At 46.3% G+C, this 288,358-nt stretch overlaps 1 protein-coding gene and 2 long non-coding RNA genes across 5 annotated transcripts; 1 reads left to right on the top strand and 2 right to left on the bottom strand.

Annotated features, from left to right (window-relative positions):
- Positions 1 to 48,234: 48,234 nt before the first annotated feature.
- Positions 48,235 to 217,478, bottom strand: LOC132347237 (uncharacterized). Of its 2 annotated transcripts, none has more exons than XR_009497146.1 (4): positions 217,268 to 217,478; positions 163,018 to 163,299; positions 129,169 to 129,243; positions 48,235 to 48,334 (listed from the first exon to the last, which is right to left on the bottom strand). It is a non-coding gene; the product is annotated as an uncharacterized LOC132347237 (long non-coding RNA). The 2 variants fall into 2 exon arrangements; XR_009497145.1 differs by lacking the exon at positions 217,268 to 217,478 and adding an exon at positions 216,442 to 216,605.
- LOC132347239 (uncharacterized) lies at positions 203,227 to 211,427 on the bottom strand. Its single transcript, XR_009497147.1, has 3 exons — positions 211,240 to 211,427; positions 210,224 to 210,401; positions 203,227 to 203,401 (listed from the first exon to the last, which is right to left on the bottom strand). It is a non-coding gene; the product is annotated as an uncharacterized LOC132347239 (long non-coding RNA).
- On the top strand, positions 207,915 to 229,259 carry TBX3 (T-box transcription factor 3). Of its 2 annotated transcripts, XM_059893599.1 has the most exons (9): positions 207,915 to 207,929; positions 216,078 to 217,592; positions 219,268 to 219,535; positions 220,446 to 220,505; positions 220,768 to 220,914; positions 222,869 to 222,945; positions 224,278 to 224,435; positions 225,858 to 226,534; positions 228,373 to 229,259. In XM_059893599.1, exons 2-9 carry the CDS (start codon positions 217,204 to 217,206, stop codon positions 228,832 to 228,834), a joined length of 2,238 nt encoding a protein of 745 aa, XP_059749582.1. In that variant the 5' UTR covers positions 207,915 to 207,929; positions 216,078 to 217,203; the 3' UTR covers positions 228,835 to 229,259. The 2 variants fall into 2 exon arrangements, with proteins under 2 accessions (XP_059749582.1, XP_059749583.1); XM_059893600.1 differs by lacking the exons at positions 207,915 to 207,929; positions 220,446 to 220,505 and having other exon boundaries at positions 215,906 to 217,592.
- The last annotated feature ends 59,099 nt before the right edge of the window (positions 229,260 to 288,358 follow it).

Consider the following 288,358-nt stretch of genomic DNA (forward strand, 5'->3'; position numbering starts at 1 on the left):
ATTCTGTTTAGTGACTGGGTATATCTGTGCTGAGGGCAGTGTGGATGGATTTAACATTGATAACGGGCAGTTCAGAGGAAAGAAATTCCTGTGAAGCTCTCAAATGTATTTTGTCCCTTCTGAATACTCAAGTGAGTCCTCATGGTTGAATTTATTCTTTACTGCTGCCTAGAATTGCCCATTATGAATGCAGGTGTGTATGTGTATGCACCCGTATGTGCATCTGTGAATATGTGTCTGTGAATAGGTGTGACTTTCTTAATTGTATTAGAAACTGACACCGAATGCTGTGATGTGCCTCCCAGATCCCCCTTCATAAATGTCGCCATTGCTTGGGAGTGCTGCTGAAAGATGGTCCTCAGGAGTCAGCCCTTTTTGGGAATTTCCAAGATGGAAGAGGGTCAAGATGGATGGAGTCCACACTCAGTAACTGATCAACATCAGGGTGTAAGAGACCAGACTCCTCACCCCAACTTGGAACATCTATGAAGGACCATCAGGCTCCAAATGCCCCATGAGGCTGGCTGAGGCCCTCCCTGGGATCGCATTGAAGCTCAGTTTCTTCCTCCACCTAATCCTGGTTTCGTTCTCTCCCTTCTACAGTTAACCGGCCCCAAGAGGTCTCCCTAATAAACTTCCTGTGTGCTAATCTCCATCTCAGAGTCAGCTTCTGAAAATGCTAACCCGCCATGACATGGCAGGAATCAAAGTCTGGAATCACTCACTGAGTCCCAGTGTGGAATAGATGTGAGGGGTCATCCATTCTAACCTCCCTCCCCCTCATTCACACTGGTTCATCATCGTGGTTCTAAGCTCAGATTCCAAAGTCACACACTGGCTTTCAAATCTGAACTCTCAACAGCCATGTGACAGTGGACAAGCTCCAACTTTTCTGAATCTCATTTTCTATAAACTAAGGTAATAATAGTGCCTACAGTCTGGGGTTATTATGAGAATTAAATGAGATAAGGCAGGCAAAGCCTTCAATCAAGGGTCCAGCACCCACTAAACACCCAATAAATAGTAGCATCTTTCACTACCTTGTTCTGGGCTTATATACGATTGCTGGTGGGAAAATGTGTAAGCTAGAGTTTCTCGGGAGGTTTAACTATATCTGATAAATTAATCACACAATGAATGCCATACTGATGCTCCTCTTTGTCAGACTTGAAATTCCCCAAAAAGAGGATTTGGGCACCAAAATCCTGGAAGCTGAACAGCAAAGGATGTCTGTGCTTGCCAACACTGTCTATTCCTGCTACTTCTCCAGCTACAAGTTTTAAAAGCTCCTGGCTAACCAGACTCCTGTTTAGTATAGTAGAGGCAGGGAGAGAGTGGACAAAGAGATTCAGCCTTCAAATAACATCAAGATGCATCAGGAAGTGTGGAGAGGAAACAGCCAGGGGAGCAGTAAATCATTATATTGCAGAAGAAGGTAGGAAACAAGGTCCCTCTGTGGTAGCCAGCCTCTGAGATGGGCCCCCAAGACCCTTGGCTTTTGGTATTCACATACTTGTGTGCTCCCTGCCTATGTTGAATAGGGCTGAACTTTCATAACCAACAGGATACTGTGGAAACATCAGAGTGTGACTTCCAAGACTAGAAAAGGCAATGCAACTTCCTCCTCTCTCTCTCTCTCTCTCTCAGATCATTCATTTGGAGGGAAACCAGCTGCCATGTTATGAAGACACTCAAGCAGCCCGTGGAGAGGTCCTCTTGGCAAGAACTGAGACCTCCAGCCAACAGCCATGTGAGTGCACCATCTTGGAAATGGATCCCCTGACCCCAGTCAAGCCTTCAGATGAAACCGTAGCCCCAGCCACCATCTTGACAACACCCTCAAGAGAGATCTTGAGCCAGACCCACCCAGCTAAGCAGCCCAAAGTCCTGACTGACAGAAACTGTCAGATGATAAATGTTTGCCCTTTTAAGCCTCTAAGTTTGGGGGTAATAGACAACTGCTATACCATCACTTCTTTTTAGAGAAGATACAATTTATCCAAATTCCCTTATTAGCTTAAACTATATGAAATTGCCAATGTTCGACCATTTTAACCCACAAAAAATGGCAGGTACGTGTGGTACAACCTCTACAATGACCTAGGGAAGGACTCAAGGGTCTGGATAAATGCAGGCCTGTTTCTGGAGCTATGGACACTTTGTTCCCATAAAGGCCCCAGAGAGGCTGTGTTTCTGGAAGCCAGCGCCCTGGGAGAGTAAAATCCTTCCAGCTCACCTGCCTGCACACACTCCCGTCTTTCCAGCTAGGCCTGTGGGCAAGCGGGGGGACTTCAGAGCTCCTCCCAATAAATCTCTGTCTCTTTCTTGGTCTCAAAATGCTGCTTTTTACAAGCCCCCAAGTTCAACAAAGCTCCAAGTCCTAGAAAGAAGTGGAAAGGCATCTTGCAACACAATTAGAGAGATTGGTTCATGGGCCCTGGACACAGCACTCCATCCAGCAAAGCCTCAAAGAGTCCCCGGTGAACCATTTGCTGGCTTTAATTTCTCAGGGGCTGCTTCAGCAGGTGGCCACTAGCAGGTAGTCAATAGGGCCCTTCTGGCCGAGGACTGGCGGCTCTTTGGAAAGGTCAAATCCAGAGGCCGGAGGGCATGGCTCAAGAGGTCATGGGGTCAGGACCCGTCACTGTGACAGATGAATCTAAGCATGTCTCTCTCGCTCTCTCTCTGGAAGCAGGGCCAAGCCTCTTGAGACAGGGGAGGTGGGGGTGGTGTTGGAGCCTCACAAAGAAAGCCGAGTCTGGTGTCTGGCCGGCACCTCTCAACTGGTCTTCATTAGGCGGCCCGACAACCCTCTCTTCTGCCGCCCTCTGTCCCTCACTGATGGGGCGCTGTCACCAGACCTCTCAACTGTTCCTCATTAGGTGAAACAGTGCGCTTTTGTCCTGCATGAAGCCTTCTTTGTTCCGCCAGCCCAGCCAAGCTAGAAAGCCAGAAACTGATACAAAACAATGCCACTCTATCCTGAGGGGACCCCCTCCCTCCTCCCTCTTCCTCCCCCTGGCCGGACAAGGAAGGGCGACTTTCCACACACACACACCCACACACCCACACCCACCCCCCCGCTGCCGGTCACATCTCTGGATGTCTAGCTGAGAACGTGTTTGCTGGAGCAGAAGAAACATGTCGAGAATAGACCAGTGGTTCCCAAACGTGGCAGCACATTGGAATCATCTAGAGATCTTCCAAAAACAACTGGTCCCCATCCCCGACATTCTGATTTGACCGGTCTGAGCAGCGACATCACGATTTGTAAAACCTCTGCACGTAACTCAAATGTGCAGAAAAGTCTGGGAACTACTGGCGAGGTGGAGAACTTGTTCTCAACTATCCATGCCCACCTGCCACCTTTTGCACACTTTAAAATCAGCAGTGGTACATAACATATGTCACATCTTGCAGGGCGTGGCGACATCCATCAACACGTCTGCCTGCTGGAAACAAGCAGGAAGGCCATACCTGTATATGCCTGGTGAAGGAAGACCAGCTCTATTGGAGAAAGTGACATAGACACAGCCAATTCAACTGCGGTGGAGTGTTTTAATCCTGGCTTTCAGCGTCTTAAATCGTGCACAGAGATCAGAGCCCTTAAGGCTCTACCTCTCGTTCTCCTCCCTGATCCTTCCCACTGTGCCCTCAAGCAAAAACTCCACATCCTCAAAGATAAACTGGTGCCAAGGAGACTTGATTGGCTAGATTCAGGTTGTCTTGCCAGCTCACACCCCCAAAGCAATGCTGAAGGGTCTATTTATCCAAAAGTGGTTTTGTAAGCCTGATGTGTCTCAGTACCCACTACTTGTCTTATAGGCTGAGTAGGAAGACGGAGTATAATTTCAAGACAAAAAGAAAGGCTCTCATTTCCCACCACAGCTGATGGCAAATTATCAATATTTTCCCGCCCAAGATCTACTAAAGTCTCACCTCTTCTCGGTTCAGCCCTGAAATGACAACCTTATGGATTTATACAGGTTAGAGCTTCCCAACTCCGCTTCTAAAAGTGGATGTTAGGTAGTGGAGCCAGATTTCACAAATAAAAATACAGGATTCCCAGTAAAATTTGAATTTCAGATGCACAACGAGTAATTTTTTTTTAGTGTAAGGATGTCCCATGCAATACTTGGGGGTACACTTATACTAAAAATTCTTATTTATCTGAAATTCCAATTTCACTGAGTGTCCTGTATTTTATCTGGCAACTCTAAAGAAAGGAAAAGGTTAAGAGCTGTTGGCACGTTAGTGTGAATTAATTCAGCTGGTTTGCTGCCTGCTTAGCTGACAATAGTTTCTGAAGGAATGGGATCCCCCAGGAGGGATAAGAAGGTAACATTTTTGACTTTGGAATGCTGCTCTGAGAAGGATCCTAAAGCCACAGCAACAAATGGGAGAAAGAATGTCATGATTGATTAGCAATGTCTGCCATGGGTCTGGGATGGAGAATAAAAGCATGCAAGCCACATATTTATAGCCATAGGTCAGATTCGTAATGATGTGTAATTAATGGGATCATTGGGGTGTTGAACTCGGGGTCATTTTTTTTTTAATGAGGCAGGAGAAGCAGGGATTATCAATGAACGTGTAAAAGAAATGGAAGTTTGGCTGATTATTTTTTTTAAAAAAGGAACTGGTGACTACATAGAGAATATGCTTTCTCCTTCTTGATCTTCTGTTTCTTGCTCTTCCTTTAAATCAGCTCTCCCGAGGCCAGGCACCCAGTAGGTGCTTGACACATGAGGAAAAACCCAACACCTCACAATTTCTCCCACCAGGCAGATCGTGAGTAACTTAAGTTCATGTGATGGCAAAACCGATGAGCCTATAGGAGAACTTTTCTGAGGCCTTCACGTCACTGAGTTTTCCTGCTCGCCCCGATATCTGAAGTCAACGTCCTCACCCATGCACTGCCATTCTCTGAGAACCATGGCTCCTTCCGGGCTGCAGATATTGACCAGGGAGGAAGCCAAGAGCCAACCTTGAATGGGAATGCCCACCTTTGTGCACATTCCAGATGGCAGAAGGAACCCATTCGTCAAACTTTGAAAACTGCCCCCGCTCCCCAGGAAGAAGGACCATGAAGTGCTTGTAAATAGATGTCTTTAGGTTTAAACAAATTGCATCATTATTTTTATTTTTTGAGGGGTGTCCATGTGAAGGGAACTAGAGGCGGGCTTTGGTATTTGTCCTGCACACAATACATGCCTGGGTCTCCTGCTGTTTCCGTATCTTCTGCCCAAGCCAACTGGCCAGCCCCATTGCCTCCCAACAGGAGAGGGGTGCCAATTCCTAGCATTCTATTTTCATATTGTTTGATGATAAAAATCGCTCCAGCAGGACTAATGGCAGTGAACAAAAACAGGAAGCAGCCCCCTGATTAGATAGGGACAGGGTAGCCTGTGGAGTAAAAAACAAAATGACTAAAATGATAAATGAGTGTAGACCATGGACACTGCCATCTCCTTCCTGAACAGGCCAAGAAAAAGTAGGAAGAAGAAATCAGGGAAGAAGTCATGACCTGGGCTGTAAGTGGGGGCGAAGGAGCCTTTGCAGCATCACTCAGTGGGTACCTTCTCTGAGTTGCCTCTCGGGTTAAGGCCACCGGGACAATCATCTGGTTTTTAGGTACTTCCTTTGAAAATCTCGCTTAGGTGATTTAGCATTTTGCTTTGAAGTGTGGAGGTCCTTTGAAATCTATGGTCTTGGGCCTTAGCCGAAACCGAGTCAGCACCGATTTTGTCACATTATTACTCTAGGACAAGGGTGCTCAACTGGGGGAGACAATTTTGCTCTCCAGGGGATATTTGACAATGTCTAGAGACATTTTTGGTTGTCACAACCTCTTTATTTTATTAAAAATGTGGGTCACACTAACCCCGTGTCTTACTCTAATTGTCTGGAGTAAGAAAGAGGTTGTAGACGAATCCCTGCCCACGGCCCCAAGTAAGCAAGCTGCAAGTCCTGTGCTCCCAGCCCCAGGCTGGTCCAGGGGAGGAAACCTGACCCACAGGAGACCATCCATACGCTGGCCAGTCACCCGTGTGTCATATAAGGCTCTGTCCACCAAGGCACGATTCAGCCATAAATCCTTCTCTAAGAATTTAGAATCAGTAAACTAACCTGCCAGTTGACGGGGGTCACCGGGAGTAGAGAGGTCATGATGGGGAGGGATGAGGCCACAGGCCCAGCCACCCAGAGTGGCAGATCAGGTTCAAGAAGGAGAATGGGTTATCTATTTTAAATATAGCAGTGTGTATTTAAAATAGATAACCAACAAGGGCCTACTGTATAGGGAGGGAACTCTGCTCAGTATTCTGTAATAACCTAAATGGGAAAAGAATTTGAAAAAGAATAGAAAATTTTAATTAATTTTAATTTAATTTTTAATTAATTAATTACTTATTTAAAAGGAGAATGGGGAAGATTCCAGAAGGGAGCAAAGATGAGAGAGGCCACAGTCCTCCCCGCCCCTGGAGGGAGAAACGGTGGCTTTTGCTTCCCAGTTCTCTCAAAGTACCCTTCTCCTTCTTGTGTTGGGGGCCTGAAAATATTTATCCTATTATTAATAATAATAGTAATAATAATAATATTCCCTATTATTGAGAATAATCTTACAATAAAAATCCTTTTAACTTGAACTTGTTTGAGTGAGCATATATTCCTCAAACCCTAAAGAGCCCTGATTAAAGTAGCTGCCCATGTAAGCACCACCCCAAAAGAAAATCATTCACTCTTCAGAGAAGGGGATTGTGGGAATAAGTAGCTGAGAGATCCGTATTTGGCATCCTCAAGGCTGTAAACTATTGAACTAACCTGAAGAGCATTTCCATAAAGGAAAAAAAAAAAAGATCTACCCCATTTGATAGGCTCTGAGAGGCCTGGTAGAATGAGTTCCCATGTTATGATGATGTCTTTAGGCTGTGACACATTTATGTTCTCCCTTCTCCAAATGGGGCTCAATTCTATGAGATGGCTAAGCTTTGGATGCGAGGAATATTGATTCATTTCATGCCCCAAAAGAAATGCTATGGGACTCACTAACTTAGCATGGCCCAGCTAGGGACCAAGTGATTATTTTGGCCATCTGTAAATGGCATAATGTAAATTCCTGAATAGCTGCTACACAAAAGTCAAAAGTTACACGATGGTAGTAGAAGAAGGTATAATGGAATCTTATCTGCCTACCATTCCATGCCTAGCTGTCTTCTAGAAACATTCCCTCTTTCCTTGAGAAACCCATTCTACTATGAGGTTTTGATGGGCTGAAAATCACAAATTATCCCAGCCTCCTGTCCACTGATGTAGGTATGCCACCCAAACAGGGTATTAGAGAGTCTCATCCCAATGGCCCGAATGAGTGGCATAAAAAGGAAGAGGGGTTAACACAAACGAACCAATCATGTTCCTTGCCTGGAATTTTTACAAAGACACTAGAGAAAAAGCCACTTTTTTACTCTGGAGTGACTAAGTTGGGATAATATCAGCTTGAAATTGCCTCTGACCATACCTCTCCTTCCCCACTCCCTCACCAAAGAAGGAAACTCATTTGCTGTAGAAGAAAATGATACCAATATAGAAAGAGAAATAGAGCTAAAAAGGGAAAGAAAGAAAAAGAGAAAGCAACTCTTAGAGAGTTTATAGTCCTAAAACCAGGTCCATCTCTGAACTTCACGGTTAGATGAGCCAACAAATTAATTTTGGTTCTTTTTTTGCTTCTTTAATTGGGTTTCTGCCACTTGCTACCCAAAACAGTCATGTATAATAGAGAATGAGTCTAAGAAGACTTGAATGAAAGAATCTAGGGATGAATTGTCAACTACATTCTTACAATATTGTACTATTGTAAGATAATATTACAATGAAGGTCTCCAAAAGAGACCAATCCCCCCTCATCAGCCCTGCTACACCCCTCCACCATCAAACAGGAAGGAGTGTGAGATAAGACTTCTAATGGGACTTGTTAAAGGGGGAAGGGAGGTCATGAAAATAAATGGACCCTGGGTCAAAATAATTAGTAAAATATTGAGTTGAAGAAAATGATTCTAGTTTCTTTATTATGATAGGACTTCTCAGAGGACTTCTCAGAGCCTTCTGTGTGTTAATTATACAATTGGGCCCTTCAAAAGAAAAATATAATAAAATATAATATTCAGGGTCCTAGAGAAAGGAAGGAAGGGAGGGAGGGAGGGAGGAAGGAAGGAAGGAGGGAGGGAGGGAGGGGGGAACAAAGAAGGAAGGAAGGGAGGGAGGGAAAGAGGAAGGAAGGAAGGAAGGAAGGAGGAAGGGAGGGAAGGGGGAACAAAGAAGGAAGGAAGGAAGGAAGGAAAGGAGGGGGGAAAAAAAGGCTTTGGACACTGATCAAGAGTTTGTGGGGGGGAAGGGATAAATTAGGAGTTTGCGATGAACAGATACACACTACTATATATAAAATAGGTAATCAACAAGGACCTACTGTACATCACAGGGAACTATATTCAATACCTTGTAATAACCTATAATGGAAAAGAATCTGAAAAAGAATAGATATATATGTATGTATAACTGAACCACTCTGCTGTACACCTTAAACTAACACAATATTGTATATTAACTATACTTCAATTTTAAAAAAGAGTTTATTTCTAGGCCATTTCCGGTTACCTTTCACATCCCGTCTCAATTCCAGAACGCCAAATGCATAATTTACAACAAACTATGTTGCACCCTCCACTGACATTAGTGAGAAGGAAGAGACAGGCTAAAGGGGAGGGAGCCCATGAACTATTAGGGTGGAAGGAGATATTCTTCTCCTTTTTTTTCCCGTTACTTCCAGCTCAACGATTTAGCAATCCCTCTGTGTCTGCCATGTGCCAAGCACTGAATGACATGCCAGTGATACAGAAATAAACAAGACATGATCCTGATGTCCAGGAAACTCTAGGCAGAGAGATGGACAAAGAGAGATATCTCAATACAGGATGGATACTGTTAGGAGGGGAAGGGAAAGCTTCCTGGAGAAGAAGATGCCCAGGATACCAGGAAAAGGGAAGAGGGCATTTAGAGTTTATGGGAAAAATAGCCAAGCCCACCCCAAAGCCACTCGCATTTTAGAACTGACGAGTCATGCCATCCTGAGGACCCTCTTCTGAATGTATCTGCTGCTGCCCCTTCTGTTGGCCTTCCAAAAGCCACATGGTTCAATTTTGCTACAGAACAGCGATCGGTGGAAATAATTGACATAGATTAAGCTATGGGCAGGCTGTATAGATCATGGGCCCAGATCTAATTCCTGCCTGGTACACTCAATTACGCAGGAGCTCCTTACTGGGGAAGCAGGTGTAGTTACTGTAAATAAGTTCAACTTTGGGCATGGAAGTCATTGGGTAACTGCATTTGCCATGCTTGGGTGATACATAAGGAAACCATCAACAGTATGACTGTTGAGTTAGCAGAGACATGGCGGGCCTTTCCTGACAGCCTGGTGTCTAAGTGAAGTAAGAGTGTACTTACTGAGAAAACCAACTGAGCGGTCACTTTATTCACATTGCTAGCTTTTAAACTGATAGGGAAATATGCATGAATAAATAAGTAATTGTCTCTATCAACAAGACTATAAGACAGGCATCGGCAGGCTTACAATGACTGTGGGAGGCTGAGACCAGGCTAGGTAGGTAGAAGTCTGGGGTCAGGAGTAATATTAGTGCTGTGAGGAAGAAGGTTTACTAGCTGTGTGACCTTAAGCCAGTCACTCAACCTCTCTGAGCTTCACGTTCTATATCTGAGAATGGGGGTTAATCATTCATTTCTATATCACAGAGCCACCATGGGTCTGACATAAGAGAATAAAGGTGAAATAGTTTCTAGTTTGCAAAGTGCAGTACATATCTGAGTTATTGTGGGCAAAACTTGGGAAAGGTGGTGAAGATGGGGAGATTTGGATAGATTTGGTTATAAGACTGTAAGAAGAAAAACATCAAAATTATTCTGGCCAATAGTACAACCTTCTAGTTATAATATGAGTAAGTTCTAGGGATCTAATGTACAGCATGGTGACTACAGTTAATAATACTGTACTATATACTTGAAAGTTGCTAAGAGTGTAGATCTTAAATGTTCTCAACACAAAACAGTAATGGTAATTATATGACGTAGGTTAAGTCACTTTCCCAAGGTTAGTAGCAAGCTATGATGTGAATCCTGCTTGAGCTGGATCTCAAATTCATACCACCATGTCTCCCAATTACTTCTGATCAATTTGCAGGAATCAAAATGGAATTTAGCGTAAAGAAAATGTGGTATATACGTACAATGGAGTATTATTCAGCCTTAAAAAAGAAAAAAGAAGATCCTGCCAAAAGTGACAACATAGATGAACCTGAAGGACATTATGCTAAGTGAAATAAACTAGTCACGGAAGGATGAATACTGTATGATTCCACTTATATGAGGTATCTAACACAGCCACTCAGAAGTAGAGAGTAAGGGCTTCCCTAGTGGCGCAGTGGTTGAGAATCTGCCTGCCAATGCAAGGGACACGGGTTCGAGCCCTGGTCTGGGAAGATCCCACATGCCACGGAGCAGCTGGGCCCGTGAGTCACAGCTACTGAGCCTGCACGTCTGGAGCCTGTGCTCCGCAACGAGAGGCCGCGATAGCGAGAGGCCCGCACGCCGTGATTAAGAGTGGCCCCCGCTCGCCGCAGCTAGAGAAAGCCCTCGCACAGAAACGAAGACCCAACACAGCCAAAAATAAAATAAATAAATAAATAAATTTATTAAAGAAGTAGAGAGTAGAATGGTGGGTGCCATGGGCTATAGGGAAGGAGAAATGGGGAGATGTTTAATGGGTATAAATGTTCAGTTGGGACTTCCCTGGTGGTCCAGCGGTTAACACTCCACGCTACCAATGCAGAGGGCCGGGGTTGGATCCCTGGTCAGGGAACTAGATCCTGCATGCCACAACTGAAAGATCCCACATGCTGCAACGAAGATCCTGTGTGCTGCAACTAAGACCCAGCACAGCCAAATAAATAAATAAATAAATAAATGTTTTGAAAAATTAAAAAATAAATGTTCAGTTATCCAAGATGAGTAAGTTACAGGGACCTGCTGTACACCATTCTGCTTTCAGTTAACAATACTATATTGTACATGTAAACGTTCGTTCAATGTCATGTTCAATGTTCTTACTACAATTTAAAAAGGAGAGAACTTAGTCTCCCAAAGGACTAAATGTTGAACTTCAGTGGCAAAACATTGAACTTTGCGAAACCCTTATCACTTCAACTGTTAAATGGGGACAAAACAGTAGTTACCTTACAGGGTTATCTGAGGATGGAATTACATAACCCACGCAAAGTATTTGGCATCGTGCCTAGAACATAATAAAGGCCCAATTAATGTTTGTTATTATTGTTTTTGTGATCATCGTCAGAAATATCCTTATTACTCCAGTGCCCAGACAGGCTGCTGAGAACTGGCGTTCCCCCATCACATACTCTCTTGCATCCCTTACAGCCATCTAAAGCTATATGACAGACAGGCAAGTCAAGATCTCCATCCCCACCTTGGAAGGAGGAATAGTCAATAACGCCACAATCTAATAAAACGTGCAAGGGACCCTAGGGGGTTGAAAACCCTTCAAACTGAAAATCATCAAAACAAGTTATTTTATCATCTCTAACAACAGTCCAGCTATAATGTCAACTGTGTTCTGATGCTTAGAATGAACAAAGCTTGAATCAAGTTTTGGAAAGTTTTCTGAGACTATCTGTATGCATATATAGGTAGATAGATAATATGACACTTTCCCGTCACATATGACTTTTTGCAGCAGGAGCCTAAAGAGGGCAATTTTTCAGAAATACTGGAGGGCTCCATCAATTTTCCGAAGGGCCTCTCTTAATCCTCTGATACACAAATCACTCTCATTTGAAGCACCTGTCATGTCAGCTGGACTGATGCTACCACATTCTCATCCACCAAATGCTTTGCTTGTAATTACAGCTTCTCTCCAGCAAAATTTTCATCCACATTATGAAACCCTGCATCTTTTCCAAGATTTGCTATTCCGCTTTGCAAGCGTTTGCATCATATTTGCATCATGCTGTCGGCTATCTATAGCGTCTGGCAACTTTGAGGGGTGCCCAATAACAATGTTGGTGCACTGGGGGACAATTAGGCTTGTGTAAAGTGGGGGGGGGGGCGGTTGGGGAATACATGTGTAAGTGATGAGCTTATTGGTTATTTTTCATATCATAATTTTTCTTCCCTACACAACTCTGTACAACATGAGCTCAGACAATGAATTCCCAGTTAATGGGATCTTCTAAACTTTGTTTCAAACTCTTGAGTACACAGGATATCATCTGGTGTGTGCTACACTTAATCCTCTTGGCTTGAGCTAGACTAAGTTTCTGTCCACAAAAACAAATATTCTTAACTAAATCCTCCAGACGCTTGAGCTCTGACACTTAATTTTTTTATTGTTTCATATGAATTATTTAGTTCAGACTTGCTGGAATTGTGTAAATGTCCAAAAATTGAGTTTGGTAATATTCTCAGTAATAATTCCTAATGGTTGAATAGCACTGAGCACAAAACAAAAGGGTGTTTAATAAGCATAGGGTCTTCATTACATAAGAATTTATTATCCAACTCTAACACAGTAATGAGGTTATATCTGGAAGCAAAAAGCCATTTATGATATAAAGAAGAATTCATAAGTGGATGGCCACTTATAAAATTAATTCCCATTAAAACCTGATTCCCCACATAATTGACACAGTTGGTGACCTGGAGCAAATCATTTCACCTCTCTTGTCCTCAGCTGCCCCACATGTAAATTGCAGACAAAATTAGCCCAAATTGAAGACTTGTACGTTAGCTGAGATGAAACATCATCAAGCTTTTCAATCAGGAAATTAAAGTAAAAAGAAAGGTATCTGAAAGCAAAACCACAGTTGTCTTTCGATATCATTTTTTCTTTTTTACTGTATTGATAGAACAATCGGATTTTAGGTGGGTTGCCCATTTCCAGGCTCCCTTGCAGCTGGGTGGGAATACGTAACAGTGGTGAAATGGTGAAAAATGTGTGCAATTTCCCAGCCATGCCCTTAGAGGGAAGGGGCATTTCTTTCCCACCTTCATTATCCTCTTTCCACAGGCTGGACTACATACTTGGTGCTGAAATACCTAGAAGGGTGTTGACAATGAAAACACCTTGAAGATGATAAAGAAAAACGATAGAAGAAAACTGAGGCCATGAAAACTCCAAGGTTCAGAGCTACCATACCAGCCATCACAGTTTCTTACGTGCAAGATGAGTATGTACCTCATTTAAGCTACAGGTATTTGGAATTGCTCCTCAAGCAGCTGAACTATATCCTACCTAAGATAGTGTCATTTTCCTTTCATCTGCCACACAGTTAAGTACACTTTCATTATGCATCTCCCATGTACAAGACCTTGGAGGCAGTGTTGAGACGCGGCTCAGAATATGGGTTCTGAAGTCAGGTTAACTTTCTCCAAATCCAGCTCTACCACTTCCTGACAATGTGATAAGTGAAAGTGATTGAACCTATCTAAGCTGTGGATTGCTAATCTATAGGTTGGATATAGTAAGTGTAGCTACCTCATAGGATTGATGTAAGGTTTAATAATATAAGATATAATGAGATAATGCGTGGAAAACATTTAACACCATGACACACTGAGCATTCAAAACACGTTAGTTCTTATTATTACAGGGAAAGGGTGTTTTCAGGGCTGGAAGAAGCCCTGATGCTAAGTTCAGTTTGAGGATCTAAAGCTAAGGTGATGTCATCATGGTGGACTCGTTCTCTCATGTTTCTGCTCATCTGCTAAGTGGACTTCCTTCTGAAATGTAAACTTGCTTTCTCCTTGGCAAATTCCCAAATTTTCAGATGAAAAAAAAAAAATCTCTTACCCTTTAGATTCAGTTTGATTTGGGAGATGGGTGTTGAGGGTATGGGTAGGGCCAGGCAATAGTCAGCACCCACATCCTTCCAAGAGAGCAAGGACTATGCAGGTCCCATTTACCACCTGTGCCAGCCATGCATCGGCTCCAAATCACAGGAAACTACATTTCCCAAGCTGCTTTGCCTTCTGGTTTCCTGGTAGGCTCAGCCAATGGGAGGCACTGGTGGAAGACTGGAGGGAGGGAGGAAGAAGAAGCCAGGGTATTTCTCATTCCACCCACCCATCCTGTTTGGCAGTAGCTAAATGACCTTGGCTCCACATGTAGGTCCTGGCACCTGGGCTCTGGTAACACAAGCTTCTCTTTTTGTCCCTTTTCCCTAGGGATAGTAGTGACTTCCTGCTATTGGTAATCTCTGAGTTGCCTCATTTTTCCCTGTTTGCCTCTTCGGCTCTTCCATCACCTAGGGATTCAATTCCCTGCATTAAATTCTCTCTGCTTGAAGGACCTTTAATGATGTCTGCTTTCAGTCCAGACCCTGACAAATACAACACAGTAAATCCAGTGCTGAACACGCTGCCTTGTATGTGCAGGGGATTCAATGCACATTTGTTGAATGAATTAATACTTGGAGCAGGAAGATGCTAATATCATCACTGAATTCAGTCCTCTGACCACTCTAAGGAGTTGTTTGGCTGAAAACACCTCTTATGGGGTACTCACCTCTATTCACAAATGCTCTCAGCTGGCTAAATCATCGAATTTACCAAAACATTCATCTTTCAAAACCCCATTGATAGGGCTTCCCTGGTGGCGCAGTGGTTAAGAATCCGCCTGCCAGCGCAGGGGACACGGATTCAAGCTCTAGTCCAGGAAGATCCCACATGCTGCGGAGCAGCTAAGCCTGTGCGCCACAACTACTGAGCCTGTGCTCTAGAGCCCGCGTGCCACAACTACTGAAGCCCTCACGCCTAGAGCCTGTGCTCCGCAACAAGAGAAGCCACCACAACGAGAAGCCCACGCACCGCAACGAAGAGTAGGCCCTGCTCACCACAACTAGAGAGAAAGCCCATGCGCAGCAACAAAGACCCAACTCAGCCAACAATAAATAAATAAATAAATTTATTAAAAACAAAACAAAACAAAAACCCCATTGATAGTCTCATCTCCAAAGTAGTAAATTCCACACCCTCAGGTCCTGAATTTCCAAAGGCAGTGAAGAATTTCTCCTGGAGACCTTCTCATTATAGGATGATCCAGCTGAGAGCAGAATAGATGAGGGGGATGGAGGAGAAGAGCGTGTGGAAAGAAAGCACAACTTCTCTGAGAAGCTATTTATCTCCAGACAACCGTGACACTACTGGGGATCAGCACAATATTTCAATATTTGTAAATATCTATTTGGCCCCAAGAGTTCTCTCCCATGGTAACAGCTAATAAACCAAGCTGCCTGAGTTTATTCCTTCTGCCAAGGCACATTCCAGAGTCTGATTACACTGCTGTTTTATTCTAGTAAAGAGAGAGGGAGAAAGAGAGAGAGAGAGCAAGGGATCACAGAGGTGACGGGAAACCCAGGTTGATGAGGGTTTTTCATAGAGAGCCAGAACTACAGATGTACATTAGAATCAGTACCAGCCCTCTCCCTAAAACAGGAACTGGCCTCTTGACCTGGAGTTCCAAATTCTTTCGACACATCTGGCCAAGCAAGTGGCCACTTTACCTAGTCTCCAAACAAAGCCTGTAAGTGGTAAGTAGGTGGAACTCTCTCCAAGAAGGAGAAGAACTCCCAGGCAATGTCAGTGCTGCTGGTCTCTGTGGACCACACTACAAGTGGCAAGGTGATATTTTCATCTCTTGTTTATGTTTGACAGTTAGGAAGCCCAGGACCCAAGCAGTGAAGTGGTTTCCATATGGTCATTGCTAATGCAGGTCCAAGTAGGACATGGGTCCAACACATGTTCCACCAAAGTATGCCATCTTTCCGAGACAATGCCTTTACTCCAAATGCTGAAATGGGTACCCTGGAGTTTTCCTTGGGGGTTATTTGACTTGCCTTATTAATTATTATTTCTTTTATTTTTTTTTCATTTCTCCCAAGCCAACAAGCCCACATCACTTTTTTGTGATAACACTATAACTAGAATCATGGATTTTAGACTTGGAGGTGACTTTGAAGTTCAACCCCCTCTATAATAATAATAACAATATTTGCTATTTACCAAGCATACTATGTGCTGTATGCATTTTTCTAAGTCTTTTGCCTATTTTATTTCACGTGGTAGCCTTGACCAAAGTGCTCCCCCAGAATGCTGGTCTCACAATATACTCCATAAATTGAAGATTCTGTGGTCCAAAAGAGTTCGCAGAAATGTAACCTACTGGATCCTTCTCAGGGGGAAAAGCTATCACAAGATGCACATGAGCATCTGATAGACTCTGGGAAGTTCTGCAGTTAAGAAAACCATTGCATTTTTTTTTTTAACAATTTGTTTTCCAAACATCTCTGTCCACGGACTCCTTATTTCCTGAAATCCAATTACCAGCCTGCTCCCATTCTAAATCAGCGGGAAAGCTCCATCTTGTATTGTATGTTCCCTGGCAAATTTAATTAAGATGGAGAAGGCCTCCAGCATCTTAGAATTTTCAGCAATCAGTTCTTAACGAGGAGCTGCTTAACCCTTTCTTAACCCGAAAAACGACGGCTGAGAATCCCTCGCTTGGTTAAGAGATCTAAGATTCTCTAAATGAAGTTTCCAAGTGGATATACGGAAGATCTGCAGACACATCTCTTAATCCTCACCCTTGTCCAAATCAGCCTCAGATGCATTATAATCGATATTTAAACAACTACAAAAGTGAAGGTCGACCCCGAGTGTCCTTCCCATCCTTCCCCGCAGCTCATTCGAGATATTATCTGTGAGGAGTAAACAGGTCCGTCCTGAAGTCTTGGCCACCCCGGTGTGATATCAAACAGCTGCTCACAGGCCGTGGCAGCAGTGCCCATATTTCTCCTGCTGTACTTACTTATAACAAGTTGAGCTTCCTGGGGGGGGAGGGGGGGGCCAGGGGGTGCTCTCTTTGAAGTTCAAGGGAGCGCTCTGTATGGTGTGCGTGGGAAGGAAAATACATTCATCTCTCATGGAGAGCATCTTTTCCACGAGAACCGAATCTTTCAGAAAGAAGAGGTACCACCTAGCACTTCGAATAATAAAAACAGTAACAATAGTAACCCACATGATATTTATAAAGTGTTTACTGGTGTCAAGCCTGGTGCCAGATACTGTCTGGTTTAAGTGCTTACTAGAAGGTAAGAACTGCAATGGTTCCCTTTTTACAAATGGGAAAACTGAGGCCCGGGGAGGCTAAGTGACATGTCCGAGGTCCCAAGGCAGGTGAATGGTGGACTTGGGTTTTACTTTGGCCCAGGACTGATTTCTTAGTTCCAAAACTGGGGCGAGAGCAGATTTCTTCGCCGAGTGAGGGGCGAAAAATGGGTTCTCCAAAAGTTCTCGTTACCCTGGAGAACACAGACTTGGTAGTTATGAGTGGAAGGAACATGAGCTCCAATGCTGCTCTCACCTTTCCAAGGGGGGGCATGTGCCAATGGTGGGGAGGAAGATTCAGTGTCCTGGCAGCTGCGCATCCCCATGGAGCTCAAGTTCACTTCACCTGCTCAGGAGAAGGAAAGCTGGGGATTGCAGGTGTGGCAGTGAAGACACACAACACAAGGACAAGACCTGCCAAATAGGATGGAACCTCCAAAAGTAGTGCAGAGAGAGCCAGACACTTTTGCTAGGCATTGTCTATGAAACGACACATCTTTGTTGAGTGCTGTGTGCTACCTGAAGGGACCCAAGAGAGAAGAAGTTGGAAGTTGCAACGTCGCTTACCTTGCAAACCCTAGTTATTTTCACAATACCCTATTGGATACACAGGTCAGCCCTGTTCAGCAAGGGAGGGACTTACCCAAGCGCATGAACGCCAGAAGGAAAGGATCATGGGAGTCATCTTGGAAGATTCCAACAGCTCACATCTACTCTGTGCCACCAACAGTTGTAGGAGTCTGAACAATACAGAGTTCCCAGTCTAGTGGAGGTGACAGGCATTACCTATACAATCACACAAAGAAATATGCGATTATGCATGGGACTTGGAGCTTGAACAAATTACATGATTTTCTTAGAGTGTGGACTAGAAGAAAGGCCCAGCCCTGCTGGGCAGGTGTGACCAGGGTTTTAGTTTCTATCACTAATTTTCTATGTGCCTTTGAGCAAGAATTCAACCTCTTTTAGTGCCACTAGCCTCAGTTGGAAAATGGAGACAATGCCAGTGGCTGCAAGGATGTAAAAGTACCCCCAAGTTACAAGATGGCTATTTCTGGAATGCATGGATACAAAATTAAGAAGCTCTGAACATTTCAAGAGAGGATTTGGGGGCAGGCAGATTCTTTCTTAAGGCTTCCTTTGCTAATATTTGTCATCAGCTTTGTCAAAGGTTTTGTGTATTCATTCAACAAACATTTATTGAGCATCTATTATGTGCTCTGGCCCCTAATGCCCTGAGCCAGGCACTGGTAATACATCAGTGAATAAGACAAACAGACATCCCTGCCCTCGTGGAGTTTACGATCTATGGTATGGCCAGCATATGGGGGGAAGGGGAGACTCAGCCAACCTGGCCTAAGTTTTCACTGAGGGTGTCCTGACATCACAGTGGATCCCCTGTATTGCTCAGCATAGTAGCCAAAACCAATCAGACACTCCAGAAACGGAAAAACTCTGAATAAATCACCTTGCCACCATGGCAGCCAGAGGACAGGGGAGTGCATGGGCAGGGGCATCTCAGGGCAGTGGGTTGCTCCCCTGATATTTTAACAACCTGTAAGGCGGCATCACTGCATCCCAACTTAATGTCAGCCCTGGCTGCAGTTAATCCTGGTCCCTGCTCTTGTTTCTTCAATTTCTCCCCCACTAAGGCCAAGCTATGAACATCTCTTAGCTCAAAATTCAAAAATGAACCTCCCTGGGGACTTCCCTGGTGGTCCAGTGGTTAAGACTCTCTGCTTCCGCTAAAGGGGGCACGGGTTCGATCCCTGGTTGGGGAACTAAGATCCCACAGGCCGTGTAGCGCAGAAAAAAAAAAAAAAAGAACCTCCCTAAATCTATTCACTAAGAAAGCACTCAGTGATACCTGTTATGAGTTGAATTGTGTCCTCCTAAAAATACATGTTGAAGTCCTAACCCCTGGTACCTGTAAAATAGGGTCTTGGCAGGTGTAATCAGGTTAAGATGAGGTCATACTCAAGTGGGATGGGCTCTAATGCAATACGACAGGTGTCCTTGTAAGAAGAGGGAAATCTGAACACAGAGATGCCCAGGGAAGAAGGCCACACGAAGATGGAAGCAGAGATTGAGAGATGCAGCTGCAAACCAAGGAGTGACAACGAGTGCCAGCCAACACCAGAAGCTGGAAGAGGGAAGGAAGGATCGTCCCCCTGGAGCCTTGGGAGGGAGCACGGCCCTGCCAATACCTCCATTCCAGACTGCAGCCTCCAATCTGGGACAGAATACATTTCAGCTGTTTTCAGCTACCCAGTAGGTGGTTCTTTGTCATGGCAGCCCCAGGAAATGAATACAACACCCAAATTTTGGAAAAGACCTTCCGACTGATTTCTCACCCAATATTTCCATTTTACTGATGAAAAAACAGAGGAGACCCAGAGAGAGGAGGTCACATACCCAAGGTCACGAAGGAAATGTGTGCCCAAGCCAGGCCTAATCTCCCAGTCCAGAGTTTGGAAGATACTGGGTTTGTTTGGTTTTATTTTTTTCCTTCCTTGTCATCACCTGGCCCCAGTTGGTCTCAATGCTGTTATCATTTATTATTTCTGCAAGAAAGAAGGGGCTTGGGAGGCTGAGTGTTTTCTAACCCCACCAGGCGGTCTGTTTTTCCTGGCTTTGCATGAAAACAGCCAGGCCGTTGGCTCTGCAGGGTAACGGGCTGACTCGGGATGTGATGTGTGTTGTAAGTACGATGACAGACTACTCCGGGAAGGGCACTGGGCACCATCTAGCGAAGTGGACCAGAAAACCACAGTGCATCGAGAACATCTACAAGTGCCATGCTGGGCACCGTCTAGCGAAATGCACCAGAAAACCACAGCATATCGAGAATGTCTACAAGCGCCACGCAGTTTCCTAGTGCAGCTTGCTGCCAGGGTGCTTGTGAGCCCAGTGGGACTTTCAAAGCCTCTGTATCATTCCTCCAAGGGGGAGGGGGAGGAGGTAGAGTTTCTGCTAAAAGGCCTCAAAGATTCCATTTTAGGACACATAATTACAGACTTTCATGCCAGCTCTGATTCAAAGGTGCAAAATTTTCGACATGCCCCAAAAGCATGAAGGAGGATGACCTGGGTGACATAGGGAGATGGAATGAAGACAGAGCTGAGTCCGGCAGGATCTAGGGATTGGAACCAGACTCGATGGGCCTAGAGCTCTGAGTCAGCCCCTTGGAGAGAGCCTGCGTGTGGACACGTGGGACTCCCCTCCCCTCCAGCCATGATGCGGACCTTAAGGAAATGAGACAGCGTGAGCCTTCTGCCCATCCTTGTAGCCTGAGCACTGCTCTGACTCAGGACAACTCAGGGGTCCCCTTGGCAGGCAAAAGGAATGCAGCGTGTGCGGAGGGTGCCCCTGACTTTGAAGTCAATGGGGGCCAAGTTGCAATCCTAGAACAATTGCTAATTTGTTGTGGGACAAAGTCAATTCACCCCTTTCAACTTCAGATGCTGCATTTGTAAATGGGATAGTGATACCTTCCCAGAAGGGTTATGGCACGTAGCCCAGAAACAGTCATTGTGGACCCTGAAATCAGACCACCAGGGGAGGGACTTCCCTGGCGGTCCAGTGGTTAGGCCTCTGTGCTTCCACTGCCGAGGGCACAGGTTCAATCCCTGGTCGGGGAACTAAGATCCCACATGCCGCGTGGTACGGCCAAAAAAATAAAAAATTAAATTAAATTAAAAAAAAAAAAAAAAAAAAAAGACCACCAAGGGATACAGATGGAGGCTCTCCCTCCTGCCGGCTGGGGAAGCTTTGGGAAGACCCCCAACTCTCTGTGGCTCAGTCTTCTCACCCCTGGCTCAGACCTGCGGTGGATACACCCACACTCTCTCCACACCATTCCCACACAGGCCAACCCAATGGCTTCCAACTGCAAGCACCTGTAATTCTTTGCCTGAGGGATTTCCTTGGCCCCTGGGACCCACTTGGCCTGCACATGGGGTGGGCGAGGAGTGCCAGGAGTTAAGACTCCAAGAGGACCCCTCCATCCACCAGGATGGGCTGGAGTTGACACCTAACTACCCCAACTTCCTCCCTCTCGAGTGAGACAACTCTGGGTGCATCTGATGCAATCTTCCTAAAGATCCCCATGGAAACTTCACCCCGGTTGCCCATTGTAAGGATGTTGGTGTTATCCAGCAAGGGCAGTGGCTTGACCAGCTTCTTCCCTTTCCAGGCTTTCTTACTTCCTTAGGAAGCATCCTGAGATCTCCCAAATTAGCCACTTACAGTCAAATACTGTCTCAAGGTCTTCTGTAGGATCCTGATCTTAGCACTACGTCATAGACTTGCTGTGAGGATGAAATACATGAATACGTTGCAGAGTTCTTAGAACAGCATCTGCCACGTGGCCAAGTCATGATAAAGTTAGTCTGATCATTAGGAGGATTGGAATAAGCTGGCTCATGGCACGTGTAAAGCATCTAAGCATAGTAAGGAAGCACTTAAACCATGGCTGTGTCATTGTACAGATGTGGAAACTGAGGCTCAGAGGCCCTAAGGAAATTTCCCAAGCTTGCATTCAGTAATGGGTAGAGTTCAGATGGAACCCCTCATTGGTCCTGCTCCTCAGAACATCTCTCTAGGGGGTACAAAGAGGCAAGACTGTGGCCATTAGGACAAAGGGTTATGCCCACTTCAAGCCTCCCTTTCCTTGGTCCATGGAGAATCCGGGAGCTTGAACAAAGATGGCTTTGGAGCCGCAAGCCCTGCAGATAAGGGACATGTAGAAACAAAGCCGTGACTCTAAGTCCTGGCCATTGACCCTTCCCCCAGCTATCCATCATCGTGAACGGGAATTTTATGCACCCTCTACGCCAATCACCTCTTCAATTACCTCTCAGGAGGAGGGAGAGGCCCAGTGGCATCTGATGTCACATGTGATTTAGGGTAAGTCACACTTAAGAGGGCATCTGAGGTTAAAGAACAAGGGATTCTGGGCCTGTTTATAAATCAACAGGCTTGAGGTTTTCATTATTCACCTTCTAGAGCATGAAGCAATATGACTCATTGGATCATAAAAAAGATCAAATAGCTTTGTTGCTAATAATTCTTTCCCTGACCCATTCTCTGGCACATTTGGTTTGTAAACAGAGTTTTAATGGCATCCCTTGGACATAATAACATCATTTCTTTATAGCACCTTGGCCGCCTCGCCACTCTTGGCTGTAATCGGGTTTAGGTTTAAACGTCCCTCATTTGTGGGAGCTAATGTTGTCTGGTGTTTTAAGAACTACTTAAGGCCAGGGAGATTGCCCTTTGAAAGGCTTGAAGCAGCCCCTTTCAGAACACAGCACTCTGGTGAGTCCGGCCTGGAAGCCACGGCCTTTATCCCAAGACCAGCCTCAGGACCCCGAACTCTGAGATTCATGATTCCTCCCCTGACGCCACATTTCCAGGGAAATGCCTTCCTGTGAGGGTCCTCGGCGACCTCGAAGTTGGTCTCTAGAAGTGCTGGGAATGTCAAATGAGCTCCTGGTGCCCCAGATTGTTTTATGGGTAAGACAGGATTGTTCATTAACTCACCATCACGCTGAGATGGTCTGAGTTTGGAGGCAATAAGGGGGCGGCTTGGTGATCATGGAGTGGAACAAGGAGAGAATGGGAGAAAAGAGTTGACGGGTCATTAAAGGGATGGAAAATCCCCCTTAGGACAGCTTTTCCTAAACTTTCGTCATTTCTGTACCACTCTACAATTTAAGCCAGATCTGAGCACTCCTCTTATTATTATTTACTTGGTGTTTTTTGTTTGTTTAAATTAACTCACTTTATACACTTTTAAATGCTTGCCAGAAATAAGAGGTAACCATAAAAAGAAATACGGGTCCACAATCCCTAATCCCGAACCCCAGCACCAGATGTGCTTCAGAATTCAGAAATTTCCAGGGAGGTTACACAGCTTGTCCAAGGGCACACAGTTGTGGACCTAAACCATCTTCCCAACCCCAAAGCCTGGGACCTTTGTCCTCTATCAGAAAAGCATAGACTGAAAGATATATACATCCCATGCCTTCAACCTGGGATGCCACCTATGGAAAGGACGGAGGCTGCAAAAGACATGGATGTAAAGGAATTCCAGGTCTTTTGGGACACCAGATGCTACACACCTGGTCTCTAGTCCTAAGCCCAAGTCTTGCCAACAGGTGGGACACTCAAAACTAGGATCTGGAGGGATTCCCCTCTTTTATCATTCCAGGAAGAGGAAAAAGAGAGTTTGGTTTCAGGCTGCTGTGTACTGCAGGGCCTGGCTGGCATCTGGGAAAATCAATCCTTCCGGAAGGAAATGAGGCAGGGCAGCCAAGTTCCTAGGATTACATCCCTCTCACCTGGGAGTCTTCTGCCAAATGACCCCAGGGAAGAGTCAGTCCCATGAGAGGCAAGCTCCCTCTCCAAGAAAAACTCACTTCTGGGGTACCCTGAGAGAAGCCATTCTCGAGGGAGGCAGAAGCAGGGAGAGGAAACCCAGGGGAACGTGGATAATAACAACCCACCTCTGAGGCACTTTTCATCTGGAGATCTCGAAGCCGTTTACCGCCACCCAATTAATTTTCTCAACACCCACTACAGCACCAGCCCCCAAAGAAGGTGTCATTATTGTTCTTTTATGAGCAAGGCAACTAGGAGGTTAGTTGGCTGGCTCAAAGCCACAAAACAGTTGCAAGGCAGAAGCCAAATTTGGGATGATTGCCTTCCTCTGATCACAAGGAACTGGAAAGAAAAGATTCATTCGTTGGAGGGGCCCTGATTACCGCTTTGAGTCATTCATTTATTCATCATTCTTTCATCTATCCATCCATCCATTCATTCATCCATCTGTCCATCATTCCTTCCTTTCATCCATTTATTTGTTCATCCAGCCATCCTCCCATTTATTCATCCATTCATCCATCCATCTCCGTTCATCCATTCATTTAGCAAGCATTGATTGACATCCTGCCATGTGCCAGGCACTGTGCAAAGTGCTGAGGACTAAAAATAAAACCAGGACCAAGGCAAAGTCCCTGCTACCATCTAGTGATTCTCCAAATAATATTTTTTCCATTACTATAAAATTTTGCAGCTTACAAATATATTCTCTTTTACAGATTCTGTGAAATAGGATCTGTAAAAGTGTTATTTCACTTGGTGGTGTTTATTTCAATTTCCCACATGAAGAAACTAAGGCTTAGGCAGGCCAGGTCACTTCGCAGAGTCTGGACCCACTGTTCCTGGAGCCCTTGTACCGATACATTCTGCAGCACCCTTGTTGAGCTGGTCTTCCTAGTTCCTGGGAAAATCCCCATGGGGCCTTGATGAGGTGAAGGGCTTTGCTTATCCAGAAGAAGGGCGTCTTACCAATAACCTCTGAGTTGGTTAATGAAACAGCTAGATTGATGAAGATACTGGAGTGGGCTTCATGGGAGCATAAAAATAGAACTTTAGTTATACCAGAAAAACTGCAAGTCTGATGAAAATGACCAGGGCATCCAGATGTATGAGTTAAACCATCAAAGTAAGGCTGGAGGACAGCCTTACTGTCATCAGCTGATTTGGCAATTAGTTTTGTTTCTAGTTTTGTTTCTGCTCTGATATGGGTCAGTGATGATGGTCCCTTCTTCCACAGGTGCCGACCACCTTTCATAGGTGGACCTATTTTCCTCTGTTGCAGCTTGAGAACACCAAGATGGCAAATGAGACAAGAGCTTCCTGGTCACTCCAGCCTCGTGTGTCACTTAAAAGCAGGGAGAGCATCCCTTGGTGATATAACCGTCCAGCAAACCATGCATCCAAAGATGGTCATGTCAAATTTCTCTGCTAGATTGTGAGCTCCTTGGAGATGGAGCCATGTGTGTCTAGTTTAGCAAACTTAGGATCTAATACAGTGCCTTTCACATAAGAGGCGCTCCACCGATATTTGTTGAATGAATTAATCAATGGAAGTAGAGTCATGCAGACAAAGTTCAAATTCTCTGGCTACAGAGGAATGTATCTATATGTCAATGTCTTCATTGATTTAAGAAGTAGAGTATCTAAGAGAATTAGTATGCTTATGCTAAACAATCAACCCATTCCCTTCCCTTAAAAGATATTAACCAGGAATGGACTTGGTGCATAAAAGCGAGGGCATGCAGCCTGGGTAATCTTCAGTGACTCTTGTCAACTCCCTCCACTATGGGGAGAAATATTCTACAGGGACCAGAATGCCCCAGCCAGTCGGTTTGTCCTTCTTCTGGACATTCTGGAAGACACCATTCATTCATTCATTCACTTATCCATCCAACACTGACACATTCTTGTTCTGATACCACTTTTTCTAAGTTCAGTGTAGACAATCTATCTTCTTTCAAGTATTTTTTTAAACCAGGGCTCATTTCCTGCTTTCATTTAGGTATTTAGTGAACACAGAGCTATGGGCTAGAGAGAATCATCCTGAATAATCCTAGGGAAGCTTAAAACATATATCGAAGGAGTCATTAAATTATATTATTTTCTATAGATTTGAAATGTTTCATGACATAAAAATAAATTTTAAAAATCATCAGCTCCTGGGCTTCCCTGGTGGCGCAGTGGTTAAGAATCTGCCTGCCAATGCAGGGGAGACAGGTTCGAGCCCTGGCCAGGGAAGATCCCACATGCCGCAGAGCAACTAAGCCCACGTGCCACAGCTACTGAAGCCCGGGTGCCTAGAGCCCGTGCTCCGCAACGAGAAGCCACGACGGTGGGAGGCCTGCGCACTGCAGCGAAGAGTAACCCCCACTCACTGCAACTAGAGAAAGCCCGCGCACAGCAACGAGACCCAACACAGCCAAAAATAAATAAATAAATTTATTTTTTTAAATTTTTTTTTTTTTTGGCTGCATTGGGCCTTCGCTGTTGCACGCGGGCTTTCTCTAGTTGCGGCGAGCGGGGGCTACTCTTTGTTGGGGTGCGTGGGCTTCTCATTGTGGTGGCTTCTCTTGTTGTGGAGCATGGGCTCTAAGTGCATGGGCTTCAGTAGTTGTGGCACGTGGACTCAGTAGTTGTGGCTCGCGGACTCTAAAGCGCAGGCTCAGTAGTTGTGGCGCACAGGTTTAGTTGCTCCGCGGCATGTGGGATCTCCCCAGATCAGGGCTCGAACCCGTGTCCCCTGCATTGGCAGGTGGATTCTTAACCACTGTGCCACCAGGGAAGCCCAATAAATAAATTTATTTAAAAAAAATAAAATGATCAGCTCCTTACAAACACTACCTAAGTCACATACATGATAAAAGTTCACATCAACAGTGATAAACATGCAGCCTTGATAGGTTGTGATGAGAATGGCAATTCATGTCTTGTGTGGCCTTCATCCCCAAAACCCATAACCCTAGTCCAATCATAAGAAAAACATCAAAGAGACCCATGTTGAAGGACATCCTACAAAATGCCAAGCAGTACTCCTCAGAACTGTCAAGAACATCAAAAACAAGGAAAGTCTGGAAAACTGTCAAAGCCAAGAAGAGTCCAAGGAAAGTCTGGAAAACCATCAAAGCCAAGAAGAGTCCAAGGACATGTGATAACTAAATGTTATCACCACTAATGTGGTGTCCTGGATGGGACACCTGGGACAGAAAGTGAACATTAGGGGAAAACTTAGTGAATCTGAATAAAGTATGGACCTTAGTAATAATAATATACCAATACTAGTTCATTAATTGCAACAAAGGTATCATATTCACATAAGATGTTAATTATGGGGGAAACTGGGTGTGGGGTCTATGGAAACCCTCTGTACTATCTGCACAATTTTTCTGCTATTAATCTGAAACGATTCTAAAATTAAATGTTGATTTAAAAAACAATCATCTGCATGTATACACTACCTTATATAAAATGGATAACTAATGAGAACCTACTGTATAGCACAGGGAACTCTACTCAGTGCTCTGTAATGACCTAAATGGGAAGGGAATCTAAAAAAGAGTGGGTATATGTATACGTATAACTGATTCACTTTGCTGTACAGCAGAAACTAACACGACATTGTAAAGCAACTATACTCCAATAAAAATTAATAAAAAATAAAAGTAAAAAACAATCATCTGTATCGTTGAACAGTGTAATGGAAAGAGAGGCAGAACCACAAGGGGGAATTGCTTTTTGGCTCTTTTAGTTACAATCCCATACAGATTGTGTCTTTCTGAGATTGGGTGGGCATGCTTGTGCAAAATCTATCCATCACCCATCCATTCCATTTATAGGTAGCTACTGAATTTTTCCTATTTCACACTTGCTTACTTTCCAGGATCTTGGGATACCTAAGCTGTTGACTGTCATCATCTTTCGAACAGAGGCAAGAGTTTTATTGGGACGAAGCCATTCTGGGGACCCTCAGCCCATGCTGTTAGGGGCTCCTCCTCTTACATCCTTAAGCCCCAGCCAAGGGCTGTGCATCAGTGGAATCCTAGCTCTCAACATGGAAGGACAGACCAGCAACAAGGAATGAGGCCACATGCCCCACATGGGAATCATGACCCATTCCCTCTGCAGTCACTAGTCATACATGATATTGGGGTATCGCCTGCCCTGGTAAATATTTCCTGAGTCAGCGATCACCATGGAGCCTGCCAAGTGAGAAATATGAGGAATCCTAAATTAGGCACGGCATATGCCTCTGCGTTAATAGCCCTTGGCACTTCCCTCGCACCTTTCATCCAGGGAATCTCAAAGAACATGTCCAAACGTTAATTAATCTGGCCCGCAACACCCCTGCTATTATTAAGCCCATTTTACAGATGAAGAAAAAAAACACCAAGCCAAGTCAGTTGAGCAATGAGTTGGTGGCTCCATCCCCAACAGAATGGCAGGCTCTGGGAGGAAGGAACCGAAGTCCATGAAGGGGACAGCTGGGCGCTCTGTTACCAATAGTCCTGCTTCTAGTTTCCAGGCAATCTGGAGAGCCTTGTAGAAGACACAAGGGAACAAAGAGGTTTTGGATTCAGATGGATTTGGGTTTGGGGACCGTGACTTGGCCGGTCACATGTTGTGTGACTATGGGGAAGATGCATAACCTCCGGGTGCCCCGGTTTCCCTAAATGTGAAATGGAGAGTAGAAATTACCTTGCAGAGGATTGGGGGAGGATTCAGAGGATAGCATAGGTACAGCCAACTGGGGACAATCGGGAAATGAGATTCCTGCTGGAATCTGATGCCTGGGAGCCTCGCCTGAGCCTCAAGGGTGCAGTGGAGGGGCAGGGAAACCCGGTGCTCCTGGCACAGGGTCTGTAGTGTGGGGCGCAAGTGGTAACTCTGAGGAACAAAGTTTTGGGAATAGTTCCAGGAGATCAGTTAAGGTTTGATCAAGCCTTCAGCCATCAGCAAAGAGGCGGACTCTGGGAATGATGGTGCCATGAGATTTTAAAGGGCAGCTGTTGGGAAGAGACAGCTCCTGGGGAAGAGGGGCTTTTCATTTTGTACCAGTTCACACACACACACACACACACACACACACACACTCCTAATGCAAGGACCCATGTGTGCTCCAGTTAGTTCTAAGCAGTCAAAAATAGGAGCAAGAAAAAAAAAAAAAATGGGAGCAAGTTGGAAGCTTTTCTTCAGAATGGACAAATGCTCATGCCCTGGGGCTGGTTCCAGATATTTTTCATCCAACGGTTCAGTGAGGTGCATGGGGGGCTGGGGCAACCTCCTCTTGACCACTTTACAGAGCGAACTTTCCACTCAGGCACACACCCTGAAAAACAGGCTCCTGTTCTCTCCCATCTCGCTGTGCAGTGAGCGGCCTTCCTCTGGGTGGTCACAAGAGCCGCCTCCCTTACCCCTGTTTCTGGAGAACCGTGTGCGTCATCGGTTCCCGGACTCTGCAGAGCATGGAGGGAGGGCGGGCGGGGAGAAAGAAAATGCTGTACAAGCTTCAGAAGAGACCAGGATCACCGGCACCTTCACAGAGTAGACTTCAATAAATGATCATTGAACTATATTGAATTTCTAAAAAGATCCCTCATTCCTATACCTTCAAGAAATGGTCCAGGAAATCCCTCCAGCCAGATCTGCAGAGCCAGCCAAGTCCTGAAGGAACTGAAAGCAGAAAAGCTAAGTCAAAGCCGAAGGGAGCAGCTAAGGGGGAGAAGGCAAACGGTAGGGCCAGCTGGGACCGTGAATGCGGGAGCAGGTGCATGAGAAACAGGAAAGTACAAAGAGGGGAAAGTTTCCTGATCCATAATACAGGGTTGTTGTGAGAATGAAACAAGACAGTGCCTGCAATGTCTTTAGCACAAGGCCCACTCGCTACTAGTTGGTGCTACGTAAATGCTAATAACTGTTCATATCAGAGTGGCAGCTTCGTGTCCTGTTGCCACCCCAGCCCAAGTAAATGCTTAAGGTGCATTAAAAGGGGGTTGAGGATGAACAGGCAGAGCACACAGGACTTTTAGGGCAGTGAAATGATACTACAATGATAGATACATGTCATGATGCATTAGTCAAAACCCATAGAATGTACAACACAAGAGTGAGCCCGAATGGAAACTCTGGACTCGGGGTGATAGTGATGTGTCGATGTAGGGTCACTGATTATAACATATGTCCCACTCTGGTGGGGATGTGGATGGTAGGGAGGCTGTGCATGTGTGTGTGTGTGTGTGTGTGTGTGTGTGTGTGTGTGTGTGTGATGGGGAAGGCAGGGGAGCAAGGGATCTAGGGGAACTCTTTGTACTTTCCACTTTTTTGCTGTAAACCTAAAACTGCTCTAAAAAAATAAAGCTTATTATTTTTTTTTTAAAAGGAGGGAGGTTAGAATGGAACAGACAGGATCTGAGTAAGTGAGCTACACTCTCATTCATTCATGGAGCATTCATTAACTGAAAGCCTACCTGAGCCAGGTATGGTGTCAGGTGTAGATGTACAGAAGGAAACAAATGTGGGGGCAGGGGGCAGACAGACACTCACACGTGCACAAATAAGTAAGCTGAGTAATTTCAGAGAGTGGCAAGTGCTTTGGAGAAAATAATAGGGCAACGGGGGCAGAGAATGGTGACCAGGTGGCATGTCAGGGTGGCTGGGAAGGGCCTCTGAAGAGGTGGTATTGGAGCAGGAACCTAAGTGATGAGAAAGAGTTGGCTGTGCAAGATCTAGGAAGACGGCTGGATGCAGTGGGAATAGCAGACGCAAAAGTCCTAAGACCAGGGCTTCCTTGGTGGCGCAGTGGTTAAGAATCCGCCTGCCAACGCAGGGGACACGGGTTCAAGCCCTGGTCCGGGAAGATCCCACATGCCGCCGAGCAACTAAGCCCGTGAGGCACAACTACTGAGCCTGCGCTCTAGAGCCCGCGAGCCACAACTACTGAGCCTGCGAGCCACAACTACTGAAGCCCATGCACTTAGAGCCCGTGCTCCACAACAAGAGAAGCCACTGCAATGAGAAGCCCACGCACCCCAACCAAGAGTAGCCCCCGCTCGCCACAACTAGAGAAAGCCTGCGCACAGCAACAAAGACACAATGCAGCCAAAAATAAAAATAAATAAAATAAATAAATCTATTAAAAAAAAAAAAAAAAAGTCCTGAGACCAGAACAAGCTTGACATGTCCAAGGGACATGTAGGATGAGGGGAAGGGAACCCCGAGTAACTCCTGAATCAGATGCCGATAGCAGAGACCTTGTTCCCATGGCAACCTCCGGGCAGGCTGGTTACCCTACTGGGTCTGAGGTGTGAGAGCCAGGTCTGGGAGGGTGGATGATGCATCGCTGTAAGACCTGAAGGCCAGTGAATAACTCCGTTTCCAATCTTGGGCACAATGGCTTCCCACACGGGCAAAGGATCTGAATTAGCAGTGTCTGTCGCAGAGGCACAACATGACTCTCGCTCTGTTTGAAAACCTTGGATGACAAAAACGTAAAGCCATATCCCATGAGCTGGGTACCATTTGAGACAGAACACTGTCACAAAGAGGATGCAGCAACTCTCACGTTCCAAGCAAGATCACGATGCTGGCATTTTACATTTGTCTGTTTTTTCACTTGGGGAAGTGAGGAGGAAAGGATGATAAGATGTCTAATTAAGGATGAAAAAAAAATCATTTAAAAGTAAATTCCACAATCAACGCTGCAATCCTAAGTCTGCCTACAGACCAAGACTAACGAGTAACGTGTAGAAATGAAAACATTTTTGTCTTTGGGTGTAAGGATTAGGAGTGACTATTTTTTGTGTGTGTGTAAAATATTTTTTTTAATATTGTCACACCGTCATTCTAATTTAAAGGAAAAAAAAAAGTTTAAACACACTCTGGCAGATCCAAATCTCTCCCAGAGATGAAGTTGCAGCCATGAGGCCATTTCACAGCTTGCCTTAATTTTGTTTCATTCTTCTATACCCGAAGGAGGTTGTTCATCACTACCTGGATACAGAATTGAATAGGTGTGAAATCCAAGCTGATACCAATTCATCACTCCCTACTGAACTTCAAAGCTCAGGCGAAACTGCCTATAAAAATAGTTTTCATACCGGGCCTTAATCTCTTTCATACATTTTCCTCTTTTTCTTTTTTTTTAAAGCTTTACCATCCCTGGGGTGAGGTTAAACATAGTGATAGTTAAGCATTGCATGGCCCCCAAAAGCCAGAGTTCTCAACGTGTTAGCTTGGGTTCATCATGAGTCCAAGCCTGAACCTGATCAGAAAATTTTATCAGAGCTATTGCTAACAAGCTTCTAATGAATAAAAATACACGCTCGGAAAAACCACAAAAGGGGCTCACCATAAATGTGTGAACAGAATCTATCAACTACCTACTAAGAGCGCATAATTGCACTGTATTAGAATGCATTGCTTCAATTTCCACTGTCTTCAGTCCTTAAAGACGTGCAAGAAAGAATCTAGAAAGAGCCTGGTGTGACAGGGCCTGGATTGCAAAACTCCCTTTTTGTAAATAACAGTCTTTACTGAGGATAGAAGGGTCCATTCATTACTGAGTTCTTGATATTATTCGTTTTTATTATGAATGAGAATAAATTACAGAATATGAGCTTCTGAAACTGGCGAGACATTTTTATTAAAAGAGGAAGTCAAGGGACTTCCCTGGTGGCACAGTGGTTAAGACTCCGTGCTCCCAATGCAGGGGACCCAGGTTCGATCCCTGGCCAGGGAACTAGATCCCACATGCATGCTGCAACTGACAGTTCACATGCCACAACTAAGGAGCCGACAACTAAGACCCGACACAACCAAATAAATAAATTAAATTAATAAATATTTTTTAAAATAATAAAAAATAAAAATAAATAAAAAAGGAAGTCAAGATTTCCACATACAAATGTAGAAGCAAGTTGTAAAGAATAATAATAACAATAATAATAATAACAACAACACACAATTATACCCTGCTTATGATGTGCCAGGAGCTACCCTAAGTACTTCTGTATTAATTTCTTCTTATGACAACATTTTGAGGAAGTTACGATCATCTTTTTTCAGTTGAGGAAACGGAAGCGCAGAGAGGCTAAACAACTTGCCCAAGGCCACACAGCTACCAAATAGAGAAGATGCAATTTCAAACCCATGCAATCTCATCGAGCGATTCTTAGAGAGAATCATTATCCAACTACCTTCATGATCACTGATTTTGCTTCTGCTGATATCACGACTCTTGATACTTTCTATTTGTAGCTTGCCTTACGGTGTGTGAGATGTCTTTGCATATCTGTCCGATCTACCTCACTGAATATGACAGAAATAAACTGAGCGGAAATCATGTCTTCATTTCACCAAGGAGAAGAATAAAACCCAAAGAAGTTAAATGAAGTTGTAGTCATACTTAGAAGCTTATATTCAGCACCCCTCATCCATCTCAACATCACAAGACTTGGGCATGAGATCAATGTTATAATTAAGTTATACGGAAATAAATCTCCATTTTCCTGCTTGGATGTGTAGAAAAGAAGTAGGGAGGCCCAAAATAAATTACACTGACTTCAAGCTAAGAAAAGGAAGAAGCAGAAAAGGACCCTTTCCCCCAGGGTCATCCATTTCCAGATTGGATCCAAAATGGTGGCCGTTGTGAACACGTAGAGAGATAGCGTGCTCAGCCTTTAACTGGTCAGTTGCAAAGGGTCAGGTGAAAAGGGCTGAGAAGTGGGGTTTGGAGACAGCCTTTATGGAGTGAGTAATGACCGTGTGGAGTGGGCAACTCCCCCAGGAAGCAGAGAAAGTTGTAACCCTGAGCATATTTGAGGAAGAGGAGACAGGCACTTATAGGAAATAAATGATGTGTTCTCGGGGCGTGAGACAGACTCATATGAATTGCAGACATTTCTGCTTTCTGCAGATGCTGCTTTTAAACAGTGGGTAGGGGCTAGAACTAAAATGCCTGGAAAAGAGACAGGCTCGGGTTGATGTCCCCTTATTTTTGAGTCAGGGCCCACCCCCTTGAAAGCATCGTCATTGGCAGAGATGAGCCCAAAACACTTGGAATAAAACTCCCTTCTCGGGACTTCCCTGGTGGTCCAGTGGCTGAGACTCTGGCTCCCAAAGCAGGGGACCCAAGTTCGATCCCTGGTCAGGGAACTAGATCCCACATGCTGCAACTAAGAGTTCACATGCTGCAACTAAAGATCCCGCATGCCGCAACTAAGATCCGGCGCAGCCAAATAGATAGATAGATAAATAATAAATATTAAAACAAAGCCAAAAAGCTCCCTTCTCTGTCGGCCCTGCCTTTTTCTCCAGCATCTTTGCCCAGTGATTTCCACAGTAATGCAAATCTGCTGCTATTTTCCCTTATGTATCATTTCTTTCTCGTTTCTTCACCTTTTTACTTGCTGTACCCTCTCCCCACCTCACCTCCACCTCCACCTGGAATGATGTCTTTTTCTCTGTCTCATTACTCAAGGAATCTCTGAGTTGTCACCACCTCTAAAAACAAATCCTTCCCCTGTTTCCCTAGGCAAATTAGAATGCTTTCTCCTCCATCCCCTCCCAGCCCGCACATTATAACATCCCTAATTTAGAGTATTTGTGTCATCATTTTGCATTCATTCATTAGTCTGCCTCCCCCACTAGACTGAAAAATCAGAGGGTAACACCCCAGCACAATGCAGTTAAGAGCACAGACTCTGTGGTCAGACCACCCATGTGATTGAATTGGGCCTCAAGCAAGTTCCTCAATTTCTCTAAGCCTTGATTTCCTCATCTATAAAATGGGGAGAATAATAGTGCTTACTTTACATAATCGCTGTGAAAATCAAATGAGATCATGTATTTTAACAAAGCATTTAGCACAATGCCTAGCTGTAATTATTATCAATTTATCTTCAAGTCCCATGTCTAGTGCTGCAAAAGCCGTAGAAAATACTTAATACTTAATAAATATCAGAACTTAAATAAATAAATAATAATACTTAATCAATATTAAATACATTTTAATACTTAAACATGCTAAGTGCAATTATCAGCGGCATTTATTTTAGCAGAAAATCTTTTGATTCCAATTAAAACTTATGGAAAAACAGTATGGAGAATGGTTTTAAGAGTATCCATTCTCTTGACAAAGCCAGAGACCCCGTGAGCCCTTGTAGCCCGTGAACAGCTTTCATCCCAGCTCTGCTAATACTAGAAAATATCTATTTTTGAGGTTAATCCCTCTGGGAAGTTCTACAACAGCTCCTTCAGAATCACCTCGTCCAGTTTTGTGCAAACAGTCACTAGAGTATCCAAAGAAATGTACTAGAGCAGCAGAAATGGTCAATGAGGTGATAGTCCTGAGACGAATTGAAAGGGAGCATGAAATCTGAGGAAGAGAAAAGCTTGGTACACACAGTTTAAGACTGTATCGCCCACAATAGTTGGAATTGTAATAAACAAAAATAGGGGAGAGTTTATAATTGGACTTAAGGAAGTATTAAGTATCCCCAGTGATAGCACCGAGCCATCCATATAGTAAATTATACATCTATTGTTGAGGATGTTGATTACAAAGAAGTTAAAGAATATATTCCTTGGCTTTGGGGGATTTGTAATCCCACACAAAAGACAGTACACAGACTAAAAGGGCTATGAAAGGTAGGGTATTGCTGGGGAAGAGTAATGGACCTTGGAGAACTGACTTAGCCTCTCTGAGCTGCAGTTTCTCCATTAAAGTCTTCAGTGAAAATCAAATCAAATCATGTAAGGCAACATGCCTACTGAGCACAATACCTTATTTAAAGGAGACATCAAGCACTGGAGGCTACAGGTTCTTTGGGGGGCTATGGCGGACTCCAGGAGGGTTCATGCCAAGGAGTACTTCCCAGAACTTCTGCTGCCAGTGTCCTCGTCCCTGCAGTGAGCCACAGCCGCCCCCCACCTCTGCAGGAGACCCTCCAACACTAACAGATAAATTTTCCAAATGTCCACTTCCTATTTCCTCGATCAATGCCAGAGTTGAAGGAAGCTGGCCTTCAATCTCCAACCAGGCTGAGAGCACCATTTGGGCTCAAGAGCAAATTGTATTGGAAAAGCAGCAGAGGCACTGAAATGAATTGTCATGAAATGAGGCTTCAAATGAAGGCACAAGGCCAAGTCTGGTCCTAATTGGCAGTGGAGTTACTCAGCCGTGTGGCTGACAGGGTCTTGGTGCTCCAGCCGGGTGTCAGGCCTAAGCCTCTGAGGTGGGAGAGCTGAGTTAAGGACACTGGTCCACCAGAGACCTCCCTGTCCCATGTAATATCAAATGGCGAAAGCTCTCCCAGAGATCTCCATCTCAATGCTAAGACCCAGCTCCACTCAATGACCAGCAAGCTCCAGTGCTGGACGCCCCATGCCAAACAACTAGCAAGACAGGAACACAACCCCACCCATTAGCAGAGAGGTTGCCTAAAATCATAATAAGGTCACAGACACCCCAAAACACACCACCAGACGTGGTCCTGCCCACCAGAAAGACAAGATCCAGCCTCATCCACCAAAACACAGGCACCAGTCCCCTCCACCAGGAAGCCTACACAACCCACTGAACCAACCTTACCCACTGGGGGCAGACCAAAAACAACAGAAGCTACGAACTTGCAGCCTGCAAAAAGAAGACCCCAAACACAGTAAGTTAACCAAAAAGAGAAGACAGAGAAACACACAGCAGATGAAGGAGCAAGGCAAAAACCCACCAGATCAAACAAATGAAGAGAAAACAGGCAGTCTACCTGAAAAAGAATTCCGAATAATGATAGTAAAGATGATCCAAAATCTTGGAAATAGAATGGAGAAAATACAAGAAGCATTTAACAAGGACCTATAAGAACTAAAGAGCAAACAAACTATGACGAACAACACAATAAATGAAATTAAAACTTCTCTAGAAGGAATCAATAGCAGAATATCTGAGGCAGAAGAACGGATAAGTGACCTGGAAGATAAAATAGTGGAAGCAACTACTGCAGAGCAGAGTAAAGAAAAAAGCATGAAAAGACTTGAGGACAATCTCAGAGACCTCTGGGAGAACATTAAACGTACCAACATTTGAATTATAGGGGTCTCAGAAGAAGAAGAGAAAAAAAAGGGACTGAGAAAATATTTGAAGAGATTGTAGTTGAAAATTTCCCTAATATGGGTAAGGAAATAGTCAATCAAGTCCAGGAAGCACAGAGAGTCCCATATAGGATAAATCCGAGGAGAAACACGCCAAGATGCATATTAATCAAACTATCAAAAATTAAATACAGGTCTTCCCTGGTGGTGCAGTGGTTAAAAATCCACTTGCCAATGCAGGGGACATGGGTTCGATCCCTGGTCCGGGAAGATCCCACATGCCGCAGAGCAACTAAGCCCGTGAGCCACAACTACTGAGCCTGCTCTCTAGAGCCCTCTAGCCACAACTACTGAGCCCATGAGCTACAATCACTAAGCCTGTGTGCCACAACTACTGCAGCTCACGCGCCTAGACCCTGTGCTCTGCAACAAGAAAAGCCACCGCAATGAGAAGCCCGCGCACCACAACCAAGAGTAACCCCCACTCGCCGCAACTAGAGAAAGCCCACGCGCAGCAACGAAGACCCAACACAGCCAAAAATAAATAAATAAAATTTTTTAAAAAATTAAATACAAAGAAAAAATATTAAACGCAGCAAGGGAAAAGCAACAATTAACATACAAGGGAATCCCCATAAGGTAAACAGCTGATCTTTCAGCAGAAATTCTGCAAGCCAGAAGGGAGTGGCAGGACATATTTAAAGTGATGAAATGGAAAAACCTACAACCAAGATTACTCTACCCAACAAGGATCTCATTCAGATTCGACAGAGAAATTAAAATCTTTACAGACAAGCGAAAGCTAAGAGAATTCAGCCTCACAAAACCAGCTCTACAACAAACGCTAAAGGAACTTCTCTAGGCAGGAAACACAAGGGAAGGAAAAGACTTACAATAACAAACCCAAAACAATTAAGAAAATGGTAATAGGAACATACATATCGATAACTACCTTAAATGTAAATGGATTAAACGGTCCAACCAAAAGACATAGACTGGCTGAATGGATACAAAAACAAGACCCGTAGATATGCTGTCTACAAGAGACCCACTTCAGACCTAGGGACACATACAGACTGAAAGTAAGGGGATGGAATAAAATATTCCATAAAAATGGAAATCAAAAGAAAGCTGGAGTAGCAATTCTCATATCAGACAAAACAGACTTTAACATAGACTATTACAAGAGACAGAGAAGGACACTACATAATGGTCAAGGGATCAATCCAAGAAGAAGATATAACAATTATAAATATATATGCACCCAACATAGGAGCACCTCAATACATAAGGCAAATGCTAACAGCCATAAAAGGGGAAATCGATAGTAACACAATAATAGTAGGAGACTTTAACACCTCACTTTCACCAATGGATAGATCATCCAAAATGAAAATAAATAAGGAAACACAAGCTTTAAATGATACATTAAACAAGATGGACTTAATTGATATTTATAGGACATTCCATCCAAAAACAGCAGATTACACTTTCTTCTCAAGTGGTCATGGAACATTCTCCAGGATAGATCATATCTTGGGTCACAAATCAAGCCTTGGTAAATTTAAGAAAATTGAAATCGTATCAAGTATCTTTTCTGACCACAACACTATGAGACTAGATATCAATTACAGGGGAAAAAATCTGTAAAAAATGCAAACACATGGAGGCTAAACAATACACTACTAAATAACCACGAGATCACTGAAGAAATCAAAGAGGAAACCAAAAATACCTAGAAACAAATGACAATGAAAACAGGATGACCCAAAACCTATGGGATGCAGCAAAAGCAGTTCTAAGAGGGAAGTTTATAGCAATACACTCCTACCTCAAGAAACAAGAAACATCTAAAATAAACAACCTAACCTTACACCTAAAGCAGTTAGAGAAAGAAGAACAAGAAAACCCCAAAGTTAGCAGAAGGAAAGAAATCATAAAGATCAGATCAGAAATAAATGAAAAAGAAATGAAGGAAACAATAGCAAAGATCAATAAAACTAAAAGCTGGTTCTTTGAGAAGATAAACAAAATTGATAAACCATTATCCAGACTCATCAAGAAAAAAAGGAAGAAGACTCAAATCAACAGAATTAGAAACAAAAAAGGAGAAGTAACAACTGACACTGCAGAAATACAAAGGATCATGAGAGAGAGATTACTACAAGCAACTGTGCCAATAAAATGGACAACCTGGAAGAAATGGACAAATGCTTAGAAAAGCACAACCTTCTGAGACTGAAACAGGAAAAAATAGAAAATATAAACAGACCAATCACAAGCACTGAAATTGAAACTGTGATTAAAAATCTTCCAACAAACAAAAGCCCAGGACCAGATGGCTTCACAAGCAAATTCTATCAAACATTTAGAGAAGAGCTAACACCTATCCTTCTCAAACTCTTCCAAAATATAGCAGAGGGAGGAACACTCCCAAACTCATTCTACAGGGCTACCATCACCCTGATACCAAAACCAGACAAAGATGCCAGAAAAAAAGAAAACTACAAGTCAACATCATTGATGAACATGGATGCAAAAATCCTCAACAAAATACTAGCAAACATAATCCAACAGCACATTAAAAGGATCATACACCATGATCAAGTGGGGTTTATCCCACTTGATAATGCAAGGATTATCATCCTTGCATCCTAGGAATGCAAGGATTCTTCAATATACACAAATCAATCAATGTGATAAACCATATTAACAAATTGAAGGAGAAAAACCATATGATCATGTCAATAGATGCAGCAAAAGCTTTTGACAAAATTCAACACCTATTTATGATAAAAAACCTCCAGAAAGTAGGCACAGAGGGAACTTACCTCAACATAAAAAAGGCCATATATGACAAACTCACAGCCAACATCATTCTCAATGGTGAAAAACTGAAACCATTTCCTCTAAGATCAGGAACAAGACAAGGTTGCCCACTCTCACCACTATTATTCAACATAGTTTTGGAAGTTTTAGCCACAGCAGTCAGAGTAGAAAAAGAAATAAAAGGAATCCAAATCAGAAAAGAAGAAGTTAAGCTGTCGCTGTTTGCAGATGACATGATACTATACATAGAGAATCCTAAAGATGCCACCAGAAAACTACTAGAGCTAATCAATGAATTTGGTAAAGTAGCAGGATACAAGATTAATGCACAGAAACCTCTTGCATTCCTATACACTAATGATGAAAAATCTGAAAGAGAAATTAAGGAAACACTCCCATTTACCATTGCAACAAAAAGAATAAAATACCTAGGAATAAACCTACCTAAGGAGACAAAGAGACCTGTATGCAGAAAACTATAAGACACTCATGAAAGAAATTAAAGATGATACAAACAGATGGAAAGATATACCATGTTCTTGGATTGGAAGAATCAACCTTGTGAAAATGACTATACTACCCAAAGCAATCTACAGATTCAGTGCAATCCCTATCAAACTACCGATGGCATTTTTCACAGAACTAGAACAAAAAATTTCACAGTTTGTATGGAAACACAAAAGACCCCGAATAGCCAAAGCAATCTTGAGAAAGAAAAACGGAGCTGGAGGAATCAGGCTCCCTGACTTCAGATTATACTACAAAGCTACAGTCATCAAGAGAATATGGTACTGGCACAAAAACAGAAATATAGATCAATGGAACAGGATAGAAAGCCCAGAGATAAACCCACACACATATGATCACCTTATCTTTGATAAAGGAGGCAACAATATACAATGGAGAAAAGACAGCCTCTTCAATAAGTGGTGCTGGGAAAACTGGACAGCTACATATAAAAGAATGAAATTAGAACACTCCCTAACACCATACACAAAAATAAACTCAAAATGGATTAAGGACCTAAATGTAAGGCCAGACACTATCAAACTCTTAGAGGAAAACACAGGCAGAACACTCCATGACATAAATCACAGCAAGATCTTTTTTGATCCACCTCCTAGAGAAAGGGAAATAAAAACAAAAATAAACAAATGGGACCTAATGAAACTTAAAAGCTTTTGCACAGCAAAGGAAACCATAAACAAGACGAAATGACAACCCTCAGAATGGGAGAAAATATTTGCAAATGAAGCAACTGACAAAGGATTAATCTCCAAAATGTACAAGCAGCTCATGCAGCTCAATATCAATAAAACAAACGACCCAATCCAAAAATGGGCAGAAGACCTAAACAGACATTTCTCCAAAGAAAATATACAGATTGACAACAAACACATGAAAGGATGCTCAACATCACTAATCATTAGAGAAATGCAAATCAAAACTACAATGAGGTATCACCTCATACCAGTCAGAATGGCCATCATCAAAAAAAATCTATAAACAATAAATGCTGGAGAGGGTGTGGAGAAAAGGGGACTTTCTTGCACTATTGGTGGGAATGTAAATTGATATAGCCACTATGGAGAACAGTATGGAGGTTCCTCAAAAAATTAAAAATAAAACTACCATATGACCCAGCAATCCCACTACTGGGCATATACCCTGAGAAAACCATAATTCAACAGGAGTCATGTACCACAATGTGCACTGCAGCTCTATTTACAATAGCCAGGACATGGAAGCAACCTAAATGCCCATCAACAGATGAATGGATAAAGAAGATGTGGCATATATATACAATGGAATATTACTCAGCCATAAAAAGAAACAAAAATTGAGTTATTTGTAGTGAGGTGGATGGACCTAGAGACTGTCATACAGAGTGAAGTAAGTCAGAAAGAGAAAAACAAATACCGTATGCTAACACATATATATGGAATCCAAAAAAAAAAAAATGGTTCTGAAAACCTAGGGGCAGGACAGGAATAAAGATGCAGGCATAGAGAAAGGACTTGAAGACACAGGGAGGGGGAAGGGTAAGCTGGGCCGAAGTGAGAGAGTGGCATGGACATACATACACTACCAAACGTAAAATAGATAGCTAGTGGGAAGCAGCCGCATAGCACAGGGAGATCAGCTCGTTGCTCTGTGTCCACCTAGACGGGTGGGATAGGGAGTGTCGGAGGGAGACACAAGAGGGAGGAGATATGGGGATATATGTATATGTATAGCTGATTCACTTTGTTATAAAGCAGAAACTAACACAAAAACAAAAAAACAAAACAAAAAAAAACGATGTAAAAAAAAAAAAGAAGCTAGATGCAAAAGACAGTCCATTTATATCAAGTTCATATGCAGGCAAAATTAATCAATGATGATAGAAATCAGAATAATGGTAGGCCAGGAGGGACGTTAGAGAGATGTTTGGGATGCTGATTAATGTTCTAAGTCTTGATCTAGGCGGTGGTAACATGTGTGCTCACTTTATAAAAATTAATCAATCTGTACAATTAAGATTTACCTTTATTGTGTGTGTTATACTTTAATTAAAAGTTTATTTGGGGGTGGTGGTGCTGTGATGAATTGGGAGATTGACATATATTGACATATATATTATCATATATATTGACATATATACACTAATATGTATAAAATGGATAACTAATAAGAACCTGCTGTATAAAAATAAAATAAAATAAAATTCCAAAAAAACAAAAAAATAAAATAAATAAAAGTTTATATAAATAAAATAAGAATGAACATATTAGAGAGAGAGGGTTACACTGCATGATTTTTAATGTTCCGTACAGTTCTAACATGCTATGATTTTGTGTGAAAATGCTTTGAAAATAATAAAATCCTCTACAAGTAAAAAAATAAAAATAAATAAAGTAGACACCAAGGGACTTCTCTGGTGGTGCAGTGGTTAAGACTCTGCGCTCCCAATGCAGGGGACCCAGGTTCAATCCCTGGTCAGGGAACTAGATCCTACATGCCGCAACTAAGGAGCCTGCGAGCCACAACTGAAAATAAAAGGAGCCCGCCTGCGGCAACTAAGACCAGGCACAACCAAATAAATAAATATGTTTTTAAAATAAATAAAAAAAATAAAGTAGACATCAAATAAATGTTTCCACTATTGTGAATTGTGGGTATAATTAATAAAGCACCAAAATGATGCTTGCCACCTAGCCAGGAGGGTTAATAATACACCAAAATGGGCTTTGGTAAAATGGTGTGCTCTTTCCATGCTCGGCAAATTCCAGGAAAAGATGGGAAACAACTATTCTGGATAGCTTAGAGAATGGTAGATGCATTGGAATTCATGGAACTCCTGAAAACTAAACGTCCTTAGACCCCAGGTTACAAATCCCATCCCATGGAAGATAAAGAATGGACCACTGAACCTACCCCGTGCCCCAGACTAGATTAGGCACCCCATTTTATACCCTATGGCTTCCTCTTTCCTCGTAGCTCCTACCATTCGTGAAATTTTTTATCTCACGTATCACACACTAGACTCCAGCTCCCCGTGAAGGCAAAGGCCACGCTGGTCTCATTCCCCATCGCATCCCCAACATTTAGCCCGAACTGCCACATAGCACGCTCCCCGTAACGTACTCGCTGAATTAATTAAGTGGTCACTGGATGGAGCTTCCAGCTGTGGGTTTCTAGGCTCCCACTCCAACCATCTGACCAGAATTAAGAACATGAGCTTGATCCCAAGCAGAGGTTTCCAGACAGCAAAGCACGTAGGCCTAAAACCCACCAAGCCGGTGCTTTTGCTCCCTGGTGCAGCTCCCCGATCCCACGGATCACACGTGTTGTGCACATGGAACCCCACTGACGTAACTGGGAATTTCACGGATGGAACAAATGAAGGGGCAAGGCAGCAGTAGATGTCTGCAGCACGAAGCTGTCAAGAAGAGATGTTTTGCGACCGGGGAGGGGGCCAGAGAGTGTGCCCCAACCGCAAAGGGCAGACCACATGCTGCCGGGTGGTGGTCACTGACCGGCCTTCTAGAACGCACGGAGGGGTGACAGCTTGCTCTGCCTGCTTGGCCCCAGAGCATCGGAAGCTTGGGTGGGTTCCATAACAGCAGCCTGGCCTCCCTTTCCATCCCACAGCTCCCTCCTAAGCCCTGGCCCCTCCACTTCCGTCCCACCGGTCCCCAGACAAAAACAAAAGACCCATTACTGAGTTATTAGCTTCGTCTCGCATATCCCGTGGAGGGAGACAACTGCCAAGCCCACTTCGACTTAAAATGTTTAACAGATTTGCCCACATCTAATTTCTGTCACTGTGTTTACAGTACAAGGAACCCAGAGCAGAAAGCCGTGGAGAAAAGTCCTGGGGTTAGGACGGCGGGGGCGATAGAGGAGGGGGCAAAAAATAAATGCCAAACGCCTTCAAAGGCGACATTCCTCCCTGTGGTTTGCAAACACTTCCTCTCTCCCCAGTCATCCTGTAATCATGCTCCAGCGTTCACCAGAGGAGTGTTTACATCCAACACCATTACCGGCAGGGGAGACGGGCGAAATTAAGGCCTCTGGTCTCTGTTCTCTGAGGCCCCATTATCTCTTTCCTCCCTTTACGTCCTTTCATCAGACGCCTCCAATATATGAAGGGGTAAAAGCCTTTAATGGGATTTTGAAGATCTTAAAAGCCAGGCGGTTTGTTTAAAAAGGAAAAAGACCAAGAGGGGAACATAGCCTGGGATCCCTGGGTCCACTTCTTGAAAAAGGGAGCGAACTTTGTTCTCTTTTTTTTCCCCCCGTCTGCCAAATCAAGTGTTGGGTTTGAGGTTTGTCTTGGATGGGCAAGCAGACCACACAGAGCTGCCCGTGGACAGCTGCCTTTCCAGCGAGGCTGAGAATTGCCATCCACAGCACTTCCCGGGCCTGGCACGTCCTCTCCACTTCTCTCTCTCTCTCTCTTTCTCTCTCTCGGAGCTGTGTCAAGGCCCAAATTGGCACCAACATCCCGATCGTGGTTAGCCAAGCCTAATGGTGGCCGAGGGAACAAGATAAAGGGGAGACGACGGTCAAAGTCAGAGGAAATATCGCACGTTGGCAAATTCGAAAGAGTGGATTGGGGTTTCTTCACTTCCCCAAGGCTGGGAAAACCCCTGTCATACATGGCCGCAAACTTTGGTTAGGAGAGAGACTGGGTTTTCCAAAGAAATAGCTCTACTTGGTGTTCTCTTTCCATTTCGCTGGGCCAATTATGCTTCGCTGAATCAGCACTGGACTGCTCGGGGTTTGTTGAGCCATAGTTGTCTTGGGGAGCCATGATGGCGTGAAGAGTGATTTATGAGTTACACTGCATTTGAATGAGACTCTGTGTTGGGCTGGGCTGGGTTGAAGACATTGTTGGTTCGTGTTGTAATATCAGAGCGGAATATCGGCGTGGAATCTTGTGATGCCGTATATTGCTTTGATCCCTGGCGCCACGTTGGCTGTGGTACGGTTTCAGAAGACACACTGGTAGACAACGCTGTGTTTGTTTTTCGGGGGGGTTGTTGAGTTGGACTCTGACACAGCCGTGGACTGGGGTGTCGTGTTGGGAAGGCCGTGTAGTGAGACCGTCCAGCCCTGGTTTTGTTCACCAACGCAACTAACCGGTCCAGTAATAAAATCCAACCTCTCCTCCCAAGGTTGCCACGTGGCCCCTCTGCACAGAAGCTGAGGGCTTTCAGGAGACACGAGACAGAACTATGTCTCCTGAAATCCCGATGAAGACCTCAAGGTCATCACAGCCCTATCACCCAAACTGACCATTGGCTGAACAGCACGTCCAAATCCCCAGGACTCTTCTGCAAAGTGCAATAGGGTCTTTCATTACCACACTCCCCGGTTTCCCTCGCTGCAATAGTCTCCCCTCAAACCACATGGAGCTTCCAGCCAAATCTCAAGTCCTGCCTCTTCCCTCGCGCACTTCAAAATATTTCTTAAACTCACTAGAACCTTCGTCGGAGGTCGTCCAGCCACAAGAGCTGGAGGCAAAAGGACGTGACGTCTCCCTTGTTTCACGGAACACTGCTCTCTGCACATCAGCCGACGCAGTTTCCTCCCTTGTCCCAAGCGAAGCCTCCTGTTCGGGGGAAATGGACATTTCCTCCCTGGGTTTTATAATGGAACCAAGTTGTTCCACCTCCAAAGACGACAGCAACCATCACAGCAATCGCAGCTCCCATGAATGGCAGCTCACCGTGGGCCACGTGCTGAGCTAAGCACTGCACATGCCTCTTCTCATTACATCCTAACAACATCTCTGGGAGGGAAGTATTATTAGCTTTGTTTGACACATTCATTCAACAAATATTTTCAGAACAACTACTACGTTGCAGGCACTGTTCTCGGACCTGGGGATGCAGCAGTGAACAAAACAGTTGAAAATCTCTGCTAGCCTGTAGATTCTGATCTAGTGGATGGGGAAACTGAGTCTCAGAGACGTTAAGACGGTTGCACAAAGCCACACAGCTGTGAATAGCAAAGCTCAGACTCGGCCCCAGAACCGCCTGACTCCAAAGCCACGATTCAAAAGACAAACCAACCAAAAAAACAAAAACAAACAAAACACACACATACACACAAAGCCATGATTGTACCAACTACATATCCTTCCTTTATAAAAGCCACTAATGTGTCCTGTCAGGATGCACTGGCTTACTTTGGTTTTCTGTTTTTTTGTTTTTATTTTCAGTATCAGCTACTCTGTCATGGCTGCCTGCTGCTTGGTCATCACCCATCAGATGTAAACACAAATAGCACTGCAGGCTCAAGTACCTTTATGGAGGGATGGAAGTTCTGAGGCCAGAAAGAAAGGGCTGATGGAGAGGAAGAGATAGAGGCTCAATCCCTCTAGGTTAGAGCTGGCATGTCTACGATCCAAGGGTCATTGACAGCATGGGAAAAGGAACAAGGGTGAAATCTTGGCTGGTACAGTCCATTCCCAAGCCAGAGAGAACCGTCATAATGGAAAATATAGTATTCCACTTTTTAAACTGGGAAGAGTTTGCCTAGGGCTTCCCTTCCTCCTAGGACTGAAGAAGAGAAGGATGGATTGTCTAGACAGCAAGCCAAGCTTAAGAGACCAAGCTCTAAGTCCCCGTTGCACATTTTCTGGAGCCTAGGCTGGTCATTTTGCCTCTCTGAGACTCAGTTTCTTCACCAGTTAAATGTGAATGTTCTTAACACCTAAGTGACAGAGCTACGATAAAGAGCGTTAAATAAGAATATATAGAGAAAGTGCTTTGCCCATTATAAAGAGCTACGTGAGTATTAGATAATCCACCAGGCTGGCAGGAGCCAACTCTCATATTACGAACTACGAAATTACAAGGCCAGGAACACTGAGAGGAGAGACAAGGTCTTCATAGGGGAGAAGAAGATCAAGTCAAGATTGTAGGAGAAAGAAAATGGGGTTCATGTTGCTATACCTGCTATATTGTAAGCCCTCTGGTTGGCATATATATATATATATATACGATTTTGTTTGGGGTGACTATATTATCCTCATTTTATGAATAAATAATGTTCAAGGAGGCAAACCAGCATTCCCATTGTCACCAGACCAAAAAAATGGAAACACTGGCATTTAAATTTAGAATGGCCACTCGCCAAAACCCAGATTTTTTTCCCCCACTTTGTCACCTCATTTGCCCGAAGTACTCCCTAAAAGAAAACCTACTCAACTGGATTTACATTTAAAGGCCTAACCTGTCTTTAGTATCCATGTCCTCAAAATAAACAGACCCCCAAGCCTCAGTCACACCATTTACAGAAGCCCCTACATGGAGTGGGTTGCCTCTGTCTGAGTGGCTTCCCAGAGTCGGGCAATGAATGAAGTGACCCCCCCCCGCCCCGACCCTCCATCTCCTCCAGTCTCCTGGTCCTTCCTCACACAAAGAGGGTCTCCAGGCGTTCTGCAGGGGATTGTGAATACGAGGTGCCTCTTGCTGTATCCAGGTTCTAGAGTCCAGTCTCTCTAGATAAGGAATGGCGTACTTGACATGACAGAGCTCCCGTGTGTGTTGTTTGAACTCCATCCTCAAATTCTAGTTCTGTTTTCCTCTCCTCCATTGATTGAAAGGGCTCTCATTCAGCACAGCTTGCTTCTCGCAGACTGTCTCCAGATCCACAGATTCCTGGCTTCGGTCTCAAAATCCTACTTCTTCCACTTAGTAGCTGGGTAACCCTGGGCAGGTCATCTGGCTGCCCCCTCCATCTCAACACACGGCCCCACCTGCCACCCAGCTGCCCAAATCTGCAAAGCAATCTCGAAGCACCTGTCCCTCTATCTTCAGATCTAAGTCCTATCAACCCAACCTCCCAAACATTCCTCAAATCCATTCACTTCCCTCCATTCTCACTGCACTAGCTTCCACCGTCTCCATCCCTCTCCTGGATTTGGTCTGACTGCTTCCACTCTTGCCTCCTCCATTCTTTCTCCTCACTGCCACCGAGCAAACCTTTTAAATATGCAAATGCATTCATCATGCCTCCACCTCCCTTCCAAAATCCTTCAGTGGCTCCCTATTGCTATAAAGTAATGGGCCAAAGCGGGGAACCATGTCAGCTCTACCGTCTGGGTTCCTACCAGCCTCGTGGCCTTGGTCAGATGGCTTACCTTCTCTGTGCTTTGGTTTTGCAATCTGCACCTATAGCTCAGGGCTGTTGGCAAGATTAAATGAGTTAATGGGAGCTCCCTGGCGGTCCAGTGGTTAGGTCTCAGCGTCTGCACTGCCGTGACCCAGGTTCAATCTCTGGTCGGAGGATTAAGATCCTGCAAGCCGCATGGTGTGGCAAAAAAAAAAAAAAAAAAAAAAAGATTAAATGAGTTAATAAATAAAAGTTACTTGGAAACGTGTCTAGTGAATAGTAAAGACTCAACAAATCCTACCTATTTTATCATCTTCACCGTCATTATTACTATGCTTATTATTTGAATAATAAAGCCCTTAGCATAGGATACAGAGGTTGGCAAGATCTATTTCTTGCCTACCTATCCAACTTTACCTCTGGTCTCACCCCTGACATTCTACACACCAGCCATTCTTAACTTCTTTGTTTTTTTAATTCAATATAGGGGCAACGATTTATGTATAAAGATGGTCACCGTAGTGATGTTTATAATAAAAAAAATTTTAAGGTAAATATCCATCAATTTAAAATGCTTAAGTAAAATCGTAGTATAATCAAGTATTTCAAAAACATTTTAAGTTATGACTCTAATGAATATTTAATGACAGGAGAAAATGCTTATGATATGACAGCACGTGAAAAATGACTTAAAATTGTATCTACAGCATTATTGCAACCTGAAGGAAATAAATCAAAATGTTTACCAGTGGTGATTTCTGTACTGTTATACAGTGATTATAGGTGATATTTTTTTTCTTCAGACTTTGCCTATTTTCCAAACTTTATAGAGTCAGCATGTATGCCTTTCATATTAGGGAGAGGGAGGGAGAGAGAGAGAGAAACTTGCCTCCTTTCTTTTTTTGTTTCAAATGTAAATGTTCTGTTATTAAAAACTCACTCCCCAGCCCACACACGTACAATTGCCACCGTTTCCCACCCTCCCTCCCTGTCCATGAAAACAATATTTCAATTCTGGTCTTAAACGATTGTACTGAAAACTTAAAGAAAACCCAGTTCCCCTCCACAGGCTAATGTACTTTGCTAGGCTCCTGTCTTGGGATAAAAGAAATCTTGAAATTAAAAAAAAACAAACAACAACAACAAAAAACTACAGTCGGCTCCATTTTAGAATGAAATCCAAAACAGATTCAGTCGCAGAGGACAAATACATAATACATTTTTTAAATGGAGGCAAACAAATCACTTAAATCCCAAGATTTTGGACTGCTGTCCCTATTCGTAGAAATTATCACCTGGTCAACACACTGCATCTCTCAGGAACCCAGATATCCTTAATGTGTTTTTTGGCAATAGTGGGGGGATGTGGTGTATGTGTGTATATCTTTTTCTCCCGGGTCCACCAGATGTTCTGAGAAGCTTAGTCTGTGTCCCTGAGATGCAGAGTTGACCAGATGTCTGACATCGTGTTTTTTTTTGGTGTTTTGGGTGTGTGTGTGTGTGTAACAGGCAGAGAAAGAGAGAAAAATAAAAGGGCAAAGTTCACTAACAATTTTTTTTCCTTTTCAAAGCAACTTTGATAACTCTCCGTTCCAATAAGTTATGGCTTCCTCCCAACCTGCTTCCTTGGTGGGAACAGTAGGTTCCCATGCCAACTGGAATGGGGAGAGGGGGAGGCCGTGAGAGCCATTTGATGGTTTGTCAAGATATGCACTCCAGCACCTCATTCTTCTAAGAATGTTTTTAAATGAAAAAGCTTTGCTGCTTAGACAAAAAGAGGAACAAATATTCTTGCAGAGAAGCAAAGAACCTCATTCTAAAGGATGCAGGATAACATTACTAATATATCATTATGAACCCTTAATGAATGAAAATATTATTCACATTTTCCTTTGATTTTATGCTTGGTTATGAAGCATTTCAAGAGGAGGGAATGAAAGAGACAAACGCTGTGGCTGGCATTGTTACTTTGACGTTACAAATAACTGTATTTATGACGGTATTATACAGTTCATATATTTCCCTCTAATAGTGCCAATAAAAAGATGGTATTTTCCCAGCGTCTGCTCTCTGCTCATGTTTTATGTCTTACTTCCCTCAAGGGTCTGTGTGCTCTTAAGCAAAAGAGCTAATTTTTCACAGTGTTAGAGGGGAAGGGAAGTTGGCTTTCTGTCTTTCTACCACTCAACTGTTGTTTTCCTAGTAGCCCTCACAGGGCAAAGTGTTCTTCTTTTCCTTTAAAAAGAAATGCTACACACATGTACATATTATAATAGCGCACATATTTTCAGAGTTCTTCCTACCTACCCAGGACCTGGGTTTTACACATTTCACTTCAACTGACCTTCAGGACAAGCTTCTGACCCAGGTACTCTGATTGTGCCCATTTTAGGGATGAAGAGACTGCAATTCTTGGCAAGTTCCCCGTAGACACTCAGTATGATCCAGGACTCAGATCCCTCAAAGTCAATGCTCCAGAGAACACTCTTGTGCTTTTCTGTCCTTTTGTTTTTTTCTCACTGTTGAGGTGTTCATTGCTTATGATGGATAAATATTCTTTTTTAAAAAATAAATTTATTTATTATTATTATTATTTTTTTGGCTGCATTGGGTCTTCGTTGCTGCACACGGGCTTTCTCTAGTTGCGGCGACTGGGGGCTACTCTTCATTGAGATGTGCAGGCTTCCCACTGCAGTGGCTTCTCTTATCGTGGAGCACGGGCTCTAGGCATAAAGGCTTCAGTTGTTGTGGCTCGCGGGCTCTAGAGCGCAAGCTCAGTAGTTGGTGGCGCACAGGCTTAGTGGCTCCTCGGCATGTGGGATCTTCCTGGACCAGGGCTCGAACCTGTGTCCCCTGCATTGGCAGGCAGATTTGTAACCACTGCGCCACCAGGGAAGTCCCATGATGGATAAATATTCTAACTGATAGCAGAGAACTCAGTCTCACAGAGCACATATTCTTTTTAGATGGGATGAAAAGGCCAGCTAACTTTCATCAATAATACTTCTTGGTGTCTTCTCCCACAGGTCTAGCTGTGTGAGCTTGAATAAATAATTGAACCCACCTGAACATCAGTTTTCTTATAAGAGAGAAATATCATAGCTTAGAATCAACACAGAATATGAGCTTAAGAACTATGATACATTCACTTACATAATATTCACTAAGCCCTTCTTAGATGGCTGACAAGATATTAGATGCTGAGGGAACAGCAATGAAAAGAATATAGCCCCTGCTCTCTGGATGCATACAGTCTAGTGCGAGAGATAACTATGCAAACAGACCAATACCATTGCTTGTGATTAGTTAGTTCTTTGATGTAGTTACCGAATTGTTGTCTTTAAGTTTCTGACCAGCATCTGAAGCACTAACAAGCAAAATAATTTCAGAGTTATCCAGAAATATTTCATCACAAATACTCCCTTCTAAAACAAACAAAACAAAACAAACACTTGTAGAAATCCATAGGGCTTCTACCAGGCAATTTAACATATAAACTGTGGATATGTGAGTCAAACATAGTTTTAAACTATCATGGCAATGAACAAAGATTATCATGTCGACAAATGACTACCCCTGGCGATTAATATCTTTTTTTAATAAATACATACCTGCACCAATCAGCAAAACTGAAATGTGAGAGAGCTCACTACACCACGCCAGCCAGTAAGAAAAAAAAAAAAAGTATTTCTAAGTACTCAGCAAGACTGTACTCTTCAAGATATCCTCAGACCCTCTCTATCTTCAAGTCTCCATGATTCTATCAGGTACTTAAAACAGTTTCTCAGCCTGGGCACTATTAACATTCTGGCTAGATAATTCTTTATTCTGGGAGATTCCCTGTGCACTGTAGAATATTTAGAAGCATCCATGACCTATATCCACCAGATCCCAGCAGTAGAGACGATCACCTCCCCCCCGCCACACCACATGATGACAACTAATAACGTCTCCAGACATTGCCAAATGTCCCCAGGGGAGAGGGTGCCCCAAATCACCCCCCAGTTGACAACCATTGGTCTAAGACTGAAAGCACCTCTATATTTTGGAGGAGTTAAGATCAACTTAGGATCTAGCCTTGTCTGGCCCGGTCCCTTCTAAGATACCTTTTCTTTCTTCAAGTCAGGGGTTAGGAAGGAAGCCATCAAATGTTTCATTCATTCATTCATTCACTTGCCTACTCACTCCCTCGTTCAGCATACATTGGCGGAGTGTAATGGCAATTTGCAGGCATGGCCCGGTACAAAACCACTAAGCACATTAAAGATGTCCAAACAAATACCATCCAGGACATGATCTGAACTATCAAAGCTCACCAGAACACTTGAGGTCTTACCTTGACCCTGGCACTATCTCTTGAGCCAGTGGTTTCCCTCTAGGACTCAATTTCATCACCTGTAAAATGGACTTGATGTGTGTGTCCCAAATATCAATCCTTTGGATGCTACCTTCAAAAGTTCTGCCATCCTCACCATCTGTATAATCATTTGTTTACTATATTTTTTCTTAAATCAATTCTTTTTATTTATTTACTCTCCCAAGGAAATTGCATATCACTATTACGTACATAAATCCAGTATCACATCCATAAATAAAAGGTAACCTTAAAAAAGAAATACAGGGAAAGTAAAACAAAGCTATTATATTCCAGCTACACACTGCTGTCAATGGGAGGTTCTCAGCATGATGCCTATTCTCTCCATATTACAAAGCGGAGGACAGGAGAATGGTGAGGAGATGTTAAAGGCACACCAGGACCAAACTGGAAATTTCTCTGTGCCAATGAGAATCAAAGGAGGCTTGCAAAGGGGGAAAGCTCTCACTATGTGATTCAGAATCACTTATTTTCATGTTCTTGGACCATCTTGAATCATTCATATCTGTCGGTGGCATGCATGCCACCTTTTGGGAAACACAAGATCAGCTGTGCCAGTCTAGTTCTTAATACCTTGTTTCACTGGCTTTACTGTGTGGCCTCATGTAAATGACGTAACTACTCTGAAGCTCAGTTTTCTCATCTGTAGAATGGAAACACCATCGCTGCCCCTCAAAGCTGTTGTGAGCAGTTAATAACATATTTAACCTCGCTTTGATTTCCAAGGTTCTTCTTTAGATCTAACATCCTAGAAAAAAGCAATTCCCCCAATAATCTTTGTAGATGGCCTTTTGAGTCATGTTTAGGAGCTGCCATAGCAAAACAAAACAAAATAAAAAGTCTTTAGAGTTGTTCCCCCCCCCCATTCATGTTGAAACTTAACCCCCAATGTGATGGTATTAGGAGGTGGGGCTTTGGGGAGGTGATTAGGTCATGAGGGTGGAGCCCTCATGAATGGGATTAGTGCCCTTATAAAAGAAACCCCACAGAGCCGCCTGACCCTCCCACTACTTGATGACTCAGCGAGAAGATGGCCATCTATGAACTAGGAAGCAGGCCCTCACCAGACACCAAATCTGCCAGCACCTTGATCTCGGAATTCCCAGCCTCCAGAACTATGAGAAACAAATTTCTGTTGTTTAAGCGTCACCTAGTCTATGGTATTCTGTGATAGCAACCTGAATGAACTAAGACAAAAATTCACCACCTTTGGGCTAGATGTTCTTAGCCAATCCCTTAGGTTCTCTGAGCCTCAGTTTCCTTGACTATAAAATGGAAATCAGAAAGGCTTTCCTGCCTGCCTGCCCCTTGATAAAAATCACATGGAATAATGACAGCTCTTTGTAAATGGCCAGGTGAGTGATACACATATCGGTATTGATTTCCGAGCTCCTGGAGTTAAGTGCATCTTTTCATGTGTTCTTAGTTGCACCCAGGCAGGTAGGGAAGAAACGCCTCAGGGCTGCCCCTGCTAAGGTGAGCAGCTACAAAAGAAGTATGTTGCAAGGAGGTGCAAATGTTTGGGGTAAAAAGTTCTGCAAGTAAACCAGAGGGGCCAAGATTAGTGCGGGGTTAGGGGGTGGAGAGGAGGGAAGAAATGGAAGAAAGTGTCAGGAGTGAGAAAGGGGTGACTTCGCAAATTTGCCCTCTGGCATCAGGATCCTTGGCGAGCTCAGCACTTTTGAGGTTCAAGTTTGTTTATTCTTGGCAAAACGCAACCGCCTGTTTCTAAGAGAAAAGTCTTTAAAAGGTTTATAAAATCTACTCAAAAGGCTTTCTGGACATCAAATAGCTCATAAAAAGGAACATTTTGATGAGTTAAGTGTAAATGAATCAGAAACATACGGATTCCATTTTGCCTAATCTGCCCGTGGATTTAGGAATGAAGGGGAAAACTGCTCCAAGCCAAATTCTTCAGGGGCTTTTAGACCCCTGAAACCTTTGAAAGCCATTGGCAACGTTAAGCACATCCCATACAGAACTCTGCTTTGTCCTCCTGAATTTTGGTCTCCAAGAAAGGCCCCCGCGGGAAGATTAATTCTGAGGGAGAAGGGGAAGGAAAGGAGTAAACACAGCCCATTTACTAAGTGCTCGGAACTCTGCACTTCACAGCTACCATGTGCTGATCCCCTCCAGGAAGGGAACATACTTTATGTCACCGGAGAGACAGGAGAGCACAGAGGATGGTGACACCAAGGAGACAGGGTGCTCATCCCAGCTCCACCAAGGGCCAGCTTTGTCTATCTGGCCAAGTTAAAGTAATGTGCCTAGGCCTCAGTTTCCCCATCTGTAAAATGGAGCTAAAAGGGGCATCTAGGTAGAATTGTGGCAAGGGTTAAATTTTTACTTTTTTTTTTTGGCCGCATTGCGCGGCTTGTGGGATCTTAGTTCCCTGACCAGGAATTGAACCCGGGCCATGGCAGTGAAAGCACAATGCCCTAACCACTGGACCACCAGGGAATTCCTAAATTTTTAAATTATAAAACATCTCATCCAGTGCTTAGCACATAAATATTCGGTCAAGACTGGCCATCATTATGATACACAAACCTTGTAGAGTGGGCACTAATGTTATCCCCATTTTAAAGTCCAAGAAACTGAGTCCAAGAATGATTCACTCACCCCAGGCCCCAAATCCATTACAGTAGTAGACTCACGATTTAAACTTAGAGCCTTATGATTCCCAAACCAGAGGTCTTGTCACTCCACTCCACAACTTTCCCAAAAGAATCAAAAGTCTAGCAGAACCGGGATTTCCCTGTTGGCCCAGTGGTTAAGACTCCGCGCTTCCACTGCAGGGAGTGCGGGTTCGATCCTTGGTCGGGGAGCTAAGATCCTGCATGCCGCTGGTGCGGCCAAAAAAAAAAAAACACAAAACAAAACAAAACAAAACAAAGAGTCTAGTAGAACCAATCAAACTCCAGAGACCTGGAATTAATTTTCCAATAAGGTCTGTGCTGGGACCCTCACTCCAGCCTCATGCCGGTATCTAGAGGTGAGCTAAGATGGGCCTTCCTCCCAGACTTCTAAGGACTTTCCGGTGCCAAGACACTAGCCCTACACCCTCCATCAGAGGTGTTGAGAGATATCCCTGGCTCCAAAGTTTTGTTTTCTTGGTGTGACGGGTTAATGGAATTACAGGGAGGAAGCGGAAGATGAAAGGAGAGAGAGAAATTTGGAATCACGCTACATTTTCCATTCACTGTCTCTCAGACTGATGCTGTGTAATACGGCTGTAAAAATACATGAAGCAAAATCTAAAGTAGAAAAAAAAAAGTCTATGTAAATGGGCCAGGTGGATAATACTCGGCGTGTTGTACATGTTTCTGCACATGGTTTTATCAAAGGGGATAATTACAGCACACCGAAAATAGGATATATTGTTTCCATATGAGAGATAAAGAGGGAGTGTTATAAGTGATTAAAGGGACTTAAGGGTATAGAATGTTCTTGTAATGAGAAGAACTGCTCACGTCCTAGAATTAGAGTGTTTCTTAGCACGAATTGCAGAAGTCTTTCTAGTATTCTATAAAGGAAAGGCTTCTAAATTCTTTGTAAGTTTGGCCAAACTCAAAAAGTTTTGTCCAGGGATTATCTAGGCAGATCTTTGCATCTGGCTGCTTCACCAATGGGCCCCACAGCAAAACAGCTGATGAGGTCAAGAAAGCCCAGAGCCTGATGACAAAAAGACGAACAACACAAAAATTGGGCAAGGACTTGAATAGACATTTTTCCAGAGAAGATATACAAATGGCCAATAAGCACATGAAAAGATGCTCAACATTATTAGCCATTAGGGAAATGCAAACCAAAACCATAATAAGATACCACTTCACACCCACTAGGATGGTTGTAATTAAGAAAACAAAAAATAACAAGAGTTGGCGAAGATGTGGAGAAATTGGAATACTTGCACATTCCTGGTGGGAATGTAAAGTGGAGCGGTTACTCTGGAAAGCAGTGTGGCAGTTCCTCAAAAAGAGTCACCATATGACCCAACAATTCCACTCCTGGGTATATACCCAAAGGAACTGAAAACAGGTATTCAAACAAATACTTGCACACCAGTGTTCATCAAAGCAAAATTCACAGTAGCCAAAAGGTGGAAATAACCCAAGGGTCCCTCAACAGATAAGTGGGTAAACAGAAAGCAGTCTATCCATACACTGGACTCTTACCCAGCTATAAAAAGGAATGAAGTACTGACACATGCTACAACATGGGAGAACCTCAAAAACATTATACTAAGTGAAAGAAGACGGACACAAAAGGTTACATATTGTACGACTCCATTTATATGAAATGTCCACAATAGGCAAATCCATAGAGACAACAAACAAATTAGTTTTGTTTTTTAATTACCAAGGTAACACCTCTGATGGGGGGTGTAGGGCTAGTGTCTTGGCACCAGAAAGTCCTTAGAAGTCTGGGAGGAAGGCCTATCTTAGCTCACCTCCGGACACCGGCATGAGGTAAATTAATTACCAAGGGCTGGAAGTGGGAGGAAGGGAGGGGGTCAGGGAGGAAAAACTGCTTAATGGGAATGGGATTTCTCTTTGGGGTGACAAAAATGTTTTGGAACTAGATAGGGGTGGTATCTGCACAACATTGTGAATATGTACACTTTAAAATGGTTAACTTTAGGGGACTTCCTTGGCGGTCCAGTGGTTAAGACTCGGGCTTCCACGGCAGGGCGCGTGGGTTCCATCCCTGGTAGGGGAACTAAGATCCCACATGCCACGTGGCGCAGCCAAAAAATTAAAAAATAAGATAAAATGGTTAAGTCAAATCAATATGCTCTACACCTTAAACTTATATAGTGCTGTATGTCAATTATATCTCAATTAAACTAGGAAAAAATTTTAATGGTTAATTTTTTTATAGTAAACAATTTTTATTACTGTTTAATTTCTTTATACATGTAGCTCTATATGTATCATGTTTGAAGTGTGATATCAAGGGGTTTTTTTTGGTTTTTTTTTTTTGGCTGCGTGGGGTCTTCGTTGCTGCACACGGGCTTTCTCTAGTTGCGGCGAGCGGGGGCTACTCTTCGTTGCTGCGAGTGCTTCTTATTGTGGGGGCTTCTCTTGTTGCAGAGCACCGGCTCTAGGTGCGCGGGCTTCAGTAGTTGTGGCACACGGGCTTAGTTGCTCCGTGGCATGTGGGATCTTCCCGGACCGGGGCTCCAACCCATGTCCCCTGCACTGACAAGCGTATTCTTAACCACTGCACCACCACGGAAGTCCCTTAATGGTTAATTTTATGTTATGTGAATTTCACCCCAATATAAATGAATAAACAAATAAAAATAAAGGCTGGAGCCCAAGTTCCTTCCCTCCACCTGCCAAGACCTTGCATTAAAAGATCTTGGCCTCCAGCTCAATGCCAGTAACTCTAGTCTCCCTAGAGTTGGCCTCCCTCGAACTATAATTCCTCTCTTGGAACTAAGCTGGATGGGCCCCGATGGTAAGTAACCAAACTGGCTTGCTTCTCAGAAGGGTTTTAATATGATACGGCTGGCCAAGACATGGATTTTTGCAAACTTTTTTCCTTAAATCTTTTCCTTTGTTATCCTCTAGAAAAATAATTCTAGCAGATATAGAGGGAGCTGGCCATTCAGAGCTTTGTCAGTCTCTGTTGCTGAGCAGCCTGTCTTGATTGACAAGGAAATTAGCATCCGTAAGAATCGTGTGTCCTTATAACTTAGAGGTGACCTGCCTCGATGTTATTATAGTAATAGATATAGATTCAAATCTTTCTTTGCCCCTTACTCACTCTGAGCATCTGGGCAAGACATTACCTCAGTTTCCTCATCTGTAAAATGGGCATAACTATACCTCAGGATGTTGTCACGCAGTTAACATAGCATTCATATTGGAGTTGCTCAAATAATAATATTCCTTTCCCTTTCCACTATCCTAGCCTGGTCTGAGAGGTTTAAAATGGAGATAATGAAGGAATTTCCTGGAGGTCTAGTGGTTAGGATTCCACACTTTCACTGCTGAGGGCCTGGGTTCGACCCCTGGTCAGGGAACCGAGATCCCAAAAGCCACACAGCGTGGCCAAAAAAATTAATTAATTAAACAAAATAAAATAAAATGGGGATAATGATGCCCAAAAGGGAATAAAACAGATGTGAAAGGGCACTGAAGGTGTGGCATTAGCTTACTGATGGTGTACCATCCCAGTAGATCTGGAAATGGATAGGGTCTCCCCGTCACTACACACATGAGAAAACTGCAGCACAGAGAGGTTGAGAAACTTGACAGATATCACACAGCAAATCACCCACAGAGCAAGAATTACAACTCGGGTGTCTGAAGCTCCTAAGCTGCTCACTAGGCAGTGGTGTATGATCCATGGATGAGGATTCAGGTGCCTCCCTCCAACTGGGTATCTACCAACTCCTGCATGACCTTGGGCACTGCATGCTCAGTGGTATAGGCCCACACTGGGTCACTTGCAAGGTCAGAAAGACTATGCTGGCAGAATAGAGAAAATCTTGCAGCTGAAAGTCACCAGTTTCCTACATGTCTCTGGTAAGCAAGAAAAGGAGAATTCTTTAAAAATAATTCTTTCTTGAATATATATTTCCCAGAATTTGTTCATTCAACAAATATTTATTGATTTCTTATTATGGGCCAAGTTCTGTTCCAGAAGCCAAGAACACAAGGTCCCTGTGCACAGAAAGCTTACATTCAAGTGGAAAAGACAGAAACTAACAAGTTAGAGAAAAACCAAGAGAATTTCAGATTTATAAGCACTATGAAGTCACTAACATGGAGAAATGCAATAAAATGTGCAGGGCATGCTAATTTTAATTAAGTGAGCAGGGATGTTCTCTCTGAGGAAGGGATATTTGAGTTGAGACTGGAATAAATTGAAGGAGCTGGCAATGATCTGAGGAAAGAGTATTCCAGAGTGAACAGCACGTGCAAAGAGCCTGAGAGGTAGGAACAAATCTGACATGTTTAAGAAACGGAGATGCTCTGTGGCGAGGGTGAGGCAGGCTGGGGGTGAGGGCGACAAAGACGGGAGATGAAAGCAGCGAGGGGGAGGTCTGACGCCAAACCATGCAGAGCCTCGCTGAACTTGAATTACATAAGAAACAATCTCACCATAAGCAACTTAACAATGCCGATAACATAAAAGATTTAAAGAGATCATGGTCACCCGTTATCGCAACGTCTAGAGAAAATTGACCAGTGATATTCTGGTGCATGTCTTTTCAAACATTTTATTTCATATCCTATCATATAAATATATAAATATATAGGGGACTTCCCTGGAGGTCCAGTGGTTAAGACTCTGAGCTTCCACTGCAGGGGGCAAGGGTTCGATCCCTGGTTGGGGAACTAAGATCCCACACGCCACTCGGCACGGCCAAAAAAAAATTTTTATTTTTATATATATATATATTTACAAGAGTAGGATCATATAATACATCCATGAAACTAGCTTTCCAATTTATTTTTATTGTGTGTTTATTACTTAATACATCATAAACATCTTTCCATGCCAGTTCACTTAGATATCACACCGAGTTCACTTGGACGCAGTGTCTGGGACATAGTAGGCACTCAACAAATATTTGTAGAAGGAAAGAATGAAAGAAAGAAGGAAGGAAAGAAGGAGGAAGGGAACGAGAGAAAGGGGAGGAAATAATTTTTAACAGCTGCTTCCTCTTCCAGCGCATGATTATAGGTTAATTTCATAACCCATCTCCTACTGTTGACATTTCGGATGTTTCCACGTTTTCACTGCCATCGACAATGCTGCTGTGACATCGTCACCTCTGTCCTCACACCTCAGGATAATCTCCCAGAAGTGGAATTTCTGGGACAAACGGTGTATGTGTTTTTAAAGAATGTGCCCTCCAGAAAGATTTGTCTGTGTGCCCTTCCATTGGCAGTGTCTGAGGATGTGGGGTTTCCCTCACTGTATAAAATGTCGCTTACGGAAGAAAAAAACAAAGCAGAGGCATCCAGGATGAGTTTACTGAGTGCCGCTGGATCTCTGAAAGGTCATCTTGTTTCACTCCGCCATGTAGGCATCTTTTCCCACCTAGAAGATGGGGAATTTGCTCTTCTGATTCCCCCTCCTCCTTGGGACATTTCCAACGTGAACCATCTCAGACTTTGAGAAATGAGGCCAGTTGACTGGGGAAACTCTTCCATTTCTGGGTTTGGTGTTACTAAAAGACCTGCCCCAGATCAGATGCTTCCTTCCCTCTGCAAAATTAAGAGGTGCAAAAAGATTCCCAGTGCTGACTGCCAGGCCCTTTCATAAGTCACTGGTTTTAATATTGGCTTGGCAGCTTCAATAATGATTTCTTCTTTTAAAGCATGGGACTTGGAGGCAAACTGAAGAATGTGGCCATGAACTTAGCCATGAACCTCATGAACTTAGCTTGGCTATGAACCCATCTATGAACCTGGCCATGAACCTAGCCATGAACCCAGCTATGAACCTGGCCATGAACCTCGTCTGAGCTATGATTGTTCACAACACTTCACACATCCCTACCATCTTTTAACCAAGACCTCTTTCCATGGCCATTACTTTGGTCTCTCCATCCTCCTGCAAGGAAAACTTCAAAGTTCCCAAATTGTAGAGGAAAGAAAACTGAAGGCGAGGCTTGCCCCATCTACAAATACTCTGGGGTTTGATATGACTAATCAAGATGGAGTCTTGATTATCTTTCCAAGAAAGATTTCCTTTAAAATCTTTCCATATAGGAGAAATACTATCTTTTCCAGTTTAGAGACGAGGAAACGGAGGCCCAGAATGGAATGATGTCTTTGACCCTGGTCACACCACGGTCAGCGGCAGACTCTGAACCGGAGTCCGTACCTCTGGTTGTCTGGTCCGTGTCCTATGAAAGCATCTGCTCTTCTGTGTGCTTCAAATGCTCTCTTCAACACGACCCTTCCTCTTTATTCCTTTTTTTCTTTTTTTTTTTTTTTTTCAGTCGCGCTGTACAGCTTGTGGGATCTTAGCTCCCCGACACCAGGGATCAAACCCAGGCCCCCGGCAGTGAAAGTGCGGAGTCCTAACCACTGGACCACCAGGGAAGTCCCGACCCTTCCTCTTTAGCATCAAGGAGCTGGGAAAGCAGAGAGCCAACACAGGAATTTGCTGTGGACGAGCTGGAAAAGCTAGACCTAGACGGAGAAAATGGAAGCAAAACTATATTCTGCCATTTCACCAACCCAAGAACTGTCTAGAAGTAGCACTAGTCTAGACGTAGCACTCTTCCTTTGCTTTTTGAATTTTTTTTCAAGGTCGCTTCCCCACATCTGCCACAGACCCAGCAGGAAGGTGTGATGGGTGGGGTGTGGTCCATCCCAGCTCAGGGAGGCTTCTCCACGCTCCCCATCCCCTGCCCTGCTCTGAGATGCCAGCTGCATCGTGAGTCTAGCGGACCTGGGAGATCTGGCATGGGAAGGAAGCAAAGCGCTGTTTGGGGAAAGAAAACCCAGTTTTCTCTGGGGAAAGGATGGGCACTTCTAAATCGTAAGCCTTATCTACAGGCTGGAGGGATGTGGGGTTGGAAGGGACACAGTGCCATGGCGAAATGCTTCCAACGAGGACCCGTAGACATGCCTAAACACTCAGAATAAATAAATAAGAGCAAACTTCTCCCTCCTGCATTAGGGGGAAAAAAAGGAAAGAAAAGTAAGGGAGGGTTTATAAAGGCAGCCCTTCAGACCCTACAGCCCACTAGTCTCAGCTATTTTCCTGCCGTGGGTTGGCCTTGTTCCCCATTCACTGGCTCCCTTGCCCTTGTATTTACCTGCTGTTTATTATCTATACCTGAAAGGCCAGGAGCGGACCGGAACTTGGCCTTTGTTATCCGATGCACGTGAAACAGACTGTTAGAGCTGGAGAGGCTGGGCTGCCTTTTCCCACAGCTCTTCCTTCCCAGCCCCCATTCCTTGCCTCACCCTCTGTGCAACCAGCCGGCCAACAGGAAGCTGCACACTCCAAGAATCAAGCAAAACCCACTTGTGGTCCACATAACAGAGAACCAACCTCATCCGGCTGAGCCCCTCTTTACCTCGACCCAAGGAAGGGGTGAGTGTTCAGTGAAATTGTCAGAAAATGCCTGAGGAGTCTTTGGAAGTATTCACTATCTTCCTTAAGAGATCTGTTGTATCCTGTGTCTCCAGATTCAGGGACCTTGATGTCTACAGGAAGTATGATCTGGACAGGTGCCGTGACTTCGATGTTAGTCTCGCTTTGCAGATGAAGAAACTGAGGTTTAGGGAAATGAAGTAACTTACCCAAATTTCACAGCAAACAAGTAGCAGAGCCAGAATTGCAAACCAGGTACTTCTGGGCTAGAGGCTGTGTTCTAGAGCCACGTGACCCAGTATGGTAGCCATCAGCCATGTGTGGTTACTGAACTTGCCCAGGCACACGGTTCCTAAGTGGTGAGAGCAGGATTGGAACCCAGAAAGTCTAGCTCCTGGCCACCCCCTCTTAACCTTTGTGCTACCTGCCTCCAGTGAGCCCTACCAGAGTTACTGCTGAAGCTCTTATAAACTCTCGTGCTCTTAGACAAGATGCAGTGGAAAGAGTTGGGTTCTAGCCCCAGCCCCACCTCTTCCCAGCCAGACAAGGCACTGCCCCTCCTGGACCACAGACTCTCCACCCATTAAATGAGAATATCGATAACATCAGGGTTTTACAACCAGCTCTGCAACATCCTAGAATCCAGAGAGGGAGAGGGAGGCTTCCGACCCCTACTTCATCCAGGGCCTCTCCTGGTGGGTCTGTTTTAGAAACTGTGCTACTGATCTTGTTTGCCGGGGAAAAAACGATGTTTGAAAACCACTAAGTCTTCGAGTTTCTAGTGCCTGCACAGTGAGTGGAGAAGAGAGGGAGAAGGTGGGTGTTTGGAGATGGAGCCAAAAGAGAGGAGGCTCCAATCTGTTTCTGGGTCATCCATCCAAGTGAAACACCAAGTGAGGCCATGGGAAGATGGGAGCCTGGCTCAACTGGGGTAGCGGCGGGGAAGATGATGGCATCAGGACAGAGGGGCCAGAAGGTCCTGCGGGCAGAGCCAACAGAGCAGAAACCAGAACTGTGTAGTGTGCTGTGAGTCAACTCACTGCATCCTCAGCCCTCAACTAGCCAGCCCTTCTTCTGTGCCTGCCATCCCATTTTACAGATGATAAAACTGAGCCCCAGAGAAGACACATGACCTCCCAAGGTCACTCCTTCTTCCACAGATGCACTCAACATATATTCACAGGGCACCATCCAGGTTCTCAGTGGTCACAGCAGACCTGGGTCCCTTCTGTACTTAGAAGCTCTAGGGAACATTCACAGATGAAGGAAAGTCAGAACAGGATCGCACACAAACCAGGGTGTGATTTAATGTTTACATGTAACAAATTAACATATTGAACACCATCCCAGGAGCAACAAAGCAATGTCATTGTGCTATTTACGAAGTAATTAAAAGATTTATAAAAAATAAAAGGATGTTGGGAATTCCCCGGCGGTCCATTGGTTGGGACTCCGCGCTTTCACTGCCGAGAGCCCGTGTTCGATCCCTAGTTGGGGAACTAAAATTCCACTAGCCGTGCAGCGTGGCCAAAAAATAAAAATAAAAATAAAAATAAAAGGATGTCCGTGTATCGACAAGTTTACAGTCGTGTGACAAATGTCACCTCCTTTCAATGCTGTTGGGACATTTCTGTGTGCGAATATACAGCCATTTGGGGATAAACTCAAACATCTAAATTCACAACCTTTTATGAACGTGAGGCTGAGATGAAATCACCCCTCGGGCATCTACTTTAAACCAAGCCTCACTGGACAAAGAGGAAGCGGGGAACAGGATGGGCTTCTGGGCTCCCTGAGCACCCAGTCTACTGGGGAGACTCATGGGTACCACGAGGCAGGGACAATCCAGGATGCTGTGATGGGGGAACTCTATGCTGGACAAGCAACAGCAAACCAGAGGAAGAGACAACTCCCAGCCCAGAAAGCCATCCCCCAAAAGCGCAGCGGATTTGGGGAAGCTGATTCCGCACCCCTGATGGGCTGCAGGCTCCCAGACCCTGTGACCTCATGCTCCCACCATCCAAAGCCACGGCAAGTTGCAGGACACGGGGGACAGATGTTTGGGGCGGCCAACCCGGACAGTTTTGCAGCCCCATGACTCAGCGACCATCTTGCCAAGACACAGGCTTCCTCCCTAAGAGACCCCCGTGTACCCCCGACACACCCCACGTCCACAGAGTCAGAACATATTAGAGCAAAGTTTTGCTCCCCGGAGCCTCTCGTCTCGGCAAAGCCAACTAATTCAGATTTAACCTCCCTCTTAATAGGCCGAGTTGCTGAGCCTTCTAATTAATGCCACATGTTTCCCTCAGCTGTCATCCTGAATAAATGTTTACAAAGCTATTAACGTACTGTATTTGTAAACCGGGACGGCTCGGCTTTGGGGAGTCATGTGGTATGCATTTTCTCCTCAAAGATGGAAAAGGCTTAGCAATAATAAATACATTGTTTTGCAGGGATGGGAGCAAGGCGTTGCCTGAAAAAAAAAAATTTATTGCGAGCTTCCTGAGACAGCGTGGCTGTGTGTACGTGAGGAATCGAAGCTTTGGCCGAGTTCAGAAGAGCTACAAGGGGCCGGATTTGGCCCAGGTGGGGGCCTGGAGGGGAAGAACTCCAGGGGCAGAAAAAAAAACACTGGTTTGAGATCTGGAGACCTGGACTCTGGTTCCAGCCGCTTTGCTCACCAGCTTTGTGACATCAGGCCAGTCACCCTTCCTCTCGGTAACTCAGTTTGTCCATCTGGAAAATGGGAGGTTGGGCTCTCCAAGAATTTTGCATCTTGGATCCAGGATTCTAGTCTTGATTTCTCCTCTGCTCTGACCTCCAGAGGACACCTGGAAGGGTCTTGTGGAAGCTCTTCAAAGGGACACCATGGCCCTAAAGTCCTAATAGCTTCACATAAGACCCTAGACTCGGCATCATCTTCCCCACTTACTTCTCCAGCCCCGTTTCCCATCCCACCTGCTTCATACTCTAGCAGCCACGCTAAACGCACTGTCACTCTCCTGAAAGGATCCCGCTGAGTCTCACTTGTAAGCCTTTGCCTGTGCTGGGTTCTCCACCAGGAGCTCCCTCTTCACCTCAATTCCCTTTTGACTTGGGCTATTTCTACACATTGTCCACATCTCCACTTACCTCCCACTTTCCCTTGGCAGCCTTTCTGGAACTCTCAGGTCCCTCACAAATGTACCAACAGGACCCAGAAGGTCTCCTGCCTCAGGGGAGTGTTATCTATGGGTCCACCCATAAAGCATAAGAGTAAGCTCCAAAAGAGCAGGGATGTTGCCCATTTTATTTGACGCTGTGTCCCCAGTGCCTTACAAACAAAGAGGACATTTTTTTTTTCCTTTGGCCAAGCCATGAGCCTTGCAGAATCTTTGTTCCCTGATCAGGGATCAAACCTGTGCCCCCTGCAGTGGAAGCATGGAGTCCTAACCACTGGACCACCAGGGAAGTCCCACGGAGAGGACTTTCAGTGTTGCTGATGAATATGAAGTGAAAGGTGATGGGGGCAAGTTTCCAGCACAAAGGATAATGGAGGGATCTTTTAGCCACTTTCCAGCTCCAGGAATTTTGGCCCAGATACATACCATCTTGCAGTACTCTTTCCATTTCTCACCGGATTCATAGTAATGGGCTCAGAGAGGTTAAGTAACTTGCCCAATGTTATACAGCTAGTCTGGGACAGAAGCTGGGATTTGAACCCAAGACCTTCAGTCTCTAAAAGCCCAGACTTTTACCTACTGTGATATTCAATCCCCCTAGCAGTGCCACCACCCCTGCCCACTCCTGGCACCCATACAAATCCACCCACCCACCCACCTGAGTCTGGCCTGACATCCCACACCTGCTGATATAAATGGCTTTAGCACTGTATTCCAGTTCTTTTCCATATATTTGTCATGCCGGTTACTTAGGATGTGCTCATCGGGACTCTGGGTGTAAGTGACAGAAAGTCAACTCCAACTGACATTAATCAAAGCGGAGAAGTGGAAGGATAGTAATTCTCCTATTGAACCACAGAAAGGACAGGCAGGAAACTGGCTTTAGGCACGCCCAGAATCAAGGACTCAGACCTGGCAATCCTCTGTCTCCACTTTCTTTCAAAGCCAGCTCCCACCAGAAAGCTGGAATTGTAGCTGCACTTGAATAAACAACAACAAATTCTTCCCTATCAGGTCCACTGTAAAAATCCTAGGGAAGCAATTTGATTGGCCGAGCCTGAGTCACATGCTCCTGCTTGGACCAATCACTGTGGCCAAGGTAGAATACAATGATGCTCAGTCCAGAGCCCCATGCTTGTTTGGAGTTGGGGAGAAGCCATTTCCAAAAGGCTGGGGTACAGCCCTTCATTCTCTTGGGATTCTTCATTTGATGAAAAGAGGCAACTAAATCAACACACAACTAAAGCTCCGTGCACAACAGCTACCCCAGAGCAAAGCAAAAAGAGGCTTTGTTTCCAAGTGAACTTTGTAGAGCACTGTCCATGGGAAGGGTAGGAAGAAAAGTGAGGGGGTCTACAGAGAAATGAAAGACCCAACTGCATTTGGGTTTGCTCACCTTTGCATCTAGGACGCCTAAGATAGTGCCTGGCACATAGTAGGTGCTCAATAAATAAAAGTTGTAGGGGGCTTCCCTGGTGGCGCAGTGGTTGAGAATCTGCCTGCCAATGCAGGGGACACGGGTTCAAGCCCTGGTCTCGGAAGATCCCACATTCCACGGAGCAGCTGGGCCCGTGAGCCACAATTACTGAGCTTGCGCATCTGGAGCCTGTGCTCCGCAACAAAAGAGGCCGCGATAGTGAGAGGCCTGCGCACCGCGATGAAGAGTGGTCCCGCTTGCCACAACTAGAGAAAGCCCTCGCACAGAAACAAAGATCCAATACAGCTATAAATAAATAAATAAATAAATAAATAAATAAATAAATAAATAATTTTTAAAAAAAAACTTTAAAAAAAAAAATATAAGTTGTAGGAATAAGTTCGTGAATTAGAGCAATATGTGTTGGCTGAGAATATGAAAATGTCCCTGCTTCATCACAGGGTTCAAGAGTCGGACCGGCACAGATTCAAATCTCATTTCCAGCACCTCCAAGTTGTTCAACTGGGGGACGTCACGTCATCCATCAGAACCTCAGTTTCAGCCTCCGTAAATGGGAAACAACATGCCTACCTCCCACTGCTGAGAATGGAATTAAATAACCTCTCCAAAACACCTGGGATGGTGTTGGGACACCATAACTGTCCCATCTGTGGCAGTTATAAAAATTATAAAAATGTCCCACTTATAATTATAATTATATAAATGTCCCATTTATAAAAATGTCCCACTCCCTCCCCATTGGGCAGTATAGCTTGACTCTTCGTTCAACAGCAGTTTTACATATTTACTTGTTTCAGTTCAACACTTGGAGCACAAGAAAAAAAAAAATGAAGACAAAGGTTTTTCTAAGAGCTAGTGTCCGTTACAACAAAACGTGATTTTCCTACAGGCTCTCCATGGTGAATTGAAAACGGCTTGAACTGGTTTCATTCCAAGCAGCAGACACAATTGCTGCCGACCTCAAGGCTTTTCGGAGGGAGAGCTGGCCCTGCAAGGGGTAGTCTGGTGCTCTGGGCTCGGCTGACTCTATTTTAAAAGGAGTGTGAAATACCAACCCGATTGAAATAGCAACACTTCTGAAATTGTTGCTGAGGTCCTATAACACAAAACCCAAAGAACGTATGGGGTCCCCCGACATTTGCTCTCTGCACTACATACGCCCAGTATTTTGATCCCTGAAGCCAAGAGCACGAGTTTTTCACAGATATTGGCAACCACCTGAAGGTAACACAGCAGGAGCCAAGCCAGAAAGGATGCTGAAAATATTTTGAGGGTTCTATAAGTCCACGTTACAATTTTTTGCTTTTTCTTTATTTTTTTGGATCCATCCTGTCTCCCCTGCCTCCCCTACCCCCTTCTGTTCCTCTAGTTCTCTGTATCCCTCCCTCTTCCATGACGATGGAAGGAAAATATTTATCCCCACACGTGAGTATTAACCACACAGAACTCATCACCAAACAAACAGAGAAACGATTACTCTCGATCCCACTTTAGAGAACATTCCTCTCTTATATTCCTCCTGGTCCCTCTTAGAAAACCGTCTCTGGAACATGTCTTCTGGCTCGCCTGGGTTCAGGATTCCTGGGCTACAGGCTCAGCAAGGCCCCGTGTTCTCTTGGCTCCATGAAGACCCCAGACTTCACATCCAGCCTTTTGAGTCCTGGACGCCCCTTGAATGTTGGTGGGGAGAAGATCACCAATGTCCTTTGCTCCAGGAACCTGAGCTGAGCTGGCTGATTGGTCCCACTTAAAACAGTGTATCCCAAAGCCTGGACAGAGGCCAGCTTCATGGGCAGGTGACTACCCCGCACTCAGAAGGGCCCTGAGCTTGGTTTAATGCTCTGCTGTCACTGTCTTGAATAATAATTAATAATTATTAATAATAAATAATGATTAATAATTAATTAATTATTAACAATAATATTATTAATAATAATAATTTTGGAAGGAGAGATCCCGCGTTTTCCTTTTGCGCCGAGACCACAAATTATGTAGCCAGTCCTACCTGAGACACATACCACTCGCTGTACAAGAGACGATTTTAGGTGCTACACAGTCAAACCTTTTCTTAATTTAAGTAGTTATGTACACAATTCTATATGTGTTAGAACAAACGTGTAACTAGGTCAACACACCCCGACTTTTGTGGCTATTATTACTTACGAGGGGGTTAAATTTATCTATGGAAAAAAAGTGAGTCTATTTAAAGAAAAATAGGAGGTGAGTTAACCACACTTGCTACTCAATTGTGGCGAAAGAATCAAAGGGAGGGAAGCAAGTGAATAAATCAAATTTTAAAACTGCCAACTTAAAGAACCCCCAAAGCTTTCTCCCCAGTACCACCAAAGCTCTGATCCAAAAATATTACTTTTACCAACTAGCCACAGTGCCCGGAGTTCTTGCACTGCTGCTTTTCAGAAGGTAGTCTAATTCACTGTGTGCCTTTGCTCAAGTCCCTTCATCGCCTGAGCCTCAGTTTGTCCATCCATAAAATGGGCCTGCTCTTTCCTACTAGGAATATTGGATTCTCCTGAGTTACACCAATGGCTTGAAAATGCTAGTTAGTTCTCGCACTGGCCACATCTGAACCACCAGAAGAGGTCATTAAAAAACGCTTGTCCCCAAACTACAGTCCTGGAGATTCTGATTAAGTAGGTCAAGTGTAGAGTTGGGGGACAATTTTAACCAACCTCCTCAGTGATTTTGATCAGCGGCCAGTTTTGAGAAACACTAAGTTGAACTATTGAAAATCGTGCATTAATCATTCAACAAACACTTGCCAAATATCCCCTCCGGGTCTTGCACAGTTCAGGATAACAGAGAACTATAAGATCTCAGCCCTCCGGGATCCAATTTCAGATTGCAGAAAGAGTTTGAACTTGAGATAACATCAACTTCCTGTGTGCCAGTTCCTATTAAAGAGTTGTATGTATATTAACTGTGGCACATGGGATTTCCCGAAAAATACCGCAGCGTATTGCCAGTCCCATACGCCTTTCCAGAACTTTGCCACTCCCCCATCAACCAGTTGGAGTTTTTCTGCTCCCCTTGACACTGGGCAGAATATCTTTACTTCCCTGATGAGCAGAAAACAGCAGCAGTGACCCTCTGTGGCAGCCAAGTAAGGTCATAAAAGGCGATAAGTATTTCTTCCACATGGCCTTCTCTCTCTTGTGATGTTCATCCTTGGAACCTAGCCACCATCTTGCAAGGAAGCCAAGTAGCTACACAGAGATGCCATGTGTAGGTGTTCTGGCTGTCTGGCCCAAGAGAGGCCTCACCAATCACCAGACACAAGAAGAGGCTACCATCCAGATGATTAGAGCGCCCAGCCTTCCAGCTGGGCGACTGTCCAGATGTGACCAAGTGGAACACAGAGGTTGTCCCCATTGAGCCCTACCCAAGTTGCAGATTTATGAGAAAATGGATATAACTCCCTCTTTTAACCCATTAAGATTCAGGGTGGTTTGTTACGCAGCAGTAGATAACCATAACATGAGCCCATGGAGGCTCCACAACCCTACAAGAAATGTATAAAGGGAAGCCCCTTTTGACAGATGAGAAAACTCAGGCTTAACGAGGCAAAGCCACTTGTCCCACTACATACAGACAACAAGCAACACAGCCAGAATTTGAACCAAAGCCTATCCATCCTCACAATCCACATTCTTTGTTGATGTGACCATCAGCAGATCAATCTAGAGGGTGTAAAGTGTTCTGAGTTTGGAAAAAATGGGGTAGGGGGGTGGATGGTGGAAGAGACAGGCCAAGAAATAAGCTTAGAGAAAGAGCAGGGCAAGCCAGAAAAAAAATAAGCAGACTTGCCATTGGAATTAAAATCACTCAAGTTCAACCCCTACCTGGGTCAGCTAGCGATGCTCCCTGCTGTGCAAATGCCAGAGGGGAATCCATTGCTCGGCACTCGACACCCAGGTCAGAAGCCTGGGAGGGCTCTTGTCATCTTCCCATCTCTTCCTTCAACAGGGATGGGGGTCTTGTCTTTGAAATCCTGCTTCCTCCTGCCTTCACCACTCCCAGGCTTTCTCCCTCAAACACACAGCGCCTGATTCACAAGGATGAGATGCTGAGAAAGCAGATACTAGAGCAAAACATCTTTCTTCTGGTTACACTTCATTTCTCTCTCCCTCTTGCTTGAAAGATGGGGCCCTTCAACAGGTTAGGGACAGGAAAATGAGAGTCTTTCATATTCTGGGCAATACTTCTTTCTGGTTTTCACCTTTCCTAGTGTCCCCTGCATCACTAGGGAGATGTTTTGTGAAGATACTCATGATTTATTAAATGCCAGGCACTGAGTTAAGTGCTTGACATCTATGATTATATCTGCTCCACTTCCAAATGAGCCATGGTAGAGATTAAATGACCGATGACACGTAAAATAGTCCCATGCCAGACACTGAGAAGCTAACTTCATTGACCACCTGCGGCTCTGCCAATAATAATAATAATTCATTATGATGATTACTTATTACAACCACCCTATAAGATAATGCCTCCTCCTTTTAGGTCCTATGACTTCCCTACTTCGTGATGACAAAACTGAGGCAGGGACAGCATTGGTCCAAGGTCACACAACTTACAAACGGGAGAGCCCGGACTCACACCCAGGACTCTACAACTCTGAAATCCATCCTTGTAAGCAAGATGGCTCCTTGCCCATTCATCCCCAGGTGCCCCTCGGTGCCCCCACCCCTATCTTGCCATCCCTCTCATCTCCTCGCTTCCACGCCGACATTCTTTGCCCTGCAACATGCAAGAGCCCGAGCACGGTTCCTAGCCCTTTGCACTTCTTCATCCAACAGCCTCGTAATACTATTACTGCTGATGGCTTTTCATTCCCAATGCCAAACCTGATTTGGAGTTCACAAGGCTGAGGGTTTCAATCCAGGCCCTGTGGACAGGCTCTGGGAGCCCTAAGTGACTGGAGCTTACAGACAATCTAATTGTTATTGACATTTGTGTCTGATTATTCATCAAGGAAGAGCCGTCTTATAGGCCGAGTCATTCTATTCCCCAGCCCCCTTTCAGCCTCCCCACTCACGACCAAACACGGATGCACCATCAGGGGCGGGCCAATCAATCGTAATATCACTCTACATCTATCAGAGCCACTTTTGTGGGCTTGGGTGCAGGGGCAGATGCGAAAGAAGGAAATGGGAAGATGAAGAAGTGGATGAAAATTATTGTGCACTGAATCTGAAATGGAAGCATTTACGCAAACAGAAAAGAGTAGACTGCATTACCAAAGATATCCATCTATCTATCTATTTATAGATAAATATATCTACTTTTATCTACCTACTTACAGAGAGATGATGATAGATAGATAGATAGATAGATAGATAGATAGATAGATAGATAGGAAGAATTGTATCTATATCCGTACTTATAAACCCCACCGCTTGGGAGGGTAATTATTAAGAAGCATGTCACTTGTCAATTCATTCTGCTTGGTTGAAGCCCAGTGTCCCAGGAAAATGTCCAATTTTATCTTGAATGACATTTGTGTCAGGTTAATCAACCTGGATCATAATCAATCCAATAGGTTGATGAGTTCCCTTGCCCTGTCCCCCCAAAAAGCAGCTCATTCACATCATAAATCTTTCCCTCATTTTATTTAATTCTATTTTTCTAGAATGTCCCATTGGCCACATCTCCCTTTGTAGGGTTATCTTGAGAAAGTTGAAACCATCAGCACTTGCCAAGTGCTGGCTGCATCTGACCTCAAGTGTTTTCACAATTCCTCTTGACTTCCAAAATGTGTGAAGACCTCACGATGTCCGTCAAAGGTCATTTTGCAAGGAGCAGTCAGAGTTTTGCACGGAGCTATCCATACTTTCTTGGACTCTAAACAATGACACAGTCCTTTGGAAGGGCTGGCACATTGGTTGGTCACCACGATGACCCTGACCTACTCAGCAACAGGACTGGGTTAACTCACAGAGACCAGGGCTCTTCTTTGCTCAAAAAGAAAAGAAAATTGGCACATGGAAACAACAATGCATTCTACAGACTACCAGAATGACAAAAATTTAAAAGACTGATGATCCCAAGTGTTGGTGAGGCTGTGTGATGACTGAAGCCCTCATACCTTCTTTTTTTCTTTTTTCTAAATGTATTTATTTATTATTTATTTATTTTTGGCTGCTTTGGGTCTTCGTTGCCATCCGTGGGCTTCTCATTGCAGCCGCTTCTCTTGTTGCAGAGCACAGGCTCTACGCGCACAGGCTTCAGTAGTTGTGGCACGCGGGCTCAGTAGTTGTGGCTCGCGGGCTCTAGAGCGCAGGCTCAGTAGTTGTGGTGCACGGGCTTAGTTGTTCCACGGCGTGTGGGATCTTCCCGGACCAGGGCTCAAACCCGTGTCCCCTGCACTAGCAGGTGGATTCTCAACCACTGCGCCACCAGGGAAGTCCCCCTCATACCTTCTTGATGGGTGTTATGGGCTGAGTTGTGTCCCCTCAAATTCATATATTCAAGTTCTAACTTTCAGCAACTCAGAATGTGAGAGTATTTGGAGATAGGTTCTTTAAAAAGGTGACTGAGTTGAAATGCGGTCATTAGGATGGGTGCTCATCCAATATGACTGGTGTCCTTATAAGAAGAGATTAGGACACCAACATGCACGGAGGGAAGATCATGTAAAGTCACAGGGAGAAAACAGCCACCTACAAGCCTTGGAGAAAGGAGGCCTCAGCAGAAACCAACGCTGCCAACACCTTGATCTTGGACCTCTAGCCTCCAGAATTGTAAAACAATAAATTTCTGTTGTTTAAGCCACCCAGTCTGTGGTACTTTATTATGGCAGCCCTAACGAACTAATACAATGAGGATGCAAAATGGTATAGCCACTTTAAAAAACAGTTTGCCTCTTATTATAAATTTAACCACATACTAATAACATAACCCAGAAATTCCATTCCTATGTATTTACCCAAGAGAAATTAAAACATGTTTACACCTAAAAATATGACCTAAAAATGAATATTTATAACATGATTATTTACAATAGCCCAAACTATTGAAACAACCCAAATGCCCATCAACTGATGAATGACTAAACAAATTGTGGTATATCCATACAATGGAATACTACATAGCAATAAAAAGGAACAAATCACTGACACATCCCAAAACGTGGATGAATCTCAAAAGCATTCATTCTGTTAAGTACAAGAAGCCAGACACCAAAAATTATGTAAATAATTGCCATTTATATGACTTGCTGGAAAAATCAAATCTAAACAGACAGAAAACAGATCAGTGGTTACCAGGGGCTGGAGGTGGGAGAAGGGAATTGATTACAAAAGGAAACAGGGGAACATTTTGGGGCAATGGAAATGTTCTATTTCTTGATTCCAGTGATGGATTCATGTCAAATTCATCAAAATGTATTCAAAAGGGTACATTTTATTGCACATTAATTATATTTCAATAAACTGAACTTTAAAAAAAATAATGAGCTATCCCTCTTTGCCTAAGGGGTAAAATTTTTTTTAATTAATAACATCCATTATTGGTGAAGATACAGGAAAGCAATTACTTCCATGCACTCCTGTTGGGTGTTTAAATTAGGAATATCTTGCTGGAAAGCAAACTGGCAGTTCTCTATCAAAATGTGAAATATACATTTCTTTGACCCAGCATTTGCACCCTTAGGAATCTATCCTGCAAAACTACTTGTATATTTACAGATACGTCCATAGCGGTGTTGTTTATCATGGCCCCAAATAAGAAGCAACCCACAGAGAAAAAATCCATCAGAGAAACAGGAGCTTAAAGATATACACCCACCTGGTTGACGTTGTTATCTTAAGGGAGGTATAGGGGTGGGGTTAAAGAAGTGGCGTATTTTACTCAATATTTTTCTGTTCATTTTCATTTTTATACAAAGAATGAATTCATATATTGTGTAATTTTTTTTAACCCTGGGATCAGAACTCCCATTTTAATAAATAATACAATGAAAATGCATCTCACTCAATCATCCTCTTAAAGTTTCCCCTTCCCTGCTCTCTCCCTTCTTTGACATACACACTGATTGTTCCAAGAAAATTAATTAGTTGAGATGGGTACCGACCATTCCTTTATCTAGCAGATTTGAGGCAACAAAATTCTTCAAAGAAAAAAAAATGCTAGGGGCTAGATGCTACTAGTGTACATGCTACCAAAATAATGACAACAATTAAAAGTGAAAGAAATTGGCTGATTTCACTTAGGTGCAGATCCGATGATCAAGAGTTTCATATGCTTAGTGAAGGTTTTCTCTGAGTTAGCCCAATGACAGGAACAAAATTGGGAAGAGAAAAGGACGAAGAAATCGTGAACCATTTACACCGTGGAGGAGGGATTAGAAATGTTTAGGGGAAGAGCAGATGGGTTGATGTTGGATCCAGGTTTCTCTGACCTTAGAGGGTAAATATAAAACGAATCAACTTCAGTTACAGTGAAAAAACACCGAGTTCCTTTGGAACAAGGCTCTGATCGGGGACTTTGACTTTGCAAATAGCCGGTGTGCTTGCAACACTTAGCCTCCGAGGCCGCCCTAGGTGCGTGTGCACTTGGGCTGACTAAGGGCTGGCTTTCCTCTGTGTCCCACTCCTAGAATCGAGCAATTAGATATTCCCTTTGTTGTTCAACTCATCAACCTTGGTGAAACCAAAGATTTGCTTGAGCTACCGGAGTAATCGGAAAGGAGGATGGAAAGCAGGTATGTCCTTGAGTTACAAGCTTTCCCTGTGGCCATTTCTCCTCCCCAAAGGAGAGAATTACATCTCAACTTAAGGGTCCCTTGAATTTTTCCAGGTGAAGGTTCTAGGAATGATGGTCTCATTGAATTGCTTCTTAGGAAGTTTTAAGCTGGAAGTGGAAAAATCAAAGGATGAGGGAAAAACTTAGTAACTATGGAAGTCCCAACAATGGACCATAAGGCATCTTAGTATCTTGGCCAAACCCTATGATTATTTTCTCACTTAATTTGGCAGAAAGAGATTCCATTAAATTAGAGGCCAGCAAAATTTTCCTGTAAAGGCTCAGAGAGTAAATATTTTAGGCTTTGTGGCCCCTGTGGTCTCTGTCACAACTACTCAACTCTGCCCTTGCAGTGCAAAAGCAGCCGTGGACAATACATAAATGAATGGGTGTGACTGTATTCCAATAAAACTTTATTAATGACACTGAAATTTGAATTTCATATAAATTTCATGTGTCGCAAAATATTAATCTCCTTTTGCTTTTTTAAAAAACTTTCAACCGTTGAAAAAGGTAAAAAGCATTCTTAGTTCTCGAGCCTTACAAAACCGGGTGGTGGGGGACTTCCCTGGTGGCGCAGTGGTTAAGAATCTGCCTGCCAGTGCAGAGGCCATGGGTTCGATCCCTGGTGCGGGAAGATCCCACGTGCCACTGAGCAACTAAGTCCGTGCGCCACAACTACTAAGCCCACGCACTGCAACTACTGAGCCCGAGTGCTGCAACTACAGAAGCCCGCACGCCTAGAGCCCATGCTCCGCAACAAGAGAAGCCACTGATGAGAAGCCCGCGCACCGCAACGAAGAGCAGCCCCCGCTCACCGCAACTAGAGAAAGCCCGCGCGCAGCAACGAAGACCCAACGCAGCCAAAAAAAAAAAAAAACAGGTGGTGGGTTGAAGTTGCCTCATGCGACCTGGTTTGCCAACCTCTGCCTAAATTACCATGTCATTTATGGTTTTTGGTTACAAATATATTTCTATTTTGAAACCTCCCTTTTACTACATACAGTGTCTTAGCAGACAGATGGATAGATAGGTAGAAAACTGATAACCGCTAGATGATATGTCAACAATTAGAATTTTTTTAAGCAAAAGAAATGGTTGTTGCCCATTTAGGATATTAGAATATAAGCCCCTTGAGGGCCGTGCTTGGCACGAGGCCTGGCATGTAGTAGAAGCTAATCATTTCTCTCAGATAAATGAACAAATAACGGTCAAAGGAAAGGGAAATTTCGTTCCCATCCTAGAAACATCATCGACACTCATTTGTCTGAACTCTAAGCGTTCCAGAAGAACGGTAGAGGGCAGGTGTCAAAACTGAAGACTTAAATTAGATTAAGGAAATGAAAATAAATCACCGGCAGTTTCTTGGACAGAGGTGCATTGCAGCATCAGAGCTCAGACGCAGCGTCAGATCAAGATGAAAGTCTGGAAAAATTATCACAAAAGGAAGGATATGTTTAGATTGGTCTTACCAAAAGGAGAGGTCCAATTTGGGGGAGACAAAGAGAGAGAAATCAAGGGCAATAAGATGTCAAATTATATTAGCTAGGTGTTTATGCCCGACTATGGCAGCTTAAACATTTAAGATATCACTTTTTCTCTCATCAAATAATCCCTGAAGTGGGCAATCAGGGAAATATGGCAATTCCATCAAATTTTCAGAGAGGCAGAGGCAGGTTTCTTCTATCTTCGTCCTCCATCTCCAAGTTACCTCATAGTTTTAAGGAGCTGCTGGAACTCTAGCCATTACATAAACATTCCAGATTGCAGGTGCAGAAATGAAGAGGAGAGGACAAAAGGGTACACTTATCAGCTGAGTTAACTTTCTTAGTCTTCCCGAGCCATCACAAACATTTCCACTTGCCTATCAAGGGTCCAAAGTTAGGCATATGAACATATTTAGCTGCAAGGGAAGCACTGAAACACAGCTTTTGATTGGTGCATTGCTATTTACATAAAATCGGTGGTCTATTTCTAAGCAAATAGAAGAGAAAGGATATTGTAAAAGCAACCAGGCATGGGAGTTCCCTGGTGGTCCAGTGGATAAGACTCGGTGCTTTCACTGCTGTGGCCCGTTCAATCCCTGGTCAGGGAACTAAGATCCAGCAAGCTGCAGAGCATGGCCAAGAAAAAAAAAAAAGCAACTAGCCATATCTTCCTTAGCAATTACAATAGTTTATGAATTCATTGATCCATAAACATTACAATTACCAGGCTTGGCTTGCCAGACAAGGTTATAGCAGAGAACAATGGAAGCCTCTGTTCTTGTGGAGCTTAAAGAGAGAAGAGAGACATTAAACAGAATCATGGATAATGAAGGTTTCTAAAATACAGGTTGCTATTGGAGCATATGAACTGGGTCATCTAATCCAGGGGTTGACAAACTTTGTCTTCAAAGGCTCAGAGTGGGACTTCCCTGGCGGTCCAGTGGTTAGGACTCCCTGCTTCCACTGCAGGGGGCCCGGGTTTGATCCCTGGGTGGGAGCTAAGATCCTGCCTGCCACACAGCATGGGCAAAAAAGAAAAAAGAAAAAAAGAAAATTCAAAGCATCAGAGAGTAAATTTTTTCAGCTTTGAGTGCCCTATGGTCTCTGTCTCAACTACTGAACTCTGCCGTTATAGCATGAAAACAGCCATAGGAAACATGTAAATGGATGGACATAGTTGTGTTCCAATAAAACTTTATTTACAAAAGCAAATAGGGGGCCGAAATTGCCCCACGGGTCATAGTTTGGTGACCCCTGATCTAAGTTAATGTGAGCTGTCAGTTAAGATCCTGCTGAAGGGATGCTTTATTAAGAGGAGACATAAAAGATGATCAGAAGTTCATGATGAAGAAGGGAACAGGGTTGACATAGAGTGTTCCAGGTGAAGAGTCCATCATTTCAAAGATGGAGCTACAGGAGAGAGCAAAGCATAGTCATGGTATTTAAAGGAATCCAAATAGGATGGAGGAAAACAAGCAAGAAGGAGCGTTATAAAAGATGAGTTGGTAGGAGGCTGAAATCAGGGATTCCACAGGGGGTCTGTACTTTATTACAAGGGCAATATAGAGTGACTAGGGGCTTTCAGTAAGAAGTGACAGGATTAGACCTGCATATTTTAAGTCAATTCTGGCTGTTGGACAGAGTGACGAGATCAGAGGGGCCAAGGATAGAGGTGAGACATCCACCAGAGTAGATAAAACGAGAAATAAAATCCAAGAACATCAAGGGTTGGTGAACTGTTTTTACTCACAACACTTCTGGCACCAAATGTGTGCGTTTTTTCCACACACCAACCAATTCTCCAAATCTCCAGACACCAGCCTGGTGTCCTACAGTTCATTTCAATTCTGACACTAACTACCCAGAGTTAGTGTCATATTCCACAGGTTTAAGAGCTCAGTCCCCAAGACGGCCTTCACTTCAGTCACGAGTATTGGGGTCCCCAAGGTACCCACACACGTCTGTCCGACTTGGCTGGAAATCAGGAGCTCCTACAACCTCCCTCCCCCAGGTTTAACAGTTTGTTAGCATGGCTCAGAGAACTCAGGGAAACAGTTTACTTATGTTTACTGGTTTGTTATAAAGACACAACTCAGGAGCAGCCAAATGGCAGCGTTGCATGGACAGGGTTTGGGGTGGCGGTGGGGGTTCAAGAAGCTTCCATGCCCTCTCTGGGGGCGCCACCCTCCCAGCACTCCACGTGCTCACCAACCCAGAAGTTCTCCAAACCCTGTTCACTGGGGACTTGACGGAGATGTGCTACAAAAGCATGCGATCATTGGCCGCTGGTGACTAGCTCAACCTCCAGCCCCTCTTCCCTCCCCAGAGGTTGAGGGGGTGGAAAGCTGAAAGTTCCAGTCCTCTTATTATGCCTTGGTCTTTCTGTTGACCAGCCCCCATTCTGAAGCTTCCTAGTTATCTCATTGGATACAAGCTAGACCATCACCACTCCAGGGATTCCAAGGGTTTTAGGAGTTGCGTGCTAGGAATCGGGGACAAAGACCAAATATTTATTTATTATATCACAGTTAGCAAATAAATGGACAACCTATGATAGCTCTTAAACTTATGGTGGGAGGAAAAATTGGTACAACCATTTTGGGAAATTGTTTGGGAGTTTCTATTAAAGCTGATACCCTTCTACCTTGAGAGCCTAACATTTCTACTCCTAAGTAGATGCCCAACAGAAATGCTAAAATACATATACGGGAACATCCACAGTCACCCTTTGAAATAGCCAAAAATTGGAAATAATCCAAATGCCCCGCCATAGTAGGATGGGTAAATTGTGTTATCCTTATACAATGTTGTAAAATGCAACGTTAAGAATGACCAGCCCACAACTACGTGCATTAACATAGATGGTGTCCACAAACACAAGACGTACTGAAAGAAAGAAAACAGACACAAAAGGGTATAGTCAGTTCTGCCCTGATGTGACATTTGTGTACCTAAAAATCACTACCCTATGCAAAGTCGCTCAATAGAAACCACAGGGCTTATGGGGAAATGGGGTTAGGGGGACAACACGAAAAACTTAACTGGTGACACATGAATAATAATAGGAAACTAACAAAAATGGTAGCCCAGTTTTACAAACTTTAAGTGTGTTTTTTTTAATGCATAAATACGACGATTAATATGGCACTTTGGAAAAGTCCTGAACTTTGCTTGCTTGCGGAAGCGGCATCAGAGGATTTGTAGCTCGTGGCTTCTTGTGGAGTGACGGAAAGGGGGTGTCTGAAACAGGAAAGTCCTAACACCAGAAGTGGATGAGTGTGACTCATGACAGACGCAGTGAAACGGGGAAGGAGCAATGCTTGGGGTGTGTGCATTTTGTGTATTCCTCCGCCAGGGGCGGTTTTCCACATTTATTTAGAGTTTTTCAAAACAAAATCACAACAGTCAGTCCAAAATTTGCCTTATGCATACGCTGCTCTCTAATATGGTCAACATGCTGGAACGAAGGTGCGCGTCCAGAGCAAGCGTTACAGCAGAACTGACTCTACCTACTGAATGATTCCACTTTGTATAAACTTCAAAACCAGGTAAAGCCCTATCTATGTGTAAGTCAGGAGAGTGGTTACCCTTGGATGGAGTAAGGTGATGACCCCGAGAAGGGCAATGACGGGGTTCCTGGGGAGCTGCGAATGATCTGTTTCCAGGTGCTGGTTTCATTTTATGAAAACATTATGGGCTCTGATCTTTACCATACTTGTCTTTGCTATGTATATACCAAACTACAATAAGACACAATGAATGAATGAATGAATGAATGAATGAATAAAAAAAGAGAATCTAAACAAAGCAACAAGAAAAGAAGACTAGTTAGGAAATTGTCCTTGTCTTCTGGATAAGAGACAATGGTGCAGACATAGAAAACAAACTTATGGTTACCAAAAGGGAAAGGGGCGGGAGGATAAACTGGGAATTTGGGTTTAACAGATACAAACTACTATGTATAAAATAGATAAACAGGGACCTACTTATAGCACAGGGAACTATATTCAGTATCTTGTAATAATCTATAATGGAAGAGAATCTGAAAAGGGATATATATACATATAAATGTGTGTGTGTATAACTGAATCACTTTGCTGTACACCTAAAACATTGTAAATCAACTACACTTCAATAAAAATAAAATAAAAGCCCTTTAACAGCCCCTACCACCACCACCAAGAAAAGACCATGGTGGCCTGGACCAGGGTGTAAGCAGAGTAGATCAGAGAGCTGCCTGGGATGCAGAGTGCCATGATGTGACTGACGGAGGAAAACCGAGAGATCAAGAGTCCAGGGTAACGCACAAGTTTCTCTCTGGGATAAGGGATCAGACCAATGTCAAAATGGGAAGTTCCCATTTCAGACAAACCTCTTCGTGCTTCATACCCGTCCAATTTCCCTGCAACTTTGGACAGAACTGACCAACGTGAGAACAAGTTCACTACATCGTTACCAAACACCCAGATACTTCTTTCATTAGGTCCATGGGAATCTGCCTCCTTTTCTGAAACAGAATAGTGATGAACTCATGTTATTTTATGGACGTAACTTCATGATTTCACTGAGCAAGGACCACAGTGAGAGAACCAGGGTTTAATGGGATCTTGGCATATTTTGCTAGAACAGAGAGAATGTTCATAAATGTGCCAAACTTCCAGGCAAAATGGCATCCGTTTGTATTTCTTTCTACACCTTTAAAAAGCCATCGTCCTTCCTTACCCACCCCCATATGGTAAATAGTCTAGATGGTAAAGTTTTAAAGTTGGAGACTTATAAAGGCGGACAGGAAATCAAAACCACCTCTGTTTCATGGTTTGTGATGACTTACTCTTCCACGGTTTTGAGTTTAGAAAGAGTTGGGTTTTTTTAAATTAATTTTTAATAGCATCTGCTGTTATTGTTTTTTCTATATAGAAAAACTCTGCAAAGATCCAAGCTCACCCTCTCACTTAATCATCTTCTTTATGGGAGGAATAAATGACTTTAGAGTTGAGGTGCCGAGGGCATCCAAACTCTTTCTCAGCTGGTGCACTTTGAGTGTAACTTAAATTGCAAACCCCCTCGGGGCCCAGGACTTATCTTCTTTATCTCTTGTAAAGGGCTGAACAGACTGTGAGTATTCAACAAGTAATAAATAACGCTATATTCTACATCAATAGTGAGTGCAGTCTAGTTGGAAAAAGCCGATTCTGATAAAAATCAAGGCCCAAGATATACGTATGCGTATGGCTGATTCACTTTGTTGTACAGCAGAAACACAGCATTGTAAAGCAATTATACTCCAATAAAGATGTTTAAAAAAAAAAATCAAGGCCCAAGCATCACCCAAGCCTTGGATTTCATCCAAATGTGACCTCGTGGAAAGACTTTTTTTTTTTTTTTTATACATGTATCCACTTATTTATTTATTTATTTATTTAATTTTTTTTTTTTTTGGCTGTGTTGGGTCTTCGTTTCTATGCGAGGGCTTTCTCCAGTTGCGGCGAGCGGGGGCCACTCTTCATCGCGGTGCGCGGGCCTCTCACTATCGCGGCCTCTCTTGTTGTGGAGCACAGGCTCCAGATGCGCAGGCTCAGTAATTGTGGCTCACGGGCCTAGTTGCTCCGCGGCATGTGGGGTCTTCCCAGACCAGGGCTCGAACCCGTGTCCCCTGCATTGGCAGGCAGATTCTCAACCACTGTGCCACCAGGGAAGCCCAGACTTTTTGAAAATTAAGAGGAGGGATGTGTGTGCTGCCTTGAAGTTCCTGTCCATATTGATGCCCCTTAGAGTAGGAAGATAAGGGTTTTCAGAAGAATCTTTCTTCTTTCTACATATTGCTGATGATTCCCTAGGTTTGACAGCTAACTGTTCTTCAATTAATATCTATTGAATAAATAATAATAATAGCTAATATGTATGAAGTGCTTACCCTGTATCAAGCACTATGATAAGGCTTTACAGGGAGTAAGTATCTCATTCAACCATCATGTCAACACTATGGGGTAGGTTCTATTACTGGCCCCATTTTACAGATGGGAAAACAGAGATTCAGAGAGGTTTAGTCACTTGCTCAAGGTCACTTAGCTAGTGAATGGTACAGCAGGATTTTAACTCCAGCTCAGAACCACTCCATTTTACTGTCTCTGCAAATCAAATGCCTCATCGATTGAATATGCTGACTTTTGTGCCTGAGTTAAGACCAAAAATAGGATTACTGAAATTCAAGGGTTAAAAAAAAATCTTGCCAAATGATTCTTGAGCGGTTAAGCCTCAGAAGAAGTGGTAGATACTCATATCTCAGTTGCTTTGCCTTGAATATAACCAACTCCTTAATGTCCCAGAAACTTGGAATTTGGCATTAAAAAGAACTTCAAAGATTATTTAGTTCAACGTCTTACCCAACAGAAGACACCCTTCCATGGAACAGTGTGGCCTCTGCTTGCCTGCCTCCAGGGACGGGAGGCTCACTCCTTCAAGTACCTTCAAGCACTGCCTAAGGGGCAGGTTGCCCTTTCCTCACCTTTCAGACCTAAGCAAGAAATTGGTGCCTAATTCCTGGTGCTTCACAAGAAATACAGATCTGTCTGCCTAAGTGAACACTCTGGTTTGTTCCCTGGAGAGACAGACAAAATGATATCAGAGTTTATTGAGGCTTCCTGCCAGCCCAAGTCTCCACATGCTACTCCCAGCTCCATAATCCTCAAATCTACAAAAATACAACAGGATGGCATGTGCCAAGACTTCCCTGGTGGTCCAGTGGTTAAGACTCCATGCTTCCACTGCAGGGGGCATGGGTCTGATCCCTGGTCGGGGCCAAGTGGCACAGCCAAAAGAAAAAAAAAAAAAGATGGTGTGTGCTATGATGTATTCTGGGAGGCAAAGAGAAAAATCTCCAATGCTCTAAGGAAATACCCAGGCAGCCTCTATACCCCTTCCTCTTGGTCTTCTTTCACTGGCACTTGAGTATCTTTCTGTCACTCTGAACACTCAGGAGTTCTAATAGGACCTCTCCCAAGGACAGAGTCCTTATTTTCAGCCAACCCTACCTCACCTACCTACCTCTCCTACTCATAGCCAGCCCCCTCCACATCTCCTTAGTATCCGTGTGCCTACCACAGAGAAACTGTAGTGGTGACAAGCACTGTCCTTGAAGCCAGAGGGATCTGTGTTTGCATCCCATGTTTATGGCTTACTAGCTGTGTGACCTTGGACAAACATCTTAGCCATTCGGGGCCTCCATTTCTTCATTCACAAAATGACCTTATTCCTCAGAGGGACACAGCTCATGTAAAGCAATGAGTGGATCTATCCTGAGGATCTAACGTACAGCATGGTGACTACGGTTAACAATACTGTATTATATACTTGAAAGTTGTTTAAGAAAGTAGATCTTAAGTGTTATCACCATACACTGAAAAAAAAGGTAATTATGTGAGGGGATGGAGGTGCTAACTAACCTTAGTGTGGTAATCATTTCACAATATAGCCGTGCATCAAATCATCACATCATACACCTTAAACTAACATGGGTTACATGTCAATAATATCTCAGTAAAGCTGGAAAACAATAATAAAATTAAAATTAAATAAAATAATAAAATATAATAAATTGACACACAACACATAAATTGACACAAATAATCAGACAGACATAAAAAGACAGACATCCAGACAGTCACACAGACATTTGTACGCACACACACACACACACACACACTCACAAAGACACACACGAAGTAATAGCAATCCATCACAACTACGGCTCTGTTCCCTCGCCCGCAGCCAACCTCCGTCCCCGCACCTCCCACCTCCTGCACCCCTGCGCCTTCCCCTTACCCGCCACCCCCCAGCCCCTAAATTCAGAAAGCTGGGCCAGCAAGGACGTTTGATTGGCCAAGCCCCCTTCAGTGGTTTTATTTTTCCGAGTGCGGTTTTGAAGCAACATGGGAAGTAATGAGAGGAAATAATTTTGTTCATTGTTGAACAAGCAGAGGACACTGTGGCAATGTGTATAACAGATGTGTGTGCAGGGAGAGGGTTTCTATACACGATTGTGTGCTCCCAACTCTCTCCAAAGATGGGGAATTCAAATCGGCATTTTTTATTTTTATTTTTTTAAGGGACGGAAGCGGGAGGAGAGCTTGAACCCGCTCCAGAGGTGTATTACGTTGGACAGCCCTGAAGCATGGGGTAGCCTGGCCTGCAGCCTGGTTTCTCCTAAGAAGAATCACGGGATGCCTGCTAATGTTAATTCCTCGATTTATATAATGTCAGGGAGTCAGGTTTTATCTCTCCTTGCCCCCAAAAATAACATTAAACAAAAAAAAAAAACCAAACAGAATGAAAATCACTTCATGGAGTCATCCAGATGAAACCAGGAGTCTGGCTACCTCGGGCTCATGAATGTGGTATCAGAACTGTACAGGCTTCCGGTAAAATCCAGCCCATGTGTTCCTTTAATGAGAAAGCCCACCCTGCCCTCACTGCCCGATAAATGTCGTCCCCTTCCTATGCATCCTTCCAGTTCTTATGTTTTAGGTCAAGCATGCTTTAATCTTATCTCTGGTCTTTCAGCTCAGACCTCGCTAAAGAGGCTTCTGCCAGGAGCCAAGGTCATGCTCTTTCTCCCTGGAAAAGCCAACGGCCTCCTCTGGTCCACAGGCATAAGCTTAACCAAAGATCACAACTGGCTACATGTGAGCTGGATCCAGACCCCAGACCTGTTTTATTTGGCTCACAGAGTGTTGGCTCAGACGATATATTTTCAAAATTTTGAATCATCTGCCAACATTGAAAAATCAGAAGCTTTCACATAAAAATTGCAGTTTTTCAGCTTTTCTTGAAAACTTGAAAGTTCTGGCAACACTCAGCCTATATTCCTACAAGGTTATCTTGGCTAGAGCTGAGTGGCGGGTGGTCCCTTGAGACAGGACGTTGCATTTTGCCACAGTCCACACCACTCCCTAGTGTCTCCTCACATTGTGTCTCAAAGTCTGTTGCTCTTTACCACTGACCTCTCAGTGTTGTTTTACTTACAGAAGAATTAACGGGACAGGAAGATAGGTCTTACACCCACTTCTCTTTCAAAAGTAGAGAAACAAAGGATCATGATGGTGTAATAACAAAACAAAAACTTAACACTTACTTGGAAGATTCTAAGCTCATTATATGAATTAATTCATTTAATCCTCACAGCAACTCTCTAAGGGTTGGTCCGTGGATGTTATCTTGTTATTGTTTTTTGGGTTTTGGTTTGGTTTTTTTTTTGGCTGCACCACATGACTTCTGGGATCTTAGTTCCCCCAGCAGGGATCAAACCCAGGCCATCGGACTGCCAGGGAATTCCCTGTTATCTTGTTATTGTTGACATTGTTGTTGTTATTAACATTTTAAGGAATGGGAGAAATTACGGTAAACAAAGAAGGCCATGTTTTACAGGGAACGAGGTATCTATTTCTTTGTGGAAATGAAACTATCCTATATACCATCCTATGTACCATCTTAAAGATCTTCCATTTGTCCCTCTAGAGCCACTCACCACCCTTCCCCACCCTACTCTCTCTGCCCCTGGAGATGTATCCTTACGGATCTGTATGGGTCCCTTCTTTGGCTTTGGACTTGGCCAACAAGCGAAATGGAGAGGAAATATGAGTGTGAGTGAACCTGGGGTATATATTCCCCAGCTCCCTCCCTGTGGGGTCAAAGAGTCATAGCAGCTGGGCTGAGTCCCTCAACCCAAGGTCAGGGCCTCGCCACAGAATCGCCCTCCTCAGTAACTTCTCTTTCAACCTAGGGGAGGTAAGTGCTCCCACGTGTTACTAGTCTCAGGGTACTTCACTATTCCTCTTGGTTTTCTTCTACCTCCTTAGTTCCCTTCATCCCTCACAAACATCTGTAAACAGTCCCTTGAGGAACCTTCCATCACATGGCCCGGTGGGAGGGTATCATCTGTTTCCTGCCAGGATCCCATCTAATGCATCTTTTTTTTTTGCCCAGCCCTAGAAGATATTTGAGTTTGCTACCCCTGCACTAGACTTACATTTTATACAGCACACAAGAGGAGTGCAGTAAGCTTATCTGTGGCTCTCAGAAAACTAATGATTTTTTTCCACCACCATCTTTGATGCAAAAAAAGAGAAATATCTTTTTTGCTCTTGGGCTGAGAGCATGCCCTTGGGTTTTTGCTCATGCCCTTGGGTTGACAGACCATATGGGGTAAAGAAAAGAGCACTGAAATAGGGTTTAGGAGGCCTGGATTCTAGGCAGAATGCCCCCTTTCAGAAACATAGTCGCTCTGCAGAAGAGCCAGCTGGGACCTCACCAGATGCAATCGTGCAAAATAGCGTGGCCACAGACAGGATCTTTCCAAGCCCTGCCCAGGGAGGAAGGCAGCCTGCCCAGATTTTTCTCTTTCTATTCTGTTTCCCTGTTCGATACCCATCCCCACCTCCCCTTAAGCCTTGGATCAATCCCCCTTACCGCCCCCCACCCTAAAATTTCCAGTTGTGCATCTATGGCATAAATGTTTGTTTTTCGACAAAACTTCATTTAAACTTCAACTCTCTATGTGGGAAAGGAATGCCTCTTTTAACAGAAAATCAATGTTGTTAATAAACAAAGTACATGTTATTTAGCATCGTTGGACCCTGCAAGTCCCACCAGGTCACTTGGCACTTCTATAGAAATATGTTTCTGGATAATCCCAGAGCCCCTGGCCAGGCCTCACCCAGCAGTCTCTGAAAGTTAAAATAATCACATCGTCAAGCAGTGGATGAGATCAGAATTGTGCAAAAGGGCCCTTGGAAACAAAATCCTTCCTCGGCCAGAAGCAGAGAGAGTGAGAACATGATTTCTCTTTCTTTAGCGTATGTTTGCTAAAGACCTTCTCAAGGCCAAGCGGGGACCTGGGTCCTGGAGGTGCAGAGGGCAAGTGAGAGACAGTCCCCTGGTTCCCTGGGGGCCCACGTTCCAGATGGTGCCCACACACCCAAGGCCCTGTTTTGATGGAATTTTCAAAGTTCAAGGGGATCACAGACACAGGGACCTACCACAGTGATTTACACCCCAGCCTTGGTGTCGGGGTTAAGTAGACACGGGAGAATGGGTGCTAGAAGCCATGGGAACAGCACGTACAGATGCACAGAGATGCGAACACCAGGTGTGCCTGGGCCACAACAAGAAGTTCCATGCTGCTGATGGGCAGGTGTTCTAGAGACCATTCATCCCCCCGCATTAGAACATAAGCTCTCCATGAACCTATGTTTACCAGGGGGGAAGCGTTGTGGGGAGGGATAGATTGGGAGTTTGGAATTGACATGTACACACTGCTGTATTTAAAATAGATAACCAACAAGGACCTACTGTAAAAAATAAATAGATAAATAAAGGGATAATTTTTTAAAAGAAAGGAAAAAAAAGAACATAAGCTCTCTGAGGGTAAGGATTCTTGTTTTGTTCATGACTATAATGCCTGACACATAGTAGCTGCTCAAAAAATATGTGTTATGTGAATGTATCCACATATCTACTGAGAACCTTCTAGATAATATACTCTACTGGGGAATTAACACTGGACAGAACACAGGTCCAGCTCTCCAGGTGCTCACAGGCTGAGGGAGGGGAATAAAGGTAAGGAAATGGACAATTGCGATACAATGTGATAAATACTAAGATACGCGAGCTGCTAGGGTGGACTTTTTGGTGAAGTAAGAACCCTGGAGAAAGTAACATCTCAGCAGAGTTAACCAGGGATGAGGGGACAGGACTGGACACTCAAGGCAGTGGGAACAACACATGCAAAGGCTTGGGGGTGAGAAAAAGCAGGAAAGGATGGGATCAGTGGAGACAGACAGCCGTTGGGGTGCATGTGTCACAGAGAAAGGTCATCCAGCCAGAACACAGAAGGTAGATTGATAGATCACTAGATAGATAGATACATACATACATAGATAGGTAGATACATAGATACATAGATAGATACATAGATACATAGATAAAGACTGACAATAAAATTCAATCACTACTGAGAGGTCAACTCCGATAACCAAATCTCCAATAACCAAGTCAACCAGGTCCCTAGGTGTCTTGCTTAATAAGGACACGTTGCCTTTATTAATCACTTACTATGTGCCAGCCACTGGGCTTTGAAGCTATTTACTTTTCAGGTCTAAGAAGTGGGTCCCACTTTTATCCCCGTTGTACAGGTGAGCCAACTGAGGTTCTACGGTGCAAAGTGACTCCCATGCAGGGTTCACAGGACCCACTCACAAAGATAACAGAGATGTGAACCCAGGCCCATGAGAGCAATGGAGGCATCTTGTAGCCCGAGAGGGCAGGCAAAAAAAGGAATGGAGAACAGCGAGGAGGAAAGTGAGTCACTTTATCCACACGCATGTCTTCCTGGCTCATCAAATGCAAATGAAGCCTGGGATGGAACAAGCACCGGTAATTAAAGTGGAATGAAGGTGGGGATGGTGGAACAATGGGGCACATTCTCCACCACCAGAGGCAGGGTGGTTGCCATGGAGACAGACCAAGTTGATGGGACCAGAGATCAAAGGCCTCCCCACGATCTTCTCCTCTGTTGGACTTGAAGGATCAACTGTTGAAGCTCCTGGAGGGCCAGAGAACACAGCTAGCTGTCCCAGCTAGAGGACAGTTTCTTAGCATCTGCTTCTGAAGCTGGGACATAGCATATGGTTGAAAGGGGAGTATTTGTGTCCTTCAATGATTATGTTTGTTTGTTTGGGTTTTTTCTTTTCTTTTTTTTTTTTTTGGCTGCGCAACATGTCTTGGGCTTGCGGGATCTTAGTTCACCGACCATGGATTGAACCAGTCCCCTCGGCAGGATGATTATTATTTTATTAACTTTAATTTTCTTTATACCAAGCTTGTTGTCAAAAACTCCAACAATGGATACAAAACAGATATGCATTAAAAGGAAAATTCTCTTCCTCTTATTTGAAGCCTCTGATAATTAACTCTTTCTAAAAAGACACACAAAAGACACACAAGAAATTGAGAGCTTTTCTTGCTCCTTGGGTGACCTGGGTATCTCTGGACAAAGAGAAGGAAGCTGTCTTCACTGTATATCCTTTTATACGTTCTGATATATTTTTTAATTTAAAACTATAAATTAAATTTTAAAAATAAGTATAATTTTTAAGCTAAAATTATACACATAAAATTTAACCATCTCTTAAATAGGCGGTTATGTCTCTTACAGAATTTTTTTCTCTTTGCATATAGAAACTTAGATACGTAACGTATACAACTGTTCAACAATGAAAATCTGTCTCATCCTTTTTAAAGGTTTTGTGGAATTCCTTAAGACCATGATCTATGTAATCTATTCCCTTTCTATAAAAGAGAGGGGATTGAAACATTGCTGTTCCCCTTTCATGCTTCCACCTGGATCACTCCAGACTGAAAGGGAGCAGAGTAGCTACCTGGGGACTTCAACATGAGGCCAAGTCAAAGCTCTAATGTTTGGACGGCTGAGTCAGGTGACCTATGACCTGGCACACAGATGCAAGAGGTTTTTTTTTTGGCCACGCTGCGCAGCATGTAGAATCTTAATTCCCTGACCAGGGATCGAACCGACGCCCTCTGCACTGGAAGCTCGGAATCTTAACCACTGGACCACCAGGGAAGTCCCCAAGAGCTCTTTAATCAGATCCCCTGGGCTCAAATCCAGGCTCAGTCCTTTAACAGGATCTCAGGCTAAATCTCAATGTTCTTATCTCTTAAGAGGGCATCATAGTATCTCCCTCATAGAATATTCCTGAGGAGTAAATGAAAAATCCGTGCACGGCACCCAGGCTGTGGCCTGGCAGAGAACACCTAAGCGCCCCGAAAATGACCCTATTAGTGTCCTTAGTCTTATCATACTATTACATCCTCTAGGATGACTATTGGCTAAGCCCCCTCTCCTCCAGCCACTCACTCAACACGTGTTAATTGAGTGCCTAGTACGTGTCCAGCTGGGGTCCACCCAGCTCAAGGAGAAAGGCACACATCAAAGGGAAAACTTCAGCCAGCTCTGGCTCCACAGCCCAGAATTTCAGTTTACACCTCTGATCTGGAGATGCCCTAAATCAGCAGGGCCCTTCCAAAGAGACAAGAAGAAAAATAAATAAACTTACCTAGAGTTCAAAGTCACTAATGTGGCTCCAGAATATTAGGACACGGTATTTGTTTCCAGGGCTCTGAACAGGGACGTTTCAAGAGAAATTTTCAGGGAGCACTTCCAGAATGCGTTTGGTTCACACTCACTTCTAAACCAATGAACCCCCATAGGGAAATCAGTGTGGGTCCAGGTTTAAGTTAAATTATAATAATAGTAGTAGTAATAATATTAGCTCTTATTTATTAGGGGTTTGCTATGTACCAGACTCTGTGCTAAGAGCTTTCCATGCATCATCTCATTTCACCTTCAAAATAAGCCAAGAGGCAATTCCCTGGTGGTCCAGTGGTTAGGACTCAGCGGTCTCACTGCTGGCGCCCAGGTTCAATCCCTGGTCGGGGAACTAAGATCCCACAAGCTCCACGGCGTGGCCAAATAAAAAAAAAAAAAAATTAAGCCAAGAGATATGAAGTGTTAAGATCTACATGATACAGATGGACCATTGGAGGCTCAGAGAGGTCAAGGGGCTTGCCCGAGGTCACACAGCTAGTAAATGGCCAGGCCAGGATTCTGACTCTAAAGAGCATGCTCCAGAGCTCTCTGCCACCTGCAAGTCAAAGAGCAAAGACTCCTCAAACTTGGGGAGGATTTGGACTTTTCTCTTCTCTTCTCTAAACCCCTGCAAAGGCCACCACAAAGAGCATTTGCAGCCATGGTAGAAAACCAGAAAGCTAACCGAAAGCTCAGTGGTTAACTCCCCTTTGGGTGTGCTCTGGAGCTGTGCGCACAGGCTACGGAAGAGGGGCTACAGAAACCTGAATCATTTAGCACAAGGCCTGGAAGACAATGCATGACATTGTAGGCTGAGGCAGCTGAACCTGAGAACCCTGGGGACCTGGCCGCATCTCTCTAATCGGATCTGAAAACCACATTCCTATGGTTCCCCCAGGTTGCAGCGAATTCCTCTGGCCTATTAAGCAGGTACAACCTGTCTTTTCGATATAAAAACAATAGGCTGTGTGCTGGGCTGGGCTGAGACCTAACAGAAAATAAAAAGTCAGCAGCACAAAGCCTATCACCTCAAACACACATCTGGAAAGCATTTTCTATTGATATAAAAATGGATGTGTGGATAATGCATATGTGTATTTATGAATCTGGTGTATTAATCACAAAGGTCACAGTGAGAAAGGGCCATTCTGACTCCAAAGCCAGCCCCCATGCTGAGCTTTCGGATGACTTTGGGGTTGACTTATCCCAACCGAGGCCAAAGCTTCATATACACACCTTCTTCTCTACTAATCAGGTCTCCAAAACCCAACCAGGCTAAACACGGACGCTTTTTCTCTGGTGTCTTGGAGTGGATACATTCGAAAATGGAACATGCTTATGAGGTCTGCTGATTCTGGCCCCTTCTAATGAGAGCTCTTACTTGACTGAAAGCCAGGTTTCTTAGAAAACTGCATTTTGCAAGAAAGCTGGTTGATTTTATGTGTATATGTGTGTGTGTGTGTGTGTGTGTGTGTGTATTTATATATATATATATATATGTTTCATTTATTCATTCAAGAAATATATTTCGAGCACCTACTATGTGCCAGTAATGGTTCCAGGTGCTGGGGATACAGTCACAAACAAGACACATTAAGTCCTGTAGTCTTGGAGGTTCCAATCTAGTGAAGGAGACATAAAATGAACCAGTAAATGAATAAATATAGAATATAATTTTGATGGACAGACTCTAAGTTACCCCTTCCATGATTCCTGCCTCCCAGTATTCACAGTTTTGTGTAATTCCCTCCCCTTTAGTATGAATGGGACTTGTGACTTGTTTCCAACCAATAAAATATGGCAGTAGTGGTGGAATGTTATTTCTATGGTCTTACGGTCTTGCTAGCTGACTCGCTCTGAAGACCCTCTTGGCTGGCGTGATGAAGTAAGCAGCTGTGTCAGTCAACTGCAGGCAGCCCCTAGGAGCTGAGTGGCCTCCAGCTGACACTGACCAAGAAGCCAGGGCTCTCATTCCTATGACTACAAGGAAATTAATGATTCCAATAACCTTAGTGAGCTTGGAAGTGGATCCTTACCCAGTCAAGCCCCCAGATGAGAAAGCAGCCCAACTAACACTTTGATAGCAGCCCTTTGAGACCCTAAGCAGAAGACTCAGACTCCTGACTTAAAGAAACTGTGAAATAATAAATGTGTGCTGCTTTAAGCCACTGTTAGTGGTGATTTGTTTTACACAACCATAAAAAATTAATGGAATAATTATAGATAGGAATAAGTGCTATGAAAAAAATAATAAAGGTAAAGGAATAGAGTGAGGGTGGAGGGTTCTTTTGTGGAATTGTCCAGAGGTGGCCTCTCTGATTAGGTGACATTTGAGCACAGACCATCAAGAAGCTGTGTGGAAAATCTGAGGGAACAGTGTTAGGAGGAAAAAGAAGGGCAAACACATGGTTTCATGTATATTTGAGAAACAGCAAGGAGGCAAAAGTGGCTGCAGCCAGTGGTCAAGGAAAGGGTGATGGGAGCCAATGAGTCAGTGGTCAGATTATCCAGTGCTTTGTGGTTCACGCAGTAAGGACTCTGGATTTTATGCTAAGAATACTGGGAGGCGATTAGAAGGATATAATAAGATTCATGTTTTTAAAGAGACTTCTCTGGCCGCTATGCTGAGAAAAACTGAAAAGGAGGAAAGATGGAATCGTGAAGACCAGATAGGAGGCTGTGGTCATTGTCTTTGTAAAACGCTGGTGGCTTGGACTAGAGTAGGAGTGAAACGAAGAGAAGCCGTCAGATTTGGGTTCACGTCTCTGAAGTTCCCTCCTTTCTACAATATGCCTCTTAACTTCTAACCACTTTGGAAGCCCCAAAGTCCAACCTCTGAATCCTCAGCCCAGTAAGACGGCGAGTTTCTGCTCACCTTCTATTCCTCTGCACCATGAATTAACCAAAGTCTTTAGAGAAAAGGCTGGGATCAATTTAAAGATCTCCTTCCCCTCTCCCTAGCATCGTATTCCCACAAGGTCTATATGTGCTGGTGCATTCCGATTCTTATAAACAGTTGTTGCACGTATTTATGTCCAGCTTTTCTCAATGTTTTTGGAGGAGGGTTATTTTCATACAAGCTCCACTGGAACTGACTTTTTCACTGAAGTCTTCTCCCATGCCTGGTTCAAATCAATCCTTTTACTGTAGTGGTTATGAACCCAGACTCTGGAGCCTGGCCGCCTGGATTCAAATCCCACTTCCGATACCTTCCAGCTCTGAGCCTGAGATTTATCACTTAACCTCTCTCTGCCTCAGTTTCTTCATCTTCAAAATTGGAAGAGGACCTCCCTGGTGGCGCAGTGGTTAAGAATCTGTCTGCCAGTGCAGGGGACATGGGTTCGAGCCCTGGTCCGGGAAGATCCCACATGCCTCAGAGCAACTAAGCCTGTGGGCCACAACTACTGAGCCTGCGCTCTAGAGCCCGCGAGTCACAACTACTGAGCCCGAGTGTCACAACTACTGAAGCCCACGCACCTAGAGCCCGTGCTCCGCAACAAGAGAAGCCACCGCAATGGGAAGCCTGCGCACCGCAACGAAGAGTAGCCCCCGCTCGCCACAACTAGAGAAAGCCCACGCGCAGCAGTGAAGACCCAACGCAGCCATAAATAAATAAATAAATAAATTTTTAAAAAATAAAATAAAATTGGAAGAAAAATAGTTCCTATCTCATGGAATTGTGAGGGGTAAATAGAACAATACACTTACAGCATGTAGAGCATTGTCTAATACATAGTAAGTATTTATATAGGTCTTTATTATTATTTATACAATAGATGGGAAAGAAAGACCCACCTTGATATATGGCAAGTTAATGGCAGAACCTAAAACCCAGGTCTCCCAACTTTCAGCCCAAACATATAGAAAAATATTGGCATGGAGATAATACCTGTAAGAATGTGAATTCCCTGGAACACCCATCAATATTATTACTATAGAGTAGTTAACCGTTTTTTTGTTTGTTTTTTGGCCATGCCACATGGCATGTGAGATCTTAGTTCCCCGACCAGGGATCAAACCTGCGCCCCCTGAAGTGGAACTGCGGAGTTTTAACCACCAGACCGCCAGGGAAGTCCCCTAGAGTAAGTAGTTCACCTCTTTGATAACCTTTCTCCCAGAGGGTAGAGTGTTGATGGTATGGAAAATCAGATGGGTAAATTTTGCTGGAGAAGAGAGAAGGGAAAAGTCTGGAGCATAGGAGTTACGACTACGGAGGGACTGTAATTAACCAGGCACAGCAAAAGCCAGTTCTTCATCTATTTCCCATTTTGTCATGCTCTGCATTGGGAGAGTTCATGTCCCCTGGCTTTGTCAAGTTTACACTTAAGCCTCGACTTAGACCTGGAACACTGGAAGAAAAATGGGTGCAGGTGGGTTCCCATTTCTGTGCAACCTCCCAAGCACCCAGCTCCCAAAGTCCCCTGAAAATGGGAGAGAGCCATCCTCTAAGACTCTCTGTACTACTTCCCATCGATTCCACTCCTCTGCCCACCAACAGGGAAACAGGAGGCCTCCCGGCCAGAAACTCAGAGGATGCCAACGCCATTCTGGCACCACTCCCGGCTTGCTCCGTGGTCCTGGGAAAATGACGGAACCCCCCAGCACACTCATTTCCCTATTGCCAGAAGAGAGACAATAAAATCCGCTTCCCAGAGAGCCACGGGAATTAATTACTTGAGCATTTATTAAGTGCTTTGAAGATGCAATGTGTGAAGTGTTCACTTTTTCCCTTCCTTGCCCTCAGGTTTTCCTAAGCAGAACAAGAAGTCACTAAGAGGCAAGTCCACAGCTTCCATGGAAAGTTCAGGACACTTCCTAAGGGCACAAGTAGCGTATTAACTCTCACTTGAGCTTCAGCCTGTGCAGCACGAGGGATGAAATAAGTTTGCAGAGACTCTCGCAGCTTGGCTGAATTCCCCTCCAGTAGCACGTTGGAAACTTTCACAGAGCTGCTTCCATATCTTCATCATTTATTCAACAATTTTTGTAATTTTGTATTTTATATTGGAGTAGAGTTGCTTTAAAATGTTGTGTTAGTTTCAGGTGTACAGCAAAGTGATTTAGTTATACATATTCATATATCTATTTTTTTTCAGATTCTTTTCCCACATAGGTTATTACAGAGTATTGGGTAGAGTTCCCTGTGCTATACAGTAGGTCCTTGTTGATTATCTATTATATATACATATTCAACAAATATTTATCAAACACCTTCTGTGTGGTAGGGATTCTTTGGGGCACAGGGAATAGAGCAATAAACAAAACATCAAAAATCCTTTCATTTTAGAATTTATATTCCACTGGGAGATTGTGGGGTGGGAGTGGGGGCCACACAATAAATAAGAAGAACAAGTAATATATAGTCTGTGAGATGGTGAAAAGTGTTAAAAGGGAAAGTAAGGGACAGTAGTAGTTGCCATTTGATGAACGGTAGACAGGGAAGATGACATTTGAGTAAAAACCTGGAATGAGGGGGGATGAAGGGGGGCTATGTAAGGGTAGTGTGCTTCAGGAAGAGGGAACATCATGCATAAAGGTGCTGAGGCGGGAGCTTATCTAGAGTGGAGCGTGGACAGCAGTGTGGCTAGAGTAGAGGAAACTAGGAGAAGAGCAGGGGGAGACAGACAGATGGGCAATGGGGGAGGGGAGTTGTGCCAGTCATGGGAAGCCTGATAGGTCATTAATACTTTGGCTTTTATCTGAGTGTAGTATAAACCTACTGGTGGTAGATGGATGGATGGATGGGTGTTTGGATGGATGGATGGATGGATGGATGGATGGATGGGTGTTTGGATGGATGGATGGATGGATGGATGGATGGATGGATGGATGGATGGGTGTTTGGATGGATGGATGGATGGATGGATGGATGGATGGATGGATGGATGGGTGTTTGGATGGATGGATGGATGGATGGATGGATGGATGGATGGATGGGTGTTTGGATGGATGGATGGATGGATGGATGGATGCATGCATGTTTAGATGGATGGATAGATGTTAGATATATTGGATGGATTGGATGGATTGGATGGATTGGATGGATGGATGGGTGTTTGGATGGATGGATGGATGGATGGATGGATGGATGGATGTTTGGATGGATGGATGGATGGATGGATGGATGGATGGATGTTTGGATGGATGGATGGATGGATGGATGGATGGATGGATGGATGGATGGATGTTTGGATGGATGGATGGATGGATGGATGGATGGATGGATGGATGGGTGTATGGATGGATGGATGGATGGATGGATGTTTGGATGGATGTTTGGATGGATGGATGGATGGATGGATGGATGGATGGATGGATGGGTGTTTGGATGGATGGATGGATGGATGGATGGATGGATGGATGGATGGATGTTTGGATGGATGGATGGATGGATGGATGGATGGATGGATGGATGGATGGATGGGTGTTTGGATGGATGGATGGATGGATGGATGGATGGATGGATGGATGGATGGGTGTTTGGATAGATGGATGGATGGGTGTTTGGATGGATGGCTGGCTGGCTGGCTGGATGGATGGATGGATGGGTGTTTGGATGGATGTTTGGATGGATGCATGCATACATGCATGTTTAGATGGATGGATGGATGTTAGATATATTGGATGGATCGGATGGATTGGATGGATGGATGGGTGTTTGGATGGATGGATGGTTGGATGGATATGCTTGCCAGTTTCTTGACTGCAAACAACTGACCCTAATTGAGGCAGAAAATAAATGTTTGGGATACTGGGCAGCTAAGAATCTACAAGAAAAATTTGAGAGGAAAAGTGACATCGTTGTGCTCAGTGTCTTCTGTTCGGCCTTCCAGATCCACTCTCTACCTTTCTCCATTCTGCTCTATGCCCAGGAGGCTGACCTGTATGGGCCAACTCAATGTTTTCTCTGGCTCTGGCATGAGATCAGAGGGAGGGAGGAGTGTGTGGACAAGGTATTTATCCTCTGGTCCCTTCCCTGCCAGGTCATCACAGGTTGACTGTGTCCCTCACCCAAGGCCACAGCTGCTGCCAGGAGGCCTCTCCCCACACTGTCTCTGGATTCTGAAAACTGCTTCCCTCCCCTCACCCCTTCATGCCTGGGGGTAGTAGTATGTCCAGAACCACTCCTTTTCCTAAACACAGCCTATGCTTTTGTTCATTGTTCCTTTGTGACACTCTCTCCAAGTTCCATCATTTGAATAGGACATCTGTTTGTTGCTATTTCCTGCTCCCGTTGATTTATTCACCTTTGCATATGCCTAGTGCCTAGCTCAGTGTCTGTTATGTTAGAGGAATGGATGGGTAACTGATGGATGGATGGGTGGATGGATGGATGGATGGATGGAGAGATGGATGCAAGGATGCATGAATACATGGGTCTGACGAGGGGTCAGGATTTTTGGTTCCACACAAGTAATTCCAATTGAGGCAGAAAATAAATATCCAGGATAGTGGATCACCCATAGAATCTGCAAGAATAGTGGGCAAGAAACCAGGGAGGCTAGGAGGCTGAAATTCCAATGCTTTAGCACAGCGAGAACCCCACTCTCATCATCTCACCACCACCGCCCACTGGCCCTGGGATAAATGCTAAATACTTTCAATGTCACTCCAAGATTTCTGTCCTGGGCAGAATATCTAACTGGCCCAGCACTAATCTCTTGACACATCCTAGTTTCTAGGGAATGGGGGAAAGGAAATCTGCTCCCCTTGGCTTGTGTAATGGGAAGCAGTCCCTGCTCCCACCTATTTCGGAATTTCTCCCAAAAAATAAAGATATTTAGATATTAAGTAGCAAAAAAAACAATATACAACGTAGTGAATAACTAGTCCTGAACTTGGCTCACCAAAGATACACTTAGTAAGTGCTTTTGTGAACAAATAGCCCTACAAAGAAGACACAACAGGATTATAAGGCTCTCTGACCCTCAGCAAGCTTTCGTACTGGTGGAGAAGAAAGAGTAAAGACAGAAGAAAGAGGCGTTAGAGATTTAAAGAAACTTGGGAAGGCAGAATTTCCAAAAATGGACATCTTTGAACCTAGCGCCTTGTGATACTCTATGAGGGGGAAAAATGCTCCATGATCAATACTGCATTCTTGACACCCCCTTAGAGATTCATATTAGGCATCAGCACATGAAAGGCTCCAAAAAGTCTTGTAGAATTTTAAAAATCTGTTGGATTTTCTTTCATTCCAAACTGATTCACCATGGAATCATTTTTCATATAACAGCCTGGGGGCCTTAGGGGTTTGTGAAAGGAAAGCTCTTATCAGATGTTGGGAGAGTACGGGAATAATATGGATGGGGTGCCAGGGTGGAGCTCTATTGGAGAAAACTTCATTTTGGAACATGATCTGTCACTGTCACAGAGGGACGGGGGAGGCAGAACCATATCCTGAGAAGATGTGGGTTGATAAGGACATTCATATTCGAGATGTGAAGAGGGAGACCAGGAGATTCTGGAATAGGGCTATGCAAGGTAACCTCCCCTTCCTTCTTAGATGATCATTGCAGTTGGTGGTGAGTTTGGGGGGCTTGGGAAAAGACTGAGATCCCCAAGGCCAGTCCATTCCCTATGGAAAAAGCAGGCAAGACTCAACCAACAGGAGTTCAGTGCAACTGCTCCTGGAATCTCAGCTTGTTCAAACTGAAAGAACATTCTAGGCAAATCCAGAGCATCTCGAAACCAGAGTCCTGTAGAATTTCAGGATTCTGTCATCACTGATTCTATCTATCCCATCACTGGAGAAAGTGACTTAAAATTAAACATGGTTCCTTGACTATAGCATCTCTCAGAGCGTCTAATACACAAACGATCTTCGTCAATCTCCAGCAAGGGAACAGAGGATGCACTATTTCCCCCAATATATGAGACCAACAACCTCCGCCCTTTTTTAATGAAGTCTCTACCAGAATAAGCATTCCACAGAATATACTTTAGAAAACCAGTGATGACTAAATTCCCTCATTTTACAGATGGAGAAACTGAGACCCACGGAGGAAACATGAACCTGCCTAAAGTCAAACATCAAGCAGGGATAAGGCCAGAATTCAGGAATCCCATATCTTTCCACCATGCTGCATGGTAAAGAGGCCTTTGTTCAATGGCCTCGGAGCTCGGCTCCAAGAAATGAAAGGTAAAGAAAGTATTTTTATTTTTCATTAAATGCTTACAGATTAAGTGCCTAAAAAGTGCACAAAAACATATATTTTTGAAAGACAATGGAATTTGGAAAAGTTGCCAACCACTGTTTAAAATCCAGCACAGAAGGGAGAGAAGAAATGGTGTGAGCAAGTGTGGGTCTCCATTTGGGTAGAATGATGAAAGTTTTATGAAGGTTGGAGACAACCAGCTAGTTGGTTTTTTTGTTTAATTAATTTGATTGTTTATTTATTTTAATTTTTTTTGGCTGTGTTGGGTCTTCATTGCTGTGCTCAGGCTTTCTCTAGTTGCGGCGAGCGGGGGACAGTCTTCATTGCGGTGCATGGGCTTCTCATTGTGGTGGCTTCTCTTGTTGCAGAGCACGGGCTCTAGGCACGGAGGCTTCAGTAGTTGTGGCTCGCGGGCTCTAGAGCGCAGGCTCAGTAGCTGTGGCGCACGGGCTCAGCTGCTCTGCGGCATGTGGGATCTTCCCGGACGAGGGCTCGAACCCGTGTCCCCGGCATTGGCAGGCGGATTCTTAACCACTGCACCACCAGGGAAGTCCCAACCAGCTAGTTTTTTTAACAGGTCCATCTCTACCCCCTGCCCACCAACTCCATTCCCAAGGCCACTGCCTTTAGCACAGAGCCTCAGCATCTTTCCCCTGGGCCACTGCCATGGGCCCCAAGCCATCAACACCATCCCCGACCAAGGGGTCTCGCTAAAGGTCAAATCTGATGTTGTCATTCCACGTGACCTCCAAAACAAATGCCAAGTTCCTCACTGAAGAACACGAGCCTCACAGAGATTTCAAGCCACATCTTCCATCACTCATCCCTTCCTGCCCGAAGCTAGGACCTTCTCACCATCTCCTAAATTCCACCCACTTTCAGAGCTCCTTCCACACCTTTAGATCTGCTTTATGATCTGCCCAGAAGGCGTGCCTCTGTCTTCAACTGGAGAACTCCTCATCCTTCACAGCCCATCTCCAATGCTTTCTCCTCCTTGAAGCCTCTCCACTGTCAGTGGGTTGGCCCAGACCAAGGTCTATATTACATTTATTTGTTCATGAATCCGGGGACTCATTAAAGACCTGTTGTGTGCTGGTCACTGTTCCAGGTGTGGAGGCTACTGAGGTGAACAAGAGAAATGAGGTCCCTGATCTCAGGGGATTTTAAATCTACTGGAGGGACAAAGATCAATCAACAGGTAAGCAATTAAATAAACTATTGCAATCTTTAAAAAACAAAAAACAAAAACCCTCAGCACTCATGTCATATGTAGCTGATATATGTACCAAAAAAAGCACAACTGGCTGCCTGTCTAGGCCACTCCTCCCAGGAAGGCACCTACGAGACAGACTAGCTGGCTGGGCATCAGAAGGAGCTGATTTGGGGGCTAGACTCTGTGGCAGAGCCTGGGGAAAAGTCCCTTGCCCCTCTGGTGCCACAGTTCCTTCCCTGGGGCAGAAAATATCAAGGTTAACAACGTGGTCCCTAAAGCACAGGCTGGGGCAGAGTTGGGAGCAGAGATCATGATTATTAAGCTCTGCCTGATGCTGGGATGAAAGGTAGTCTATAAAAAATTGGTACTATTAGGGCAGAGGTGGGTCAGCTCCTGGCTTTCGCCAGTGGCTGGAGAAGGCCTGGGGATTCTTCTACATGAAGTGTCGCTGCAGAAGCAAGCTGTGATTAATCAGTACTGTCATTAGTCCTCCGATTACCAGCTTGCTGGGCCTTCACCAGGAGGATGGCTCTTAAAAGCACCCTCCACTGCACCCTGAAGAAAATCTCATGGTCATAACCCCAAACGGCCCCAACTCCTGCCCACCATCCCGATTCCTCTGGACTAGCAAGAGTTGTATACCTACTATGTGTCAAGAACTTCTCCCATTTGGTATGTAATATACGGGGGTATTTTTCCTTCCAGTTTTCTTGAGATATAATTGACATAGCACTGTATAAGTTTAAGGGGTACAGCACAATGTTTTGACTTACATACACCATGAAATGATGATCACAATGTTTGGTGAAGATCCATCACCTCATATGGATACAAAATTAAAGAAACAGAAAAACATTTTTTCCTTGTGATGAGAACTCTTAGGATTTTCTCTCTTAACAATGTTCATATGTCATACACAGTAGTGTTAATTATATTTATCATGTTGTACATGTAATATACTGTTATAGTAACCACCCTGAAGGTTCAGTGCTATTGCCCCATTCTTGACCTGTATGTCAAGAAACTGAAGCCCAGGGGCTTCCCTGGTGGCGCAGTGGTTACGAATCCGCTTGCCAGTGCAGGGGACACGGGTTCGAGCCCTGGTCTGGGAAGGTCCCACATGCCGCGGAGCAACTAAGCCCATACGCCACAACTACTGAGCCTGCGCTCTAGAGCCCGCGAGGCACAACTACCGAGCCCGCACGCCACAACTACCGAAGCCCACGTGCCTAGAGCCCGTGCTCCACAACACGAGAAGCCACCGCAATGAGAAGCCCACGCACGGCAACGAAGACCCAACACAGCCAAAAATAAATTAATTAATTAAATTAAAAAAAAGAAAAGAAAAAGAAACTGAAGCCCAGCTGGCGGGTGACTAAGCCAGAATTCCGATGTCAAGTCTGAAGTTCCTACTACCATGTTCCACACCTTCTGGGCCTTTCCTCACACACCATCCCGACCAGTGAAGATTCCTGAGCGGCAGCTGAGGTCAAGAAAGACCAGAAAACCCACCACTCAGGAATCTTGTCCTCCTATGCCCTTCCCTCTTGCTCTCTCTAATGGGTTCACCTCCTTTGCTTCTCCAAGGACCTTCCGATTCCTATTGTCTGCAGAGACATCACACATCTTTCTCAAAAACACAGTGTAATAGAATTTTACCAACCCTCAGAGAAAAAGCATTTTAGAAGATGCAAGGGCTGAAAAGAAGGTGTCTTGGTATAGGTTCAGGAGATATTGGCGATTTTCTTCCAGCTTTGATTGTTCTCAACTACAAACACATCTATCACTTGTCCCAAGATTGCCACGTCTACTGGGAACATTCTACATTAAGAGTCGTGCTGCCTGGAGTTGTTACAAAGACCTCCCACATCCTGAGAACTATAACTCAGTTTTCCCATCTGTAGAATGGGAACAGCTAACTTCCTTAAGATTAAGAGCACGGGAAAATGCTTCTTTCTCTTTCTCTTTTTTTTTTAATTTTATTTATTTTATTTATTTTATTTTTGCCTGCGTTGGGTCTTCGTTGCTGCGTGTGGGCTTTCTCTAGTTGCAGCAAGCGGGGGCTACTCTTTGTTGCAGTTCGCGAGCTTCTCATTGCGGCGGCTTCTCCTTGTTTCAGAGCACGGGCTCTAGGCGCGTGGGCTTCAGTAGCTGTGGCATGCGGGCTTCAGTAGTTGTGGCTCGAGAGCTCTAGAGCGCAAGCTCAGTAGTTGTGGCGCACGGGCTTAGTTGCTCTGCGGCATGTGGGATCTTCCCGGACCAGGGCTCGAACCAGTGTTCCCTGCGTTGGCAGGCAGATTCTCAACCACTGTGCCACCAGGGAAGCCGCTTTCTCTTTTAATTTTTTAATTGCCTCAAGCTAGAGGGATTCAGGCATGGCTTATCAATTCACTCATTCGTTCGATAAATATTTGATTTGGAGCACCCACAATATGCTCAGTGCTGCTTTAGGTCCTGGAGATGAAATCGAGAGTAAGACATGTCTACGTATCTGTGTCCAGAGGATCCCTAGCTTCCTCCAGATTCTACAAGATTTCTGTGAACCAAAAAGCTGCAATAAATCCCTTCTGACCCACAGGCGCTATGGGTTCCTGGGTCATCCTCCTCCTGCCTCTATCCCCCCATCTATGAAATGGGATTAATGATAACCCCCAAGGATAGCATCAGATTAATAAAATGAAGAGACCAAGGAGCTTTGAGCTTCCTGAAAGAGGAGGAGCCAGGCGCTGTGGGGTCTGAGGCGTGTCTGCTGCCTGCAAGAATGTGGCTTTCCCTCTGGCTCCCGGGAACCCAAGACATCTGACAGGACACTCCGGTCCCCTGGGGAGAAGCCTGAACAGGCCTTGGAAAGGGGCGAGGTCCCAGAGTTATAGACCAAAGGGGGAGAGAGGGTGATGCACACGCATTTACCCCCGGGTCACTGGCTCCAACGCAGGCTGGCAGATCTCAACCGAAAGTTACTGCCATCTGCTCCGTGACCTCAATCCATTTGCTACCGTGCACATTGCAACTGGCAGCCCCAGCGGGCAGGCTGGCACTGACCGAGGCTGAAAATGGGTCACTCCCAAGAGTCCCAAGAGCTGGCCTAGGCCCTGGATTGGGGCACGGGGTGGGCAGGGAGGGGCCTGGAACTTTCCATCTAAAATAATAGCCGGAAGAGTAGCATGGACAAAGGTCTCATCCTCTAGGAAACTTTCTAGACTCTACCTTCCCTCAGCTCTGGATCGCAGCAAGCCACGCCATGTCACCCCCTGTTCACAGGAACCGGCTGTCAGATAAATCACAGCAAAGCATACGGGGCATCTGGTCAGTTTCACAGGACGATAAAAGCTGTTTGTTAAGAACCTACAGTGTGCCAAGCAAGGAGCTGGACTCATTACCTGCATCACCTCATGAGATCATCAGCCCAAATCTGGGAGCTATGTACTCGTGCTTTCGATTTAACAGATGAGAAAACAGAGGCTCAGAGAAGCAAAGAACTTGCCCAGAGTCATTCAGCCAAAGGTGGTGGGCCAGGATTTGAACTCAAGAAGTTATTGTTTAATAGGTAGAGTTTCAGGGTGGGGTGATAAAAAAAGTTCTGGAGATGGATGGTTACACAACCATGTGAATGTACTCATTGCCACTGAACTGTACACTTAAAAGTAATTTAAATGGTAAATTTTGCTATGTGCATTTGACTACAATATCATTAATTACATGACCATCCTTAGGGGAAGAACTAAATGGGATGTATTCATTCCATGGAACTCTATCCAGCAGCAAAAACATGACAAGTCTGTATTACTAATATGGAAAATCTCTTACATATTGTTAAGCAAAAAAAAAAAAAAAAAAGGTTGCATACTTATAATAGGAATCAATTTATGCAAACACACCCACTCAAAAAACACCATTTATTTTCTGTGTGTGTGTGTAGCCAGTTGTGCTTGTTTTGAAAACATAAATTTGTTCCATTCTGACTGGTATATCTGGGAACAATTTGAGCATAACCAAATTTTGTGTTTGCTCATGCACGATTTCATCCACAAGAAACACTGGGTCAATGCAGAAAATTGCACCCAGCTGAACTGACCACTCAGGAACACACAAAACAGACACCCTGCAACCTCTTCCAGCTTCCTCCGTGTGCTGTGCGTACTGTGAGCCACAGCCATTCACGCCTGGGTTACAATTTTCTGATTTCAGACAAACTCTTTCTACCCATTCACAAGAATTCACAAGCTGCAGCCCTTCTGGCACCACTTCCACAAGAAAAGTTCAGGACTTTGCCGAAGTCAAGTTCCATGGTTATTATAGCATTTAGGTATTAATATTTCTTAACCATTTAACATGTGTCAAATTGTGCTATAGTTTTTATTAGTTTCCTGTTTTTTTATGTGTTACTGATAAAGTTTTTGACTGTTGTCCCCTTAGCCTTATTTTTCTCACAAGCCCTGTGGTTTTTATTGTGCGATTTTGCACAGTGCAATGATTTTAGGAATGTATACGTCACGCTCTAGCAGAATTGACTGTGCATATGTTTTTTTTCTAAACATATATAGATATGTATGCACACATATATGCATGTGTGTGTGTGCATAAATAAAGTCAAAACTGATAAATTGATAATAGTGAAGTTATCATTGGGGTGGGGAGGCTGGAGGAAGTAGCTAGAAGGACTTTAGTCATATGTATAGGTTTAATTTTTTACAAGAAGTGTTATTAATTTTATTAACTGTGCAGCTTAACTTTTAAGAAAAAGGGTTCACTATTTCCAGACCCATGTTCATAGCAACACTATTCATAATAGCCAAGAGGTGGAAGCAACCCAAACGTCCATGGATAGACAAACAAATGTCCATGGATGGATAAACAAAATGTGGTCTATCCATACAATGGAATATGACTCAGCCTTAAAAAGAAGGAAATCCTGTCGCAGGTTACAACATGGATGAATCTTGAGGACATTATGCTGAGTGAAATAAGCCAGACACAAAAAGACAAATACTGTGTGATTCCATTTATATGAGGTTCCTAGTGTAGTCAAATTCATAGAGACAGAAAGTAGAAGGGTGTTTGCCAAAGGCTGGGGGGAGGGAGAAATGGAGAGTTGGTGTTTAATGAGAACAGAGTTTGTTTTGCAAGATGAAAACAGTTTTGGAGATCCGTGACACAACAAGATGAATGTACTTTACTGAAAATGGTTAAGATGGTAAATCTTAACACACTTAAAAATGGTTAAGGAGATATGGGGATATATGTTTATGTATAGCTGATTCACTTTGTCATAAAGCAGAAACTAACACACCATTGTAAAGCAATTATACTCCAATAAAGATGTTAAAAGAAAATGGTTAAGATCGTAAATTTTATGATACAGTTTTTTTACCACCATTACATTTTTTTTTAATTTTTAAAGACCCATAATAACAGGTATAACTGAATCACTTTGCTGTACACCTGTAACTAACACATCATTGTGATTCAACTATACTCCAATATAAAGTAAAAATTTTAAAAATAAAAGATCCATAATAACAAACCAATATACCACATGAAAAGGTACATTAATAAAGCAACACACACTCAGGCTCCAGCTCATTTCCTGAAGCTTCTAGAACAATGCATGAGCCCTGCGTAAAACTAGCTGGTTAACTCTGGTTCATCAGCTTCTCGGGCTGGTTGGTTGACTGACTGGCAGAGGCATCATGCCCCACCCAGAGGCTTAATATGAGAGGGGAGGCAGGAGGGAGCCATAAATAACACGTTAACCACCAACTCTTCACAGGGCCAGGCATCCAGCAAAGCACTATGTGGCTTTGTCCCTCCAAATCTGCTGTGAAACCGGATCCTGCCTGTCCTCCACCAAGAAGGCGCCCAGAAAATCTACGACCGGGCACACCAGCAGAAGGAGAAGCATCGGGCCCCAGGGCTGCGGGTCCGCCAAGGCCTCCAGACTCCATCCCACGGGCCACCCGCAGATGCCCCCACTGGCCCTGCCAGCTGCTCCCAGAGAGAGGCCCCGGGGATGAAAGAGCACGCCTGCATGCGTGTGTGCTGCATAGCGGGAGGACGATCTTGGCAGGCCTGTGTGGGAAACTTGCAGAACACCTGCCTCTAGGATGGGGGGCAGACCCTCTGCGGGGGCCCCCTGCTTTCCCGGGGCCCTGAGTGATCCTCAGACGTGCCCTGGGCCACCGCCACCGCCTTCAGCGGCAATCAGTAATGGCCCGCATCTGCCCACACTGATGAGCTGGTGGGTCAAGGAGACAGGATTTCCAAGCATCTGTGCTTCCAGCCATCTCTGAGCCGCCCGGGGAAGGAAAGGGCACTCCAGCCAGCTCGGTCCCTGCCAAGGGCACTGGGAAGTATTGTCTCCTCACTCAGAAGCGCCCTTCCCACCTCTTGGCCCTCCTGATTCTCAGGCAACCTTCAAGATTCAGCTAGTGCCTCCTCTTCCAGGAAGCCTCCCTGACCCCAGCTCTCCCACCTCTGCACGCCGCCCCCCCCTGGTGGATAGAAACTCTTTCAACTGGATCCCCTGTGCCCAGCCCACTGCCTAGCACAGAGAAGGCTGGTTAAAGGAAGCTAAACAAGATGGAAAGGAAGATGAGGTCTTCTCAGAGCTGAGAGTTAAGAGTAGAAAGATCTTAAAGCCGGAAGAGATCTTGGAGGGACTGGGGGTAGGGGGGGGTGGTCATCATTTTCTATGCTCCTTACCCTTTTTTGAGAATCTGATCAAAAGCCATCTCCTTAAAGGCACATGCTCAAACACATACACAAAATGTTCAGGGGCTATTCTCACAAAGTTAAACAGAGTTACCATATGATCCAGCAATTCCACTCCTAAGTATATACCCAAGAGAAATGAAGACAAATGTCTACACAAAAACTTGTGCATGAATGTATGTAGCTGCATTATTCATAATAGTCAAAAGGTGGAAACAACCCAAACGTCCATCAAGTGATGAATGGATGAACAAACTGCAGTATATCCATACAATGGAATATTATTCAGTCATAAAAAGAAGTAAAGTCCTGACATGTACTATATCATGAATGAAGCTCGAAAACATGGTGCTAAGTGAAAGGAACCAACCACAGAAGGCCACATATTGTATGATTCCATTTATATGAAATGACCAGAATCAGCAAATCCATAGAGACAGAAAGCAGATTGGTGTTTGCCAGGGGCTGGGGGGAGGGGGGAAAGGGATGACTCCTTGAAAATATTCACTATGAAAATATTCGGAACAAGATAGAGGTGATGGTTACACAACACTGTGAATGGACTAAATGCCACCGAATAGTTTGCTTTAAAATGGTTAATTTTACGTTATGTGACTCTTACCTCAATTAAAAAAAAAATTCCAGGGATTCCAAGTTCATCCCGTGCCGCCCCCCCGCTTTCTTGCTAGACCCCCAGATGAAGAACCCAAAGTAACATCATTCTTTTTCTTTCATAGTTGGGGATATTAAAGCCCAGAGAGGAAAGAGAAGTTGCTTCGGCTCTTAGATCTTGAGCCAGGAGCCCCCGACTCCCCATCCGGTGCTCTTTTTACATCTTTCCAGGATGCTTCTCGGCCTTACGTGGTCTCAGACAGCTGTGTCCCTTGCAGATGTTTTCTTTCTCTGAACCTCAGTTTCTCCATATATAAAACTGGAGATTTGGGCAAAACATGATACCTATTATCATACGATTTATGGTAGTATCTGGATGAGCAGTAATTCATTTTTATGCTAATCGTTGTAATTTTAACATGCACTAGGAAAAAAAAATACAAGGAGCAAATCCAACCGTAAGTGATACAGACTAAAGGATGTGTGTATCAATATTTTCCTTTTTTTCAACTTTTCACTAATGCTTGTTTTCCTAAAAAAAACAAATGCTTGTATTCACCACACAAAAGCCAGAGGGCTTGAATTTGTCTGTATCCTTTCTTGGTGAGGAAACTTAGGCTTGCTAGCCTTAAAATAGATGTTTGTGTTTTTTTTCAAGTGAGTCAGTTTAGAGGAAAATATTAAGAAAATAATCCTACAGGTGGTGTAATAATGGAAAAAAAGGGGCTAAGAAAGAACGTGACTAATTGGAGTTCAAGACTGGTTGAATAGCAGCTGTGACATTCTGCGACCCCATGACAAGCTCTGGGCTTCCCCTGCTCCTGGCATGGCTATTTAGGGTTCCAGCCTGAAACACATCAGTCGGGATTGGCAAGGAGACAGGTGGGGCCTTGAGAGGCCCTCTCTCTGGGGCAAACATGCGAGGCTTTGTCTCCAAACAGCTCCAGACTCCATACAATGGTTGATCAGCAACCTTGGGACCCATCCCTGACCTGTCCGCCTCCCATCCCTGACCTGATGGCCGCCCTGCTTGCCTCCCAGGACACCTGGACCATGAAGCCACCCTCCAATGCCAAGCAGTGGGCCGGATGCCCTGCTAAGAGGGGACTCTTAGGGAAGGGCGTAGGTGTATCGTTTCTGGGGGGAGTGTCTACACTGAAAGCCTGCCCCCAAAAAGTCTTTCATTAAAGCCCGGAGGCATACCTCTCTGATGGTGGAATTCTGAGGCCACATGACGGGGGAGACAATTTTGAGCCGTGGAGGCCTTGCCAACATCTTCCAAGCACACCCCCGAAGCAGCTGCCAGCTTGTCCCACATTTGGACAATCACGCAGTCCCTTTCCTGGACAAATTCATCTCGGGGGTAGACAAGTCTAGCCCGGCTGAGTTGGCCGACCGCTCCCGAGTCCTCCAAAAGTTACCCTGCCACCCACCCTCTCCCCTCCACAAGTTCAACAAAGCACTTGATGAAGCTGGAAGAACACAGACCTTGGGGCCAGCCAGACCCGAGTTGAAGTTCGGGCTCACTCACCAGCCGTGGGGCTGTGTGGCTCTGGCTGAGCCCCTTCACCTCTCTGAGCCTCGGGACCCCTCACCTCCAGCCTGGGGTGAATCATTCCAACCTCGCAAGGTTACGCTCAGCACGTAGTAAGTGCTTGATAAGCAGTAGGTATTAGTTTAAGGAAAATATGTATTCTTTTTTAGACAGAGACCATCAAACTCTATGGCCTGGGAACGAAAAATAGACACAGACCAACAAAATATAATCTGTGTGTGTGTGTGTGCACGCGTGTGCGTGTTTGGGGGGCTGAGAGATGGGGGAAAAAAATGGATGGATTAAGAGAAGAGACCATCTCTCCAAATACTTTTTTTTGTACTTTGGGTTAGTGAACCAGGCCACAGTATTACTTACTCCAAAGATTAAATTCAAAGCTATGCATCACGTGGCCTAATAGCCAGGTCACCTCTCCCCCAAACACATCCCTCCCAGCCCTGACCACAAACAAGGGAATCTCTTTGTCCCTCCTCTGAATTCAGTGTGCAAAAGAGCCCAAGTAAGAAGCAAAAAGGAGGGCAACTTTCGAACAGGCTGTTAGATTTAGCCAAGCAACTGGTCTCCCCATCGCTAATTAAGTTAATCCGGTGGGTTTGTCTTTTCTTTTTCTTGCCTGATTTCCTCCCGTGGAATCAGCAGGGACATCAGAGAGGAATGTGCCTGGTAACCCACCAAGCAGGCCCTACTCTTCAGCTGACAAAATGCATTAACGCCAGAGAGAAGGAAGTCGTTCTCCCCTCCACACACACACACTACACAAGTCATAAAAAACCTATTTTGTTTTCAGCTGACCCTCCAGTGTATGTGCCAGGGTAAACAGATCTACTTTCTGCGGCTTTACCCCGGCCCCCCTTCTCCTTCTTCACCATCTCCACCGCCAACCCCCGTCCCATGTTTGGGCTGCTCTGATCTGTCATAACATTGTGTCTGTTTATCCGAAATATTTCCACTCAAAACGCTTGTTTCTTCAACCGACTGACATGTTGATACAGCTCCTGACAGCTGAGTGACTCTGAGTGAAATAAAATGTAAAGTAAACACATTTGCATACAGTTTATAGACAGCCTGGGTCTGAGGAAGTAAGGAGATCGAAATCGGAATTTCTTATCTTCCATCACCCCGGCCTTCGGGGTCCCTCCCTTTTCTTTTTTCTAGCTCTCTGCTCCTGGAATGCTGCAGGAGTTCAAGCACGGCCCGCCATTGGGGTTGGAAAAACTTCCTTTATAGTTTCTGCCCGATCTTCTCCCTTCCTCGGCTGAGGCATTCGAAGGCCCAAGTAATTTTTTTTGGAAATGTCTTCTCTGATGTTTTTCAAGATCTGAGAGTTAGAGCCCAAGTGAATCCAAACAAATGGGCTCTGTGCATTTTGGGTGGAAACCATCCCTTCTTTGAAACGGTTTCTCTAAAATGAGGGAGTTGTACTAACCTTGATCTTCTATGTATACCTTCTCAGATAGTCAGGAATACTGCTCTCAATCGTTGAGATGGCCTGTAACACACTGAGCTTCACTTTTTTTTTTTTTTTTTTTGGCTGCACTGGGTCTTCGTTGCTGCAGTGGGCTTTCTCTAGTTGCAGCGAGCAGGGGCTACTCTTTGCTGCGGAGCGCGGGCTTCTCATTGCGGTGGCTTCCCTTGTTTCGGAGCACGGGCTCTAGGCACACGGGCTTCAGCGGTTGTGGCACGCGGGCTCAGTAGTTGCAGCACGCAGGCTCTAGGGCCCACAGGCTCAGTAGTTGTGGCACACGGGCTTAGTTGCCCTGCGGCATGTGGGATCTTCCCGGACCAGATTTCGAACCCGTGTCCCCTGCATTGGCAGGCGGATTCTTAAGCACTGTGCCACCAGGGGAGTCCTGGAAGCACGGAGTCTTAACCACTGGACCACCAGGGATGTCCCTGAGCTTCACTTCTTATTTCCCCAACGTCCTTAGGAAATGCGGCTCCATCTAATTCCTCGTTCCTTTCTATTTTCTTAAAGGCATCAGAAAGCAGCACACAGAAAATCCAGGGACAGCCACTGCCTCCATCAGATGCCTGCGGTAGACACCGTTAACGGAGTAGAGCACTTTTTCTCACTCAGCCTCACACAGCCTCAGAATCCTACTCAACACAGCCCTCCCAGTACCTACTTCAAACTGACCCGATTTCTCTCTCAAGGTGCCACCTGTTTCCAACCTCTCATCTAACATAGTGGTTCTCCAAGTGGGGTCCCTGGAACAACAGTAACATGGGCTACTGCTGAACAGGGAACTTGTTAGAAATGCAAATTCTCAGGTCCCACCCTAGACCTACTGAGTCAGAAACCTGGGGTCGGGGTGGGGGGCCGGGAGTTGGCCAGTGGAGCCAGTTTGCACTGCATCACAAGAGCCACAATGGAATATTTACACCACAGAAGCTGGCTGCAATCAGGGCTTCTCCTCCACCCCATGCCCACCCCAGAGGGCCTGCTGTTAAACGTTTACCAGCCCACCACTGGGTGGGGGGGGGGGGGGCACCCAGAAGTCTGTATGTGAAGTCGTTCTCCAAGTTTTTCGGAAGCATGAAAATGTTTAAGAAACACGGCTCTAAGTCAAAATCAGCGATCTTCAATTAGAATTATCTGGAGGGCTTTTTAAAACATATTCATATTAGGGCCCCATCTCAGACCAATGAGGTCAGAATCTCTGGGGCAGGACCTGAGCACTGGTATTTTTTTAAAGCTCCTTGGGGATTTCTAATGGGCAGTAAGGTTTGAGATCCACCAGTCCAAACCGTGCTTCTCGAACTTTCACACGTGCCCCCAGCTCCCGGGGATCCTGTTAAAAGGCAGATTCTGATTCTCTGGGTGGCCAGTGCTGTTGAGCTGAGGACCACACTTTGAGGAGCCAGGCTGTAAACCCCCTTGACGCTGCCCCTTCTCCAAACGCAGTCATTCTCTCCGATGCCCGTCTACAGATCCACCTTGACCCTTCGCCCTCATCAGAAGGGCCCAGGACAACAAACTGGTCCTGACTCACCCGCCCACCATGTGGGTGCATCTCAAAATGGGTATTTACACAGCCTGTGAAGAATATGAGTATCAAGCCCGCATTTGCCTAGAGAAACCCAAAGGCTGTAAAAGGGCTGAGAGACAGATTCAGGCAAATCTGTTTGCATACAGTTGACAGGCCTTCACCGGGACGCAAACTGCCCTCTGGGTGAGCAGAGCCACAGTTATAACTCACCTGGAGGCCGGCAGAGGTTGGCTTGGGGCAGGTGGCCACCCCGAAGGCAGAGCCTAGCCAACTGATGCCTCTTCCTGCTTCCCTTCCAAAGCTCTCCGCTCACAGGTGGGTTGCAGAGAATTTCTCCCACACTCTTGCCCATCCTCTGGGGCCCAGCAGTCTGGACAACCCATAAATAGCCTGTCTTACCATCACACCACTGGCCAGAAACCTCTCTCCCAGGGCAGATGGGTGAGGGCAGCCTCAGACCCTGTGAACAACACAAGATGAGAAGGCAGAGAAGGGAGGTGTGCAGAAGCATCCTAAAATTATTTCATCGTGGTATCAGGAAGGCATCCCGTGGGCTGCGCCCTGGCACACCTCCTGGCCCTTTCCCGTGCTGTTCCCTGCACCCAAGATGCCTGCCCAATTCTTCTCCTATACCAAAATCACCATCCACATCATCACCACACCAAGCGTGAACCGAGCACCTGAAATGGGCCACACACTGGGCTGAGGATTGTCCACAGACTAGCTCACAACAACACACCTGGAATTATTGTTGGCCCTTTCTCTTTTTTTTTTTTTGAGGTGGGGGGGCGTGATTTTTAAAATTTTTTTTATTGTGGTAAAAGTCACATTATATAAAACATACTATTTTAGCCATATTTAACTGTACAGTTCAGTGGCACTAAAGACGTCCACATTGCTGTGCAGCTCTCACCATCATCCACCTCCCGAATTTTTCACCTTCCTAAACTGAAACTCTGTCCCCATTAAACACTAACTCCCCATTCCCCCTCCCCACCCCACCGCCACCTCCCGGCCCCTGGCATCTACCAGTATACTTTCTGACTCTTTGAATTCGGCTATTCTAGGTACCTCGTAAAAGTGGAATCAAACAGTATTTATCTGCACCTGGTGTATTATATATTGGAACGCATTTTTTTTTTTTTTTAATTTATTTATTATTTATTTCTGGCTGTGTTGGGTCTTCGTTTCTGTGCGAGGGCTTTCTCCAGTTGCGGCAAGCGGGGGCCACTCTTCATCGCGGTGCGCGGGCCTCTCACTATCGCGGCCTCTCTTGTTGCGGAGCACAGGCTCCAGACGCGCAGGCTCAGTAGTTGTGGCTCACGGGCCCAGTTGCTCCGCGGCATGTGGGATCTTCCCGGACCAGGGGTCGAACCCGTGTCCCCTGCATTGGCAGGCAGATTCTCAACCACTGCACCACCAGGGAAGCCCTGGAACGCATTTTTAAGGTTAATTTAATATATGTCCTGCAAACAGACTGTACCTTCTTTTCCCCCCTCAAGCTGTGCTATACAGTAGGCCCTCACCAGCCATCTACTTCATATATAGTAGTGTACATACGTCAATCCCAATCTCCCAATCCATCCCACCCCTGTCTCTTGGTGTCCATACGTTTGTTGGCTCTTTCTAACAGATCAGAAAGCAGAGATGCCGAGAGGGAAAGTGGCTTGCCCAAAGCTACATCACAAGGGGCAGAGCCGGGATATGAATCCAGGTCAGTTGGATTCGAGAGCCAGTGTTCTTATTACAGCCCTGGAGGGCTCGGTGCAAGCATTCTCTCTTGTAAGAGTTCTTCCACAGTTACCCACTCACAAACAGATGGGCCCTCCTGTGTGTTCCCATGGCCCCATGTATGTTACCTCTATCACAGCGCTGCTGCATTATCTTACTTTGCACCTCAGGGCCTTTGCACCTGCCGTTCTTTCCACCTGGAATGGAATGCTCTTCCCCAGTGAGTCTTAGGGTTTCAACTCATTCAAGTCTGTATTAGTTTCCTATGGCTGCTGTAAAAAATTACCACAAACTTAGTGGCTTAAAACCACACAAATGTATTATCTTTCTGCTCTGGAGGTCAGAGGTCTAACATGAGTTGGCCAGGCTGTGTTTCTTCTAGAGGATGTTAGAGTGGATTTGTTTCCTTGCCTCTTCTGGCTTCTAGAGGCCACCCCACATTCCTTGGCTCATGGCTCTGCATCACTTGGACCTCTGCTTCCATTGTCACATCTCCTCTGATTCTGACCCTCCTGCTCTCTTCTTATGAGGGTCTTATGATTACCTTGGGCCCTCTCGGATAATCCAGGATAATCCCCACATCTTAAAATCCTTAACTTAATCACATTTGCAAAGTTCCTTTTGCCACGTAAGGTGACATAGTCACAGGTTCCAGGGATTCGGATGTGCACGTTTTTGAAGAGCCATCATTCTGCCTACCAGAAGGTTCCTACATGTGGTCCAAACCAGCATCCTCCTTCACTCTCCCGTGTCCTTCACTCCTTTTATCCCCCAGAGCACATGCCACCATCAGATAACATCCTGTAGCTCTTTGTTTGCTGTTAATCTCCGTCCCAAGAAGAGAATTCCGAAGACAAGGACCTTATTTGTTCACTGATGACTCCCCAGTACTCAGAACTATGCAAACATACAGTAGGTGCTCAATAAGGGGCTTGCCAACAAGTAATGGTTGACGTCACCAAGCACAGTCCAACCCGTTTTCCTCATTGGACTGGGGAGTCCACAAGGGCAGAGGTCCTGACTGATGGCTCTGTCTTGATGGGGATCAACGCTCAAATGTTAAATAGAAAAACCTACCCTTTCAGCACCACCCTCCTGCACCCGCCTGCCCCAGGAGAAATAGAAAGAACCCAGGCCTCCGTGTGCCACCTCTCCACTGCACACAAATCCACACACTAAAATCCACACAGCTGAGGTGTGTCCCAACACCCCAGGGGGCTCCTGAGAGGGAAACTATAAACAGTCCGAGGAAAATGGGGTGTTGGTGACATCACTCCACCCCGAGTGAGCCCACCCAGACCAGGCTGCTCTGTCCAAGCCCCAGTTCTTTCCCAGACTTGTCAAATGGCCCAGTGATTTAGCAAGAAAGCTGTTCTCATCAAGTTCATCCGCGTGGCTCCCATGTGTCCATGTCCAAGCACGTAAGGGGAAATAAAACTCTTCCAAGGACAGTGACATGATTTTTTTTCTGCCCTCCTATTCCTACCAACCTAATTCTACCATCCCCCACCCCAGAGTTGTTGCTTGAAAATGCTACAGGAAAAAGTGAGGGTGAGAAGGAAGAAATTAAATCTGACTATTTTGTTTCTCTGCTCAAAACTCTTCGGCGGGTCCCATTTTCATGGCTTTGCCTCTTACTAGCTGAGTGTCCTCAGAAAAGTTGTTTAACCTCTCTGTGCTGCAGTTTCTTTAACTAGAATATCAGGATAATAACAGTAACCAACCTCATGGATCATGAGGACAGAGAGACTTGATACATGTAAAGCACTCAGCACGGTGCCTGGCACAGAGTAAGCGCTCAAAATCTGTGGGCAATAATTTGATGGTTCCTCCAAAACTTAAACACAGAATTATATAACCCAGCAATTCCACTCTTAGGTAAGTACCCAAGAGTAATGAAAAGATATGTCCACGCATTTATATCACGGTTCATACAGCATTATTCACAATAGCCAAAAGGTGGGAACAACTCAAATGTCCATGAATGGATGAATGGATAAACAAAATGCAGTATACATCCAAATGATGGAATATTATTCATCCATAAAAAGGAATGAAATACTGATACATGCTCCAACATGGATGAACCTCAAAAACATGATGCTAAGTGAAAGAAGCCAGGCACAAAAGGTCACATATTATATGATTCTACTTATATGAAATGGCCAGAACTGGCAAATCCATAGCGACAGAAAGCAGATAAGTGGTCGCCTAGGGCTGGAGGGAGGGGGGCCTGGGGAGTGATTACTTACGGGCATGAGGTGTTCTGGGATAATGAAAAACTAGAGAGAGGTGGTGGGTAAATGCCACAGAATGGTATACTTTCAAGTGGTTGATTGTGTGTTATGTGAATTTCCCATCAATTTCAAAAAGTTAGCTCACGTACATAGTGTTCAAGAACTGTCTCCATCTTTGGCCTAAGTTCTGGCCTTTGCCAACCTCACCAGTCGCACCTACCACAAATTCTCCTCTTATTCTTCATGCTTCAGCCACTGTAAACGACATATGTAAGTGATCATCACATAGCTGCCATCGCTGAGATGTTCTAAATGCCAGGCTATGTGCTAAGTGGGTTCTACTATTACTCTCCATCACTGCGTCTCCGAGATGTTGTGCAACTCACCAGAGGTCATATAACTAGCAAGTAGGGAAGGCTGGATTAGAACCCAGGATTGCCAGATTCCAGGGTCCACATTTGTAACTACTGTGCTATATTACTTCCTCCAACTCACTGTGTTCTTTCATGATTGTCCCTTTGTTCAGTGTGTTCCTTTGACCCAAGGTCTCTCAATCTCAGCACTGTTGACATTTTGGGTCAGTTAAGTCTGTGTTGTGGGAGCTGTCCTGCTTATTTATTTATTTACTTACTTACTTTCGGCTGCATTGGGTCTTCGTTGCTGCGCGTGGGCTTTCTCTAGTTGCAGTGAGTGGGGGCTACTCTTTGTTGTGGTGCGCAGGCTTCTCATTGCGGTGGCTTCTCTTGTTGCAGAGCACGGCCTCTAGGCACGCGAGCTTCAGTAGTTGTGGCACGAGGGCTCAACAGTTGTGGCTCGTGGGCTCTAGAGCTCAGGCTCAGTAGTTGTGGCGCACGGGCTTAGCTGCTCCGCGGTATGTGGGATCTTCCCGGACCAGGGATCGAACCCGTGTCCCCTGCACTGGCAGGCAGATTCTTAACCACTGTGCCACCAGGGAAGTCTGTCCTGCTTATTATAGGATGTTTAACAGCATCCCTGGCCTCTACCCATTAGATGTCAATAGCATTCCCAGTTGTGACAACCAAAAATGTCTCTGGACATTACGAAATGTTATTTAGGAAGGCAAAATCTCCCCTGGTTGAGAACCACTGCCTTGACTGAAAATGATCTCACTGATCACCTACTTTAGCAGACACAGTCATGCTCCCCAAACATTCCATCTGCTCCCCTACATTTCCCAGTTCCTTGCAGTTGATTGAGGCCATGGGCCAAGTTCTAGCTAACGACCTGAGGGTAGAAGCCATGTGTTTCAGCTCCAGGCTGAGGCAATGAAGAGCCCATGCAAAATTCCCCAGTCTCTCTCTTCTTCTGTCACTGTGACCAAGGAGGCCAAGTGGCCCATCCATATGGCAAGTTGACAGAATGGCAGCACTTCCATCAGGCTGAGTCCCTGAGTGACTGTATGGAACAGAGACTTCACCAGCCTGTGCTAGACATGCAGGGCCCGCAAGGAGCTAACCTATGTTGTGTCAAGCTGCTGAGATTTTGAGGTCTGGTTTGTTATCCATCAGAACTCAGTCTGTCCTGAGGAATACACATGCCTTAGAAAACTCTTCTTCATCCTTCAAAACCTAACGCAGAAGTTGTCTCCTCAGCAAAATGTTTTTTTTAGTCTTCCAGAAAAAGTGACTCTCCCCTCCTTCTATATTCTATATCTATAGATACTTCGATTGCTACTTTCATCACAAGTATGTACATCTTTTAGGAGTCCCAACCCATCCACACCCCCATCACTTACAACTTGTAGAAGAGATGTGTCTATGTTAGTTACTTAGTTAGCTAGCCAGTTAGTTAGTTAGTTAGTATCATGTAACCCCACTTCTTCAGCCCATCACTATTCAGAATGGGAATAAACCTTTGACCCCAGCTGGGTCAATCCATTCTTTCTCCCAGAAACCAGAAACAAAGAGACCCTGGTCAATCTGTGTCAGATGCTGAAACTGACAGCAGTCTTGTATAGTTAGGGCTGAAGTGGCCATTGCCATCCATTTGGTGCTGAACTGAGAAAACTATTCTTCAAAGAAAGAGAAAGAATAAAACAGATTACAGAAAGAAACACAGATGAGATGTCATATGGTCGTCAGGAGACAGAGAAAGTAACATCTAGTCCTGATCTTTAGCTCCCCATTCTGGTCCCTTCCGATGATATTCTCATCTTGCTACAAACTCATCAGTTTGTAGGGGGGTTTGTTTCTTATAAATAAGAAACTTTGACTAAGACATGAATGATTATTTCTGGAGTAGGCTGCGATAGCTCTTCTTTATGTCTGCCCAGGAATATTTTCCATCCCATTTCTTCTGGCCCCTTGACAATATATTGCACACATTCTCCTCTAGGCCTGGTCTATCATAGAACTAACTCCACACTGTTATAGTGACTGGCAAGGAAGGGCACATGACCAAAATGGGGCCAATCAGAGCCCTTCCCTGGGATTCATACACTGATGCTGGGAAGAAGATTCTTCCTCCTCCCGTGGGGATCAAGGAGCTGTTTGAAGATGCTGAAGGCCATCTCTCCCACCACATGGGTGATATCTATGGTGGAGCTTGAGATAATAATCCAGGCAGAGGCAAATGGAAGTGAGAGAGGAAGAGGGGAAGAGAGAAAAAGAAAAGGGGGAAATGAATCTTGATTTCAATCCTAGGCCCTGATTCCTACCTTTCTTTTTTCCATTACATAAGGTACCCTACTCTCCTTTCAAGGGATGTAAACAGTTTAATCCCTTTTCAGGACTTAAGCTAGTGGGATCTGTATTTCTATCGACTGCTTGCAACTGAAATAATGTGATTTTGTACATCTTTGTCTTCCCAGTAGACTTTAAGTGCCTTGAACAAAAGGACAAAGTCCCATTCGTCACTATATCCCAAGGGTCTAGCATAGAGGAGTCGCCAATTTATGTCATTGAATGAAGTTTCTAGAGTCATGGTGTAGCTCAACATTCAATGTATCAGGTCACCTAATAGCTGTCATGAAAGCATCTTTGACATCATAATGGAAGCTGCAAAAGTCAGTGTTTCAGAGAGGGTCCCCTTGAATCAAACAGATGTGGGTTTGAATCCACCTTCTAGGCCTTGGATAAGTTATGTTGCCTCAAAGAGCCTCAGTTTCCTCATCTGTAAAATGGAGATATTAACAGTATCTACCTCATAAGACTGTTGTAAAGATAAAATTATATGATAAACGCAAAGTACTTTGGACAGTGCCTTACACAGTGTGCTCAATGCATATTAGTTTTATTACTATTATTATTATTATTACTGTATGGTTATTTCTTAAGTCATTTAAAAAATATTCTGGTTCTTTCGCAAGATCTTAACCTGAGCCTCAGGGAGACTTTGGGCCACCAATATTGCACTAAACTTGGAGAGCATGTGCATATGGAGTTATTGAAGGAGGAGAGGATCTCACAGAGCTATTGTCCAATTCTCAAACGGCATCCAAGATCTGCAAGAACTTCAAGGCTGCTAGTGACTCTCAAAACATACATCTGTATCTGATCTAGCAATTCCACTTCTGGTTACGTGCCCAAAAGGACTGAAAGTAGGGACTCAAACAGGTACTTGTACACAGATGTTCATAGAAGCTTTACTCACAATAGCTAAAAGGTGAAAACAACCCAAATGTTCATGGACAGACGAATGGATAAACAAAATGTGGTTTTTATATACAATAGAACACATACAGTGGTATATTCATACCAAGGAAGGAAATTCTGACACCTGCTCAACATGGACGAACCTTGAAGACATTATGCTAAGTGAAATTAGCTGGTCACAAAAGGACAAATATTGTATAGTTCCACTCCTAGGAGGAACCTAGAGCTGTCAAATTCATAGAAACAAAGTAGAAGAATGATGGTTGTCAGGGGCTGGGGGAAGGGGGGATGGGGAATTAGTGTTTAATGGGTACAGATGATGACAAAGTTCCAGAGATGGATGGTGGTGATGGTCGCATAACAATGTGAATGTACTGGGCCTTCCCTGGCGGTCCAGTGGTTAGGACTCCACGCTTCCACTGCAGGGGGCCCGGGTTCCATCCTTGGTTGGGGAACTAAGATCCCACAAGCTGCACGGTGCAGCCAAAAAAAAAAAAAAAAAAAAAAAATTGTGAATGTACTAAATGCCACTAAAATGTACACTTACAAATAATTAAAATGGTAGGTTTATGTTATGTATATTTCACCACAATTTTTAAAAATTGTGAATGTACTAAATGCCACTAAAATGTACACTTACAAATAATTAAAATGGTAGATTTATGTTATGTATATTTCACCACAATTTTTTAAAGCGGAAAAAAAGAACACATACGTCCATGGCCCTCTGACCTTCTGATACCAAATGCCTTCATGCCAGCCCCACGCCTACAGATCACCAAATGGACAGAGTGGAGAAAAAGAGGCAAAGAAGGTTCCCTCCTCAGTTGGCCCAAAAGATCCATGTCTTCCAAGAGTACTCTGGGTTCAGCCAAGCCCCAAACACGTTTTGCCTGCAGCACTTCATTCCGGCTGTAATGAAATTACGTGTGTGTGCTTACAGGGAAAGGGAGCGGTATGGTTTTAATTTATTTATGCTCAGCGTCTCAGAACGCAGTAGGGTAGCTGCTGTTTGATGCTGGAGGCATTCTGCAAGGCCTTTGCCTAAGCCTTCGTTCTCTTCGGTAACAAGAAACCAAGGTTAGCTCAGACTAAATTGTCTTGAAAGTCTGAGCGGAGAAGGGGCTCCAAACGTGGAGCTTGCCAAGGAAACACATTCCCTCATCCAAAGTAGGCATGAAATAAGGATCTGGTTCCTGGGACCCAGGGGTTTCCCACAGAATTCAGAAACTCAGACTTATCCCAAAATCTCAGGAGCATTGTGGTACAGAGTCATTTGGGAAGAGAGAATAAAGAGGAAAAAAAAAAAAAAAAAAAAAACCTTTATCAAGAACCTACTGTGATGCCAGGGACTTGACAGATGTTCTTTCCATCAAACGCCATTTTTCTGATAGGGAAACTAGGCTCCGAGAAGTAAATCGAATGGATTAAAATGTTAAGTGGAGCTTGAACTTGGATAGGGCTGATGCCAGCGTCTATGTGTTTCAGTTTAACCACCTGTTACCGTTACTATGGCTGTGTAACAAATCACCCCAAACCTGTGATGTCAAACAACCACCATTTTATTATGTTCACAGACTCTATGAGTCCAAAATTTAGAAAAGGTAGAGCAGGTATTATGAGTCAAACTGAGTCCCCCACAAAAAAATATGTTGAGGTCTTAACCCCCAGTATCTCAGAATGTGACCTGATTTGGAAATAGGGTCTTTACAGAGGTGATCAGGTTAATGTAAGGTCCTTAGGGACACCGAATCCAAGATGACTGCTGTCCTTATAAAAACAGGATATTTGTTGGTACACTGTTGGTGGGATTGTAAATTGGTGCAACCATTGTGGAAAACAGTATGGAGGGTCCTCAAAAGTTAAAAATCGAACTACCATATGACCCAGCAATTTCACTTCTGCGTATTTACACAAAGAAAACAAAAACACTAATTTGAAAAGATATATGCACCCCAGTGTTCATTCCAGCATTATTTACAATAGCCAAGATATGGAAGCAACCTAAGTGTCCACTGATGGATGAATGGTTAAAGAAGATGTGGTGCATATATGTATCCATATATACAATGGAATATTACTCAGCCATAAGAAAAATTCAATCTTGCCATTTGCAGCAACATGGATAAATCTAAAGGGTATTACGCTAAGTGAAATAAGTCAGAGAAAGAAAAATACTGTATGATCTCACTTATGTGTGGAATCTAAAATACAAAACAGATAAACAAACAAAACAGACTCATAGATACAGAGAACAAATGGGTGGTTGGCAGAGGGGAGGGCATGGAGGAGGGTGCAAAATAGGTGCAGAGGATGAAGAGGTACAAACCTCCAGTTATAAAATAAGCCACGGGATGTAATATACAGCATAAGGAATATGGTCAGTAGTACTGTAGTAACTTTGTATGGGGACAGATTACTAGACTTATCACGGTGATCGTTTCATAATGTATGCAAAGGTCAAATGACTTCCTGTACACCTGAAACTAACATAATATTATACATCAACTATATCTCAATGTTTTTGGGCTTTTTTTGGGCCGCGGGGCCCGCAGGATCTTAGTTCCCCAACCGGGGATCAAACCCGCGCCCCCTGCAGTGGAAGCGCGGAGTCTTAACCACTGGACGGCCAGGGAAGTCCCTAAATTTTTAAAGAAGGGAAATTTGGAAACCGAGGCACACGCACAGAAGAAAGACAACGTGAAGAGACACAGCAAGAAGGCCACGTGAAGATGGACGATTGGAATGCTGCTGCCAGAAGCCAAGGAATGCCAAAGATGCCCAACAAACGACCAGAAGCTGGAAGAGGTGAGGAAGGATTCTTCCCCTGCAGGCCTCAGAGGGACCATGGCCCTGCCAACACCTTGATCTTGGACTTCTGGCCTCCAGAACTGTGAGACGATAAAGTTCTGTTGCTTTAAGCCCCCGAGTTTGTGGTGTTTTGTCACGGTAGCCCTAGGAATCTAACGCGCTAGCGAGAGCAGAGGTCAGCACAGAGCTGAGTGTTGGGGTGCCAGCTCGGCACGTCCCCCGCATCCAGCCCCAGTCTCCTGTAAGCTGCTTTACATATGGGATTTCTGCATGTGATTGTATCTGAAAATTATTCCATAGTTATAAAAGCACTTTCATTTTACGAGATGGGAGATGGAAACTGAGGTCCAGAGACAAGTAGGACTTGCTCGAGGTCACCCAGTGGCTCAAGCAGCGTCTTAAGACAGGAAGGCAAGTGTTCCGGCTGCCGTTCCTGTTTTCTCTGCTGTCACCACTCATTTGGGGTAAAGGCCCAGGCAGCTTGGGGACAGGCTGTGTTCAGGGTGTCATTTCGCGTGGCTCCACTTCAGAAGCTTATTTTCCCCTCTTTCCATCGTTGCTCTGAGACTAAAAGATGGTGCCCTGATTGCATCAAGCACCCAGGCTTCAAGGCCAGCAGGGCACGAGGGCTGGGCCGCCCCTCCTAACCGTGACCTTACGAGCTGCCCTCTTGGCAAAGGTGAGCGGCGGGTGGGAGCTGGCAGAGCAGGCCTGGGGCACAGGGTTAGGCCCTGATAACCCGAGATCAAAGCAGCCTGTCAGCAGTGTCAGCTGAGAGGCCGCCAAGACAAGCGACGCGGGCAGCTTTATCTCCCCGCTGGCCCGAGAGCCGAGCCGGGGCGGGGAAAGCACCACGGTTCCCGGAAACTATTTCTGGAAGGCCAGGAGGGAGCTGATGGGGCCCTTGCTCATGGCACGCTGGCTCCGGGTCTCCTGCAATCTCACGCACCCCGCCTGGTTTCCTCTGTCTCGCGTTTGGGTTCTTTCCTGCTCTTTCATCCACAATTTTCCATTTTCATCTCTCCGTGTGCTCACACACAACAAAGATGGTTTTCTCAGCCCTGCAATTCCCGCTTTCCACTTCTCTCTTTCACACACAGAAGATGGCCGCTGCCCTCACCTCCCTGCCAACACACACACAGCTGCCTCTCTCCCTCCTGGCCCTTTCCATCCTCACATTCGCAGACAACCAGCTTTCTTCCACCTTCCTTTATACACGTGTGCATTCTCGCACGCACACGTACACACACACACACACACACACACACACACACACACACACTCACACCTGCCTGGGTTCCAATCTCCAAACCCTCTTAAACCAGAATCCAAAGACAGCTGCCAATTAAAGCAATAAAAACTTCTAGCCTTCCTCTCAGTTATTATGAACTCTGGGACCATTTCCACCAGCCGATGCCTGGACTTTTTTTTTTTTTCTCCCTTCAAGGTGTTGACCCTTTAATTTGCAGCTGGAAGAAACCCAGCCACTGTTCGCGCTCCAGCTGTGGCCTCTGTCAGCTGGGCAGCCCACAGCTGGCCAGTTTCAAACACATCCACTGGAGCCCAGTTACCTGGGCACTTTTAAAAAGGAAGAAGGGGGGGAGGGGAGGGAATCTACATTCCCAATACATTATCTGAGAGATTCCAGAAACTTCCACACACCAAAAGTTTGAATTTTCCTCTCTACCCTTAAACTCACACCTGATCTCTTGACCGGGTGTCCAGCCTGGACAAAAGGAAGAGAGAGGGAGAGGGACGTTGATGTACTTTCTACTTTCTGCCATCAGCACCTGCAAGGCTTCAGAATTTCCTCAGACTAGCTGGGCTGGGACTTCCCTGGCGGTCCAGTGGTTAGGACTCTGTACTTCCACTGCAGAGGATACGGGTTCCATCCCGGTCGGGGAACTAAGAGCTCACATGCCGTGAGGTGCAGCCAAAAAAAAAGAAAAAAAGAGAAAAGAATAGCTGGGCTGGTGGAATGGGAGGCGGGATGGGTTCAGGGAGTCACGCCCTTGCCCAGAGGCAAAGGGAAGGAAAGGAGCATTTATGGAGCCCCTGCTGTGTGCTGGGTACCTTTCCCATCTGTTCTGGGAAATGTCCAAGAGGCTGTGGGTCCCGCACTCAGCACAGTGCCTGGCGCATAATAAACACTCAATACTTTGCAAATATGTTGCTCTTTTTCTTAGCACCTTCACAACACTGTTCCATGGATATCCCCATTTTGTCAATGAGGAAAATGAAGCTCAGAGGCGTTTGGTGACAACCACCTAACCACAGCCCATACATGCCAGAGCCCGGCTCTCCCCCCCCACCACCACCCTTTCTGCCAGCCACGTAGCAACATGGTTGATCGGGGTAGGTTGTATTGCATCCTTTTGCTTCTCTCACAGAATCATGCAAGATTCTAGTTTTGGAAATGTGCTTTTCCTAGCTTCTTGCGGGTCTGGTTAAATCTGAGTATGACAGCTGAAAGGGCTCCTATAGACCCCCTACAACCCAATCACTGATGCTGAGATTATAAGCAAACTGAAACAAGGGGAAGAATAGAGGGGCTGTGTAGTTTTCACCTACCCTTATCAGGGTAACAGCTTCTCAACGTTGCTTTGGGAAAACAAATGTTCTTTTACTGGGTATAATCATAGTGGAGCTGTCAATCACGAGCTCACCACCAAAGGGAGGGCCTAGGACCCAAGCTCAGCCAATCAGAGGCTCCCTCCCAGGAATTCGCATCCAAGCTGGGGCTGAAGCTTCGCAGCTCATTCATCTCTTCGCCTGAGTCCTTGAAGCCCTGTTACCCAGTTCCCTTAGCGCCTGTTTTTTTCGGTGGCTTTGTTCCTCTATTCTACAAGCTCCCTCCTATCCTTCCAGTAAATTCCTTCTTGGCATACGTTAATGAAAGTCACTTTTGTTGCTTGCAGTCAGAGAATTCTAAGTGATACAGGAAGGCATGCAACCAAAATCACCCAGCAAGGCAGTGGCAGTGAGGAGACTGGAACCCATTTCTGAATCCCAGTTCATTACCTCCTCTCGGGCCTGGAAAGACGTAAGCGGCTTAATTCTTTCTTTCACCCTCTATATCGCTTAACAGCTCTGAGCCTCAATTTCCATAACGGAAAAAAAAATGGGAATATTAGGTCAAATACTATGAAATTGCAAGTTTTACAGTTCCAAAAAAAGGGCAAATATGGGACTTGCCTGGCGGTCCAGTGGTTAAGACTCCCCGCTTCCACTGCAGGGGACACAGGTTCAATCCCTGGTCGGGGAACTAAGATCCCACATGCCGCGCGGTGCGGCCAAAAGATTAAATAATAAAAAATATAAAAGGGCAAAGAGATTGGCAATATCATATGAAATGTGTCCAGATCCCAATTCCAGTTCATCAGGAGGGAGGTTTTTCCACATCAACGAGGAATTCTCTGGACACCTAGCTGGTGTTCAGTTTCAATTCTGACACTACCTGGAGATAGGGTCAGATTCCACAGGTTAAGGGCTCAGTCCCACGAGACTGTCCCTCCTGCCCCACCCCACCCCATCAGACACCAGTCAAAAGCCCAAGCTGTTACTTCTGCTTCTGACCTACCAGTCACAAATTGGGGGTTCCAAAGACCCCCTCCAACTCAGGATCCCCGTTGGAAGTCCAGATTGTTACCTATACTTCTGACCAACTAGCTATAAATTAGAGGTTCCCATCACCCCCTCCTTGGGTTCAATTAATCTGCTAGAGCAGCTTACAGAACTCAGGAAACCCATTTACTCACTAGATTACCAGTTCATTATAAAAGCATATAACTCAAGAATAACCAGATGGGAGAGATGCATGGAGCAAGGCACGTGGGAAGGGGCACAAGGCTTCTATGCCCTCTCTGAGGGCACCATTCTCCCCAAATATCCATGGGTTCGCCGACCTAGAAGCTCTCGGAACCTTCTCCTTTTGTGGTTTTTATGGAGGCTTCATTGCACAACCATGATTGATTACATCATTGACCATTGGCAATTGGTATCGCTCTCTAGCCCCTCCCCGCCTCCCCGGAGGTTGGGAGTGGGGCTGAAAGTTCCAACCCTCTAATCCCTTGATTGGATATCCGGGCAATCAGCCCCCATCCTTAGGTGCTTCCAAAAGTCACCTCATTCACATAACAAAAGACACATTTATCAGCTCTCATCACTCAGGAAATTCCAAGGGTTTTAGGAGCTCTGTGCCAGAAACAGGAACGAAGACCAGATACATATTTCTTATCATAAATCACAGTATCACAATCACGAACGCCCCACCTGGCCTCACCGGGCCCTCGTCTCACTGGTGGTGTGTAGCCCTCCTCTCCAAGATCTCAGAATGGGAATGTAATGACTTCTGTGACTCAAAAGTCCAGGAGTGGATTCTAGTCTCAGGCAGAGATGGATCCAAACATTCAAACTAAGCCTTTGTGACTTTCCCCTCCCATCTCTCAGCTTCAAGTCTCATTTAGTTGACTTTCTTCCAAACAGGCTCTCACCTCATGATAGCAAAGAAGACCCTCAGAAACTCCAAGCTAACATCCTACTAATGTAGCAACCCCAGCCAAGAAGGTGTTCCAATTTCTTCACCATCCTATTAAGAGTCCCAGGAATGAATCCCATTGTCCTTCCTGGTTTAGGTCGGTCACATGGTCACCCATGAGCCAATCACTCTGGCCAGGAGTCAGAATGCTCAGATTGGTCAGGCCTCGGTCACACGCCCACCCCTGGACCTTGGGGATGTGGGTCAGCTTCACCTAATTGTCTGGACACAGAACAGAGGAGGAGCAGTTTCCAAAGGAAAAATCAGGGTGATTTACACAAAAGGAAAAGCAGGAAAAACTGTCGATGCCCACCCTATACATCCTGCTGGTTCACGGTGGCATAGCTGTACATAGTTCAATGCACAGACCCGGGTCACACATACCTGCATCTGAAAGCTGCCTCCATCACTTTCCAGAACTTGGGCAAAGGTAATCTCACTGAGCATCAGTTTCCTCATCTGTAAAGTGGACAGAAAACAAGTTTCAGCTCACAGATTTCTAAAGATTAGAAAAAATGCAAAAATAATAGGAAGTCTGTCACAAAAACAGTAATAATAATAATACAGTAAATATTGTTACTTTGGAAAAAATCTCAGTTCTCAATGCCCATAAATATCCTAGTTCCTGGCTTCTGGATGGGATTCTCTTGTCTTTCTCTTTCCTCTTTCTTCCTCAGTTATCTGATGCTTTGCCTTTTTTTTTTTTCCTTGCAAAGATTAAATACACACACACATACCCCCCCCACACACACACACATACACACTCACAAACACGAGTCGAACCCAAATAACACACTCATATAAAATAGAGGAGGAAGTGAAGATCTGTGGGATTCATTTATATTCAACTGTGAGCAGCCCGAGACTCGTGTGGTGGAACATATGCAAAAGGCTTAAAGGAGGAAAGAAGATGTTAAAATTGTAATTTTCCCAATCATATTGAGACATTTCGTTCAGCCTTAATGACAGGACGCATAGCATATCTGTCAAACACTGTGCTACATCTCCAGGCAGAAAATAAATAAATTGAGCTTCTGCTCAGAGACAGCATAGGCTGAGATTGCTGTCGGTTTTGTTCCACTTTTTTTTTTTTTTTTTTTTTGCCTTTTTTTCTCTCCAAGCCATTTTGTTTTTGTTACCGTCTTTGTGAGATTTGCTCCTGTTTTCTCGCTTGTTCTTCTTCCTTCCACGCGAGTTGGAAAGGACCTAAGTCTGCATGGACCAGGAAAGTCCAGCGGACACCTTCCAGAAGCTCCACATAGGTCGCAGGATACAGTATAAGGTCTAATGAATCAGGCCCTGAGGGTCCCACCTGGACCCTGACTTCCGCAAAGACCCCATATCTACTCCTTTTTCTAGTGGCCGATGCAGGAGGCCAAGATCAGTTAGGCAGAGAAAGCCTGTGATTTGGTGTCCCACGTGGTCTGTGGTTGAACTGATATTAGCCAGTGGTGGGCAAAAAACTGAGGAAATCTATGGTCAATGGGTGAGAGAAAGGCACAATTTCAAGGATAAATCTGGGCACTTCCTTGGGTCTGAAGAACCTGATTTAGTTGTGAGCTGGTTCCTAGAATTTCCACTGACATCAGTGGAGCCCCACTAATGGAAGATCAGCAGCATCGGGGGGTTCTTGGCTGGATATATTTTTTGTTGTTGTTTTGTTTATTTTTTTTTTTTGAAGCTTAATCAATTGTAGAGCTATCTGGTGGGATCTATAACCCCATGAGCCATATCTTATATATGGGTTTTGTTTTCTGTTTTTTGGCCATGCGGGATCTTAGTTCCCTGACCAGGGATCGAACCCGCTCCCCCTGCGTTGGGAGCATGGAGTCTTAACCACTGGACCACCAGGGAAGTCCCACTGGCTGGCTATCTTGATGGCACTCCACCATGCTGGTGCTCAGGTCATCTCACCCACATACCTTAAGGTGTGGCACTCCTTTCTGCCTTCCAGGGTAACACTAGGGCACCAGCCTCAGAGGGACAAGGGACGGCAAAGTCCAGAGATGTAATCAACACACTGAAATCGCACATCCTTGAATGGATGGGGCATTCAAGAGCGGAAAACCTGAAACTGAGTCAGAGGAACTTGGATCAATTAGATGCAAGGAAGAGAGAGCCGAGGAACTCTCGAAAATATTTTCCAAGCCAGTGGCAAGAGAACGAGCTTGGAGAGGGAGACGTGGACCAGATCTGGAAGGATTTGAGCATCACCCTAGGCACACATGGGAGCCATGGAAGGGCGGAGAGCAGGACCGTGATGATGAGAGTTGCATTTCAGAAGATCACGCAGGCTGCGGGGTAAAGAATGGATGGAGGGAGGGAAGAGTGGAAACAGTCGACAGAAGGCTCCTGTGGAAATCTAGAAAAGAGAGGGAGATGGCCAGATCAAAGACATTGGGAAGAGAATGGAGACAAGTCAACAGCTCCAAGAACTATTCAAGAAATAGGATTAGAAAGAAAGACAGTTTTAGGCACAAGAGACAAGGGGTGAACACCTAAAAACTTCCACCCTAAGAAGAGTTAGTCTAAGCTATTCCCCTACCTTTAGTTTATCTAACACAAGTTAGAAATCTTTTTTTTTTTTTTTCCTTTAAATTGTGCTCACGGACCTATGGTATCCCTACATGTCTCCTGTCACCGTGCTTGTGCAGAATGCTTGATCTAGCAGGCTCTGAAATCAGACTGCCAGGGTACGGTTGTATTATTTAGAGTCTTCATTAGAAGCATGTAGAGATTGGATGCATTTCATAGTTCTCTTTGATGATCTACTTAGTAGGTGAGAAGAATTAAAGGGATGAGATTTTGAAGGCTCCAGAACATTTAGCAAGCCAATGTCCTTATCCAAATTCAGAAGGATGTGATCTTAATGCAGTCCTTGGCAGTGGAGTCAGGAAAGCAAAGCTGTGATGGAGAGACACTGTTCTATGTAAAGAAGAGAAAAAATACTTTCAGAAACTCAAAGCTTAGAGCTAATATCGAAGAAACACTGAATGGTCCCCAGTCCTCTAGCGAAAAGCACACGTATCTGCCAGCCTGTCGTCAAATAGCAGCTAATCAACAATCCAAGTTGCTAAGACTATCCATCCAGTGGATCTTATCCAAACAGGGTGTCCTCAGGCTGAGCAGGGCAGAACTAAAGGAGTAACCAGGGTGGGTAAACTCACCACCCTAGAGTAAATTAAGAGCTCACTACTCAATCCAGATCACAGATGGAATTGTTCAACATGGACATTGACCATCCTTCCTGAGTAAGATAACTGATCATCCCAGCAGTGTCTGGGACTTTCAGGGCTAAAATAGGGAAAGCCCCAGGCAAAGTCGGACCCCTGAGCCCCACTTGGAGCTCACGTCACCACTTTGAATGGTATCCTTTTCAATGGTGAGTTCAGAAAACATATTGACCAACGTGGGGTCCATTTTACTAGGAAAGAAAATCAGTTTGCTCCCTTGCATCTACTCCATCCATCTTTTCCAGTGGAAAGGAAATTGGTACAGCTACAGTGGTGAGTGCACGCTCTGAAGTCAGATGCAATGGGCTTAAATACTTGCTTTCCTCATGTTTATTGTGCCTAACTCATGCCTCTGATGTTAGAAAATGTATGGCAACGCAGTGCTGAACGCGGTGCCTGGCTTGTAGTAAGTGTTCAAAGCCACGAGCTGTTTTTTATTATTAGAACTTTCCATCGAACCCCACCCCAACCCCAATCCTCTTGATGGAACGCTACTTAGAGCTTCTAATCTCTCTCTTGGCATTTCCCATTTGACCTAGGCTTTGAGGAGCTTCTGTAATTCATCCTCCCTTCCCTGGGCCTTAACTGATAAGAGTCCAGGTACCAGGTTCCTCTTTGCAAATTTGTAACTGAGAAGATTTAGAAAACCTTTGACTAAAGTGACTAACATGACTGAATATGAAAGGAAAGCAGAACAATCGTGTCTTTCCTTAAGAAGGAATGGGTTATCTCTAGGGGGAAGGGAGTTTTCTAAGCCCCGAAGATGTTTGTTAAAGGACACAATGTGTATAAAAAGCTTAATGCGGAGATCCAAACAATGTCACCGTCAAATTATTATCTCTTACCTGAACAATGGCTGTGGCCTCCTAATTGAACTACTGCTTCTGCCTTTTGGCCCAAGAGTCTGTTCTCCACCCTGCAGCCAGAGGGATCTTTTTATTTATTATTTTTTGGGGGGGTTGCGGGGGTGCCGTGCCGCATGGCTTGCAGGATCTCTGGTTCCCCGACCAGGGACTGAACCTGGGCCACGGCAGTGAAAGCGCCAAATCCTAAGCACTGGACTTAGGGAACTCCCCAGAGGGATCTTTTGAAAATGTAAGGCAGCTGCCCTGGTGTCCGTCAGGAGAAAGGATAAACTGGTATATCCATACAAAGAAATACTACCTCACAATAAACAACAAAAAAGTACTGGTCCAAATTAGAGCATGGGTGAACTTCAAATACATTATGCTGAGGGAAAGAAGCCTTACACAAGACTACATACTGCATGATTCCATTTATATAAAGTTCTGGAATAGGCAAAACTCACACATGGTGAGAAAAATAAGAACAGTGGTTGCCTGGGGGCAGGGCAGGAGGGAGAGGTACAGTGATAATACTTTCTAGCTTGATAGGGGTTAGGGCTGCACAGGTATGTCAAAAATTGTCAAAATTCAAAGAATGACAGGCTTAAGACTTGTGCATTTCACTGTATGTAAATTTTATCTTTAAAAACAAATATTGAACTCTGCTTAGTGATATGCATGCCTAAATGTTTGGGGATGAGGTCACAGGATGTCTGCAAGTTATTTTTGAAATGCAACAAAACTAAAAGATGAATTGATAGATGGATAGTGGGATGAATACAGGAGTAGACGTGTGATGAAGCAAACAGAGGAAAATGTGAAGTGTAGAATCCACTCGGTGGGTATATGGGTACATAATTTTTCAACTTCTCTATATGCTTGAAATTTTTCATAATAAAAAATGGGGGAAATTCCCTGGTGGTCCAGTGGTTAGAACTCCGAGCTTTCGCTGCCGAGGGCCCGGGTTTGATCCCTGGTAGGGGAGCTAAGATCCCACAAACTGCAGCAGTGCGGCCAAAAAAAATTTTTTAATAAAAAATAAATTTTAAAAACGGGGTTGGGTGGGGAAGGGGAGTAGAAAGGGAGATATGTCACTCCTTTTAAAAATAGCTTCCCTGTTTTAGTCAGATGCAAAGCCAGAGCACTTGCCCTAGCAGGGTCTACAGGATCTGGGCTCCTTCTGACTCCTAACTCTCTGGCCTCATTTCCTGCCACCACCTAAACAATCTTCAATGATGACTGAAGCCTCTCGACCACTTTACTTCCAGCCATGGCAGCCTCCTTGCGCATCCTCCAACATACCAACCTTGTTCTGGTGTCAGAGCCTTTGCTCTTCTGTTCCTTCTGCCTGGAACACGGTTCCCCCATTTCACAAGCTCGATCCCCTGACTTCTACAGTCTCTGCCCCCGTGTCACCTCCTGACTACTCTATATGAAACGGCACTTCCTCCCATCACTCTCCATCCCTTTACTTATTTTAGGTTTTTATCACCTGCTGGTACAATATTCATTTGTTTATTACCTATCCCGCTCCCCCGCCCCAGCAATATAGCCACTTTGCTTTGTTCCTTGTGGTATGCTGGCACCTAGAATGGCACCTGGAAGAGGTTCCTTCAATCCTCACTTAATAAACACGTGAATGAATGCATGTGCTGCTGACACTACGAACAGTCATCGTAACTGAGTACCTGGTAAGTGCTGGCCCCGAGCTTTCGCTCCACTGACTCCCGTGCTGTCAGATAGCCTATGGCTATTTTGACAACTGAGAAAAATCGGAGTTTGAAAGATTGATTTACCCAAAGACAAGGGTCAGGGCTGGAAAAGTCCAACCTAGTTCTTCAGTTCCAAAGCCCAGAATCTTTCCACCTTGCCACAGGGCAGGGAGGGTCTAGAAGAGGGAGTCACATGGGAGAGAAGGTGTGAGCAGGTCGCCAGGACTACCCTAACTGCAGACGGAAAGACCCAGGTGCTGGGCTTCCCTGGTGGCGCCGAGGTTAAGAATCTGCCTGCCAGTGCAGGGGACACGGGTTTGACCCCTGGTCCGGGAAGATCCCACATACTGTGGAGCAACTAAGCCCATGTGCCACAACTACTGAGCCTGCACTCTAGAGCCCGCCAGCCACAACTACTGAGCCCGTGTGCCACAACTACTGAAGCCCACGCGCCTAGAGCTCGTGCTCCGCAACAAGCGAAGCCACCGCAAAGAGAAGCCCGCGCACCGCAACGAAGAGTAGCCCCCGCTTGCCGCAACTAGAGAAAGCCTTCGCGCAGCAACAAAGACCCAACACAGCCAAAAATAAATAAATGAATAAATTAATTAATCAAAAAAAAAAAGACCCAGGTGCCCACACATCCAAGGACATCAGACTCTCCATTGTCAAACTTCCAATGACACCTCGTGCCCCCGGCCCCCAGTCTACCAGGATCAAATGGTCTGACCAGCATTACTACTGGGCTTCCAACTTGAGCGGCTCTGGTACATCATGGTCTGTGTTGTTTTGGTTTTTTGGTTTTTTTTTTTTTTTGGCTGTGCCACGTGGCTTCCAGGATCTTAGTTCCCGCACCAGGGATTGAACCCAGGCCCCAGCAGTGAAAGAGCAGAGTCCTAACCACTGGACCACCAGGAAAGTCCCTGGTCTGTGTTAATAAACTGCCTTTCAGTTGCAAAGATGACCTTAACCCCCACGTCAAACATCTTTATTCTGTTTCCTCTTATACACAGACTATATCTATTGACCTTAACACAGCATTTTTTTTTTAATAAGTGTTGAAAAATGTTAGTTCTCTCCATGGTTAACTAGTCCATATCAGATGATCAAGTTCAACATATGGGGAAAAAAATGTCAAGAACATTTGCAATTATTCATAGATAATCAGTCAGTGAATGGGCATTCAAGAAGGGAGGGGCACATCAGTTGTTGCTACATGTGTGTATTGAGCACCTACTATGTGCCAGGCATTGTATCAGACACTAGGGGATGAGGAAGTGGGGAATGGAGTGTGTGCCCTGCAGAGCTCAGTCACTTCCTGTGTGACCTTGGCCAAGTTACTCAAGCACTCTGAAACTCGGTTGCCTCATCTGAAAAGTGGAGATAATTACATCTCCTTAAAAATGCTTTTATTGTGAGGAACACAGGAGACAATGTACATTACAGGGTCTAACACAGTGGCCAGAAGACAATAGCCCAGGAAAAACATGGTAGTTCCATGCCCACGTCTCCCTCCCTTGCTCCCTCCCACTTCAAGGAGACCTTGAGACATACATGGGGAATTCTGAGGTCTGGGCAGACCACGTTAAGTGCTCCAAGTGAGGAAGTGACCCACAGACTATTTAATTCCTTAATTCTATGCCTAGGAATACTCACAAAGGAGGTATTTTTGTCCCCATGTTACAGATGGGAAAACTAAAGTTCAGAGAGGATAAGTAACTTGGCCAAGATAATATGGTTTTTAAGCTTTAGAAGCCTCCAGTTCTTGTCTTGTTCATCTCATGGTAGAGAGAGATGGATTCCAACCAGCTGCAGAAATCCAGAACGGCTGCTTGGAGGAGGTAGCCATTTCAAGAGTCTATCTTCACAGCATAAAGATCTGTTTTCCTCTAATACCAAACTCAGCATTCCTGAGGAGTCTACATCCTGGATTCCATAACCCAGAGCTTTGCCACTTTCTTTCCAGCTTTGGCTTTAGCCCAAGTGGACATCAGCACAAATTTCCTCCTCTGAACACAAGTAAAACATTCAGATTCACAGAGACCTCCACCCGACACCACCCATCTCCTTCCCTTGTTATCCCCATATCTAAAGAGATTTGAGAAAGATGCTGCTCAAAATCTCTTTTCGAACTCCCTCCCACTGGTTGGTTATGTCAGACTTACTTTTTTGTCTCTTGGTGACAGGGTTTGTTAAAAAGGAGAGGGGAAATCCAGCAGATACTAAGACATCCTCCTCAGACTGGAGGACTGACCACCCTACCATTCAAAACATGCAGGTTCTGGTTATTTACAGTTACCTGTTTGTTTGGGAAGGAGTTTTTCTCTTTCTTGCACGTCCCCTAGCTGTGTATACAGTGAAGAGGACGGTGCCGAGCCTGTAAGATTTTTTTTTCCCTCCCTGTGTTTATCCACCAAAGAAAGTATTTTAAGTACTTTGTTTCCATTATGCTATTCTGAGCCCATTACTTGGTGGGGTGATTAAAGATGGCTTTTGGCAAGAGAAGAGAAAGCAAAGTGTTTGTTACTCAAATGACTGCTAGCCTTTCCCAGGCAGTCTTCAAAGGGGAAAACATAAACACATGGCATTCAAAATACATATTGGCTTGGTACTGGGAGCCCTGGAGGACATCTGGCCCTTCACCTTTGCCTGGAATCTGAGGAGCTGGGACAGGAGGCATGAAAAGGGCTCTTTCTAGGGCATCTTGAGGGCAACTGACCTCTCTGGGTTCTTCTATAGGCAACTGACCTCTCTGGGTTCTTCTATCTTCCTCCTCACCTGTGTGGTCCTTGATTCTTTCACTTGGCTGGGGTCTTCTTGGGTTACTTCCCAACCCTTTCAATTGTGTTTGGATCCAACCATGGACAAGAAATATGGGCCCTCTACGTTCAGTTCACGGGGCTTAAAGTCTTCTGGCATGGTCTACAGGCCTTAATCAAAAGAATCCCACAAGCATGTTTCCAAGAGGTGATGAATTTCACAATGGAGAAGGACAAGGCGTGTAATGGGCCTGGGAGTAGGAATCAGAATTTCTCTTGGGGTCAGGGAGGACTTCCTTGCATGTGCAAATCTGAAAGATAAGCCCAAACTGGGTAGGAAGGGGTCTCCTAAGCAAAGGCTGGGAGGAGAGAACAGGACTTTTTTTCAAAAAAGGGAAAGAAGGCGGGGTAGCTGGAATCCAGAGGACAAGGGCAAGGTGATGTAAACAGGTCAGAGAGGTCTTGGGTGCCCCTCCCCCCAGTATAACCACATAGCAGGTGCTAAATACAAGGTAGTGAAAACAGGAGTGGGAGGAGGAAGTGTGAGCTAGAATAGAAGGGGCCAATCCCTGCTTTCTTATCTTAACAGCCGGGTGGCCTTTGGGCAAGATATTTCACTGCCGTAAGCCTCGATTTCCTCATCTGTCAAATGGGTATCATTCGCCCTACCTCAAAGGGCGTGTGGTACATAGTTGGAACTTAACTTCAATGCTGCACTTTCCTTGTTTCACTGAGCATCTTGGGAGACTTGCATGAAGCCAAAAAACCCCATCTCTGATCGATGGCTCATTTGGAGCCTATCAGTCCCACAGGCCTGTCAGCCCCACTGGCCAGGGGACCTCACTGCAAGCTTGTTGTAATCACTTACCCTCCATCCCTACAGTCAGAAGGCGCCCTTTTGAAGTCAACATCTGATCTCTCCCTGGGATCTTGGGGACATTAGTATCTCCCTGGCCTATCTCCCAAACTATTGGGACAAGCCGATGAGATAAAGGGTGGGTGAGGTCTTTAGAGGATTCCTGTTCCCCTCCCTGGGCTGGGGAGGAAATCTGCATTGGTCTAGATAGGGTTACAAGTTGCACAAAAGCATTTTCCCTGAACTCACACCCTTAAGTCAAGGGCCTCTAGAATTCAAAATGGCACCTGCAAGTTCGGGCATGTCCAGAGCGCTGAAAACATCTGGGAATCTCTCTCTTCTGGAGCCAAGCGGGCAGCTTCAGAACTCCAACTGCTCAGGCAAAGTGAAAGCACAGGCTGGGGCAGCCCCCGTGCTTCCTCTGCTCTGACGTCTCGGGTGCCAGCTCCACGCTGGGTGCTTTTCTCCACCCCTCTTCATTTCCTGGTCTCCACCATTCTGTGGGACAGGGATAAGCCTTCCCACTTTTGACAGATTTGATCAAGTGAGAAATTCAGCTACTTGCCCAGAGTCTCAGTTATGAAATGGAAAAGAGAACTCCTGATCCTGAACGCACACACAGGTCTTTAGTCTTCAAAGCTGTCTTGATGGCTATTTAGCTGCCCCCCCTCCATCCAAAAATTAGATTACCCGGGACCCAAGGAGGCCCTCGAAGAATGCTCAGGTGGATGGAAGCCTCCAGGTGGGGGGTCTTTGCTTTGAATGTTGAAATTGGATTTCTAGAGACTCCCAGGCTACCAACAGATCACTGACATCTTACATCCTTTTAGTCCTCTTCCAATCCCGTCTCCTCTGCTAACCTCACTCGAGTTCTAGAAGGTACAACCACAATCATCATAATCGTAATTGGCCCCATTTATTAAGTACTCTCTAAGTGTTAGATACTGACCCAAGCAATATGTATTTCCTCACGGTATGAATTTCAGCACCTGATAAACTGCTGTATCATCATCCCCATTTCACAGATGAGCAAAGTAAGGCTCAGAGGGGGGAAAGTCTTCACCCAAGGTCACAGCTGGTAAGTGGCAGAGTCAAATCTGAAATTCCATCTGGCTGATCCCAAGCTCTCAACCACCTCAACACTGCCTGCTTTTCTGCCTTCACACTCTGACAACGGTCAAGAAGACAACACCAAAATCTAGTGAAATTCTGTCCGATGAACCCTGAGGCCCGACCCAGGTTTGCCCGTCCCTCTCCACCTCCACCTCCAGGCATCAGGGTCCCCACCTGTGGAATAAAGGTCTTGCTCAAATCCTGACAACAGCAACTCAACACAGAAGCAGCATCCCCCGTATCCTCAACCCCATCCCAGCCCTGAATCCTCCTTAGGACCCTTCTCTCTTCACATGGAAAATGGGTGAGGGCTTCAACAACTCACCCTGTTTCTCTTGCTGACTTCCAAGGAGGAAGGAAGATGTCTGAAGTCATAGCTGGGCTCCTTTGGGCCCCAGGGCAACACACCCTGGGCTTTCCCTCAGGCTATTCCCATTCTGGGAGCTTCACCTGGCCTTTTCATGCTTGAAATTCTCCTTCATTGACTAGAGTCTAGATCCTGAGGTTGGAATCTGAGCCTTGCCCTCCAGGATTTAGCCCCATCTTGACTGTGAGCTTCGAGAAGGGGTAGACCTAAGCCTTTAGGGCCAGACAGAGCTGGATTCACGTCTCAGTACTGCCAGGAACCAGCTGCATTGTCCTCGTCCCTGTGAAAGACACTTAGGGGGTTCAACACTGATAAAGGTCCTACTGTGTGTTAGGAACTTTGTTACAGGGCACAGTGTTGAATAGAGAAACAAGATCCCTGCCATCTCAGAGCTTTCTTTCTAGTTGGAAAAGTGGGGAGAGGGGAGCAAGTACATAGGAGATTTTCAGAGGTAAATAAAAGAAGGCAGAAGGATAGGAAACGGCAGGGGGATATTTAATGCACAGCAAATGTCTTCCTAAGGAGAGGACATTTGATCAGGATGACTACCATATGAAGGGCCAGGGAAAGAGCATGCAGGCAGAGGGAACAGCAAAGGAGCTTGCTGCGCTTCGAGGCCAAAATAAAGGCCAATGTGGCAGAAAGGGAGTGAACTTGAAGGAGAGGAATGCAAGACAGGATTGGAGGATGTCAAGAGCCAGATGACAGAAGGCTTTGTAGATCACAAAACAGAGTTTGGATTTTATTTTAGAGCCATGGAGAGCCATTGGAGGGTTTTGTACCATTTTGCGTTCCCACTGGGTATTCCAGTTGCCCCACATCTTTGTCAATACTTGGCATGGGTGGTCTTTTTTTTTTTTTTTTTAATTTTGGGTTTATTTATTTTATTTATTTATTTAATTTATGGCTGTGTTGGGTCTTCGTTTCTGTGCGAGGGCTTTCTCTAGTTGTGGCAAGCGGGGGCCACTCTTCATCGCGGTGCGCGGGCCTCTCATTATCGCGGCCTCTCTTGTTGCGGAGCACAGGCTCCAGACGCGCAGGCTCAGTAGTTGTGGCTCACGGGCCCAGCTGCTCCGCGGCATGTGGGATCTTCCCAGACCAGGGCTCGAACCCGTGTCCCCTGCATTGGCAGGCAGATTCTCAACCACTGCGCCACCAGGGAAGCCCATGGGTGGTCTTTTTAATTTTAGCCATTGTGTTGGGTGTGTAGTGATATATTGTTACTGTTTTCATTTTTATTTTCCTGATGACTAATGGTGTTGAGTACTTTTTTATGTGCTTTTTGATTGTTCATATATCTCCTTCTTTTGCCCCTTTTAAAATTGGGTCATTTGTCTTCTTATTCGTGAGTCATAGGACTTCTTTTAATATTCTGGATACATGTCCTTTGTCAGATAAATGATTTACAGATATTTTTTCCCAGACTATGATTTGCCTTTTCATTTTCTCAACAGGGTGTTTCAAAGAGCAGAAGTTTTAAATCTTGATAAAGTCCAATTTATCATTTTTTTTTATTTTATGGTTTATGCTTTTTGTGTCCTAAGAAATCTGTGCCTATTCCAAGGTCACAAAGATTTCCTAGTGTGTTCTCTTCTTCTAGAAGTTATATAATTTTAGCTCTTTGGTTTTGTTTTATCTTATATTGTTTACCTTAGGTTAGAAAGCTAAATATACACTTACCATACATCTCAGCAATTCAACTCTTAGATATCTACCCAAAGCAAAGAGAATCTTATGTCCACAAAAAGACTTACACTTGATGTTGTATCAGCATTATTCATAATAGTCAAAAACTGGAAATAACCCAAATATCCATCCACAGGTGAACAGATACACAGCAGTACACCCATGTGATGGAATGCTACTCATCAATAATAAGGAACCAACCCTTTGATCCATACAACAACAAAAATGGACCTCAAAAACATGATCCCAAGCAAAAGAAACCAGACAAAAAAGAGTCCACACTGGATGATTCCATTAATATAAAACCTTAGAAATGATCAAGTTCTTCTACAGTGACAGAAAGCAGATCAATGGTCACCTGGGGCCAGAAAGTATGGGTGGAGGTGGGCAGGTGACTGGGGAGGGACTGGTGGGAACTTCGGAGGTGAAGAAGAATGTTCTATATCTTCATTGGACTGGTGGTTACACGGATGTGTACATTTATCAAAATTCATTGAACTGTACACTTGAGAGAGATGCGTTTTATTTTGCCTCAATAAAATGGAATTTTGAAAAATAAGAGCAAAACAGATGGAGAATATGTCCAGGGCGGGGACCAGGGAGGAGATTTAGGCCACCGAGTCATCCAGGTGAGAGAGATGAAAGTGGCTTTGTCCAGGGTGGAAGAAGCAGGTGGTAGTACTTGCTGGTGTGGGTATTATTATTATTATCTTGTTGTTGTTGTTGTTGCTTTTTTGCCTTGTCTTACCATGAGCCAAGGACAGGCTCTCATCTGTAGATGAACAGACCATTTCCCCTTCTCCACTGCCTGCCCTCTTCTCTGCCGAGTCATCTCTCAAGGTTATCATGCGGAACAAAGATCTGACTTCCATCTGGACATTGCACAGCTGATGCACACACTCAGGAAAACATGTCACTGGTCAAGGTAACTGAGAGCACCTGTGATGTCACCCCCAGGCTCCCAGGCCCCTCCCCATTCTAAAAATGGCCTCCAGTCTTGCGCCCTCCCCAAATCTATCTCTATAAACAGAAAGACTTGTTTTTTTCTTTTTGCTAATGAAATTCCCTTGCATAAAATTCCTCAGTCACTCCCCGTTACCCTGAGAATAAATTTGAAATTCCCCACATGATCTGAGCCCAGCCAAACTCCATCTTCATATCTCCCTGCTACCTCCCCCAGGATAATACCTACTCAACCTTCAGAACTCAGCTTAGATGCCACTTCCTCCGGGAAGTCTTCTTGTCCTGCCCCTCAGGTGTGAGTCAGGTCTTCCTACTCAGTACCCTGAGAACATTCTTCCTAACTGTCATCATAGCACTTAGCACAGTGCATTTTTATTGCCTGTTAACTTGTCTGTTGCCTCCAGATGGAAGGGGATATGCACAGGGGCTGGCACACTTGTGGTTCATATTTGTTAAATGTTATGGACCATACAACCTTCAGTGCACAAAGGAAAGCCAGGATTAGAAGCCACTACTAGCTGACTCCAGGGACTTGTTCTGTCTACTATCCCACACAGATGTCAGTGGAGGCACAAGAGTCTATCTGGACTAGCAGGCCCCAGAAAGCCAAGGCCCAAGTATGCAGGAGCCTGGAATGGCAAATGTGCCTCCACTGTCCTCTCCCATATCCATAGCAGACATTACTAATGGATCACAACACTCCTTCTCACTGATCCCAGGCTCAGCACAGGGCCACAGCCAGTCTCCACCAATTGATCCAACCCAGCACCTGACATGTAGTCTAAATACATGTAATCTGCTGTCCTACATCCCCTTTTAGCAGGCAAGGAGAATGAGGCTAGAGAGAGAACTGGTTTCCCAATACACATGTAAGTTCATGTGAAAACAGGGACAGGATCTCTCCTCTCCCAGTTCAGTACTGTTCTCCTACCCCTCCTGGCCTCTGGAGACCAGCTCCTCACGCCGTGCGGTCGGTCAGCCTACCCTCAGGATGTCTGGGGAAAGAAGTATATTTGTGAAATTAGACCAGGTGACTCATGGAAGGCTCTGAAGACAAGAATAACTTAGGATGGCCCAGGGGACTGTCTTTCCTTTTTTTTTAAAGTTGTTCAGAGGCAACTCCAGCCTTTTTCTCTTTCCTGTGAGTCTAGCAAACTACCTGCATGTCACATGTTCCTCACCATCGTGGAAGTCCAATACCTGGGTACGTGGGCTGCAGACCCTTTAGGGATGAGCAGAATTTCCAAACCGAAAAATGGAAGACTTCCCAAGACACATGCTGAAACACAATGCACCACTTTCTCCTTTTTCAAAAAGGAATTTTTTTATTTTGTGATAATTTTAGATTGGCAGACAAGTTGCAAAGATGGTACAAGAATCCCCCTTTACTCTTTTTTTTTTTTTTTTTTTCTGGCTGCACCATGAGGCATGCAGGATCTTAATTCCCTGACCAGGGATCGAACCCGTGCCCCCTGCAGTGGAACCACTGCAGAGTCTTAACCACTGCACCGCCAGGGAAGTCCCATCCCTGTTTACTCTTCACCCAGTTTCCCCTAACGTTACCATCTTGCCTTACCATGGGATGTTCCCCAAAATGAAGAAACCGACATTGGGACAGTATAATGAACTAAACTCCTGATTTTATTCAGATTTCACCCATTTTTCTGTTCCAGGATCCAGTCCAGGAGACCCTGTTGCTTTGAGAACTTTCCCTTTTTGATAAATCCCTTCCCTGGCTTTCTCCCTTTCTCCTGGCAGCTAATTCCCCCTGGCACTCAGAAACGGTTGTTTGCTTATTGCTTTACTCTGCTCTGATTCATTTTATGGATTATGGTTTGGGGGAAAGCTTCACCTGCCTATCTCTAATATTGTAAACGACCCTTCTTCAGCACATTCATTTTTCCTCTTTCTGTTTTAAAGTCTAGCTCACGTCATCAAAATGGCCACTGGCACTTCCTGGAAAACTTGGCAGAGCATTTTACTGTATTTCTAAAAAAAAAAAAAAAAAAAAAAAGTTCGGCTCTTTTTTTCCAGCCCCCCACCCCAAACCTCGTTTGTTCTTTTATGACTAAGGATATTTATCTCCTTTCTGCTTTAGAAGTTTATGGGCTGCTTTTCCTTTGAATTCCAGGCCAAGGTCAGTAGCCTTTTGATTGTGATGTCACAGTGTGTTGCCTTGGTTACCACTGTGACATCATCAGACAAACCTGGAGGCCCGATGCAGGGGCAGGGAGAGGGTCTTTGAAACAAACTGTCTCTTTCATCTGCCCTTTGTGAAGAAACTGCCGCTGCTTTTGGAAAAAAGTTTTGATAAATTGTGAAAAGTTAAAGGGAAGAGGTTAATACGAAGATTTACTACCTCCCCCCAAAATGCCGCAGACCCCTAAAAGTCAGGCCACAATCAAAGGCTGCAGACTTCTGAAGAGGAAAAAGCTAAAGGAACAAATGCATTCCTAGAAACCAGAACCCAGTATTTGTAAAAAGACCATCAGTTAGCCACAAGAAGAAACACACACACACATACACACACACACATGCACACATGCACGTACACAGATACAAATTGACTATCAACCAAATTGCCTCGAGATGGAATGTATTTCACGAGGTGTCTCTTGGTCTTTAATCTAACCTAATCTGTCTCTCCCTCGGCATAAAAGCGAAAGCAAAGAAAGGAATTACAAGCCAGGAATGCTTGTTTTAAAAGGCTTTTTAATAAAAGGAGAAAAGAAAAAGAACAAAAGCGGAGTGAACACTCAGCAGACAGTTTTCATGCCATTAAAACAGCATCTTGAAAAATGTTCATCTTTTTTTTTTCCCCCTTAGGGTCAGGGGAATGGAAGAAAAAAATGTGTTTTTATTGTGAACATGTGTCAAGGGGACTCTGTCGCATAAACTCGGTACCCACAATAAGTATATTTGTGTCGTAATTAATGTGAGATCAGAGGCGCATGTTTTGCCAAAAGGCCATTGTCAGCATGGGGTGTATTATGTGGGTCAATAATCTAGTTTTCCGAATGCGGTGTACATCCCTATTCATTATAATTAAGCACTCTGTCATCTAACGACAAAGCAAGCAAGAGTGACTCCCAGATGGGATTATACCTAAAACACAGTTTCCAAATGTTTCTTCTTGGCAAATCTTTTAAGGAAACTCTCTGCAGAAGGAATGTCAAGACATCTGTAATTAGATCTTGGAGAAAAGGGTGGAAGACTGGGGGCCAGTTTTTATTTTGTCTCTCCGAGAAACCCCATGTAATTCTCTGTCCTGGCTGTCAAGGGCCTTATCCATCGAAGGTCCTCGAGTCATCTGTCGTGGCCTTCGCTGTCTCCTCGGGTCTCCAGGAATGCTCTTGCAATGTCAAGTACCCCCTCGGAAAGTTGACTGCAGCAGCTCTGAAGGCAGAAATGGTGACGTCCAAACAGTCTCGGGCCAGGGCCGGGCTTCGAACCTGGTGGGATGCTGTTTCTGAGGGTTTCTACTTTGTTTGTTACGGGTCTGGAGGTCTGATGAAGAAAGCAGGACGGGGTGTGTTTTGTGGACCCCGAGGCTGCGTTTTGGAAGACATTTGTACAACGAGGACAACCCATTCATTTAAGCTTTTCGCTGGGGCCACAAGGAGGTGCGTGCATTGTGGAGCCGGGGTACGTACCCCCATCCCGGTCTGATGTTGGACGTGGGTCTGCGTCTGTCTCTGGTTTTATATGTTGCGTATGAACATGCTTCCGCGCGCCTGTGGGTCTCAGGCATGTGCTGTAAGCATGGGACGCCTCTCTGTGCATGCGATGGGAGTTTGGGGGGGGCATCTATGAGCTTGTCGCAGTGTATCTTTCAGCGGCTCCTATGTGTCGCCCCACGCGTGGAGCCTCTATAACCTCCAAATATCCTTCATTCATCATACTCTCTTTTCCAACCAACAGGCTATCTGCAGACCTCTCAGCTCTTTATCACCCAAATACAATCTTAGGGTGTTGGAAAAGCGAAACACATCATAAATCTCAAGACTGGCTAGAACCTGGAGACTTTTAAAAAGAAAGAAAGAGGAAAGCGGGAGGGAGGCGGGAGGGAGGCGGGAGGGAGGCGGGAGTGGGGGGGGGTGGCGAAGGGGGCATTTTGGTGAAGCACTTCTCCCTGAATCCAACTTAGAAGCAATTTTCTCTTGGCACTAAGTGGGATCAATCCTAGTGTTTGGGGTTTCTCCTCTCCCCCAAGCCCCTCCCCTTCTCCATGCTAACAGTCAGGAACAGATGTGCCCCACTTTATAAATGCTGACCAGCTGGGGAGGCTGGAGCCAGCGTCCACAGGGCTTTTCCCAAATGCTGATGCCCGGGGAGGCCTCTAGGAGGAAGACTGGGGGTCTCTCAGACACATCTTGTGCCCTGCTTGTTTCCAGAAACTTCCTTGGGGTTCCCTGAAAGGGGAGTGTTCAAGAAAATAGGGAATGCCTGTAGCCTTTGTTTGTGGCATCCCCGTGGCTGTGCTGCTGTTCGTTAAGACCTGAAATGCCAGAAGGATAATAATCTGAGGTCCTCTGGACTGAGACGGGGCCGGTGTGGGTGACAAGGATTCAAGAAAGAGGTTCAAGGCCAAGGCTTCCCTTGAAATGGGTGAAAAGAGGGGAGCTTGATCGTTGCCCATGTAGATGATTTTTTTCCCCTCCAGGAGATTAAAAGGCCCATTTGTTTTTAGAAGTCTCAACCCGGCCTATTGGTTCATTTCACATATCAGTTTGCAGCGTGCTCCCCTCCGTAGGGCTGCTTGGAAAACACAAAGGCAGGAAATTCAATTCAACACAGGCCTGGTGACATCTCTGTTTGGGGTGTGTGTGTGTGTGTGTGTGTGTGTGTGTGTGTGTGTGTGTTTGTACAGAGGCTGACAACATGTTCTCCTCAATCAGATCATTGCCTTGTAGAGTTATTGTTTCTGCAGCTTTAGAAACAGCTGGAGGGATTCTATAAGAATCGTTTAAATAAAGCTGCTCACAAACCGTCCACTGCGGGGTTTGGGAAGGAAATGAAACCTGTCCCATTTGGATTTTTTTCCTAAGACAGTCTTCTCCCATTCTCCAAATGTGTTCACTTAATATGTTATCCCCTCAACACACACACTTTTTGATTCAGGTGTAAAATACATAGAGAAAAGCACATATATCATAAGTGTACCCAGCACGTAGATTTAAAAACGAAACAGACATCCCCAGAAGTCCCCGTGGTGCCCCTTTCCAATCTCTGTCTGACCCCCACTCTCAAAAGAGCCACCACTGGGACTTCCCTGGTGGTCCAGTGGTAAAGAATGTGCCTTACAAGGCAGAGGACACGGGTTCGATCCCTGGTCCGGGAACTAAGATCCCACGTGCCGCGGAGCGGCTAAGCCCACGCACCACAGCTACTGAGCCCACGTGCTCTGGAGCCCGCGTGCCACAACTAGAAAGAGAAAACCCACACGCCACAACTAGAGAGAAGCCCACACACCACAACGAAGATCCTGCGTGCCACAACTAAGACTCGACGCAGCCCAAAAGAGAAATTAAATAAATAAATAATAAATCTTTAAAAAAAAAAAAAAAGGGCAACCACTGTCCTGTTTAGCTCTGCCTGGTTTTGTACTTTGTATAAATGGAATCCCACAGTATCACACTTCAGGATCTGGCTTCTATAGTTCAAAATGAAGTGTGTTAAGATGCACCCCTGTTGTTCTGTGTATTTGTAGATCAGTGGTTTTCAACCGGGCAACTGCATGCCTGCAGGGGACTTTGGGCTGTGTCTGGAGACATTTTCGGTTGTCAGCACTGGGGTGCAGCTAGTGGGTCCGAGTCACGGATGTCGCTCAGCGCCCTGCGATGCACAGGACAGGCTCCCACAACAGGGGATCATCTGGCCCAGAAATGCCAACAGGGATGAGGCTAAAACCCCCAGTCTAGAGCAATCGCTTTCGTGGCCGGGCTTGGATTCCTCGGAAACACCATTTTTAAAGCTTCCTGGATCCTCACCCCAGCACAGCGGAGTTAGCCTAAACTAAACTCCAAGTTCAAAGCTTTGACTCAGAGGCGGGTTTACTGACCTCTAGTTCTATGGCCAAGGTCGGGGCAGGGAGGGTAGTGAGGGATTGGGGTGGAGACAGGGAAACACAGAAGGCTTGTCCCCAAGGATGTCTGAATCTTGCCTGGCGAAGAATTCAACCTTAGAAGGTCTTAACAAGCCACCCGTGCTTCTTTGGCAAAAGCAGGGGAAGGAAATGACAGAAAAGTTCTGACGAACAGAGCCACGCCGCTGCACACAGACATAAACAGACAACCGCACAAGTCCAAACATATACCCCCCACGGCTCTGAACACACACACACGCACGCACGCACGCACAGACACAACTCCCCAGCAGGCCCGCGCTCAGAGAAAAAAAGACTGAGGTTGTTTTTAAAGGGACCCCTCTCCGAGTCCAGCTGCTTAAAGAGATAGTTGGGGAGTAAGGGGCAGGGGGATAAAATGGAAGACTGGGATTGACACATACACACTACTATATACAAAATAGATAACTAATAAGGACCTACTGTATAGCACAGGGAACTCCACTCAGTACACTGTAATGGCCTGTATGGGAAAAGAATCTAAAAAAGAGTGGATATATGTATACGTATAACTGATTCACTTTGCTGTACACCTGAAACTAACACTACATTGTAAATCAACTATACCCCAATAAAAAAAAATTTTTTTAATAAATTTATTTATTTATTTATTTTTGGCTGCGTTGGGTCCTCATTGCTGCACGCAGGCTTTCTTTCAGTTGCGGCGAGCGGGGGCTACTCTTCGTTGTGGTGCGTGGGCTTCTCACTGCGGTGGCTTCTCTTGTTGTGGAGCACCGGCTCTAGGCGCTTGGGCTTCAGTAGTTGTGGCACGCGGGCTCAGTAATTGTGGCTCGCAGGCTCTACAGCACGGGCTCAGTAGTTGTGGCTCGCAGGCTCTACAGCACAGGCTCAGTAGTTGTGGCACGCGGGCTCAGTAGTTGTGGCTCGCGGGCTCTAGAGGGCAGGCTCAGTAGTTGTGGCGCACGGGCTTAGTTGCTCCGCGGCATGTGGGATCTTCCCGGACCAGGGCTCAAACCCGTGGTCCCTGCATCGGCAGGCGGATTCTTAACCACTGCATCACCAGGGAAGGCCCAAAAATTTTTTTAAAAAAAGAAAAGAAATAGTTAAGATGACTGCATTCAAGGAAACCAAGCCAAGGCAGGGACCTCGTCTGTCTATCGCTTGAGCCTTAGCTAGGTTTCTCAGCCTCAGCGCTACTGCTGTTTTGAACTGGATAATTTCTTGTTGCAGAAGCTGTCTTGAGCATTTCAAGATGGTCCGTGGCATCTGTGGCCTCTACACTAGAGGCACCCCATGTTGTGGCCACTGAAGGTGTGTCTAGGTATTGCCCAATGTCTTGTGGGGACACTGGCCCCAGCTGAGAACCCCTGATGTATCCCAGTGCTGGCCCCACAGAAGCAGCCCCCAGATGAAATGTTTGTTGACTGAATGAGTGAACCATTCCCATTCTTTCCTGAAAATCAGTGAACGCCCGTGGAAACTCAGCTGACCTCTCCTCTTCGGCAATCACATATACCTAGAGATAAAAACACAGGCAAGGGCTTCCCTGGTGGTGCAGTGATTTAAGAATCCGCCTGCCGATGCGGGGTACACAGGTTCGAGCCCTGGTGCGGGAGGATCCCACATGCCGCGGAGCAACTGGGCCCGTGCGCCACGGCTCCTGAGCCTGCGCTCTGGAGCCCGCGAGCCACAGCTACTGAGCCCGCGCACCACGACTGCTGAGGCTACATGCCGCGACTACTGGGGCCCGCGTGCCTGGAGCCCGTGCTCCGCAACGAGAGAGGCCACGGCGGTGACGGGCCCGCGCGCCGCGGTGAGGAGTGGCCCCCGCCCGCTCACCGCAACCGGAGGAGGCCCACGTGCAGCAAAAAAGACCCAACGCAGCCAAAAATAAATAAATTAAATAAATTAAAAAAAAAAACACAGGCAAACAGGGAATTCCCTTGCGGTCCAGGGGTTAGGACTCCACCCTCCTACTACCGGGGGCCTGGGTTCGATCCCTGGGTGGGGAACTAAGATCCCGCAAGCCACGTGGAGCAGCCAAAAAAAAAAAATTTTTTTTTCTTTAATTAAAAAAAAAAAAAATAGACAAACAGAGATGGCCCTGGGCTCCCTTCTAGGCCAGGGATCCTGGTCTCCGAGGTTCAGGCCTGGGCAGGATAGCAAGGGGTTCTACCGGGGTAGGGGACTTCACTGCCATCATGACAGCCCTTGAAGAAGTGGCCCCCAGAGAGACGCCTAAGCCACATGTGCTCTGCCGTTTGACTGAGGGACATTAATGCACTTTTCCGGACCCTGATTGGGTTTTAATTGTGTTTGGAATATTGCACTCCTCCACACACCAGCTGAATTCGCCGTTGCATTCAGAATTGTTTTCACTCTTCCCTTCTCTTTTCTCTGGCTTGTCTGCGGAGTTGCAGTTGGTGGGGGTAGGGAGGGGTGATCTGGACCAGAAAGTGCATCTGCGGAATTTTCCACACGCAAAGGTGAGCCCATCTGAGGCTTCGTTTGCGCTCTGAACTTTCCAAGGACACATGGGTCTGCGTACAGGCTGGGAAGTGGGACTTCAGGCAGACTTAAGTGTAGGTATCTACTGTTTGCATGTAAAACACAGTACTTAAAGATCATACATTCATTCAGTGAACATTCTCCAAGTGCCAGGCACTGAAGATGCAGAGATAAAAGATGTTTCTGATCTTCAAGTAGCAAGAGATAGAGTAACAGTTCATTTGTCATTTATTAAGTGCCAGGCACTATTTTCTTCTACTTTGTAAACATTCACTCAAAGCATCCTCAAAATAACCCTCTGTAGGTAGGTCCCATTATTACTCCCAACTTACAAGCACCCACAACAAAGAACTGTCAGGCCCCAATGTCAATAGCCCCAGGCTAGAGGGTTGGAGTTCTAAGCCCTGTGCTTCCGCCCCGGGGCTGTGTTTAGGGTGTCCTAGGAACACACTCAGCCAACCAGAGGCGCCCCAACCAGCGCTCTGGAATGGGCCCATGACAGGCATCTCAAAGTGAGGACACAGCCATTGTCATGGATAAGGGTGTCACCACACTGGCTTAAGTCCAAATCTTCACTGTGCCCTTTTAAGTTAGGTGACCTTGGGTGAGTTACTTAGCCTCAGTATCCTCATCTGTTACATGGGTATATTAATCCTTTCCTCATAGAGGTGTTGTGATGATTCTAACCGGAATAAAGAACCCCACGCTGTGCTGAAAACATCACAAGCACTCGGTCCAGGTAAGCCATTATCCAGCAGGATGGAGAAGGATATATCCCAGGCAGGCAGAAGAGACCTAAGAGCTGCTTCAAGTCAGGGAGACATTGCATATAAAGGTCCTCGGCAAACATCAAGTGCTATGAGCATATCAGCTGTTATCTTCAAAACCTGGATTGACCCCTGAGTCCACTGAGGTTTATGAGAGGTTCTGCTAAAAGGCTGGACCGGTTGACCTCTCAAAACCAGGATGACCCCACTCTGAGAGGAATCATCCAATTTTGCCAATAATATTTACCCAGTTGACTTCACTGTGACGGCTTGTGTGTTTAGTCCAATAGCCTACAGCCTTCCAGCAAGGAGTCAGTTTCTCCCTCAGTAAATAGCGTAGGTCGCACTTAACCAGCTGTTAATGATCTCTGAGCCAGAAGTGATCTTATTTCTTCTTCTTAATATAATAAATGCGTAATTTCATATGCATTCATAAGCATTTTCTCTACTCCATAACCCTGGGCTCAATCCTGGCCCCGCATCATGCTTTGTGTGTTATCTTGGACAGATCATCAACCTTTTCTGACCTCACTTTTCTGTCTGTAAAATTGGGTTTCATTTTATCTACCTCTGGCACTTTTAAAATCCATCCCCAAATTCTTTGACACTCATCTCATCCAAATACATGTCTATGTCCCTTCCCCTTGAATCTGGGTCGTCTGTGACTGTTTCAACCAATAGACCATGGCAGAAATGGTGCTGAACACTTTTAAGATGGGTCACAAAAGGCGATACAGCTTCTGACTTGTCTGCTGGAACACTTGGTCTTGGAGTCCTGAGCCACTGTGTTAAGGCTACCCTGAGGCGGCCACGTTGGGAGGAATCCCAGGCCATGTGCAGAGGCCTGTGTAGGTGCTCTGAGTGGCAATCGGAATCTTCAAGTCATCCCAGCCTCAAGGAGCCTTCAGATAATTCTGGTCCCCAGGCATTAAGTTGCCACATCATCGAGCCTTCCCAACTGAGCCCTCTGTATAGACCTCATGGAGCAGAGACAAGCTATTCCCACTGAATCTTGGCTTAATTCCTGACAACAGGATTTGTGAGTGGTTTTAAGCTGCTAAATGTGAGGGTGATTTGTTACACAGCAAGAATAACCGGAACACTATATCAAATGATCGTTGCAAGGGTTAAGTTAGCTAGTATATGTCAAATGCCCTCCCTCGGGGCCGTGGCACAGAATAGGCTCTCAAAGAATGTTAACTCTTCTTCTTTTTATACTTTTGTCTTTATGACCTCACATCCACCACCACCACCCTCGCCCCACCCCTTGCCCCCAGTTTTATTTGACAAATAAACCTGGGAGAATAGGTTCCTCTAGCTATTTCCATCCTGTCTAGATCATGGACTCACTTTGGTAAACAAAATCATGAAATGATCATAACAGATCCAGATCTGGCTTTAAGCTGCAGATTCACAGCAAACCTGATCATAGACTCTCCACACAACGTTAGATTTCACCTATCTCAGGATCTTTGGGGTTGCAGAGTGAAAAAAAATCCTCCCAAGAGAAACTGGAGTGTGGTCCAACTCAAAGGTATCCCATGATACCAAGTCACAAAGCAGAGTTCTCAGAGATGCAGCACCTTGATGCCACAGGGTGTCTCCTCTTGGGAAAAGTATCCCAAATCAAGAGTCAGCCACAGGCCACTGAAGAAACGCCCCCGGGAAGAATCCCACTCAGGGCGTTCTTTGCCAGCTCTGCTTCTATCAGATATGTGGAATCACTAGGGTTAAAAAGATGCCCCACTGTCCTCCCTCTATTTGGGTTTAATGAGCATGAATGATGCCAAGCTCTGTGCTGGAGGCTGGGAGTTCAGAGAAGGAATTCCTGGCCCCAGCACCGCGGAGCCCAGCACTGAATCCATTTTCACGTGAGCAAGTCCTTCGAATAACCCAGCACTTTACAGACTAGAGAGCATCTTGCTAACATAGGCAAAGTTAAGTGAAAAGCCAAGTCCGGCATGGGGGAGTCTAAGTGTGTCTCCCAAACCAAGAGGCCAGACAAAAAGGAGAAGAGTTGGGAGTGGGGACTGGAGATGTAAGGGTCAGGTGAGATACAGAAAGTCAGAGTAAATAGGGTCAGGAATGGGTAAGTAGAGGCAATGCCCCAGAACAGGCCTAGCTATGGGTGAAAATGTTTTGGCTGCCTTAATCACTAGTTAACTAATCCAACATCCATTCCCAACAGCCTTCTCCCTTCCTACCTCCTATAATGGGGTCTAAAAAAGAAAAGATTCACTTTCCTGGCCTCTTGGTAGCTAAAGCAGTCCATGTGGCACAGTTTGGGCCAATAAAATGTAAGCAGAGGTCTGTTGGGAGGATTTGGGGGAGAGTTTCAATTTCTCATCAAGGAGAAATGCTCAAGAGGAAAGCCTTCTGGTGCCACCCCTTCCTCCTTCCTGTCTTAATGCAGACGTGATGCCTGGAGCTGAGGTAGCCATATTTGAAAATGAGGAAGACAGGCACAAGAAAAAAAGGCCAAATGCTAAGGACAGTGGAGTGATAAAAGACAAAGCCGGATCCTGATGACCTCTTAAGGCAGCTGGATCAATGTCAGCAGCAGCCCACCTCTGGACTACTCATCATGTGAGAAAGAAAAACAAAAAAAAACCAAAAACTCTCCCCTTGTTTAAATCACTGTTAGTTGGGCTTTCTGCTACTAAAGGTCTTCTTAGGGGATTCAAATTTCTGTCTTGCTATAGTTATTGTTATTGTATAGCAAAGGCATGGTGCACCTTTGTTTGATGGGCTGTGGGCGGGACACACATCCCACCTGATAAAGTGTTTGCAACACATCAGCTAATCCCCAAGAAGAGGTCTTTGTGAACAATTGGAAATGATCTAACTGCCCAGCTGCAGGGGATGTATTAGCTAAACCTTGGTGCATCCTTATAATGGAACACAACTCCACCCCTAAGAAATAATGGTGTAGAGACAAATTTATTGGCAGGGAGAAGCCCATTCTATGTTAAGTTTTGTTTTTTTTGTGTGTGTGTGGCTGCGTTAGGTCTTCGATGCCGTGTGTGGGCTTTTCTCTAGTTGCGGCGCGCGGGGGCTACTCTTCGTTGCGGTGCGCGGGCTTCTCATTGCGGTGTCTTCTCTTGTTGCAGAGCACGGGCTCTAGGCACGCGGGCTTCAGTAGTTGTGGCTCCCAGGCTCTAGAGCGCAGGCTCAGTAGTTGTGGCGCACAGGCTTAGTTGCTCTGCGGCATGTGGGATCTTTCCGGACCAGGGCTCAAACCCATGTCCCCTGCACTGGCAGGCGGATTCTCAACCACTGTGCCACCAGGGAAGTCCTATGTTAAGATTTTTTAAAGCAGGGTATCAAACAATATGAGAAAAGGTATCTACCAAAGAATATACACCGTGTGTTTCCACGTATGTCATATATGGTGATAGAGGTCAGTTTAGGTGTTGCCCTGGGAGAGTATGAAACAGAAAGAAGTAACAGAGAACACTGTAGGGTGTTAGAAATATTTTATAATATCTTGACCTGGTGTTGGATACATGGGTGCATAGAGATGTAAAAATTCAGTTATTATCAATGCAACTGGTGTTTATTCTTTGAATGCATACATTAAAAAAAAACTCCAGTAGGTTAATTAGGCTGTCAGTTGTATGAAGTAAATTTTGGTCAAGGAATAGCCAAGGTAGTAATGCAGTAATAAGTTATAAATGTGCTCACTGTGTTCTAGAATGTCACGATTGGAATACAAGAAATATGTGTAAGAAAAAATACAAATATTCAATATTGATGGTTGAATGAAAAAGAAAAAAAAGAAAAGGTATCTAGAAAGATATTCACCTGAAGGTAAATAGTGGTTGCAATCTGAGTTTTTGTTGTTGGTGGTGGTTTTGTTATTTTCCATATTATTTGAATATTTTACAATAGGTACATATAGTTTTTGCTAATAAAAACTGTCATTAGCAGCAAATGCAATAACTTATTTTCATCTAAAACGCATGTACCATACCCAGAAGACTGGAAAGATATATGGTAAAATATGAATACTTAGCCCCATGGGGTGGGATTACAGGTAATTTTTTTTCCTTATCTGCCTTTTCTACTTTTTTGCAATAATGAGTATATATTACTTGTTTAATTTTTCAAGTTCTGTTTTTGAAGAGCTACTCCTCTCATTATGTTTGCCAAAGCCTCAAAACCTCCCCTTGGGAGATATTTTAATCCAATCAAGATCTTCTGGTCCTGGCAACAAACTCCAGGGCTGGTGTACTGTGATTTTAAATAACTAGCAGGATGTAAAATTAGGAGACGGTTGAGTCCCCAATTTCTGGTCATTGTCAACTTTCCTAAAGAACTCCCTCAATTGCTTAATCCAACCCGTTGTATTGCATTTAAACCCCAAAGCAAAAGACAGAGTGATAAGAGGAAAATCCCACCTCCTGATACCACAGATAAGAAATTCTCCTTCCCTTCTCCTTGAAGATAAATCATGCTGACCCACCCTCCATGGATTCCCCTCTTGGAAGAAGAGTCATAAAAATATGGCAGGCCAAAGCATTTGGAGAAGGATGACGGAATGACAGAATGACAGAAAAATATACGATCAACTTAGCAGAGGTGGCCGTCAGTTTGGGGGCTCTCCAGAGTTCAAGCATGACCGTAAAAGACCTCAGCATCCCAATGACTCCCCCAGGAGAAAGAGATCTCCCTCCAAATCCAGCCTGTCACCTAACATCGGTGAGCAGGAGTGCCCCGGGGGAGCAGGAATTGGTTTATCTGTGCCTGAAAGAGCCAAAGATGGAAGGAGGAAGGCCAGAGGGGTAGACAGAGGGGCCTTCTCTAACGATTTAGGGCTCCGCATCTTCCCCCAAAAGTCCCTCTGGTGCCCTAGGGGTCCCGGAAAAGTCAGCCCAGAGAAGGCAAACATGGAAAATAAAACTCCCCAGGCTTGGGGTGGGAAAGAATCTGGAGGGTCCAGTTGCCGCTGTCTTGCAGAACTAACACACGGCCCACAACATGCATGACCTCTGGTTCACATCAGCGCTGCTGATCAAAAGGAAGAAGCTCACTGCACCCTGCCCAGGCCTCCCGATCCGGGGAAGATTCAAAGCCACTGGCTTCGTGGCTGGTGTGGCTTCCATTAACCCAGAGGTTGGTGCTGAGGACTTCTCGAAAAGTTGAGCATCAAACGTAATGAATCATGAGAAACCAAGAGCTCAGGCCAGCCCAGTGACCTTTAAAGCAAGATAATATTACTCAAAAAGAACACAGTTATGGAACCATTAAGACAAACAGGATCGGCGCAAGTGCCCTTCAATTCCCACGGCAGACGACAGTCCGTGGCGACTTGGAGATGGGGCTCCCCTCACCCCTTCCCCTGCTTCCTCCAGCCCCTACCTCGCTGGGCCACGCACACTTCTTTCGTTCCTTCCCAGATTAACAGCAAGGATGGTGCTATGTGGCGGGGTGGGGAGATGCAATCGCTTAAGAGAGCACCTTCCATAATGAGATCCTTGTATGGCCAAGGATTTGCAGCATCAAAGCCAATGTTCACCTTGGTTTCCTGCCTACTGCTATGGACGCAAATAACTATCAATACCCCCTCCCCAGAATCAACCGGGGTTCTGAAATGCACTCGATCATCCAAAAGATGGTGTGTGTGTGTGTGTGTGTGTGTGTGTGTGTGTATACACATGCACACTTACCCCTTTATTCTTTTCATCCTTCAACTTCTGCATTGCCCCAAGTTTTGCATGGAAATAGATACAGGGTATTTTGAGATCTAGACCAAATCCTGACTTCAAGAAATCAGATCAGTTTCAGGCAGTGCCTGGGTTCAGCGAGAGGCCAGTCCACCCAGAAACGTAAACCAATTCCAGCCAGGGCTAGGTGAATGCTCACCAGACAGACGTACTGGCCCCAAGCATGTCTGAGGGGCCATACAAGGCTCAGCTCAGACACCACACACTCACACACGCACATGCACGCACACAGTCATTTTGGGCTTGGCTGTCATAAAACTTAAGACACTTATATGGGGGTGAAAGGTCAGGAGGGGGGGAAACATTATTTTCTGTTATTAATTACACCTTATCCATTCTACATGTGCTGCACTCGTCTTAGATAAAGTTACAGTTCTATTTTATTAGGAAGCCTCCGGGATCATGTAAAGGGGGATTTGGGATTGAGACAAAGGAAATCGCAGGATGGGATGCAAGGAGGGGTGGCGGGCAGGGGGAGCTCATTTGTCCTCCTGCTCAGAAGCCCAGCCGGTCTCCTCCTAGGCCATTTCCAGGACTGAATCTGCACATTCTTGAAATAGCTCGCTCTGCAACTGCTAAATGAACCTGGTCCCCAAATCAACTCGGTCCCAATCGGACTGCGAGCTTCCTGAAGGCAAGGACAGGAGGTGAGAGGGAAAGAGGAGAGTGAACCCTCTGGCCAGGCTGCTGCTGGGTTCAAAGAGAGATGTGAGGCCAGCCGTGGGGCCGGGGGTAACTTGGAAGTTCAAGTCCACATCCGGGTCACCCCTACCCGCCCCGCAACGGGCAGCTGCCGGAGGGAATTCTTTCCTTGCTGGGAGCTCCCATCAGTGGGAATATGGGGTAGAGATGGGTGCTGGTGGGTTAGGCAGATGGAGGGCCTCGGGGTCCAACAGGAGGGCCCTTTGAGCCCCTTCACCCTTGGTGGATAAGAAGAGAAGTCTCAAGTGTCTACGACAGGAAAGAAGGAACCAAGACGCCCCAGTGGGTGGAGAAGACAAAATGGCAGCATGGAAAAGAGACGGTCTCATTCCTAGGGGACAGCCAGAAAAGACCCAGGAGGACAAAACCTGGATTTAAATCCTGGTCCAACTCTTTCCCTGGGCAAGTTATTTGCTCCCCCTGAACCACAGTTTCCCCAATTCGGAAACTAGGAGTATCACATCAATAATAACACGGATCGCACCACTGTCACTAATAGCAGCAATGACATTAAAAGGGCTGAGACGATCATCAGAAGAGCCCGCCCTTCCTAAGGCACTGTACGATAACATAATGGGAAGCGCCTCAGAGCCATAAATCACAGTGCAGATATAATTTATTGTTATTAATATGATCTGCCCTGTCCTTCCCCAGCCCCCCGGGCTGCCAGGAAAGTCTGTGCTCTGTCATCATGCACTTGAAGACAGGTTGTTTTGTCCCTTCTCTCCTCTTGTTTCTAATCACAATGTTCTAATTCTCCAGCTGAGGTTGAATTCAATTCTCGGCCGGAGCTGGATGCCATATATTACCCCCTGTCCGGGCAGCAATCTGGCTTCTGTCTCCTAGAGCTGCCGTGGGTCCCGTGCTTCTTAGGCACCAGACGCTGGGCTCAGCTGAGCACCGGTGATGGTTTACAGCCCACGGCAATGCAGTGAAAGGTCCTTCTGTGATCCCCATTTTACACAGGAGAAGACTAAGTCTCAGGAAAGACAGCTGGATTTAATCGCAAGAGTCTCTCACTCCAAACCAGCACATCTTTCTGCCCTCCTGAACACTTCTTTTTTTTTTTTTTTTGGCTTGCGGGATCTTAGTTCCCCAACCAGGGATCGAACCTGGGCCCCGGCAGTAGACGCACGGAGTCCTAACCACTGGACTGCCAAGGAATTCCTTTTTTTCATTTTTTTCTTTCTTTCTTTTTTTTTTTTTTTTTTCCCCTGTGGCCACGCCACACAGCATTCAGGATCTTCGTTCCCCGACCAGGGATTGAACCTGCGCCCCCTGCAGTGGAAGCGTGGAGTCTTAACCACTGGGCCACCAGGGAAGTCCCCCCTTTTTTCCTTCTTCTTCTTTTTACTTTTTTTCCTCCTGAACACTTAACATAATTCCATCAGGTCTTTGATAACTTGGGAGGGCAGTCCCCACCTGTTACTAGAATGTCTGTCTCACATACAAGGGAACTGAGACTCAAGAACTGGGGTCCCTTGGAAGAGCAGGCCCTGCTATCTTGAGTTCAATGAAGCATTCACCAACCCTCAATTCTGATTTCAAGGAACATGCAAGAGAAGAGGGAGGGAGGGAGGGAGGGAGGGATGAAGGCAGCCTGCGGTTGGAACGTCTCTATCTGCCCAGCAGCATGTTTCCCGGGGGTCCCGCCAGGAATTCAGGCCTGTGGGCCCCACTGGGAGTCCTGCCAATGAATCCAGGGCCCTGGCTGCCTTTGATCCTTCCCACCGTCCATCCCTCCCCTGATGTAATCCTGCCTTGTAGCCCCGATGTCTAATTTGTGGTACCCCAGCAGTGCCTCCCAGGGCACCAGGCTAGCAGGGGACTTTGAAGGCCTGGTGACACTGATAGGGAATTCCACGTTCTGGGAGAGAAACGTGAGTCAGGAGCCCAAGAATAAAGCACCTACTAGTCCAAGATATGGCATTTCAAGTATCGCATCTGCCCACTCATTTGCTCTGTTTCTACCTCTGCCGTCTTTCTCCTTGTATGACTATGTCTTTGGGTTTCAGTTTCTCTTTGCAGGTACCGCCTGGTATTTCTGACCCTCTCCTGGCCCCCTTCCTCTGTATTTCTGGGTAGGGGTAGTTATCTCTGTCTCTCTCTGCTTTTTTTTTTTCTCTCTCTTCTTTATCCTTTTCTCTCCTGCGTTTCTTTCTCTGTGTGTGTGTGTGTCTCTCTCTCTAGTCTCCTTCTGTCTCTCTTTGGACTGTCCCCACCTCTTGCTGTGTTTCTCCCCATGTGATCTGTCTGTCCCCTTCGCTGTCTCCCAGGACACCAGGACAGCCCAATCATTCCACAAAACGATTTAGCAGAGGCAAAAGCAGCAGCCACAGAAACATGGCTCAGGTTGGGAAGAGTCACCCTAACCCAGAGCCACAGAGTATGGGTGAACCTGTCCATCACCTTCTGTCCATCACTAAGAACGAGTCAGGGGTCACAGAGGATGCAGGTCATTTCAAGTACCCGAACCTGTTGCTGGGAGAGAAAACCCTGCTGATGGGGGGATTCTTGGGAGGTTTACTGCATAGGGGTGAAGAGCCTCCACTCTCCCTGAGAACCTTCCAGACACGCTAATCAATTTCCAATTCACTCTTCCAACATCACTAGGGGCTGTCAAGCCCACACTTACAGATCGATCTCCATTTCCAGGTCTCCCACCAGTTATCACAGCCAAAAATGTCCCCTTGGCTAAATCTTGGAGCTCACCTACATTTTGAAACTTTGTGAACCAAATGAATCCACACACACGAGGCACCAGGACCTCCCGGCGACAGCCCCATCCTCACCTCAAACACATACATTTTTAACTATCAAATGTCTACCAAGAACCCAGCATTTGCTGAGTTACTTCACTAACCTTCCTTCTTTTAATCTAGACTTCTCAGCAGACCAGTGAATATCATTAATCCTCTTACTAAAAAACTGAGATCTCAGAAAACTGAGATTCAGACAAACACAGTGACTTGTCCAAGGTCACACAGCCAGTAGGATGGGTGCCCGGCCGAGCATCTCTTTTCACACGTAGAAAAGACAGCTGGAAACTTGCCTGAGCTTTGATTTTATTTTTTCTGTCCCTCCTCTCACTGACTGATCACATCAGAACTGGATTTTGCTTCCAGGCCAAGCATATTGGGTTATTTAGCTTCCAGAACCCATACCAGTGTAGAAACAGAATTTCTCTTCTCTAGAAAACTGCCCTTTTTTTTTTTTTTTGGCTTGGGAAATGCTGTTTTCTCCTCCATTTCAGGGCAGGAGGCATTCCGGATATTTAACTTTTGGAAGGCAAGTTTGGCATCCGGGACTGTTTTCTGCCTTATTAAACTTTTCAGAAACTGTATCTCTTTTAAACAGTCTGTAGGGGCTCCCCGCTACCCTGTCTCCCCCCGCCCCAGCAAAGGACCCTCTCCATCAGCCCACACGTTCCCGCATCCCATCTGTCAGAGGCCAAAGCCAAAACACGTCCCGGGAAAAGCTAGAGAGGAAGGGGCGAGGCAGGGAGAGAGATGTCTAATCATCACACAACCTTTGAAACGTACCTCGAGCAAATCGACTTTGTCTAAAACGCATCCAGCATTTAACATTTAATAGGAGCTGATCAATTTAATGCACCACATGCCTTGGGTAAATGGATCCTTCCCCTTTAAGGGTCTGTTGACATTCGGTGAAGGAGAAAAACAGTTGTTATGATTCAGAAACTCAGGATGAACCCAATTAATCAATGCTGAGATGATTTGAATCATGTGGCAAATGCTTGGTCACCTCTCTGATATCCTATCCCCGTCCCTGGGAAGATGCAGACATGATTGATGTCACCTGTGACCACCATGTCTCCAGGCAAGACCCCCCCCAAACCCGGCAGACAGAGAAACAAATTAGATCCAAAGGCCCGGGATCAGTTTCAGAGGGGACAGGCCTCCAGCTGGGGAGGGAGTGGTCTCTGGGGGGGCCTGGCCTGGCCTGTCTGTCACAGGCAGGCAGAAGATAGAGGCCAGACCATATGGGGGCTGGGAAGGAGGGCGCACTCAGGGATGGGGTGGCCAGGGCCTCTCAGAGTCTTAGAGCCGTGAGCATGCCCGTATCTTTGAGGGCTTTAAAAAAAATTTTTTTTTTAGTGTAAAAATAATTGCTCAAGCTTCCCCTGCCTCTTAGAATTACTTTCAGGCGTGTCTGTCCTGGGCCTTGACTGGGAGGAAATGGGGTCCGAGAGGGAGGGAGTAGAAGAGAGTGTTCATCAGAGGTTTTTTTTTTTTTTGATCGCTTTGAAAGTCTCTGCTTGTTACACACACACACACACCCCTCATCGCCTTTCCCCTGGCAGCCCCTGTGACTGCCCTCATTGATATGAACCTTGGCCAGGTCAGTTCCACTCCCCCAATGTCACCCCCACTTTTTTTTTTTTTTTTTTTTTTGGCCACGCTGCAGGACATGCACGATCTTAGTTCCCTGACCAGGGATCCAACCCATGCCCGTGCAGTGGAAGCGCAGTCTTAACCACTGGACCGCCAGGGAAGTGCCAGCACTCCGCCTTTTTACATCAGCCTCCCTTGCCTTCTTCCTCCCCCAGGAGAGAATGGACCATAGGACAGGGGCCACTTCTGCGTTCCTAGATGCCTTGGTTTCTAAGAATAGACCCTAATATTCTCTAGGGTCTACATCCGTGCACACACACATTGTTTTCACCCCTACTCCAAATAACGTCTGGGGTTTATGAACTATACAGGAGGCCTGCTGTCTCCTTCCTTCTTTTCCTATCTCCTTATTCATTCTTTTTGTTCTTTCCTCCCTTCTTTGTCTTCTATCTCCCCCTCCCTCTTCCACCTCCCTTCTTTCATTCATTCAACAGACATTTCCAGAGCACTGCGGGCACTTCTGGGGGTTTCTGGGAAGAAGGGGAGATAAGGTCCCTACCTTTGGAGAGTGCAGGAAAGATAAGCAGAGGAGAGAGCAGGGATGCCTCCATTTCCTCATTCTTCTCACCTTCTCCCCAGAGTCTGTGCTGCTGCAGAATTGTCAGCGCCTTCAGTCCCGTTTCACAATTCTGACCTCAGAGACTTTCCCAACACCAGCCTTTGATCAGGAGCGCAGCCACTGAATCCTTGTGGATAATTCACTTTTCCGTCCTGAGGTGCCTCCCCATGATGTCTTCTGGAACCTTCCAACCATCATCCAGCTCTTCTTCCTGCGAAGTCACTGGAAGTACAAGACAGCCAGAACCTCATTTACCTTGTCCAGACTGTAACCCGGGCACCCAGCCCCCAACACAGTGCTCAGCACATAGTAGGTGCTCTAAACATCTGCTGAATAACAGAATGAAAAGCGCTGCACCCACTTTCCACTTGACATCACCCTACTGACTCTACAATGTGCTCATTTTACAAAAAAATCACACCTTGCCTCCTTCCCGAAAGGTTTCCGATTGTTCACAATGCAGATTCCTAGGCCCCCAAAGAGGTGGATTCTGTAGCTCAAGGGTGTGGCCCTGGAATGTGCATTTTAACAACCACGCCAGGGGACTCCTATGCGCACACTCCTCAGACCACTCTTTGAGAAGCTCTACTGTGGATAATAGGGAGCCATTGAAGGTATGGGAGCAAGAGCATGACTTGCACGCTTTAAAGAAGGTCCTCGCGGCTGCAGTCTAGAAGATGAAGCAGCAGACCTGGGGGTGGGTGGGAGAGATGAGTTAGGAGGTGAAGTTCCAGAACTCTCTTGAGGGCTTAGGGGCAGAATCTTCTTAGAAGGGGGTTTAGGGGACTCAGAGCATGTTTACTTGGGGTATTTTAGGAGAACTCATGGGGATTTCCAGGAGGCTTCCTGGGTTTCACCTCTCTTCCTGGGAGGAAAAGCCGTTAAAATCCAGAAACTGGCAGGTCTCAAGTATAGAATTTGCCAAATTCGTGGAGAAAGAGTAAGTTGGAGAAAGGAAAGATGGGCCCCCTTTCCTTCTTCATTTCCTCCCCGGCCATTTCCGAAAGCCCCTTAGCAGGCCCCTAACCTCCTACTGCAGCAGCACCCCACCCCGCCCCCGCCCCAAGCCGCAGGGTCTGGAGGGACCAGGCTCCTGGCTTCTACCCTCCTGGGGTTCTCAGAGGAGCATCTGGCCGCGGACCCTGGGCTCTGGCCGGCGGCATCTGTTTGCAGTGCTTGAGTCAGTAGTTTTATTTCTGCTCGGCGGAATAACATAAACTATCTTGTTACACGGCAGGCCAACTGGGCGCAGAGCCGGCTGCTCTACAGTCCTCCAGCGGGACCAAAGCAGAGCTTAACTGAGCTGGTGGGCCTGGGCAAGGCCCCTAAAGCAGTCAGAGGAAACGGCTGCTCTATGGAAAGTTCTCCCCAGCCTGGGCCTCTGCCGTTTGAATCCCAGGGCAGCTCCTGGCTGACCCCTGGAATCTACACTACCCACGACCCCCACTCACGCAAGCACATGCAAATCTCCCCCATCTTGCCCATTTCCGGAGGCAGCAGAGATAGGTCAGAACTATCTGCTCCAAGGGTGGATGTTAGTTAAAAGCTTGACTTCTGGAGATAGCCTGCCTGGGCATGAATTCTGGCCATACTATTTGGGGCAAATGCTTTCACCTCCCCGGGCCTCAGTTTCTGCATCTGTACAATGGGATTCACAAGCATTCCTCCCATGTAATAGGGCTGTTTTGAGCCTGCCATCAGGCAGTATCTGCAGCATTGCTGTTTTTCGTTTGTTTGTTTAAATTTATTTATTTATTTTTGCCTGTGTTGGGTCTTCGTCGTTGGGTCTTTGTTGCTGCGCGTGGGCTTTCTCTAGCTGTGGGGAGCGGGGGCTACTCTTCGGTGCGGTGTACGGGCTTCTCACTGTGGTGGTTTCTCTTGTTGCGGAGCACAGGCTCTAGGTGTGCGGGCTTCAGTAGTTGTGGCACGTGGGCTCAGTAGTTGTGGCTCACGGGCTTAGCTGCTCCGTGGCATATGGGATCTTCCCAGACTAGGGCTCGAACCCGTGTCCTCTGCATTGGCAGGCGGATTCTTAACCACTGCGCCACCAGGGAAGTCCCCGTTTGTTTGTTTTTGGCCTCACGGCATAGGGGATCTTGGAGTTCCCCTACCAGGGGTCGAACCCGTTCCCCCTGTATTGGAAGCTCGGAGTCCTAACCACTGGACCACCAGGGAATTCCTGATCAGGCAGTATCTGCAAAGCGCTTGGCAAACACCCTGGTGCGGTGGGCACTCAATAAACGTTGGCTGTTATTCCAATCATTAGGATGTATGAAGTGAAAAGAGCCGGCCAGAACTGGAAGCAGCCACTGGGTTTGGTCATCACTCTCAGCCCAGCTGGAAGGAAGTGCACACCCTCCCAGGATGCTGAGGCAAATACAAAAGGAAATCCAACCTCTTCCCCCACTCCTCACAGGGTCCCAGCTCCTCACAGGGTGGGGCTCCCAACTTTGGAGGAAGAGACAATCTCCTCCTACGCCTGACTCCCCAAAGAAACAGATGTGGGGGGCAGTTCTGAGAACCTGATGCAGGGACAGGACCCCCAGTCCTCTGATTCCCATATCAGTGGGGAGGCTTTGGGGATGAAGAAAGAAAGAATCTATACTCTGGGAGACCCCAAGCTTGCTCCAAGCTCACCTACACTAAGGGGGGTGCTATTAGCCCTGACTACAGAGGTGGAGGGCCTGGACCTCTCTACCACGACACAGACCTTGACCCTGGACATTCTCAAAGACAGAGGGACAGTTCCCATGCCCAGTGCCCGGCAGCCTCCCTGGTACCCCTGCCTATAGGGGGAGACTGGGAGATCCCCTCCACTCTCTTGTTTTTTATCTTTAATGTCCGGTCTAACACTTCGCATGTGAGAGATTCTAAACAAATAATGAATGGGTGAGTTCACACGTGTGTGCCGCAGTAAGTGAAGTGTGTGTGTGTCTGGTGGACTTGGGTAAGGGTATGTGTACACATATGCGATGAAGATGCTTGTATCTGGGAGAGGTTGCACACGTGTGTGCACGCAAGTGTGTCCCTGCAGCTGGACGGATATTCCCTTGAGGGCCTGCTGAGTGTCCCCGAGGTCCTGCCTGGGGGCAGACAGCCTGGGGGCAGCACACCCTCAGATGCCCACTCCAGAGGTGGCAGGATGACCCTTAAAAATTGAAGATGGGGTTGGCAGGGCATTCAAAACCACTTACAGAAGCCCCTTTATCTGGAAAGGAAACTAACCCCATTACTAATTGTAGCCAAAGTCCCTTACGCTGGAGCCTCAGGGGTAAATGTCCCCTGACCCAGGACCAGTTGGGCCAGGACAGCCGAGGACCCACAGCAGAGAGAACCTCAGATCCTTGCTGCCGAAGTGAATTTGCATCGATGTGGCTTTCTGTCCACTGTCGGCTACAAATCACACTGACCGGTTCTGCTGTCTTATCCATCTCTGCTCACTTCCTCTCTGTTTCTCTCTCCAGGTCTGCTTCTCCCACTCACAATGCCTTTCTGTCTCTGTATCAATTCCGGGTCTTTATTTTCTCTCTTCCCCCTCTTGATTCAGGCTTCCTTCTCTGTCTCTCTGAGTCTATTTCTCTCTGTCCCTCCCTGAGTCTCTCCTGTGTCTACCTTCTCTCTCCCCGTGTTTCTCTATGTGCCTCAGTATCCTTCTGTCTCATGTTTCTCCCTCCATCCTTCCACCTCCCAGCCGGCCTCCGTCTCTTTTTTCTGTGTGTTTCTCTCCCGACCTCTCTCCGTCCATCTCTGCCCTTCCGCCTGGGTCTCTCTTCTGTGTGGGTTTGTGTCTCCGCATCTCCCTGCGCCCCCGCCCCGCCCCCCGAGCCTCCCCGCCCCGCCGCTGGGCCTGGGGATCGTCACTCAGCGGCCCTGCCTGATCCAGCGCGGGCCCCTTTGTTCGCAGCTCCCTCCTCCTACACTCCCCCCACCCCCGCATCGTCCTCCAGGCCCTGCTTTCCCTTCCTCCTTCCCAGGCCCGACAAGCTGGGCCATCTCTCCAGCCCACGATGTGGAGAAATGCGCAGCCGCGCCGCGAGCGCCAGGGCACAGGGAGGCTGAGGCTGAACGTCAGAGCTGGACCACCCCGACGACACCTCGGCTGGGGCCATTAAGGAAACACCCCACCACTACTCCCTCCACCCCACTATCCCTCCCCCATGCGGCGCAGGGGGGCTGGGAAGGGCCTGGTTCCAGGCCCTCGGAGGCGGGACCCCCATCCCTGACCCCATCCCTGACTCCGAGTGGCCCTGGCCAAGTAGTGCCCCTCTCTGGGTCTGTAAGATAATGCCCAAGGCCCCCTCTCTTACTGGAGGCACAATGGTTTTATCCACCACCGTCTGCCCCATGCCTCCAGCCCCCAGTGGGGTGCCTGGTCCCCCGTGTGGTTGGTACATTGACTGAACCTGCATCCCAGGAACCTCCAACCAGCTGGGCCCTCAGGCTGCCCTCCTCTGCTGCCCTGGGCACTGGCTCCCACCTCGCACACTTTGTCCTCCCATTTCCTGGAGCAGAATAGGAAAGCCTGAGATTTCTGTAATTTCTCCACTGCCCCAGGGAGTCCCTAGGAATGGAGACACCTCTATAAATCAGCCCCAGAGCATCCGTCAGCACATGTGTGGAGCTGTTGATCCCAGCGTTAAGGGCTACCCCTCGCTGCAGGAACAATCCACTTCTTGGGACTGTTCTGTGCCCCAGGTGTCTTTGGGCGTCTGTGATCATATCAAGGATGGCCCAGCTCGGTGTCAGATTTAGGGCAGGGAGATGGAAGTTTTCTTCTGTCTGTCACATTGCCTGCTCCCTCAACCTCCTCTCTCTGCCCTCTGTTTTTATCTGTCTTTCTCTGTCTCTGGGCCACTTACTGGCTGAGCACCTTGAGCAAGTGTCTTCACCTCTCTGACTCTCCACGTTACACTGTGAATTGCAACACAGCTGGCTCACAGTGCTGCTAGAAAAAGTGTAGCCCTTAAATAACAGCACTAATAATAATAATAGGAGGAGGAAGAGGAGGAAAAGGAGGAAGAGGGTGGGCTGAGCAGGGGTATACCATGTCTATGTGAGCCTAAAACCAGTATTCACATAAGTCAATCTGGTTCAATATATATACAGGCAGTAGCACACAGAGCTTCTTGGTCTTAGAGACCCCCCAGGCCAAGCCTAATTACTCTAGCCAAGACCTTCACCCTCCAGCCCCCACTCCTTGGGCTCACTGGCCCCAAGAACAGGAGGCCTCAGAGGAATCAGAGATGGGGTTATAACCCACTTCTCACGTAGAAGCCCATATACTCCATCGTTGGGCTGGAATCAAGAAGCCTTTGGCGTGCCTGCCAAAGAAAGGGCACTTCTTCAGCGATCCAGAGCTTCCCACTGCCACCCACCCTCCAGAAGTCTGGGGAGCCTGATTTCAGAGAACCCTGGGATTGGAAACTCATTCTGCTTGGCTCTGAATCTGCTTTTTGGTTGTGGCCTAATGAGCATCTAAGAACATTACGATCACCGGCGACTTAGCAATTAAACCGTCTAACCCCTGTACCACCATGATTTTGCAGTTGGAGTAACTGAGGCCCAGAGAGGTTGAGCAACTTGCACAAAGTCACGCAGTAAGTTGAGGACAAAAGGAAAACCCAGGTCTGTCTCTGGTGCTCTCACGCCCCTCCCTTGCTTCCTCCCTCAGGGCTGTTGTCAGCACCCTGGCCTGGGAGGGAGACGGTAAGCCCCAGACCTTGGGGTTCCACCTTTGTTTGCCCTCCTGACTTGATACGGACTGAAAGTCATGCTCCACGCCCTCACCAGGCCTGTTTCCCCATCTGGAGGGTGACTGGACCGACTGTCCTGAGATCCTCTCATTCTGTTTTGAGGTTTGTATCAGAGAAAGTCAGAACCTGCTTCCACCGAAATGCGCCAGATTTACACAAAGTGAGCCCCCCCCAACAGCCGCCCCCCTCCTGGAGCTCTGAAGCCACGACTTTACTGGCTCTGTGCCTTTTAAAGCGAATAGTTGAAAGTCCCTACCCATAGGGCTAGTCACGTAAGAAAAGAACCATTTATTATGGAGGGCATAGTAAGTACTCAATAAAGGATGTCTACGCTCATTATTTTTACTCTGATTATCAACCGCTAATCTCTGTTTCCCCCACCTTCAATGTCAAGACCTCCCCCTCCACTTCTGCCCTCAGTCTTCTCCATCACCCTCTCTGTCCTTGGACTACAAAGAGGTAGGGTGAGAGACCGAGGGTGGACAGCCCACAGCTTGTAGACTGGTGCCCCCGGCTAGCCACCCAGAGCCAAGGCTATATACCCTAGTGGTGACTGCCTTTGAAGTCACCATCTTATGTAACCCCCTTGTCCCATCCCCATCTTCCTGTTCGTCCCCAGACCTTGGGGAGGAAAATGCAGCCCAGGGTCAGTAAGCCTGGGATTTCTTTCACGTGGCTGAGGAGAGAACTGGGAAAGGCTCTCCCAGAGGCATGACACTGGTGGTTAGGAGTGCCTCCCCATGAGTTCAAACCCTGCCTCCAGCGCTTCCTCACGGTGTGACTTTGGGCTGCAACAACGTCTCTGTGCCTTGACTTTACTGTCATGTGTTAAGTACCTAATTCATAGAGTCACTGTGAGAAACACTTGTGAGAAATAAATAAGCAAATGGCTTAGAACCATAGCAGGTGGCTTAACAAAGGAAGGGCACTTGTTAGAAGTAGTTAATAATGTTATGTTAAACCCTAAGTATTGACCTTTATTCTTCTGAAGAGGGTTGTTCAAAATAGGATTTGAATCCCAAAAGGGTAGCTGGGAAACTGACCTCAGCCTCAGTTTTCCTCATCTGTAAAGTGGGGATAACACCTCCTTGCCAGGAAACCAGCTGAAAATTGAACCAGGCGATCAATGGAGAGAAGGTGCAAGTTTACATAACCTTATCCGTAATCCCTGTGCGTCTCCACTATCCTCGTTCCCAAAACTTGGAATATGGATTAGGGAATGTTTACACACACACACCTCATTGTAATCCTTAAGAAGAGGGACCACGGGGTCAGCTATTCGAATGTTTCCCCTCCCTTCCCCCAATTCGTCCTTCCAAACGGTCTGAAGGCGTCTGCTGAAGGGCTACAATCCACCGGAACTCTCGGGGTAACTGCCTCCGCCTGCCCTCGCGGGTGTAGACCGAGATTTGCGGGGACTGGGAGAGAGGAAGAATGTTTGCGCAGCCTGCAAACGACTTGGCAGGCTGCAAGAGGGGAAAGGCCGCTCCGGGGAGAGTTCACATTGAAATTACACGGAGGGAAGAACGTGCAGATCAGCTCTGAAGCTCATAAAACAGAGCGAGGTGACTGAGAAGAACAAACACGCCTCCAGAAGGAAAATGTAAAAGTTCGTAAAACGCGCTCTTCAAAGCCTGACTGGGAGGGGGTGGGGGGCGCGAGGGAGGGGGTGGGCCGTGGCCGCCGGGCGAGGTCGCTGCCCTCTGGGCTGTTACGAGCGGGGTCTAGGAGGGGGAAATGGGCCCAACCTCCATCTCCTCCCACCGAGGAGGTCAACGCTCCTCTGGTTCCCTCCTTCGACGAGCTTGGCCCGCTGGAAACGAGAGGGCGTGGGCAGAGTGGTCCGAGCGCGAACCCACGCAGGGCCTGGGGTCTTGGGGAGGACCACCCGCGCCCCCTCATCTGGATGTCGAGCACGGGGACATAATAGAAGCTCGGTCCTGAAAGGCAGGCAGGGGCTAGAGCACTCCCTCGCTCATTGGATAGTCACTGGAGCTCGGGGCATTGTTTGGACTTTACTCAACACTTGGGACACAACATCGTAATCCAACTATACTGAAAAAAGAAAAAAGAACACTTGGAAAGCCTACTGAACCCTCCAGGGTCAAGACAGCCCACCTTCAAACCCCTCCTCCCGCTCCCCATCCTCCCATCCTCGCCCTTTCCTTCCACCCGGGAGAAGGCCAAGGTCGACTCCTAACCCCAGGCGGTGCGCCCCGCCCTGCGCTCTGCGCTCCTGGGCTGGGTCCCCGCCGACGCGTCCCGGCTCCCCCGGTCAGGGTCCCCACGCTCAGCCTCCTGAGCAATTCATTCGCCCCTACAGACACCCGGGTTATTCGCCGGTTAATTCCCGGACGCTTTAACGAAAAGCCTGGAAGTTAACCTCACGCCCCGCTCGCACTGCCCGATGGCGCGGCAAGTGGAGGATTCTCGGAAAAGATCAACCGCGGCAGCTCCCGAATCCCGGCAGCCCCTGGCCGGCGGGTGCCGAGCTGACGAGAGAGGAACTTTCTATAACCACTTACTGGAGCACAAAGCCGGAAATTGGTCCTGATGCGGGACCCTGTAGCTTCCTACGTGCTTCTACGGCTTCCAGCCTCGGTGGGACCTCGGTGGAACCTCCAACATGGGGAAATTGAGGCTCGGAGAGGTTAGGGTGCCCCCAAGACAGGCTGCCTGGACGAGACGGAGTCGGGCCGAACCCAGGGTTTACACGTTTTAAATCCCAGTTGGGCGCGTTCTGAGACGCCCGCCTGACCTCCCTGAACTGGGTCAGCCCAGGCGTACATCCCGCGGAGGGATTTAGCCTTTGACCCGCGGAGGGATTCGGCCTTTGACCCGCCGATGCCCTGCCGGGGAGAGGTCTGGTGTATTTCCCTGGTCTTCATCCTCCCTGCTTGCGGGGGGCCAGTTTCCCCGCTCCTCTCCTCCCCCTCCTATCCCTCCCACCCCCCACTGAGCTTCCTACAGTTTCTTGGCCAAAGCCTCACCTCTAGCAAGGGAATTCAAATTTGCCTCTTCACTCCAAAGCCTGTGCCTGTATTCTTTCTATCAGTGGTTCTGGAACATTAGTGAGCACCACAGTCCCCTGGAGGGCTTGTTAAAACCAGATTGCCGGGGCTTCCCTGGTGGCGCAGTGGTTGAGAATCCGCCTGCCAATGCAGGGGACACGGGTTCGAGCCCTGGTCTGGGAAGATCCCACATGCCGCGGAGCAGCTGGGCCCGCGAACCACAACTACTGAGCCTGCGCGTCTGGAGCCTGTGCTCCGCAACAAGAGAGGCCGCGACAGTGAGAGGCCCGCGCACCGCGATGAAGAGTGGCCCCCGCTTGCCGCAACTGGAGAAAGCCCTCGCACAGAAACGAAGACCCAACTCAGCCATAAATAAATAAATAAATAAAATTTAAAAAAAAAACAAAACAGATTGCCAGGGCCCACCCCCAGAGCTCCAGAGGTCTGGTCTGGGGTAAGGCCGGAGAACGTTCATTTCTGACAGGTTTCTGGGTGCTGCTGGCCCCGGAATACATTTTGAGAACAACTGCTGTATATGCCGCGGTGATGCTGAATTCCTCTGTTCATAACGTCTAAATACTGTGCGTCCTCCCAGACTAAAGCCCCTTAAAGGCAAGGAAGCCAGTCTTCTCTGTATAGTCCCAGCACTTGCCACAAGGCTCTGCAGACAACAAGTCCCCATAAATATTTGGGCTTAATCATGATTGCTGAATATGTCGCCATTTATAGAGGTTTAGTGCATGCCTGCTGCTTTTCTGGGCGCCTTAAGAGTAGCAGTTTATTTAATACGAGCAACGACCCGGGAAGGTAAGACACGATCTCCCGTTTTACTGATGCAAAAACGGAGCCACAGAATGGGGGTGCCAGGCACTGAGATGGAGAGAAAGGAGACTCAGGGGAAGTCTTCTTCGTGGAAGGCAGGGTCTCCCAAGAATCAGCAATCTCTGTCTCCCTCTCTGCTAACCCGGGGAAACCGTCTTAAAGGGAGGGTTGGGGAAGGACAGGCTCTCCTGGCAGGTGACAGTAAAAAATAGGCAGCATCACCATCAAGGGAAGACCTGGGCCTCCAGAACCGTCACAGCCTAGAATGTGTGCCCCTCACACCCCTAACACCTGCCTGTGGTGTTTTGGCCAATCCATCCACATACCTGAGGCTGGGAGAGACCCAGTGCCCGAAACGCCATACTTTCTGCACTGGAGTCCCCCCCATCCCACCCTCTGCCAACCTGTCCGAAGGCTCCGGAATCAGAGCTTCGGGGTCTCAGACTCCGGTGGGTTCCACAGTGTGGGGTCAAGAGAGACACCTGTCCAGCCAGTGGAGGACGGGTGAAGAGTCTAGTCATCCTAGGCACAGCCATAGCCTCACCTGGAAGAAAACTGTCACCCAGCTGACACAGGGTCAGGGAGGAGCCGAGGGCACCCCTATCTTACAGCCTCCAGGTAGTTGTGGCGCCCAAGCTCCTGTGTTCAAACTGTATTTTGTCCCCGAGTTCTACACACAGCTCAGTGTTCCTGGGCCACATCGTAAAAAGATTTACAAGATGATGTTAAACTGGCAGTAAAAACAATTAACTTTAATGGCACCTTGGGTGGATGTCTGGGTGGTACTGAGGGAGGGCCCATGCTTCCTCCTTTCCTGACCGGGAAGCCAGGTGAGAGAGAGGACCTGCTTGCTGTCAGGCAGCCCTTTGGGTTCAAAGGTTCAAGGTTAAATCAAAAAGAGGGGGCTTCCCTGGTGGCGCAGTGGTTAAGAATCTGCCTGCCAATGCAGGGGACAAGGGTTCGAGCCCTGGTCCGGGAAGATCCCACATGCCGAGGAGCAACTAAGCCCGTGCGCCACAACTACTGAGCCTGCACTCTAGAGCCCGCGAGCCACAACTGCTGAGCCCGCACGCCACAACTGCTGACGTCCATGCGCCTAGAGCCCGTGCTCTGCAACAAGAGAAGCCACCGCAATGAGAAGTCCGCGCACCACCACAAAGACCCAACGCAGCCAAAAATAAATAAATAAATAAAATAAATCAATTTATTAAAAAAAAATCAAAAAGAGGACTGGACTAGGGGGCCGGAGGAGAAGAGTTCACGTCCCACTTGACAGTTCCCAGCTGAATGATCCTGCACACGCCCCTTAACCACTCTGACACTCAGTCTTCTCATCTATTAAATGGGAATCTGTCGAATGGAAATGTGTGAAAAACCTTTTCAAATGGGAATTTGTTAAAAAAGTAAATAAATAAATACAAGTCTCCTTCTCGGGGTTGGGAGGATCGCAAATGAGATTTATTTGGAAAGGCGTCCCGTATGCCTGACATTTGGATGTATGTATTAAGCCTATATGTGAGTGTGCATGCGTAATGAATGTTAGTTTCTGGAGGACCCAGGCTCCCCGGGCATAAAATGAAGGGGAAACACCAGGCTACTGCAGAGGCCACAGGCCCCTGGTGCAGAATCCCAACCTAACCAGCGTCACTTACATGTAGGTTTCCTGCTAAAATTGACTTGCTTGTCCAGCCAGTGACCTCGGAAGCGACCCCCTGCTCAGGCAGGCTGCAGCCCCAGGCTTTGAAACTGACCTGGATTTCTAGAAAGCTGGCAAGGAAATGAGAGTGGCTAGGGGGCGGGGGGGGGGGGGGGCCTGGGGGGAGGGTTTCTGCCTCCCATGTGCCCTGCTCCAGTCCGGAAAGCTCTAATTCTGCAAGTCTCCCTGGCCTGCAGACAATTAACTGTCCATTTCAGAGAGACCTGTGTGTCTGTGTGTGGCCCTCTCCACCAACGAGGACCAGGGAGACATGCCCCAGCAGAGGGTCGGCCCAGGGAAGGAAATCGCCCATTGGCCTGTTTCTCTGCTTTGGGAAATCAGTGGGGAAATGCAAGAGGGAAGTTAGGCTCATCCTCTATCCTCCTCTCCCAGGGGCCAGCTCTACATGCTGCAGAAGAGGCTGGCCCTGCCTGAGACCTGCATCCCTCTCTAGGGCCTTCTCAGGTCCCATCCCTGGCTCTGCCCCTCTCTGGGTCAGCCCCCTAAGGTCTCATCACCAGACCCATTTGCTCTGGAACGAAACCACTGTCATCAGTCTCAAGGAAGCCATCTGACATCAGAGTGTGCACCCTGCCTTCTTCACCGCTGGGTGCCTAGTTCCATTTATTTTGCACCCCTCTCCCCCAGCAGACATATTTCCCCCTGCTTATTTCAGGCAGTGTTTAAAAAAACAAAAAAGTTAAAAAGTTGGAATGATGGGGAATTCCTTGGCGGTCCAGTGGTTAGGACTCTGTGCTTTCACTGCCGAGGGCTTGGGTTCAATCCCTGGTTGGGAAACTAAGATCCTGCAAGCCACACGGCACAGCCAAAAAAAAAAAAAACGTGGAGTGATGATCCAGAGTTAAGTGGTGTGATGGTTAATTTTATGTGTCAACTTAACAGGCTAAGGGATGCCCAGAGAGCTGATAAAACATTTCTTCTGGGTGTGTCTATGAGGGTGTTTCTGGAAGAGCTTAACATTTGAATCGGGTAAAGCAGTTGGCCCTTACCAGTGTGAGTGGGCTTCCTCGAATCCACTGAGAGCCTGAATAGAACAAAAAGGTGGAGAAAGGGCAAATTTGCTCTTTGTTTGAGCTGGGACATCTATCTTCTACTGTCCTTGGGCATTGATACTCCTGATTCTCAGACGTTTGGACTTGGACTGAATTACACCACCATCGTTCCTGATCTCCATTGAATTGGGTTTGATTTCTTGCTGCCAAAAATAAAACTTATAATGGATACACCTGTTCTATCTCACAGAGTGATCTTGATTGGGGTATCCTTAGGGTGGCCTCTTCAATAAACATCCTTTGGCAGAGGTGGTGGGAGTGGGGGATGTCTTTCCTCCAGAAATGCCCTAGTTCTATTTCCCCATTGGGTATCCAGGTTTGATTTTAGGCCTGGATTCTATTCCAGCAAACGATACAGGCTACTCTAAGTCTAGGTCATAAAAGACCATTCAACTCCTATTTGATTCTCTTGTTCTAGGTGTTCAATCTCAAGATAGTCTTACTTGGAACCCAGTCACCATGATGTGGGGAACCCCAAGCTGCAGGAAGATGCCATGTGGAGCTGTTCCAATCGACTGTCCCAGCTCAGTCCAGCCTTTGAATCATCCAACCCCAGTGCCAGACACATAAGCGAAGCAACCTTAGGTGTTTCCAGGCCCCTAGATGTTCAAATTACTCCCAGCCATTCAGGTCTTCCAAGCTGAGGCCTCAGGCATCATGCAGCAGAAACAGGCCATCCCTACTGTGCCCTTTGTGTCCAAATTCCTGACCCACAGAATTTGGAAGCATAATAAAGCAGTTGTCTTTAGGCCACTAAATTTGGGGTGGTTGGTTATGGAGCAATAGAAAACCATGTAAATGTACAATGCCCTTCACCAGTCTGAGCCTCAGTTTTCCCATCTGCAAAATGTGGATATGAACACCTTCCAAAGGTGATCCTGGGAGTGAATGTGCTCATACAAATAGCAGATGACCAGGCACGTATGCCTATTGGACTTAAGAGGTTAGAACTGTTCAGCTCAGACAGAGGCTGGGAGCATAGGTGGGGCACCCTGAGATTCTCAACACCCAGATTACCTGCTCCCTTTCACCATACCCAGAAAGAACCAAATCAGTGCTTCAGCTAGCTCTCATATCGAAAAAGAAGCCCACAAAATATACACACCCTGCCACCATCAACTTCCCTTTCCATGCCAATCAAAGAATTAATTTCCAGAAAGCAAGACTGCCAACAGCAGAAATAAATCACAACTGGGCAGGAGATGAACATTTTCCAAAGAGAAACAATTTAGCAAAAATCTCTCCCCCCTCCCACCCTCTCCAAACCAATAACAATTCGATTATTCAGCCGCCACTATAAATGATGAAGCAGCCACATGGCATCCCTGAGTGAGGAGGAGGAAAGGAGATGAAGACCAGCCAGAGGGACATACTAAGAAGCCAAGGGAGGTAACCCTCCCCAGGACTGGGGGAAGGAATAACAGCTGTCATCCTCATGGTCATTGGCATAACACTTTGTTACATGAGGCTCTTACATCCATTATTGCATTTGACCCTCTGAGAAAGCTTAAGAGGTTGACTGAGGTGATGTAATCCATCCCCGTTGAACAGATACAGGACATGGCGCTCAGAAAAGCATTCAGCTGTGATAGAAAGAGCACCCAATTTGGAGGGAGAAGAAGTTGATTTGTCCACTTATTCCACGACTGTTTTCAAAGCCTATTAGGTAGTGGGCACAAGACCAGGTTCTGGGGATACATCAATGAAGACAATAAACCAAAATGCCCATGGAGCTTAGATTTTGATATGAAGAGAACTATAATTAAAAAAATAAAATAAACAGGGAATTCCCTGGTTGTCCAGCGGTTAGGACTCAGCGCTTCCACTGCAGTGGGCAGGGGTTTGATCCCCGGTCGTCGGGGAACTAAGATCCTGCATGCCGCAGGGTGCAGCCAAAAATAAATAAATAAATAAAAATCAACACAATAAGTAAGGGCATTAAATGCTCTTAAAAGGCAAGGAGGGCTATGATAAAAGCAAGTAGAAGGGAAGAAGAATGGGGAGGAAGAGGGCTGCAGTTTTGGATGGGGTGGACCGCAAAGGCCTCCGTGAGAAGGGAGCATATGTGCAAAGGCTTGCAAGATAGGAGGGAATGAGTCTCACAACAGTTTGCTGGGGAAGGAAATAGCCAGGTCAAAGGGCAGAGGTGGGAGCATGCCTGCAGGTTCTAGGACCAGCAAGGACATCAGTGTAGCAGAAGCAAGGAGAAAGGGAGGAGTAGACAAGGAGGTCAGAGAGGTAAGAAGGGGCCCACTCAGGCCAATGTAAGGACTTTGGTGTTTACTGTAAATGAGGTGGGAGCCATGGCAGGATTTAGAGCAGAGGAGGGACCTGACCTGACAGAGGCTTTAGGAGGATCCCTCCAGCTATTATTGAGAACAGCCTATAGCAGGCAGACTAGCTAAGAGGCTACTGTGGCAACCCGGGTGAGGATGATAGTGGCTTAGACCTCAGTGGCAAAGGCAGATGTGAGAAGAAGGGGTTGGGGACTTCCCTGGTGGTCCAGTGGTTAAGACTCCATGCTTCCACTGCAGGGGGCACGGGTTCGATCCCTGGTGGGGGAACTAAGATCCCACAAGCCACACAGCCAAAAAAAGAGAAGGAGGAGGAGGAGAAGGAGAGGAGGAGGAGAAGAAGAAGAAGTAGTTGGACTAAGAATGTATTTTTGAAGATAGGTCAATAGGACCTCTGCCTGCTATGTCCCAGCATCTAGAACAGTGTCTAGCACCTGGTAGATGTTCAATAAATAGTTGTGGAATGAATAAATTGGGCTGTTGGAAAAGGTCTCTTAAAGGAGATGAGCTCAAAAGCTGAGGTTTAAAGGATGAGTAAGACACGAATAAAGAAAAGGGACAGGGGATCTAGAAAGAGGGCGGCCCCAGTGATTCTTGCCTCCTGGTATTCACACCATGTAGAGTCTCCTCCCACATCAGATAGGGCCAACCTGAACAGCGAATAGGATATGCAGAAAGGATGGAGTGTGTCTTCCAAGGGTAGGTCATAAAAGACATTGTAGCTTCTGTGTCGCTCCCTCTTGAGTCTCTCACCCAGGAGGAAGCTGGCCTGTTGTCATAAAGACACACAAGCAGCCCATAGAGAGTCCTTGGAGGGAAACCGAGGCCTCCAGCCAACAGCCAGTACCAATTTATCATTTGTGTGAATGAGCCATCTTGCAATTGCACCCTATGGCCCCAGTCAAGCCTTCTGATGACTGCAGCTCCAGCCAATATCATAACTGCAACTTCATGAGATCTTGAGCCAGATCTATCCAGCTAAGCCACGTCCAGATTACTGACCCAGCCTTAAGTTTGGGGTACTTTATTACACAGCAGTAGCTAACTGATACAATGCCCATATCTGAGGGGAAAAAAGAGACCAGGATGGCTTTACCTTTATGTATGTGGGAAAGAGAAGCAGGAGATAAGGACCAAGGACTTAGCAAAGACCAAATTGTGGAAAGCCTTGCTGGGCACATGGAGGGGTTTAAATTGTACTTTAATTGCCCTGGGAAGTTATGGGAGAATTTTTTTGTAGGGGAATATCATGACCTAGATTTACACTCTCAAGATCCCTGTGGCTGGTATTCTGAGAATTGAGAGGAGAGAAGCACAAGGAGAAACCAGGAAACCACAGGGAAGCCAATTCCACCACTTACTAGGTGAGTCACCTTGAGCAAGTTTATCTCTACACCTCAGTCTCCTCATCTGTTAAATGGGTATCATGGTCCCTAGACTTAGTAGCAAAGATTATGAGATGATATATGACAGGTGCTTCCAGGGGTGCCTGCTTGCAATACGTGTTCTGCAAATCTCAATTCATCCCTGCCCCCTGCCCCTCCTGTAAAAACAAATTCCCTCAGGTACCCCCCAAACCATAGAATTTGTGTTCGAGTCCTAGGAACTGACAGATTACAGAACAATCAACAAGCTCGGCCATCACTGCCCCACTGGGTGCCTTCTGAGTGTCCGGCACCGTGCCAACCTCTCTCCCTGTGCTATCTCATCCATCCTCCCTGTCACGCTCTGAGGCCAGTAATTACTATCACGGCATTAACTTCAGAGCCTCTGTGCTCTTAGATTCCCATGATGTCACATCACAAAGCAGGTCTCAGCTGTCACTTCCGGTCCCCTAGCAAAGAGGCCACAGAGACTGTAAGGACTGGAGGAAATCCTGGTCTTGATACAGAATTCTGCCCCTTGAGTGGACACTGGAAAAAGAAAATCCTGCCTCAGTGACCTGTCTGAGCTGGAGCTCATCACCTCCTCACTCTGATGTCCCCAGCTGGACTTATCTGTCCTGCCAAAGGCAGTGAAGAAGAGTGGGGAAAAGCACAGCATCTAGAACAGTACACGTGGATCCAAAGCCCAGCTTTGCCACTTGCTAGCATGTGTGACTCGAGGGAAGTTGTGCAATCTCTCAATGCCTCATTCTCCCCATCAGTAAAATGGGGGTAATGGCTGCACCCCCCCCCCCTTTTTAGGGCGGACCTAAGGAAGAAGTTATTTGTATTTGCAAGATGCTTGGGCCTGACAGCCGCTGCTCTGCTGATAAGCTGGCCCAGCCTCCCGTTTGCCTCCCTTCCCCCAGCCCATTGTAGGTAGTCAGTAAAGGGTTTACCCCAGCCCGGCAGGACCTGGGCCTCCATCCCGGTCCTGCCATTTCCTAGGTGGGTGGCCTTGGGCAAGTTCAATCTCTAAGCCTCTGTTTCTTGATCCATCAGAAGGCATGGGAATACCCACCCCCCAAAGCTCTGTGAAAGTTAGAAACCGAATATATCAAGAGCTCATCGCAGTGCACAGCACATGGAAAGTATCCGATGATATATGAATTCCATCATTTTTTATTTTGTGCTTCTCCAACTTGGTGAAAGAGTATCCACTTTAGGGCCTCTCTGTTGTTTTCTCTGATACACATTGTCTGTCTTCCGTGATGGAAGAAAAAGAGGAGGAGTAGGAGATAAAGGAGAGGAAAAAGAACGACCAATCCCTGTGTGCCTAATAGGCGTCTGGCATTGTTCTAAGTGCTATACATGGACATTCTATTCGATTCTCATTATAATCCCCCATTTTACAGATGATAAGACTGAGACCCAGAGAGGTCACAGGACATCCTCAAAGTCACACAGCTGGGAAATAATAAAACCAACAGATTAAGCGAATAAACACTACCTTTAAAATAAGACTCCCATTAAAGGGGGACTGGAGAGTGGCTGGAAGACACACACGCTCCAAATTCCTCTCCAAGTGCGACAGCGACACACTTGAGCCTATCTGGGTGCTGACAGGTGGAGAGAGTGTTTTGTGCAGGGCTTGGTGAGCACGCAGCGGTTCCAGGAAATTCCCAGCGCATCTACTAAAAGGCACCCAAGAGTCCCCTTTCTTTGAGGAAAACAGTCTCAAGGTCACTGGATGTGTTTGTCCCAATCGGAGGGTCGAAGAGGACAGGGGTGGGGTCAAGTCTGTGCTGCTTATTCTCTACCCCCTGCCCCTCCACACACACAGATCCACACTCCATCTCGTCTGCTCTGCCCGGAACCCAGGGAGTGACCCCTGCAGATACATCACCAGCTCCTTGCCCTCTCACTTTTGGTTACGCTCAGGTTCTGGGCAGCACAGGCAGCAGCTAGGAGGGAGAGTGGATTAAGAGGTCCTATCGGGGTGTCTATTCCCTGCCCCTCCCTGAAAGTGACCCGCTGTGACTGGGGCTCACGCTGGAAAGCCCAGCTCCACGTTCCAGCCCTCGCTGGCTCCATACCCCTCCGCCTGGTCCCTGCAACCCTAAGGGGGGTGACGGCTCCCACTGTTGCTGGCCCCAGAGAACTTTAACATCCTTTGTTGGTCTCCTTAACCCTGCTCACCACCACCACCACCACCCCCTGCCATAAATAACCCTTGTATTGAACTCCTCCTGGTTGAATTGTCTGGAATGAAATCTGTTTCCTACGAGGACCTTGCCTAATCTAAAGTCAGGGGTGGAACTAATCAGAAGGGAGATCCTGGTTTCTAATTGTCTCTCCAAAACCTATCGCAGGTGAAGGTAAAGTAGAAGAAGTCAAAAGATCTTTCATGGCCTCAGACACCGCCTCTCTCCAGCTCTCTTCAGACAAGCTCAGGCCAGTGTAAAGAACGGACTAAATCTGGTTGCTGTATCCAGAAGGACCTTAGATCAAATCTTGCCTCTGTCACAGCCTGGCTATGAGGCCTTGGACGTGCCACTTAACTTCCCTGAGCCTCAATTTGCTCATCTGTACAATGGGAATAATGTCCACCTCATAGGATTGTTGAATGGACGGGATAGCAGATGGAAAGCAAATCACATAGTACCTAGTACCATCATAGGTGCTCAGTAAAATTCCTGGTCTCCTTCTCACCTCCTTTCTCTAACTTCCCTCTTCCTTTACCTAAATTCCTCTCCTTGACCCAATCAGTAAGGAGGCAAGGAAAAAAAAAAAAACCATCATCACATCAACACCTTAGGATTGCGTCATGGCTCATGAAGAACTTCCAGGGCTGCTGTTTCATTCCTTTAGGCAAGTTGAAACTCTTAAGAGGTGAAAGGACGCAGCTTACGAGTGTCTCCAGCCCATTGGCTCAAAAGCATGCTCGAAGACATCAGCATTTAGATCAAAAAGCCAGAAAAATCAGGATTTCTAGAACCCAGAAAAACCTCAATCACCCACTCTGATCAGTTACTCATTGCTCTGAAATAAACCACCCCCAATGTAAAGGCTTCAAAGGATCACGGCATATTATTTCTGGTGGGTGGGCTGGGGGTGAAGAGTCTGATACCTCCTCCATACCTCTGGAGCTTGGCAGCAACAGCCAAAGGCTGAGACCTGTCTCCACACGTGTTCTCAAAAGTCAGGAGTCCAGCTGTAACTTCTTTCCCTGGCACCTGGACCACAACACGGTGAGAACAGAACTCGTTGAAGGCCCACCCTCAGATGCATGTGGCATCATGTTTACCACATCCTATTGGTCAAAGCAAGTCACAGGATCAGCCCAGGTCCAAGGGGAGTGGGAGGAGCGGCAAAAACAGTGCAAAGGGCTGTGGGAGGAATTTTTGCGAACGTCCTTGAAATCCACCAATCCATCTTCCGGTCCTCCAACAAGGCTGGCATCCCAGCTTTGCTATCCCTCACTGGTAGCTTCAGTTCACTGGAAAGTCTCATCTCAGATTTATGCACCTCTGAAGGCCGTGAAGAATTCATCACTATGACTCATATGGGCAACGTGGCAGTTCAGCCTACAGTCTAAGCTCAGTCCACCCTCATCATGACACGACAAACTCGGTGCTTCTCCGTAACTCAGGTTAAACTTCCAGGCAAACAGGCTTTTGAGTCAGGAACTATATAGCTCTCTCCATTTGTAGATGAGGAAACTACAACCCGGAGAGGTTGAGTGACTTCCCTCAGATGACACAGAGAAAAAGAGAGATTGAACCCAGGCCAGCTCCAGGGTCTAATCTCTTTCTCTCCTCCCTTTAAGCCCTTGAGAGTCAGGAAATCACAGTTCTAACTCTGCTTCTCCCATGGGAAGGGAGCCTCGCTTTCCCCCATCTGCTGGTGAAGTTGGTCCTCACCTCCCCACACCTTTCTCCCAGGTGTGCTGTGAGCACAAATGAGTTAACGTGTCTAAGAGCCTACAGAACCTCGCATGAGATATAATTACAGTGAATTACCATCCACGGTCTTCTGGGAAGGATTTTGTCACGGAGTAGGTAAATAAATTATATCCTGTGGTTCACCCTTCCCACGGGCTGATTAACTCTTCCAGAGAACGTTCCCCAGTGGTTGAGGTGATGGAGCCCCTTGCCAGCCCAACCTCCCACAACTTGGGGCTCCCTTCTGTCTCCAAAGACACCCTGGGTGGCTCTCAGCCTAGAAACACATCTCCTCTCCGATCTGATTCTTCTCAGGGTGAATCCAAACCCCGTGTTGGAAGCCCACGTGGGTCCCTCCAGCTCCAGCCCCAGGTGAGCAGGGTTCTAAGAGTTAACTAACCATCCTCTGCAGAATTCCTGGGTAAATACCATCCAGGCTGCCAGATTTATTGCCTTTTAATGTCTCCCGTGTGGTTCCATTAGCCCTTCCTTCTGATACCTCTATCTTTTCCATCTGACTTCTCTCCACCCATTCTCCATAACCCCGGGTTATGGATTTTCCCATTAACTCCTGCACTGAGGTCTGGGCATAAAAAAAATCAATGGGCTCCCCCACTTACCCACACCCCTCCCCCCCACACCCCGGCATCCAAATATTTACTTAGATCCTCCTTATCTTTTCCCGAGCATCTCACTGCTTCTCTCATTTTCTCCCACAAGCTGCCAATCTCTCCTCTCCCACTTCTGAGAACTTCTCAGGAGAGCCATGACCGCTCGTTAAATTGACCTCTAACTAGGCTGAGTCATCAGCCCCTGGCCTGAACCCCTTCTTTTTGTTTGTTTCAGTTTAGCCAATGCATGCCCTGAGCTACCGTCCCTAACCTAGCTCGCACCGGTTCCACGGCCGGCCACTGACCTCCGTTATGTAAAACCTTCCGTGATTTGCCTTCGCTGGAGAACACCGCCCTAACGGCTAAGCCCAGAGTTCCACAGGCTGCTGCAGGATTGTCTAATGGCACTAACCTGTCACTTCCTCCCCTTGTGACCTTGGGTAAGTTACTCGACCTCTCTGTGCTTTAGTTTCCTGATCTGTAAAACAGGTGGATGACAGTACCAACTTCCTTGATGGTGGAGGTGGGTGAGGCTAGGATTAGACTTGTGCTATGCGTCCAGTGTTTGACGCAGCACAGGGTAAGTCCTCGACTTATCTTAAGGCTCAATAAATATTAATCCTCATTATTTGCCAACCAGCCAGGCACTCACGCCCTCACCCTTCCTGGTTCGTACCATCAAACAATTTGCCGTCCTCTAAACATTTTCATGCCCCTATCCACCTTTCTGTGTGCTATTCCCTCTGTCTTGAATATATCGCTTCCCCTTCAATCTGACCTGGAGAATTCATCTCACCTATATGGTCCAGTTCAAAAGTGTCCTCCAAGTAAAGCATTCCTCAATGACCCCAGAGTTCATCATTCCCTCCTTCAAATCTCCACAGCTTTTCATGTTCTGACACTAGAATCTTCAAGACTCAGCCCAAGGATCACTCACTCTAGAAGTCTTCCCTGGCACTGTGTAGCAGACTCCAAGGGCCTGGCATGTACTTGAATGAATGAATGGTGAATGCAACCAACTCAATCTTATTTTCAGTCACCTTTGTTAACGTGCTGTTATGTACATATTTTTCTTTATTTGTTTCATGTCTTTATTCTTTCCTTCTGTACTGGCCTTTTAGACCATTAAGCTGTTTGTCTTAGACTTAAAATATTTTTAACCTGGAGAAATTGTGTTCAACCCCTTCGTTCATTGATTCATTCAACAAAATGTACTGAGTGTCTACTACATGCCTGGAAAGGCTCTGTGCTAGGAACTGGGGATACAGTGTGAATCAAACAAAAGGGTTCCTGAGCTCACAGAGCCTTAGGGAGGAAGACAGATAACGACTGAATCATCCCATAAAGGTACAACTCTGATAAAGTGCCATGAAGGGTATAGAATAGTCGGTTTATACCTAACCTGCAGGGTCAGAAAAGGCTTCTCAAGAGAAGTGAGCTTTGAGCTGAGATCTGAAGGATGAGTAGGAGTTACTCAGGTGATGAGGGGAACACCCAGGGCCTGTGGAAGAGGAAGTGTGGCAAGAAGAAGTGGTGAAAATCAGAGTATCTTGTATCAGTCAGCTACTGCTGTGAAACAAGCAACCACAAAAACCTCAGTGGCATCACCAAGAAGCATTGGTTTCTCGTGTGTTTTCAGATTGGGTGATCTTGACTGGACTCAGCTAGGCTTCTCAACTTCAAGCTGCCAGTTTGACAGGGCTTAGCTCCCAAACATAGGTTGTGGTCCAGTTGGCTCCATTCATGTGTGTTCACTCTGGGTGGGAGCCAGGCTGAAGGGGCAACAGCTATTCAGGGAAAGCTCTTCAATCAGTGGTAACTGACACACAAGAGGACAAGTGGAAACATGCAATGCCTCTTAAGCCCTGGGGTCAGAATTACCCGCTGTCATTTCTGCCCACTTCTTTTTTTTATTATTAATTTTTATTGGAGTATAGTTGCTTTACAATGTTGTGTTAGTTTCTATTGTACAGTGAAGTGAATCAGCTCTACATATACATATATCCCCTCTCTTTTGGATTTCCTTCCCATTTAGGTCACCACAGAACATTGAGTTCCCTGTGCTATACAGTCGGTTCTCATTAGTTATCTGTTTTATACATAGTAGTGTATGTATGTCAATCCCAATCTCCCAGTTCATCGCACCCTCCCCCCACACCTTGGTATCCATATGTTTGTTCTCTACGTCTATGTCTCTATTTCTGCTTTGCAAATAAGTTCATCTGTACCATTTTTCTAGGTTCCACATATAAGCAATATTATACAATATTCGTTTTTCTTTTTCTGACCTACTTCAGTCTGTATGACAGTCTCTAGGTCCATCCATGTCTCTGAAAATGGCACAATTTCATTCCTTTTTATCATTTCTACCCGCTTTTGATTGGCTGAGGCAGGTCACATGACCAAGCCCAAGGACCAAGTTCAGGGAAGTTACCTTAATCTTAGATGAGTGAAACCACCAAGACACAAGGCAAAGAGCATGGATACAGGGGTGTGAAGGTTTGGGGTTCAATAATTCAATCTACCACAAGGCAAGAACAGAAAATAATGACTGAGAACTTGAGACAAATTGAGGTGGAGAAGACCTCGTGGGTCTATTGAAAATTTTTGGTCTCTCTCGTAAGAACAATGGAAAGCTATTGGAAATATATGTAGCATGACAGTGATTTGGACTCTGAAGTCATCCTCTGGCTGCTGTAAGGAAGCAGATTGGACAAGGACACGAAATGATAAAAATTCCACATGTCTGATAGCTTTCAATCCTGCGTGTGTTTGAATGTGTGTGAGTGTGGGTTTATGCCGCTACATTTACACACCCAGTTCTTTCTCGGAGAGGTGATGCCCTAGGATTTATCACTGCACACATCTGAAGAGCAGCTTATCTGTACATTGACTGGTACAGCAACTCTACTGCTCCATCTCTCAAGCTCCCTGAGATTCACACTTTTACGGCAGGGAGAGCAGGAAGATTTCCACATGTTTTACAAGTGTCCATTTATTTCACTCCCGAGAGGTGTCTCCCTTATTGTTGTAATCGCCATCATAACAATACCAGTTTCCAAACATTCTGTACTTTAAGTTTGCAGAGGATTTTATCCACGGGCCCCAGGAGATAGGACAGGAAGCTTCAGCCCCGTTTGATAGATGCTGAGGGTTGAAGAGGTTGTCTGGCCGACTTGTTCACAATATCAAGAATAGATGAATCTGAAGCCAGTTATCTGCACTCAAAACCCATAGCTAGCTTTTCAGCCAGTTCCCCTGTCTGACCTGGTCATGATATTCTGATCAGTAAGTCCAGCCAATGCTGTTTTTCTAAGACTGTTTGACCAGATGGGGCAGCAACTACCCTAAGAGGTAGGTTCAGAAACGGGGCTATACCCAAGTCCCGGGGTTCCTCCAAACACCTACAAACATTCCTGAAAGCCCCTGGCTTCCCTCAGTCAAGAGAAACATCCATCTGAAGGGTAATCAGCCAGAAAAACCTGTTTGCCAGCAAAATTTCACCATTTTCACAAAGACACAGAAAGAGAGGGGCTGTGTGATTTGAACAGCCATCAGCCTGAGTGGCAAGGAATACAGTCTGACTTTCTTGCATCACTACGGAACCACACTTCAGACTCAATGGCTTAAGTCTGCACTCGGCCACCGTGGGGAGGAAACATGGTGGGGAGAAAGGATCACACATTGTCGAACACAGAAAACAAGCGTGCACAGCAGGACTGCAAGTTTGCAAGGCTGGGGTGAAACCTCAAGCTGTTTCCCTCTTGTCAGCCTCTTTGAATGTGAGGGCAAGATTTACTGCTAGCATTGGAAGATGGCTTTTTACAGCCATCGCAAATGGATTGGAGACGGCAGAGTAGTAGACTGCCCTGACCACGGAGGGACCGTAGAAGGCTCTTTTAAAGACCTATCCAACATCACGGACACAATAAAGTGGCGTTCCTTGCCAGCGAAGAGCACGGAGGATTCGGCTGGAACCTTTGGGGGCCAACACCCTTACACACATAGCCAAATTGCTGAGGGTTTCAAGATGTAAATGTTTTCAGTACACTTGCTCAGCCTGGCAGTTTCTGTCTATTTAGCAAGATCTGTCTGCAGTGTAGGCAAAAGTCTTGAGGTCCAGTTGATGGGGGACTGCATTTATTATTGATAAAGGTGAAGGAAAAATGGCTTGTGTCTGGGTAGCACCTGGCCCAACGGATTTACTGTTTACATAGCAGATATTTGTAATTTACCCCGAGCTGCCACATGCTACTATTTCCCTGTGGATTGCCCATTTTTGTCTAGCTTAGTCTCTCTTTTTTGATAGGCTGGTTCCTTACATGTTGAATGAAATATAAATTATTAAAAGACATTCCATGTATATTAATTTATTTAAAAAGGAATCCTGAAAAAATATATTCTGGCATGAATAATATATTTCACAAAACAAAAGAAAGTGATGCATCAGTCAAAACTATACATACACTTATATATATATATATATACACACACACGTATATTAATATAACTAGGATACATGTTGTTACCATGGTGACTTATGAGGAGAGGAAGTAGGAGAGAGTTATAGGAGAGAGAATTACTTTTCACCCTACCATTTTGTACTTCTTACATTTGATACCCTGTACATATACACACAACCTACTCAAAAGGAAACAATACTTTTATTTATTGTAACGATATGTATGGGGGAACAAAAGGAAAGTGATTATTATTAGAGTTGTTATTAAGTTTTCTCTAGATTTCAGATTTATCCCATGAACATATTTTTTTTTTAATGTGCTTCTTTGCTTCTTTATTAATGGGTAATACATCCATAAATGACACACTTCCAAATAGTTTACAGTTGAAAGTAGATTCACCTCCAGTTCTGGTTTCCAAGTTCAATTCCCCGTAGGAAACCAGTGTCTCTAGAGAAATATTTATGTGAAAATAATAGTGAGGGTTTTATTTGGAACATGGGTCCGGTGTCAGCTTGGGAAATATGGTGATGAGAATATATATGAAAAGGGGTATACGTGTGTGAGGAGGTGAGGGTGAGATTTGTAAATGCTTAAAGGTAGCTCAGGCCTGAGGATCTGTACCCCTGGGGCAGCCCCACCATCACCACTGACGCACCTTCAGGCTCAGCTCTGCTGGGGACCAAGCCCCATTGCTCTGGAACCCAGGACAAAGGCAAGCTGAGCTGGTCCCCAGCGTATGGAGGGCGGCTGGGCGTGAGAGGGTTTGCCTGGGAGGGAACCCAAGACTGAACAGCCTCCAGTGTCTTCCTTCTGGTTTCTTTTTTTTCCTTCCCCCTCTATAAACAAGTGATTAATGCCTTGCAAAAAGGCACAGACACACCTTCCCCTCCGCAAGGGAGCCCCTGCCAGATTCCCTAGCCTTAATTCTGCTGTGAACACTCATGGGGGGGAGGGGTGAAGAATAAATCCCCTCCTTCAGGAAGCAGACCTGAGGGCAATGTGGTTTGTTTAAAATCTCCCGTCGGCTCTGATGGAGTGAGTACTTTAAAATGAAAAGTGAAAAAAAACAAAAACAAAAACAATTCGCCTTTCCCTGAAGCAGCTTCCGGTTTGTAAACCTCTCTGCAGAGGACCCTCCCAAATGGACCCAGCTGTGGCAGAATCTTCCTTTCCTTCTCCCAGCACCGGTGAACAGTTGGGAGGTGGCGGGGGGCAGGGTGGGGAGAGAGAGGGGGTCCAATGGATCAACATTTTCAGAGAGTTTCACAGGCTCCTTTTTCATTTGGTTCGCAAGAGGCATCCTGACTGAATTAAGAAATAAATTCCTTACACCTGAAACTAACACAATATTGTAAATCAACTATAATCCCATAAAAATTTTTTTAAAAGAAAGAGAAGAAAGAAATTCCTGATGATGTTGTGGACACCCCTGGATTAGAAACGGGCTGACCACCGAGTACAGGAAGAAATTCCCGGCACATTTGTTTGTAAAGGTTATCGCTTTTAATTTCCAGTTGAGTGCAATTCAATTATATATCATACGTCAAATTCAACAGAAGAGATATATCATTTAGAAGCGTGAAAATTTAGATAGTGGACGGTATCTACTCAGACCTTAGCGTTTAGTGATGCGGTGTCCTCTCGAGAAATTTGGGAGTATTTCACATAATAAATGAAGACGAAATGAAAGAAATGAAATATCACTGTTGTGCAAACCCCTAATGAAATAATGGATCCATCCTAAAAACAGTCACCAGCAGCTACTCATAAACCAAGAAGAAAGACAAGTGATATTGCAAGTTTTTTGATGGAAGTACACACCACCAGGAATTCCCTGGCGGTCCAGTGGTTAGGACTCCACGCTTCCACTGCAGGGGTCACGGGTGCAATCCCTGGTCAGGGAGATCCCACAAGCCGCACAGCGCGGCCAAAAATAAATAAATAAATAAAAAGTAAAAGTTAAAAAAAAAAAAAGAAGTACATACCGTCATCCATGAAGCCGATTTGCCAAAAGAATCAACTCTGAAGCTCATCAAACATCTCTGTCTAACCACTAGTCTATAGGAAATACAAGGGACAGAGAAACACAATAAATGATACTACAGGGTTGCAAATGGCAACAGCCAGAATGATTCCATTATTTCTATTTATAATTTTTTCAGGGAAAAAAAAAATGGGAAGTGGATGTAAGAGATACATAATCAAAAACAATGTAGACACATTGCCTGTAACCTAACTGGAACAAACCAACTGTGATAAAATAAGAAGAATGAGACGACTGGGAACTACTGAGTACTAACTGGGTATTTCATAAGATTACCCAGTCATTGCTTTTGGGGTGTGTGTGTGATAACAGTCTTGTAGTTGTTTTTTAAAATTTTTATTCTTAATTTTTGGAGACACACACCGAAGTATTTACAAATGAAATGATATGGTGTCTGCATTTGCATTAAAACAATCCAGTGAGGGTACGTAAATGAAACAAGATGGGCCATGAGTTGATAATTATTGAAGTGGTGGTGGGTATATGGGAATTCCTTCTACCAGTTGCTGTACTCTTTTATGTTGCAAATGTTTCAGTAAAAAAAAGTTTGGAGGGAATTCCCTGGTGGTCCAGTGTTTAGGACTCTGCACTTCCACTGCAGGGGGCGTGGGTTCTATCCCTGGTCAGGGAACTAAGATCCCACAAGCTGAGCAGCATGGCCAAATTAAAAAGAAAAAAAAAAAAAGTTTGGAGACCACTAGCCCAGACCATGAAAACCAACAGACATATGACCCTTACTCTAACCAAATGGTGCCAAGGAGCAGGTTGGCTGAGGAGGAGTGAAGAAATCTAATATTTATTACGTGCAAATTCTGTGCCAAGCATTAGAATAAATTCTCTCTCCTGAGTGATTTTGTCTTTCCTGTTCATCAATTGTGGGCAACCGATCTGCTTGGCTCCATTTTATAGATGAGGAAACTGAGGCCCAGAGAGCCAAAGTGACTTGCCATATGATGCCAAGACAAGATTAGGCGCTGATGAGCTAGGACATCTAGCCATTAGGATTTATTTTTCTTTGTGACCTTGGACAATTACTTTTCCTCTCTGGGCCTCAGTTTCCCCAGTCTTAGAAGACTGAGCTAATGACTCATAGGGTAAAGTTTACTCTTTGGTGTTCTTCTGCCACTCCTCCATGACCTTCCTGTTTCTTCCTTTCTTCTGTCTTCCCAGGAATGTGTCAGAGGCAACCGGGTATGGAAGAAAGAGAAATTGAGTCCTGGGTTCAAATTCTAATTCTGCCTTATGCAGACCTTGGTAAGTCACTTAACCTCTCTGAGCCTCACCTTCCCGAACAATAAAATAGGGACGAAAATAAGAACTACCTAGAATGATGGAGACGATGGACAAAGAGTGCCTAGCTCAGAATCCAGGATTGTGTTCAAGTAAAGGTGGGTCTCCTGCACCTGTCTTCTCTCTCACACTTCCTTTAAAAATGAAGCCCCCAGGAATTCCCTGGCGGTGCAGTGGTTAGGACTCCGAGCTTCCACTGCAGGGGGCACGGGTTCGATCCCTGTTCGGGGAACTAAGATCCCGCATGCTGCGTGTGCGGTGTGGCCAAAAAAAATAAATAAAAATAAAATAAAATAATAAAAAATAAAATAAAAATGAAGCCCCCCCCCATCTGCCATTCACAACTCCCTTTTCTGATTTATTTTTTTCCATATGACTCATCACCACTAAACATTTATTTTTCCTCTTTATTTTGTTTCTCATTAGTCTCCCCCACATTAGAAGGTCCTTGGGGACAATTATTTTTATGTGCTAGGCTGGCTGCTATATCCTTAGCCCTAGATGCATATGGGCCCTTGGTAAATATTTGCTAAGGAATGAATGAGTTGAGTGAATGGATATTAGAGCTTGTAATGGGACCTTTAGATAAGGTCCACTGCAAGCCAAGAACAGGGCACAGGTCTTGCACAGAGTAGCTGGTCCATAAATACTTTTGTTCTCCTTTTACTGAGACCCCAGAATCTGCTGAGGTTACCTCATTCAACGTCAAGCTACACTCCATTTACCTGAGGGCGTTCTGACAGTTTCCAGCTTTCTTGTTTCTGGTTATCCCCTAAATAAGCCTCCAAGTGCCTGTCCCAGTAGCTCAGAGTTCTTTGCACTGTATTTCACCGAGGACAGTGACAGCTACTGTCCTGGGGCCATTTGCAACTTCCCTGATCACAGAGGTTTGACTAAGTGCTTAGTTTAAAGGCAAAAAATGCATCAGCTCAGTGTCTTAACCCTTACGAAGGGGTTACCCAATGCTAAGGTCGGACTTGTCCACAGACTCTTTGGGGCAAAAGAGCTGTACAGGAGTTATTGTGTTGGTGGAGAGGAAGGGGCAGCGATCTTTTGTCTAGGTGGGAAAGCTGAGGTTTTAGAGGGGGCAGAGCTGCCTAGAATATCACCCCAGAGGTGGAGTGTGGGTGTGTTAGGATGGAGGCATTGATGAACACTTTGGGGAGAAAATTCCCTTCTCTGAGCCAAACCATCCCAAGCCAGACCTCGCTCCCCTCTGGGCCTATTGAGAAATATTCCTTGAGATGTTGTTGATAATGTCTTTCCTTTCTGCCTGAGCTCGTGGGATCTGGAGATTGCGCCGGCTTTCAAAGCTATGGCTCTTTCCCAGGAGAACCTTCCTCAGAGACCAAGAGCCCAATTCATTCCCTCTACACTTCAGGGGTTCTTACCCTGCTGTCCTCCAATGACCTCTTACAGGGGTGTCCCCGAATAGAATTCAGGCATCTGTGAACTTGCATGACTCGCAGTGAAATCAGTATTTTTTTCCATTATGAATATAGGTGACCACCCACGGGAAGACTCGCACTGGCTATGACCTGGTCACCAAAAGAATCACAGGTATTTTCACAATCGCGTTACAGGTGTAACTGAGATCCCCAAATGTTGTTTTGCTCAACCTGACTTCAAAGGTACAATATCAGAGCCATGGCTAGATTGTGTGATTTAATGCGTTCGTAAGGAGCATATATGTTACTATATATATTTATTTAGTAACTATGTTACTATTATATTTTTAATATTGCTTTTATTTAAAATTGTAATCCTATGTCTTGTAAAAAGAGAATTCCAAGGAGGTATCCACAGGCTTCACGAGATTGCCCAAGGGGTCTGTGGCCCAAAAAGGTGGTGAAGCCATTCTTGGTGATGGAGAAAACAAAGGGAGGGTTTGAGCCATGATTCTCAGGCTCAGGGAAGAGCAGAACCTAGAAATCCCAAATCAGAGCACAGGATGCTTGATGCTGCGGTAGCATTAAAAAGCTCTAGGAAAGCACGCTGAGCAGCGCTCTCCAAAGCATCAAAAGGGGTACGAGGGTGGGAGCTGAACATAGCTTTATATGGAACTAAATCTCCGAGGAAGAGAACCATTCCTCTTTCAACTCTTTTTCGGACCTTCGGACTAAGTCCAGGCTCAGATGAGCGCCCACCTACCTGTCTCGATCACCCTTCTAACAATCACTGCAGCATCAGCAAAGCGAGAGCAGACCTCGAGCTCAGAGCCTTGTCATGTTGCTTTCTTTCCACCGCTCACCATTTTCCGGGTTCCTTCTACTGCTGGGAAGTGAGACACAAGTTTGATTTACGGTATCCAGATAAAGATTTCATTTTCAACAAGTTAGGTGTTTTGAAAAAGTGAGTAGATGTGGACTTCCCTGGCGGTCCAGGGGTTAAGACTCCGTGCTTCCACCGCAGGGGGCACAGGTTCGATCCCTGATCAAGGAACAAAGATCCCGTATACCACACAGTGCGGCAAAAAAAAAAAAAAAAAAAAAAAGAGTGAGTAGATGACTGAAACATATGTTAAGGAAATCACTGTGAAGGTGAAACCAAATTATATAAAAAGATCTCCCTCCCCAGCCACTCCCAATTTTACCAGTAATGGAATGGAGGCCAGATACTTGCCCAGTGCCTGCTAATTCTCAGGCAAAGTGCCTGGCTTTTCCCTGTGGCTTCTCTGGCAGCCCGTGGCCTGCAATCTGCTCCCTCTCAACCTCCTAGACCTCTGTGGGGCTGAGGGGAGAAAGTCGGAGACTCAAAGTTCCCAGCATGGGTGTCAAACATGCCTTCTGAGTGCCCTGGCTCCAGGGTCCCCCGTCCTGAAGGACCCAGCTGAGTGGGCCTTTCATCGGCCTCTGAGAGGTGGCAACAAGCGTCGGGGCAGAATGCCTGCTGCCCGCTGCCCCCACTTCTGCAGACCTGGCCAAGCGCTGGGAAGACTGGAAGCAAGATTCCAGAGGCATCTGGATATTATCAGTCACTCAACTGTCTGGCCAGTAGGCTGTGGTGGGGCTGGTGGCAGGGGGCAGAAACTGGCTGGAGGGCAGAGTTAGGAATCCCACACAGATTCCTGGGGCCAGACCCAGCTCCCGGCGGGGAGGGAGGAGGGTGGCTGTGATGGACCGGCCGCAAAGCCTGCACCCTGCCCAGCCCTCATTAGGCGGTAGCACCAAAGGGATCAGAAAGTCAAATGATGACATTTACCTGATAGAGGAAACAGACAAGGTGGGAGGGGGTTGGTGGGCAGTGGGGGAGTGAGCAGCCCTTGAGGACAGCAACAGGGAAGGGGGGTGGGAGGGGGTGGGCAGAGGTTGCCCTCTGGTCCACTTGAAGATTCCTGCTTCAAAACTAACCCTGATGGCTTCCAGACAAGTCGGCACCAAGGGTCATTTCTGGAGGCTGTAAGTGTTGCCAATGGCAGCTGTAAGGACAGGTGTAAATCTGTCCATGCATTCCTCCCCATTCCCCCTCCCAGCTTTCTGCACCTGAAGCAGGTCCCCTCTATAACTACAAGCCCACTCAGGAGGCCTAAACACACACACACACACACACACACACACACACACACGCACACACACACACGCGCACACACACACACACGCACACACACGCACATCCACACAAGCACTCATGCCCACAGTTAATGCTTGGCCTGCCTTGCGGGGGTACAATTTTTTTTTTTTTTTAGTGCTCCTTTAAAGCAAACTCTATCAGCTGTTTGTTAAAGCAAAGCAAACACAAGCCTTGCAAGAAGACCAAGAAGAAGCAGCAGGAGGAGGAGGAAGAAAAAGGAAAAGAAATCCTTTTATTTGCTACCATGAAAATGTCCTTTTAAAATACTTTTCTTTTCTTTTTTTTTTTTTTAAACATCTTTATTGGAGTATAATTGCTTTACAATGTGTGTTAGTTTCTGCTTTATAACAAAGTGAATCAGTTATACATATACATATGTTCCCATATCTCTTCCCTCTTGCGTCTCCCTCCCTCCCACCCTCCCTATCCCACCCCTCTAGGTGATCACAAAGCACCGAGCTGATCTCCCTGTGCTATGCGCTGCTTCCCACTAGCTATCTATTTTACATTTGGTAGTGTATATATGTCCATGCCACTCTCTCACTTCGTCCCAGCTTACCCTTCCCCCTCCCCGTATCCTCAAGTCCATTCTCTAGTAGGTCTGTGTCTTCATTCCCATCTTGCCACTAGGTTCTTCATGACCTTTTGTTTTTTTCCTTAGATTCCATATATATGTGTTAGCATACCGTATTTGTTTTTCTCTTTCTGACTTACTTCACTCTGTAAGACAGACTCTAACTCCATCCACCTCACTACAAATACCTCCATTTCATTTCTTTTTATGGCTGAGTAATATTCCATTGTATATATGTGCCACATCTTCTTTATCCATTCATCCGATGATGGACACTTAGGTTGCTTCCATGTCCTGGCTATTGTAAATAGAGCTGCAATGAACATTCTGGTACATGACTCTTTTTGAATTATGGTTTTCTCAGGGCATATGCCCAGTAGTGGGATTGCTGGGTTGTATGGTAGTTCTATTTTTAGTTTTTTAAGGAACCTCCATACTGTTCTCCATAGTGGCTGTATCAATTTACATTCCCACCAACAGTGCAAGAGTGTTCCCTTTTCTCCACACCCTCTCCAGCATTTATTGTTTCTAGATTTTTTGATGATGGCCATTCTGACCGGTGTGAGACGATATCTCATTGTAGTTTTGATTTGCATTTCTCTAATGATTAATGATGTTGAGCATTCTTTCATGTGTCTGTTGGCAATCTGTATATCTTCTTTGGCGAAATGTCTATTTAGGTCTTCTGCCCATTTCTGGATTGGGTTGTTTGTTTTTTTGTTATTGAGCTGCATGAGCTGCTTGTAAATCTTGGAGATTAATCCTTTGTCAGTTGTTCATTTGCAAATATTTTCTCCCATTCTGAGGGTTGTCTTTTGGTCTTGTTTATGGTTTCCTTTGCTGTGCAAAAGCTTTTAAGTTTCACAGCAATCAGAGAAGAAAAAGAAATAAAAGGAATCCAAATCGGAAAAGAAGAAGTAAAGCTGTCACTGTTTGCAGATGACATGATACTATACATAGAGAATCCTAAAGATGCTACCAGAAAACTACTAGAGCTAATCAAGGAATTTGGTAAAGTAGCAGGATACAAAATTAATGCACAGAAATCTCTTGCATCCCTATACACTAATGATGAAAAATCTGAAAGTGAAATTAAGAAAACACTCCCGTTTACCATTGCAACAAAAAGAATAAAAATATCTAGGAATAAACCTACCTAAGGAGACAAAAGACCTGTATGCAGAAAATTATAAGACACTGATGAAAGAAATTAAAGATGATACAAATAGATGGAGAGATATACCATGTTCTTGGATTGGAAGAATCAACATTGTGAAAATGACTCTACTACCCAAAGCAATCTACAGATACAATGCAATCCCTATCAGACTACCACGGGCATTTTTCACAGAACTAGAACAAAAAATTTCACAATTTGTATGGAAACACAAAAGACCCCGAATAGCCAAAGCAATCTTGAGAACGAAAAATGGAGCTGGAGGAATCAGGCTCCCTGATTTCAGACTATATTACAAAGCTACAGTAATCAAGACAGTTTGGTACTGGCACAAAAACAGAAATATAGATCAATGGAACAGGATAGAAAGCTCAGAGCTAAACCCATGCACATATGGTCACCTTATCTTTGATAAAGGAAGCAAGCATATACAGTGGAGAAAAGACAGCCTCTTCAATAAGTGGTGCTGGGAAAACTGGACAGGTACATGTAAAAGTATGACATTAGAACACTCCCTGACACCATACACAAAAATAAACTCAAAATGGATTAAAGACCTAAGTGTGAGGCCAGACACTATCAAACTCTTAGAGGAAAACATAGGCAGAACACTCTATGACATAAATCACAGCAAGATCCTTTTTGACCCAGCTCCTAGAGAAATGGAAATAAAAACACAAATAAACAAATGGGACCTAATGAAACTTAAAAGCTTTTGCACAGTAAAATACCTTTCTTAGCAGACTGGGAGGCCAGTAAGGGAAGCAGGGCCAGAGGGAAGATGAGCCCTGGTTTATTTGAACTAGTTGGAGTGATGCTTCGGGGAGGGGGGAAACATCACCTTAACCAGGCTCCTCTCTAGTATCTAACCCCCCGCCTCATCTCTCACCACCTTCCCCCGTTTAAACAAAGATCTGCTTTCCCAGGAGCAGCTGGGGACGTTCCCCATCCACCGCCCCCCCATCCTCCTCCAGAGGGAGCAGCTAAGAAATTGCACGCACAGCCCCTCTCCATCTCGCCCAGTGCACTCTGGGAATCTGGAGGACTCTGGCGGGATGTTTCCTCTTCTTGGCCAACTGGACCCTACCAAGCAAACCTTCCTTGTGGGTTTGAGTGGCTATGTGTTGGGGGAGGAGAGAGGCTTCCATGCCAAGCCGATGGCAAAGAGAGAAACGCATTGTCTTTTTCCGCACTGACTCAGAAGCTCTCAGCCACACATTCCCCCACCCTTACCCCAAAGGCCTTGTAGGGGGCCCCTGGAAACCCCTAATGAATGATAACTTATCTCCTAAATTGCTGGTATCTGACGCTTCGTATGGTTTAAAAACCATATTCCCTTAAGGCTGGAGGCTACTTCGGGAATTGGTCAGTTGGAGTAGCTCAATCATGATTTAATGGAGGCATTTATACTGTGCTAGATAATCTTATAGCAAGTTAAGGAATATGTCGGGAGAGGGGGTCAGGGCATGTGGCTGGGCTGCCCCAGACCTCACTGGGCTATCGTTTCCCCACCATCTCTCTTCTCTCTCCTTGGGGGCATTCCTTTTCCATGCTCTTTCCTTCTGTCCCACATTTTCCTCTGTCGTTCGTTCTCTGTGCTTCTAGTTGCTTTTCTCTTTGTCTCCTGAGTTTATCTCTCTGCCTCTCCCAGTCTCTCCAGGTGGGTAAGGGTCTCTGTCTATCTCTCGGTGTCTGTCTGTCTCCCTCTGTTTTCTCCTTCCTCCCTTCTCCCCAAGTGTCCCCTCTCTCTCTTGCTTTCACTCTCTCCACACTCCCTGTCGTCATCCTTCTCCATCTCTCCAAATTTCCTTTCTCATCACTCCCCTCCCCCACCCGCTCTCAGGCTGGGAAGGAGTGGTCCCAGTGTCCTCGAGGATTGAGGAAGGGGATGGTGGACTGCTGCTGACTACAAATTGGGCAGCTGCAGTCTGGGCCTGAGAGTGTGGGGTCATCAGCCATACACAGCGTCGCTGAGAGCCACGAGGTGTTCAGGACCCCTCCGAGGAGCCTGAAATCCCTTCCAGCCCCTGTCACAGGCAGCCCCCTCCCCATTTACAGAGCTCCTTGCCCTGGGGGCTCTGCCCAAGGACGCTCCAGGCACCCAATCACGTTCCTTCATTTTCCACAAGTGCTATTCCCTCAATAGATCTGACAAACTTTTTTTCTCAGGTCAGGAGATGGAAATGGCCTGGGGCAGATGGGGGGTGGTGGAAAAGACATTGGAGCCCAAGTCAGGACACCTGGTCTCCAAGCCCTACTGGGACCTGAACTCCAATGCAAGGGGAGGAAGGGAGCACTGTCTCTCTTGGATCACTTGCGGTTTTGAGATCCTGAGATTCGGGAAAGGAGCCCACAGTGGCACTAAGCCTGGATTGGGAGGCTTGAGGAAGGCTCTCACTGTAGGATCAACTTGGGAGGAGGACAAGGAATGGGGCTTCAGGCTGAGCTGGAAACGGAACTGGGTAAGAGAGCAATGCTAATAGAGAGAGGGCTTAATATATGCTAGGTAGTCTTCTAAGAAAAAGAATATGTTCTTAAGGATACCCTAAATATATATAGTATATATTTTTAGTATATATGTGATATACTAAGTAGATATACACTGAGTCTATACTTTTAGTAAATACGTATATAATATATACTAAGTATATACTGATTGTATCTATTATATATAGATAGTTATATAGAGAGAGATATAGATATATAGATTGTCATATGATATATAGAGAGAGGGACAGAGAGATTAGGGTGCCCAAACAGCTAATGCTTAATGAGCACTTACTATGTGCCAGGGGTTAGACTGAGTGCTGTACACACGTGATCTCATTTACTCCTTGCCTTGGTCCTCTGTGGCAGGACCTATTATCCCCAGTTTTCAGAAGAGGCAACTGAAGCTCAGAAGAGTTAAGGGACTCTTCCAAAGCTCCAAGGCTCTAACAGGGCCCCTTTTAAAGCTCAGTAGGAGGTGTGCCAACACTTTGCTGGAACGCACCTTGTCTGAGGCTGCAAATGTACCAGGGCCAGCAGCAATTACAGTGGAGCGGGCAGCCCCACAGGCAACTAGCCCTCCCCACACCTGAGCGCGCACCTGCTGGCTAGGACCTGGATTGTCCTCGCCTCCAGGTAGCCGGGCACACCACGCGGCCAACTGAGCCCCACCTGTCTGTAGGTCGCGCCTGGGGGAGACTGGGGTCGTGGAAGTGGATAACAGCCCTCGGAGAGGGGGAGCGGGAGAGGGCGGGCGGCCGTGGTTCCAGTCTTGACTCCCCTCCACACACGGGAACCGCGGTGCCGCCACCACCCAATCCGTTGGCCATTCCTCCTCTCCCAACTGTTTCGTCTGTCGCTTCTCTGATCTGAAAGGGGCGGAGAAACTGAGGCCCAAAGCAGTTTGCGCCAAACGCTTGCGCCAAGCTCGCCAAGCTCTTGCGTGCGCGCCTGGCAGGGACTTGGCGAGCGGAAACCACAGTCCCTGGCCTCCCGCGAGGGGCAGGAAGCGAATGCCAAGCGCGGCGCGGGCACCTCGGGGCCTTGAGCGAAGCCAAAGTCGGTGAAGCGGGCAAAGGAAGAAAGAAAAAACGCGGTTCCGGACTGCTGTTTGGAACGCAGGCATTCATCGAGTCATCCACTGGGGTCTGCTCCTAGGACCCCGTGGATGCGGCTTGGGGAGGGGCTGGGCGGGCGGTCGGCGGAGCAGGGAGGGCATGGAATCGGATCGAGTTTGCTTCTCTAGCTCGGATCCTGGCGGTTGGCGGCAGCTGGATGTCATCCCGGCTCCAAGCCTCGAGATGTGAACAGCTACCTGGACAAGTGGAAAAAAGTGGGAGAGATTCTGGCCTCAACTTCCGAGTCCGGATTCGAGGGGGAGGAGGGGAGAAACAGAAAGACTGGTGGGTGGGAGACCAAAGTGGAGGCTGAGCTCGAAAGACCAAGAAAGAGGGAAAGAAGTACAGAGTCCGAGAGCGATTCGGGCCTTAGCTCTAAGCTGGAGGAGGCAAGGCGATTCTGGCGACCCTCTTCCAGTACATAAATATTCGGTGCCAGGCCAGCAGGACCTCTGAGGACCCCCTGAGCTCTTGGCGGGATCAAGGGGCAGGCACCGAATGCCTGGTTCAGGGTGAAACCCTTAGCCGTGCCTCCCCTTTGCTGTGTGACTCTAGGAAAATCACTCCACTTCTCTGAGCCCCCAGGTCCACCCCTCTAGTTCAGAAAAGAGCACTGGCACGTGGCACAAAAAGACCTTGAAATAAGTGAGTTTACGATTGGTGTCTCCCCTCCCATCCCTGCAACAGAGCTGCTTTGGACGAAAACACAGGGATCTTCGCTGCCTGGGTTACCGCAGCGTGACTGGAGGAGGTGCTGGAGGAACAAAGTAAGGCAGGCACACCGCAGGCGCTCAATAGTTGCTTGTGTGTTGCAGGCGTGCCTCAATTCTAAGTCCTCATCGCATGGGGACAGGGGTCACGGGTTACCGAAGCCTTTCAAAGCCGTGCATTATCTCAGAGGATTCTCCTAACCTCAGCCGGGAGCCCGGATCCTAGGTGACCCAAGGATGAAGAGTCGTGTACCCAAGAACACACAGCAGGCCAAGGGCTCCAAAGCCCGTGCTCATTTCCACCCTGTCTCCCCAGGTCAGCCCTTCTTGGCATCCGCAGCGCCGTTCCCAGACCACCCAGCCCCAGATCTGCTAGGCGGAGGCTGGGGCTTTGGAGGGAGACGTCCCAGACGAAGAGCTTGGAGAGAGACGAAGCTGGGAGAGGAGTGGGAAACCCCGAGCAAAGTTCAGGAGAGGGGACGACGGCAGAGACCGAAAAGGGAAGAGAGAAGCGGAAGGAGGGAGACAGAAAAAGGGAGAGAGACGCGGAAAGCTAGAGCCTGACGGAGCGCGGGAGCGCGCGAGCCCGCTCCGGGGCGCGGGGTGCTGGGCGCCGGGCGCAGGACAGCCCGAGGCGCCCAAGCCGGGTTCCTCGCCGCGCCCCACCCGGCCCAAAGGGGAGCGCCCCACCGACCAATTTGGCTTGCACAAAACCCGCGCCCCAGGGGTCTTTGCCAGGCCTCTGGGGCTTGATTCATTTCTTGACTAATTAACTGGAAGCTACGTCGCCCCTTCTTTCAGGGCCCAATTAATTCGCCGCGGGCGGTGGGGCGGGGGCCTTGCGGCCGAGGCGCCCGCCTGGAGCCCCTTTGTGAAGGGCTGTCTGGACCATATTGATTCTACATACACACACGTCCCCCTCCTTCCTTCGTACAAAAAAAAAAAAAAGTCTTGAAAGCTCTGGATTTCCCAGTTTAAGAAGGTTTGTCAGACTCGGAAACCGCCCTCCCCCCCACCCCCCAATTGCATTTGCTTCCAGAAGGAAGGGACCAAAGGATCAAAGCAGCTGCAGATCTGCCTGGGAAAGGTTTAAATGGAATGTCTCCTCCCTAAAGGGCAAAGAAGTACAGGAAACAGGTCACCCCTCTGTACCTACCGTATGTATGCACGGTGCACCTACGACCTTGTCGTTAAAAGCCAGACAAGAAGTTAGACCATCCCCAGGTTGAATCTCAGATCCACGAGGGACTAACTAGCTGTAGGCGCTCGGGCAAGTCTGTATGTCTCTGCATGACTCAGTTTCCTCATCTGGGAAATGGGCATCATTGAGAAGGCGCCTGCCTCCTCGGATTGTTGTATTTGGTGGGCTGATGTGTGGAAAGCTCTTAGAACGTTATCTTCCTCGTGGGTATTTCAGAAATCTTCTCTCCAATAAATAGGATTTTTTTTTAACAAACCCATTTCGCAGATGAGGAACAAAGGGCTAAGGAGAGCGGACCGGCTGCGAAAAGATGCGGGTGTCTGATTCCAAGGCCGAGAAGCTCCAGAACGAAATTTACCAGAGCTTCGAGAGCGCTTGGCGGGCTGGCCGGGAGTGGAGAGCACTCTCCCGACCTGGTGTTCCCAGAGGCTCCCTCGTGTGAGGCTTGAGGCTTCTTCCCGTCCACCTACCCCCATCCTCGCTCCAGTTCGGTAACTTAAGCGGGGGAGCGGGAAACCCTAAATCCCGAAACCTTTTGGGTGGAACCCAGCGCGCAGCAACGAGGGCGATTTCCGAGCGGTCGTCGAAATCGTCGAATCGATTGTATTGACCTCGCCGTGGGTCAGCTTGTCTCCCCCATCGATCAACCCAACGAAGTCTAGGACAAAAATATAGACGGAAGGAAATCACAGCCGTCTTTGTAAAGCTGGTGGGAAGTGGGCTTGCCGCTGTGCGAGGGCGCGTGGGTGACTCAAGGCTGTCCCACCCCCTCGCAGCGAGTCGGGAGAATGAGCTTCTCACCCCACTGCCCTTAATTCGATCATTGATTCATTTTTTAGTTTGTTCTATTTTTAAAACAAAGAAACCAAACAAGAATTGTTTATTCAATCAAACAACATTTGATGAACACACCGCACGTGCCAGACTGCGCCGGGCATTGGGGTACTGAGGGGAGGGGTCTGCACAGAAACATAAAACTCTGGTGGGGGAGGGGTTGTAGAATCTTCTTTGCTGTCACTTTTCAGCAATGAGACCTTGGAGGAGACTCCCTAGCTCTCTGTCCCACAATTTCTGGTCTGTTAAGGGCAGTAGTGCTGCTCAGTCCTAGGCTAGGTGTACCTGCTGAAAGGAAAAAAAAACAAAAACAAAACAAAAACGGATCGGAGAGTCTAGAGGTTAGATCCCTCATCACAGCCTCAAGGCAAGGTCGGAGCTGGGACTAGCAGATCTGGGGATGGCCTTTGCAACCTCAGTGGGTATAAACTTCTGCTCCGCCTAAGCCGGCCCGGGATGACCACACCCGGCCAGGTCAGTAGCGCCACCAGGATTTCCAGGGCTCCCAGACTCTGCTTCTTCCCCGGAGCGAAAATTCACCCAGCCTTCCCTCTCCCCAGAGCGCAGAAGAGCTGGGGGCCGACTTTAGTTCAGCCTTCCTGCCCTAAGACCTTGAGCTTAAGTCCTTTCCCACACCACCTTTCCTGGGCCTTGACTTTCCTCATCTTTAAAATGGGAATTATCTCTCTTTTTTTTTTTTTTTTTTTTTTTAAAGAAATTCACGTTCTTTTATTTATTTATTTATTCATTTATGGCTGTGTTGGGTCTTCGTTTCTGTGCGAGGGCTTTCTCTAGTTGTGGCAAGCGGGGGCCACTCTTCATCGCGGCGCGCAGGCCTCTCACTATCGCGGCCTCTCTTGTTGCGAAGCACAGGCTCCAGACGCGCAGGCTCAGTAGTTGTGGCTCACGGGCTTAGTTGCTCCGCGGCATGTGGGATCTTCCCAGACCAGGGCTCGAACCCGTGTCCCCTGCATCGGCAGGCAGACTCTCAACCACTGTGCCACCAGGGAAGCCCTCTCTCTTTTTTTTTAAACTGCAGTGAACAAAGCTCAGGACCATAAGCATCAAGCTGGCGAGGACCCATCTCTTCACCCACGTGTCTCCGGTGCTCAGCAGAGTACAGGGGCAAATAAGCCTCTCGGTCAGTATTTTGTGGAATGACCAACTGGATGTTTCTATCCACTACACCAAATTTCTCTTCCCACTACCAACTTTTCACTGTCTCATGTCAGAATCTGTCTGGGGGAGCAGCTAACAAATTTAATGCCATTTTAAAAAAAGTACTCTTTGGAAGTGGTCACTTGTTTTTCATGTGCACAGAGAACCCCCTTTAGTTCGATGCCTTCTTTCCCTTTCTTCACTGACTTCCATTCCTATATCGAAAGATTATTTACTGAGCACCTACCAAGTACCAAACACTGTGATCAGAGCTGGAGATGTGATGAGTCCCATCCCTCCAGGAGCTTACAAGGTGGAGAACTAATACTAGACTCTCCTACCCAGGCCATGTAGCCGATTCACTTCTTTGGTTAAGGTTGATTTTATTTTTTTCCCCTTCTAGCTCTATAAGAAACTTTTGACAAGATTGCAACATCTAACGCGGTGCCTGTCACACAGAAAGCACTCAGTAAGTGTGGCATGAATTTATTCTTCCCCGAATTGTAGCCCACAGCTCCTCCTTTGGCTGTGCAATAGCCAGCCTGAGGTCTTAAGTGCCTTCAGAGAGACACTCCCAAATGAGGACTCTGGCAATGTGCAGTGCCCCTAAGTCCCCAAGGGGCCAGAGATCAGAGTTCATCCCAGCCCTGAGATTCCCAATTCCAAATACAATTCCAGCTGGTAAGGCCAGCCACTCAGATTAGACGGAGCATACCTGGGCAGGGGGACCACTAGATTGGCCTTTGCAAAAAGGGACATTGGACGGTGAGGTTCTGCAAACCGTGTATGTACCCTTTTTGCATCTCCATTACCTATCTGGCTGTCCTCCTTTCCAGACCACTCCCCTCCAAATGCGAGCGCGCGCACGCACGCGCGCGCACACACACACACACACACACACCTTTCAGAGTAAACAGGAGCTAGTGCAGGTGACACCTAAGAAACAAGGCACTAGTTTGCCCTGAGAACCATCTTTCCCCACATCCCCGTTCTTGCCCAGCCTCTCTTGGTCCAGCCTCCAGATCTGGCGGGGCTCTGGGTGACCCTCTCCCGCTCCAGCCTCCAGGAACAGCTCCGGTCTCCTGGTGCATCGAGACTGCCACTGTGATCGCTCAAAACCGAGGTCTCAATCCCGCGCGTCGGCGGAGATTCGCTAAGGCCTTGCGGGGTACAGGAGGACGACTGTCCGCCAGCCTCGTCTCCCCCCAGCGCCATCCAGCGGGCGAGACGGCAAGGGCAACCTGGGCAGAGGTTCCGGGCGAGTCCCTCCCGAAACAAGGTACGGAAGTTTCCAAGCGGGAAGCGGTCCCTTCCTCCAGCCACCCCCCACCTCCAAATTAGGGCACATCTATCTCCTACCCTCCCCAAGTACTCCCCTCATTGCTTAAAGCTGATTCGGGTTCACCCAGCGTTCAATCCCCTCCCACCCCCTTTTATTTATGCCCAACATATGCACTGGACAGGGAAGTTTTTAAAGGAAGGGGGAAAAGGGAAAGAAAGAATAGTGGGGGAAATAGTGTTTGCTCCACTGCTTAGAAACTTTCCTGTGGCGGCTCGGGGGTTTCATCCCAGGCTGGGTTGACGCTTTGTCTCTTTTTGTTGCGGACATGTTAAATCCTGCCTTCCTAATTCTACACCCATGACCTTATTATACTGGCTGGAGTCAGGCGCCTTGATTCCCTGCCCTTGCATGCAACCTGGGCTGGAAAACCTCCTCCCCCGTGATCCCCGTGGGTGCCAATCCCCCGGTGATGGGTCTCCAGAGTGGCAACTCAGCCGCGGACAGAGCCCTACACGCAGAGGGTGAAAAACACCCCACTTGATACACCCGGAATGTTATCGCTAATTTTTTGGAAAAGTGCCTGTGTACACACATATTACATATATTATTGAGCGGGTTAGCGCAAGACTAAAAACAGCGAACAACACTTGGGGTGGGGTGGGGGCGTATTCTCCAATTCCCTGCTAATTTGTAACAGACAGACTTTATTGCTCCGAGAGAAAAGGAGTAACTGCGGTGCGGCAAAACAAATTTCACTCTGTCTATATTGATCAAATGGGAGTCAGCCCCGTGAGGTGTGATTACAATGCATTTTTAAATCTGAGATTTAATTTCATATTTGGGGCTACTTGGAAGTCCATATATACACACTTGTACCCACATAGAACATCTTAGAAACACACATGCATATTCTATTATGTTTAAATAACGCAGTGAAGTATAGCCTTGAAGTTGGGCCCATAAACCGCTCAGCTAGCTCTCCAAACATTAGGAAGATCTAAACTGAAGCTCAAAAAGCGTCTGGCTCTACTCTCTGAAAGCCCACCTCTGCTCCAGATTCAGCTGGGGGCAATGTTCTGATATCCCAACTAAAGGGAATTTACTTTTTTTTTTTTCTTATCCCTCTCTCACAATCTCTACAACTAAAAAACTTTATACTAATTCAACTCCAATATCCCTGTTATATAGAAATCTGTCCCATTCCCTTAAAAAAAAAAAGAAAAAGAATTCATAACCCACATTCAAAAGGCCTTTCATTGACTCCAACAATTCTCAGTTCTAGACGGAGGAATGAACGCATTAATACAGGGACATAAAAGTGAGTGCAACATCATATATTTACTTGTCTAATAGAAAAATCCTAACTCTGCTGCACCGTCCTCCCCCCAACACCCCAAAAGAATTAGAATCCAGCCGTGGATGGGTGGGTGGGGTAGAAGGGGGGATTGAAATGAAGCCGCTTGGAATGGAAAAAAAAAAAAAAAAGCAAGGCATTATTTACACCTGCAAACTTTGGACGGTTGTATTCGGCCCCAATTGGCTTAATTGTAAATCTTTTCCGCATGGCCCCAACTCCTGGACGGAGCGTCTGGGTTTAATAATGCGCCCGGGTACCCCAGCAGCGCCGGGCTGCAAAGACAGAATCCCCCGCCCCACGCCCACTCAGCTCAGAGGTCATTATAGCAGCCCCCTTCCCCCCCCCCCCCAACCCAAACCCTGCTTGAGGTACCAGAAGACCAGACTCAGACTTGTGGGGAACTCATATTTTACCGTCTGAAGACAAGAGAAGCTATTTCAAAAGCAAATATACCCTCCAAGTCAGAAGTGGGAGATGGCGCTCTCCCCCCGCCCGCACCCTCACCCCCATCTCCTGAGTGTTTGACTTGCACCGGGGCCGAGTGGGGAAAGAGAGGCGTCTACACTGGAAGCCAGAAATAGGCTTAGACTCCCCAGGCTGGCAGCGTAGGGCTGACCTGTTCATAGAACTTGCTGCTAAGAAAACACGTAAAAACACACCCCCGCGGTGGGAGAGGAGATGGCTTCCTCCACCCCACCCTCTCTCTGCACGCAGAAAACCTCCCGGGGCTCTCAGCCTGGTTCCCTCGGAGAATTGCAATTGCAATCCCTTGCAGTTGTTTTTCCACCACTTTGAGAGACAGAGGGTGCTACATGACTCTTTTCTGTTTGGTACCCCGCTCCCCAAGGTCTTTACTATCCCCCCCACTCCCCCCCCCCCGCAGCCCCCGCCCCGTTAGTCCTTTGCCACCGGAGTAGGGCGGGAGTTAGGAATCGAGGCCGCGGAAAGACACATCGGACGTCCGGGGGAGTGAGGAGCACCTAACTCAATCTCCGTGATCCCAGTTTTAGGGAAAAGACGTGAGTTCCGCGGGCAGGGCCGACCGCGCTCCCACCCGGGAAGCCCGCCTCGCCCCGCCCCGGCAGCCGCAGAGGGGAGGCAGGTAACCCGCGCAGGGAGCCAGTGCCCGCGGTCGCGGGTTCCCGGGCCTGGCGGGACCTTGTCGCGACCGAGAGCCGGGGCAGGCCAGCCCGTCCGAGACCCCTTTGCTTCCCTGCGGGCCAGTGAGGACGTTGGGGCGGGGGGGGGGTCCCCGATCCGAGCTCCGGTCCCCTCCACCCCCGGGTGCGGGTGTAATCCGAGGCCGCGAGCGTCTTCTCTGGTTCCGCGCTGGGCCGGGCCTGGAGCCGCACCGAGGCACGTCCAGCTTCCGTATTTGGAACCGGGGGAGGGGGAGGGGGCAGCGGTAGGTGAAGCCGCCCCCCGCTCCCCCGCCCTGGGCGGAAACCTTCGCCAAAAGGACCTTACGAGGAGCACGGGGCTGTCGCCGTCTCCCACTCCTTCCGGGGGCCCGAAGTTTTCCTTTCCCAAGTGAAAGGAGGAAAGGGCATTAGGAGGGAACGAAGGGGGCAGGTTGGTTCCTAGATCCGTAAGGCCGCTCCTCTCTGCCCTCCCGCCCGCCCACCAGAAGGATTTTTAATATTTGGCTTGGAGATGAAATGAACTGAGGCCTGGGCGCCAGCAAAAGCAACTCTCAGGAGAGGCTCTCTCACAATTCCAAACATTCCCTCTTTCTATGTCAGTGTGTGTCTCTGCCTCCCTCTCTCTTCTTCCTCTAAAACATAAATACAAATTTAAAAAGAAAGGAAACTTCTCTAGCCCTCCTGTATTCCAAGCCCAAGCTGGAGACTTTTTTAAAGGCTTCTGGGATCTCTAAGACCAAAACTTTCACCCAAGCCTTCAGCTGCGGTTATGGGCCAGAGGACTGTCCCTCTGGCTTGTACCAATCACTCCCTGGATATCCCACAAGACTCGAACAGGATTTATGTCTTATTTGGACACAAGGATGATTGGGTCAGGAGCAAGGCATCTCCGACTTAAAATGAAGTCACATTGTTGAAGCCTCTAATTTCTTTTACTGACACAGAGGAAGAGGCTCCCCAGGTTGCCAGGTAATTAGCACACAGAGGTGCAGTGACCCCTGCGCAGTTATCTGAGTGGCCGTGGTAGAGGCTCAGTGATCACAGAACGCAGAGTGAGTAAAGGAGCTGGTGCCTGATTCCAAATTGTGAGAGGTGTGTTTGGCCGGAGCGTTGGCAGCCATTCGGTGACAGACAGGCTAGGCCTGGAGTCGGGATCCTGCATCCGCAACCCAAATCCTGGCCTTGGAAGCAGGTTTGTAAGCCCCCTACCTGCCAAGTCAGCCAGAGGAGCAGGTGAAATCACCTTCAAAACACCCCGTGTCTTAGAACCACAAAAGAGTATATTGTCCATAAGACTGTACAAGGGAGGAGGAATTTGATCAGTTTCCAATATGACAGTAAAGCCTAGAACACTAAATGCCCACACCCCTCCAATCCCTGAAACCCCATGACCACACAGGCAAGGCAAATTCCTCCCCAAAGCCATCGCTCCCCCAGAGACAGCTATATCTCTTGGGGGCTTCAGTGGATATGAAAGAATCTCTGTCAGTGTTACCTCCTTTCCTATCTCTTCACCCTACTGGATTTGGGAGACATGAAAACATTAACTTTGGGAACACAGGCAGATTGTCTGGCTGGCAAGGAGCAGTGGTGAGGCTACGAGAAAGAAATGGAAAGAAAAGAGGAAACACACACACACACACACAACTTCGGTGCTCACTGGTCCCTTTCATTTATCTCCTGCCTTCCCTCTCTGCTCTCACCCTTTTTAATTGAAACCCAGTAGGGGAAACAGTAATGGATATTGTGCTCAAATTGAGAAAACGTGTCTGTGGCAACCGGGGGACAGTTAGTTCAGCAGATTTGGAGGAGCTGATCTTTCTTTGCCCTGTCAACCTCCCTGACAGTAGCGGTCATCTGATTTGCCATGGCCTCTCACTTACAGATCACCCTGTTTCCTCCGCCCCGTCGGCTCTCACAGGGCAAGACCCCACTGCCCCGGTGCCCCTGGCACCTAACAACACCACCAGAAATAATGGATAGAAGCAAAAGCAGGAAGTCACAGAATTAAGGGCTCCTGTACAGTTGACACCCTCAATCTGCAGTTGGGGGGACTGGAGAATATATTTCCCTTCACCCTTTATAAAGTATTCTGTCCCCGAGATCTCCACGCCCCCCCCCCCAGGCCACATTCTTGGGACACATCGCTGAAGGGCCATTTATACCCTTACCTGTCTCGACTGAAAATCTGGAACGAGGACATTGAAGGAAGAAAGATTTGGGGTGGTCAACGGTGCCCGGTGCCTGAGGCCAAAGTCAGCTCTGCCTCTGCGTCTTGCAGATTCTGGGTCAGATAACGATGAGAGGAAAAATTCCCGGCCTCTTCCTAGTGAATTCATTTCTGCTGGACTAAGAAATGTCCATTGCATTATCTTGGGTTTTTTTTTTTTTAAGTAATTGGGTAAAACACACAAAGAGAGCATTGAAGATGTAGATTGGTTTGAAATTAGGAACCCACAATTAGTTCCTTTTCCTGACAGAGAGACAGAGGGGGAAAAAACCTTCACAGATGTATAAGAGGCGTGCTCCCCAGACACACACACACTTCCTTCATCCTTCCCTCCTTGCTTCCCTTCCAGCTTCTCTAAATCACTAGCCGTTTACAAATTTGCCATTTTGCAGAGTGATCAGCTTTGATGAAAGGTGGGTGCTAATAAAAATAATGCAGAGGGTGAAATCTTTTCATTTTGCCTCTGCCAAAAACATATTTACATTAAAGGGAGGTATGATAAGCATGGATTAAGTGTATAACGAATGATGCTCTAGAAACAGCATAAACCAACTGGCGCCAAAGTGAGCCTCTGTACTAAAAATACTGCTTCCCCAAGCTAGACAACTTTGACAATCTTCTCTCTCTCTCTCTCTCTCTCTCTCACACACACACACACACACTTCAGACTCTTGTACTGAATCGCCCTAATCAATAATTTAGAGGGCTGTCAGAGGACAGGGAAATGTGCCTTACAGGAAAGCCCTGTGCTGCTGGGGCGAGACAGAGGCTAGAAGCTGGGGTTTAGAACCCAACATGCTGCCCTTCACCCTGGGCTCCTGCCTTGGAAAGGAGGGGGAGAGAGAAAGAGAGAGAGAGGATGGGAGATCAGAGCATTGGAACAGGAGTGAGAGCCAGCTCTGGGGAAAAGGGTGACTTTGGGGATACCAAAAGCAGAAAGTGATACTTCCAACCTACACAAATGGGCCCAGCGCTCTTCTGTCTCTTAGGACATATTATCTTCCCAGCCAGGGGTGTGAGGGGAAGGTGTTTGCTTGAATCCCAGGAAGAGGTATCTCCAGCCTGTCATGGTTCCTGGAAAAGAGGAGGGAGGGAGAGAGGGGGGAAATACAGAGGCAATCCAGAAATACAGAAAGGCAGGAGAGAATTCAGAGAGGACCAAGAAAGCCAGAGAAAATAGAAAGGGAGAAAAAGAAAGAATAGAAAAGAGTAAATCAAAAACAGAATAAGAGAAGTAAAGGCTGGGAGGTAGAGACTGAGGAGACATATAGAAGCCAAGCACAGGATAGATGCCAGGGAGGGAAGAGAAAGTAAAAGAAAACACAGGAAAGACCACAGATCTGCAGTCACAGAATCTTGAAAGACATAGAGAGACAGGAGTGCCAAAAGAAAAAAAAAGAAAGGAAGAGAAACAAATGGGTGCCCTGTCTGATCTAACCAAGAGGATTGTGCCTACCCCCGGAGGGAAGAAAATTGGGGAAACTGACCAAAGAGATTGATCCTGAAGCCTCCAGACCTAAGAAGAACTAGGCTCTTAAAGCAAGTTGGGGGGGGGGTGGCTGTGGGGGGGCGGGGGTCAGGCGGGGCGCGACGAGGGAAGATGCGAAACTCCAGAAGGAAGATCAAGCCTCCCAGGTCTGTGAAGTCCTCCTTTGGCTTCAGAGCTGCGTGTGGGAGAGTCAGGGTTTGGGGTAGCACCGGAGTGCTAATGTGGGGAGGAAGGTGCTAGTGGCGATTTGCGGGAGGAAACAAGAGCAGTAACCTAGGCACTCCCGAGGGAGCTGCCTCCCTGAGGTCCACGATAAGAATATCAGGTCCCGGCTTAGGGGAATTGAGCGCAAAGGAGGATGGGAGACCTGTAGCGGGCACCTAGTCAGTTTCAACGCTTGTCAATATTAAGAAGAAAAAAAAAGCCTGGTATCCCATGAGCGGGGGGCACTGGGCAGAAACAGGGAACCATCTCTACCCAGAAAGCCCCTCCCCAGAAAAAGTTTACGTCTTGACCGACTCCCGTAGTAAACTTCTTAATTAAGCCTGAGACCCTCGGAGAAACCCCTGGATGTCCTTATGTCAACAGAGTTCCCCGTTTAGGGACACCTCGGACTGAAAAAAAGCTCCGCGGCGGCAAACGGTGGGTGAAAGTTTAAGAGGGAATAAGCGTGTAATAGTCCCTCGCCAGACCTCACACATGCTGAGGAGAATATTTACAGCAAACTTGCCAAAGTAAACGACCCCGCCTACCCACCATCCTTCCCCCTTCCACCACCCCCCCTTTGTAAACTTCAGATAAACACCATTCGGTCACAAAAGGGTCGATTTGCCCCCTTTATAGTTTGAGGCAGGGGGTGTCATAGGGAAAAGTGGGATCAGCAGAGGCTTCCTGGGGAATTCTTCGGCAAGCATTCTCTGCCGCATCCTTGGCCTGGTCTGAGGATAGGTGATTTGGGTGCGCGCGCGCGCGCGCGCGCGTGCACATACGCCATTTATTCTGAGGCTCCTCCTTGCCCCTCCACTTTAAAATCCGCACTCATACGACTTCTTCACTTTAAACTCTGCAGACATCACAGATTTGGAGAGGTGTGTGTTGGGGTTTTTTTTTAATTAAAAAAAATCAGGCCTACAATTATGTGAATACTCTTTGCAAAAGATGGAGGAATACTGGGGGGACACCAGAAGTTCCACGCGTCCTCTAGGATTCAAAATTTGGCCCCCTTCTCCCGCTCTTTTAAAGCAGCGTTTCTCAGGCTCTGCCCAGGGGCAGGCTCCTTCAGTGTTCCCCGTCTGCCTTTTGTGGAACGTGAGGCGAGGAGAAAGACAGAGAAGATCCAGAGGGTCTGCATGGAGAAAAAAAAAAAAAGACCGTGTAGAGCCCGCGGCTAGAGCCTAAAAGCCCGGGCCCAGGGCGCGCTGGCCTGCGAGTTCTCCCGGCCGCCAGGCCTGGCACAAGTCTTCGGAACGCGCTAGCCAATGTTTAACCCGAATGCGGTGGCCACCAGGCCGCTTTTGTTTGTTCGCAAATTAATCACCCAGCGCACGGCCGGCGCCAGAGTGGGTTTATCACCCACCGGGAGGGGGGCGCGGCGGCCCCGCAGAGACAAAGAGGAGTTCGCACCTTCCCGCTTTTGATCCCAAGTTACTGCGGCCTCCCTGCAAAATACGAGCCTCCTGGGGCCGAGTCTGGGAGGTCAGTCATAATTGGCGGAAGTTTGCAGACCATTAGCAAGATGTCGACATTTTCGATTCAGAACCCCGCAAACTTTCCTCTCCCCCCTCCTCCCTTGCGCGCTGGAGTGGGAGTGGGGGTCAGGAGTGGCAACTGGGGTGACCTCAGGGTTAAGTTAGAGCTACGGGCAAAAATAGGCACGTGAGGGAGGGGGCCGTGTGAGGGGCAGAAATCAAGGCTAGGTCCACCTCCGCCTTAGAGGCCAAAGGCAAGTCGAGATATTTACAAGTGAAATCAGCAAGCTCCCCTCCCACGTCCAAACCGAAGGGAGGCCAGAATGCGGAGGACCGAGTAAAATGTCTCTCTCCTGGGCATCTGGACGCTTGGGGCACCGAGTTGGGGGGTGGGTCAGTCATCTCGTGGTTGCAGAATTACTTTCCTTCTAGTCGGAGCGTCGGGGCAGAGATTGGCCGGCGAGTGCAGGCAAAACCAGACCGGGGGTTTGGGGCCGCTCCTGAAAGCGCAGCGGTGAGGCCCCGGGCTCCGGCGGCCAGCAGTGTGGGGGAGGGGCGGGTTTCAGCCTCCAGAGACTCTTGAAACCCTGTGGTGACCTCCGTGGTCGGTGTAAGAAGGGGGAAGGCCTGGCTTCTCGCACCCTTCGGGATCGGGCCACTAGGGACGCGGGAGGGGGGCGTTGTGAGCCGACACCCTGGCCCCCGCCGCCTCTTGCTCCACCACGGCAGAGAGAGGCCGAGAGGACGCCAGAGAAAGACCGAAAGGGAAAGAAAGGGGCGAGGTGGCGAGCCAGACGGAGTTCGCAGAACCACTCTATTCTCTCTGGTGACTTCAGGGAATTCTTAGCGCTGGCGCCAAGCGCTCTTAACCATGTGCGTCAAAAATGCGAGGCTGGAAAATCTTGTCGCCTCAAAAGTTCCGCCCCTATCTCGGAGCGGTTGGCCCACAATGGAACTGCATTTTCACCCCCCACTTGCTCCCACTTCGGAGTCTGGGAGCTGGGGGCTTAGGGGGTACACGAGGCAAAATGTAAGAGAGGACGGTACTGGCTATCGACACACAGACACACACACACACACATCCAAACCCTGGGGTTTCTTAACCCCCTAGGCCGCGCAATCAGCCGTTCCTTCGTTCCACTGGAGGAAGCTCCTAACTCACGAAGGGTAAAAGAATATTGTCCCCAAGATTTCCCTCCATCCAAGCAGGGACGGCCCAACTCACTGGCCCCCAGAAATGGGAAATGTAGGTCTGGGGAATCCTCTGACCCGGACAGGGACCTGCGGTAACAGTTACCAATTCGGCGACAGGTCTGATAGCTAAGATCCGGTTACCTCCCTCCCCTTCACCCTTGCTGAGGCCCCCCACCCTACCTGAATTGGAGCCGGTCACCTCGCCTCTGGGATGGGGGCGTTTCACGATTTGTTTTACAAATTCACCCCCCGACTTCTGGCGAGATAAGTCCCCGGGTGGAGAAAGAACTGAGGCACCGAGAGATAAGTGCGATGCCTGGAGAAGATACAGGGCTGGCGCACCTCCCCCTACCAGCTCCTCACCGAGCCGGCCGCCGAAGGGAGGGAGGCGGCTGGACGGGGACAGGCCCAGAACCTAGTCCCTCGCTGCGCTCACTTTGTTCAGATCTCCCCTCTCCCCTCTGCACTCACACACACATTCAGGTGGAAAACCGGGAGCCCGATTCCAAATGGAAGACGAGATCTAAAAGGGCTGGTAAATGTATTTCAAAAAAGCCCGAGTCCGCCTCCGGGAGTCAGTTGAGCGCAGACCCGGGCAGCCGCGCAGGCTAAGTGTTTGCGTGTACGTGGTTTTCGCGGGTGGCTGGGTCCCAGTGGGCCGGCGCGTATTCGCGTACAGATGTGCTAGGAGTGTTTGGGTCTCCGCGCATAGTTTCGCGTGGCGCACGGTGGGGCGGGAGCCCCCACCGGCGTGGGCTGAGATCTGCCCGCATCCGTGTGCTCGGGAGCCCTTGAGCCCTGCTGCCGGGGAGAGCGGCACCGAGAGACACCCGAGCTCGGGAGCCCTTTAGTGGCGGCCGGGAGGAGCTTGGCTCCACGTGGGGCTGGAGAGCGCGCAAGCCTGGAGACTCGGCGGCGCTCGCCTCTCCGCGGCGGTCGGCTTTTGTTGCGCCCGGCGGCCGAAGGGCAGCTCGCGGGAGCCTGGGCCGTCCGCTCGGCTCGCCCGGGGCCGGGCTAAGAGGGTGAGCGGGAGAGAGAAACGGCCGCGGCGGCCAGAGGCGAGCCGAGCGCGCGAGAGGCGAGCGCCCCTACCCGGCGCCGGGCGCGCTCTCCGCCTTCCTGGCCCGGCTCGCTCGCTCCCGCCTCCCTCCCCCGTGCTCCATGCCCGGCCTCCTCCCTCGATCCCGGGCTGGATGACTGAGGCATTTCAGACGTGGGCTGAGCCAGAGCAAGCGAGCTCTGAGGCTGCGGCGATCTCTCGATAAGCCACCTAGAGGCGACTCAGTGCGCGCGCTCCCCAGTGGCTCCCCGCCCTCCCTCTTGATCATGTTGACATATTCACAGGACAGGCAGTAGTACCGATGCGGCGCTGCGACGTTACAGTTTCCGACACCTTCTTTTTATAACTCGGCTCTATCCCCCAGCACTCGACCTGTGAAAACCACGCCTATGCAGCAACACAATTGGTCCGAAAGCGTCAAAGAGCCAATCAAGAGGCCTCCGGCTCTCCGCAGCCCACAGCAGAGCCCGACCTTCTAGACCGCCGAGCAGACGCCCGGGGAATTCTAGAGGCGGAGGAGGGTGGCGAGGAGCTCTCTCTGGCTTTCTCTGGCTCCCTCCCTCTCCTCGCGCTCCCTCTCCCACTCTGTCTCTCTCTCTCTCCTCTCTCTCTCTCTCTCTCTCTCTCCCTCTCCCTCTCTCTCTCCCTTCTTTTCATTCCCCTCCTCCCCCCTAAATCCTCCCTGCCCTGCGCGTCTGGACGCAGATTTAGGAAGCGAATTCGCTCACGTTTTAGGACAAGGAAGAGGCGCGGGAGAAGAGCACACCAAGATTCGGATTGAAACCCAGACACCAGGCTCGGAGCGGAGGAAGGAGGAGGAGGGCGAACGGAAGCCCGTTTGCAGTTCAAGTTTTGATAGCGCTGGTAGAAGAGGGCTTCAATCAGAGTTGTTTTTTTTTTTTTTTTTTTTAAAGGAGAGAGACTTTTTCTGCTCCCTCGCTCGCAGTTCAAGCCGGTCTAGCGCAACTGCAGACGCCTCCTGCGAGCCAAAGGGAGAGGCAGAGAGATAGGGGGCGGGGGAAGAAGAAGGAGAAGAAAAGGTAAAAAGTCTCCTAGGAGAACCGTTCGCATTTGCAACAAAGAACTGGGGGCTGGGGAGGGACTGCCGGGACCGAGGGCTGGCGTGTCTATTTCGAGCCAAGCGGCAGGGCTCCGGCACGAGTCCAGACCCTGCTCGTTCCTCTCGCCTCGTAAACCGACTTCCAGGAGCGGCTTTTTGAAAACGCAAGACACAAGGACAGTCATCCGAGCGACTATGTCTCCTGATTTCTCGCCTTGCCCTCTTTAAAAGCGGCATTCCCCTCCCGAAAAGACACTTCCCCCTCCCCTCACTCTGAGGTGCTTTAGTTGTGATCCCCCCCCCCTTTTTTTTTCCTTTCGCTTTTTTTTTTTCCCTCCAAACTATGCGCTGCTGTTAAAAAACAAAAACAAAACAAAACAGCAGCTGCGGACTTGTCCCCGGCTGGAGCCCAGCGCCCCGCCTGGAGTGGATGAGCCTCTCCATGAGAGATCCGGTCATTCCTGGGACAAGCATGGCCTACCATCCGTTCCTACCTCACCGGGCGCCGGACTTCGCCATGAGCGCGGTGCTGGGTCACCAGCCGCCCTTCTTCCCCGCGCTGACTCTGCCGCCCAACGGCGCGGCGGCGCTCTCGCTGCCCGGCGCCCTGGCCAAGCCGATCATGGATCAATTGGTGGGGGCGGCCGAGACCGGCATCCCTTTCTCGTCCCTGGGGCCGCAGACACATCTGAGGCCTCTGAAGACCATGGAGCCGGAAGAAGAAGTGGAAGATGACCCCAAGGTGCACCTCGAGGCCAAAGAACTTTGGGATCAGTTCCACAAGCGGGGCACGGAGATGGTCATTACCAAGTCGGGAAGGTAAGCAAGCGTCAAGCAGCGGGCCCCCTCCCCCAAACTACTGAAGGTTTCTTTCCTCCTTTTCTCTCTCTCCTCCCAGAACGGTCGGTTTGCCAATTATTCCGGCTTAGAGGCAAACACAGTTCCCCCAGAACTGTGTACCAGAACTGTGTACAGAGACCTCCCCGGGCCCTGCCCCTGTGGTAGGAGATTTCAGCTTACCTGGGCGTCTGCAGCCGGCCGTTTTTCCTACCTGGGTCTGCATCCCGGGTTCCCTACAGGATAGGTAGAATTTTTTTCAATGCTGCCCAGACGTCTCTGCAGGAAGAAAGAAAAGCACCCCACTGCAGGAAGTTCAGTGTTTCAAACCTTTCTGGAACATCCTTGTGTCTTTGTAGATGTATTTTTTGTCTGGTTCATTTTGCTCTCGGAGAGAAACACTTACAGCCCTTTCTGTTTGTGTGGTAGCAGGAGGCCTGGAAGGAGCTGCCCTGCCTTTTCTGCCCTCCAGCCTAGCATCTGGGTCTGGAGGGGGCCTGAGCCTGCCCCTGCCAGCGTCAGAGAGAAACCGAAGGGCATTTGGGGTTTGTCCATACTGCTTCGTGTGTCTGTAATCGAGGGAGAGTTCAACAGGCAATTTTGGCTAATTAAGATTATGTTTGCAGACCCAAGGAGCCAGTAGGGAGCCCCATACTGCTGTTTCATGTGTGAATATTATCAACCACATTTTACATAACGTTTAGAGGTCCTTGCCTGACCAAAATGTGCCTGTCCCTTAAAATCACTGATTTTTTTCTTAAATGGCATTGAAATCTACCAAGGCATAAAGTTGAAGGAATAAAAAGAAAATCCCTCTCTTGAGGTCTTTAGTTTTCTGTGTCTTTCCAAGCTAAATGAGGCCAAAGTTTGCCATAAAATCCTCCAACCCAGAAGCCATACAGGCAGTTTCACAGCGACCCGCTCTCTGCTCCCTTTTAAGTCAAAAGTACAGAATGCCAATGCCTCTGGAAAGTAAGAAGCAATTTGGTGGTGGCGTGTTGCCGTTTTGGACTGGCCCGAGCAGTGGGGAGAATGGGGTTAGCAGCGCGATAGGCAGACTGGTGATCAGGCCTGGGCGTCCACCCCAATCTACAGAATTCGTTTTGAGAACTCACCGAAGTACAGTTTCATTTCGCCAGCAGCGGGACTGCTGTTCCACAGCAGGGAGGGGTGCAACTTGACATTTCTTTTCTTGATACGTTTAACATTTTCTCATCAATGGGTGGTGGAAAAATTCTACCTCGACTGACTGAACTTGACTAAAATCCTACCCAAGCTGTTTACAGCTAGACACCCAGAAAAGGCAGAGGAAAAGGCAGAGGCAGGAATTTCCCTCTAAGGAGGGCAATCTACAAAGTCATACAAGAGACCAGACAAATTACAAAGAAATTATTAGATGATGTAGAGAAATCCAGTGCCACAATTCATTCGTTTTGAATCTTGGGACATTTAAAATAGAGCCATTTGAGCATATTTAATCCTTCTGTTGTGGAAGGAAACAACTTTGCATCCAGTCGCCCTACTCTGAATGGCACAAGCTCATCAAATGTAATAGAAAGTTTTAAATTTGATTTAAATATTTTAGGTAGAAGATCAAACCCGGGAAACTGAGTGATTTTTTTTTTCCTTTTTTCTTCTCTCTTCTCTCCCCTCGTAGGCGAATGTTTCCTCCATTTAAAGTAAGGTGTTCAGGGCTGGATAAAAAAGCCAAATATATTTTGTTGATGGACATTATCGCTGCAGATGACTGTCGGTATAAATTTCACAATTCTCGGTGGATGGTGGCGGGAAAGGCTGACCCTGAAATGCCAAAGAGAATGTACATTCACCCCGACAGCCCTGCTACGGGGGAACAGTGGATGTCCAAAGTTGTCACTTTCCACAAACTGAAACTCACCAACAACATTTCGGACAAACACGGATTTGTAAGTTCCATTGCTTCCCTTTGATAAAATTTTCTCTTTCTTCTCTCTAGCAAAGGCAGTGCTTCCACCTTCCATGTAAAATCAAGAGTTTCTCCCTCGCTCTCAGTTGCCAAGCATAGCAAACTTGCTCGATCCGCAAACAGAGATGGAGAGAGAATTCCAGGGTGTTTCTCTTCAGATAATGGAAGGCCTGGCATTCTGAAAGAAGTGAGGCTCATATTCTATGGCAAGTCCAGGTCTTGGTAACTGTTTGACCTGACAGGGAAGTTAAAAAGCAATCGTGAAGACGTAAAATCAGTGTCAAAGGTAGATGTTCGTAAAGGATTTGTTTTACGATATCAAACTTCTATTTTGAAACCAGCCGTATTGTTGCTTAGGGGAGTTTTAAGGTTCGAAGTCTTGACTATGTTGGTGAGAGGGTGTGAATACAGATTTTGAAAGATGTTCTTCCCTTGGACTAAAAAAGAATTGGGCTTAGGTGAAAATCAGGTTTACTAGAAATGAGACTTAGATTTCCCAGTACAAAAATTGCATGTGTGTTGGGAGTATATGTATGGATTCAGGGAGGGAGTTCCTAGAGACTTTCAGGAGACTTAGATTGCTTGTAAAAGTCAAGCAAAGGACCTTTTGCCCCCTGCCCCTACGCCTCCCCAACATTTCAATAAAATAAACAGAGTGATAAGTGAGGAATAAGCAGAAAGATTAGGCCCAGGAAGACGTGAATGGCGCGGAAATATCTTCAGGGGGCAGGAATTGCATTTGAAGCCCTTGATTTGATTAAGGCATAAATATTCCTCTCTAGAGTTCAGCCTTTCAGGGCTTTAAGTGGATTGGGCTCGTCAATTAGTGGGCACTTAAAAGACTGAATCATTTTGTAAATTAAAATGCATGTTTTTCTCTATCTTTTAAGACTTTGGCCTTCCCAAGTGATCAAGCAACGTGGCAGGGGAATTATAGTTTTGGTACTCAGGTAGGCTAGGGTTCAAGGTACGAATCAACCTTAGATGGTGAGGGTGGGGGAGGACCCTTTGGAAATTGAGGAGCAATTTGGATTCTCCAGAAGATTACGTGGGGAGCTGAATGTCCCCACAGAGGTACTCCAAGGAGGTGGGCTCGGTACAAGCGTGGTGCCCTTCGGTGGGGTAGATGTCGGCCTGACAGGGGTCCTAGGGTCCTGTTCTTCCCACTAAATCCTCTTGTGATGTGTGTCTCTCCTCTTCTGGCCCCTGCAGACTATACTGAACTCCATGCATAAATACCAGCCCCGCTTCCACATTGTGAGGGCCAATGACATCTTAAAACTTCCTTATAGTACTTTTCGGACGTATTTGTTCCCCGAAACCGAATTCATCGCTGTGACCGCATACCAGAATGATAAGGTAACCAAAGTCGCTTTTCTTTTTAATCGTGATATTAACACCCACTTCCCCTCCCCCCTTTAAGCTGCTCTGGGGAGAGGATAAGAAAGTTACAAGAGCATTGGGATGGGAGTCTGATTTTTCTTTTGTGATTTGACCTTCAGTGGAGCTTCGCGGGGAAGGGGCACTGGCACACTGCAGAGGCAGAAGGAAAAAAAAAAAAAACTTGACCAGCTAGGAATCCAGTGCTGAGTGAAAAAAAATGCCACACTAACTTTGCCAGTGAGAAGCTCCTATAACCACCCGTCCTTACTGTTGCCCGCCCCACCCGACCCGGGGCTTTCTCCTGTTGGTTTCAAGGTTCATCCTCTTCCCCTTCAGGAAGAAGGGTCAAGAAATCAGGTTCGAAAGGAACCAGCTAAAATTGAAGGCAAAAGCCATTCGGGATCTTGGGAGGAGAGTCCCAGCAGAGACCAGATTTTCTCCCCTAGCCAGAAATCCCGAGTAGCTGGTCTGGTTTTTATTACCTTTTACGCTGCTGTGTTTTTTATGGTGTGTGTGTGTGTGTTTGTTTGGAAAAACCTACTCTGATCACAGGGTCATGCTAATTGAGTTGTCTGAGGCTTTTGAGATGAGGTGACCAAAGTCACCACTTCATTTGAAGGGGTTTTTTCCCCCCCTGGGCCTGAGGCCAGGGATTAGGAGTACCCCCAAATGGAACAGCTGGCAGCACCTGGTATGTAAAGCTATGGTGGCCCGAAGGTCATGGGCGTTTGCACAGAGAGACACAGAGAGACACTGAGAAAGTGACTCTTGGCTGCGGGTTCACCAGTCGCCAGCTTGGCTGTTAGCAGGCAGTTAATGGGGACAGGGGGCAGGGGAGTGGGGGGCACCTGAGGACCTCTGCCCTTCAACTTCTGAACCCTGGACCTCAGTGCCAGTCCAGCTCACTAGACGACGATGCCCTACATTTTGAATTCACTCTCACTATGGGTGGGTCCTCTGTGGCCCGCTGACGGGGGTGTTCCAGGTGTGGTTCCTTGGTCTGGAGACTAGGACATCAGGACCTCCTCTCCCTGCAAGAAGTGCAAACAGGATTTATTCCAAGAACAAGAATACATCCAAGGGGCCCTTTTCCCACCTCTAGCGAACTCTGTATACATCATCCGCATCCCCGACCCCACCGCAGGGAAGGGATTTGAAAGATTACATACTATTTTTCCTCACCGTGTAAAAATGCACGCACCCTCTAGACCCAGAATCCTATGAATCTAAGTTGTTAACGGAATAATAAAATATAGCATTTTTGATCAAAGCGGCCATGGGCCTTCTCCACCTAATGGTGGTGGCAGGGCATATAAATGAAAACAAATGTTAACAGTGGTCATTCAGTCCTTCTAAATCTATAATTGTCAATATCGTAATTCCTGAAACATACCCCGCCCCCGACACCCAGCAAAAAAATCAAGCCCAGCGCCGGCACAAGGGTAGTGAAACCCCATAAATCATTTTATTAGATTTACAGAAAAGGTTGGAGGATGTGCTGTGTATATGTTTGTACGTGTGTTTTGGGGCAGGAAATATACCATAACATATTTTATGATCATTGCACTGTATAAAAAATCTAAAGGAAAGCATAATTTTAAGATCTACAGGTTGCCCTTTGACAGCTTTTCCATTTCTAAGCCCAAGCTGTTGGCTGCCCAGGCAAGGATCATTTCAGCCTGGAATCCCTGGTTTGGCCTCCAATGGGAGATGCCAGCCATGGCACAGTTTCCTTTGGTTTTCCTCCTGGCCCCCTCCAAACTTCTTCTGTGTTCCCCTCTCTCTTTCTCTTCAACCTGGCCTATCCAAATGACTTCTCCGGTGGTTGGAAGTCAGATTTCTAGTAGATTAATGAGTTGGGGGAAACACTCCCAGAACATTCTAGAAAAGGAAGCCAATGTCTCTTTCTTGCTTGTGTCTCCTTCTCCAGATAACTCAGTTAAAAATAGACAACAACCCTTTTGCAAAAGGTTTCCGGGACACTGGAAATGGCAGGAGAGAAAAAAGGTGAGCTGAGACAGTTGTTTCTCAGATAATTTAGAAAATCGCTTTTCTAGGTCCCGACACTCGACTGTTAGAAGTGGGATGCAGGCACTTACCTTGAGACGGTTGGGGAAGGGTGGGGGAAGGGTGGAAAACAGTTTGATGCCCCTCAGCCAAGAGTTTACCAATTTCGGTACACTACTTTCTCTACCTCTTCCATGTTACCTTAAAGGAAGTTAACTAGGCCACCCCATAGAAAGATGTCTCTGCAAGAAAAGTATCGGGGATACAGATTATATACAGATGCCTATGAATTTCTAATTAGTTTAAGTTCATCCTGGGCAGGTCCCAGGAAAGGACTAAGCCATTCACAAAATGCCTTGGAATTTTTGCAGTCTTGTCTGGCAAATACCCTCAGACAGAACTGAAGCCCCTGGAGACATCTATGGCCCCCTCCTTCTGTGGGGACACATATCATTCTGCATTAAGCAGACAGCTGGCTGGTATATAAAAGAAGCTCTCCCTTCCCCCACCCGCGTTCAAAGAATTTCGAAAATCCAGAAAATCAGCCCCAATTTTTAACCTAGCCCCTGGGGGAGGGGGTGGGCATTAAGAATGAATTTCTCACATCAAAATAGATTTTTTTTTAGTCCGATTAATGCGTTGGTGAACCGATTACAGTAAAGTGCACCATGAAATGACCACTTCTTCCCAATCTCAGCAACCCATGCGGAGTTGGTCCGTTCTTTGTGTTCACTGTTTGCGTCCTCCTCTTCCCCTCTGCCTGTGAGGCAGGCTGCTCAGCTGTCTCTGGCTGGCTCCCATCTCCCCTCTCGCTCTTTACTTTTTTTTTTTTCATATCATGGTTTATTTCATAAGATGACATCATAATTCATGTCTAAGTCACAAGAACAAAGACTCAAACTCCTCCTGCCTTCCCGTTGAACTCTGAGGGCAGGGAAATCCAGGTACAAATGCATGATCATGAGATGGCCCAACCTGATACCTAGTGGCTCAGGGTCACCAGGTATGGTCCTCCTCCTCATGAAGACATTATCTTCCCATCACCTGGACCTGCAGCTCCCAAAGGAGCAATCAGTAACTCCTGGGGAGGTGTGAGAACTGGAACCAGTGAGGCCCAAAGTTGCTCTTTACTTTTAAACCAGATTTCACTGCCCCAGCCAATACCCCTTCCCTAATGAAACCCTCTGGTCTTGAATAAATACACCCAAAGCCTTCTTTCCCCCTCCGTCCCCCTGGGCGTGTGTGCGCCTCTTTGGAGAGGGTGAGGCGGACCGAGAGGGGAAAATCCTGCTCTGATGTGTAACGCTGGGTGTGTGTGGGCTTCTGCCACAGAAAGCAGCTCACTCTGCAGTCCATGAGGGTGTTCGATGACAGACACAAAAAGGAGAATGGCACCTCCGACGAGTCCTCGAGTGAGCAGGCTGCCTTCAGCTGCTTCGCCCAATCCTCCTCTCCGGCCGTCTCCACCGTAGGGACATCCAACCTCAAAGGTAAGTCTGGCCACCTCTGATTTCTCCAGGTCTTGGAAGCCTGAAGAGTTGGGGGCTGGGGGCGGCACCCACCAGGGAACCTGACCCCTCCAAAGCTTCAGATCCTTCTAGAAGTTTGTAAACAGGAGCCAGATCTCACAAAGGGTGATCAGGTGTGTCCCCCTTCCCTAAGTTCATCTGAGAGCTCAGACCCCTTTCCCCCAGACACTGATTTGGCGGGGGAGGAAGGGGTGGTCTCAGTTCCTGTATCCCCTCTGGGTGGGGGCCTGGAGCATCTCTCTCTCTCTCTCTTTCTTTTTCCCACCCCCCCCAACCCCATCCCTCCAACCAAGCAGCAACTGACTTTTTTTTTACTCTATCTTCAAACTCTAGGTTAAAATGTGTTAGGCTGGGGGTGGGAGGAGTCAGGGGATTTTCTGCCACCTGGAACAGGGAAGGTGACCAGGAGAAATCCAGCTATAGAGACACCATGGACCTGTGAGAGGAGATGGAGCACTGAGAGTCTGGGCTGGGGAGGGCAGGAGCTGTGCAAATCCCCAGTTGGTTTCCTGTGTTTAAAGAGCAAGAACTATTTATTTGGAAAGACACACATGCTCTCAATAGGAAGAGACCTGTTTTTTAAGTGAAATAAAATGAGAGTTCTGTATGTCGTCAATCCATTCAAGCTTTAAACACAAAATGGGATCCCTTTTTTTTCTGGTAGGACACCCACAGAGGGTGTGGTGAGAGCAAAAGAGAATCCATGATTGTCTTCTGGTAGTGAGTGGGCCACTCATCACCCATCTCTGTCTGCAGAGACCGGGGAAACAGAGAAGGCTCAGTGGTGTGTGTGTGTGTGTGTGTGTGTGCGCGCACGCGCGTTGCGGGAGGAGTGTTCGCTTCTGCCACTACCAATTCAAATGTCAGGGTTCTCTCCAAACAAATCCTTCTGAAAGAATCCACAAATTTGTGGAAGGGACTGATCTCAATCACTCAGGGAATAAAGAGAGGGTAACTAGAAGGTGTTCCTGCAGTGAGTTTTAGTGTAAGTCAGTTTTAATGTTTAAAAGCTGAATTTGCAATCGAATGGGAAAAAGGCCAGTAAAGGCTTTGTCTGACCTAGTAGGAGCTCAGTCCTCACTTGTGTAAAATAGTAAAATTTACTACCCATTTGGGGAAGGATCTATGGAGGGAGGGGTGCCGCTCTATCTACATACTTGAAATTCGTTACTAGCTTGTTGCATCCTTCCACTAAAATTTGCCGTATCACACTCCCACTTTGCAGATGAGAAAACTGAGGCGCAGAGAGGTTAAGGGGCTTCCTGGGGTTACACAGCTGGGAAGTGGCCGAGCTGGGATTCAACGTGGGGAACTGGAGTTCTGCTGGCCCGGGTTTCAGAGCTAACGCCCTTCCGCTTGGCTTTTGTTTCCCTCCTATGGTAGATCTGTGTCCCAGCGAGGGTGAGAGCGATGCCGAGGCCGAGAGCAAAGAGGAGCACGGCCCGGAGGCCTGCGACGCGGCCAAAATATCCACCACCACGTCGGAGGATCCGTGCCGGGACAAGGGCAGCCCGGCGGTCAAGGCGCACCTCTTCGTGGCCGAGCCCGGCGGCCGGCCCCGGGACAGCGGGCGGCTGGACAAGGCGTCGCCTGACTCGCGCCACAGCCCGGCCACCATCTCGTCCAGCACCCGCGGCCTGGGAGCCGAGGAGCGCCGGAGCCCGGGCCGCGAGGGCGCGGCCACTTCCAAGGCCGAGGAGGCGCGCGCGCTGCCGGGCAAGGAGGCCTTCGCGCCGCTCACCGTGCAGACGGACGCGGCCGCCGCGCACCTGGGCCAGGGCCCCCTGCCCGGCCTCGGCTTCGCCCCCGGCCTGGCCGGCCAGCAGTTCTTCAACGGGCACCCGCTCTTCCTGCACCCCGGCCAGTTCGCCATGGGGGGTGCCTTCTCCAGCATGGCCGCTGGCATGGGGCCCCTGCTGGCCACTGTGTCCGGGGCCTCCACCGGCGTCTCGGGCCTGGATTCTACGGCCATGGCCTCGGCTGCCGCGGCGCAGGGACTGTCGGGGGCGTCCGCGGCCACCCTGCCCTTCCACCTCCAGCAGCATGTCCTGGCCTCTCAGGTATTTATCAGCCGCCTCTCCAGCCCCTCATTCACTCTCGTTTGCCTGCCCTTTGGTCCCAGACACTCATCCAGTGCCCCTGCCTAGAAGCTTTCAATAATTATTATTATTATTATCATCATTATTATTACTAGGTGCAAGACTTATTGATTCATCATAACTTCACACTCCCCACCAAAACTTAAAAAAAATTTTTTTCTATGTTAAGGGCTATTTCTAGCAGAGTAACTAGATGGTAATAACAGGTAATAACTCTACACAGCACTTACTTTGTGCCGGGCGCTCTTCTAAGTACTCCATCTATTCTGACTTCAGTGGTCCTATGATCACCTCCACCTTCTAGATGAAAGGACAGAGATCAGAGATGTTAAGTAACTTATCCAAGGACACACAGCTGGTAGGTGGTGGACCTGAGACTCTACCCCAGGCAGTCAGACTCCAGGGCCTCTTCCAGAGGCTGTGATTTTAGCTTCAGAGTTGCAATGTCTCTTAAATGTTTCACAGCCAACCCTCCCCCAAGACTTAGAGGAGGGAGAGACCATGGCCTGGGAATGGAAGTGACTCCCTGGGGAAGAGTTGATTCTTGAACCTCCAATATGAAGCTATTTCCCTGCTCCCCCACCCCTCGCAGGCCAGCCTGTTAGGGGTTAATGGCTTGTGCACACGTGGGAAATGTCAGAGAAGGACAGGCTGGGGCTATGGCAGGCTTGGCGGCCTGTGTATGGCTCAGACAGCTGTGTTGGGGCTCCAGCAGCTGGGGAGAAGTCTCAGGCTGCTGAAAATGCTCTGAACCCCGGCGAAAAGGTTCTATGGGGTTTTCTGCACGCCCTTGCCTTTTGTTTTGTCTGAGCACATTCATCTCTCTTCCCTGAGCCAAGAGGCAGGACTGGCCTCCCCCTCTGGGAAGAGGAGGGGACTGAGAAAAGGGCTTCTGCCCTTCCTCCATCCCTCCCATCTCCTGTGCTAGCCCTTTCTGGAGACCCTCCTGTCATTGGTGGGCAGGTGATAGGTGGGCGAGGGCCTGCCTGGGCAAACAGGTACTAATAGTACCCAAGGCAATGGGTCAGAGAGAACTAGCCCAGGCCAGGGTCCCCGGATTTTTATTCTGCTTCTGCCACTTGCTAGCTGAGTGAATTCCTACACCCCTGGGGCCTACCTCAACTCAGTCTCTCCACCTGTAACACCAGCATATCTGGGGCTAGGTGATTTCTTTGTCTCTGTTCATAGCAAACACCCTTTACTCTTTCCCCCTCCATCCTGCCCACCCCCCTTTTCCTTTTACTTAAGGATCTTCCCCAGATTTTTTTTTTTAAAACTTCTAGACTGGAGTAGGAGGGCAGAGGGGTGGAGCGACAAGAATGAAAAAAAAAATGCATGTCCAATATTTTATGTCCTCTGGTTTTCACCCAGCTACTTTTGTGGGGTAGACTGTCTGTAGCCCCATTTAACAGGTGGAACAACTGACTCTGATGGGAGAATTTCCAACCATCCTATTGTCCAGGCACCCTGTGTGAAGTATATTGCAGGCAGCAGCTCATTTCATACCCACAAAGTCCCCCATACGTATGTGAATTATTGAACTTTTCCCTGGTTTTGCCATATAAGAAAGGTGAGGCACAGGGAGTGACTACTTTGGCCTAGATTGACACAGCTCAGATTTGGACCTAGACACAGAAGTTTGAGTGTCCTGCTCCCTACCCCCCAGGGAGAGAGGTTAAGGACTCGCCCAAGGTGGGGATGGGTGGGGGAAGGGTGATGGATGAGGTTGGCTCCTCCCCACTGCGCAGAGCCTGGGCCCTGACTCTTCTGCCCCTGCGTTCTCTCTCTTCCTCGCCCAGGGCCTGGCCATGTCGCCTTTCGGAAGCCTGTTCCCTTACCCCTACACGTACATGGCCGCGGCGGCGGCCGCCTCCTCGGCAGCGGCCTCCAGTTCCGTGCACCGCCACCCGTTCCTGAACCTGAACACCATGCGCCCGCGTCTGCGCTACAGCCCCTACTCCATCCCCGTGCCGGTGCCGGACAGCGGCAGCCTGCTCACCACCGCCCTGCCGTCCATGGCCGCAGCCGCGGGGCCCCTCGACGGCAAGGCCGCCGCCCTGGCCGCCAGCCCGGCCTCGGTGGCCGTGGACTCGGGCTCGGAACTCAACAGCCGCTCCTCCACGCTCTCCTCCAGCTCCGTGTCCTTGTCGCCCAAACTCTGCCCGGAGAAGGAGGCGGCCACCAGCGAACTGCAGAACATCCAGCGGCTGGTCAGCGGCTTGGAAGCCAAGCCCGACAGGTCCCGCAGCGCATCCCCGTAAACCCCTCCCCAGAAAAGTCTCTTCATTCCAGTCCAGTCCAGTCTGCAGTGCACTTTGTTGGATGTCAAATAAACCACGGGCGTGCAGCGAGGTCAGCCCTTCTTTGTGCAGCCCTGTCTGGGAAGGGGTGCCGGACTCCCTGGAGAGAATGTGCTAGAAACAAGCCCTGTCTTCTTGGCGTGGTTTATACATCCGGGATCTGGCTCAGAAACGTCGGTTGCACTGAGCTCTTGGGGGTGGGAGTTAATGCCTTGGCGGCCGGGCCGGAGCACCTCCTTCGAGGCTGGTCTGGAAGCTGTGGGAAGATCGAGGTAGCCAGGCCCCAGAAGGGGAGGGGTTGAAAAGCTCCCCCATTGCAGATTTATATATATATTTTTTCCTTCACCGTGTCAAGTGGAAACACAAATAAAATTGAAAAAAAAATACCGGGGATAAATGGATACATTAATATGATTCTGTTTGTGAAGATTAAAAACTTTCTAGTGACCTGCGTATCAGTTCTAAATAAATTACTGGGTAGCATTGTTTGGGGAGGGAAGTCCCTGCCATCCTTGTTTAGTCTCTGTTAAGGAAATCTGTGTCTTTTTAATATTCTTGTGATGTTTTAAGAGCTATAGGTCTCTTTTTGCATGTTCCACAGTAATGTATTTGTGGGTTTTATTTTTGAATGCTTGCTTTTAGAGAGAAAAGGACATTACCCCTTACCCTTTTCCTCGATTCTCGACAACCCCAAGGGGGATGATTTAAAGGGAAGGGGTGGGGAAAACACCAAAAATGAATTTATTTTATCTAAGCTCTGTAGCAGGATTCATGTTGTCCCTCTGGCAGTTCTTTCTCTTTCCTGTATATGCAATAACAAGGTTTTAAAAAAATAATAAAGAAGAAGCGAGACTATTAGACAAAGTATTTATGTAATTATTTGATAACTCTTGTAAATAGGTGGAATATGAATGCTCGAAAAATTAAACTTTAATTTATTGACATTGTACATAGCTCTGTGTAAATAGGATTGCAGCTGTCAGGTTTTGTGGTTTTGTTTTCCTATAGTCAGTTTTATTTCAAGGTCACAGGATCGCTTTTAAAAGTAGAAAACACACTTTCTGCACCGACACCGGCACACTTTTCAAAAGAGTTGTCTGCAAAGAAAAAAAAATTTTTTTAATGTCCAAAAGTGGGGAAAAGTGCTATTGCCTATTTTACCAAAACTTGGGGAGGTGGGGCTGCTTCCCAGCCCCACCTGAAATTCCTAAGAGTGGTTCTGAGATTGCTTGCGGGTGGGGTGGGGAGTGCGGAGGCTGTGGTTTGACTGTATGATTTTTCTTTTGTATTTGTATTTGCTAGTCTCTGATTTCTTCAAAACGAAGTGGAATTGACTACTTACTGTCTTCAGTGTTGATGGTGTTTTGAATTGGTGCCTATAGAGATATATATTCACAGTTCAAAAGTCAGGTGCTGAGAGCTGGTTTAAAGACAAAAATTCATGAAGGTATATTTTGTGTTATAATTGTTGAGTTCTTTGGTTTTCTGTATTTTTGCCCCCTCTCTTTAAAATATCATTGAAATTTCAATAAATTTTTATTGAAATGTCTTTGGGCCTCGTGTTAAGTGCTTTCTTTAGGGAACTTTCCTGAAAGTGGAGAGTGGGCCTCTCTCTCTCCTGGCTTCCTTTAGCCCCTTCTCTTTGCCTTTAAATAATTAAGACCGCCCCCACTGAACCAAAATGAGATGTCACTCAAGTTACAAAACTAAAAACAAAAGTCCCTTACTCGGCGGCGGCGGCGGCGGCGGCGGCGAAGGGAGCGGCTTCAATCTGAAATTACTTTTCCTTTAAATTAGGAAGCAAAACGAGAGACGGAAGGGGGGCTGATTAGAATTGGATAGAATAGCAATTTCAGATACTTAAGTTTTAATGGAAAAAGAATGCTCGCTCCCTAAGTCAGTGTTTCCCGCACGAATCCGAACGTTTTCGTTTTAGGCTCGCTCTCCCTTTGCACGTCGATCTGGGAAATTCAAGTCAATTTCTCCTTGCCCCAGTGTGCAAAAAAACAAAACAAAAACAAACAAACAAACAAAAACTAGCAGAATCTCCTCGTGGCCAGCCCCGGCTTGGCAAGGCAGCAACCCTCCAAGCTTCAGGAGAAGGGGACGAAATCGAACGCCCCCCTGTAGTCCCCGGTGTCTCAGATTGGACCAGGCTGACCTAAGACACCCCTCGGAGGCCTCAGCCCGAATTGTGCGTGCGAAGCGCGGCCAGCTCTGCGCAAACTTTGCGTCACGGGAGGGAGGAGGGCAGTTTTCCCCGCAAGGGAAAGGTAATTCCAGGGCGCATAGTTGACCCCCTCCGAGGGAAAAGTCACCCAGGAGGCTGACACCCTCCTCCAGTTCTTCCCTCCAACCAGCCTCCAGGCTGTTTGGGGAGTTGCCTTTTGAAGTTCGATTTATCTTTGAAACATTCAATAAAAAATGGTGAGGCCATGACAGTCTTTGGTCTCCTGCCCTCCCCACCCCAGCCTCGCCTCGGAGGTGTGTGTGTGTGTGTGTGTTGGGAGCGGGGAGGGGGGTTTAGGGAGGACGGGAAGGTTCTCCAGGCCTTTGCTTGCTCCGGGGGCCTTGACTTGAGGACGCAGCCGGAGCCTGCCTGGCGGCTGCCGCCCTCCCCCCCCCCCCCCCTTCCCTGGAGCCCGCCAGCCCGGCCCCAAGTCCCTGTCACCTTCGGGCCCCTTGAATGGCTGGCAAGGAGGACCCCCCCCTCCCCTCCCTCATGCTGTACTTGGAAGGGGATCGAGGTCGAGACCTTTTGGAGAGGGGGGCACAGCCCCTTCCATCCCCAACCAGGCACGTGGGGAGCCCCATAGCCTCTCCTGCGCTGTCTCCCGGGGTGGGAGGGAAAACAATCAGGGTCGGAGGTGGGTGGGGGGAGCTTTGCCAGGCTTGGGGATCTTTGGGGCGCTAGTTCCCCGGAGGGCCCGAAGATTTCCAGGGCGTGCGCCCTACGCGCAGCGGCCGCAGCCAACTGGGACTGGTTGTTGGCCCAGCGATTACGCGCGGTGCCTGCGCCCGGGAAGGTGGCAGTCGGCTCGAGGTGCTCGGCAGCGCTCTCCCCGAGCCGGGGTGGGGGGATGGGGGGGTGGGGGGCAGAAAACAGCCTCAACCTCAAGGAGGGCAGGAATGCTTTTCTTTCACGGTCCAGATTTGCTCACCTCCTCCCCACTTCACCCCCAAATTCTGGGACGGTGCTCAGACGTGTATCTAGCCTCTCCCAGTGCTTGCCTTTTTTTTTTTTTTTTTTAATCTCCCGTGTATCTTATTTGTATATAGTGATGTTAATGAGTAACTCTGGTGGCGCTGATGGACTGGGGGTGAGCGGCTCGCAATCTCTCTGGATTTCGTTGCCTATTACTCACCTGGCGCCGGTCGCAATCTCGCCGCGGGCTTTATGGTGGCGGCGGCCGCCGCGGAGGCCACTCGGGGCCGGCGCCTTCGCCTTTTTTTTTTCCGGGCTTCGAGTGCCACCTATCTGTCTGGTTCACGAACGCGCCCCGGTGGCCGCCGCTTGCTCGGCTCCCCAGTGCCTCCCGGGTTCCGGAGCTGAGGCGTTTCACCTTTGCCCCTTCTCATCCTCTCCAACCCCAGCCCGGGCTCCCCTCCTCCTCTGCCCCCTGCGCCACCCCCCACCTCCCACCCCAACGTCGGAAGAAGCCGCCGTCGTCTCTTTCCTGGATATCGCTTTCACTCCTGTTTGGGCCTCAGATGAGAAAAACAGTCCTTCCCGACTTCGGGTTTCCAAAGAGCCTTCGGAAATTCAATGAGGGGGATCCTCTCTCATAATTTTCTCCCAAGTACCTTGCCGCTCCGTGTAGAAACCTCTACCAGTTCCCTCGACCCTGTCGGGCAGGGGATAACCTGAGTTCATGCTGGGTAGATGGCGAGAGAAAGGATTCCCCCCTCCCCAATATACACCACTCAGATTCTACCCTGGATGCAACTCCCCTTTGCCTGATGCGCTCTCTCTTTCTTACTTTACAACTCTGTTTTGGTTTGGTTTGGTTTGTTTTTTTTTCGGTTTCTACCCTGGCCGCGTCTATAGGGACGAAGGGCACATGTCTCTCGTGAGCAGCGGTCCGTAAAGGGCCCGGGCCGGGGTCAGCTACCGCAGCCTGCAGGGCCGAGCGACTTCGTGATTTGTAGATTTAAGGTGACAAATGCGGGTGCCGGCCTGAGCCCTCCGGCCCCCGCCCCTTGGGAAGGTCGGCTCCAAGCTTGGCTGCGCCCAGGCGTCTGAGACCGGCGGAGGGGGAGGGGGCGGGCTCGTCTTTTGCTGTGCTCGGAGCCGCGAGTGAAGGCGTCCGGGTTCCTGCTGACCTCCCGGCGCTAATTGCAGGGGCCGAAGGGCGCGCTCGGCAGAGGCCGGGGTCACGACCCTGCGCTCCCTCCTCCCGGGTCTCGACAAGCCCGAAGGAGCCGGGGGTGCGCACGCGGGGGTGCGAGTGCGAGTGCGCGTGTGTGTAGAGCCTCCCTCTGGATCTGCGCTGTACTGGAACCCACCCCTCCTTTGTGGGGCGAGTTCCCGGCGCGTAGGCCCTTACAAAAATTCCATCCAAGAAGGAAAACCCTTGTGCTGACCTTTCCCCTAAGCCAGCAGACAGGCAGCCGCCTTTGGGCGCTGCAAGAGGCTTGAAACGCTTCGCGTCCGTGCTCTTTTCTGCCTCGCTGGTTTCCAAATTTGACCTCACGGCAACCAGCCAAGAGAGTGGCTGGCTATTCGGGTGTAGATGCGAGGCCGCGATCGCGACCTGGCTCTTATACACATAGCTCTAGAAAGTTCGTACCTATGGGTAGCTCTTTGGGCGTTCTGGGGTCAGGAGCTACAGGTGTTAGAAGTAGATGCGTGTGCGCGCGCGTGTACGTACTTGTGCGTGCTCTACCAGTAGACGTCTCTTTCAATTTGTATTTCGAAGTTCCTGCGCAAGACAGTTCCGGATGTAGATGCCTTTGGTTGTTTTATAATCAAGATGCGTATAATCAACATGTATATGTTGCAGATGTCGGCGTTCAAAGTACACGGAACAGCAATAATAAAATGAGCTGGCATGCCAGCATACCAGAGGCCCGCGCACAAGCTAGGTACTCGGTTCAGGCACCCCACAAAAGAGATCTCCTTTAACACCGCCTCACAATTAACCCTATGGTGTGTGAGGACGACCTTTATGCCTTGTTTTACAAAAGAGGGAACTGAGGCTCAGAACAGTGAAATCACTAACCCAAGAGCATCCGGGACACTGTGTTGCCAGGATTCGAGACCAAGGCGGCCCCAGAATCCAGTGGAACCACTGTTTCTAGTTCAGGTGGAGGTGTACATACCTGCGGTGCATACATCCAAGACGTAGAGAAATCTATGGGCGTGTTCTGGATTTCGGTGTGCGTCTCACGCGCTTTTCATAGGAGAACACTTTACATTTCTTCGGGCGTCTCTCGTGCAGTGAGAAAGCGCAGTTTCTATCTCGGCGTCCCATTCTCCAGCCCTCTCTCCCCCGTGCAGTGCCGTCGAGGAGGAGACCGCACGCTTGGGGCCCTGGTTCCCAGGCGGACGAAGCGAAGGTTGGCTGGTGACAAAACCCCACTTACAAATGCTTGCGGCGGGGCACGGAAGCTGATACAGTGTTCTCGTCCCGATCTGAGTCGCGAGGGACAGGGAGTTACAACCGCGCGGGCGTGCGCCAGGGCAGCAGGGCGACCACGCTAACTCCAGTTTCCCTCTCCCGCCGGGTGGGAGAGCGAGACTCGGGCTTTGAGTATCTCAGGCTTTTCTCCACCGGCCTCCCATCCTCCCCTGCGTCCCTAGCACTTGCTGAGCTCCATCTGCCCAGGCGCGAAAGCCGGGGACTGCAGGTGGGGACCCTGCCGGCGCAAGAATCGTTTGTTCCTTCCTGGTTCGACCCTGCTCAGCTTCCAGGAACTTAAGCAAATTTGGTTCCTCGGCCCCTCTTTCTCTCAACTCTTTGGCCCCAGGTGGAAGCCGAGCGCTCGGCTAGTGGGGAGATAGATCCGCTGGAGGCGGGAGAAGGGGTACGGAGGGCGCAGCCCCACGCAGGAAACGGGGTGCCTGGTTATGAGACAGCGCGGCCCAGGTTCCCCAGCCTGGGCAACTGTAGGCCCCATGCACCCAAGGAGCCGAGGCCCGGGTCTGGCTGCAGGCTGGGCGGGGAGGGCGGTGGGGTACGGGGAGGACACAACACATTGCTCCGGTAGGGAATAGGGACCCGTCTTCCTTGCGCCCAAGACGCAAGGCGCTTTCTGTCCCGCGGCTGGGATGAAGTCAGGCGGCCTGTGCCGGTCCGATCGCGCAGCTTCGGGGCAGTCCCTGGCGGGGGAAGGCGGGGGAGGGACTTAGAAAAGGGACATTGGTACCGTCCGAGCCGTCCGGCTCTCCACACCCCCCCATCCCCCCAGTCCAACGATCCGAGTCAGCCAGTCTATTTGAGCTTTTGAAATGCGATCCCCCGCGCCACTTCGGTTTCCCGCTAATGGCCCGGGCTCTGGTTTCGGGTTGGGGGATTGCACCCGGAGGAGAGGGGCTGCTTCCCCGGGGCCCGCGCCAGCCCACCCCCGTCTAGGCGCTCTTCCCGCCGGCGCGGCGGGCCCAGGACGGCACGCCCCCTGCCCCTTCAAGGTCCCCAAAGCGTCAAGGACACCCAGGCACGGAACTGACACTCGTGCACTGACTTCCTTCTTGCCACTTTCGCTCCTTGCCGACCACCCCGGTCCCCAGCGCGGGCGTCTTTGACGTCACTTTTCTTTTCTTTTTGTGCAGGGACCAGGCGCCCCTCACTTTCCCAGGAACTCCAGGGGAGCGTCCGCTGTCACGGCTCGTAACTTTAGTCGCCTCCATGCCCCAATCCTCCCAACCCGAGGTGTGAGCGCCAGTGTTACAGCGTGTCTGCCGGACGGTGTACCTACACCGCAACGCTGCCTTGTCCCAGGCGGCCCTCTCCCGAAGGCCCGCACCCTTTAGCTTATGGCCATTCTTTAGGGTGAGGGCTCTTAACTGGAGGCCAGAGCTCTTGACTTCAGCGGATCCCCAGAAATCATAGACAAAAGTTTGTTACTGTGCATATATGCAGATTTGGGGGAGGGAACCCGACAATTTTCCTCAGTTTCTCAGACATGTCTGAACCCAACCAAATTAAGGTGCACTCACTGCTCTGAGGACAAAAAGAAATGGGGGGAGAGTTTAGGGTGGGTCCTGGAGACTCTTGTCTTGGCCAGGTCGAATTTAGCTTTAGGGACCAGCTCCAACTCTCTCCTTATCCTTCTCACTCACCTTCTCCAAGGACACTGTTTCCTTGCTTATTTTGAAGCTAAGCTTCCAGACCCGGAAGGCCTCAGGCATTGTCTAATTAGATGACTAATTAATGATATTAACTTATCAACCAAATGATTATGAACAGTCATTATCACTCCCAATGAATTCTGTGTTAATTTCCTGTTGCTAAGGTCAACCCCACTCAACTAGCGCAGGTAATCAAAGGAAACCACTTTTCATAAAACAAAATTGCTTTTTACTACACACCCTCCTCCCACCTCAAGATCTAGGGCAAGGGGAGACACAGATGAGTCTCCTTTGTGGAGAGACCTTTGGGGTCCAGGTTAGGGGTTCCCCTGCATCTATATCCCCGTACTAGCCATCTCCACGTACATCATGGTGATCTGGCAGTTTTCATCTTTGTTCAGATCTTCTGAAGGTCTTAGTTTTTAAAATTAAAACCACATCTGGGGCTTCCCTGGTGGCGCAGCGGTTGAGAGTCTGCCTGCCAATGCAGGGGACACGAGTTCGGGCCCTGGTCTGGGAGGATCCCACATGCCGCGGAGCGACTGGGCCCGTGAGCCACAATTACTGAGCCTGCGCGTCTGGAGCCTGTGCTCCACAGCAAGAGAGGCCACGATGGTGAGAGGCCCGTGCACCGCGATGAAGAGAGGCCCCCGCTTGCCACAACTGGAGAAAGCCCTTGCACAGAAACGAAGACCCAACACAGCAAAAATAAATATAAATAAATAAAATTAAAAGTCAGTACTTGTAATTGGTCTGTTCATAGTTTCAAAAAAAAAAAGAAACCACATCTGGTGGTATTGGGGACCTGAATTTTGGAAGATAGATGCGTATGTGTTGGCGGGGGGAATAGTTTGGGGTCTGAGGGTCACCTGAGCCTTTTCTCCAGGGCAAAAAAAAAAAAAAAAAGAAAGAAAGAACAAGGTGAAGGCTGGGATTTCTTCCAATGCAGAAACTTCCCTTTATCTTTACTGCCCAGCAGAGCCTAGAACAAAGTAGGCACCTACCCAAAGTGTGTGTGAGGCCAGCCTAAACATGCTCAGGAACCCCATTAACTTGGAAGGCTGAGGTTACAGTGGAAACATTTTAAAACGTCGCCTGCATTTTTCTCTGTCATGCTTCCCTCTTTTGTTTTATTTAAGCAAACACACCAACCACACATGAAAATTCACTAGCACTTAAAGAAACGTCCTAAACAGGGCAGAATGTTTGAGGAAAGAGGGAAGGGTTCTCTTGTTTCTTCCTCTCTGATAAAGTAAGACCCCAGGAGAAGCCCCTCATCACCCCAAGCCTTGCCTAAATAAACCCCTTTTGGTCGTACTTGGCCACTTAGAGATGGATTTCATCCTGGCATCAGGACAAGATGGATTTCATACGAGGTGATGTAAGCAGAGGCTCCCAACCTCTCTCCACCGCTGCCATCTCAGCACCCCTAAGTCCACGAATTCCCCACCGACCTCAAGTTCGCTCCAAACTTTCCCCCAAGACTTTCCTGCAGACGTATCACAAGAAAAGTGTGTATGGTGAGACCGGTGTTTGGCGACAGCCTGGGCCTTGCCTCAGGGAGCTGAGGACGCAGCGCGCTTCCCCCTCCCCCGCCCCATTTGTCGATAAACAGGCCATTTCTGCGCTGGTTTTATTTGACATAAAAGCCCCCCTGGTGTTACTTCCCCCGATTTCTTGACACATACTGGTCTCTGAGTTAGAACAGAGACCTAAGGTGAGAAAGCTCAAACAGGAAGGGGAGACTGCAGTCAATCAACACTAACTCTTGGTTTCTCCCGGGAGAAAAAAAAAAAACTCAAGCTACCTGTTTTGCAGAGCTCAGGGGAGGGAGGATACAGGAAAAAAAAAGCAGCTCAGTTCCAACCGCTCTCCCTCGCCTTTGCTTGGCCGTTCCTTTGCCGCCATCTGCTGGTTCTATGGGGAACTGTAGGGGGGGTTTTTCAAGACTTGGCAGGACAGAGGGTCACTCATTCATTATTCATTTATTTATTCAGCAGATAACTGTACCTGAGACACAGTCTCTGTTCTCATGAGATTTGCAGTCCAGTAAAGCCAGTTTCATGGCCATCCCCTGAAGGTAAGATACAGAGGGAGCAAGGTGTCAGAGGAAAGCCAGGTCCAGCCTGCCACCTGTTTTCATGTGGCCTGTAAGCTAGAAATGGTTTTTACATTTTTAAATGGTTAAAAAAAATCAAAAGAAGAATACTTAGTGCCATGCAAAAAGGACTTGATATTCACATTTTAGTGTTCAGAAATCAAGTTGTATTGGAAATCCAGCCACACCCATTCACTTACATATTCGCCCCGGCTGCCAGAGTGAGTTGTTTTGACAGAGACTGTATGACTTGCAGAATCAGAAATCTTTATTATGTGGTCTACTGCAGAAAAAGTTCGCTGGCCTCACATCTAAAGAAAGGGGTGCCTACTACACCCAATTTTAAAAAATTATTAATTTATTTATTTGGTTACACTGGGTCTTAGTTGCAGCAGGCGGGCTCCTTAGTTGTGGCGTGCATGTGGGATCTAGTTCCCTGGCCAGGGATCGAACCCGGGCCCCCTGCATTGGGAGCGCAGAGTTTTAAGCACTGCGTCACCACGGAAGTCCCTACACCCCATTTTTCAAGATGGAAAACTGTGCTACAAATCCCGAGAAAGTCTGGAGGACTTTGGGAGAAGAAAAAAATGTAGACCAAATAAATAAAGCATAGAAATTGTCAAAGCTATTTTTAAGACAAACAATGCAGACCAGGGGCCCCACTGCTTGAAGGCTGGACTCAGAATGGGTTAAATGAAGCTAAGGATAACAATTTCAAAGTTGCTTTGAAATGGAAATGAGCTACAGAGCGGTAAGACCCCCAGCACCTAGTAGGTTCTCAATAAAATAACCATTCACAAAAGATCACCTCCCCAGGGCAGGGGCACCAGATCCTGCAGAAAAGACACTGGTTGCAAGATGTAGACAGCTTCGGTTTAAAAAGACTCTGACAAAGGTCAAGAATAACAGATTGTGGGAGTCTAAGGAAAGGGAATGGTGTGGGCTTGGGCAGACTCAAGGTGAAATCAGCTTTGTTTTAAATTCTTCACTCAGTGAAGGAAAAGCAGAATGCCTACAGCTGCAAGACAAAGGCTGAGGCTTGCCATGAATGACTTTTTTTGTGATTTGCTTTGCTTTGGGCTGAATGAAGGCGACATAAGTTCATGTTTATTCCTTTCTAAGGCTTGCAGCGATTCCAAACACAAAAGAGGCTACAACCATTTCTCTCTCTCTCATTCTCTCACTCCTTCCTTCTTCCCTCCCTCCCTTCCTTCTTTCCCTCCTTCCTTCCTTCCTTCCTTCCACCTTATTCCAGATAACAGCCTTCACTCTGAGGGTCAGGGCAGGAAACTGAGGCTTCGAGAACTTCAGTGATTAGCCCAGGTTTCCGCATCCAAGGCGTGACTTCATCACAAAGCATGGGGCTTCTCTTCTGTGTTCTTTCTATGAGGACGCCTTGCCTCCCTCTCAGCTTTGGCCTAAATGAGAGCCTCCTTATTTATCATTTGGAAGCCCCAGGATGTACAGAACCCAAATCCAAGCTGAAATGAAGGCAATTACCCAGATAATTTAGGTAAACGTTGGGGTTGTGTTGTGAGTGTTTTAACATCCAGGTCTGAATTATTGGTGTAATTGTTTCCACTCCTCCCCCTCATTGCTCTGTTCAAGAGGCAATTCTCCCGACAGCCCCTGTTTGTTTTGTCCGGGTTGAACAGGGCCCAGTAGCTAAGGAGAGCCGGCTAGAACAAAACCCCGGGGGGGAAGGAGGCCAGCCGGGCAAACTCTAGAGGGCCAAGCCAATTTGTGTTTGAGGTCAATAACCTTTGTGTTTCCATCAAAACCCCATGCATGAGGCACACTCCACCCCTAGCAATTCTACAGTGAAAAACGCTTGCTTCCAACGTATGAAACATCAAAGCAGCAACCGCACGTGCGCATCTCCGTGTGTGCCGCCCGTTAGAAAAGAAAATTAAGCAAATAAAGGAGAATTTTTTAAAAACTGAAAATAAACCTTCTCTAATTTCTTAGAAGAAGAGAGTGAATTGTGAGGTCGTTTTGTCCCCTCCTCCTCTTCAACCCCCCAGCACACACACCCAGTCTTCCAATCTGCTTAGGAGGAAAAAAAGCTTCAGCTCCTGGAAACTTCATTTCCCTCCTCTTAAAACAGGGCCGATAATAATCCTTGCTTTCTGGGGTTGGTGGGAGATAGTATAGATGCAACAGAGAATCCAGGACTGGCATATAGTAAGTCTGATGCCCGCCCGCTCTTATTATCAGGGATGAGGTCTGAGATAGTGTCTGCTAAAGTGGACATAATCCCGTACATTTCCAGAAACAAGGCAACTACTCCCAGACCTGCCAGCCAGTATCTTTCCTGGTTGGCTAGTACACGCAGCGAAACAGGAAGGCTGGTGCCCCACGGACACCCGAACAATGGGAAATCCATGCATTAAAGTTTTATAGGCTGTGGTAGTTTAGTTCAAAAGAAACAGAGTCTGGAGAAAAGCAAGCTGGGTCCAATGACATCAAGTGGAACGAGGAGCTCCGAGTACATAAGCTTCTTGCCTCTGTTCGTATTTATTTATCACTGCTGCTCATGCCGGTCAGGGAAGCAGGAGGTTGGCAGGCTTACCCCTCGGTTAGAGATAAGGAAAGGAAGGCCCAGAAGGTCAAGGTTTTATGTTAGGGCCTGAAGCCATTTCAGGGCCAGAGAACTCAGTGTTCAGTTAAAAACAAGGCCAACTCAGCAAGCGAAAAGGAGAATAAGAATGTTGAGTGTGGATCAAAACATTTGCAGGGACGATAAAAATCGAACAGGTATATTATCTCCAGTCACTTCGTGTCTGTGACAACCTTTCATTTGGAACAGCCGTTCTCGCCCCAAGCACACATCAGATTTGTATCCAGCCTCAGACTTGTTGAGTCAGAGTTTGGGGGACAGGCCCTGGCCTCGGTACTTCTTAAAAACTCCCTGAGTGACTCCAAAGAACAACTAAACCACTGATAATGGAGCTATTTTTTATTTTTTTTAAATAAATTTATTTATTTATTTATTTTTGGCTGCATTGGGTCTTCGTTGCTGCACGCGGGCTTTCCTTAGTTGCGGCGAGCGGGGGCTACTCTTCGTTGTGGTGCATGGGCTTCTCATTGTAGTGGCTTCTCTTGTTGCAGAGCACAGGCTCTAGGTGCGCGGGCTTCAGTAGTTGTGGCACACGGGCTTAGGTGCTCCGCAGCATGTGGGATCTTCCCAGACCAGGGCTCGAACCCGTGTCCCCTGCACTGGCAGGCAGATTCTTAACCACTGTGCCACCAGGGAAGTCCCTGATAATGGAGCTATTGATAATCTCTCCAGGGTACTCAAATCTCATTGATAAGTCATGTTTAGCAGAGAAAAAAAAGAACACTAATATTTTCTTCTTTTTGATTCAAAAGAGGCTTTGAAAAGAACAAGAAGGAAGGCATTGAACCCCAAGCCTAAAGTTTGGGTTATTAGGTTTCTTCCCCAGGGTCTGGTTTCAGTGGATCCATGACCCCCTGGCATCATAGGCAGAGTTGACAGTTGATGCGTAGATGGGCATTTTTCGAGGGAGATGGTCCATCGTTTTCATCAAATTTTCAAAGTAAGTAGGTACCCCTGCCCTTTTTCCCAAACGTTTAAAAGTCACTGTTCCAAGATTAAGTCAAACTAAGTATATTCCAGGGAAGAGATTGTCGAGGGATCAAACTCCATCTCACGGCACTAAATCCGCTGCTGTCATGTTCAGACCTGGGCTAAAACTGCTCAAGGTCATGGCCTTATTTTCTTTGCTTCTCCTGGCTCCACTGACCCTGGTGACCATGCCTCCTCGATGTCTCTTTCTCCCCTCAGTTCCCATGACCCCACGGCCCTCTGGTTCTTCCCCTGCATCTCTGGCCATCTTCCCATCAGCGCACTTGCAGGTTCCTGCTTTTTCCCCATTTGTATGTGATGCAGCCTCTTGACTGCCACCTCGGTCCTCCTCACCCCTCTGTATATGCGTCTTCCTTGCTCCCTAACAATCACCACGTTGCCAGTTTCAAAATCCGTCCTTCTCCAGGCAGACAACCAATTTTCTGTCTTGCCACTTAGAAAAGAGAAGTGCTCTCCCCTCCTTTCAGGGTCATTGGGAAGACTAAGACTGACATCGTATGACAAGTGAGCCCAACACCGAAGGTCTTCATTTGCTTGGGCTGCCGTAAGAAAGGACCGACTGGGGGTCTTCAACAACATAACTGTATTGTCTCACAACATTGGAGGCTGGAGGTCCAAGATCAAGGAGTTGGCAGGGGTAGTTTCTTCTGAGGCCTCTCTCCTTGGCTTGCAGGCGGCCGTCCAACCAGATGGATTGTCCAAACTCGCACAAAGTGGATTCAAATCCCAGAGCTCTCCTCAGCAGGCCTGGGTGTCACCGTAGAACAGAATTCCCTGTTTGTTCCGCACAGAAGACGTGACACACGATGGAAAGCTTTGGGCAGAAGAAGCCTGTTGCGGAAGCAAATGTGCCTGAGGAACCCAGGGTCTACCAGGTGGTGAGCTCTGGGAAGGAGCTTCAGGTAAGTTCCTTCTTCTCCTCCGGACCTCCATATTTATCACTGTGAAATGGGCACAATGGGCCAGTGGAATTCCCAAGGCCCTCAGCAACATATCACAGTCAGAATCAAGGCCAAATGTCTGGCCCATCTCAGTTCACTTCTTTTTTTCTAAAAGATTCCTCATGTTTAGCACCAAAGTCCTGCCTCACCCAAGGAGCTACTGTGTTTCATTGGCTGAAGGCCATGAGACCTCAGAGAAAATAGGGAAGGCACACATTTATAGCCAAGGAACCCCATAACCATCATCTGCTCTTTCCTCTCGACTTCAAAACCACCCCCATTCCATTTCCTTTCGGTGCCCGTCCGTATTCGTTTTTTTACAAGCTCAGGAGGGATTGCAGACACCCCCTCCCTCATCAGGAATGCCAGCTTTGTTGTCCAATGTCAGGATTGGCGCCCGCAGATGGGGGCGTCTTTGGCAAGAGGTTTAATGAGTTTTCCGTCTTCGGGGTGGCGGGTGCTTCCTTGATTCCACGCCCGCTCTCTCCCAGGCTTGGACCGTGGGCTCTGCCGCCAGGCGGTCCCAGAGAACAATCCACTCTTTCTGGGACTGACATCAGTTCATGGGAGTGGGGAGGAAGTAGCCGAGAGCGGGGGCGGGGGCGGATCCTGCTGACACTGCGGGGAGGCCACAAAAGCTGGCATTACCATGTCAGTCCCTCCAGTAAGGGCCTTGTTTGTGGTCCCTTGTTTGAGGGTCATAGAGAGCTGGGCTGAGGGGAAATAGGGGAAGAATGCAGCCCCATTGTCCACGGCTGGGAGACTCAAGTGGGTCCCTGGTGAGGTGCCCCCTCCCAGGAGGCTCTCTTGACGACCACTTCAGACAGACCCCTGAGTCTTCAGGGAGTAACGAAAGGCAAGTGGGGAGTGGGTGGGAGCTTGCACACTCCCCCCTGGGGCTCCTGAGGGCTTAGGGCATGAGGTTTTAACTCAGAATCGAGAAGCATCCACACTGTTCACTCTTTTTAAAAAAAATGTCCACTTTGTTTTTGGAAAACCTCCCCCGTTCCCCGATTCCACCCTTGAAATGTCAAAACATGAGGCATTGAGGCATTGAGGAACGGACTCAGAAATAATAAATGGCCAGTATTAGGGACCGAGTCCTTTTTCTAGACAGAAATGGCTTAGTATGTATTCAAGATGGGACCTTTAGATGACCTGGGTCTGTGTTTTGGAGGGGGACATGGCAACCACAATATCGACCCCTCCCGCTCCCCTCAAGCCAGCCTAACACCATAAAGGAAGGCAGGGAGCCCCTGGCTGAGGGAGGGTGTTTACAGCAAACATTCTCAAGGGGGGGGCGAAGATTGATTCGGGGCGGGGAGGCAAAAATCTTACTCTATGTAGAAAGCAAAGATACACATGCAGTACATACATAGATGTGCAGTGTTTAATATCACGGTATCTGTGATATTAACATTTCCTGGGGTGGGGCCATTAGGAAAAACATGTCTAAAAAGTTTCCTTAAGGGGTGCAATAATAAAAAGTTTGAGAAACACTGGCCTAGAGAATATAGATTCTGTCAGAAGGTCTGCATTTAAAACCCAGCTTTCTAACTTTCTCGCTGTGTGTCCTTGAGCCAGTTACTTAACCTCTCTGAGCTCAGCATTTTCACACTTAAAGCAGAGACTATGCTACAACCCTATCTACAGACTTGGGGCTTTAACACATTGAAAGTGGCTAGAAGAGCATCTAGCATTTGGTCACTGTTTGTTATTTTTATCATTAGGAAGGCACAGAATCAACTTTATCACGTTTTTGTCTTCCAGGATTTGCAGGTAATTATGCCGGCTAGATCTACTAACTTGAAATCCTCACTTTTCAGACCTCAACTAAGAGATGCAATTGTTAAACAACTGATTAATTTGGGTTTTAATGTCAGACATGGTTTGCTCCAGGCACTCAGAGATGAGGAACACAGGGCCTGCCCTCAAGGGCTACAGGCTACCATTCTGACCCATCACATTTCCTTCATGCCTATTAAAAATGCGGTCCTGGAGAGGCCCTCCTGGGAACATGCAGTTCTATCTGTTATCAATCAATTTACTATCATCATCATCATCCTTAGAAAATGGTGCCATGTTTCCAACCCGGGTTCTAGCAAAGCTCTTGGGCAGCTTTTCGTTGTAATGAGGACCTAACAGCACCTTCCTTTTAACTAAGAGCTGATTATGAGCTGAGTGCTTTGGAAATTTTCTCATAGAAACATCACCCCTTTCCATCAGGAGTAAACCTCACTTTGCAGATGAGGAAATAGACTTGGAGAAGGTATGTGACATCCCCAAGGTCACAGAGTGAGTCACAGCAAATGAGATTTGAGCCCAGATTCCCCTGATTCCAAAGCTCTCTGCACAATGCTGTCTTCCACGGAGGGCCTCCAAGTTAAAGAGAAGAACAAAAGTTTTACTGATGGCAGGGAGCTACTATAGACCCAGATGTGCCTCTTGACAACTGCTTCAGACATTACGTTGTGGCCTGTGTTGTACTAAACGCTAATGGTCATTGAAGTATTTGATGATCCTGGAAACGCTTTTATTCCCATTCTTCAGTTGGAGAAACTGAGGCTAGGACAAATTAAAGTCATTTGCCTATGATCACACAGGAGGGGAGTGGGAAGGATGGAGTTTGGAGTCTGTGCTTCTAACCACTTCACTATGTCCCATTCATTCATTCATTTTCCATTCCGTACTGAGGATTTTCTAGACTGATTGCTAGAGTCTCTTCCTATGGCTCCTTCTCCGAAGATTTTCTTTTTTGGTTCCTCCTTGTCCCTCTCCCCCTGGTAAATATGGCTGGAAAGGGAAAATCCTGTTGTGAGATTCACATGAGACACAGGCTGTGAAATGCAGTCCCTTCTCTCCCTCTGACCTGAGTGCTCTGAACTGGAACAAACACGTCACCTGTCTGGGTCTCAGTTTCCTCATCAGTTCAAACAGCGATAATAAGACTGGTCCCAAAGGGTTGTTGTGAAGCCAAAGGAAAGTTTGTGGACAAAACACCCATGAGGAAATTAACACAGGGGAGGGCCTCCCCTGGGAGTGGAGATGCACTTCTGTTGACACTCCTGGAACCTTGAGCAGGGTTGGCTGAAAGAGTGGAGGGACTGGCGTGGGACCTCCAGACTCCTGGGACACCCATGTGACTCTCCTGTTCTGGCCATCACGGTACACGGGGACCACGTTTGGGAGAGTCCCATGAAGCTGAGTCATGCACAGAGAAAATGCCTCGCACTAACGTCAAATTTCATTCACTCACTGACTCATTCATTCACTCACTCATTCATTCATTCATTCACTCATTCCTGCACTCATTCATTCCTGCACTCATTCAGTCACTCATTCATTTGCTCTTTTACTCATTAACCCATTCATTCATTCACTCATTCATTCATTGATTCACTCATTCACTCACTCATTCACTAACTTGCTCAGTTCCTCAACCACTTAATCATTTAGGCAAATATTCACTCACTCACTCATTCACTCACTCGTTTCTTTACTCATTTATCCACTAACTCAATCATTCACTTGCTCATTTACTCACTCTTTCATTCATTCACTCATACTCTCAGTCATTCATGTAGTCATCTACTGATTTGTTCCTTCTACAACATTTAATACTTTGCTCCTTACACTTTGCACACTACCTATGGTTGTTTGGGGCTTGCAGCTGTGAAGAAAATGGTCAAGATCACTGCTCAAATTCTAAAGGGGGCAGGGAGATTAAAAATCAAGTGAAAAATGCACCTCATACATACAGATTGTGATAAGTGCTCTGAAGACTGAACAGACTGATGTGAGAGAGGGGCCACTTAGGAAGAGGGAGACCAGAAGACCTTCTAAGAGATGACATTAGAAGCAAAACCTAAAAACAATAGACAACGAGGGGAAGAGCTGGCATCAAAATCAGCACTTTTTCTGACCCCCTTCCCAATAACTTTGCTGCTTTGTTATTAAAATGTAGATAGGGCTCATTGTTTTTTTTTTTAAAAAAAAAATCTAAAGATAAAAGATTTCTTGGAAGAATGCACTCCCAAAGTGCTTAGCACAAGCCTGGTGAATTTTATCTTTAGCAAAAATATTATTGTTTTGTAACTGAATTTATTTTTTTAGAATAGGAAGAACATTTTTTCAAGTCCCTACCCACAAGGCCCCTCTCCCGCCATCATTTTTATACTTGCAAAATCTGGAAAATATTATGTTTTAGGGCTATATCACCATTCTATCCAAAAGAATAGATATTTCATTTGTGATTTTTGTTTTCCCTTAAACCTTTGTAACATTCACCTTAGCATTCCCAGCTCCTAGATTTCCCCCAGGAGAAATTCCAAGAGTCAGAAGGGCAGGAGGAGAGATAAGCATATTCTTAAGTTTTATGATACATTTCACCAAACTGACCTTCACATATTCACACTTGCACCAACCCAGGAGAACACCCAAAGAGACCTTTCTCCTCTCCTTGGCAATCCCAGTTGGCCTGCTGGGGAGGACGGAATTAGGGATAAAGATCTCTTGTCTTTGTGAGGACAGCTAGACGCCACTGGGTCCAGGACTCCCAGCGTGGGGAAGGGAGATTCTTGGTAGACATTGAAATGCAACCACCTCTCTTTGAAAACAAGGGTGGGATGACTTTTTAACAGATTGGGGACCACAGCACCAGGGTCTCAGAAAAACCCCACCCAAGATCCACTAATTTATTCATCTACTGCCTCGTACCTTCCAGAATTTTAAAAGCAGAAAACAAATATTTGTTTATTCATCTTCTTGTCTCCTGAGATCTCAGACCACCTTAAGGTCTAGTGATCGGAGGAATGGACTCAGTGAAATATTTCAAACTTTACTAAGTGGAAGGTCTTTTAGAGGGATGACTTGGCGATGAACTGGAATTCAAGGGATGAGGGCTTTTTTACATAGATGTTTGGAAAAATCTGGAACTAGATCAAATATCCAAATGTAATGAACTCTCTTGTGCTTCTCATCTAGTTTCAACAATTATCAAACTTTTGGCAGGACCTTGTCAACATTCTGACTTTTGGGGAGCCCTCACCCCATATCTTAAAATGCACCCACATTACATAATAAATATAATTTCGTATAAATACAGTTTTGAGTTATGCTTTGGCAAGTTGACATAAAATTATATTTTGTCAACATTAAGCATTCATTAATTTTAATTTGGCAAGTTCACCCCCTCAACCACTCCCTTGGGCTCGTCTGAAGAAGGGTGTCCGTTATGCCCAATGGTTAGACTGGCCCTGCTTTAGATGTGCAAAATGACACCTGGATCAAGAAAAAAGAGCAATTCCACTTGTTAAAAACTACTTATGACAATTCTTATGACAATGGGCCTTTAGATCCAGGGGGTCTGGAGGAAAATTGTCAAAGTTCAGCCAAAATTTCCCTATCAATGGAAAAAAAAAATTAAGGAGGTGAGATTCCCCCCCCCCACCCCCGTTTATTTTTGCTATCCTGTCTTGAGTATTTCCCTATGTGGAAAGTCCTTGCCATTAACATTCAATAATCATAAAACATCATAGTGCTAGTAGGTATTACTTTTCCTATTGTTTTTGCTGTTTTTATTGACGAGTCAGTGTTACTCCTGTCACTGATTTCCTTTTTTTTCTTTCAAAAATCAATTTAATTTCTATTAGCTGCAAACAAATAATTGGAAAATGAAATTAAAATTTGACACAGCAACTTCAAAAACTAGAATACCATTTGAAATGAATTTAACAAAAGATATGCAAGACTTCCACATTGAAAGTGCAAAATATGACTGAGAGAAATTAAAGGAGAGTTAAATTAATGAGGAAACATACCATGATTATAAATTGGCAGACTTAATATTGTTAAGATGTAAATTCCCCCTAAAATGACATATAGATTCAGAAAATCCCAATAAAAATTGTCAGGAGGCTTTTGTGGGTTTTGTTTGCTTGTTTGTTTTTCTGTTTGTTTTTAAGATTCTTTTCCCCGTATAGGCCATTACAGAGTCCTGAGTAGAGTTCCCTGTGCTATACAGCAAGTTCTTATTAGTTACCTATTTTATGTATAGCAATGTATATATGTCAGTCCCAATTTTCCAATTTATCCTCCCCACCCCCTTATCCCATGTTTGTTTTCTACATCCCTGATGTCACTGGTTTTCATAAGGAAACACAGGCTCAGAGAGGTAAAATAACTCACCTAAGGTAACACAGCACCTGCTGGAGTCTGAATTCAAGCTCTGGTCTTATCCAGTAGCTGATAAGATCTCTTGTGATCTCTGCTCTCGAAAACCCAGCCCCTGGGTGCAGAATTTTGTCTCCTCTGCTTGCAGATAAATCTGTCATCCATTTCACCTTCTCCAAGTTTTAGTGTTCTTTTTGATTGAACAAAGATAATAGTAAATATCTGCTTACCCAGTGGTCACAGGCGTACATCAGGAAATACGTGAGAAAGTCCCTTATAATGAGCAAAGTCTCCCTTAGATGTGAGTTATTCCTCTATCTCTACTGCTACTTTCACAAGGAAAGGCCAGAAACAGATAAAAAGGGGATTAACCAGGGAAATGATCCTCTGTGAATGCTAGCAGGTGACATTTTAACCTCTCATTACTGGGTCCCCAGGATTTGGCCCATTGTCCATTTGGTGCATAATAGGTGCTCAATCAATATTTACTGGAAAATAAAAAGGAATAAATTCTTAAATGAAAGCATGGGTTCCTAACCTGTGAACCCCAGAGGCTCAAGGGATGGGTTATGAGACCGGCTATGTGTTCCCGTAAATGAGAGGCCACCTACTTTCTGGGTTCTGGGTGTGTGCATTTCCCTGGGTGGAGAATAACAGGCATTCCTGGGATCTTCAAAGGGTCTGTGATTCACAAAAATGTGGGATCAAGCCCTTCCAGCAGTATTTGCCCACAGAATTTGCCTCCCGGTAAAGTTTTCCTCAAAGTACAAAGTGATAAGAACAGGGTTTAAGAGATAAATAAATAAATAAACGAAGAAATGTAATTAGATAGGAATATATGTGTGTACATATATCTCTATATATCTATATAGAGATGTAATGAAATCGCTATATATGCAATTATATGTAATTAAATAACTATAGATGTATGTGTATATATGTTTGTTTCTCAAACCTTATTCAAATGCTCTTGCATATTTATAGATAAGTATTATATATAAAATTTTCATTTCTGGCAAAAACAATTATGTAACAGCAACTGAAGACATATTGGACCATGCACAATTCCACCGGCAAATTGGCGTTCACTTCTTCACTTTCTCTTCTCGTCCTCGCGTTCAGGAATTTGAACGTTGGCTTAGAGTAGACAGTGCTTTGAAATTTACTTGTCATTTTTATTTTTGGCCACACCGTGGGGCTTGTGGGATCTTAGTTCCCCAACCAGGAATCAAACCCAGGCCCACGGCAGTAAAAGCGCAGAGTCCTAACCACTGGACTGCCAGGGTTTACTTGTTATTTTGATTGTTATTACTCAACATAATGTGTCTCCCATGTTGCTAGATAGATTTCCTATAATCTTTTTTTTTTTAATTAATTAATTAATTAATTTATTTATTTATTTATGGCTGTGTTGGGTCTTCGTTTCTGTGCGAGGGCTTCCTCTAGTTGCGGCAAGTGGGGGCCACTCTTCATCGCGGTGCGCGGGCCTCTCACTATCGCGGCCTCTCTTGTTGCGGAGCACAGGCTCCAGACGCGCAGGCTCAGTAGTTGTGGCTCACGGGCCCAGTTGCTCCGCGGCACGTGGGATCTTCCCAGGCCAGGGCTCGAACCCGTGTCCCCTGCATTGGCAGGCAGATTCTCAACCCCTGCGCCACCAGGGAAGCCCCTATAATCGTTTTAATCATTATGTAATATTCCACTCCCTTATATAATAACTCGCTTAGGGCATAGGTTATTGTGAGAGTTGAGTGAATGTAAAAAATGATCTTGGAACGTGGTTCGGCACATACGAACTGCTCAACAATGATAACATTATTTTCATTTCATCCTGACAACAAGTTTATGAGGTAGGTATTATTATTACCCTCCTTTTGAGATGAGAAAACTAAGGCAGAGAGAGGTTAGGTAACTTATCCTGAGTCACACAGCTGGTCAGGAATGAAGTCCAAGAAATCAGTGAGTTAACCATTTCTGAACTCCTGGATCTTCTATCTGCCCCACCTCCTACCTTGGGGCAGGATTACTTACAGTACAGGGACCCAAGCCTTTGATGTGCTCATTCCATTTGTTTGTCTGGAGATCAGAAAGGAATACTTGGATTTATTTATGTAGTTTCTGGCTACAAAAGGCCTCTTGAGATTAAAGAGATGAGTTATTTAATTGTATTGCTGGGTTGGATGATTACCCCCCAATGGTCAAGACTTTCCTGCTCACCCTGCTGGTTTTATGACCTCAGGCAATACATTTCAATTTTCAGTTTAAATCTCAGTTTTTATCATCTCTAAAACTCTCTTCCCAGAGGGGGGCTTCACTGGCACCAGCACAATGCAATCTACCAGACTCTGGACCCCTGCCCCCTCTCACTCCATCCATCCAGCACCCCAAGTTCAAATTCATATCCCAGAATTCCCATTCCTGCTTCCCTTCTCCTCCCCTCCCTCCTCTGCTGAGTAACCTATGGTGGCTTCCCAGTATCTCCAGGAGCAAATCTACTTTTCCTCATCTCTAAATTGAAGAGAATAACACTGCCCAAGTCAGAAATTTTTTTATGAGGATTCAATAATAAAATACATTTTTTAAATTTATTTTTTATTTTTATTGACATATAGTTGATTTACAATGTGTTGATTTCTGCTGTACAGCAAAGTGATTCAGTTATACATATATATATATATATATTCTTTTTCATGTTCTTTTCCATGATGGTTTTTCACAGGATATTGAATATAGTTCCCTGTGCTATCCAGTAGGACCATGTTTATCCATCCTATATATACTAGTTTGCACCTGCTAATCCCAAACTCCCAATCTATCCCTCCCCCACCTCCCCTTGGCAACCACAAGTCCATTCTCTATGTCTGTGAGTCTGTTTCTTTTATTTATTTATTTATTTATTTATTTATTTATTGGCTGCATTGGGTCTTTGTTGCTGCACGCGGGCTTTCTCTAGTTGCGGCGAGCGGGGGCGACTCTTTGTTGCGGTGCACAGGTTTCTGATTGCGGTGGCTTCTCTTGTTGTGGAGCACGGGCTCTAGGCGCGCAGGCTTCAGTAGTTGTGGCATGCAGGCTCAGTAGTTGTGGCTCATTGGCTCTAGAGCGCAGGCTCAGTAGTTGTGGCGCACGGGCTTAGTTGCTCCGCGGCACGTGGGATCTTCCCGGAGCAGGGCTCGAATCCGTGTCTCCTGCGTTGGCAGGTGGATTCTTAACCAGTGTGCCACCAGGGAACTCCCTGTGAGTCTGTTTCTGTTTCCAATGTGCCGAACATAGTGACTCCTCAGAATAAATGTATTATTACCATTCCTTATTTTTGTTGTCTTGGGAGAAGGGACGTGTCCAACTTGTTAGAGAACTAGCACTCATTGCATTGGTCTCTGGCAATTTCCAACACACTGCCAACACACACAATATTTACATCCAATTCCATTCTGGATTGGGATGAACTTTCTCTTTGAGAAGGAAAAAGCCAGTGGCGGTGGAGCTGAACAAGCCATCAAAAATATCAGATTCTAAAGGAGGCCACAGGATGGCTCTCCCGAGAGGCCTGGCTTGAATAAAGAAAGCCCAGCGTGGTTCATGAACGCTTTTCCTTGCCTGAGAAATAGCATCCTGTTTGGGGTTCTGGGACCCCCTTAGCCTCTCAGTGGCTCTGCCCCTCAGGACTGGGAGCCTCCTGGGAAATGTTCCAGGTCCACTTTCTTTGTTTCTCTCGATTTCTCCCCGGACTCACATCTTGTGGGCACTGACATCAGCTATCTGATTGGGGTTGTCTCAGGGTTTTCCACCTGTGTGAATGCAAGGAGAGAGCTCCAGATAGCTAATCTTACCCCTCACCAATCCTTTCAAAGACATCAAGAGAAAATCCAGGAATCACCTAGTCATCCCAAACCTCCAAAGCCGGTTCAGCTGTGCTAGTGAAGACAAGTCTCCACTAGCGCTATTTTGGGTGTTCCCAGCATTCTGGCTGATAAGGAGTAGCCTCTGAGAAGCCTCAACGCGTGCCCAGGAGGCAAAGTGGGTAGAAGGTGCTAACAGTGATCACCTCTTACAAGAGCAGGTACCAGGCATCTTCCAGAACTCTCTAGCTTCCATCGTCTCTCTATACTTGTACAACAGCCTGCCAGGACTGACACACGATAAACCCCTTGGAACAGAGGAAGATACCGAGGTTCAGAGAGGTTAAGTAACACACCCAAGGTCGCTTAAGTGGTGGAGCCAGGAAGCACACCCAGAACTTGCTACATGACAGATGGGCTCGAACTTCTGGTCCTAAGTCCTCTGTGTGCCACCCCCTACCCCCAATCGTCCTACATTTAAAATCTGCTGCTGCTGGAAAACATGACTTTCAGGAAAGAGTTGTTCATCTTTTGCTGCTTCTGAAGTAAACAGGTTCCAAGCTCTTTGTGGATCAGCGGGTCTCTTTGGCCTTGGCACGTACTCAAAGATTCTGGAGATCCTGGGGAGGTTTGCACAGTAAGGTCCCTGTTGATTCATATGCATTGATGGTTGGCTTGCATTGGACAAATGCGACTCCAGAACCACCTAGAAGTAGTTTACTGAGGAAATATAGATGCACACTTCTCCTCTCTACCACCATATACATATCCAACACCCGGAACCGCGAGATTTTTTTTTCTTAAATGGCAATGCAGCCAATTTTGCAATGGCCAAAACTTGTAAAAATGAACCATGGATTCAGTGCCCGAATCAACTTAGAGATTAATTTGTTTTACTTTTGGTTTGTATTTTCTTTGCAACGTATTTTATTTTTTGTTTTGTTTTGCCATTTAAATATCTTTCCCATCACTGGACACTTTCCAAATTATATTCTCTAACTGCAAAACTAATACATGTCTTATTGTTAAAAAAAAAAATTAGGGATTTCCCTGGTGGTCCAGTGGTTGAGACTCCACGCTTCCACTACAGTGGACATGGGTTCGATTCCTCGGGGAACTAGGATCTTGCATGCCACTTGGCTCAGCCAAAAAAAAAAAAAAAAAGGAAAAGAAAAGAAAAGAAAAGAATAAATCCACCCCTGCCCCCCCCAACTGACGTCACCTTTAGTCCTCCCATACTCTAGCTCCCTAGGAATAACAGTTGTGTGTGTGTGTTTAAAGGAATTTTTTAAAAATCTGGTGAATTATCTTAAATATCAAATTTTGCAAATGTTCAAATACCTTGAAGGCCTGGAATGTACAGACAGAAGAAAGCCTAGATTCTTCTCTGCGGCATTTGAAGACGTTGCTTACACCTCTGCAAACCACCCCCTCATCTCCACTTTTTTTTTTCTTTTTTTTTTTTGGACCACACCACCCGGCTTGCAGGATCTTAGTTCCCCAACCAAGGATTGAACCCTTGCCCTCAGCAGTGAAAACTCAGAGTCCAAACCACTGGACTGCCAGGGAATTCCTGCCCTTTTTTTTTTTTTTTTTTTAAACTACTAACATTTACCAAGCGCTTCTTCAAGTAGTTTATCCTTCTCACTAACCTATGAAGTAGGTACCAATGTTCTCTCCCATTATGCAGAGAAGGAAATTGAGGCTGGGAGAGGTGAAGCGATTTTCTCCAGATGCCTTAGCTAGCAAGTGGCTGATCTAGGGAGCACCTCTCCTGTCCCGGCCAGAATTTCTGTCTCTGTATCATCGGTATTTTGGATCAGATGATTCTTACCGGTTTGGGGTGAGGATGGTCCTATGCATTGTAGGATGTTTAGCAGCGTCCCCAGCCTCCACCCACTAGATGTCAGTAGTAACACCCTCTCACCTTTACTTTGACAACCAAAAATGTCTCCATACATTGCTAGATGTCTCCATGGGAAGTGAGAACGGCCACTTTAGGCTAACATCTCATTCCTAAACTGTGATCCAAATGTTCTCGGCCAACATGTGCCAATAATTGATTGAATCTTTTTTTTTTAAATTAATTAATTTGTTTTTAATTTTGGCTGTGTTGGGTTTTTGCTGCTGCGCACGGGCTTTCTCTAGTTGTGGCGAGTGGGGGCTACTCTTAGTTGCAGTGCGTGGGCTTCTCATTGCGGTGGCTTCTCTTGTTGCGGAGCACGGGCTCTAGGTGTACAGGCTTCAGTAGTTGTGGTATGCAGGCTCAGTAGCTGTGGCTCGTGGGCTCTAGAGCACAGGCTGAGTAGTTGTGGCATACAGGCTTAGTTGCTCCGTGGCATGTGGGATCTTCCTGGAGCAGGGCTCAAACTCGTGTCCCCTGCATTGGCAGGTGGATTCTTAACCACTGCGCCACCAGGGAAGTCCCTAATTGATCAAATCTTAACCCGGTTTATGAGTGTCTTTCTCACTCATGTCAAGATCTTTACCCCCTCCTTTCACCTTCCCAGAAACTCTGGATCCACTGATGGGTTCTCTCTTCCCTCTACTACGGCAAAGCATGTTAGTTTTATTTTTATCCTTTCCACACTTACTCCATCTCTCTGGGTTTAAGGTCATGTTATGGCTGCATCTAACCCCTCCCCACCTTGGCTAGACCCAGGGAAGGCCTTAAAGGCAAGGGCTTCCTCTAGTTACAATAGCCAGGACAAGGAAGCAACCTAAGTGTCCATCGACAGATGAATGGATAAAGAAGATGTGGCACATATATACAATGAACTATTACTCAGCCATAAAAAGAAACGAAATTGAGTTATTTGTAGTGAGGTGGATGGACCTAGAGTCTGTCATACAGAGTGAAGTAAGTCAGAAAGAGAAAAACAAATACCGTATGCTAACACATATATATGGAATCTAAAAAAAAAAAAAAAAGGTTCTGAAGATCCTAAGGGCAGGACAGGAATAAAGACGCAGATGTAGAGAATGGACTTGAGGACACGGGGAGGGGGAAGGGTAAGCTGGGACGAAGTGAGAGAGTGGCATGGACATATATACACTACCAAATGTAAAATAGATAGCTAGTGGGAAGCAGCCGCATAGCACAGGGAGGTCACCTCGGTGCTTTGTGACCACCTAGAGGGGTGGGATAGGGAGGGTGGGAGGGAGACGCAAGAGGGAGGAGATACGGGGATATATGTATACGTATAGCTGATTCACTTTGTTATAAAGCAGAAAGTAACACACCATTGTAAAGCAATTATACTCCAATAAAGATGTTAAAGAAAAAAAAAAAAGGCAAGGGCTTCGAGATTTCCATCTTCCTTGCACATCTTTTTTTTTTTTCCCCAGTATGGTAACCACTAAGCTCATGTGGCTATTTATTTATTTATTTTTAATTTAATTTTTTTTTTTTGGCTGCTTTGGGTCTTCGTTGCTGCACGTGGGCTTCTCTAGTTGCAGCTAGCAGGGGGTACTCCTCGTTGCAGTGCGGTGACTTCTCTTGTTGCGGAGCACGGGCTCTAGGAGCGCGGACTTCAGTACTTGTGGCTAGCGGGCTCTAGAGCGCAGGCTCAGTAGTTGTGGCGCACGGGCTTAGTTGCTCCACGGCATGTGGGATCTTCCCGGACCAGGGCTTGAACCCGTGTCGCCTGCATTGGCAGGCGGATTCTTAACCACTGCGCCACCAGGGAAGTCCCTCCTTACACATCTTTGATCCCAAAGCCAAGCGCAGGGTCTGGCACAGAACAGGTGTAAACATATGCTTGGTACATGGAAAGAAAGGCACAGGGGAGTAACCAGTGACGACATCTGGGCAGGGCAGGGTTAGGGAACGACGGAATTTTCCCTTTCATCTGCATATATTTGTGTATTCTTTGAACTGAAAAGAAAAAAAAGTATGAGCTACTTTTATAACATAAAAAATACATAAAAATATTCAATAAGGCTGGATACACAGGTTGCTCCCAAATTAATTTTGTTCATTTTTTAAAAATTGAAGTATAGTCAATGTACAATATTGTATACGTTACAGGTGTACAATATAGTGACTCACAATTTTTAAAGGGTATACTCCATTTATAGTTATTATAAAATATTGGCTATATTCCCCGTGTTGTACAATATATCCTTGTAGTTTATGTATTTTATACATAGGAGTTTGTACCTCTTAATCTCCTACCCCCTCTTGCCCCTCCCCCTTCACCCTCCCCACTGGTAGCCACTAGTCTGTTCTCTATATCTGTGAGTCTGCTTCTTTTTTGTTATCTTCACTAGTTTGTTCTATTTTCCAAATGAATTTTTAAAAAATAGCTACACAAAGACATGGGGGAAAATACAGTGAAATGTCACAGGGGTTGTCCCTGGGGAGGGTTCCTTTCGCTTTTCTGCCTCTCAGGGGTTCTCAGGTGATGCATTAGAGGTACCTGTGCAGGCTCTGGAATGACACCAACCCAGCATCATACTTGGGCTCCATTGCTCACTAGCTGCGTGGCCTTGGACAAGCAAGGTCATCTTCTAGTGGAGGACCTCATCATAAGGGTTTGGAATGGCTGACAGAGATAAGGACTGGAAAATAAAGAACTTAAATAAGAGCTCGATAAACGGCAGCAATTGTCATTATCTTTTTCATCAAACATGCTCTTTCTCTTTTTAACATGAAAAGAAGAGCAAAGCCAATAAATGCTCCTTTAAAAAAATCCTAGGGGAAGGTTATCAGAAAGTCCCCACCATCCTTCCCCCCATTCACGGTCCTCCCCTCCACGGGCAACAGCTGGGCCACCTACTGCCTCGGGGAGGTCCTGAAAAAGCCCAGTGGCCAAAGCAGAAGAGCCTGCATAGCCCCAAGCTCAGAGCCAACTCTAATAAACCCAGAGACCTTTTACAAATATACTCGCAACTCATGGGAAAAACAGGGCTGCAGCGAATCTCCCTGTAGTCGAAAATCTCAAATAAATCCATTTTTTTGTCTTTGAGGTCAATTCCACGATATTTTGTTAACCTAATTATTTGGCTCAGGCTGATAAGAAATCTGTTGTTACCATTTGTCAACCCTGGTGGAGCAACTAGGGCAGCCAAGAAGCAGCTGGGGATGGGACATTCAGAGCAGATGAAATAAAGATCTGAGCTCTCATTGGCCAAGTTCTGCTAGCCTAGCTTAAGCTGCCTAGCAACCCTTCTGACACTGGTACCATGTCACGACTTTTACAGGAAGGACACTGAGGCTGAAGGTGATAATGAGACTTAACCTGGGCCGCCAGCTGGGCAATGATACAGCCAGGGTGTGAATCGAATTCAGACAATTTACAGAGATTCAGGACGCCTGTAGGATAATCAGACACAGCCTGGCCCAGTGCCATGTAGAATCTTTTTTTTTTTTTTTTTTTTTTAATTTTTTAATTTATTTTATTTTATTTTATTTTTTATTTTTGGCTGTGTTGGGTTTCCGTTGCTGTGCGCGGGCTTTCTCTAGTTGCGGTGAGCCGGGGCTACTCTTCGTTGTGGTGTGCAGGCTTCCCATTGTCGTGGCTTCTCTTGTTGCAGAGCATGGGCTCTAGGCACGCAGGCTTCAGTAGTTGTGGCACGTGGGCTCAGTAGTTGTGGCTCATGGGCTCTAGAGCTCAGGCTCAGTAGTTGTGGTGCATGGGCTTAGTTGCTCCGCAGCATGTGGGATCTTCCCGGGCCAGGGCTCGAACCCGTGTCCCTTGCATTGGCAGGCGGATTCTTAACCACTGTGCCACCAGGGAAGCCCCGCCATGTAGAATCTTGCTGCTACTCAAAGTGTAATCCACAGACCAGCAGTAAAGCCTCACCGGGAGTCTGTAAATGTGTAAATTCTCAACCCGCCTCCCCTACTGAAATAGATTGTGTTCAGAACTCGCTTTGTTTGCTGTTTTCCATGTCCCCTGTCTCCGTGTCTTTTTCCACGGCTTTCGACCAGGCCTCTGTCATCTCTCATCCGAATCACCCAAACAGCCTTTAATCTGCTCCCTCTTGCTCCTTCTAAACCCTTGCTCTAAATCCATCCATGGCTCCACATGGCCTTTGTGTTCAGCACTTCCTGTTCTGGACCCTGACTTCTGTGGCCTCATCTCTCATCTCCCTCCTTCACTGCAGACCACACTCCACGGTCCAGCCTTATCAAGGACTTGCCCTCCCTGGTATGCGCCCTGCCCCTGGGGCTTTGCGTGTTCTATTCTCACTGCCTGGAACATGCTTGCTTTTCTCCAGCCCCAGATTCATGTTACCTGCCCTTCGGTTCTCATTTGGGTGCTGCTTCTCCAAGGAAGTGTTCCAGCCCTTTGAGCTTGTCCCAGCAGAGGTATCGTCACGTGACGCTGTGATGCCTGCCTGCTTATTTGTCCCCTTTTAGATTTTAAGCACCTCGAGGACAGAAATTATGTCTTCCTCATTCATGGAAACTTCGGCACTTAGCTTTAGATCTGGAACCCAGTAATGGTTGGTTGAATTAACTTAAGAGAACTCTTAAGTGCTGCCTCTTACAGCTGGGCAATTGATGTGAAGGCTCGTGGTGCTGCAAGAACCAGCCTCCATGGGATGCTTTCTGTCTTTTATTTTATAACATGTGTTTCGCTTTTATGTTTGTTTTGTGAGTCATAACTGCATAGGATACACACGGTTTAACAGATTCTCATAAAGGAAACACCAGTGTTAGCAACAGGCAGGACATAGCACCCCGCATCTTCCGGAACAAGTAACCACGACCCTGGCTTTTGGGATAATCCTTCTCTTGCGTTTCTTTATTGGGTTAACCCCTATGTAAGCATCCCTAAGCAACGTAGTTTAATATTGCCTCTTTTGCTTTTGAACTTTATATAAATGGAATCATGCTCTATGAGTTCCTCGGGTCTGGCTTCTTTCCCTCGACGTTCCATCTGTGAGATCATCGATGTTGTTGCAGGCCACTCTGCATCATCATTTTTTGGTTGGTTTGTTTGTTTATTTGTTTTTTGGCCGTGCCATGCAGTTTGCGGGATCCTAGTTCCCCAACCAGGGATCAAACCCGGGCCCCCTGCAGTGGAAGCACGGAGTTCTAACCACTGGACCACCAGGGAAGTCCCACCATCCGTTTTCATTGCTGTGTAGTTCATTGTATGGATGTGCCACCATTTCTCCATTCCACTCTTGGTGGACCTTGGGGCTGGTTCTAGTTTGAAGCCGTCACGCAAATGATGTGTGAACAACCTTCCTAGCTATGCCTCCTGGCGTGTGTGCACCTGAGTTTCTCTAGGGAAATCACCCCAAAAGTGGAACTGCTGGGATACAGGGTACGTATATACTCAACACACAGTCCTCTAATGTGATGATGAGAGCCTTCGCCACTCTTCGTCTCCTGGGTGAGAATAAGAGGTGTTGGGAGTTTTCTTCTACATCCTATCTCAATCTCTTCAAAAAGGTCTATTACAAAGGAAAGAAAAAAAGAAGAAGAAGAAGAAAGAGAAAGAGAAAGAAGACTTCTAGTCTTTAATCTCAAATTGCCCAAGGGGCTTTCTGCTGACCCGCCAGAGGCAGGCAGGCTGAGATGGAAGGAGAACGGGGTGGAGCTTCTCCTACCTTTGATGCCCATCTGAGTGAGGCTGGAATGGTATTTGCGCTTCTCCGGTGACTTAGCTGTGAAGATTGCTTTGGGGCTTCTACTTTTTTTCAACAATAGAGGACTCATCGAGTTTCTGAGTTGTATTTTATCATTTTTCCCTCATGGAAATACTGATGGTCCTTTCTAGTTATGAAGACGATTTTTATGATCTCAGGAAGAAAAAAATATCAGAATTCCATAAAGTATAAAAAGGGAAATAAAAATTGTTGCCATTTAGAAATATATGTGTGTATGTGTTTGTGAGTGTATATATATATGTGTGTGTATATATATACATACACATTATTGGTAAAATTTGCATGTGGATGGCATATTAGATAATAGAAAGTACTTTCCTGTGGTAATGCAACAGAATATCTTTGCTGTTAGGGGATACATGAAGAATTAAGATGTAAGGCATCCTGATATCAGAAACTTACTTTCAAATGGTCCCACAAAAATAACAATCATTACATGGATAGACATAGAGGTAGGTATGAATATAGATACAAGTATAGGCATAGTCATAGATATAAAGCAAATGTGGCAAAATGTCAGCAATGCTGAATCTGGCTACAGGGAATATGGGAGTTCTTTGCACTGTACCCGCAGCTTCTCTGTCAAATTTGAATTTTCTTCCAGCCTTATCGAGATACAATTGACATATAACATTGTAAAAGCTTACATCCCCACAAGGTGATGATTTGATACGCGTATATATTGCAGAATAATTACCACAATAATAAGGTTAGTTAATGCATTTATCATATCTCATGGTTACATTTGTGTGTGTCTGAGAACATTGAAGATCTGCTCTCTTGGCAACTTTCAAGTATACAGCACAGTATTGTTAACTACACTCACCACTCTGTACATTGGGTCCCCAGAACTTATTCATCTTATAACTGGAAGTTTGTACCTTTTAACCAACATCTCCCCGTCTCCCCTGCCTTCCCACCTCCTGGCAACCAGCAATCTACTCTCTTTTTGCTATGAGTTTGGCTTTTTCAAGATTTCACATACAAGTGAGATCATACAGTATCTGTCTTTCTCTGTCTGACTTATTTCACTTAGCATAATGCCCCCAAGGTCCATCTATGTTTTTGTAAATGGCAGAATTTTCTTCCTTTTTTATGGCTAAATAATGCTTCAATGCATATAAGTACCACATTTTCTTTATCCATTCATCTATTTATGAACACTTAGGTTGTTTCCATATTGTGTCTATTGTGAATAATGCTGCAATGAACATGAGGGTGCTATGAACCCACTTATTATCTTTTGTCTTTTTGATAGCAGCCATCCTAACGGGTGTGAAGTGATACCCATTGTGGTTTTGAATTGCATTTCCCCGATGATTAGAGATGCTGAGCATCTTTTCATGGACCTGTTAGCCATTTCTATGTCTTCTTTGGAAAACTGCCTATTCAGATCCTCTGCCCATTTTTTAATCAGATTATTATTATTATTATTTTGTATTGAGTTATGTGAGTTCTTTATATATTTTGGATATTAACCTCTTATCATAGTTTGTAAATATGTTGTCCCATTCTTTAGGCTGCCTCTGCATTTTGTTGAATTTTTTTTTCAAAATAAAAAGCTAAAAGTGACCTCCAAATCCCACTAAACAAAATAACCAGTGTTTACATCTGATTAATTTCCTACACAACTATTTAAGAATTTATACACATGTGCACACACACACATAATTTTGCATGCATGAGATTGTACTACACTTGCTGGCTTGTAACAATTACTTTTTATTCAATAATACACTGTTTTCTCTTCATGTTAATGTCAAGGTCACCCACCTCATGCTTAAAGGTTGTTTAGCACATTCTATTATATGAATATTCTTTAGTTTACTTAACCAATTCTCTTTGGTGAGTTTTCCCTATTGTTGGACTTCTAATTTTTCCAGTTTTGCCGCTGTTATAAACAACACTGCAGTGAACATCCTTTTGTATTGATCTTTGCTTCTATTTCCCTGTAAGTTCTTCAGTATAAACAAGTTCTGTTTTTCTTAAGTTTTAAAACTTTTGAATCAAATTCTTCATTGTGTGCTTGTTTTAATTTTTTATTGCAATATATATATTTTTTAATTAATTAATTTACTTATTTACTTTTGGCTGCATTTGGTCTTCGTTGCTGTGCATGGGCTTTCTCTAGCTGCGGCGAGCAGGGGCTACTCTTTGTTGCAGTGCGCGGGCTTCTCATTGCGGTGGCTTCTCTTGTTGCGGAGCACGGGCTCTAGGCCTGCGTGCTTCAGTAGTCGTGGCACGTGGGCTCAGTAGTTGTGGCAGGCGGGCTCTAGAGCTCAGGCTCAGTAGTTGTGGTGCATGGGCTTAGTTGCTCCACAGCATGTGGGATCTTCCTGGACCAGGGCTGGAACCCGTGTCCCCTGCATTGGCAGGTAGATTCTTAACCACTGTGCCACCAGGGAAGTCCCTGCAATATATTTTAAAACTGTGTTTTCTTGAGATATAATTGACATATAACGTATTAATTTTAGGTTGTCAACATAATGATTTGCTATATGTATAAATTGTCACATGATTAACACCCATCACCCCACAGAGTTACATTCTTTTTTCTTGTGATGAGAACTTTTAAGATCTATGTTCTTAACTTTGGTATTGTTGACTATAGTCTGTGCTTAACTGTTTTGAATGACTATCTACTGTTTTTGCATCCTTAATCTGCCTGAAGTTCTTTACTTGACATTGTCTCATTTAATTTTTACAACAGTGCCATGGGGTAGGTACTGTCATTATCCATATTCTAAAGATGAGACCAAGGTTTAGCAAGGTTACTGACTCATCCAAAGTCACACAGCCAGCTTTATCTAATTCGAGGAGTCTGGGTGTCTAAAACAATTGACTTTGCTTAAAAAGGAAGATGTGGGGCTTCCCTGGTGGCGCAGTGGTTAAGAATCCACCTGCCAATACAGGGGACACGGGTTCGAGCCCTGGTCTGGGAAGATCCCACATGCCGTGGAGCCACTAAGCCCCTGCGCCACAACTACTGAGCCTGTGCTTAGAGCCCGCGAGCCACAACTACTGAGCCCACGTGCTACAACTACTGAAGCCCGCATGCCTAGAGCCCGTGCTCCGCAACAAGAGAAGCCACTGCAAGGAGAAGCCCGCGCACCACAACGAAGAGTAGCCTCCACTCGCCGCAACTAGAGAAAGCCTGCGCGCAGCAGTGAAGACCCAACGCAGCCAAAAATAAATAAATAAAATAAATTAATTTTTAAAAAAAGAAAAAAATTAAAAGTAAGATGTACCTGTAATTTCCTTCTATGAGCAAACCACGCAAAAGAAAGGCTGATTCGACTGCCGTTCCCAAACCGGCATGACCAGAATCCGGGTGGTGGTGGTGAGGCCCTCAGCTTCTGCTGGAGCTCTGCTGCCCCCTGGTGGCAATGCCCTTTCATTGCTTAGATGGTCAGTCTCTTAGCCGGGGGCCAGTTGTAGTTGAATTCACACCCTTTAGACAAGATCACTAGCAATACTACAGTCATTAAGTAAATATTTTCAAGGACCCTGCACTGAGACTTACATACACTATCAATCCAATCTTGCAACGTGGTGATTACCTCCGTGTCATAGAGAAGAGACTAGGATTCAGAGGTTAACTGGTCAAGGTCATGTGGCTCTCTAATGACAAAACTAATTCAATCCTAGTTTTCGCTGGTGCTTAAGGGAGCCCCATACTTCTCCCAATCTGGCACAAATTAACATCCTTGAAACCCTTTGGTAAATTTAATTTGCCCCCAAAGCAGTATAGTACAGGGATTTAGAGTATGGGCCCCAGGGTCTGACTGTCCTAAATCTTAATCCTCCCTCTGACACTCTAGTTCTATGAACTTGAGGAAGTCTCCTGACCTCTTGGATGCTCATGTGAAAACAGTTAAGATGAGTGAATAGTGCAAGTAAAGCTCAGGGTCTGGTATTTAAGAAGCAGTCAATGAATTAGAGCTTTATATGAAAGTAGTGCAAAGACTTAGGATCAGAGTCCTGGATTTGAAATGGTGAGAATCAGCATTCCGGATTCAGGTCCTAGCTCTGATATTGATAAGATGTGAGCAAGTCCCTTTGCTCTCTGACACTCTGTTTCCTCCTCCATCCAAGACATTCTTGCAAACGCAATTTATTGATTTGCAGCCACTCCTCTTGGCCTTGAATCTGATGCTGAGCCTCACAGTTTCCTCACCTCTCAAATAGAGACAAAAAATAGACAAGTTTTCACAGTGTTCGTACCAGGCAGCAAATATACTGGTGCTACCTACGTGAACGTTCTGTTAATGAAAGAGGTATATGAGGCTGGCTCTCAGCAGTCAAGGGGCTTGAGATCTCCTGAGGGAGCAAAAAGACTTAAACTGATGACTAAATGTTTTTTGAATGCTTAATATTTGCCAAGCACTCTTCTCCGTGCTCACAAACGACTCATCTGATGCTCACATCAGCTTTATGAAGGAGGCCGTTTTATCTGGTGATATGAATGAGGAGGGGGGGCATGTGATACAGATCTAGCCAATCACAGTTGTCCATATCCCAGCCACAGTGATTGGCTCAGGGAAGGCCATATGACCCAAGTCTAACCAATCATTTCCTTTCCTGGCATTGTGTATCTGGATGCTGGAAGAAAAAGAAAAAATTCTCTTAGCTCCCAAGGGCTGGGGTGATGTCAGCCCAGCCTAAAGCTGTCTGGGGTGCTGCTTGCCCTGGAAGAAGCCAGGTAAACTGCATGAGAACGAGGCCAATGCAGAGAGAAGATCAATGGAAGAGAGTTGAGACCAGCTAATGTTGTTTGCATTTCAGTGTCCACTTTTTCTCTTCCAAGTACAGGAACCAGTGAATGCTATTTTTTTCTTAAGCTATTTGTTGGGATTCTGTCATTTACAACAAAATGGTCCTCACCCATGCACATACAGAAATAATATTGAAAGCTATGACCACCAATATAATAATATTGACCTTTATGGCTTCGTGTGTGGTGGCATTTGACATGTTTGTGATGGGTTGAATGTGTCCCTCCCCAGCCCCCTTTGTGTCATTCGTATTTTGAAGCCCTAACACTCAATGTGATGGTATTGAGAGATAATTAGGTTTAGATGAGGTCATGAGGGTGGGACCCCCATGATGGGAATTGTGCCCTTTTAAGAAGAGGAAGATGGAGAGATTTCTCTCTCCATGCATACACACCCAGGAAAGGCCACGTGAGGACACAGCGAGAAGGTGGCCATCTGCAAGCCAAAAAGAGAGCCCTCGCCAAGATCTGACTCTGCCAGGACCTTGATCTTGGACTTTCCTGCCTCCAGATCTCCAAGAAATAAATGTCTATTGTTTAAGCCACTCAGTCTATGGATTTTGTTATAACAGCCTGAGCTGTTTCAGACAGTCTTCAAGATTCAAACATCATCCTCTCTGCAAACTCTTCCTGGATTCCCCAAGTGAAATTAGTCACTTTATAATAAATGCATTTTATGTCATCATCATCATTATGTTTTTTATTCTATAGAATTGTAAGGTCATATGTGCCTTGACTTTTATGTCTTCTTGCTTTTGCTCACGATTTCTTCCACCTGGTTTGCCCTCTCCTCCCCATTTATAGGGAGTTAGCCCTGCAGTTATAAAGAACAGCAGCTTCTGAATCAGACAGAACCGAGTTCAAATTCCACCTCTTCTATTTGTTAGCTCTTTGACCTGAGTCAAATCCCTTACCTTTCTGAGCCTCAGATTTCTCATCCACAAGTTGGGCATAACAGTGGTACAGGCTACACAAGATTAATGTGATCAAATTAAATCATGGCAAGTGTTAAGTTCACAATAATTGTTAGTGAATTCTTTAATAATACTTTATCTTATGAGGCTATTTCTTGGTGGTGTTTGAGGTTGTGGTCAAGGTTCAATGGGGGGGGGGGTTGGAAGAAATACTCTGTTTGAATGTTCCCATCATAAACCTCAATCTAGGTTAATCAGCATGTATATATCAGAGGCTCAGCATAAGCCACCATTTATCCCCAGAGATGAAGGAATTCCCATAAAACCTTAGGTCTCCAAACAAACATCTTCCCACACTCAGCACATCCCATTCCCACAATCCTGGGCCTCTCCAAGGAATACAGTTGTGGGGGGAAGGACATGAATGAGTCCCACTGTGGAGGGATACTTTGCAAGATGCTCTGTGTTGGATTCTTATTTTGGAAAGTAAGTCTTCATAAAGTGAAATGTCCACGTCTGCTTAGTCAGTTTGGGAGACTCTCCTTTGGGTACCATAGCTCTGATGGCTGCTGAATAATTCTGATTCTTCCCAGCCTCATCTTGGGTAGGTGTTCCTCATCAAAAGCATGTGGGTTCTGCAGCCAGAGAGACGTGGGCAGGAATTCTGGCTTCTCCACTTACCTGCTATGTAATCTTAGCTCTCATCTTACCCCCTCAAGTCCTACCTCTACATCTATAACACAGGGATACATACCTTTCACAGCTGTTGTTTAAAGATTAGATTAGATGATATCTTTGCCAAGTGCTTTGATACCTTGTGTCCCAGGTATTTATAGCTTTGGGACAAACCGCCTGAAAACTTAGTGCCTTAAAACAACAGCACCATTTATTTTGCTCTCAGTTATGCAGTATGGCAGGGCTTGGTGAGGACAGCTTCTTTACACTCCACAAAGTATCAGTTGGGTGGTTGGAAGGCTGGGGGCTGGGGTTATCAGATGGCTCACTCATTCACGTCCCTGGTGATTGGTGCTGGCTTGCGGCTGGTTCTTTAACTGAGGTCATTGGCCAAGACACCTCCATGTGTCCTCTTGGTGTGGCCTGGGCTTCCTTGCAACACGGCAGCTAGGTTTTAAGGGTGGGTTTCCCAAAAGCAAGAAAGGCTGCTTGGGTTCAAGGGGAGGGGAAATAGTTCTACCTCTTGATGGGGGGATGTCACGACTCTGGAAGAGAATATGAGACCAGAAATATTGCTATGGCTTTCTGGGGACGAATACAAATTGCCTCATCTAGTAAGTGCTAAAGAAAGAGCAAGTCTTCAGATCTCTCCCTGTTTGAGCCTTACATGTATATTCTCTAATCTGTAAGACAGGAATAAATGACTCCTACTTTGTGGAAAAGTTGAAAAATTTGCAAACGGTATATGAAGATTTCCTGCTATGTAGTAGGTGTTCGATAAATGGGTCATTATAATATTAACTCATATTAATTTGGCCATTGCCAGGTGCCAGGCACTCCCTTCAGAGCACTTCATTGTGTTTTATTTCATTTAATCCTCACAACAACCCTATGAGATAAGTTGTATTATTATTTCTATTTTACAGATAAAGGGACTGTGGCTCAGAGAGGGTAAATGACTTGTCTAAGTGTCACACAGCAGGTTAGTAGGATTTCCAGGATTCAAGCCTAGACAGTGTGGCTCGAGCATGAACGCTTTCAAACGTTAATACGGTACTGCTTCTTAGTGATAGAAGTCGTTGCCCACTCAGTGCAAAATTTTACAGTGTGACCCAATGGAAAATACTAAATCTATAGGGGCAAGAAACAGAAGCCAATGTAGAAAAGGTGATTAAAGGCTGAGACTTGATGGGCACCTGGTGCCAGGGAGGCAAAGGCTGAAGTTTAACTGTACCCACCAGTCATAAATTATTAACTCATGGCCAATCCTGTGGTTATCTAGAACTCCGCCAGGGGATTTGGGGTTGACATGTACACACCGCCATATTTAAAATAGATAACCAACAAGGACTTACTGTATAGCACAGAGAACTCTGCTCAGTGTTCTGTAATAACTTAAATGGGAAAAGAATTTGAAAAAGAATAGATACATGTATATGGATAACTGAATCAATTTGCTGTACACCTGAAACTAACAGAACACTGTTAATCAACTACACTCCAATATAAAATAAAAATTAAAAAATTTTTTAAAAAGTAAAATCACATTTTAGTAAAAGAAGAAATTATAAGTATATATGGAGAAAGCTAGAAAGGTATACAATAAAATGTTGAGAAGAGTTAAAAAGAAAAGATGAACCCCTCCCATCCAGATTATTTTGAAGCAAATCTCAACAGATATTAAGATATTAAATACTACTACTACTACCACCATTACTAATGATAATAATCACAATAGTAGAAACTTTCTGCAACAGCAGGCCCAGAAGGAAAGAGAGTAGAGCTATTCCCAACCACCACCATCCCTGGGCTGGAGTCATCTCTGGGGACAGGGGGTCATGCCCGGAACTGAGGCATCTCCAGAGTCAAACAACAGAGAGGTCTCCTGGGGACCATGACCTCATGTGGAGAGAAACAGGCCTCTGAGGCCTTTGGTGCCTCCATCACCTCCTCTCTCCTAAGGCTTCAGTAGCCCCTCCAGACGGAGACAGTCACTGCACCATAAATTGCCAGGACTGAGACCTTTGGTTTGGAAGGTTTTTTGGTTCCCTTGCCCTCTCCACCCTGTGATGTTGAAACTTGTTGCTTTGCTTCATGTTCCGACTGTGGGTGTAATTATTGCCAGGGGACCAGCAATTAACCTGCCACAGAGCGAGCGGGAAGGGGTCTCTGGCTGAGTGTCCTGTGACAGAGCAGACGGCTTGTTGAGGTCCAGCAGAAGCGCCCGGGATGTCTGCTCTTAGGCAGGGGGTGGGGGGCGGGGAGCAGGGGATGCTGGGGCCACAGAAGGGTCGGCATTTCTCACCGATCTCATCAGAATTGGAGCGCAGTGGAGAATTGGAGCGCAGTGGAGAATTGGAGCGCAGTGGAGAATTGGAGCGCAGTGGAGAATTGGAATTTTATGAGGGAGAATAATACCTCTGTTTGTACCCGAGATGCTGGAAAATGTCCCCTTCCTAATTTTCTCTTAGTATCCTTTTCTTTTTTTAAAAAATTAATTAATTAATTAATTAATTTGTTTTTGGCTGCGTTGGGTCTTCTGCTGTGCGCGGGCTTTTCTCTAGCCGCGGCGAGCGGGGGCTGCTCTTCGTTGCCGTGCATGGGCTTCTCGTTGCGGTGGCTTCTCTTGTTGCAGAGCACGGGGTCTAGGCACGCAGGCTTCAGTAGTTGTGGCACGTGGGCTCACTAGTTGCAGCTCGCCGGCTCTAGAGCGCAGGCTCAGTAGTTGTGGCGCACGGGCTTAGTTGCTCCGTGGCATGTGGGATCTTCCCGGACCAGGGCTCGAACCCGTGTCCCCTGCATGGGCAGGTGGATTCTTAACCACTAGTGCCACCAGGGAAGTCCCTCCAAGGGCAAGTTTGGTTCAGGCTTTCTTCCTCTCCCTGCTTTTGAGTTTCAGATGTTGACAATCGCTGGGAGTTAAAACTGGAGGTCGAGAGAGAGGAGAAAGATTTACGTCATTAAGAAGGCTGAAGAAGAGATGAGACGGATCGGACAGACTTGGGGTTCAAAACCTACTCCCCACTTACTAACTGCTGGGGTCTCAGGACTCTCTGAGCCTCACCCCTTATTTTTGTAAAACGAAAATAGTAATGCTTTCCTCTTGGGATTTTTGTGCACATAAAACAAGATGTTCTGTTATAAAATATTGGCTATATTCCCCGTGTTGTACAGTATATCCTTGTAGATCATTTTATACCTAATTGTTTGTACCTCTTCCTCCCCTACCCCTATATTGCCCCTCCCCGCTTCTGCTTCCCCCCGGTGGCCACTGGTTTGTTCTCTATATCTGCGAGTCTGCTTCTTTTTTGTTATATTCACTAGTTTTTTGTACTTTTTAGATTCCACATATAAGTGATATCATATGGTAAAAAAAGAAAAAAAAAAAGGAAGAAAAAAACAAAACAAACAAACAAAAAAAACCCGGGGGAGTGGGATGAATTGGGAGATTGGGATTGACATATATACACTACAATGTATAAAATAGATAACTAATGAGAACCTACTGTGTAGCACAGGGAACCCTACTCAATGCTCTGTGGTGACGTAAATGGGAAGGAAATCCAAAAAGGAGGGGATATATGTATACGTATAGCTGATTCACTTTGCTGTACAGCAGAAACTAACACAACGCTGTAAAGCAACTATACCCCAATAAAAATTTTTTTAAAAAAAGCCACCAAGATGTTCTCTGTAAGGCACTTAGTGCATTAGCGTGTGATGAGTATTAACTACATTCATCTTATTGTCTAACGTGGATGGACACTTCATTCCTGGCTCAGACTGCTGCCTGGGAAGTGGGTCGAAGTGTGTTTGCAGCGGGGCGTTGAAAGCTCTAGTGGTGGAAGGCACAACACTGGGTGATCATGAACCTGTGAAACCTGACAAAGGGCTACCCAGGGACAAGGAGGTGGGAGATTTTCTGGCACCAGGAGCCTAGCAAACAACAAGAGGAAAATAGGGGAGTGAATCACTGAGAAAAATAAAATCTTCCTGTTTGTGCACAGGTTTGCTTTCTTCTTGTGTGATGCAACCTCAGGGGCCATAAGACTCTTCATTATATTAAATATCAGGAGCCATTGAACCAGGGTTGTACCACAGTACCACAGGGTGCTGGGAATTACCATGATATGATAGGTTATTGGTAAATAATGATCCCTTCTCTTTTCTTTAGAAGTCAACAGGACCCTACAGGTATATTATCATCTCATGCCTTCTCATGACCTCCTTATGACCTCCCTTCTTCTTTTTTTTTTTGGCCGCACCGTGCAGCTTGCAGGATCTTATTTCCCCTACCAGGGATTGAACCTGGGCCCTGGCAGTGAAAGCGCTGAGTCCTAACCACTGGACCACCAGGGAATTCCCTAAGACCTCCCATTTTTACAACAGCAATGAGCTCAGAGAGTGGAGGAAACCGTTCCAAACTGATGGTAGGGAGGCCCTCGTGGGACCAGAGCCCAAAGTCTTAATTCATTCAATATTTACATCCATACAGGGTCCTTGTAACTCTACTTTACCTTCTGGAATTACTCAAGAACAGTAAGAAGAAACCATTGAGTTGAGGAATAATTTCATTCATGGGTGACTTAAAATGGGCAGCATGAAAATAACCTATATGTCCAGCAGGAGGGGATGAGTTGAAACATTATAGTACGTTTATAAGGAATATTATACTGGCACTAAAAACAATGCTGTGGACCTGTATTACGGACCTGGGAAGACAACTGTAATATTTTAAGCAAAAAGTTTGGTTAGAAGATGGTATATTTAATATTATTATAAGAAAGTGTATGTAGGCATGTCTACAAGGCCATAGATCTAAATATTAATAGTGTTTATCTCTGGGTGTGAGATTACGAGAGTCCTTTTCTTCTAAGTTGCATATCTGAATTTTCTATTTCTCCTACAACAAACTTGCATTTTTTGAGCAATTAAAATAATAAGAGCAAACATGAAGTGGACAGAAAAGGAAAACTTCTTAAAGATATATCAGGTTTAAAGAAGGCTGAGGTGGGATTTCACAGTTGGTTTCCAGTTATGGCGGTTTAACAAGAAATTATACCACATCAATTGGGAAAGTGAAAGGAATCAGTTATTAATAATAAACAGCTTGCAGTCTTTCAACTTTTAATATGTCTGGCAATTGGTAGCGACTAAAAACAATTCCCAAGAGGAAACTATGAGAAATTATAATAACAGGGGTTGAGTACTTATCTTCTGTCCAATGTTCTCCTAAACTCTACTGCAATAATTAATCTTTCCCCAAACTATGAGGTAAGTGTGACTATTGTCACCAGCCTTTATAGATGAGAAAACTATTGGGCTGGCCAAAAAGTTCATTCGGGTTTTACCGTATTATGGAAAACCCGAAAGAACTTTTTGGCCAACCCAATAAATATCAGCGTGAAAGAGACTTGCCCAAGGTCACACAGCTGATTATTATGCTCCCAGGAATCAAAGGACGGCTTGGTTCAGAGTCACAGATGTCTCTCTTATTCTACTGATGTATTTTTTGCTCCATTTTATGGCTGGGAACACAGAGGCTTAGAGAGGGGCGGTTATCTGCCCCATGACATGCTAGTTGGTAAGTGATAAAGTTGAACCCAGCTCTCCTCGTCCTCAGTCTAACTCTCTCCAGGATCCAGAAAAGGGGATTGCTATTGACTGGAAAAAAGGGAGCCATGGCACTTGAAAAGATCAGGGAAATGTAAATCAAAACCAAAGTGAGATACCACTTCACACTTATTAGGATGGCTACTATCAAAAACAAAACAAAAGGGCTTCCCTGGTGGCACAATGGTTAAGAATCCACCTGCCAATGCAGGGGACACGGGTTCGAGCCCTGGTCTGGGAAGATCCCACATGCCGCGGAGCAACTAGGCCCGTGAGCCACAATTACCGAGCCTGCGCGTCTGGAGCCTGTGCTCCGCAACAAGAGAGGCCGCGATAGTGAGAGGCCCCGCGCACCGCGATGAAGAGTGGCCCCCGCTTGCCGCAACTAGAGAAAGCCCTCGCACAGAAACGAAGACCCAACACAGGCATAAATAAATAAATAAATAAATAAATAAATAAAATTAAAAAAAAAAAAAGAATGAGATAAGAACTACCTGTTGATGTCATCCAAGTATTGGTCCATCATTAATTGAGCCTCTACTATGTGGCAGGCACTGGGCGGGCACACTTTCATTGTTACAGTCCAACCGGAAAATTACTATGACGTTTTCCTGTCATCATAGCGACACAGCTCTGTCCTAATAACTGTCACCAACAAAAATTCTCAGGAGAAGAGTTCTTTCTCTCATGCAAAGCTTCATTACATTTTATCCTCTCAAGTGCCCTTGAGGAAGGGCATTATCATTGTTATTGATCATCCTTTCATCACCATTTTGCAGAGGAGAAAAAAATGAAATTCCAGGAAGTGCTTTGATGTTAAGAAGTGGGTACAACTTTACATAGCACCTCTTCTGAATTGTTTATTGGTATTGAAATGTTCAGAGCAGAACAGGGCTTTATCCCTTGCAAAGCTAAAATGAAGGAACCTTTAACTTATTCATTCATTTATTTATTAATTCATTCATGTATTCGATATACATATATGTTGTGCTTTATATTATCAAGCAACAGGCTCATTATTCATTTACCTAAGTTTATTTTTCCTTCCCTCTTTTCTTCCCTTCCTTCCTTCCCTCCCTCCTTCTTTTCCTCTTTCCTTCCTGTCTCCATCTCTCCCTTCTATCTTTCCTAATCCCAGTATTCTTAATGCCATCTGCTTGTCTTCCAAATACTTCCTTGGAAATGCTCAGATGTGTACCCCAAATCTCTTTTAACCCCACCAGTTGTAAACCCACATAATTTGGATGTCCTCAGAAGCAGACCCTGAGATAAGGATTCAAATGTAAAAATTTATTTGGGAGGGGATCCTAGGAAATACCACTAAGAAGGTGGGAAAGTAAGACAGGGAGGTCAATAGATGATGTATACTCACGTCAGCTTCCCCTGGGGGCAACCGGGTCTCAATCCCACTGGGGGATGGAGTAGGGCACATCTTTCAGAATTATCCCAAGTGAGAAGTGAAGAAGTTGGGACGCTATCCACAACTCCTTACCATCATTGGTTGAGGGCTGCTTCCAGAGGCATCTATCCACTGGCTGTGCAGTCTTGTCCACACATTCTGGCTTGCTTTTTGCACAGGCTGAGTACTTCAGCACTCATAATATAAAAGCTTTCAGGAAGAGAGTCACGGGCGTTGGCCCTAAGCAGGCTTCCATATGTAGCCATGAGTGGTCAGGGGATACAGAAGGCCAGCAGTAGTGCCTGCTACACTCACTAAGGTCTATCTCTAGACACTCTGAAAGTCTGCAAGGAAGTGCAGTGTTCCTGCACATCCTCAGGCTGGTCCAAGCAGCTGTGAGGTCCCTCTGTTCTGGATCTTGCTTTGGATCCCTCTGGTCCACAGACGCTCTGTGTGCTTCCCTGTCCCCTGAACCCCCCTCTCACGTTGTTGGTGTTCCTTGCTGCTAGAGTGAGTTCCTGTGGTTGTCCTGATACCACACCACTCCGTTGGGTCCACCTACCTGTGTCCCTGCTGCATACTTAATGCTCTAGAACAGTTTGGGGCATGGAGTGACTGCTGATCTGCTGCTTCCTCATCCACTCACTCACTTCTCTCTAGTTTGTACCCATCTAATAACCCTGTCCTGTAGTCCTCCCCCATCCCTGTGATTTTAATAGTGGCCAAGCACAGGAGCTATTCCCAGAACCCAGCTTGACTTAGTCATAGTAACCCACCCACTGACTACAGTGATTGGCCCAAGGAATGGACACGTGACCCAACAGCACCAGTCAGAGCTGTTCCTTGGGATTTTATACAGACACCAAGAGGCAAGAGACTTCCATTCACGTTGTGGTTGTGAGTCGGGAGGATGTCAATTTGGAGCTGCCTACAACCATGCTACCTCTCCTTTGTTACATGGAAGACACACATCTGAAGAAGACGAGGATGAGCTGACCCCCAGGGAGAAGCAAAGCGGAAAGAGAAGGAGAGAGATCCTCATATCATTAGTTGAATCCCTGGGTCCATTGTCTGAAACTAGTTCCTGCTTCATCCTTACCAGCAACACAGGCTAGTTGTTCCCACTTTTGCCAAAGCCAATTTGTATTGGGTTTCTTTCCCTTACTGCCAGGAGTACTGACAAGTAGAAACTCGAGGAAAATGCCTTCTTTTTTGTTTTCTCTTAGATGGAATTCCACAAGAGAGATACTTTTTTTTTTAGAAATTCACGTTCTTTTATTTATTTATTTATGACTGTGTTGAGTCTTCGTTTCTGTGCGAGGGCTTTCTCTAGTTGCGGCAAGTGGGGACCACTCTTCATCGCGGTGCGCGGGCCTCTCACCATCGCGGCCTCTCTTGTTGCGGAGCACAGGCTCCAGACGCGCAGGCTCAGTAATTGTGGCTCACGGGCCCAGTTGCTCCGTGGCATGTGGGATCTTCCCAGACCAGGGCTCGAACCCGTGTCCCCTGCATTGGCAGGCAGATTCTCAACCACTGCGCCACCAGGGAAGCCCAAGAGAGATACTTTGACCCTAGTTATTTAATCATTTCATGTTTACCACCTAGCAGAGTGACGTGGGCTACTAGTGACAATTGACTTTTTAAATTTCTCATTGTGGCTTTGATTTGCATTTCCCTGATGATTAGTGATGTTGAGCCCTTTTTTATATAAATGTTTGCCATTTGTTTGTCTGTTCAAGTCTTTTGCCCATTTTTGATTGGGTTATTATTATTAATATTTGCTATTGGGTTAGGCAAGAAAAAGAAATAAAAGGTATTCAAATCAGAAAGAAAAAAGTAAAATTATCTTTGTTTGCAGATGATGTGATCTATGTAGGAAACCCTAACGACTCCACAAATAAGCTAATTAACAAGTTCAGTAAAGTTGCAGGATACAGAATCAGCACAGTAATATAAATCATGAACGTGTTTGCTGTTACTATCATAAAGCCCCAAATAGTATCTTATCATTTTAATTTACATTTAATAATCATTATTGAGAATGAGTGTAATGCTTTGTAATCAGAAATGGAGATGCTATCTTTGTGAACATCAGAATGTCCCATCTTGAAAAAAAGAGACTCTAAAAATATGCATTAAAAAACCCCAAAATAGGAGGGATAAATTGGCAATTTGGGATTGACATATACACACTACTATATTGAAAATAGGTAACCAACAAGGACCTACTGTATAGCACAGGGAACTCTGCTCAATATTCTTTAATAACCTAAATGGGAAAAGAATTTGAAAAAGAATACATATATGTGTATGTATAACTGAATCACTTTGCTGTACACCTGAAGCTAACACAACATTGTTAATCAACTATTGTCCAATATAAAATAAACTTTTTTTTTAAAAAATATTTATTTGGTTGCACCAGGTCTTATTTATTTATTTATTTTTATATTTATTTTTGGCTGTGTTGGGTCTTCGTTTCTGTGCGAGGGCTTTCTCCAGTTGTGGCAAGCGGGGGCCACTCTTCATCGCGGTGCGCGGGCCTCTCACTATCGCGGCCTCTCTTGATTCGGAGCACAGGCTCCAGACGCGCAGGCTCAGTAGCTGTGGCTCACGGGCCCAGTTGCTCCACGGCATGTGGGATCTTCCCAGACCAGGGCTCGAACCCGTGTACCCTGCATTAGCAGGCAGATTCTCAACCACTGCGCCACCAGGGAAGCCCAAAAAATAAACTTTTTTAAAGAATAAATTAAAACAAAATTAAAAATTTTTTTAAATTAAAAAAGAAAAAAACAGAATACACTGGAAGAGGCAGCATGCCAATGATTGATATCTCTGGGTGGTGAGGGATGTGGTCGTTCTTCATGCAACAAGGGGAGTATATAGAATCCGGCAGCTAAGACAAAGCTCAGAGTCAGCTGGTCTGTTTCCCTGCATGGGGGCTGGAGGTCGGGTAGGGACGGCAGGTCAGCCCTGGGCGTGAGAAGTTGGTTCAATCTGTGGGTGGTTCACCCCAACTAAGGAGTTGGCTGTTTCCAGGTCATAATTTTGCAGGTGTGAGAAGTGAAGGGCTAGGCGGAGGAACTGGCCTGTGTGTCTCTGCCTGGTTTAGTGCCTGCGCTGGGCAACGCCACCTCCCTTAGCGGCCGTCCGCTGCCCTGGGTCTGCGCACCCACACGGGGGCAGCCCCACCTGGGTCGAGAAAGCTCCTCTGAAACACGCTCCATAACCCGGTACTGATAAGAGAAGCCTCGCCACCAGCCTGGAGAGTTGTTCTTCTCTGTCCGTGGAGAGCAGGTGGGTGGCACCGAACACCAGACTCTCCCTTCCCAGAATATTCTGGAAGCCTTTTCATGCATCTCCGTCTACGGAAATGAGTTGGGACATCCTTCACACTTATTTAGATGCTGTCTTTTTTTTTTTTTTAATTTTAGTCACAAATCACTGAACAGTCTAACAGCTGGACATGAGCTCCTATTGCATTCACCTAGCCACGCATCTGGCAGTGAGTTTGGGCGTGATCAATATTCGTCGAATTTTACTGAATTGGTACTAGGACTTAAAGAGACAGCTAAACGAACAGCGATTGCTCTGAGCCCTCCAAATTATCCAAACCCTCCTCCCCCACTTTTTTTTTTAACCAGGGATGGAACCGGGGCGTCTCGCCACCCCCCAGGGCAGTGGAAGCGTGGAGTCCTAACCACTGGACCGCCAGGGAATTCCCTCCAAACCCTCACAGTGTGGTGAGATTGCTTTCTGAATGCAGTTTCTTCATGTGGGACGGCTATTGAAACGTTTGCTCCATAGATTTGCTGCAAGGATTAATTGGCAAACATATATAAAGTTCCTGGCACGGGGCATGGCCCACATCAGGCACTGGATACATGATAATATTAGTAGCTGCCATTGATTGAGTGTTTCCTATTTAAAAAAAATTTTTTTTTATTGAAGTATAGTTGATTTACAATGTTGTGTAAGTTTCAGGTGTACAGCAAAGTGATTCAGTTATAAATACATATATTTTTTTCAGATTCTTTTCCCTTATAGGTTATTACAAAATATTGAGTATAGTTCCCTGTGCTATACGGTAGGTCCTTATTGGTTATGCATTTTATATAGAGCGTTTCCTATTTGCCATGTAATTTACACAATTATCTCAATCCATCCTCACAACAGTCCTTTGTGACAGGTATTATAGTTTTAGCTTCATTGTGTGGAAAAGAAAACAAAGACTCCAAGAGAACAAATCATTTGCTCTGGATCACACAGTGAGCTGGGGCAAAGCCAGGATGACAGAACAGATCTTTATGCATCTTAAAGTTGTAGTAAATAGCATCCGGCTTCCTTCCCCACCCTCTGCCCCAGATACCCACTAACCTGCAGCTCCCCTTTGGTCAAAGCAGCAAGCAATAGCTATTGGTCAATTAGAAAACAATCTCTTCCTGAAACTTACTTTTAAAAAGCCTACGTCCTGGCTATGTTTTTTTTTTTAAAAAAAGCGTGTTTGCTGTTAATGTCCCTGCTCTGTCACCCAGGGGCCCTCACCAATTACATTACTATACAATAAACTCACGCAGAAGTCTCTACGACTTCTTTATTTGAATAACAAAGTGTGGAGCAAAATGAGAGCCACGCTCCTCAATTGGCCAGGGGTCCAATGCTGCTGCCTAAAACCAAGTCAGGACTCTGCTCTAGGCTGCTGGCGTTTCCCTTCTTGAAATGTTACTGTCAGGTCCTCGCCAACTTTGCAGAGAGCGTGGTGTCAAAGGCAGGGCTGTGGCCAGCCTGGAGAGACATTTAGCAAAATCATCACAACGAGGCAGAACACCTGGATTTTTCTGAGTTTCAAGAGCCTTCCCTCCTTGTATCCGTTCCTCCCAGTTTTTAAATAACCCGATTAGTTTGAACCCTACGAAATTGCCGACTCAAGGGAAAAACTGTTTCTCCACACGACACTTCTGATACCGACTGCGCGGGTTTTCTACACCAAGCAATCCTCCGATTTTCTGAGAACATCAACTGAACATCCTGCAGTTAAATTCAATTCTGACACTAACTACCCGGAGTTAGCACAGACCCCAGAGGCTGGTTAAGGGCTCGGTCCCACAAGACGGCCCCTCACGTCAGATGCCAGTCACAAGTAGTGGGCCCCCGGTAGCTCACACTTCTCTCCAACTCAAACGCAAGTCGGAGGGTCCCCGGACTCCCTCCTCAGGGTGGATAATTTGCTCACAGAAAAGGCTCACAGAAATCAGGGAAACACTTTGCTTACTATTACCGGCTTCCTATGAAGTATATTATAAAGGATACAGATGAAGACATCTGGAAGAGGTCTGGAAAGCACCTGAGCGCAGGACCGTCTCTCCCCATGGGTTTGGTCATCCTCCCAGCACTTGGATGCATTCACCAACCGGAAGCTCTCTGAATGCTATGGTTTAGGGTTTTTATGGAGGTTCTATTACATAGACAGAATTGATTAAATCATTGGCCATTGGTGACTAATTCAATCCCCAGCCCCTCTCCTCTCCTTGGACCTCAGGGGTGGAGCTGAAAATTTCAACCTTCTAATTATCCAGTTGGTCCTCTGGCAACCAGCCTCCATCCTGAAGTCATCTCATTAACATAAACTCAGCTATGGTTGAAAGGGACTTGTTATGAGTAAGAAAATAATGCTCCTCTCATCCTTATGACTCAGGAAATTCCAAGGGTTTTAGGAGCTCTGTGCCAGGAACTGGGGAATAGGACCAAACATATATTTCTTATTATATCATCATATCGCACTGACATTTGACATTTTATTTTACCTTGTTTTTTATCTAAAAGTTATATTTTATTTTTTCACAGTTGGAAGGTATCCTGAAGATTTTATCTCATTTTTTTTCATTTGACTGTTTTTAACCTACAAAACTGGCAAGTTTAAATAGAGTTCAATCTAATATTTATATACTAGGTTCATGGGGAGAAAATAAGAGGACTTCCTTCCCTAAACTATTTATTGGGAAGCTTATAAGAGCTGGTGCTGTGTCCAGCATGTCACATGCACCGGCTCATATAATGAATGGGTCACAGAATCAGCCCAATGACCCATAGAGGTTATGCATTATTAAAAGCCCCACTCTCCTGAGGTTCAGAGAGGTTGAGTTTCTCACCCAAGGTCACAGAGCTGTCTAACCTCAGAGACACTGCTCAGAAACACCAAGCAACATTCACTTGTCTCTGCATACGGATATGTCTGTATAGCATCTGGCAAATTTGACTTGGACCTGTTGGGTCTCCTGCTTGTCTGTAAGTCATCTTAAGAGTACAGGTCATGTCTTATTTATCTGTGAATTTCCATACAGCCCCTAACACTTTCGTAGCTGTCCAACTGGTGTCTTATGATAATTCCACGAGGTTGTATTGAGGGTTGTATTGTATTGTGGGACAGAAAACAGGGATGAGTATGAATTTGACGTTGGCTACATACAGTGGTCTGATGTCTGAGCAAAGCTCTAAATGAGGCCCCGTCTCTTGTCTGCTCTCAAAGTACCTGGGTGGAGATTTCTGCCACTTACTGCTAAAGGACAAACTCTCAGAGTCAAGGTTTCCTCATCAGACGGAATAAGGGGCAGGGGATAAGCGTTCCTACCTGGAGGAATTATTGGAAGGAATAGATGAGAATAACATTTAAAAGAGAGCATTAAACAAATACATGCTCTATTTTACTGAGTATTTATCACTATACTATTTATAGAACCTGGGGTGTTTTATGTGCTCACACATATATGTTTGAGAAAGGACTGGATATTTCTGTAAGAAAGTACTTTTTCGTGTCAGATTTATTTTTTCAAAAATGGGTGCTTTTTAACAGACACACGCTATATATAAAATAGGTGAACAATACGGATTTACTGTAGAGCACAGGGAACTATGTTCAACATCTTGTAATAACCTATAATGGAAAAGAATCTGAAAAAAACATAACTGAATCACTTTGCTGTACACCTGAAACTAACACAATATTGTAAATCAACTATATCTCAATTGAAAAGTGCAGGCTTTTGGTACATTTATTTCACGAATTCATGCAATAAATATTTGAGTGCCTACCACGTGCCAGGCACATAAACACTGAAAATAGAACAATAGACCAAAAGGGCAACTATCCCTGCCCTCACGGAGCCAAAAGTCAAACCCTTGCAAATGTAGGCAAATTACAAACTCACAACTGTGGCTCTCTAAAATTCGCTTTGAGTTTCCTTCTATTTAGCCTAAAATAGTGCTTTCTAAACACTGTGAAAAGCTGATGAAAAAGCAGCTAAAAGTTGTGAAGGTCATTGCCCCGGAAAAAGCAGAGGGGTGAGAGAGTTGTGGGCAGGGACTGCCTCTCTCCTTTTTTCCATCATGATGCTTGTGGCACTGTTTCTAGCTTTTTAACCTTACGGATATTTACTTTACTAAATTAAAAATTTTTTTTTTCTACAAACACTGGAGTAAGGCTGCCTGTTTTCAAATCTCCTATCTGTCACTTTCTAGCTCTGTGATACTGAGAAATTTACTTCATTCCCCCCTTACACTCAGTTTTCTGAATCTTTATTTTTCTTTTAAGTTTTGTTTTGTTTTTGTTTTAGCTGTGCAGCATGCGGGATCTTAGTTCCCCGACCAGGGATCGAACCCACGCGCCCTGCAGTAGAAGCGCTGAGTCTTAACCACTGGACCGCCAGGGAAGTCCCTCTAAATCTTTAAAATGGGGATATATAAGCATCTCTCTGAAAAGAGTCATTGGGCTACTTCCATGCAATAATGTGTGTAAAGTATTTAACATGGTAAGCACCCAGGAAGTATTAGCTTTGGCCCCTGTCCTTCAAGTGCCAGCTGAAGTGTTATTTTCCTGACTTCTCTGCCCACGCCAATCCCAATTCTATACCCCCACCAATATCCTGCTTATATAGTTATTGGTTTAATGTCTGCTTTTCCATTAGACTGAAAACCCTAGGAAAGAAGACATCAGGTCTTTTTTTTTTTTTTTTTTTTTAAGGAAAGAGAGAGGATGCTTTCACTCTCCCTTATTTTTATTTTTATTTATTTATTTTATTTATTTATTTATTTTTGGCTGTGTTGGGTCTTCGTTTCTGTGCGAGGGCTTTCTCTAGTTGCGGCAAGCGGGGGCCACTCTTCATCGCGGTGCGCGGGCCTCTCACTATCGTGGCCTCTCTTGTTGCCGAGCACAGGCTCCAGACGCGCAGGCTCAGTAGCTGTGGCTCACGGGCCTAGTTGCTCCGCGGCATGTGGGATCTTCCCAGACCAGGGCCCGAACCCGTGTCCCCTGCATTGGCAGGCAGATTCTCAAGCACTGCGCCACCAAGGAAGCCCGACATCAGGTCTTTTTATGTCCTGCTATATCCTCGAGGCCCAGGAAAGGTGTATCCTTTTCAAGACTGAGATAACTCAGTCTTGAATAGGTGAAATGTGTTCCTAAATGAAACAGATCAGATTCAAAGCTGGAGTGACCCGTCGCCCTGGTTTGCCAGAGATTGAGTTTTCCCATGTGCTGAACTTTTTTTTTCTTTAGCCGCACCACGCAGCTTGCAGGATCTTAGTTCCCCAACCAGGGATCAAACCCGGGCCCCTGTCAGTGAAAGCGTGGAGTCCTAACCACTGGACCTCCAGGGAATTCTCCCCACATGCCAAGCTTTCAATGCTAAAAGCAGTAGAGATCCTTGCAAACTGGGACGAGTTGGTGATCCTCTTTCAAACTGAGTTATGATTTGACTCCTGGGACCAGAACTCAGCGCCTTGCCATTGTCTCGAGATGTTTGTATCCGGAAATTTTTTTAAATGTTGACTTGGCTTAGCCAGAAAATGGGAGGTCTTACTGGATAATGAGGGAGCACATTGAGAAAACAGAAGCAGAGTAGAAAAAGAACAAGAATTCTCCAAGAAACAGGGTAGCCCTGGCTGCTTCTGCGGCCCTAAGCCGGGTTCCAGCCAAAAGGTGTAAGGATGAGACAACTTTTGTGTGGGAAGGGCTTTGACGTTCTCAGAGCCAAGGTTATCAGGAAAGCCAAGTTGGCCCAGCTCTGGTCCTGATGGTTATTTATGACTTCATTGCTAAGATTATGATCCTTGGCAAACACGCGGAGGACCAGGTGTCTTTTTATATTGAAACAGTCTCTGTAGCCCAGATTTGGGGCAGAGGTAAAACAACTCAAACGGTAAAGAGAAGTCTAAAAGAAAAAGGCAAATCAGACACAAACAAAAATCCTAGCAACAGAAAATCCAACCCAAAGGAGAGAACCTCTATTCACATATTGGTGTATATTCTTCCAGAATTCTCTCCTCTCTCTTTCCCTCTCTCTTTCTCTCCCTCTGTCTCTGTCTGTCTGTCTGTCTCTCTCCATGCAAATTTTAACAATCACATAGCATTTCATTGACAAGAAGATGGGTCATCACTCATTTAATTGATCCCCTCTGTTGGATTTTTAGATTGTTTCTAATATTTCTCTGTTACACAGAAAATGCGATGATGACCATTTTTCCATAAAACATTTCCCTTAACTTGAAAAATTATCTCCTTGGGATAACTTACTGGAAGATAAATCGCTGGGTTGCCTGATTGTCTTCTAAGAAAGATTTGTCTCCATTTGTACACCCACTATTGATGCTTGAATATGCTCATTTCTTTATACTTTTAATATCACAGGGTTGTGCAAAAATGTTCTAACCTTTGCCGTTTTAAAGGCAACACGTTCAATCTCTCTGTCGTTCCCGTTTTGGAGGATAAGTTTCTGACTTGTGAGTTCCCCAGAAACTTTGTGTGTGACCAGATGGAATGTATGTGCTCTGTTCATCTCAGCTCTTCTGTTGGTGTATTCTAAATTCAAGAGAGACAGATTTTGTACCTGTTTTATTTTGTGTCACCTCAAGAAAGTCCTCCCCCCTTTTGGGGTCTTAATTTGCTCCTCCCCAAAATGAGAAATTGGGACTAGATTATCACTCATGCCCTGTTTTTCTATATGTAGTGGGTTCTCTTCTGAAGTTCATAGCTGGCCATGGGCTAGAAATTGGTTGGGACTGAACTGGAAAGAAGTCTACTTGCATTGTACGTGGGCGGGGTTTATTTGTCAAGACTTTATTGAAATTGATCAGACAAAAAAAGAGAAGACGCATTCCCTCATGTCACTAGGCAGTAGGAGGGGCAGGAAGCAGGTAAGTCTCAGGGAAAATTAACGTCAAAAAATTGATAACTACCATCTCTTTATGCCCATTGGTTTCATACGTTCAGAACAGATTTCAACACACAACTTGTCTGCCAGATACTTCTATGCTTACACCTCATAACCTCACCATCAGTGAGAGACCAAGACTCACTGTCTCTGGTTCCCAGTTGAAAAATCCTGGGACAAGGCTTTACTTGTTAGCCAAGCTTGTGTCTGGTGCCCGGCAACCACTCATCTGCTCCCCATCTCTACATTTTTGCCATTTCAGGAATGTTATACAAATGGAATCATGTGGCATGCAACCTTTCAAGATGTGCTTTTTTCATTCAGCATAATTCCCTTGAGATCCATCCAAGTGGTTGGGGATATCCATGTTTTTTTGGGTTTTTTTCCCCTTTTCGTTGCTCACTAGTATTCCAGCGGCTTTTGTTTTGACTACTACGCATCTTGGTCTTTTTGAGGAATTTCATTTAAACAAAGTTTTCACCAGCTTTGCAAGAATCCTTTGACAACCATTTCCAAATAGAAGAATGAGACCGGAAGATGCTAAAGCCTGGTTGTAACATAGATAAATGTAATCTACACATTGAAATTCACATAGCTGTCTCCATTTAATAGTGAAGTAAATCCCCTGATCCTTGCGGGCATAATTTTATCTAACTTCTGGAGAGAAACAAGAGAGAGACAGAGAGACAGGGACAGAGAAAGAATTTATTCCTGGGGAAGAACTCGGGAGGTCCAGGTTTTTAGACCTTTGAGAAAAAACATCTTTGATGATCTCTGTAAGGATAACTTTGGTTTTCCTTCTCCTTTCTTTCTATTGCCCAATTCTCTTTCCTCCCAAGTTCTCATATCCTGTTCCTCAAAGAAAAGGTGACTTTTTAAAGACAGAGATGTGTTTCGTTTCTTGCCTTCCCAACAAGGGAGAAGGCTGCTATTTCTTTTGGATGAAGAAATCGAAAGACATTTTCTTTTCAGAGACAAATGCCAGGGCCTCTAGTTAATCACTTGAGAGAACTGCTGAGCAAATGACAAACAATACAAAGAAAACCCTGTGAAGCATTTATGTGCCTTGTCCCCTTTTACGGTACCAGCCCGAGCATTTGTTAAGCTCTCCGAAGTCTCTGTTCAGCATCGATTGTGCAAACCCAGGGACCCGAGATCCTCAGATAGGGAAAGGGGATGGTGTCCGGAGGCCAGGGTAGTGAATATGCACTTAGTAACACCTTGATCCTACAGGTTTCTTACAACTATAATAACTGCCTGTTGGGACACAAACTGCAGTTGAGATGGAGCGTTGTAGGAGAGACAGATATCTTCCCCGGAGGCAAGGTTTCTGCTCATCATTTCATGTCCCTCGGATTCCACCCCATTTCCTCATCACTTTCCAGCTCTGAGTCTGGACCATCCTCTTTATATCTAACTTTCCCCCTTTTCCTTCCTTCCTATGTCCCGGAAGGCAAATTTGAAAGCCATTGTCCAAGAGTCAAGAGCTAAGAGGAGCTCACTTCCATTTTAAACAGCATATTGTATCTTCTTTAAAAAAAAGTTTTCTAATGGAAGCTTTTTATTGCTTGAAACATAACTACTCAGCGAACAATGAGCAGATCTTACAGAGAGACCTAGGCTACAGCTTTTGTCATCTTGGGACTGTCCTTAATTTGCAGTGTGATTTCAGTTCTCTCTAAAGTTTTAAAATAGTACACGATGTGTTTATACTGTGGACATATGGGAGAAAAAAAGCCAAGAAAAGAATAAAAATTAAAATCCCTTGTAGTTCCACCAATCCCTTTTAGTCCGCAAGTTTTATTGGGTGAATTTCTTGCCCTACTTTTTAATGTACATTGTAAAAAAAAAAAAAAAAAAAAGTAAGGGACTTCCCTGGCAGTTCAGTGGTTAAGACTCCACGCTTCCACTGCAGGGGGGCATGGGTTCGATCCCTGGTCGGGGAACTAAGATCCAGCATGCTGTGCGCAGGGCCAAAAAATAAATAAATAAAATCAATCAATCAATCAATCAATAAATATTTTAAAAAACAGTGAAATCGTGCTGTAATACTGTCTTGCAACCTCTTTTTTTTCCATACGACAATATAATATTAATGTGTAATCAGGACTATTGACGTCTGGGGCTGGATAATTCTTTGATGTGGGGACCGTTCTGTGCATCTTAAGATGTTGGCAGCATCCTTGGCTTCTGCCCACTACATCCTGGTCATCCTGGTACCACTTGCCTCTCCCCTTAGTTGTGACAATCAAAACGTCTCCAAACATTGCTGAATGTCGCCTGGGAGGCAAACGCACCCTTGATTGAGGCCTAGTTTATATATTTATTTTTATTTTTAAACTTTATTTATATATTTATATGTTTATGGAGTTCTTTATTTAATGTCTGTTCTCTTTTACTAGACTACAAGCTCCATGTTGGCAGGGACTGATTTTTTTCTTAAGGGTGTACAGTATGATATCACTTACAAGTGGAATCTAAAAAATGCAGCAAACTAGTGAATATAACAAAAAAGAAGCAGACTCACAGATGTAGAGAACACACTAGAGGTTACCAGTGGGGGGGGGGGTGGAAGGGGAGGGGCAATATAGAGGTGGGGGAGTGGGAGGTAGAAACTATCTGGGTGTAAGATACGCTACAAGGATGTATTGTACAACATGGGGAATAGAGCCAATATTCTGTAATAACTGTAAATGGAAAGTAATCTTTAAATTGTATACAAAATTTTTTTTATTCGGTTGCACCAGGTCTTGGTTGCGGCTCGTGCGCTCCTTAGTTGTGGCATGTGAACTCTTAGTTGTGGCATGTGGGATCTAGTTTCCTGACCAGGGATCAAACCTGGGGTCCCTGCATTGGGAGCGCAGAGTCTTAACCACTGAAGCACCAGGGAAGCCCCTGTATACAAAATTTTTTTAAAAATTTTAATAAAAATTAAAAATAAAGTGGACAAGAAAAAAAAGTACACGCACGACTTCCATTGCTGGTGATGAACCCAGATCACTTGGCTGAGGTGCTACTTGTCGGGGCCTCCCCTGGAGAGTTACCCTTTGTTCCCTGTTCCTTACTGTCACCTTCGGAAGCAAGTCACTACGCTCAGACCACACTTAAGGGACGGAGTCATGATCCACTGCCTCAAGGGCAGCGTAGCTACATAAATTATTTGGAATTCTTCTGCCTGGGAGATTTGCCTCTTCTCCCTGGCATGTGGCTTTTCTTCTGTGTTCCCTGGCATCGTGCACAGAAGTCTGTCAGAGAGCTCGACACCTCCCGTCCTGGTTAGAATACTCCCTGGGGAGGCATCTCCGGAAAGCTTGAGAAACAGGTGCAGCTTGGCATTGGAGCAGGCAAAACTCTGTCTAAAGGTCAGGAAAGGGGTGCTAGCCCTGGTCCTGCTGCTACCCACAGATGTTACCCACAGATGTCTTGAGGCAGTTACTTCCCCTCTCTGTGTTCTGGTGTGTAACAAAGCAGCCCAACACATAGTGGCTTGAAACAACATTTTATTTTGCTCTCCACTTTGTGGGTCAGGTATTCCGGATGGCTCGTTGGGGCAGTTCTTACTCGGGGACTCTCATGCCGTGGCAGTTAGATGTGCATTAAAGTTGCAGAAGGACTTCCCTGGCGGTCCAGTGATTGAGACTCCGCGCTTCCACTGCAGGGGGCACGGGTTCGATCCCTGGTCGGGGAGCTAAGATCCCACATGCTGTGTGGTGTAGCCAAAAAAAAAAAAGTTAAAAAAAATTTTTTTTAATTTTAAAAAATTAAAAAATTTTTTTTTAATTTTTAAAAATTAAAATTTTTTTTTTTTAATTTTTAAAAAGCTGCAGACATGCGATGGTACAATTGGGTTGGGCATCCCAAATGGCTCACCTGCCTGGTTGGCTGGCTGCCGGCTGCCCAGCTGGGTTGCAACCAGAGTGTCTACGTGGGATCTGACTAGCATGGCAGTCTCAGGGAAGCTGAGCTTCTAATATGGTGGCTCAGGGTCCAAGCAAAAATGTCCCAGCAAATAAGATGGGAGCTGCGGCAACACTTGACCCAGCCTCAAAAAACCACACCGACTCATTCCATCTTTTATGGGTTTTAAGTCAGTCACTAAAGTCAGACCAGATTCAAGGGGAAGAGACACAGACCTCATTTCTCTCTGGAAGAATTCTCAAATAATTTATAGCTATTTAAAAAAAAACCCTCCAGGGTGTCAATTTCCCCATTTGAAAATTAGGGCTCTAGAATGGATAAAGAAGATGTGGTGTATATCTATCTATCTATCTATCTATCTATCTATCTATACAATGGAATACTACTTGGCCATAAAAAAGAAAGAAATAATGC

Source organism: Balaenoptera ricei, chromosome 14, assembly GCF_028023285.1.
Source record: "Balaenoptera ricei isolate mBalRic1 chromosome 14, mBalRic1.hap2, whole genome shotgun sequence".
Taxonomy (NCBI): Eukaryota; Metazoa; Chordata; class Mammalia; order Artiodactyla; family Balaenopteridae; genus Balaenoptera; species Balaenoptera ricei.

Excerpts from the sequence above, each read along its gene's own strand:
- TBX3 (XM_059893599.1), top strand. The coding sequence starts at position 217,204 with ATGAGCCTCTCCATGAGAGATCCGGTCATTCCTGGGACAAGCATGGCC. Across the intron at positions 220,915-222,868 it reads CCGCATACCAGAATGATAAG|ATAACTCAGTTAAAAATAGA; the intron begins GTAACCAAAGTC and ends CTCCTTCTCCAG. Across the intron at positions 222,946-224,277 it reads AATGGCAGGAGAGAAAAAAG|AAAGCAGCTCACTCTGCAGT; the intron begins GTGAGCTGAGAC and ends CTTCTGCCACAG.